We start from the raw sequence: 288,358 nt of genomic DNA, 5'->3' as shown, positions 1-288,358 counted from the left end.
GAGACAAACAACAAGTTCGAAATACCCAAAATCATGCAAATCGGGTTTTAGAAAGAAAACAACAAGTTCGATTTTCACTTTTTCCATTTACAAGCCAAAATCGGGTTTTAAAAGACAAATGACAAGTTTAAATTTGTCAAAAATGCACTTTTATGCCAAAATCGGGTTTTAAAAGACAAACTGCAAGTTTTAAAAATACTTGTAAAAGGGAAATAAAATCCCTACAACAAGTTAAAAACACTTGCACATATGTAATGGGGATTTAAAATCCCTATTACATGTGAAAACCATTAAAGTAGGGGTTTTTTGAACAAACTGCAAGTTTACTTGCAGTTGAGCCAAAAAACCCCTATTTTAACTAAAAATGACCAAAAAACAATAAAAAGATAAAAACATTAAAGGGGAAACTTAAAATAAATTACAAGTGACATATTTAGAACAAAAGTGCACATGTAATTCATCAAAAATTCCCCTACAAAGACCATAACAATGAATATCATTAAAACTTGCAGTTTGAAGAAAATTCTCCACCTGCAGTCTGGGTTTTAAAACCCAAAATTGAAGGAAAGGCATAGCAAACGAACCCAGAATTGGACGAAATTCGAAACGTAGTTCGAGAATGGACTGAGGATCAAGCCAGTCCAAGGATTAGTCAAAATTCTACGTCAAGAAGTGTGCCATAGAGTAAAAATTTCAATTTTTTCATAAAAATTTCACTGTAGTGGTCCTTCATTTTTGAAAACAAAAATGAGGACAACAATGGTCTTAATGGTTCATATGGTGTCCTATGGGGTCATATGGTGTCATTAGGGATCTTGTGGAGTCCTAAGGGGTCACACATGGTGTTAGAACATCGTATGACCCCTTAGGACACCTTATGAACCATTAGGACATCATATGGTCCTAATGGTTCATATGGTGTCCTAAGGGACCATGTAGTGTCGTGAGGGATCATATGGGGTCACACATGGTGTTAGAACGTCGTATGACCCCTTAGGATGCCATATGAACCATTAGGATATCATATGGTTCTAATGGTTCATATGGTGTCCTAAGAGGTCATGTGGTGTTGTTTGGGGTCATGTGGGGTCTTAAGGGGTCACACGTGGTGTTAGAATACCGTATGACCCCTTAGAACACCATATGGACCATTACGACATTGTATGGTCCTAATGGTTCATATAATGTATTAAGGGGTCATATGGTGTTGTTAGGTGTAATATGGGGTCTTAAGGGGTCACACATGGTGTTAAAACACTGTATGACCCCTTAGGACACCATATGAACCATTACGACATCGTATGGTCCTAATGGTTCATATAATGTCCTAAGAGGTCATATGGTGTCATTAGGGGTCATATGTGGTCCTTAGGGGTCACACATGGTGTGAGAAAATTGTATGACCACTTATGACACCATATCCTAATGGTTCATATGGTTTACTAAGGGGTCATATGGTGTCGTTGGGGGTCATATGGGGTCCTAAGGGGTCACGCATGGGGTTAGAACACCATATGACCCCTTAGGACACCATATGAACCATTAGGACATCCTATGGTCCTAAGGGATCATATGGTGTCATTAGGGGTCATATGGGTTCCTAAGGGGTCACACATGGTGTTAGAACACCATATGATCCCTTAGGAGACCATATGAACTATTACGACATCATTAGGTCCTAATGATTCATATAGTGTCCTAAGGGGTCATATGGTGTCATTAGGGGTCATATGGGGTCCTAAGGGGTCACACATGGTGTTAGATCACCGTATGACCCCTTATGACATCATATTATCTAAGGGTTCATATGATGTCCAAAGGGGTCATGTTGTGTATCGGGATGTTAAAAGGGGTCATAGAGGTTCTATTTTTTCTAATCTTTTAATTTATTATCTAAGTTTTCTAATGTTTTTCTAAGTTTTAATTTATTATTTAATTTTTCTAATGTTTTAATTTATTATTTAAGTTTTCTAACATTTTTCTAAAATGCTAAGAAAAGTAATAAATTTATAATAATTTAATTTAAAAAACAAATTAACAAGTGAAAATTATTATATTTACTATTTTTTAAATAAATTTAACAAAAAAATAAAAAATACAAAAAAATAACATTATTAAATAAGAAAAAAGGGTAATTTTGTGCACTTGGAACAACGTAGGTTGAATGACGACTGCTGAGGAGCGTTGACTGGTGCTAACAGGACTCGTTGACGAAATATCCACATAGGGTTCAGGATGTGCTCTAGGGAAGAACTCAAAAGGGTCCTTTCCCTCAAGTGAACACAAATCAAAATTTGTACTAGAACTTATCCACACTGATTTGTGTGATCCAATGTCATTACCATCACTAGGGGGATTCTTGTATTACGTGATATTTGTTGATGACTACTCTAGGAAAACTTGGATCTATTTGATAAAACTCAAAGAATCAAATGAAGTATTATTGAAATTCAAAGAATTTAAAGCCTTAGTGGAAAATCAAACTGGGAAGAAAATAAAGACTCCAAGATCAGATAATGGGGGAGAATATATCTCTGAAAATTTTAGAGAATTCTGCATTTTTGTTGGGATTAAGAGGGAGTGTACTATACCGTATAATCCTCAACAGAATGGAGTCGCAAAAAGAAAAAACAGAACCATCATCAAATCCGCTAAAGCCATGATGCATGATCAAAATCTACATATCTCATTTTGGGTTGAAGCCTCAAATACAGTTGTGTACATTCAAAATAGATGCCCTCATTCAATCCTAGAGAATATAACACCTGAAGAAGCCTTTACAAGGAATAAACCAGATTTAAGCCATCTAAGAATCTTTGGTTGCCACGTGTATATCCATGTTCCTAAAGAAAAGAGAACCAAACTAGAACCCTTCGAGAAGAAAGGCATATTTGTTGGCTACAGTGAAACCACTAAAGGATACAGAGTCTATATTCCAGGATGAAGATCTATTGAAATCAGTAGAGATGTTAAATTTGAAGAAGATGTTGCTTATAAACTCTCTCTAAGTGCAGAAGATGATGTAACCACAGAATCAAATGAAAATCTTACAATTGAGAATCAGAGGGAGAATAGCAGAGAAAATCATGAACTTCAATCACCTAATTTCGAGACTGATGAAAATCTTAACAACAAGAAAAGACCACTATGGGCAAGAAAGATGATTGAAGAAAATAATGTGGAACTTGATGAAATATTCAAAGAGAATAAGAAAACAAGAAGTCAATCATGCTATGTTGCACTCATGACCAAACTTACAAAATTTGAACCATCAAATGTTGAAGAGGCCTTAACATGTCAAGCTTGGAAAGATGCAATGATTGAGGAATGCCAATCTATCTTAAATAATGATGTCTAGGACATTGTACCTAGACCAAAAGACAAATCAGTTGTCTAATCAAAGTGGTTATTCAAAATCAAATATTCACCAGATGGTAGTATTGAAAAATACAAAGCCAGATTCATTGCCAGGGGCTTCTCTCAAAAGGCTGGAATTGATTGAGAAGTTGAAAATGATATTTCAACTGTCATTTTCAGTTTATATCGATAGTTCAAAAAAATTTTGAGCGTTAGGCGTTCGCTCGAAGGGGGGTTCGAGCAAACCCTCTAAATAATAATGTTTTATTTAGTTTGAGTGAACCCATTTTTGAATTAGGGTTTTCTCGAACCATACCCTGTCAGCAGGTTTGCTCAAAGCCGTAGGGGTAGTTCTTTCTACTGGGAAGATTGGATGTACTTTTTCATTCAGGTGTTGTTATCTGGTGATAGGTATCTTGATTAGGCTCAGGTAATTGTGGAAAGACTTCATGAAGGGTTGAGTAACTTTGTGGGAATGTCAGGTTTTTATATGTCTTCTTACCTTTTCTACATACTAGCTTGTACAAGAGATTGGCCTGGTTTGCTTAATGAACCTTGGGTAGATGGGATGAAAGTGTATAATTATTATCCTCTGTTACAACAGCAAAAACATGCGGAGCAAATTGATAGATGGAATGGTGTCTTCACGGGAAGACTATCTTTTGAGCTCCAGGGGGATGTGAACAGGAGAATGAAAGTTGAAGCAATGGAGTTCATAAGCATATACGATAGCTTCTTTATTCAATTTCCCAGGTTCACTTACCTACGGGTAGGTGGTTTTGAGGGTCAACCATTCAAGCTGCCTAGGTATGCCTTTGACAACTATGTACTTGAAGAGGTGAGCAGACAACTAGCTTACATTGATAAGAGATTGGGGGCAAAGGGTGTGTTTGGAGTTATATTCCCCATTGAACTTGGATATTACAGTTGCAAATCCGTATCTGACGCTCTGAACCTGGAATTGGAATTCAAGAGGATGAACTTGCAGCCATATGTGGCAAGACGTAAGTTTGATAGCAGAGGTTATGCCATCGAGAATCTAAATGTGGACAACCATTTTTTTCATGAACCTCAATTGGAGGATTACTAGGAGACTTGCAGTGACGAATATGAGGTAAGAAGAAGACTGTGGTCAAGGTTCACTTTATAACAAATAATCACCATGAAGCTTCCAATCCATATATCTGGAGTATAGGAGGATACAGGGGAAGATATTTTAGACCTTGAGTTCGACACAAAGGTTCAAGGAAAGCCAAATCTAGAGATTGATTGGAATAAAAAGGAGGATGGCAGTGTTCAAGTTAGAACTTTCAATGTGAGAAGAATAGAGAGATGGTTGAGAAATCTAAAGTTTAAGAAGGGATCACTCATATCCTCACATGAACTAAGAGTTGATTCACACATGGTGACTCAATCTCCCATTTCTTCCACTAATTAAATTATTAATGTTGCAGGTGTTTCAAGGCCTATTGTTGAGAAAATCCAATTGAGGAGATCAAAGAGGTCACCATCACGCTCCATAGCCACTCGAGTAACTTGGTCTAGGAGTAAGAAAAAGAGTAAAGAGCCCATTTTGAAATAGATTGTTATGGACCTAGACCCTAGTGAAGAGATAGAGGCAACAATGGATCAACATGATTTGGATGAACCTGTGATGTAGGAAATGAACATGGGTAAAGAAGTGGATAGAAAGAAAGACCCCATGAACACCCTGGTTATTGTCAATTCACCGGATATATAGACAACTCCTTAGCCTAAAGAGCCTGTGAACACACCTCGATGGTTGGAAGTTGTTGTTGGAAAGAAACGAAGTGTAGTGCCAATTAAAATCCCTATGGAAGACATGGTCAGCAAATGTTTGGGAAAGGCATCAAAGCCAAAAAAACTCAAGACGTAGACAATGCTTGAAGTGGATGAAGCAACAGGTCATTGGATGGCTGAGATAGCCAAACCAATTCTAGAGAGAAATGTAGACAAAGCTACTAAGGAGGACTTTACAATTAAAAAGATAGACTTAGGAGTTTCTTCGCATGTCGTAGATGTTAAGCATTTGGAGTCATCCACAAAAAGGATAATTTCTAGAACATGGAAAGATGAGAAAGATAAAAGGGAATTGAAGCAAGCCGTCATTCAGATGGATGAGTATATCAATGCCATCCATAATCCAAATCCCTAGCCTTTGTCACAGATACAAGTATCATTTGATCCCAAATCTTTGGCCAATCAGAAGATGTTGGACCAGGTTCAAAGGAACAGAATAGTCAGAGAGATGTTCAATAAATGGTTGGATCTTATAATGCAATAGGGATCAAACTACATCGTCAATCTGGTGAAGGTTTATAAGCATGTCGAGACTATGAGCAAGGAATTAGAGCTAGAGACTGTGGCTTGGGAGAAAGAAAGGATCAAATGGGTGGCGGTCCTTGTGCAAATGAATGACATACAGAAATATGGAGTGATAAAGTTCTTAGCCAAAAAACCAGTAGAAAATTTGGATGATAATGTATTGTATGTATCAAAGAAGAATGTGGAGTGGCATAACTCAATATATAAACAAGGCCACAAAGAGTCCACCAAACTGCTTAGAGGATTGACAGACTTAATTGATACAATGCAGAAGGATCTCAAGTGTATTGGCATCCAGCTCATGAAAGATGATGGTAAGACAATTGAAGTAGCCACAGATATGTCCAAAATCTTTAAGGAAAGAATATAATTCATCCAGATGACAAAATCCTTGACCACGGATGACTTCTCAAAGGTGGCTAGGATCGAATCAATGCTCACAATCTGTTTTGATCATTTGGAGGTACACAAGGCAAGGGTGGTGCAAGTGAACATGGAAAAGGAGGTGTGGAAGCAAATAATTCAGCACATCGGACTTCCTTATTTTTCAGGTCATCCTGAGCTTCTCAACGGCACACTTAGAATGGCATGGTTCTGTGGCAAAGCAGGACAGATCAGTAACTTCTTCTGCCACGGTGGAAGCATAATTAATCCAAGAATTAGATGTTAGCCTCACAGTGGCTGTTGATTTAGTATTTCTTTCCTGTTTTAGCAAACGGTTTCTTTAACCTTTGGTTAAAGTAAATTTTAAATTTGTTATGTAAAAACTATGAGCCCGAAGTCTACTTAAGCTGGAAAGCTTGTCTATGTTAGGGTCCAAAAAACTGTGATTTTTTTAGTAGCAGACAATATCTATTTTGTTTTTTTCCATGAATTGCTTTAAACTGGAATGACTGATTATCAGTAAAATGTTATGGTGTGCAGTATTAGAATCTGTGTGTTTAAAGATTAGCAATCTTTCTTGAGAAATCTGCTATGGGCATGATATCATTTTATGATCAGTTATTTCTACGTGTTTCTAAATTCATGGTTACCATTAATTGTCAGCAGATTCATTGTGTATTGAGTTGTGTTGATCCCCCTTGTCCTGTAAGGCATGAGAGAGTATCGATTAGACATTAATACTGTTGTGCATTTGCTATGCTCTAAATTTATAAAATGAACGTGTGTGTGAATCAGAGTTTGTGAGCACTTATTTATTCTTCAAAATATTTTCTATGTTTCAGTTTGAAGGCATTCTTTTGTGTTGATGGATGAATGTTAAAGCCTTTCCACGCTTTCTGGTAAAAAGTGTCAATATTTCATTTTTGTAATTAAATCATTGTGAATCATATGAGAGGTTGCCCTCTAATGCAGAGGTTGAATTTTAATTAATTCATCCAACTATTGGTAATTTGTTTCCTTTCATAAAGGGGTGTACAAGAGTTATATTTCTATTTAGAGAGAACAAATAAATTTCAGGAAAGGGACAAATCTGTTTACCAACAGATTTTTGGCGACTCGGCTAGGGAGTCAAATTATAAGAATGGTTGCCTAGTTGCAAGACTGGAGTCAAAAAGATATACTAGGTCCCAAAGAAGGGAGGGGATAGTTGATTCTATTTTTCAGGAGTTACAAAACCTCAATTTTCAAACCACTTTTTCACCTCAAAGACAAGCAAGAAGTAGGCCTCCTTCCCCATCCCCATCATTTCCTGTGTCCTTAGTTTGTCAAGCTCTGACCTTGCATGGTATCACTTTACCATATATAATCAATCTGACTCCCTCAATATCATCTTTCCAATGGCAATAAATAATCCTTGGGGAGCTACTATAGGTCCATTGAACTTATGATTAAATTTGAGCCCCTTACCCAAAGGTGCTAGAGATCACTTGCCAAAGTTCAGTGGGGATGGGAAAATCATTGTTGATGAGCACCTAAATGCATTCAACGTGGCTTGTGGGATAATACTTGTACAACGTGAGGATGTTGTTGTAAGATTGTTTGTTCAAACACTAACTGGAGTAGCAACATATTGGTTCTATCATTTACCAAATAGTGTGATAACAAATTGGCATGATTTGAAAACAAGGTTTGAGGCAAGATTCAAAGTGGTTGAAGATGAACACTCTCTCTTGGCTCAATTGGTTGAGTTAAAGAAAGAGATTCCAAAGTCTATGAGAGACTTTATAGCAAAATTTGATAAAATTATGCATAAAATTCCGGTCAATCAAAAACCCTCAGATGATAATTTGAAGTGTTTTTTTATAAATTATATGCCTTCAGAAATAGGTTTCTTGATTTGCAGGAAAAGAGTTGGAGATTTAAGTGCTACCAAAACTCTTGTCATTGAGTTGGAAGATGATCTAATCATGGCAGGTAAATAGAAAAGAGAAGTATAGACTCCCACTGCCCAACCTTCTACTTCTTCTGACCCTATGATCCAGAGATTGATGAATGATGTGATTACCCTTAAAAGAAAATTACCTAAAGACAATACATCATACCCATCTTCCTATCAAGATGTACCTAGGAGAAATATAAATCATTCTTTAGGCTTTGGAAACAAGACTTTGCAATTACCCCCTACTCAGGAGAGATTGGCAATTGAGGCACCGCCACCTAAAGGGAGTATGTGTGTTTTTCATCTCACAAATGAACATGATGGTAGTTCCTATCCTAAGATGGTGTGTTATGCACAATTGATGAATTCTAAAGATACCCCAAGTGAATGGAGTGAGGAAGAATCTTTAAAGTAGCCTGGCGACTCTGAAATCCACTTCCTAGAGTATGAGTCAGATTCAGAAAGAGGGGGTGATATTTTGGTTACTTTAGAAGATCCTTCATGTGTTGTTCTCACAAGAAATCAACAAAATGTGAAACCTCAGGGTGCCTCTTCATCTTCTGCTATGAATTTCAAAGGTAAGGAGATTGTTCCGAAATTTCATAACAATGATAAAAAATTTCAAGAGTCTCTATTGTTAAGGTCTGTTGAAAAGGAAAGTTCATTTGATATTGTAGAATTTTGCAAATCTTCTCAAATTAAAATTACACCTATCGAGTACCTTAAGCTAAACCCCAAAGAGCTAGATAGGCTCGTTCAATTCATAAAAGGAAATAATGTACTACAAGCTAATGGAAAAAAATGGTCAGTAAATGCCACATTGCCTACACACAGTGATGAATTAGTTCACCCTGTTGCTCATGAAAAGATGCCTAAAATAACTACTCTCCAAACATATGACTCTTTGTCTGCCCTTGAGTCAAAGCCTGAACCCTTTTACATATCATTGTTTATAAATGGTCATAAGTTAAACAATTGTATTATAGATTCAAGTGCATCTAATAATATAATGCCTTCTGCAGTACCTAAAGCATTAGGGTTGTCCTTGATGAAAAATTTTGGCAGATGATACTCTATGGATTCAAAACAGATACCCCTATTAGGACAAATTAAGGATACTCAGGTAGTTCTTGCCACCCACCCGAACAAAAGAATTAAGTTGACTATTCTAATAGCTGACATCCCAGCTAGCTATGGCATGTTGCTAAGTCATACTTTCTGTAGAGATTTAGGAGGTGAAATTAAGATGGATTGGTCCCAAGCTATAATTCCAGTTGGAAAATAGCAAGTCATTTTGCAGCCTGAACCAAAGTCTAAATTCACTATTTTCCCTTTTGATGATCCAAGAGCTCAAATTTTGTATCACGAATGTTGGTTTGGAAACTACATGATTTTGTCTGATAATGAGGTAGTGGGAGATACATCACAGCCTAAGGGAGAAGAAATCATGCGGTTAATGGAGTTTGATGGTAGTTGTGCAGCGTTAGGCTCAGGTGCAGGGGTAGTGTTAATTCCGCCCTCCAGTAATCATATTCCTTTTTCTTTTAAATTGGAATTCAAAAACACCAACAATATGGTTGAGTATGAGGCCTTGTTTTTAGTTTTAGCTGAAGCTAAGAGACTGGGAGTGAAACTCCTGCGAGTCAAAGGAGATGCTGAATTGATTGTAAAACAGGTCAGAGGGTTGTTTAATGTTAAAAATGAAAGGTTGAAACACTATCAGAATAGAGTTTGGGACAAAATTAAAGATTTTGATGCATTTTCAATTAAGGGTATTCCTAGAGAACTGAATTCAAAAGAAGATTCGTTAGTCGTGTCAGCCTCCTTACTAATTCCACATTCTGAATTTGTTGATGATATTTACAGAGTAGAGTTAGTATATCGGCCTAGTGTCCCAGATAACTCTGAATTCTGGCAAGTATTTGAAAATGATAAACAAATTAATTATTTTGTGAAAAGTGAAGAAGCATTTTCTCTACATATTTTGAAGGTTCAGATGCAGAGTGTAAAGAATTTTCACCACAACGAGCCAAGGAGTTGACTAATGGAGTTAAGAAGATCCCTAAAGGGTTGGTTTCATTGGAGCATCTATTTGATCGTCATGATGCCTACAAGAAAAGCAAAGGTGACAAATCCCCTGAAGTTTAGGATGTTGGAGGTTACGAAAGGATTAACATTGGTACTGAAGATGAACCTAAATATAACAATTTGGGAAAATGTTGTATGCCTACAGAAAAAGAGAGGTTCATTAGTCTCTTGCTGGAGTTCAAGGATGTGTTCGCTTGGTGCTATGATGATCTAAAGAATTTCAGAGAGGGAAAATTCCAGCATCAAATTCCTCTAAAACCTAGAGTAAGTCCTTTTCGACAAAAGCTTAGGAGTTTCAATCCTAAAGTAGCTGAGGCCATATTTTAGGAAGTGAATAAAATGTTAAACGCTAGGATTATATACCCCATCCATCATTCTACATGGATAGCTAATATTGTTCCTGTTAGGAAGAAAAATGGTGAAATAAGGATCTGTGTAGATTTTAGAAAACTAAATCAAGCTAGCCTAAAAGATAACTATCCATTACCGGCCATGGACCACATTTTACAAACAGTTTCAGGATTGGAGATGATGTCCATGCTCGATGGATTTTCGGGTTACAATCAGATCATTGTTCAGGAAAGTGATCAACATAAATTATCTTTATTGCTCCCTGGGGTACGTTTGCTTATAACCGAATGCCATTTGGTTTGATCAATGCAGGAGCGACATTCCAGCGTGCTATGGATTTGTCCTTTGGTCATTTGAAGGATAAGATAATTGTTGTGTATCTAGATGATTTAATAGTTTTCTCGAAGAGAAGAAAATATCACCTGAGGGATCTGAGACAAGTGTTATAGAGGTGTCGTGAGCATGGGGTGTCTTTAAACCTAAAAAAGTCAGTGTTTGGGGTGACAGAGGGTAAGTTGCTTGGCCATATTGTTTCTAGGTAAGGAGTAAGAATAGGCCCTGAAAGGGTAAAAGCAATTCAACAGCTAAGTCTTCCATCAAATAGGAATGTTGTTAGATCCTTCTTTGGACAGGTAAATTTTCTAAGGAGGTTCATCCCAAATTTTGTAGAGACTACTAGATATTTTGTGAATTTGATGAGCGAAAAACAAGCCTTAAATGGAATGAGGAAGGGAAGAAAGCGTTCGAAACAATAAAGAATGCTATTGGTCATGCGCCTGTCCTGGTTAATCTTGATTTTAGGAAGGATTTTGTTATTTATTGTTACGCCTCGGAGCACACTATGTCAGGAATTCTATTATAGAAGAATGAGGGTAATGAAGAAGTCCCAATATTATTCATGAGTGTACCATTGAAAAAGCATGAATTGAAATATTCACTAATGGAAAAACAAACATATGTGGTTGTGAAGGTCGTAAAGCAGTTCAGGTACTACATTCTCCATTCCCATGCTATTCTCTATGTGCCTCATTGCATAGTCAAGAGCATATTGACATAGCAACATATAGGAATGAATAATAGAGCCTCTTGGGTGTCAAAAATTCAAGAGTTCAATTTGGGTATCAAGCCCACAAAATTAGTAAGGGGACAGGGTTTGTGCAAGTTAATTGTTGAGAGTAAGGAGGAAGTAATAGAGGAATTGCCCCTAGTTTTGTTTGTCGGACTCCAAGATTCCTGGTTTGCAGATGTTGCTTACTACTTGACCTATGGAGATTGCCCAATACATCTTTCTTCAAAAGAAAAGAGAAAATTGAGATTAAAGGCTGCCAAATACATCATTTTTAATGATGTATTATATAAAAGGGGATTAGATGGAACTTTCTTGCGTTGTGTAGATAAATCACTTCAAGAGTCTCTGTTGAAAATGTTTCATAATGAAGCCTGCGGCAGTCATTTTTCATCAATAGTAACTGCTTACAAAATTTTGAGGAATTTTTATTATTGGCCAGGGATGTTCAAAGATGTGTATGCATGGGTAGCCAAGTGTGAGAAATGTAAGTTGTTCATAGGTAAGCCGTAGCTTGCAGCATTACCGCTCCGACCCGTGATTGTGGATGAACACTTTAAACAACGGGGTTTGGATTTTATAGGTCCTTTGATGCTTACTTCAAGTGGAGGGCATACACATATACTGATAGCTACAGACTATTTTACTAAATGGGTGGAAGCAATTCCGATAGGGAAAACATCTTCTGAGGTTGTTTGTAACTTTATCAAGGAGAATATCTTGGTTCGATTCGGAGTTCCGCTAAAACTTGTGGCTGATAATGCCTCTGATTTCTCTTATACTGAGATTACATTATTATTCTATGATCATGGGATATCCCTCGCTCACTCTTCTGACTATTATCCTTAGGGAAATGGTCAAGTTGAATCCAATAAAAACCTTATAAATATCATGAATAAATTAGTGAGTGAAAACTTCAAAGATTGGCATAAAAATTTGTATGAAGCCCTTTGGGCTGATCGTACATCACCAAAGAGGGATAATGGAATGTCACCTTTTGAAATGGTATATGGTGTAGGGGCTCAGGTAGTGCTTCCTCTAGAACTTGCAGCTACTAAGTTATAGACTATCATCGAGGACGCTTATTTTTTAGGATTCTCTGAAAAAATGGATTATGCATTTGATGAGGATTGATGAAAAAAGAAATAAATTAGTAGACCAGATAACACATAATCAGATGAGGGTGAAGAAGATATTTGACAAGTGGACTAGGCCACAAAAATTCATGCTAGGTGATCAGGTACTGCTCTGGGACAGAAGAAGGGAACCAAAAGGAGCACATACAAACTTTGAATCGCTCTGGAAGGGACCGTTTGTGTTTCATGAGGTAAAAGGTCCCAACTCTTTCAAAATTGCATATCAGGATGGTACTGCTCTTCCCCTGACCTATAATGGCTAGGATTTGAAATTATACCAATTGTAAATGAGAGTCCCTCACAGTTTTGTATATAGTCTTTTGGTTTGATTAGTTGTTGTATTTTTCTTTTCTATTTTTGTTTTTGTTTGGGTCTTTAAATAAAGTCTACTTGCGAAACTAGAGATTTTGGAGTTCATTTATAGTTCCTTCATAGTCCTAGTCCCTAGTCAAAGCCGATGTTAGCCTCCCCTACAATTTTCCATTTTGAATGTTCATACTTGCGGGTTGGCTTATTATGCCTTTATTTCTGTCGGGTCCTTTGTTCTCCTTCATGTTTGAACCTAAGACGTTGAACTCTTTCTAAAAACGTTCAATAGGTTCAAGGTTCAAAGCGCGTTTTAGAAAAAAAAACATTTGCAGTCTTTGTCTTCACGAAAGCAAGCACGTTATTGTTATACATTTTGAACTTTGAACCTGTGAACTTTTTTCGGTTCAAGGTTCAAAATGTCTTATGTGAGTCGCGGCAACGTATTGTTTGTTGGCATTTTGATGATGTTTTGATTGTCATTGATGGACATACACTTTCTTTATGTATGATTTATGGTCAACCGATAATTTCTCCAACCGGTATTGTGTATTATAGTCTCTAGACTATCAGTGTTTTACAGAAGATGTTTACCGGTCACAGATTGACTAAAGACCCAAGCGGTATGAAGACCTCAAGTGGTTCAAAGATCTCAAGCGATACCAAGGAGAAAAATGATAGTTAACATTTTCCAGTCTTCATTTTTGACAACCGATAATCGGTATATTGTATTAACCTATATTACTCTGTGATGAGTTACCAATCGGTATTCCTGTGATGAGTTATCATCCACCAACACTTTGGTGGTGATTTTGTGTCATGTTACCAAATATGTCTAGATGCACTAAACCTAGGAACTTGTAGTCTAATCCTATTGGACCGACATGAAATCAGATTCATTTATAAGGACATCATGTCTAGGGTTTGTATGGATGATATATGAGAAGTGTGATAAGGTTATGTGCGATCTTTGCAGAGAAGATTAGGTCTATGTGAAGAGTTAAAGTGTGGAGATATTGAAGACTAAAGTAATGCTGAAAAGCATTAACAATGAGCTATTAGGGATCTAACCAAGCATACTGTGCTAGTATCTAGATCACTCACTTGTTGATTGTTAGGATTCCCAAAGATACTGAGAGGGGGGGGTGAATCAGTATCTAACCGGTATAAGAATTTACTTGATTTTAAAACATGTAAAACATGTCAATACAGTGTACCGGTAAATCAAAAGTAATGCAGTAAACAAGAAAAACAATAATCACATGAAGAGAACACCATAACACAGTAGTTTAACAAGGAAACCCAGTGTGGGAAAAACCTCGATGGGATTTATGACCCACAATATTCACTTACTGGCCAATAAGGGAATATTACTGCTACGATAGGGGCCTGCATATGCAGGAAGGCCAAGTGCCTAGAGCTCACTGATCAATTACAAAAGGAAGTCACACTGACTTACAAAAATGGATTATAATAATCCAATGTCTTGTACTGCTTCAAAATAGCATCTTCTATGCCAGATCCAATACCGGTATTAGCTTTGCTTCATACATAAACCCTTAACCTAAAATTTGCATATTAGGTCTGCATAATTTCCCTATCTTTCATTACCAAATGTTCTATAATGATCTCATACATATATGAGTCATCTTACAACTCGCCATGTTGGCTTACAATGATTTTACAATTAATTACAAAATATATTACAAATAAAATTCATGTCGGCCTGGGTACCGGTATCCTTTCTTTCACTGTCGGTGTTCTGTGTGCCGGTGTAGAGTTTGTCGTTGTCGGTGCCGATATAATTGTCTTGCTGGTATCATATGATTGCAAGGTTGCCATCAATGACAAAACCTTCAATCACCTACAATTTCTCATTGGAGTGTGCATTTGCCAACAATCTCCCCCTTTGGCATTAATGGCAACACTCATGAGAAAAATCCAAAAAGTGTCGTACCAAAAAAGAATCTGCCAAAATTGTCTTACCAAAAACTGTGTGCCAAATCATATGTGCTCCCCCTGAGCTGATGGTGTCTTTTGCTAATCATTCTTCTCATTACCACTACTCCCCCTTTGGCATCAATGACACAGGTTGTCAAAGTGTCAACTTAGTGTAGTTTCCAGCTTCATCCCTGTAACCGGTTGGTTACAATCTAAAAAAGTTCTGCCAATACCAGATTCAGGCTCTCAGTGAACCGTTCACTGTCCTTTAATGCGGCCTCTATCCTCTGAATTGTACCGGTGAGGTGTTGCATTTGTTGTTCCGATGTCTTATGTCCTTGAACCAATGCCTCAGATATCTCTTTTCTCAAGGAGGCAAGGTAGTCCAATTTTGGAATAAGTCTCCATTTAAGATCTTTTGCCTTTCCTTTTATTCTTTCCTTCTCTTTTTCAAAATTTTGAAGTTCCTCCTCAAAACTTGTTATTTTCTGCTAAAAAACTGATAATGGTTCAGATGAATTAATGAAATTGTCAGCTAATTGTTCCACACTGATCTTCTTGTCTATATCTACTGTCAAAAAGTTTGTTTTACATGTATCTTTGTGCAACTTTTTAAATTCTTTTAGTGTTTTACATAGTGTCGGTAAAAGAGTGTCAAATTGTCTCATGCACTTCTTTATTTCCTCTTTAAAGAATTTATGTTTTTCTTTCTCAATTTTCTCTTTGAATGCTTCCTCATTTATTTGTTCAACTGTCACAATGTTGTCAGTAATATACTTGGACAATGTGTCAAGTTGATTTAAAGAATCTTTATTATCCACATTACACTTGGGTGCTATCATTTTCAAAATTGGGATTGTATCATCAATAGCTTTGTATGCTTGTGCACTGCACTCTATTATTTTCTTGATTGAATCCAATAGATCTTTTGTCACATTTGTTGGTTTGAATTTTGCCATGGAAGAACCAACAATCTGTATTCCGCCAGTGTGAGTAACTTCTTTGCTTGTAGTGACCTTTGGTAGGTCAGTTTGTGTTTGCATTTCTCTAAGCAAAGGTTTGGGTTTCTCAGTTGTTGCCAGTGGCATTATCTCTGCATGAACCTATTCCTGTGAGGGAGCCTGTTGCTCTGCCTGTTTCTCAGTGTTGTCCACTGCTGGTTATTCTTTTGTGCTACCTATTGTCAGTGGCTCAGTAGATGAATCATTATGTACATCTGTGGTCTTTGCCTTTCTAGTGTCCAGGGTCACTGTAATGTTTTCTATCGGTGGTGCTGTTGCCACATCTAATTTTCCAGTTGATTCTTTATCCACCAAAATATTGACTTTTTGAGTGTCAATGTTCATTGTATATAACACCTCAGAATCAGGATCTGTATCCTCATGTGGTGTGTCCATACTCTCAATAGTCGATTGATTGTCAATAGTAACTACTGGTGGAGTATCTAAAGGCGGTGGGGATAAGTTGTCTGTTATTTTTATACTGGGTGGTCCACCAACCTTACCTTTTCCTTTATCCTTTTGATACACCTTGATGGGTTTAGGGCTTCGATACTCTTCCTGTTTCTCCTTCTCTACAAAGAATATCTCCCAAGCATAAGTTGTTTCTTCTGTTACCTCATTCACTTTACCTACCATCAGTGCTACATGTTGGTGAGCAGTTGAAAATACAGCAAGTAGTTTTTCAATCTTTATTTTCTTATCAAGCTCAACAATAGCTAGCCTTCTAGCTTCTAGTCTATTATACAGATCTGCTAGTATTTCATCGACAACTTGCATCAAAAATTTCTTGTAAATATCTAAGTGTAAGATTACACTGTTCTCTACTTTCTCCTTGTCATCAGCCAATAGTGTGTCATATAATTTGTTAATATTTTTCAGCTTTCCATACTCTGTTATTTCATTGAGAAGTTTATCAATGGGAGTAATAGTTTGTTGAGTCTTCTTCTTAGGGGTCATCTTCTGTTTCTTTGGAGTCAGTTTCTTTGTTGGGGGCCTCACTGCTTGTTGCTTCTGTCTTGTTTTTCTAGGAGAAGGTGAGGGTATTGGTGAATTTTTTCTCTTCCTTTCAACTCTTTTGAATTTAACCAGTATGTCACTCTTAGAGGAAGTTACAACCGGTGACAGATGAATTTCCAGTTGAAGTTCTTCCAGCTCACTCTCCTTAATACCGGTTTGTCTTAATACATCTTCCTTGATATCTTTTGCCTATCAGGTTCCTTTTCTGACAGTTGCCTCAACCTTCTTAACCCTTTTTCTTGATTGAATTTAGCTTTCTATTGTTTCAACACTGCCAAAAAAAATTTCTTTAGGTTCCTTTGGAGCTTCTAGGAGGGCTTTTGCATAAGTTTCTATTATGTTGTCAGTAGTTTCATACCCCATTTCAGTTACCCAGATGGTTCTAGGAATAACTGCCTCCATCGAAATTTCATCCTTCTTTATTACAAAACAAATTTCATCCTTATATTTGTCCACAATTGTTTGTGACAATCTAACTCTAGTTTTCATTCGGGCCTTCAATGCCTAAAAATACTCATTTATGTTCTTTTCCCTGTTCTCTCCCATGTTGTTCAATAAATATAACAATTGTTTGCCTACCGGTATATCAAAACCAAAATTTCTAATACCAATACCGGGTACTTGTTTGGTTATGTACAACATCAAACAAACAAGTAGGTTTCCAAATCTGAATGTTCCCTTTTTGTCTTTCTTTATCTTTACCAAATTATCAATCAGTTCATCTTTAAGCCATTCACATATGTCTATCCTTGCATTATCATTTACCATATCATAGGCACTTTTAATGCATAGGCTAGAGATTGAGTTTAACCTATTTGCATGTGTAGTTTTGTAGCCTAAGATCATACTAATAAATTTGACATTGATATATGTTACATCATTTACCCTTAGTGATCTCTTGTCAAATGTTGCACCAGTTAGGTCTATCACTGTGTCATTTGAGACTCTCTTGGTTTTGTCAGGTCTGTTACCGATGGAAGGTAACCCTGTTACAGCTTTGATAGCTTCCTTAGTAATCTTGTGAATATAATCCAACCAAAAGAATTCACCACGAACCCTGCTTAGCACAATTCTTATGATATCCTTGGGAAAATCTGGGATACTAAGAATTTTTGTAAAACCTAGGGTTTCTATTATCTTGTGTTCAGTTTTGACATTTCTGGATTCATCACAAATTATAGATTTATACATGTTTTTGATTTCATCATCACCCAATTCCTCTATATGATAATGTATATACATTCTAGGGTCTTCAGCATAGACTACTCCTTTAGGGATTTGGGAGAATGCACCTATGTCATCATCTTTCTTAGCAATTTTGGGAACCAATTTGAAGACGGGTCTAGGGTGCTTAACTACAACAACAGTAGGGTTTGCAATGAATTCAGGAGTAGATGAAGAAACCATGGTTATAAATACCTTTATCTGCCTTAAGGAATGATTGCTTGATGAATTGCTTCGCTAAGGGTGCCTTCGCTCGGAAATTTTCACGCTCTCAAAATTTTGAATGCTCGGTGAATGAAAATGGAGCCAAAACACTTGCTTTATAATGCCATTATCTCCAACTACCACATTTAATGCTTGTTGGTTAAGTAATGACTTAACTTTTCTGCCAGTATAGAAGTAATTTCAACTTCTTACCATCAACCGAGGGAATAATAGCATGTTTCTCATTTAGTTGCTAAACCCTCAAAGGATTTTCCTTTAGTTAGATGAAGAGTCTCTTGCCGGTGGAGTGTTACTCTGTTCTGCCGGTGGAGGAGTTTTCACATCAACATTCTGATCTGACTTTCTAATCCATTGTTTTGAGAATTCTTGCTTTACCTCTTCAACCTTTTCTTTATCTTTCAAACTAGGACCTTTGTTATTTGTCAGTGAGGTTTTGCTTCTACAAAATTTAGCAATGTGTCCAATCTTGTTACAGGCATAACAAGTCACATTGTTTTTCTGAATAGCTTTCCCATATCCTATGCTGGTATGTGTTATGCATTGATTAGATAAATGTCCAAATCTTCCACAAACATAACATCTTACATTCATTCTGCAATTTTCTAAATTATGACCAACTTTGTTGCACTTAGAACATTGATTGGTGGGTGTATTAGTGTTCTGATAATTTCTAGATCTACACTAATTTTCTCTATGACCATACTTGTTACAGTTAAAGCATTTGGCATTAAATTTGTAATCAGTAGGTTGTCTTACCAGTTTGCTATGATCATGATTGTTTGTAGTACCAGAGCTTTCACCAACTTCAAAGCCAAGCCCATTTGTATCATCATTAGGTTTATGATTCTTCAGCATGTCACCAAGTTCTTCTGAACTTTTCTTGAATTTTTCTTTGTGATGATTTGTAGCAATTAGTTCACTTTCCAAGATTCCTTTCTATCTTATGAGTTCAGTTCTATCATTTTGTGTGTGCATTAAATCTATCTTCATCATATCATTTTCATGACTAAGTCTTGTGTTCTCATTTCCAGCATCATTTAGTCTTCTGGCCAAGTCTTCTTCATTCTTCTTCCTATCTTCAATTTCTTTACAAAATCTCATAGTCATATCCTGCATCTCATTCTATGTTGTTCTGATCTCTTGTCTTAGCTTGTTTACCAGATCATTAAGAGTTTCCTTTTCATCATTCTCATTTTGCATCTTTTCACAAAGTTCTCTTCTCTTATTTCTTGCAATGGTAAGATTTTCTTGAAGCACTTGAATAATGTCCTGAGCAGCCTTCAGATCATCTTCAAGTTTGATATTCTTCACCTTTTCTGCATCATAGTCTGAAGAGTTGTTTTCAATTGTTCTCTCAAGTTTTCCATCTCTACCAGTGTCAAGATCTTCCTCAAGCTGTTAGACTTTTGAAAATAGATGACCAAGCTCTTATACCAATTGTTAGGATTCCCAAAGATACTAAGAGGGGGGGGGTGAATCAGTTTCTAACCGGTATAAGAATTGACTTGATTTTAAAACATGTAAAGCATGTCAATACAGTGTACCGGTAAATCAAAAGTAATGTAGTAAACAAGAAAAACAATAATCACATGAAGAGCACACCATAACACAGTAGTTTAACGAGGAAACCCGGTGTGGGAAAAACCTCAGTGGGATTTGTGACCCATAATATTCACTTACTGGCCAATAAGGGAATATTACTGCTACAATAGGGCCCTGCACATGCAGGAAGGCCAAGTGCCTAGAGCTCATTGCTCAATTACAAAAGGAAGTCACACTGACATACAAAAATGGATTATAATAATCCAATGTCTTGTACTGCTTCAAAATAGCATCTGTTATGCCAGATCCAATACCGGTTTTAGCTCTGCTTCATACATAAACCCTTAACCTAAAATTCGCTTATTAGGTTTGCATAATTTCCCTATCTTTCATTACCAAATGTTCTATAATGATCTCATACATATATGAGTCATCTTACAACTCGCCATGTTGGCTTACAATGATTTTACAATTAATTACAAAATATATTACAAATAAAATTCCTGTCGGTCTGGGTGTCGGTATCCTTTCTTTTACTATCGATGTTTTGTGTACCAGTGTAGAGTTTGTCATTGCCGGTGCTGGTATAATTTCTTGCCGGTATCATATGATTGCAAGGTTTCCATCAATGACAAAACCTTCAATCACCTACACTTTCTCATTGGAGTGTGCATTTGCCAACATTGATTACTCACATCTTCGACAAGTCTGAAACTCTTAACCAGGTAGGCTTGTAAATCCTCTAACAAGGTGGTTCACAACCGTGGATCTAAAATCCTCTCACAAGGTAGTCTTTAACAGGACTTATATCCTAATAGAGATCTAGATTCCTAACAGGATTTGTTCTAGTGAAGAACATTGTATGACCTTAACCGGTCTGGTTTCTATTCTGCAGATAGTTACTTGTGAGTTTTTGCTCACCATGGTTTTTCCCATTTGGGTTTCCATGTCAAATATCTTGTGTTATGGTGATTGTGCTCTCGTGGGTGAATGCTTTATTTTCTATTTGGTTTGCATTTATCTTAACCAGTTTATTAGTGAATCTATTATACTGGTTATCTGCTAAACTGTTTAGAAGTTTAAGTACAATATTTTTTGGTATACTAATTCACCCCCACCCCCCCCTCTTAGTATTCATCATTGTTGTATAATGAGCGGATGTCTATATGTTTTAAGTTAGTTTCCGAACTTGAACTTTGAATGAATTTTCAAATGGTTCAAATGGTTCAAGTGGTTCAATGGTTCAAGGCTCCTACTTAATAATCATTGTTGTTGCTTGTTCCCAATATTGTTATGTGTCACTTGCTCATTGTTGTACTTCCTAAATGAACTTGAATCGTTGAACTCTTTGTGAAATGGTTCAAGGTTCATAAGTTCACTTCAAAACTGGTTCTAAGGCTTTGTTGATAATGAAAGTGGCGCGGCAAGAAGGAATATTCCTAGTAATCAACAGTTTAAAATTCTATATATGGAAAGTAATCATGAGTGCATCAACTATTTGTGCGGTCTTTGAATCTATGTGTTTAAATATTAGCAATCTTTCTTGAGAAATTTGTTATGGGCATGATATCATTTTATGATCAATTATTTCTATGTTTTTTTGAATTCATGGATACCATTAATTGTTAGCAGATTCATTGTGTATTGAGTTTTGTTGATCCACCTTGTCCCATGAGACATGAGAGAGTATCGATTAGACATTAATACTGTTGTGCATTTGCTATGCTCTGAATTTATAAAATGAACGTGTGTGTGAATTAGAGTCTGTGATCTCTTATTTAATCTTCATAATATTTTCTTTGTTTCAGTTTGAAGGCATTCTTTTGTGTTGATGGATGAATGTTAAAGCCTTTCCATGCTTTCTAGTAAAAAGTGTCAACATTTCATTTGTGGAATAAATTCATTGTGAATCATATGAGGAGCTGCCCTCTAATGCAGAGGTTGAATTTTAATTAATTCATCCAACTGTTGGTAATTTGTTTCCTTTCATAAAGGGGCATACAAGAGTTATATTTCCATTTAGAGAGAACAAATAAATTTTAGGAAAGGGACAAATCTATTTACCAACACATACCAATCTTGCTTTGTTCCTTGTAACCTGGCCTTGTTAATTTATATTATTTTGGAACACCCACTTAGTTCCTCTCACATTTTTGTCCTCTGGTCTGCACACCAACTCCCAAGTTTGATTCTTTTATATCCAATTCAATTCTTCTTCCATTGATTTTACCCAAATTTCTTATTTTCTTGCTTCCTCATATGATTTAGGTTCCACTAGCGAGAGTAAACAATAGTTTGCTTTCTCATTTTCCTCTGTAACACTTCAACTTGTTTGAACCCCTTTATTTTTGTCTCCAATTATCTAATCTTCTGAATGATTCTTTTGTACATATTTTGTTGGGGTCTTGGTCACTTGCTTAGGTTCTTCTTCTTCCTCTTCAATTTCATTTACCTTTTTTATTATTGTTGTCTTCCAGGTTTCTCTTTTCTTTTGCACAAGAACATGAATAATCTATAATTTAGTTTTGTGTATGGGTTCAGGGGCAATTTGATCTCATGTTTCACTAAATTTCACATTTGTGCTCTCCACTATCTTGTTCACTCTCTTATTATAACATCAATATCCCATTCTATTTATAGCATATCACAAGAGCATTCATTTATTTTCTCTAGTATCAAACTTGCCAAGACCATCTTCATCTCTTAGCACTTACTCCCAAAGATTTTGAAAAACTTTAGCAGGAGGTCTTCCATTCCACAACTCATAAAGTGTCTCGGTGTGATATACTCTTATCTGTACAATGTTAAGAATGTAAATAGTGGCATGTAGAACTTATTTCCAATATAACTTAGTCAAGTTAGCATCCTTCATCATAGTTCTAGTGATCTCAATAATAGTCCTATTCTTCCTTTCTACTACACCATTCCATTGAGGGGTTCTTGAAGTAGAAAAGTGTCTTCTAATACCATATTTCTCACATAAAATGTCAAATAATTTGAAGTAAATTCTCCTCTATCAGATTTTAAACACTTGATTTTAGCATCAACTTGATTTTCTACCCTTGATTTGAACACTTTAAATATTTCAAAATCTTATGATTTATCTTTCAAAAATGTAATCAATGTCATCTTTGAATAATCATCAAGAAGTAAGATGTAATACCTTTCTACATTAAGTTCTTTTGTCCTTGTAGGTCTGCAAATATCTGTGTGAATCATCTCCAAGGATCTTGAAGTGGAATACTCCTTGTTCTTGAAACTCCTCTTTGTCTACTTTGCTAATTGACATTCCCTGCACATAGTATCAATAGGCTTGATAATCTCTTGTAAATCTCTCATTGCTTTAGTATTATTGATCTTTATCATATTATCAAACTTGACATGTCCCATCATTTTGTGTCATAACCAACATTCACTACTCTGTGTCAAAAACATCTACTTTCACTCTTGTCTTTTATGTAATAAACATTTCCATTTGTTGTAATACCTTTTATTATCATTCTTCCAATTTTTCCTTTTCTAATCATAAATTTGATCTTACTGAATAAAAATTCATAACCTTTATTTCACATCTAACTAACACTCAATAGACTATCTGAGACTTTCAACATAATAAATAACATTAGTTTTATGCTTACCATCAATTGAGATACTCCAAATTTCATAAATAGGTGCAGCTTCCTTTCTTGCAAATTTCACTATTCCTTTGTCACACTGTTTAAGATTGATGAATTTCTCTTTGTCACCAATCAAATGATTTGAACATCAGGAATCGATGATGTGAGCTCTTCGTTCAACCTCAACATGAAATGCAGTCTTTTCTCTTGTAATCTTTTTGTTATCTTCAACATCTTCTTGTCTTCTAGTCTTCTCACAATTCTTCTCCTCTATGGATAAAAGAAAATGATTCTTCATTCAAGTCATTACCATCTTCTTCCTTAGATGAATGTGTCTCTATAGAGCATAGACTTATTTTCCCTTTAGCTCTATCACTTGTCCTTTTCTTAAGATCATATTTTTTATATCTACTTTTTTTCTCATCATCATGAAATTTTTTGTAATCTTCCTAATACATACATTTAGAAGCATAATGACCAAGTCTACCATAATTAAATAATTTCAATGGTAACTTTATTTTTTACTTTCCAGTTCCTCTCTTCAATCTTCTTACAAAGTTCACTTAAATCCCATCCAGGTTTTCACTTGTTTTTGTTTCATGCATCTTCTAATCTTTTTGAAATGTTAAATGCATCTTCTTTCCTGTAGGTTTTTATATCATCCCTCTCTCCAATTTCAAAAGTAGATAATATTCTAATGAGTTGATCAATTGAGTAGTTATTCAGATCATGACATTCTTCAATTGCACACTTCTTCGGTTTGTAGGGTTTAGTCAATGTAAACATGTTTTTTTATGACATCACCTTCTTCTTAAGTTTCACCAACAACTTGGATAGCCTAAAAAGTATCATTTACTTTTTGTATGTATTTCTCAACACTTTCATCATTAGACATCCTTAAACTATGTATTTCTCAATGCTTTGATCATCAGACATCCTTAAACCTTCGTATTTTTTTTAAAGATTTATGAGCACAGCTTGCTTTATCTTAGGATTACCTTCATATGCATAACACAACTTGTTCAAGATCTCCTTATCTTATTTCAATTTGTTAACTTTACCAGATACTGCATCACTTAGAGAACTGATAAGTATTGTTCTAGCTTTTGCATTTGTCTCTTGAGCCTTAATTTCAACTGAAGTTGTAGGTCCATTCAAAGGAGGCATATAACCAGCCTTGATAATATCCCAGATTCTATTATGCAAAGTCTCCAAGTAAGATTTCATTCTGTCATTCCAATAAGGAATTTTTTTTCATCAAACATCGATGCTTTAAGATGAAGTTCGTGCACTATTCTAGATCTACCTCACGCGGTTAAGCTTTCCAAAGAGGAACCAATGCTCTAATAATATTTGTTGAACACACAATAGGATTGAGAGGGGGGTTGAATCAGTATGGAACTTCAAAATAGATTAATTATAAACAACATCAAATAACACAACAACAACAACAACACATCAATCATCAAGACATGAACATCAACCATCGACACATGAACACCATATTTACGTGGAAAACCCAAATTGGAAAAACCATGGCGAAAATCTAACTCACAAATGAATAAAAAGATTAACAATGTTTTAGGCCTACTTCCTAGGAGTAGAAGCACCTCATGGACTTGCAAGGCTAAGGCACACTGCCTTAGGGAAAGATACAAGGGCTTGCACAACTGAGGCTCACTGCTTCTCAGAAAGATACAATCTATTACTTAAGGACCCATTATCAATTAGCTACGAAGGAAATAGTAAAATTGAAAATGAGAAGGATCTCCTAAACATAAAATTATCCATGAAAAACTGGATCAAGCGACCAACATCATGGCAAACATCTCAAATAACCACCTTTCTGACAACACATTATCTCACTAAATATATCACCTTCAAAGCTTCGAATTTTGCACTTTTGCAATCTCAAATCTTCTTGCACACCATTCATATACTCTTCTCATCAATTCACAAACAGTCCATCATCCAACTTATCCAACCACACTCCTTAAATATGAGATAGATCATTGAAAAATTAATTTAAGATCAACCAAAAATATAATAAATATTATTACACAAAATAAGCCACCCAGACCAAAGATACTCAATGCAATCACTCCAAGAGAAAGAGGGAACCCAAATACATCATAATACACCCTTCCAAGATGCCAATGATTTGCACATGATAACACATCCTCCAAATTTGTTACCACATGTAACATGTAGACATAGCAATTAGTCAGCCAAAGAACATCTTCTAATGCAAAATACCTCAAGCGGATCTCCACATGCCATGGTGAGACCCATAACAACTTCTTAATACATCCTCCAATTCTTATCTAGACCAAAGGAATATGATCCAATCAAGATAATCCAAACAGACACACTAAACCATAACACAACTGAATATTCTGAACATAAATCGACATAACTCGTTCGCGAAACAAAAACATCACCAGAGAAATAAATTGATAATATTACACAAGCCACTTAAACATGCCCACTAAACTGCAACACATGCTTTAGGATATTCGGAGGTCACCAAAGACTTCCCAGACCAACAATTGCAACACAAGCAAGAACATATCTGGACTAGAATCTATTCGGACAACCAAGTTCGATATCAATGACAACCATACGATCTCATATCAAACTCATATTTCTAATAGGTGTGAACCAAATCAATAGGATAAGGGATGATCCTTAAATTATTTTCTTTGTGTACCTTCATTATCAACTACTATCCTCTCTCTCTATCAAATCACATATACTAGAACAAGAAAGAGTGTCGAGTTACACAACAGATTTTGTGTCCATTCAAGATTTGCATAGTAGAGATAGTGTTACAATTAGGGTTGTGGATGATCAATATAGATTGTACACCTCACATTTTTCTCTCAGTGTTCACATTCAAATATATAGCGTGGATAATTTTAAGAACATGCAATATAAACATTTAAACCTTCAAATCTTTTCATTAATTAAGGTTCTAGAAAAATGTGCTAATATTTTATCTCATGTCACTTGCATTGAGTCTAGTGTTGCTACATCTATGGCTTCTAATGATTCTTGCAACAAAACCATATATTTCATCTTCTATAAGCAATTATCTATCAAGTTGCTACTTAACAAATGATTCTAAAGAATTTTTCTCCTTTGCAATTGTGTTGTTAGAGATAACAATATGTGATTATGTGATATAGTAACATTTAATTTGGATTAAATCAATTATTGATTGCATGCATGATTGTATATGTTTTAAAATTATGTTGCTTTGTATATGATTACTACATGAATATATCAATATCTGAAATTGAGTGTGCAAAATATATCCATGGCCAATGGAATAGAGGTCTTCAAGAAAATCCTAATATAACTAATCCTATAACACCAAATTATAGTCCTTTCAAAGGGACTATAGTCTCAATGTAATGTTATTTGTGTTATGTGCTTTGATAAATTAGTGTATGTGATTTTGTGATGTCTTGAGGTCTTTATTATCCTTGTGGGCATTTTCAGATTTATCTTTTTATGAGATTTGTAAGGGTTGTAAATATATCCTTTTCTTTTTTATGATATTTCTAAGGGATTTAGCATTTTTGGATTTTTGGTCTTTATTATCCTTGTCTTTATGAAATTATTATTATTATCATGCTTTTTAGACTTCTAGGATAGGTACATTTTTGGCCTATTACTGAGTATTTAATCCAAGATGTGACACCTATTTAATGATCCTTAAGAGGTTTTATGAAATTAAATTTTGGGGGTTGTTGTAGTGATTTATGCAATCCCACATCCATTCTCTAAATGAAATCCCGATAGGTCTCTCACATGTGTGAGAAACCTTTGGAAGACTTTCATGAGATGAGTTTAAATTACACTCCACTCTCTCCAAGGTGTCACACATGAGATCACTTGTATGAGGATGTGCCTTGGGGATGAAAAGAAGGGTGTCAAGTCCCATTCCCCAATTTAGGGAGCTTATATTTTGAATTCCTATATATAATCCCTTCTTGGATGAAGGAGGGGATTTTTGGATTCATTTTGTTTTTTTTATTTTGGGAGAGAGAAGGATAGGGACATTCTTATAATTTAGAGATCTTGGGAGGTTTTGAAGCAAGCTCCACCATCTCTTCATCAACCCCATGGAATCTTTGAGAGGTAGGTTTTTAAACTCCTTGAAATGATAACTATGTCAACTTTTTAGTTATTTCTCTATTGCTAGAGATTTTTGGTTACAAGAGTGAGTGCAGGTGTCTTGTATATGCAGGGGTAGGATGGTATTGTTAAGAAGATTTGTTCTAGGTTAAGGATTTTTTGTTTACATAAGTTTAATGTTCTATTGTGTGATATTTTTGGATGGGGGAGAAGTGCATTCATATTCTCCCCCTGAATAAAATTTTTCATTAAGGTGAGTCTCATGTGTACCTTCTTGAAATTTATTACAATTTTTTGTTTCGATTCGAGTGTGAAAATAAATCTTGTGCTGTGAGAATATTGATTTTCTTTAGAGGCATCTTAGCTTAGAAGAGGAACGTGAGCATGTCTAAGGCTTGGAGGTGGGCATACCCATGACTATTTAGTTAAATCTAATTTAATTAAATCACCCACATTCTTCTATTTAATTAAATAAATTATTCTATTTATTTAGGTAAATTCACTTAAGCCCTTTATGGCATTTAAGTGAATAAATCATTTTATTTAATTAAATCCCTTCTCCTTACTTTTTAATTAAATTTACATTAAATTAATACTTTACCCCAATTGAATAAATCTAATTTATTTAATTTCCCAACTTGCAACCAAATTGAAATAAAGCAATTTATTTTAATTAATCCTATTATCCCTCATCCACTTGCATTTTCCTACATCTCCCACTTGCATCCTAAACCTATTCCTAATTTCTTCTAGAATCTATCTAATCCTAGTCACTTAACCGAAACCCATTCATTATCCCCTTTCCCTAAATTTGAGGAGGTCGCTTCTCAAATTTGGAGTAAAGTCTTCTAAAGGCATTAAAGCCTTTATCCATTCAACAAGCTAACTTGTTGAATACCCCCAAATTTGGAAGGACTCTTAAAAATTTGTCCCCAAAGTCTTCAAACCATTAATGGTTAACTAACCCTTAGTGGCATGGTTAGAGACTTTTTGCCTAATTCAACCTTCATCTAACCCAAGGGTCTCATCACGCATTCATTGCTTTGACCATGGTTATCCCTTTAACCCTTGCACAAGATTTTACCCTTTGGGTAAAAGCTTTATCCATTGGATAACCCTAACCTAACCTTAACCCTTACCTCCTAAGTTAACCATGAGGTCTTTTCAAGCATTTAATGCTTCTTTCATCTCCTCTCAAGTAGTCTTATGTTGACAATTGTCACCATTTCATTGGTGAAAATTGTAAAGATGGATTGATAACTTTCAATCTTGACCCTTGATTAACTTCTTCAATCTTGACCATCCATTGCCCTATTTTCACTATAAATAGAGCTCTCATTCCTCCATTTTAAGGATCCATGCAAGCTTTTAGTATCTCATTTATGCTCAAATTTATCAATACATCTAGCTTCTCTTTGTAATAGGAATTAATCCAATAAGCATTTTAGAGTATTTCCTTTATCATTAGCTTAAATCATTAACTAGTATATCATGTTAGGATAGTATTGCTACTAACCTTGTCATCTTATAATCTAGTTTACTTCATTTGTAAAATCATGCATAGATAGAATACATTTCATTCTTAAATCAATCTAAAGCATCTCTCGTTCTTGCATTCGTCATCCCTAAGTCACTTTGCTCAGTGATCTGAGAGAAAAGGCATTGGCTTGAGGTACCTTGTGAGATAGAGAACCATGGAACCTACCTTGGGAAGTTGAGTCATTCTTCATGACTCCATAACTTGCACCAGAAGTACCGTGGGTGTGTGGACAAGTCTTTTTGAATGCATTTTTCACATATTAAGTTTCATTGAACCGCTTTTCCCTCACACATTTATGGCGCCCACCGTGGGGCACTACCCCATTAATCAAATCATTTTTTGAATATACTCACTTTTGCAGGTGCGCAGGAAACAGGAATCGGTGCGTGGGGAGCATCCCTTAGCGCATCTGGTTAATCTTCCAATGCATCTAGCTCATTGTTTAGCACGTGAGACTCATTTCCCAATGCGTGAAGACCATAACTTAGCGCATCAACTTTACTGACATTTTCCTGTAGGTCTCAGTGCAGAAAAACAACAAAGAAGCGCATTTCAAAAATAGTTAAGTGCACCGGGTCTGTCTCATAGTGCACCCCGGTTGTTTTGTAGTGCGTTGTAGTGCGTACAGTCCTTTCTCTAGTGCATCACAAACAGAAGGCAAAAATTAAAATTGTAATCAAGTTTAAAGTTAGATTTGTTGAAGTCCACAAAAGCCTGTATTTTTCTAACTACCGTGGTGGGTATTTTACAAGATTTCTGACATCTTATTGCAAGGAGGAGCTTAGTGTTATTTTTAGAATTATAAATAGTTTAAATTTTTACTAACTTGTTTAAGTTAGTTAGAATTTAAAGTCTTTTTAATTCTTGTTAAACAAAATTGAACTCACCTTATTTGGGCTATAAAAAGAACCACAAAAACAATCTTTTCTTGCTTTTCCTAGGAAGACGAATTTTTATTTTGGGCTTTAAAAAGAACAAGTCAAATTTTTTATTTTTGCAAACAAAGGTGTTTAAAAAGAACTTCACCATCCTTTGGTGCATAGAAGGATTCACTTCAAAAAATTTGCAAAGTAAAAGAATCACACATGTCCAAAGTCATTTGCAACTAAAGAGGGAAGATCTTCCCCTTTTGATCGATTTCTTTTGTTGACCGAACATCGAATTTACTTTGTTGACCAGTTCCTTTTTCATAGATCAGAAATCATTGCCTTAAAAGGATAAAATAAACACCATGTTTTCATGGAGCAACATCTCCATATAGATTTTAGCAAATCATTGCCTTGAAAGATAAAAAGAACCTTGTTTGCCTTGTCTTGAAAGTGGAAGGAATATGCTCTCCCCTTAATTGGGTGATCAAAAAACCAAACCACTCTTACGCTTTCAGTCATATTGCATTGAATCCTTTAGCAGGCCTACCTTCCCGAGGGGTTGACAAACTCTTAAAGCCATTTTTGGTCGGTGTGAAGGGAACGACCTAAGTGGGAAATGGCTTTGAAGTCAAGTGTTCCAACCCACTATAACCAAAAGTGGAAAGTGACGAAAGTCTTTTTCAACGGTTGCGCGCAGTGATTAGCCTTCCCCTAGTATACTTGAGATATGTAAAGCCTTTGTTCTAAAGGTTGGGAAGCCTCCTGAGGGAGTTTATCACTGATGGCCAAACGGGAAGCTTGATTACGAACTTTAACATAGAAACTTTGAGCCGAGTCAGTATCCAGACATTTGTAATATCATAGTGCAAGGGTGGGGAAGAATCCGCCCCCAAGATCACTCACCATATATCTCCCAAGATAACTACTCAATTGTGAAGCAATTCACTTTGGGTTAATTTCTGGCAAAAGGCAAAAAAATGGGCGCCCCCTAGGGGTGACACGGTTGTTTGAGTTGATGGAGTATCGAGACTAGTGGGCTATGATATTGCTTATGACCCTTGAATAAAGAGTTTGACTGAAGTGCATGTTGTATCTAAACCTATCAAAACATTGAGGATTTAAACACATCCTCACAGAACATACACTCATTGTTTAGATTAAGCAAAATGGTTGTCTCTTTTGTGTTGTGTCTTCATTTGTTACTTCAAAAAATCATCTATCATCACTGAAAACTCAAAACAAAATTCCAAAAATTACAGAAAAGCAACCAAGTCAAAAAATCGAGGCAATTTAGCGCGTAAGAGCAACCTCTTAGCGCATAGAAACCATTTGTTAGCGCATTCGACCTTTACCTTTGCACATTAGGGCTTAACGTTAGCGCTTCGTAAAAATCCAAAACTAGCAGTTTTAAGTAGCGCCTTTTGAAAATAGTCTGGCGCATTGAAGCATTAGCTTAGCGCATGGAGATCAAACTTTAGCGCATAGAGATTAGCAGTTAGTGCATTGGCGGCCCATATTAGCGCATCACCTTTTGAACCAAGGCAAAATCAAAGCAATCTAGTTAGCGAGTCACAGGGGGTAGCGTAGCGCATAGGTTCTTTTCTCTAGTGCATTAAGGACTTTCTGTAGCGCATTGCATCTTTGTCTTAGCACGCAGCCAAAACTAGGAAAACAGGGGGCAAAATAGAGGTCATTTTTGAAAAAATTGAAAACAATTTTAGGAGCTTTCCTTCCTCAGCCCGAACTTCATCAAACAAGAAACCAAAATAGAGTATCCAAAACTATTCTCAAAACAAATCTTCCGTTGAACAAAGTTGTCCAAAATCTGAAAACTCGTCGCAAGATAACACATCTCTCCATTCAAAATCAGGAAACCTCATCACAAGTATCAAATAGGTCCTTCAATCAAACGGATTTGTATCCCCAAACACATTTGTTTTAAAAATCCAAGTTGTCAAATCGAGTTTCCATATCGGGAAAGCTCATATTCCATATCATTTGACACACTTTGTCGTGAGGGGGCATCTAAACCTTCATTTTGATAAAGTAAAACTTAAGTTTCCAAAACAAGCTAAACTAAATCCAAAACAAATCAAAGGAAACCATTGATCTCTTGTGCATGACTAATCCTCATATTCTGAGAAGAAAGAGTACTTATCATAACACTAAGTTGAAGAAACAACAACCCAGTTCTCTGAAACTTGCCAAACAGAATAAATTTTTATACATCAATCGCCAACTCTTCAAATCTCATCGAACATTCCTTTGTCATATGTGCTTGTATCTTCAAGACAAAACAAATGAATTTGACAAGGAACCATTGAGGAGTAGAGCATTCTATCAAAAGTCAGCATTCAGTCAACGCCTGAATCAAAGAGGAAAGATCAATCTGGCCTTCTTTCCCGAACAGTGCATCACTTACAACATACCCCGATTTGAACCACCAACCCTTGAACAAAACATCGAAGAGGAGTTTGTTCCTTTTGTCACATAAAGCTTTTATTAGATTCCTGTTGCTACTCGCTCTCAACGAAATAAACAAAGCGAAATGCAACCAAAGTCCAGCATGAATCAAAGATTATCAAATCCTTTCGAGTGTCCAAATCTAGAGGACACCAAAATTTTTGAGGAGCTCCTCCAAGAATGTCAAGAAAGCGCTTCATTTCAAAACTTGTGGAAAGACTCATGGAAAACAACAAGGAAAAATATCTACTCATGCTCACAAGCAAAGGAGTTAAACTTCCTGAAGACTTTGACACTGATATTTTTAGAACGAGGTCTCGACATTATGATTACCAAGAATGACAAAGAGAGGAAGAAACTTGTGACCTTGAAAAAAACATACATGAGCAAAATCTACCAGAACAGAACTTGTCTAAGCAAGATATCCCTGAGCAAAACATCCCTGAGCAAAACATACCATTCCACACACCATTTCAGCTTAGAACAAATACAAGGGAAGAACCCTTCCCTTGGCAAAATAATGCACCTTTGATAGCTCTCACTCAACAAATGCAAATGTTACAAAGACAAATGAAAGACATGCAACAAGGGACAACCGTACGGTACTCCTTAATTGAAATTTGTCCTTATCCTTTTAACAGACAGTTAAACATGGTGCCTTTTCCCCCAAATTTAGACATTCCCAAATTTGACAAATATGATGGGAAAAGCGATCCCCGTGATCATGTTCAGGAATTTTGTACCATGAGTCTTGAATTTGCTCATGATGGCACCTATTTGATGAGGTTATTCCCAAGAAGCTTGGGAGGACAAACAATGGAATTGTTATCCAAAATCACACCTCCTATCAGATCATTCGATGAATTAGTCAACAAATTCATAACTCAATATTCCTATAACATTCAACATGATATCACTATACTAGATGTCTGCAATACCAAGCAGAAAAATAATGAAACATTCATGGTATTCCTTCAATGTTGGCGATGTATGGTTTTGAGATATCCTCGAGATGTGCCCGAAAAGGAAAAGATGGAAATTTTCATCAACAACTTGAATAGTGAGATGAGTTACATACTCAAGCTTCAATGCATACTATCTTTTTCCAAATTGATTAAGAATGGCATCCAAGTAGAAGAGGCATGTGTCAAGAAAGGAACATTAAAATTTTTCAAAGAAGGAACAAGTTCATCCAATTACAACAACCAAAACAACAACAACTTAGACAAATCCAGATTATGGACCAGAAACAAAAACACTGGAAATGAAGGAGGAAATGAATCAAATGATCCAAAATCCAAGCAACCAATGCTAGTGTTATCAAGTAATCGTTAAGCTACAAAGAATCCCAAAGGTGCTAACCAAGGTACTAACACTTATGCATTGAATACCAATCAAGATCAACTCAACACAAACAACACCAACAATACCCAAAACAATAATACCAATCGAGGACCTAATCCAAACTCACGAGGTAATGGAAACAACTTTCGAAAACGCATTTACACACCACTAGGGCAATCACTGGAGTCAGCATTCAGAGAACTCTTGGCAAACAAAATTATCTCCTTACCAGTAATCAACAACTTTGAACCACAAATCAAACCACCCTGGTGGAATGACTCACACTTTTGTGATTTTCATCGCAATAAAGGTCATCAAACAAATGATTGCATGAGAGTGAAAAACATTGTTCAAGACATGATTGATAGAGGCGATTTAATAGTCGATGGTCTCAAGACAAATGGTGACCATGGAGCCTTTAAGAATCCTCTTCCCAATTACAACAAGGATGGAGCTTCAACCTCAAATGATACATGTGGAGCTCATATCAATCACATATACAATAACACCATCAATCACATATCAGCTGAGGACAATCAAGTAAACGTCATCACAATCAAAGACAAGCGTGAACATGAATCCATCAACGTAACAACCAGGGCTCAAAAATATGTCTTGAAGGGGTATATTTCAACAGCAAACACCATACCCAAAATTCAATATGATCTAGTCAGTCAACTACACAAAACTCCTGCTTAAATATCTATACTGGAGTTACTGAAACTTTCACCAAAACACAAAGACATCTTGGAACAAGCGTTATTGGAAACAAATGTACCTCAAGATCTGGATGCTAACAAATTCCAAGCCATGGTAGCTCATATGATAGGGCCTCATAATCTTACCTTTTCTAAGCATGATAATATCTCATTGATCCATCCACATAATACTCCACTCCACATTGAAGTCTTGGTATACAAGCATCAAGTCAAAAGAGTATTAATAGATGGAGGAGCTGGACTCAATATCTGTACCTTGAAACTTATCCGTGCATTAGGCTTCTCTAAGTAATCTATTGATCCATGCAAAAATATCACTATCAAAGCATTTTATGACAAAGAGAGATCATCCAAAGGAACAGTAATGTTGCCAATTCAAGTAGGACCAATACAAAAGGACACTATGTGCCAAGTCTTAGACATAGACCTCACATATAATATCTTATTGGGTTGACCTTGGATACATGAAATGCAAGCAGTACCTTCTACTTATCATCAGTGTGTTAAATTCCCCTACAATGGGCAGCAGATTTCTATATTAGCAGATCATAATCCATTTCAATATTGTAATGCTATGGGGGCAGCCCAAGACAGCTTGGTTCCACATAATAGAGAAAAACAAAGTTACTCAACACCAGATCTTCAGCAAGAAAAGTCTACATCACTATCTATAGATTTCAAGCAGAAAATGAAAATCAAAGAGCAAGGCATGGGAGAATACTCTTTGGAACCCATGTGTTTGGCCAACTTAACAGCATCACCTAAATCTCATGGATTACCTACAGCATCAACACATCAAGCAACCCATCCCATCACAAAATTTGATGGCAAATTTATCCAACTAAGCACTCTAGCACATGAATCAGAGGAGAAAGACGTCCTTAGTTGGCTATACAAGGATGAGGAAGAAGACAGAGCAGCTATTGTGGAATTAGCTATATCAACGCACCTGTATGGAAAAGGCTACTTGATCATGCAACAGATGGGATACAATGGCAAAGGACCTATTGGTAAACGTCAGGAAGGTGTCACAAAACCATTACATCCTCCTTCACAATTCAACAAAGACAAAAAAGGATTGGGCTATGAATACATTTTACCACCAAGGAAGACACCAAGCAAATACCAAAAACCTCAGTGGAAAGCAAAGAAGAAATACAAGGAGGACTCATGGCATGAGGCACCATTTGAGTCAGCTAAGACAATACGCAAAGAACGTGAAAATCAAGAATGAAAGCAATATCAAAGGAAGCCCATCAATCAAAAGAAGGAAGCATCTATTGCAGAAGCACATCATATTCAAGAACCAATATTCAAAAAAGAGGAATCACCTCCTAGTAACATCATTCCTCCCTGAGGAGAGACAGTATACGAACAAATGCAAAGAGTGGAAGCAGGATCTGACACAGAAAACTATCAAACTTGTATCAATTATCAAATACCTATTCTCACCCTACAGCATACCAGTCCATAGCACTGCCAGAATCTGGGATAATACCTCTGAGACTGATTCCAATGAATATGAATGGGTCAGTTGTTCTAATGTTACTGAAGATATTGGTGCAAATGACAGTCATACACCCATCTCTCAAGAAGAACACGACACAGAATCTAGACCACTTGAATTTGGTCCACAAAATATCTATGACACCAAGGAAAATGAGTAGTGACATTACGAGCAAGTCTATATAGAAGATGATACCATTAAAGACCTCGATGAAATCCTTAACTTATTTTATACCCAGGACAACCATGATGATACCTTCATCCTGACACTTACAGCAGCTGAACTTGATCCACCTAATGACAAATCCATTATCCATTACTTGTGTACCATTAACCTAGAAATAGAAACTACCAATGAACAAAGTAACGACATCTACAATTAGGGGAGTGCCAAGTCTCTCAGTCGCAAAAATGAACAACATAAAAGATCTACTACTGAAAACCACTCAATGGCAGCAATAGATCACAAAAAAGTAAAAATAAAGGATGCATCTGAGGGTGAAAACCTTTTTAAGGCACCTAAAGATGGGAGACTTGACACTCTTCCTGAGCATTATCATGAGCAATCACCCATATTGATTGAGCCCACTCAATCAATCAACATTGGTACTACAGAAGCAGCCAAAAATATACACCTTGCAGAATCTTTGAGAGAGGAAGAAAGATCAGAGTTTATCAAATTTTTTAAAGAAAAGCAAATCAAATTTGCTTGGTCATATGCAGATATGCCCGGGATTGATCCATAATCAATCATGCATCACTTATCCATTACTCCAGGAGCTAAGTCGATCAAGCAAAAACAACGAAAGATGAATCCACAGGTGGCATTCATGGTTAAAGTTGAGCTGAAGAAACTATTAGATGTCGGATTCATTCGACCTATTGACTATGCTGAATGGATTTCCAACATTGTACCAATATCAAAACCAGATGGCAGTATAAGAATATGCACTGATTTTAGAGATGTCAATAAAGCCTTTCCAAAGGATGACTTTCCTTTACCCAGTATCGACATAATTGTACACCTCACAACAGGCCATGCAATGCTATCCCTAATGGATGATTTTTTAGGCTATAATCAAATCAAGATAGCCCCAGAGGATCAAGATCAAACAACATTTACCTGTCCCTGAGGAACGTACTGTTGGAATGTCATGCCTTTTGGCTTGAAGAATGCATGAGCAACTTATCAATGAGCAATGACAACAATCTTTCATGACATGATGCATACCTTCATGGAGGACTATGTGGATGATTTACTAGCTAAATCATTCACCAAGGAAGAACATTTAAGCATCTTAGAAAATATTTTTGACAGATTGGAAAAGTTCCAAGTCAGGCTCAACCCTAAGAAGTGTGTCTTTGGGGTTACATCAGGCAAGTTACTAGGCTACATAGTTTCAACTAAGGGTATTGAAGTGGATCCAGCAAAGGTACAAGCCATTATGGAGATGTCACCACCAAAGAACATCAGCCAGCTCAAATCTCTACAAGGATGGCTCCAATCAATCAGGCGATTCATCACTCAACTAGCAGATAAAAGTCTACCGTTCAATCATTTTCTACATAAAAATGTACCATTCAGATGGGAAGCCAAATGTGCAGAATCATTTTATCAAATCAACCAGTATCTAATGAATCCACCATTTATAGTACCACCAATAGCAGGGAAGCCACTCATTCTCTACATTTCAACAACAGATATATCACTGGGGGCATTATTAGCACAAGAGGATCAACAAGGGAAGGAATGAGCTATATATTACATCAGCAGGACATTGAACGGATATGAACTCAACTATACATTCATTGAGAAGGCTTGTCTAATAGTGGTATTTGCCTCTCAAAATTTCTGACACTACATGCTAGCTCACACAATTAAGCTAGTTGCAAAAATTGATCCTCTCAAATATTTGCTCAGCAAAGCAGCTCTTACAAGAAGATTGGCTAAATGGGTCATGGTTCTTATTGAATTTGATATCCACTACATAGAGCGACGAGCTATCAAAGGACAAGCAATTGCAAATCAACTGGCTGAAGCACCACTACTTGGAAAACAACCAATGGAGATCGAATTCATAGACAAGCATGTTCTTGCTATTTCCACCAAACAATGGACCCTATACTTTGATGGATCCTATACTCAACATGGCTCAGGTACTGGCATTTTGTTCATCACTCCTGAAGGGCACACCATACCAAGATCATATTGGCTCATGTTTCCATGCACAAATAACATTGCTGAATATGAGGCACTAGTTATAGGCATCAAAATGGTCATGGAATGGAGAATCACAAAATTAAAAGTCTACAAAGATTCACAACTAGTCATCAATCAAATCAACAATGACTACCAAACAAAGGACGACAAGCTACTACTATACAAGCAAATGATGGATGATTTTAAACAATATTTTGTACACATCACCTTCGAGCAAATACCAAGGTTGGACAATAGAGCAGCCGATGCAATGGCTACTATCACTTCACTACTACAACTTCCAGAGCAACAGAATTGTTACGAGTTTCTGGTAGAGTAACTGTTCTCCCCAGCCTATTACCATTCTGATTCCCATGTTATCTATGCCTTGACCAGTTCTGACTCTCCATTATATGGACCAATATACAACTATCTTAAGAGAAATATCCTACCCATTAAACTATCCTGAAACAAAAAATGCAACTTCATCCGGCAAGCCCCCCATTATACTCTCACTGCTGATACTTTGTACCTTCAAGGTTTGGATGGTACTCTTCTTTGTTGCCTTGATCGTAATGAATCTGACTCTGCTTTACAAGAGCTTCATGAAGGCATTTGTGGCACACATTCAAGTGGTCCTACTCTTGCTAAAAATCTTCTAAGAATGGGATATTATTGGCCGACAATGGAAAAATACTCTTATCACTTTGCAAAGAAGTGTCCTAAATGCCAAATCCATGGCAATCTTATACATGCACCAGCGCAGGAACTGCAGCCATTCACAACATCCTGGCCCTTTTGCCAGTGGAGACTAAACTTAGTCGGCAAAATTCATCCTTCATCTTCAAATGGACACAAATTCATTATAACTGCAACATAATATTTTACCAAGTGGATTGAGGCGGTTCCCATGACCACAGTGACTGGGAAACAAATAGCCTCTTTCATCCTTAATTATCTGATCTGTAGTTATGGCATTCCAAGTTCCATCATCACAGATAATTGATAACCTTTCAAGAACTAAGATGTACGAGAACCATGTGAAAAATTCAAAATCCAACATCGTTTCTCTACACCTTACTACCCACAGGGGAATGGTCAGGCCAAAGCATCCAATAAAACAATATTGAAAATCCTAAAGAAAATAGTGAATGATGCAGGAAAAGATTGGCATGTACAACTCAATCTAGCACTTTGGGCATTTAGAACTAGCATCTGCATACCTACAGGAGCTACACCATATTCATTGGTATATGGATCAGAAGCAATTTTACCATTGGAGGTAGAAATTCCATCTCTCAGAGTCTCTTTGAAAGGCCTAATTCCAGATGAAGAGTATCGAGTCAACCGACTATAGGAGCTCAAACTTCTAGATGAAAGATGGCAACGTGCCTACACTCATCTCAAAGCATATCAGCAATGCATGTGCAGAAGCTACAACCACAAGGTCATTCCCAAAATTTTTTAAATTGGTGACCTAGTACTCAAGGAAAATCCTAGAAATCAGCAAGATCAGGAAAAGAAAGGGAAATTTGAACCTAACTGGTTAGGTCCCTATGTCATCATATCAGCCTATGGATCAGGCGCTTATCAGCTAACAACTTCTGAAGGAGATGTGCTTGATGAACCAACTAACAACATCCATCTGAAGAAATACTACACTTGAGCAATCTAATACATGGAAAAGTAAAAAAAATAATTAAAAAAATCAAAAATCAAGAAAAAAGAAAAAAGAAATAAAAAGGTACAATAAAAGCAACTAGTGAAAACCTGGCAACAGGCGCTATTGTGAGAGGATAGCTCCTCTATCTATATTTTACCATTATATCCACAGTTAAGCACTATCGGCCATCGCCCGATATTTTTTCACAATATCCATCCAGGACATACTTAGCATAGTCACTATCCTGGTTTATCTGCATATCCTTTCGCCGCATCTCACCATGGCTTGGTAATCACTGTACCTATCCACATTAAGAGGAACACTCAGCTAGGGGCAGCATTGATCAGAACTTGCAGCACATTCAAGGCGTCAAAACTTGTAGCAAACTCAGAACATCATATCCAACAAACAAAACTCAACAATCACAAAAACCACACATTAATCACTTAACGGGATTCACAAAATATGATGGATAATTTTTCGAAGTATCAAATGTGGCATCTTGCATAAAGTTTTGACAATTTTTGCACTTGAACCTTTTGAATTATTGGATCCTCTACATTTTCTCAACAAAAGCTTCAAAGCTAGAGAAAGTCGTGGGGACTCCAATGTTTTTTTAGTTTTCTATTTGTGAGACGATCATTTGTACTATGCAGATACTTGTCTTGAGACGTGATTCAAACATATCACTAAAGACATGATCCCACATTGCACATACAAATGGTTTGATCTTGTCTGTTTATACGCAATCTGCACTCGGGTCGTCTTGGTTCAATTATACCTTGACGCTTGTGCTATCTAGCAAAATCAAAAATCATGTAAATTTTTCTCAGGCCATTATGGTTCAATTATACCATTATGCTTGTATAAATTTTCAACATATCCCAAATAAATCAATGCTCAATGATGATACCTACATAGAAAGCAAAAACATGTAACTAAATAGGGATGACCGATGCAGAATGAGGATGCTCAAATCAATTAGTCGCATATCATTTTACAATTAGTTACATATCATTTTAAATCTTGCATTAGTATCATCAGCATATCATACATCTCATTTTCAAGATACATCTCACAACATATCCTTATCATACATCTTATTTTCAAGATACATCTCACAACATATCATATCATACGTCTCATTTTCAAGATACATCTCATAAACATCATGCATTAACACATCATATTCATCACATATCAAATCACATACATCTAAGCATCGCATCATCATCATGGAAAAATCAAAATCATATAGAAAGCATCAACCATCACACGTCACATGAGGATCAAGGAAAATGGTGTCATATATATCTCAAAAATGATCAATGCACAAAATATGTCATGTATGTGCCAATACAACAAAATGATCAAAATACAATAGAGACAATGTCTCTCAGGTATGACTATCTCCTGAAGGAGACGGTCTCGCTGCAAATCTCCCAGCACCTGGATCTCCAAGTGGATCCTGTCTAGGAGGCCCTGTCACGCCTCTGCTCTCTGTCCTCAACCCAGTCTCTCGAGATCGACTGGATCTCGACGTTGTGAAACTTGGCATTCGACACTCCCTGGGCACTGCATCCTCATAATGCCTCCTATAGTACTCCGCCTCCTTGGTTCTCAAAGCCAGCTCTCTCAAGGTGTGTCTCATCGGGCCACCTGTTGTCGCTCTCTGCAAATTCTCTGCAAGCTCCTCTGCTCGACCCTGACGCTCTATCTTGGTATCTTGCTCTGTGGTAAGCTGAGTAATCTGGCATTGATGCACCAACAACTATGTCTGCAACTACTGCACGGACAACTGCATAGATCTAATCTGTGCATCCTCCCGATGCATCGAAATCCGCATCTACAGGGGTACCCCCTATCCCTCTACCTGTCCTCGGTGCTAGTAGAGATAAAACATCTGACCTCCTCCTTTGGGCTGGTCGTCTGAAATCATCATGCCCTCCCACTGCCGCTATCACCTCTCCAACTCTCTCCTCGCCCCCAGCTTCAATAGCCAAACCTCCTCTCCCTCTATCCACCACAGCCTGCCGCACTACTCTCTCAACCTGTATCCCTTTGTCACCACCATCTCCACCCCTATCTCCTCTCCTCCCCCAATCCAATCTCCCCCTATCCCCTCACCAACCTTGACACCTCCTCCACCATCACCACCTCCCTCATCCACCTCCTCACCAGCCTCTCCCCATCTCCCTAGCCTCTCGAGTTGATCATCCTCATCATCATCAAAAGTGGGAATCATCTCCGCTGGATCTAATATCCTGGCCACAACATGCGCTGCAAAGAGTGTTGCAAACTCATCAGTCATCCCTGCATCCACTATCTCAGGGGCATAGTCCCATATCTAGTCGGCTAAGTGAAAGAACTCCTCAACTGCTACCATGCTATCAATAGTGGGTCCCCACTCTGGAACATCCTGTCTCCGTCGAGCATATAAACATGCTCCTTGTGGTATCCCCTGTTGTCGACCATACTGCCGCAACACCTGACTATGCAGAAATATCTCAATAACAAAGGGCATCCGCCCTATCAGATATCTGGACATGTATACATAGGGCATCTCCATCCCCTCCTCTGCCCATACCTCACAACCTATATATGGTCGCGAGATGACCGTATCGATATCATCCAAAACTCTCCTCAAGTGCTCTAGTTTGCCCAGCTTACGTTGGACAACTATCCCTTGATATTTGTATGCATAAGCACACCTAGCAGGCCTATCTCTATTTGCCAGTGGCCTGGCTGCAGGAATATACTCCCATGCCCATACCTGTAGCAGTGTAACTCCAGCGAATAGACTGTTATACCCCAAGTATACCACCTGATGCAGATCCCTATATAAGTGGGCTAGCATAGCCGACCCCCATGCAAATCGGCGACCCTATGTCACCATGTCCTCCAGGACCAACCCCCATCCTACAGCCAGTCCCTTCGACCTCTGGTCGAGACATAAGAAACCACCTATGAAACCTGCCAGCACTTATGGTAGAGGAGCGTAATCCAAATCTAGAAACTCCTTCCAGGGGATCTCATATCCACAAACTGTATCATCCTGAAGAATCCAGCGAAGTGCCTCTGTCCTACCCTCCTCTGTCTGCTCATAAGGTAATAATGCACCTACTACAGGAATCCGTAGAATTCGGTAGCAATCCTCAGGCATCACTATGATCTCACCTGTCGCCAAATGAAAGGTGTTCATATCACTATGCCACCTCTTATCCAATGTTGTCAATAAACCCCGGTTAATGATAAACCGAGGCATCTCTAACAAAGAGGATAGGCCACACCTCTCAATGATATCCCTGTCATCCTATGTCAATCGTGGTATCAATGACCACGGTCTCAGAAATTGCTCTCGTGACTGAACCACTCCAATGCGCTCTTGTCACGAAGCAAAACAAGTCCAATATCAGTTTCCTCATCAAAAAAATTCATATCAACTTGAAACTTTGAAAATCTAATCAAGTTCCACATCATATCAATCCATTTTCATATCAAATCATATCAACTTGTAACACAACTCAAGTTCCATAATCAAATCAACTTGTAACACAACTCAAGTTTCACAATCAAATCAACTTGTAACACAACTCAAGTTTCACATTCATATCAGCCTGTAAAACAACTCAAGTTCAACATATATATCAACTTGAAATAATTCATATCAAATCAAGTTCATATCCACCATCCATATCAAATCAACATCAGATCAAAATCAACTTGAAACATTGCAAATCAAATCAAGTTATATCGAACTCCTATTGAACAACTTATCAAACACTGACAGCAGACACACAAACTGACAATTCGCACCCATCTTGACAAAACTAGCATCAACCTACCCATTTTTTTTCTTCATCCAAAAAATCACACTTTTCCCAAACTTTTTCTGCCATGCGCTAAAAAATCCTATCTATGTGCTAGCTTGCACCTATGTGCTACCTTGTCCTATCAAAGCCCTGCCCAATCTACCCTACGCGCTAGCCTACACCTACGCACTATCCCTTTTCTCCAACAAACCACCTAACCTACCCTAAGCGTTGAACCCCCCCATGCGCTATCCTACTTGGTTCCTGCGCTATAACCCTACCCCATCGCGCTAGGTCATACCTACACGCTACCTATGCCTACCCATGCGACCCCCTAGGAACCCTATGCGCTAGATCTAACCTACACGCTACCCATTCTCTCTTACGTGCTACCTTGTGCACCCTCTTTGCTAACTTACATCGATGCACTACCCTAACCTACGTAGATGCTACCCTAGATCCTAAAGCACTACGCGCTGCAGAACTTATCATATGCGCTACAAGTTTTACCCGACGCACTAAACCGTTAAATCTACATGACAAAAATTGAAAACATGCCTAAAAATGATAAAATAAAAATCCAAAAGGGGTCAAAAGGGCTGACTTACCGGTGGTCCATACATGACGGGCCTCCGATACCTCCGAATGCGCTCAAATTGATGCGAAGAATAGGGAACCGACATGTTGACTTTTCTCCAAGTGTCACTTTCTCCAAGGTCAACAAGCACAAATGAGACAAAAAGAAATCACTTTTTCCCTTTTATAGGGTAAATTAAAATTAGGGTTACGTAGAGGAACGCGTAAATTTCTCGTGGTGTCTCATACAACCCTACCAAACATCATTATCGGGAGATGAATCAAATAACCGTATTCAACATAGCCAAAAATTTTACAATGCAATAAAATTTATCAAATTTATCCAAATCAAATCAAATGTTCAAAATTTTGATTCATCTCCCAAGGGGGCATTATCAACATCATTTATCAAATATGGGGCATGACATGAAAATCTAAAAACGATATAACATTGATCATAACCAAATCATGACGACACATCATTTTCTTTGAATCAACATATGCACACATGTCACTTCAAAGAGGGGCAAAATGTAGATGTGTAAAAATGACCATATTCCTAAATGAATATTTAATGTTCATTTTATTCTCATTCCTCTATTTAGTTAAATCTAATTTAATTAAATCAAACACATTCTTCTATTTAATTAAATAAATTATTCAATTTATTTAGCTAAATTCACTTAAGCCCTTTATGTCATTTAATTGAATAAATCATTTTATTTAATTAAATCCCTTCTCCTTACTTTTTAATTAAATTTACATTTAATTAATAGTTTACCCCAATTGAATAAATCTAATTTATTTAATTTCCCAACTTGCAACCAAATTGAAATAAAGCAATTTATTTTAATTAATCCTATTATCCCTCATCCACTTGCATTTTCCTACATCTCCCACTTGCATCCTAACCCTATTCCTAATTTCTTCTAGAATCCATCCAATCCTAATCAATTAACCCAAACCCATTCATTATCCCCTTTCCCTAAATTTGAGGAGGTCACTTCTCAAATTTGGAGTAAAGTCTTCTAAAGGCATTAAAGCCTTTATCCATTCAACAAGCTAACTTGTTGAATACCCCCAAATTTGGAAGGACTCTTACAAATTTGTCCCCAAAGTCTTCAAACCATTAATGGTTAACTAACCCTTAGTGGCATGGTTAGAGACTTTTTGCCTAATTCAACCTTCATCTAACCCAAGGGTCTCATCAAGCATTCATTGCTTTGACCATGGTTATCCCTTTAACCCTTGTACAAGAGTTTACCCTTTGGGTAAAAGTTTTATCCATTGGATAACCCTAACCTAACCTTAACCCTTACCACCTAAGGTAACCATGAGGTCTTCTCAAGCATTTAATACTTCTTTCATCTCCTCTCTAGCAGTCTTATGTTGACAATTGTCACCATTTCATTGGTGAAAATTATAAACATGGATTGATAACTTCTTCAATCTTGACCATCCATTGCCCTATTTTCACTATAAATAGAGCTCTCATTCCTCCATTTTAAAGATCCATGCAAGCTTTTAGTATCTCATTTATGCTCAAATTTATCAATACTTCTAGCTTCTCTTTGTAATAGGAATTAATCTAATAAGCATTTTAGAGTATTTCCTTTATCATTAGCTTAAATCATTAACTAGTATATCATGTTAGGATACTATTGCTACTAACCTTGTCATCTTATAATCTAGTTTACTTCATTTGTAAAATCATGCATAGATAGAATGCATTTCATGCTAAAATCAATCTAAAGCATCCCTCGTTCTTGCATTCGTCATCCCTAAGTCACTTTGCTCAGTGATCTGAGAGCAAAGGCATTGGCTTGAGGGACCTTGTGAGATAGAAAACCATGGAACCTACCTTGGGAAGTTGAGTCATTCTTCATGACTTCATAACTTGCACCAAGAAGTCCCGTGGGTGTGCGGACAAGTCTCTTTGAACGCATTTTTCACATTTTAAGTTTCATTGACCCACTTTTCTCGCACACAGTATAATCAGTATCTTGTACTTGACCAATAACTACATCTTGGGGAGGAACAAAAACCTCAACATACTTGTTCTTATCCTTATTGACCTTAACTTCTGATAGAGTCTTAGCCTTCTTGGTAGTTTTGGATTTGACAGGAACAAGTTGACTGAAATCAAAATCTTCAGGGGAAAGAACTTGCTTCTTCCTTTTCTGGGCATTAAAAAACAACACAGGTGGCAAGGTAGAATCATCTTCCCCACCAACCACCACATCCTGGGAAGGATTGATAGAGTCCTGAACAGTTGTAGTCACAAAAGGAGAGGCTATGATGATCACATTGGTGGGATTTTCTAATGAAGATTCATTTGATGTAGAAGTCGTCTCATTGATGAACTTATCAAAATCATCTAATATAGATGTAGACACTCTAGACAAATTGGGAAAAGCCGAGAAAAAATTCTCAATATTATTACGGGGTGTGTCTAGGGATGACTCAATAGCACTTGTGGAAAATACATGAATAACGCTTGATGAAACAACACTTGCAAATATCGGAGGCTCGGGATCAGAAGTAGAGATAGGAACTTGCAATTTAGATGTAGGAGAAGATACCTGGAGTAAAGGTTCACTTGTTTGTGGCAACTCTTCTACATTCAACTCATCTTGTTCTTGATCACCCTCTTGTTCATGAACTAACTCTTCATCGGGAAATTCACCCTTCTCTATCTCATTTGGTGCATCCAATTCTGATATCTCCTGAACATGAGAACTTGAAGGCTCTCCTTGAGATTTACCTTTCTTGGATCCAATAGTGAATTTTTATCTAGGATCTTTCGCTAGAACCGCAACATCCTTCTTGTTCTTGGTTCTAATCTCGGATCTCTTTCCCATTGGGCCAACAATGTCATCATCAAAACCAGAGGAGAAAGGTTTTAGAGGAACACCATACAAAAATAACCAAATATTAGTATTCGTGAGAATACTCTAAAAACGTGCTCTAATGGACATACAGTCCTTTTGTGACCATTGAATAAGAGGCAAAGGAGAAGAAAAAACCCTGTTCTTTTCATATAAAGGATCCAAGATATCACCATCCTCTTCCAGATCATCAAGAACATTGACAAGACCAAAATACTCAATTTGCTCAGCTGTCAAGCATCAATAATCAAGTTTCCTTATATCATGCTCAGATCTACAATCAGCTCAAACATCTTCAATCCAATGAACATGCACATATACCTTCTTCAGTTTGTTTCTCATACCCCTATAGTTAAAGTCCTTTCTGGCTTCAAAAAATATCATAGTGACTCTTGTCATCTCATCCTCCATAGCTCTAGCCTTGAAAATAGAATTGATGGAATATCTTCCAATGGAGATAGAGAATTTCAAGCCTATCTTATGAGAACCAGATTGGGACTCATGTACTGCATTCATCTGACGAGCAATCTCCATTAGCACAATCTTGTTAGAAGGATATCTCGGGAGCATGAAGGGCTCACCGTTGAAACATCCAACCCTAATATAGGTCAAAGTTGGAAACTAAAGAAACATGCATCCATATTGATCGACAACTTCCCATGTGTGATTAGACACCCTCTTATTATATAGGTTTTTATCCATCATAACCATATAATAACCAAAGAAGGCATCATTGAATCTTTGGAAATGACTATGACTTTCTTTCAAGACCAACTAGGTATAGTATTCATGCACCTCAACTTGCCTTTTGTCACCAGTAGTTGTCAAGTCAGGAAAGTGTCTCATGAAAGCCGCAGCGTACACCAAGTAAGAAGTCATGTAAAACTTGAGAGTAGTGGGAACCTTCATGATTTGTTCACAAATGACATCACTGAATTTCTTTCCCCAAAATATCTTCTCTTTATTCTGTTTGATCACATGGATGTATTGATACATCCACTTATAAAAAGTATTAGAAGTGGGGAGTCCTTTAACTCTACTTAAAAGAGTTATCAAGTCATTGACTTCTTCAATGAAGTCAAACCTGGGGAGAGTTTCCGACCATCTTGCAATAGTGAACCTTGGAGTTTTAAGTCAAATGTCATTCATATTACACCTACACTTGTCGGAATTCTTGTCAGAGTAGGCTACAACTAACTACATAGTGATATTTGAATATCTCTCAATACTTTGGCATTTGAACACTAAATCAAAGAACTCTTCATCAAGCTTGATTAACTTCTTTCGAGAGTCATCCTTCACACTTCTACTTTTAGGATCAAAATGCTTTTCCACCACCATCACAAACTCAAGATCCCGTGCTGAAATTGGAAAAGTTGCAACTAAGTGTATACCACTATTGATAACTGCTTCCATATCCTGATATGAAGGTGTTTTCTTGATTATTTTGAGAAATTATTCTAGGTCAACATGACCTATCTCCGTGTCTGTAATATGATCAATATTATAAGTAACTGAAGAAGAAGGAAAAACTAGATGTAGGTCTTGCTTCTTGAATTTCATCCTTTTGGTTGGAGATACCTCTGTCATTATTATGATAACAATACTGAGAGAAAGAAAAATTCATTAGTATCAACATGATACACTTGATCAATTCGTTTTTGTTTGTATGGTTTGAACAAACTTTGACAATAGTACATTTGAGATAATTAGGTTTTCTAAAAACCTATTTTTAAACAAGTTAAAATTCCAAAGTATATAGAATGAAAAATTACCATTTACGTGTGTGCAAATAAATGAATTTCAAATAAAAATATTTGAAAAAAAATCATTTATAAAAGGTGTAGAACAAACAAAAGTAATTAAAATTTATTTTAAAATAATTTAATTACACTTTGGAAAATAAAACCCCCAAAACAAGTGTAATTCGGACCCAAATATATGAAATACACATATTAAAAAAAAGAACCAAAGTGTTGGTTAGTTCTATAGACCCGCCATACACTTAAAACATGGCATAAATATCATATAATGCAGGGTGGGTTCATAAGCCCACACTGCACTTAAATTTTTTTGAAGTGGTGTCGAGCGGGGTCGTAGACCTGACATACACCACGAAGGTGGGCCTACGGCCCCGCCAAACACAACGTGAGTATTGCAAGTAAACTAGGGCATGGTGGGGTGTTTGTCAGGGTCTCCGATTGGCAGGTTGAAAGCCCTGCCAATACCACAATGAGACTGTGATATAAAAATAATGTGTCGGGTTGGCGACCCACCACACACCACACTGTGGTGTGTGATAGGTTGTTGGCCCTCCACAACTCCACAATATTAAAAATACAACATGCAGATAAAACTTGGTGCCGCAACAGACCAATCAATGGTGTGTGGCGGGCCTATGGCCCCGTCATGACACCATACTGATATAAATCGATGAATCAAAAAAAAAACCTAACTCAGATCAAAGATCAGACCAACTGAAAAGCTTTGAAACTAAGGTTTAAGAAACACATAAATTCATGAAAAGAGAAATGAAAAGGGTTATAAAAACCCTAAATCAAAGGGAAGAAATTCATACCCAGAAATGGAAGTTGAGAATACTTCTCCTTCCAACCACAAATTTGATCTTAGAGGGATTAAAATGAAGATTAAGAAGATAAATAAGTCTTCAAATGAAGATAAAAGACTCCTAAACCAACTCTTCAAAAATCCCACAAATAACTCAAACTGTATTAAATAAGTGCAATTTGGGTTTATAAACTTGAATTTTACCTATGAAGTGTAATTCAGGTCTATAGACCTGAATCACACTTAAAAGGTGAAATTAGCCAAAAGAGGTGTAAATCGGGTCTATGGGCCTGAATTACACCTATATTGTGAAACTTTGTGTAAATCGGGTTTACGGACTCAAATCACACCTAGACTCACAAAAAGCAAAAAAGGGGTAAAACAAGGAAAAACACACTTTCGACTACACAAAACATCTCGAAGAGTGAACCATAGAGCAAGAATATCCACAAACGAGTAAAATTTGGTAGGGTACCCTCATTTTTGCTATGCTAAAAATGAGGATAGCAACTTTGTATAGACAACCTATTCAACCCCCATTCATGGGGCTAGCCGGGTTGAACCTAGGGCATTTGTTCTAGAGAAAACACCCATTGGGTTCCTTCAAATTATGAGTGGATTAAAGTAGACTTGGATGGAGAAATGTGTGGTAGGTGTTGGTTGTGACTTTAGAGACCATGAGGGGAGGATTCTAGTAGTGTAGGCAAGGAAAATTGTAGAAGGCAAAGATAATGAGCCAAATTCCAAGTGTCTTCATTGAGGATTCAACTCTATAAGTGGTCAAAATTAGAAAAACTTAATCTCAAAGGTGATTCTCAAATCACACTAAATACAATTTAATGCAAAGACACTCACAACTAAAAACTAAAGAAATTACGTTACATATTTGGGTATTATTTCCATAGTTTGAGAATATTATCATCTCCCATGTTTATAGGGAGGGCAATTGGGAGACCGATGATCTACAAATTTGGGCAATTGACATGATGAACTTATTTGGTTATATAATTAGCATATTTTTTAAAGGAATTTGACATCGAGCTATAGAATGAGAGGACAAATCTTGGAAAGGGCACTAATGATGACCACATCAATGAGAGCTCAAGAGAGTAACATCCACACATGTCCCTTTTGTTTGAAGGCTTTACAATAGGAGCCTCACTAGGTTTTCCCAACCCTCAATTGAGTTGCAATAAAAACAGCTATCAATTTAGACTCAATGGAGTGGAAAATGGCTTTCAAAGGCAAGATAATAGACACTAGGTTGTTGAAAGTCATTTGAACTAGCAACATGGAGACATTACATGATGTAAAGATGATTCTAGGAGATGCCTACCTTAATTAAACTTTTAGATATCATGTCAACTCAAACATTGTATCAATGTTCTTGGTTCAACTTCTTGAGTTGTGAGAGGAAAAACGTGTGGTTAGAAGGACGATGTAAATTTTGGTATAGGCACGATGGCATGAAAATGTGAACTTGTGTTTGGAATTGGTGGTAGTGAGCATTAGGCTTATCCCACAAGGAGGTGTGTGAGCAAAGTTGACTACTCATTACAACAACCAATGGATACTATTCATCATCTAGGAAAATGACGAGTGTGATGAAGTAAAGCAAATACAAGAGGTGGGAGGAATGAAGTTTCTAAAGGAGGTGATATGAGTGGCTCAAGATCTTGTGTTGGACCAACCATTGGCTATTGAGTGGGGCATTGGGGAAGACACTGAATACTATGCGAGGAAAATACAAATTTGTTTTTGGGTAGAATCATAGCAATCAACAAGATAATTCTCTAGTAGAATAGTATTGGGTTCATCTATTTTTTTGTTTATATTGATTTTTTTCAAGGCTCTAGGTAGAACTAACATTTATTTTTATGTTTCGTTTTAGTTGGTTGTGGCCTCTTAGCCACTTTCATATATACATATACATATACATATACATATAAGAAGTTGAAACATTTTATGGTTAATGTGGTTCCTTGCAAAAACTTTTATTAGCCCTAAAATGAGCTATTAAATGGAATGGGGTAGATGACTAAAATATCCATACATGGGAAACATAATTCTCTACTTTATTAGAATATACAAAATTAATTGCTAACTGTTAGATTTAAAGGATCTCATTTGATTCTTTTGTATTAAAAAAATATTTGTTACTAGTTTGTGTATAAGTTAAATTTAAGGTTCCACTTTATGGATCATAACATAGGAAAAGAAAAATCGTTGGGTACTTTTTTTGGTTTGATTTATAGTTACTATCATTTCCAAAATTTGTTTTATTATCACAAAATAAGATATAATAAAATTGGTATTCACCGTTTGTCATCCATATAGATGGGGTTGTATTTATTTCATGTGGTTATATGCCAATAAACCATGTTTTATATTATAGTAAGCAAATGTACAAATTGGGGCATAAGTAGGCACTCATTCATGATTATAGTTATGGATGAAATTATTTTCTCTACTTTGTATAAATGTAAAGGGTGATAATTTGAAGGTGTAAGCATTTTATTTCATGTGATAAGAGACAATTAAAAGAGAAAAAGAAAATAATGCTCTATTTTCTTACAAATAAACTATAAAGTGAGTGGATAATAAGTTTCTGAGCCATCTTATTTAGAATAAAAATTTCAAAAAGTAGAGATTTTCTCTTCTCCTTGATGACTCACAATGTTTGCACCACACCTACTCACTCTTCTTTTGTCGCATGACATGCATCCTCCACCGCTCAAAAAACTCAAGATTATTGCAAATTATAGTCTAGTTTAAGGCTTTTTCCATAATCAAATGGCATGGTTTTTTTAGGGTGCTACCTAACATGGTTTGTTTAAGGTTTGGCCTATTGTTTGAGATGCACATTGCTTTATGGTTCCCAAATCCATTCTATATTTTTGTCACTATTGGTTCGAATCATTTCTCAACCAATGCAACAACAAATTTGCTAGAATCTGCAATGACATCTAGAAACTTGAAGGATTAATTATGTGTGGGTTTCCAAGATGGTAGTGGGGGTAAAAGAGGATTTTTTGATGCATGATCATCTCCTAATTCCAACGATGTCATTAAACATTGTCCCCCGCTTTTGGTTTGCCACACATACAAGATCCCAATTGTTAGCTTGGACATATATGTCTTTGATAGGGAGTTTTGTCTATAAGACCATTTCCTAATATGTCAATTCACAAAGATTTGGCCTAAATTATGTAATTTGAATGCATGGGTTTCTAAGACGTGGAAAGAATATTTGGAGCAGGGATTTTGGATTTAACCCTATGCTAAGGGCTTCTTTATCCTGAACTTTGATTTTCAGGAGGATAAAAAGTTGGTGCTAGAGAATGTTGGGAAAAATGGTGTCTCAACCTTGCATTTACATGAGGTTACTATTTGTAGTAAGTTTTTGTTTGAGCATGAAATGGTGTGAAATTATCCCCGAAGTATCTGGTGGGCTAGATAAGCATTCCAGTAAATTTATGTAGCAATATCATAACTAGTTTTGAAGATATTAAAGTTTCCATTTTGGAGGGGTGAAATGAAAGGTTTAAATTTAATTTTGAGAAATTGAGACCCTCTGAAATGCCCTGAAAAGTAGGCATAAACAACATAGTGTTTTATGAGGTGATAAATCACTTCACGAGATTTTTTACGCTTCAAACGGTTCATCAATAGGACACACGGTTCTCAAGCTATGGCCTTCGAAAGTTTGTACTCCTGAAATAGAAAATATAAAATACATCAGATACATAAATGAGTTGTAAAAGGGAGGGACATGTGCTGATGTGTATTTTAACATGTCATAAGGCATCTAGATTAGAGATAAGGTCGGCTCTACTTTATTGGGTGGTTTTAGCCCATGTTTTTCGTAATACCACTTGACGGTTTCTTGTATTATATCTCCTATATATGAGGTGAGTGAGATAGAGGTTGTGTGTAAGAGTCTTATGGTGATTGAGTTACCTCTAAGTCTCTAATTAGTGGTACTCCTGTGAAGAGCTTTCTCTGCAAGTATATTGCAATTTGTTATTGATTTTTGAATAACATATTGAGATGCTTTTAGAGTGTGGGGTTTTTCTCCCAAAAGGGTTTTCCCCACGTACATCACCATGTTATGGTATGCTTGTTATTGTGTCTATTTTTGTTAAGTGTCTGTAACTACTGTAATGATCTGTAAAAGTTTTTGCATTATCCTCTTCTCAAGGTTAGTGTAGGAAGTTGTTCTGCTACTTAACTTCCTTACAAGTGGTATCAAAGCTTGATCATCTTTGGTTTCAGTTGTGGGTTGTTGGGTTTTTTGAACTAATCTAGATTTGAGTGGGAGATTTTGCAGAGGACACTTTTTCATCTTGTTGTAGGAATTTTCAGATGGCAAGTTCGTTAGAGAGATTAGAAGTGGATAAATTTAATGGAAGTAATTTTGAGACGTGGAAGATAAAGATGGAAGATTTGCTAATAGATCAAGATTTGTGGGATGTTGTTGATGCAAATGTCTCAAGACCTGTAGATCCTACTATGACTGCTCAGTATGATGTCATGGACCAAAAATCCAAGGGTCCAATCAGATTGTGTCTGGCAGACTCTATTCTAATCAATGTTCATGAAGAGAATATTGCAAAGAAGTTATGGACTAAGCTTGGTGAAATGTATCAAGTGAAATCCTTATTGAATCAAATTTTCTTGAGGAAGAAATTATATTCCTGAATATGGAAGAGGGTTGACGAATTGTAGACCACTTGGAATCATTTAATATGTTGGTGGATCAATTAGTATATGTTGGTGTTAAGATGGATGAAGAAGAGAAATGCCAGATATTGTTTTGTTCTTTGCCTGATTAGTGGGACTCTCTTGTTATGGCTATCGACAGTACTTCTATTATTTTGAAGTTTGAATATGTGGTGGGTACCATACTTGGTGAAGAGATGCAAAGGAAGGTATCCATCACTTCGAAGGAAGCCTTAACTATTTGTGGAAGACCTAAGGATAAAGGAAAGAAGAATGAGAAACACAATAAGTCCAAATCAAAAGGGAGATCCAAATCTCCTCTAACGTCCAAAGTCATATGATGGAATTGCGGTAAACCAGGTCACATCCGTAAGGACTGCAAAGAAGAAAAGAAGAAGAAGAAGAAGAAGTTTGATTCTGATTTTGAGTCCGAGAAGGAAGATAGTGATGCATTCATTGCAACTTTGGCTACTCATGAAGGTAATGGCACATGGTTAATTGACTCAGGTGCATCTTTTCATATGACTTCCAATAAAGATTGGTTTTATGAATATGAAGAATTTAATGGAGGCCAGGTGTACTTGGGTGATGATTCACATTTAGACATTGTTGATCGAGATAAAGTTAGGATCAGGTTTCTTGATGGTAGAACAAAAAGGATTAGTGGTGCATTGCATATCCCTAGTTTAAAATGAAATTTATTATATGTGAGCAAACTGATAGATGCAGATGTGCAGGTAGTCTTTTCTAATGCATTATGTAAGATGATTAAGGGTGCTATGGTGATTGCTAAAAGTGTCAAGTTTGACACTTTATATAAGTTAGAGCGACACTTTATATAAGTTAGAGGCACACACTATTGAGTGTAATAGTACTTCTGTAAAAAGAAAATTTGTGGATACTTTGTCAGAAGATTTGAGGGTTTCACCTTCAGCGGATGGACATGGCTTTTGGGTACCTAAGGGTGCTCTTTCTTCTAAAGCAAATTTACCTATAGAGAAGACTTTGTTATGGCACTAGAGACTTGGCCACATTGGAGAAAAGGGTCTGGGGACCTTGAAAAATAAAAACCTTTTTAAAGGTTTGAATGATTGTAATCTTGACTTTGATTTCTATGAGCATTGCATTTATGCAAAAGAAAATCGCGTTCACTTTTACTCGAGTTCTCATAAATCTTGTGGTGTTTTGAATCTTATTCATTCTGATGTGTTTGGTCCTATAGATGTTCCTTCAATTTGAATCCACATATTATGTTTCATTTATTGATGATTTTAGTAGGACATGGGTATACTTTCTAAAGACTAAATATGAAGTTTTTAGTTGTTTTAAAGAATTTAAAGCACTGGTTGAGTTGCGGACTAGAAAGGAAATTAAATGTTTGAGGACTGATAATGGCGATGAATTTAGCTCTAATGATTTTGATACATTATGTAAAGAATGTGGTATTAATAGACATAAGACAACTCTGTATTATCCACAAGAGAATGGAGTTGCAGAAAGAATGAACAAGACACTGATGGAGAAGGCTAGGAGTATGTTGAGTGGTGTTGGTCTAGAACAAAAGTTTTGGGCTGAAGTTGTTGCCAATGCTTGCTACCTAATTAACAGGTCTCCTACATCAACTCTTGTTGATAAAATGCCCATGGAAGCATGGTTAGGTCACAAGCCTTCATTGAGACATCTTAGAGTTTTTGGTTGCGAGGCATATGCACATGTGCCAAAGGAGAAGCAAACAAAGTTGGAGAACAAGGCTATGAAATGTGTCTTCATCAATTACAGTTATGGTGTGAAAGGATACAAGCTTCAGAACCTTGTTGCACAAAAAATATTTCAAGGTAGATGTGTTATTTTTAGAAAAATTAAGTCTCCTTCTTTTGCATTGCAACTAGAACAGTCTAAACATAAAGATGTGATTCAATTCCCTTCTACGCCTGAAAGAGTTGAATTGAGACCACTTGATAGGAAAGAAGTTGAGGAGAGTTCATCTAGCTCTGAATATTTAGAAGAGGAGGAAGAACCTCCAACTCAACTTGCTCGAAGGTCTAAAAGACATAAACAACCACCTGAAAGGTATTCACCTAATGATTAAACATGTATTTTTGCTTTGAATACTAATATGGATGAACCTAGATCTGTAGAAGAGGCAAGTGGTATGAATGATGCATAATCCTCAAAGATTGTGATGGAAGAAGAAATGATAGCTTTGAAAAAGAAGGATACATGAGATCTTGTACTATTGCTTGAAGGACGGAAGCCTGTTGGTTGCAAATGGGTTCAAGAAAAAGATTGGTTCAGATGGAAGCATTGAGAATTATAAAGCAAGGTTGGTTACAAAAGGCTACTCTCAGGTTGAGGGTGTTGACTATGGTGAGATATTTTCTCCTGTTGCAAAAATAACATCCATTAATTTTTTGCTTTCTATTGTTGTTGCTTATGATTTAGAGGTTGAGAAAATGGATATGAAAACTGCTCTCCTTCATGGTGATTTGGTGGAGGATTTTTATATGACACGGTCGGAGCACTATGTGGTGAAAGGTAAAAGTAATTTGGTTTCTAAATTAAAGAAATATATGTATGGCCTCAAACAAAGTCCTAGGATGTGATACCATAAATTTGATACATATGTGTAGAGTTTGGGATTTGAGCATTCTAAATCAGATCACTATGTGTATTATAAATATGATGGTGATCATTTCATGTATATTGCATTATATGTTGATGATATGTTATTCATTGGTAAAGGGAAAGGTATGATTTTAGAACTAAAGTCTCAGCTTGCTCCTAAATTTGAAATGAAAGATATTGGTGCAACAAAACACATTCTTGGGATAGAAATTAGAAGAGATGGAGTGAATAGAAAGCTATGGCTAGGCTAGAGTAAGTATATGAATTTGGCTTTGCAGAGGTTCAACATACAGGATTGTAAACCATTATGTGTTCCTTTGTTGGAATTTTGATGATGTTTGTACTTAGTTGTGATTGTCATTAATGGAAACACACTTGTTTGTTGTATGACTTATTCTCAATGGGTAGTATGTGATGTATTGTTCAAACTGGTATTATATGCCAATGTATGCATAGTCTTTGTTTGTAGAAGACTATCAGTGTTTGCAGAAGGAGCTTATCGATCAAAGCATGACCAAGGACCTCAAGCAGTATGAGGACCCCAAGTGATAGCCAATCTTTTTAAGATCGGAACACTATGTTCCAGTTTACCAGTCTTTGTTTGTAATCCGGTAATCGGTATACTTTGTTTTGTTAACCGACAAACTTGTAAAGTGTGATGAGTTACCATCCACCGACACCGATGTGGTGATTCTGTGTCATGTTACAATTGTGTCTAGATGCATTGTACCTAGGAAATTGTAATCTAATCTCATTGGACCAACATGAAATCAGTTTCCTATATGAGGACATCATGTCTAGGGTGTTGTGTGTAAGATTAGCTCTTTGCAAAAAAAGGTATCTTGTGATAGAGATTGAACATGCGAAGGACAGAAGACTGAAGTAATGCTGCAATGCATTAATAGAGAGCAATCAAGGATCTAACTAAGCATTTTGTGCTACATTGTAGATCACTTACTTGTTGATTGCTAATCTCTTTGACAAGTCAGAAACCCTTAACCGGGTAGGCTCAGTTAAGCCTGTTATAAATCCTCTAACAAGGTGGTTCACAGTTGTGGATCTAAAATCCTTTAATAGGGTAGTCTTTAACAAGACTTATCTCCTAACAGAGATTAGGATTCCTAATAGGATCTATTCTGATGAAGAAAATTGTAAGGCCTTAACTAGTCAGACCTTAACCAGTATGATTGCTATTCTGCAGATAGTAGACTTGTGAGTTTTACTCATCGTGGTTTTTCCTATTTGGGTTTCCACATCAAAATATCTTGTGTTATGGTGATTGTGTTATTGTGGGTGAATACTTTATTGGATATTTGGCTTATTTGTGTATTAACCGGTTTGTTGTCTAAAGGGATATACTGGTCTTTAATAAAATTTCTTAAGTGTTTGGTAAGGTTTTTGGGTATACTAATTCACCCCCCCCCCTCTTAGTATTCATCAATTGGTATTAGAGCCAACCTTTCTTTAAGTCTAACCGCTTGAAAGGAGATGTGGGGGAATATAGCATGAGGGAACTCACTCACCATCTGGCTGAATCTGAGAGTGCCTATGATGAACTTAAGGTCAAGTATAAAGCCTCTTTATCCAAAAGAAGAGAACTTGCTGAACAAATGCTAGAAATTACTGAAAACAACTCTTCTGATGAAGCAGACATGGATGCACTAGTCGAAGAAGTGGAGAAATTGAATGAGTCCAAAACTAACCTGAGGAGGGAGCTGGAAGCGCTAACCATTAGGATGAGTCAGGAACTGGAAAACCAAAGAAAAGATGAGGATGTAGTGAAGGACAAGGAGCATGAGATCTTTAAGTTGAATCAAGAAATTGGTGCCATTACCGCTTATCTGCAAGAGGATAAGGAAGAGAAAGAATAAATGCAAGCAGAACTCAATGCAGCCATTTCTTAGAATGAAACCCTAATGAAGACCAATGAAGCTCTTTCCAAAGAACTTGCTGAGATGAAGGAGATACTTGCAAAGTTCAACTGGAGCTCTACAAAATTGGACCAATAGCTGGAATCAATGAAGCCATCAAGGGATACCACTGGACTTGGTTTCTCTGCATATGAGGAAGGTGAATCCTCTGGAACCAATATTGATGCACCAAAAGAGCAATCGGTACCTGAGAACAACAACAAAAGCAAAGGTAAGTCAAAGTTCAAAGTTGTATGCTTTAACTGTCATAAGAAATGACATACTACCAATGTATGTAGGAGAAAGACTTATAATAATTTCGCTTACATGCAAAACAATGTGTATAACCATAAGGCTAGAACTAGTAAATTTAATGGTCATTGTTATGCATGCAACAAGTTTGGGCATAGATCTTTTGAGTGCAGATTGGTTATGAACAACCTTGGAGGTTATGCACCGAGATCAAAAGGAGTTGTCCAAGAACCTATTACGAATCGGAACCCAAACCGGTATAGAACCTATGACCAATGGTCAAATGGCTATGGAGCGACAAATGGTTGGAGTGCAACCTGTGTGATCTGTCATGGTAGCAGTCAAACTACTGCAACATGTAGGAGAAAGAATGGAAAAGTAAACACCAGACCATGGAGAGCACCTGGTATGGTATGATATCATTATCACAAACTAGGACATCTTGCCAGACCATGCAGACTGAGACATAATCCATTGAAAGACAGACCGATCGACCCAGAAGGTAAAGGAAAGGTCGATGTTGAAACCGCTCAGACAAATATGAATAAAACTTGGAAAAATAAATTTGAAGAGAAGCCACAAGATGTACCAATTTCTGCACCCAGTGTGGAGAACCCTAAATCGGCAAATTGAGCTTCGAAAAGCTTAAGGGGGTACATATCGACAACAATGTTTTGGACCCCCGGAGTATATCAGTAAAGTGATTTTATTGGTATTGGTTACCTGTCGACTGATAGAAGGAATGAAGTGGTAAAAGGTAAAATTAGGGTTTGTACCCTATTGGTGATGCATTTATTATGGTAGGTAGGAGCATGTATAAAGGTGACTCTTGTAGTCATTTTTACTTACTTATTTTCGAAGAAGCATTTTCTAACTTGAGCAGCACAACAAAAGCGATCAGTCTTGCATTCGAAGAAATCCAGAAATAAATATTGTGCAAGACCCAACAGTCATTTCAAGTTATCCAGAGTGGAGGTCAGAGTGGTAAAGCAAGCTTTTGGAGAAGTATATTGTGCTCGATATTGGTGAACCCTAGTTCGGAGTGAAAAGGTATTTTTCTTCGAATCACTCTTATCATTCGAAATTATTTAGACATGGCTTCTCCATCCAAAGTCTCTTATAGTTCTTCTGCACCTGAGGAATCATCCAAATCTCTTAGAAGGAAGTTGAATTACAATGCCCTATCTCAAATTCCCACCAAAGTCATTATCAAAGGGGATGTTTCTAGTTACATTGATTGCAGACTGGAATACCTAGGGTCTCTAGTGATTCACTCCTAGTTGAGTTTGTTCTGTGTTGAAGATAAGAAGATTAAACCGGAGTACAGTGTGATCAAGAAGAAGAATTTCCACAATGCAGCATATTTTCTTGAGGAATTCACAGAAAATCATATAAGAATTTCTTAGTAGGGTTCATGGTGACAAGATGTATCTAAAGCGAACCCATGATATCACACCGGAGGCAATCCATGCCATGACCAGTTTCTGCAATATTGGAGAAGTCCCTATTCTTCATAAGATCACAAAAGCCAAAGTGGAAGAGCTCACTGGTTTTGTGAGCGACAAGCGGGCAATGACTATCAACACCATAAGAGATGACTTGGTAAAGTATGCGTGCATTGTGATCGGGTATAGAGTATTCTATGCCAGTAGGATAAATTTTATTCCTACAACTACGGTGCATGCCGCTTATCAAATGATCAAGGAAGATGTAGAGTATGACTTGTGTACCTACATGCAAAAACAACTCATGGAGAATTTGAAATCCATCAAAGAGGACAAGGCACTAAGGTTCAAGTTTGGTCAACTACTTGTCGGGTTGTTTTTCTACTTTAAAGGGTATTTTTCGGGAGTTGGTGATGTTCAATGGTCAAGTGACCTACCAGTTACAAGAGAAATCAAGGAGAGTCTGCAAGTAGGGTGATCTACTTATCCGGAGACTCTGAACAAGTATTTTGATGAGTTCAGATTGAAAATGAACCAGAGAACAAGGCTATCAGATGACCTAGTTAAGAAGTATGAAGATGATATTTGTTTCACGATCAAAGTGGATCATTGCATAATGAAAGCGGTTGAGCCAAGAAAAGAAAAAGTTGAGCCTATGGTCTATGAAGTGGTGAATGATATACTCTTTGGGTATGCATCTACTCTACTTGCTTCATCGCTTGATCCAAAGAAGAAGAGGGTCGGTACCTACTCTAAGAGGGTTAATCCTACTGAAGTACCGAAGCAGAAGAAGAAGAAAGTTGTGCCATTGACATCGGCACTGGTTACATCTGCTTCCAGTCCAAAAGTGATTAAGAGGTCACCAGCCAAGAAGAAACTAGAGGCTATTCCGCCAAAGGTATTTAAGAGGAAGAGGAAAACCAAGATCGGAGCATAGGATTTAGAAGACACTGAATCCGAAGATGAAATTAAGAAGATGAGGCAATTGGGTAAGAAGACCAAGCTAACTGGTAATGTACCTATAACCCCTGCACTGGTAAATATAGACATTGCTTCTTACAAGCCTATGACACATTGTCAAAGGACTATAAAGAATATTAGAAGGAAAGTTCTTGATGATCCAAAAGATTATTTTGATGATTTTAATGATACTAAAAAGAAGGAGGTAGAGTAAGAACTCATTAAGTATTTATGTGATAATGATCAGTCTCCTATCGATATTAAACTTATAGTTTCTAATTCTTTGTATGATTCTTTGGACAATAAATGGCTCATTTCCATTGAAAAGGAGCAAGCAATTAGGGAGAAAATTTTTGCTCAATATTTTCCAGATGCTTCCAATTTTGAATTATTTGAGATTCTTGATCGGTACAAAGGCACCTTTTGCATGAAAAGGAGAAGACTTCAGTTACTTGGAGGTAAAATCTCTGAAGTAGAAAAGGACACTCATTTGCGGGATCAAGAAGCTGTCAAGATGAAAAAGGTATATGAAGGAAATCTACAGGCTAAGCAATTGATTGACCTATCAAAATCAAAACCGGATGAAGCCTTCAATAATTAGGGAGAAAGAGTAGCTAAGCAAAATGATCCTATCGATGTGGATGCATTAGATACTGAAGGCACTAAACCGAAGGATACTACACTAGATATTCAAGAATCACCTAGTGAGAAAGCAGAGAAGGAGAAAGTGGAGAAGGAGAAAGAAGAGAAGGAGAAAGCGAAAAAAAAGGAGAAAGAGAAGGTCGACAAGGAGGCCAAGGAGAAAGAAGAGCAGGAGAAGAAGAGACAAGAGGAGATAAAAGCAAAGGAAGGAGGACAGACTCCCGAGATTCCCAAGGCAACCAAAGATCAAGTTCAAGCTATATAGGTTGATCCCACCAGTCACAGTGAATTGACTCTTGTCTGTCTTACCAAATCTATAGACAAAAATGAGCTACTTAGAAGTATTCAACTTGCTAAATAAAGATTGGAGGAACTAAGAAAGAAGAAAGAAAAAGATGTTATTCAATTTGTTGTTGATACTCTTTCAAACTTAGTCCCCGATACTGATCTTCCCGGTACTGATTCCTCACTGGCCCAGTTGAAGCTTTTATGCACAAAAGTGGGTGATCAAGTGCAATCATTGGAAGATGTTTCCCGGGATACTGTAGAGAAAAAGCATGAAAAGGCACTAAAAGTTGCATTGGTGAAGCAAATTGACGAAGACAAAGCCAAGCTGACCCATTAGAGATGATATCAGTCTGGAAATGGTTGAAGGACATATACTTTTGAGCAAAATCTGCCAGCCCGATCTATTTTGTGATGATTCTATGAAGAAGAAAGGTCAACTTCAATTGGAATTAAAGCAGTATATGGAGACCTTCAAAGTGCCATATGATTCCTTCATAGTGTATGGGCAGACTGTACAGACTCACATGTAACAGATTGCCAAGATTGATTCAGAGATCTGCAAGTGGACTCAAAATCTGCAAGAGCTTCAGTTGCTTTTGTTACCTAAGTTGCAGATTCTTTAGAAGTGCTTTCTGAACATGTAAGCCATTATTGTCACTCAGGAATTGAGAACTATGGATGCCATGGAGGAGTTAGCATTCCAGATAGACTCAGAGTGAAATTGTTGCCTCACTCCTAGATACTTGGTCTACAGACATGCAAGAATTTCTGAACGACTTTAAATTCATTTTTGAAAATTTTTACTCATTATTGTCATAAAAATATACTCTGTTTTCATGTTATGCAATGTGATTTTGGTAAATCTTTGCGGCATGTTTACATTACTTTGTCATTGTTGGCAAAGGGGGAGTGGCATTGAATAAAAATTTTATGCAAATGGAAGTAGTACATGCTTGTAATTTTGGCAATGGGAGTAGTGTATATGCTTAGGGGGAGTAATTTTGATCATGGCATCTTTTTTGTTTTGTAAGCACTTAGATGTCAAATTTTCCTAGTGTTGCCATCAATGCCAAAGGGGGATATTGTTGGCATTTTGATGATGTTTGTACTTAGTTGTGATTGTCATTGATGGACACACACTTATTTGTTGTATGAGTTATTCTCAACTGGTAGTATGTGATGTATTGTTCAAACCGGTATTATATGCCAGTGTATGCATACTCTTTGTTTGTAGAAGACTATCGATGTTTGCAGAAGGAGCTTATCGATCAAAGCATGACTAAGGACCTCAAGCGGTATGAGGACCCCAAGTGACAGCTAGTCTTTTTAAGATCGAAACACTATGTTCCAGTTTACCAGTCTTTGTTTGTAAACTGGTAATCGGTATACTTTGTTTTGTTAACCGACAAACTTGTAAAGTGTGATGAGTTATCATCCACCGACACTGATGTGGTGATTCTGTGTCATGTTACAATTGTGTCTAGATGCATTGTACCTAGGAAATTATAATCTAATCTCATTGGACCGACATGAAATCAGATTCCTATACGAGGACATCATGTCTAGGGTGTTGTGTGTAAGATTAGGTCTTTGCAAAAAAAGGCATCCTGTGACAGAGATTGAACGTGCGAAGGATAAAAGACTGAAGTAATGCTACAATGCATTAACAAAGAGCAATCAAGGATCTAACTAAGCATTTTGTGCTACTTTGTAGATCACTTGTTGATTACTAATCTCTTCAACAAGTCAAAAACCCTTAATCGGGTAGGCTCGGTTAAGCCTGTTCTAAATCCTCTAACAAGGTGGTTCATAGTTGTGGATTTGAAATCCTTTAATAGGGTAGTCTTTAACAGGACTTATCTCCTAACAGAGATCATGATTCCTAGAAAGATCTGTTTTGGTGAAGAACAATGTAAGGCCTTAACCGGTCTGGTTGCTATTCTGCAGATAGTAGACTTGTGAGTTTTACTCACCGTGGTTTTTCCCATTTGGGTTTCCACATCAAAATATCTTGTGTTATGGTGATTGTGTTATTGTGGGTGAATGCTTTATTTGCTATTTAGCCTATTTGTGTATTAACCGATTTGTTGTCTAAAGGGCTATATCGGTCTGCAGTAAAATTGCTTAAGTGTTTGGTAAGGTTTTTGGGTATACTAGTTCACCCCCCCTCTTAGTCTTCATCATCCTTTTGTTGTTGGAATGAAATTATCTGCTTCAGATTGTCCTACATCCCAATTGGAGATGGAAGACATGAGCATAGTGCCTTACCAGAGTGCATTTGGAAGTTTGATGTATGCTATGGTTTGTACTGGACTAGACATTACCCAAGTATTGGGAGTTCTTTCCAGATATATGTCTAATCCTGATAGAGTTCATTGGGAGGCAATCAAAAGAGTCTTTAGATATTTGAAGGGTACCTCAGAGTATTATTTGTGTTATCATAGTAATTTGGTTGGAGACATGACTTCCCTGGATATCCATGGTTATGTGGATCGGATTGGGCAGGTGATATTGATAGCAGAAGATCCTTTGATGCTTATGTATTTACTTTATTTGGTGGTGCAATTAGTTGGATGAGTACGCGACAGGTTGTGGTTGCTTTGTCCACTACAAAAGCAGAGTATATGGCAGCTACTCATGCTTGTAAAGATGCCATTTGGCTTAAGAGGTTGTGTTCAAATATTTGAATAAAACAAGGTATAGTGACAATTTATTGTGATAGTTAGAGTGCAATTTGCCTAGATAAGAACCCAACATTTCATGCCTGGATCAAATATATTGATGTTCAGTATCATTTTGTTAGATATGGTCGAAGATGGCAGGGTGAAGCTTGTTAAAGTAGAGACTTTGATGAATGTTGCAGATGCTTTAACTAAGGTTGTAAGCACATAGACATTCAGATGGTGTTTAGATTCTATGGACCTCATGGCCTCTAGCAATTGATTTATTGTGTTGATACTCCCTTTGCTTTTGCAAGGTGTTCGATAAGTGGGAGACTGTTGGGAAAAATGGTGTCTCAACCTTGCATTTACATGAGGTTACTATTTATAGTAAGTTTTTGTTTGAGCAGGAAATGGTGCAAAATTCTCCCCGAAGCATATGGTTGGATAGATAAGCATTCTGGTAAAATTACATCACAAGATCACACCTAGTTTTGAAGATATTAAAGTTTTTGTTTTGGAGGGGTGACATGAAAGGTTTAACTTTAATTTTGAGGACTTTATACCCATTGAATTTCCTAAAAACTAGGTGTAAATGGTGTAGGGGTTTACAAGATGATAGAGTACTTCACGATCTTTCTGGTGCTTCAAACAGTTCATCAATAGGACACACGGTTCTCAACTTATGGCCTCCGGAAGTTTGTACTCCTAAAGTAGGAAATATAAAATACATTAGACACATAAATTAGCTGTAAAAAGGAGGGACACATGTTGATGTGTGTTTTAACACATCATAAGGCATCTGGATTGGAGATAAGATCGAATCTACCTTATTGGGTGGTTTTAGCCCATGGTTTTGTAATACTACTTGACAGTTTCTTGTATTGTGTCTCCTATATATGAGGTGCATGAGACAAATGAGTTGTAAAAGGGAGGGACATGTGTTGATGTGTGTTCTAACACATCATAAGGCATCCAGATTGGAGATAAGGTCTACTCTACTTTATTGGGTGGTTTTAGCCCATGGTTTTGTAATACCGCTTGACGGTTTCTTGTATTGTATCTCCTGTATATGAGGTGTGTGACATAGAGGTTGTGTGTAAGAGTTCTATGGTTATTGAGTTACCTCTGAATCTCTAATTAGTGGTACTCCTGCAAAGAGATTTCTTTACAAGTATATTGTAATCTATTATTGATTGTTAAATAATATATTGAGCTGCTTTTGGAGTGTTTGGTTTTTTTATCCCGAAAGGGTTTTCCCCATGTAAATCACTGTGTTATGGTATGCATGTTATTATGTCTATTTCTGTAACTGTTGTAACAATCTGTAAAAGTTTTTGCATTATCCTCCTCTCAAGTTTAGTGTAGGAAGTTGTTTCGCTACTTAACTTCATTATAAAGAATAGTCCTTGGATCCTTCAAGGTGATTTCTTGTGTATGAAATCACGGTTCCCATCCTTTGATCTGCATATTGAAATCTTCAATACAACGTACTTTTGGGTGAGGCTACCTTATCTCCTTTTACAATTTTAGGAACTTGACTACCTATGGGCCATTGGGAATGGCTTAGTGAAGTATCATTGCTTTTCCAATGAAACTATTGATTATTAGAATATTACTTGTGCTTGAATATGTGTGGAGATGAATTTATCTCAAGACCCACCTATTGAGATACTGTTGATGGTGGGTGATAGGCGATGGAGACAGCTAATTGAATATGAGAAAATTGCCTTTAGGTGCAGGAGATGTTTTTTAATGAAACACTTCACATCCCATTGCCACAAGCAATAAGTTGTGGGGTCTCAGGCATCCTTTAGAAAATCATCATAGTGGGATGGGGTTGGGCCTTAACATTACATCATACCTCCCAGTTCTCATCTAGATGTGAATCAACATCATGTTCCTTCTAAAGGTTCTAAGGATGGCTCCCTCCAACCAATGTCTGCCCTTCATCTCTTACAATCACTTGCTCCAATAATGACCCTATGGTGGACTCTTAGAGCTTGCAAAAGACTTTTGATTTGGAGGCTTTGACTCTAGTGAGCTCTCCTAAGCCATAGAAAATTTTTAATGTGACTGGAAAGAAGGTTGTCCTTGGACTCAAAGGCTACCATCTAGAAGATTTAAGATGGACATAAGTAAAAAGGAGGAAGTTGTAAGGAATTTAAGTAGCAGAATAACTTCCTACACTAACCTTGAGAGAAGGGTAATGCAAAAACTTTAATAGATATTTACAATAGTTATAGAAACTAAACAAAAATAAACATAAATAATATGCATACCACAACATAGTGATTTACGCAAGGAAAACCCTTTCGAAAAAAGAAAACTCCACTCCAAAAGCCGCCCAATATATTATTCAGAAATCAACAATGAATTACAATATACTTGCATAGCAAGCTTCTCACATGAGTGTCACTAATTGAGATCTTGAGATTACCCAACAACTATCAGAATCTGATAATACATTACATTACTTAGTTGTATTACAATGCCCTTATAATATAGGGTTGCCTTCTAGAGAAAACAAAGCACACAAGATATCCAGTGTTAGATCTATGTTGGTTAACAGATTTGTCACTTTATTTTTATATTCTCTTGCCCATATCAATGACAATCTGACCAACAGTTGAGTCACTTGCAATGGTATTTGCAAGTACTCTCTGCTTATTTTACAAGGTGCAACTACCTTCGAAAGATATGCAATGAATGAAAATAGGGTATGCTTTTCACCACAAAGCAGAAAAGGTAAATTGATGCCTACCCATAACCATGAAAGTTGTGAAAGATAAACTCAAAATGAAGTGAATGTAGATAAATAACACAAAGTTTATTTATTCCACACCCACGAATGTTATCCAGGAAAAGAAGGAATTATAGACTTTTTTCAATACATGATTTAATCTAAATTCAAAGCTCCAAAATTAAATACATATACAATTCATTATAGTAGAGTAACATTGAAGAGTAACCATAAAGAAACATAGTTCATTGCAATTTAAAGAAAAAATTAAGAAATTTAAATATTTAAAAATATCTTCTTTATTTCTTTACTGTCAAAACATGAGTTCACAGACTCATCTCTCTATACAACAAGATTGCATGAAAAGATCACTTCCCCCCCCCCGTCTCTTTTTGGTAAACATTACAATAAATAGATTTCCCAGAAAATCTTTCAGTTCTTGGTAATTGTTTCTTGAAAATGGTTCTTGGTTCCAAAATTATCTCCTCTTTTATCCTTTCATCTTCCTACTCTGTGGCATCATCCGCTGGCCCTTGGTCTTCAGTCGCTGCGTCCGTTACACCGCCCTGGTTTCTGTGCCTTCACTTGAGTAGTCCTTCAAATTTACTAGAAGTTTTGAATACAAATGATCAAAACAAAGGTGACATACATATGTGCGCCAATTGGTACCGTGCTAACATCACCACACAAATTGTCGATCATGGGGTTGTCGTCGTCAAATAATTGAGCTATCAAGCTCTTTAAGAACCATGGAACAATTAAAAGCATTGTTAGAGTCTCAAAAATTGAGAAGTCGTTGAAAAGTCACGGGGTCACAGAAAAGAAAAAAAACATCGAACTAAATGTCGAGAGTTCTAAAAACTTTTGATACCTCAATATTGGCTTATAAGGGTTTATTGGTCATTGGGAAGAATCAGGCATTTTGAATAGTACATATTTTCAGTTGTCACCCGATCACCCAATAGATAATGGTTCTTCCTTTGGAATCACGACATCAGGTCAAATTAGAACTCAAGGACTTTTAAGGTTTTACCGATGAAGGCATAAATGATAAAGAAGACCACTAATAAAATGAAAGCGAGGATTTTAAGTTTGAAAATGGAGGGGGTGCTAACAATCTATGACCTAATGATAAATGACCAAGAATTACAATAATAAGCTATACATAAAATGTGGCTTTATCAACTATTGAGAATTCCTTACCCAAAACTCTAAACACACTTAAACACGTGTTTTTTTTCAGCCATCTAAACACACCAGTACAATATTCAACACTCTAAACTTACTAGTAAAATTTTCATTATTATTGCAAGTTTGAGAGACCATTTTCCTAACATAAGCAAACTTCTTTGCACCAAATGACTTTGGGGTCCTCCAAGAAAGAGAATAAGATGGAAACTTAATAATTTCAAATCAACCTTATGGGTTGGTAGGTAGTTTATTAGTGGCAATGGTAAGTATTTATGCTTCTCTGTTGCTTAGCATAGGTATTGCTACTGATTAGTAGCAGCAGTAACCATTTTGATTGACCCCGAAATGGAGCTCTTTTTGTGATTGTTCCAAGTTGGGAAGTATTGGATGCACCCCTAATTGAGGGTTGTTGCGATTCTTACCTTTTATAATTTTATATATGGGAGTGGATTCCATGTCCACATATTCTTAAGGATAAAAAAGAAGTTTTTTAGCCATTATTTAAATTGATGTGTATCCATGACCATAAAATTTATCATAATACACTCTCTCACAAATTTTAATGATTGAATATAGTACACACGCATGCACATATGTACACACACACGTACATGTACATACACACACGCATAGACTCACATACACAAAATTTATTGTTATAATTTGTGAAAACCAAAGAAAATATTACCAAAAAAGTAATAATAATGATGATACATTAATCAGATTTATATATAAGAAAGTAAAGAGCAATAAAAATTAAAATAAAGAAACACCAAAGGACAAAAAGTTCACTTATAATTTAACGAATATATGATAAGTACAATTAAAGAAAAAGAAAAGAGACAAAGTAATTTTTTTAAAAATATATATAAGCATGAAAACACAAAATATTTATAAGTACACTTATGAGTATGCTCATGAACATTATAGTAAGTGTACTTATAAGATAACTAAAAACAAAACTAAAATAATAAGGTATACAAAGTCAACTAATAAGTTGACTCAAAAACTTTAGTAAGAAAAATAACAAATAATCCAATTACTTATAAGTTTACTTTTAAGCATACTTATAAGCTAATTCAAACATAACTTTAAAATAAATAATTTTAATTAAAATTCAATAAAATAAAAATAAAACAAGATCAACAAAGAAGAAAAGACGGACAAAAAGCAAGTATAATACTAAGAAAGAAGAGAACCAACATGCAAATAAAATTATAACTAAATTGGATATAGAATGATACGAACAATTAAAGAGAAGGGGAAGAGAGGAAAAATAGGGGAGTGAGGGGGAAGAGGGGTGAGGTGGGTGTGGAAGAGGGGGGCCAGAAGATAGGAGGGGAGAAAAAATTAGGGCAAATCATGGTGACAATTTCTAAAGTTGGAAAGTAAAGGATGTTGGGAGAAACTTAGTCTCCAACCATCATTGCGATTGAGGTTCAAGGGGTGATTGATAATTTCTATAGCTTCTTTGAGCTTCCTCTTGAAGAAGTTTTCTTCTCTAAACAAAATTTGTGTGTCTTTGAGACAAATGCGGTGTTTGGTGGATGAGGAGTGGTCACCTAAGGCTAATTTAGAAACACGTTCATGTTTGATGTCAATGCTATGCTCTATGATCTCGCTGTTGAAAGAGTGTCTCGTTTCACCTATGTAAGGTGTATCGCATGAGAACATTATCTTATAGACTCTTGAATTAGAAAGGATGTCTTTAAAATCTTCAAGAGATGGGATAGAACTTCTCAAAGTTGAAATGGGATTGAAGGCACAATGAAGACCTTTTTTCCTAAGGACCTTAGAAATTTTGTGTGTTATGCCTTTATTGTAGGGGAGGGAGGCATGGGGTATGGAGGCATGATTGGTAGATTTTGGGATGGAAAGAAAGTGGTATTTAGCTTGGCTAATAGCTCTAGAAATGTACATATTTTTGTAGCCATTTAGCTCAAAGATCTTACGAAGATGGGCCAGTTCTTGTTGTAGGTTATCTTCATCACAAATTCAAAAGGCTCCGATGGTTAGGGTTTTGAGAATCCCCATTTTTCGGGTAGGGTGGTGATGGGAAGAAGAGTGGAGGTAGATTTCAGTGTGAGTTGCTTTGCAAAAAACATGATTAGAAAGGGAGCCATCTAAATTTTTAATGAGCAAGATGTCTAAGAATGGAAGTTGATTGTTCGACTCAAGTTCTTTGGTGAAATAAATGTTATGGGCCAAGCTATATGCTATTTAGTGATCTTAATTATTTGATTTCACACACACACACACACACACACACACACATGAATGATTACCATTTAATTATTTTTGTAGAAATAAGAAACCTTAAATTGTTTGATATACATATGCTTTGTAAATATGTATATAATAAATAAAGGTATGGGTAATTATTTATAAAAAAGGAACATATATGTGGATGATATTTCTTTAATGGGATTTAAATTAATGATTTTTTTTTTCAAAATTAGTTTCTTTTATTATTGATAAGTTGTGGACTCAAACCTAGAAGGAAGAGAAAAGGAGTATGGTTAATAACTTCAATATTATTTTAAAAAGAAAATATAATTTCATCTTTCTTGTCCCAATAATTGGAATATTGTTTTAATCAATGCTTACAAGCAAAGACCTAGGTTAGTCTAAGGGATACATTAACTCATTAAGTCTCAAATTAAACCTTATATGTACATAACAGAGTTATCCCATTGTCATTCTTAGTCTAAGAAATTTAATTACCTGCAAATGAAATGAGGAACCTTTGGAGATTTGGGTCCATTCTTGGTAAATGCTTTTATGAAATAATTGGTTAAATTCTAGTGTAAGATTAATATAAAATTGATTTTTTTGAGGTCCGGTCTCTCAATTGAGTCACAATGAAATGATACCCTTCCACTTTCCCGTAGTGAACTAGTGGGGATTGACCATTGCAAGGTGGTCCCCTCAAGGGCATCGATGTTGGAGACTTAACCATGTTGTGGGTTGCCTTCTTTGAAGGGTTTGTGGAAGTGACTCCACATAGTTGCTTTTATATCATACCTCCTCTCTAGCTCTTGTGAAACATGTCAATGTCAGACTGGTATGTGAAACATCAATTGATATGTAAGTTTATTTGCCACTAATGTGTGGTAGTAAATAAAAATAAATTTCAAGTGTGACAATATATTGATCAATATTAATTGATATTTCTAAGGTTTCTATTATATCGTATTAGAATTTTACCTCAAATTATTCTAAATGTTGAAGCCTAAATTTACAGTTTAGGGTTTATAGTTTACTATTTAGGTGTTGACAATATGTGCAACATGGTGTATTTTTCCCTTTTGAAGCAGGCTGGTCCCATTAACGACCAAGGGTCACTCTTTTTCATTGGGCTCCATATATGCAGTTTTTTTCATGAAGGCTTAATATGACCCCCTCTTTTTCATTGGGCTTTATATATGCAATTTTTTCCACGAAGCATATCTTGGGCATATGGAGTTAAATTTTTACATTCCATATATTGTTGGAAAGTTGATTCAGTCAACTCCATAGTGGTGTAGGTTAATCCACCCGATTTAATTGTTTATCATTTTTTTTGTAATTTGACGTCAATCCTTGTTTTTGAACTTCCGAGCTCATACACCACTTTATCTTTGACTAGTACATGATTTCTAGTATCTTTTTTTTGGAGAGGAGTTTTGAACTTAAAGGGGGGTGTTGGCATGAATATAGTTTTATCCTAACTAGTTCTTAGTTTTTGATTAAGGATAAAACAGGTTTTGAGGGGACCCAAAACCCCTTACAACAGGTTTTGAAGGGACCCGAAACCCTTAGATTTTACAAGGATCTGGAACCCACAAACCAACGCTACCACAAAAGAGTAATCAAAATGAAATACCAACAACCCAAACCTAGCCAAGGATAGAAAAAACTAGCCTCAATCACATACACAAGGGTTTTACTAAGGCTCCCTTAACCTTCAACTAATACCATGGGTGATTCCAAGCACCCATCACCTTCAAAGACACCAGATTACAACATATAGATATACAATTACAATCTAGACACATGGGGTTTTGAAAGGCTCCCCTAACCTTCATCATGGGTTTTGAACTAGCCCCCAAAACTAGCAGTGAAGGGTTTTCCCAGGATCCCTTGACTCGTAACAAAATCTTCAGGCTGACAACAACAACATCAATCCTTAACCAAAAATAACAGCTCGCTAGATTGGGCCCTTGAAAGTTTCTAGCATCTAGCTTGCCTGTGGGTTTTATGGCTCCCACAACTGGACCACACAGAAAACATAAAAACAAGGGGGTTTTGAAAGGCTCACCTAACCTTCAAAATGGGTTTTGAAGTGGCTCCCATAACCACCGGGAAGAATCCAGCAATAGCTTTAGACCGCAAAACAAATTCCAACAACCAAAGAATTAACCCACAAAGCTTAGCAGGACAAATGGGTTTTGAAAAGCTACCCAAAACCTTGAGTTGAAAAAGAGACTAGGTCTAGATAGCTTCCAAGCAGACTAACATCACCAAAATCTCCACCTCTATAGGAGAAGAAGGAGAGGAACATGACAACAAGGAACAAGAAACAAAAATACCACCTGCCTCAAGTAATAAAGCCTCCAAAACCAAAAAGATAGCGCACGTATTTGAGAACATAAGTCCCCCCAACATCACCACCTCAATAAGGACCCAGGAGGGGGGGGGGAGAAAAGCCATAAGCACAAACTCAGATGCAGGCCATCCACAAAATAGAGCAGCAACAACCTCCCCCCAGCTCCTGTCAACAAAAACCATAGCCTTCGTCTCTACTTCAATAGGAGAACGGTTATCTCCGATACCCACCATTGATCTACCTCAATAAAAGATAGGGCCACCTCAAAAGGAATGACTGGAAATAACCTAGAAAACTGAGATAAAAGTGACAAAACCAAGAAAAGGGAGGTAGACAGGGAAAGACCAACAAAAGGGCATAAGGCCCCTTGTAGCCCCATAACCCAAAACCAATACGGAAGGAAACTCAACATAATAGATACCAAAGAGAGAGAAAAACCTTTGGCATCAATAGCAGCTTCGCTTAGTTCCCAAACACCTCTTCCACACCAACTTACAAGCAAAGCCTCCCCACCCCCAATTGTAGCCTCAAACACCACCGCACCAACAATTTCCTCCTTGCAAAGAACCCTAACCCCAACATAGAAATCACAATCGCTACCCCCTGAAACCTCAGCCTCCACCAAAGAATAGTCCCAGATTTACACAATAGAAGTCCCACCGTCGATGAAGAACCGACAACCCAGACAAGATCTAGGTGAGCCAAAAAAATAAAGACCCCAACAACCAACGCACAGGTTGATGGGGTCCACACTAAGGAGAAGAGGTGGCGCTCTGTCACCATCTCCATCCTCTGCATTCTCTTGTCTCCCTTGAAACCCTATCCCTACACCTACATCAGCTTCCGCTTCCACTCTCGCTCTCGCCCTTCGCCATTTTCTAAGTGGGTATGGTACCTAACTAGTTCATAGTTAGAACCTATTCACGTATTAAGTTTACTTAGGAATATGTGACAATTAGTTGCCATTAAATGACATTTACATGTTAAGCTTACTTAGGCTTAGTTGACATAAGTTAGTTGTCATTTAGTATTGTTAATAGGGTCATGTTAGCTATCTTAGGTGGCATTTTAGAAGATACGAGTCATGTCTCATTTTTAATATTTTCTGTAGGCATTTATTAAATTATGAATCATGCATTTAATGTTTGTAACAAGATAATTGTCACGCCACATAGGATTAAGACACATGTCAAATATATTATGTTTTTCTACCTTATGCTCTTGCTTATATAAGCAAAGCTCATTTGTACATTGTATCATATCAATTGGATCATTTGCATATCAATTCAATCTCATGTTGATGCAAGCTCATTGCAACATTCTCTCGTGAAAGACATGTTTCTTGGTTGATTCTTTGAAGTATGCACAAATTCATTATGGGTTCTTTATTATTACAACACTATAATATCTTTGCATTCCTTCTCCACATAAATTTTGTGACTATTTTGTTGAATGCTTTCATGCAGTCATATTTTGCCCTGTCCTTTTGTTTCTCATCTCCTTCTTTGTAAAATATGACTTAATAATTCCTTTCTTAAAGAAATTCTTTTATAAAGTTTCCCAATAGAACAAAAATGCAAAGTTATCTTACTATTTTGATTAAAAAACTACATATTTATATGCATTACAAAATACAAAAAAAAATAATTTGGGCCAGTTGGTTGGCCTTCGAACGAAGGTTGACCATTAAAAAAATTAAGATTTTTTAATTTGAGAACCTTCATTTGAAGGTTAGTCATTACTCATGATTTTTGCATCTAAAAGGACCTCTGCATGAAGATACCTTTGAATGGAGGTACCTTCAGACAAAGGTCATACCTTCACTAGAAGGTACCTTTGAATGAAGGTGTTAAGCTAGCATTGTCCATCCTCCCCTTGTAAATTTCTTCATAATTTTCACTTTCAAAGCTTGGCTTGAAGTTCTAAATGGAATCAACATGACAAACCAAGTTATTGTTGGCAAGAGACACTATTTCGGTAATGTTTGGTCATGGAGATTGCTTAGGGGTTGTCATTGATGGCAACTCAGTCTATTTATCCTATCCGGTTCATGTAGATTTGATCTACCAGAAGTCATATTGTCTTAAGGTATGAGTCTAGAAGGTGGAACTCAGTTACCAATAGAATGTGAGCACGGTATGCAGATTCATTAAGCACAACTCATTCTTGGTTGTATAGTTTTGATTGCGGTAATTGGAGTAGTTGATTGGATGATTGAGGCAACTTACTTTGCAATTCCAACCTCTGTTGTCGATTATAGTGCAAGATTCAAGGTCCGGTATCCGACGGTTTCGTAAGAACAAAGCCAATGTATTGATCAGTTGGGTATCATGTGATCTGGAATGCTTGAGTTGTTTTCGGTGATTGGTGTTGTGTTTGAGGTAATTATGTCATTGCGTGTGAAGCTTATCATCATCTATTTTGGGTCTGCATATGCATTTGTGGACGGATTGAGCCGACATGTTACTACACGTTTAATATTTTGCAGTTTTGTGAAGTCGACTTGGTTGAGATCTATTTTGTTGATGCGGATATATAATGCCGGTCCAGATGATCATTTTGTGTGTGTTGTTGAGTGTGTAATGTGTGAATATTGAAGTATTAATTGCCTAGAGCATCAGAATGTAGATTTGGTTCTCCGATAAATGATTGTGCAGCTGAATAGGGCAGAAAGACAGAATGCTATCAGACAGTCATATTATGCTTAATTAGAATTGATCTTTGGAATGTGTAGATGCTACATTACAGTTCAGACATTGTAACCTCTCTCTTTTATTTCACTTGTAGGACAGTGAGTCCTTCGGAGTTGTTACCCTTCATTGTAATTGAGTAGTGAACTCTAGGCAGTGTTCTTGAATGCAAGTACATTCCACTTCATGTAATATTATCATACTTCTAGCAACAGTATAATAATATTGTGGGTTCAAATCCCACCGTGGTTTTTCCCTTTTTGGGTTTCTACGTAAAAATTCCAGTGTTATGGTTGTTTACTTTGAGTTTCTGCATTTTACTTTCTTTCTTATGCATCCGGTTGTTTAAGAACCAGTTTAATAAATTTGAAAATTGTAGAACACTGATTCACCCCCCCCTCCCCTTATCCATTGATTCCAACAGTTGCAAGATCATAGCCCTCGAAATGAGGTTTCCAAAAAGTGTAATTTTAATATATTTTAGTTTAATTATGAATTTATTTTTTATGTTTTACTGAGCACAAATTTTTCACTGAACACAAGTTCTCTATTCTACACATGTGGAAAAATAGTAAATTACTGATTTTTTTGGAAAAATATCTATGCATTAGGGATTGATGTCCTTGTTCCAATTTTTTTTTTTTGAATTTTGATACATACAAAACAAGCTATGCATGATGTCATAAACCTATGTCTAAATTATAATTTTCAAAACTCAATTATAAAAAAATTCAACAAAACATTATAAAACCAAAAGCAAGTATTAGATATTGGTATTATAAACCTAAATTTAATTAAAAAAAAGAAATTTATCCTTTGTAAAAAAGTTGTGTATGATGTCAAAAACATCACTTTAAAAATGTTGTTTACTATAAAATAATAAGTTATTAAGAGTTGCGTAAAAAAATTACAGTTTAATTCCAATTTAAAAAAAATACATTTAGAATCCACAAAAAATCTTACAAATCACTAGTTTGCATCATCTTCAAATTCCTAATGATTTAGGTGCTATAGGTGTTAGAAAGTGAAGATTTAGTTCAAAATTTTGATTTTAATGTAGTTTGGCCAAAAAATGGGAACTATTATTGTGGGATCATCCAAAATAGATGATATTTCTAGGTCATAAGTTAAAGTGTCAACACAATTGTGAATTTGTCAAATCGTATTCGTAGAAAATCCAAAGCCAAGGCTAGATGTGTCAAATCAATAACTTGTAGTTTAGAATTCACAAAATACTTTAAGAAAAAGTTAGTTTAGGGTCTCAACAATTGTGCCAAAATGTGATTAATTGAGATGTAGGGCATAAAACAAGAATTCAAAACATGCATTTAAATCTTATTCTACACATAATTGACACCTCTTTTAAGCAAATGAATTGACCAAAAAGATGAAAGAAAATAAGTTCTCTCTCACCCAAAAATCCTTGTTGCACACATAAGATATTTGTGGTTGTGCTCCAATGGATTTATACTTGATATGTGATTTTTCAAATTGAAGGCAAGAGTTTGCAACCCAAGCTCTTATGAAAACAATTTATAAGAGGTCTAATTATATATTGGAGGGATAATTTATATATTGGAGGGATAATTGATCAAGGGTAGAGATCAATGGTTGAGGGTGTTTTTGGGAGGATTAGAGAGATGAGGAGCATCCAAGTGACACTTTATGATTAGTACACTTGAAGAGGGCAAAGATCATAAGGGGTTTTGATGGTCAATTTTGTCTCATAAAAAATATAAAGGGCTTGGATTAAAAAATAACTTTTTGAAAATTAAAAAAAGTTTTTTTTGGAAACATGTAAAGGGTCAAATTTTTCTTAAAGAAATTGATGGAGGCAATTGAATGATAGGAGAGGAAGTGGAAAGCATGCGACATATACATGTATGACATGTACAAGTTCGATCGTGGATTAAGTATGCATATAAATGTACTATTGAATTTATTAGTTAACTAATTGGTTAAAGTCAATAATGGCTTGAGGGGGAAATTGAGAGAATTAAATAAATTATAACTTTTTGTAAAATTTAGGAGTTTTTTTTGGAAACATGTGAAGGGTTAAGATTTTATTAGATAAATTGATAGAGGAGATTGAATTAGAGGATTTTGTGAGGTATGGCATGCAAGTTTGACTATGACGTAAGCATGTGTAAGAATACACAAGTGGATTTATTAGTTAATTAATTGGTTAAAGTCAACTAATAGCTTGAGGGGGAAATTGAGAGAATTGAATAAATTATTTGTATTTATTTAATTTTTGGAGAATTGTGATATGAAAGATGAATTTGATTTAATTAAGAGTGGACTATAAAGGAAAGAGAGACAAATGATTAATTAATCAAAGGGCTTTAGTTTTCTTGGAATAAAGATAAAGAGTGAGGATATTCAATTTTTTTTGAGACATGTGAGGGGTCAATAATTTTTTTAAAAATGGATGAAAGAGATTGAATGAGAGAATTTTGTGGAGAAGTGGGAAGCATGAGACATATACATGTATGACATGTGTAAGTTTGACAATGACTTAAACATGCCTAGGAATATGCAAGTAGATTTATTAGTTGATTATTTGGTTATGTGAAAAATGGCTTGATGTGGAAATCGAGGGAGTTAAATAAATTGTTTGTATTCATTTAATTTTTGAAGAATTATGATATGAAAGGTGAATTTAATTAAATAAATGTGAATCTAGTTAATGAAAGGTGGACAATAAAGAAAAGGGTCCATGTAAATGACTAATTAATTAAATAAATGATTAAAATTTATTTAATTAATGTTGAAGGGTATAAAATTAGGCGTGGTTAGGATATAGATGATTTTAGGCATCTACACATAATCTCATCGGTACAAAAAATGAAAATAAATTTACTTAAACAAGTCATTTACATGTAGTAAAGACTAAAAATAAATGTATTCCCATGAGACCCCACATCATAAACAAACATATGTTCTATCTAGTTATAAGAGAAAATTTTGGAGGGCTCACATCACCCAATATATAGGTAGCAAATAGTGTTGACTTAAGGTTTGATTTGGATGCTATGTCACCACTTCGGGACCTAGAGTTTAGATTGAGATGACTAACACTTGGGGTTGGTGAATTAAGGGTTAGATTTCTATCCCTAGTTAGCATTTGTCACCAATTGTAAAAGTCCATTGGGGTTTATGGGCCCCAAAACCTTGAAGCTCTAGCCAATGTAAGAATGTTTGTGCTCAAACTTGTAGAATCCATGTGGTCAACTATTAGGTCCTTTCACTATTAAACTCAATAGAAGCTATTCCCAAAAACCAAATGTTTTTTTATCATAGTAGAGGGCAACACCATCCCACTTAATAAAATTTGTTACATTTGGCTTCTACTTGATAATTAGTATTTGAGGGAAGATATTATATAGACTAGTATTTATAAATTCTCTAGCAATGAAGTAAGCCTAGAGTGGTGTAAAGTTTTTTTTTATTGGATTAAGAAAAAAAATCAAATTACATTTAAAAATTCAATCAAGACAACAACAACAATCAAATGGACGCTGTGAAGCCCAACAAAGTCACCAATAAAGTATAGAGCACCAATTGCAAAAGCAACACCACTTACAACAAAGGAAATCTCCTCTCGTATTGGAGAAAAGTTGAAGAGTTACACTAAATATAGCAACCTTGAAACAATAAACAATTATAGGTAAAATGGACCCACTAGTTTGAAAAAAATCAGAGATGGCACAATCTAGAAAATAAGAGAGAATCATCATTATCGACATAGTTGGAGAGGACACTTAGACATCTCCAAAGTCATAGATCAAGACGAGCTGATCGCAGATCCAACAAGAAAACTTGATAAACCCCAATTCCACTAAGAAAAACACCTCCTTAATGAGATAAGCTATCTATCCTTCAATCAATTGTAATTGTGCAATTGGACACGTATTTTCTTTGATTTTGAAGTAAACAAAATCCAAATTTTCCAATAAGAAAATTAGAATGGAAATTTTTTTGAAAAGAGAATAAGAAAAAAAAATAAATTTTTTTTAGAAGCACAATTCTCAAGGCAAATTTTATTAATTTAAAAAAAGATGCGGAGAAAACATTACTAGATCCCATTCTTGTTTTAGAGCAGCTAATACAAATTGCCAATTCTATGAAAATTCTAATTGTTTGGCTCTATACAAAAGCATCACGCCTCAGGGAGGCTTCTATTTAATTGACAATTGACATGGATATTTAGGGAGGACTTCCAGTTCAATCCAACGGTGTGGATCTCCTAAAGATAATGATATTCAACGTTTGGACGTTAGATGAAAAGAAAGACAACAAGAGTTTAAAGAAAGCCTACCTGAAGCGAATGAACAACTATGGAAGCTCAAATTCAGATAGGCACTATTCAGATTCTGGCATCTAATTTTTGGTTTTAACCAAATTTAGTTAAATTGGGGTTGGATTCTGTGAGAACTTTAGAGATACCCCACGTTTTCATTGCTCTAATATTTTCATTCATTCATCATATAAAAACTGATTGTTGTTCTAGCAGTAAAATCTCTACTGGGTTCCTGGAAGCTATTTGCTTTTGAAGCAATTTAAGCTTTGTTGGTGTTGGGTGTAATGAAAGAGAGCTACACTCACGCTCATGAGGCTTCATCCTGCAGGGCTAAATTGATTTTTAGAGAAATCAAAGCATTAAATCATGGGAATGGGGAAGTGGATAGCATTCATCACTTCCAGAAAATGGAGTTTATTCATGTGGGTAGTGAAAGGAAGTCAAGTCAAGGAAGAGGGACATGCTGGGCTTCATTGTCTGAGAGTGTCTCTGTGAAGGACAAACCATCAGTAACGATGAACATTTCAAAGAGCAAACCAGATGTGAAAGATGTGAAGGATGCCAGATGGCATAATCCTACATTTGACCAGCTCATGAAACATCCATTGGCATTATTGGCATTTATACCCAAAGATGCGTCACTGTTTATTGCAGGTGCAGCAGCTGGTGCTGCTGCCAAGACTGTTACTGCACCTCTGGACAGAATCAAACTTTTAATGCAGGTGGGTAGAACGTTGGGCACAGATATCACTCAAGTTTTAAATAGTTGAAAGATTCAATTCCACTGTTTGTAAAATTTGTATTTTTTTGGAAGCTTGTAGAAACACAAATTTGGAGTGACTGCATCATAAAGCATGGACTTCGACTGGCTTAATGCTAGGTAATGCCTAAGAGTACCTCAACATTGAGTCAAGGTCTCATTAGCAGTTAACTGTCATTTCGATGTAGTTTTGTATGTTTTTTAATTGCCACATAGGTTGAGCAATGTTAGAAGCAAACTAGGCTGCCATAGCCAATGCCAGTGTCTTTTTTTACCATTAGGCTTACAATTTCAATATACCCAACAGTAAATTTTGATAAAAAGTATACGATTACCTTGTTGTTTGAATGCTATTAATATTAAAAGTTCACTGTTCTCAACGATTGGTCTGGAGACTTTTTGGTTCATCATGTTATTACTTTAGCTTCTAGGTCTACGCACAACGACATTGGTGGGCTCTGACTTTAGGAATATCATTAAATTCCTCATTGTGCTTCATCGAGTAAAGATTTCGGCTTGCATAACCATAGAAGGCTTCAGGTGCTAAATGGATTTGTTTCATCAACGAAGAGAAACAGACTTTGAGGATGTGGTCCCATAGAAGGGGCTTGGGCTTCTATATTTATTCTGAGGACAGTTACACGGAATTGACAAAAATGCAGCTACAGGATTAACATGAACCTTTCATGTAAAATGGTAGCCCCACCTATGTGATAACAAGTTTTAAGCTGGTGTTGGGAAGGGGTGACTGGAAGTCTCCCTCACCAGCATAGGAAGTCTCGGTTCATTAATAATCAATCTTGTTTGGCTTAGTCTCAAGAATTGAGGGTATCCATTCTGTCAAAGTGGCTCAGGACTTGAATTTGGCCTTATCCCTTATGACATTGGGCCTTTGCACTTGAGAATAATTGATCCCTGGTGGACTCTTTGTGAGCCAAGCATTCTCCCTAGTAGACCAACAGCCACTTGATTAATGACGTCTTTTTAACATTTTAAGTTTTGAAAAAATATGGGCAATCTATTTCATATAGTTTTTATAATTTTGTCATCTAAAATTCCTCACTTTCACCTAAAATTTCTAACTAGAAAAGAATTAAAAAATCATGGGAACATTTGCTTGAAAAAGCCTCCTAATTTTTTTGGCAGCACCTGCTGAGAAATTTTAGCTAGCCCCCACTAAACCTCCTTCTGTGAGGGAGGCTTTGCTTTTTTGCTTTTGCAATTGTGCAGCTGGGGACATACCATATTGTGTAAACTTTCGGTGGCATTTTGATACTGATTGTACCATGTAACATTTATGGGCAGAAGACATACACAGTTCTTTAGATCTATCCACACTATTGGATGTTACAATTGTACTTATCTTCATGCGTTTAGTGATGTCCTTCAATTGATGTATCATGTAACAATGTTTGAGTTCTCTTAGACTTGGCTCCTACAATCTGATTATTAATCTTTTCCCTCCGACTTATTCATGAATCTGATCGTTTGCTGTCTGCATATAAATGTATAACCACAATATGTATACTCTATTGTTTAGCATTCTTTTATATGATTGTATTTTGAGATTGGGCATTACATATTCAATGCATTAATTTGTTTATTATTTCATTTCAGACTCATGGAATAAGAGCAACACAAGAAAGTGCTCAGAAGGGGATTGGTTTCATTGAGGTAAGATGCATTCTCTGATGGCCTCTTGTTACGCTGTAATTCTTGTTATATATCTTTTTCTATTATTCTATGTTAATTCCCAGTGTCTGTGACATTCGATAGCAAAGATTTGCTGGTAGGTATGCTAGTTTTTATATCATGACAGCATTGTTTTGTTGTTGAAGCTACATTATGCTTTCCAATTAATTTATAATGGTTTTCTTACACTTACTTCAGTTGCTTATATCTCTACTGATGTTCTATGTTTGGGTTTCCTAAACAAACCATAAGTTTGCTAAACCATCTGCAACCTTGTGAACTTATTTACGTTTGAGAGTGTTCTTTTAAATTTCTACATACTGTATTATGGCAAAACTAAATAATTGAGTCTAGTAATTGCGAGACAGATTTTAGGCCCAATTATGTCCTGTCTATGCTATAATGTGGAGGCCCCTTAGAATCCATCTTAGACATTTATCAAATCATTAATAGAAGCATGCTTGTATTCCTTGGAAAAATCAGGGAAGTTCCATTAATGAGGACTGAAATGTCTGTGGTGACAATGAATATACTTTAGAACAGAACCATAGAAAAGAAAATAACATTTTGGAGGAATGCTATCGTTTTTGCCCAACTTGCTCATTTTACCATTAGAATTTTCACTTTTCAAACCAGTTAGATACAGATATGATATTAATCGTTCTTTTGCTATTAATAAATATTATATATTTTTCATTGGATTATTAATTACTTACATGAGCTATGTCTCTAAATATTAATTCAAATCATGCCTATTTTTACTGAAATGTTAGCCAATAATAGTTTTTGCAATCAATGACACTTTCTTGTGGCACAAAATCTTGTTTGTCATGCTTAGAGTTCTGGTCTGACAGGTTGTTTTGGCTTCTAGATATGTTTAATCTTCTATTTCTCTGATATTTTGCTATTAGTTATTGTCCTAATCTTGTTTCTTCTTTCTGTTTAGAAAATAAGTATATTTATATAAAGAATATAAATCAAATGTCAACAAATTCTTGAGAAAAGTAACCAAAAAATTCATAGAATGAAAATAGGATGCCATATATAAATGGAATTTGAAGACAATTGAGAAATACTGCAGATACAGCCTACAGGAAGTGCTCATGTGAAGGAATAATTTATTATGACTAATACTGCTATTGCTGTTTAACAATTGGAGGAGATGCAAAATATACTCTCAAATGATTACCCAACCAATTAACAAGTACTTTGATTTGCTTTGCTGTGATGTTTTTCGTTCCCTATTGACACGTTTTTTAAATTGTTAATGTAATAGATATTATATGTTTGGATTCCAGGCTATCAGAAAGATTGGAAATGAAGAAGGATTGAAAGGTTACTGGAAAGGAAATCTCCCTCAGGTATATTAAATTTAAAAGCCAATCATACATAACTTTATTATATTCTAATTCTTCCTTTTTGTGGATTGTAAGTAAAAGCATATAAAAACTGCAAATTTAATCTTGGTGCTGCTTTTTGGCGATTTGCTATTATGTCAGGTGATACGTGTAATTCCATATAGTGCTGTGCAACTATTTGCGTACGAATTTTACAAGGTATTTGTTGCATTGGATAACCTTATCCTGGAAAAATTATCGGGGAATTCAAATATACATGAAATGGTATCTTAAGTATATTGGGAATGTTTTGCATAAACCTTATGAACAACTTGTTTATACTTCACTTTCTATGGCAATGCTCATGAGCCATTTTAGTTTTAGTGTAACCTTATGGTATCTCTGTTATTGTTTGCATAAGTAAATGCCATGGATCCATGCTAGCTATGTCTATCTTGAAAACAACAACTTCCACAATAAATCCATAAAACAAAGACCTTTCTTTCAGCAATTCAATAGAAATAATTTTGAGTTTGTTAACAGTGTCGGTGTGAATTTGTTCCTGTGTCTGGATGATCCATGATCATTGTGGACTAGATTATGTGATGCGTGCATGTCATGTTCTGGAATCAGGTATTTGTAATGCTATGTTGTCATGTGGTCCATGTTTAGTTAAAGTATGTGTTTGTATGACATTTCAGGCAGATTATATAAAAAAATGTAGTACATTGGGTTGCTACTGTAACCATATCTTTTGACAGTGATATGTACGTTATTTTCTTTGGAATTGTGTTCGAGCTTATAAAAGAAGGTAGCCTTCCCACAATAAGTTTTAGTTGGAGTTCAAGAGTAGTCGAGCCTCATCCAAAGACAGGTCCATAAATGATATTATTTATATTAATAATAAATATATAGTGAAATCTAGATTAATTTTGCCTAGTCCTTGGATATCTGAAATGACTTTCAATATATTCATCATGGATTTCAGCTTTTAATCTACTTGTGTGGAAATTTTGTCTATCCATCGGTCATGGTTGATAATGATTTTTGCCATAGCAGCAAAAATTGTTCTTGGGAATAAATCAGCAAATCATAAGTTAAATATTTTTTCAACAAATCATAATTTTAATCAGGAAAAGTTGGGTTAGGTTAGGGTTTTCAGAAAAAAGGAAACTTTGTGCAGCCGGCAAAAGTCACAAAAAAAAAATCTAGGGTTAGGGTTTCCAAAATATCAACCAAATCATGAAAAAAGGGTAAAAAACACTATCTTAGTGGTTTGGGATGATTTTTCATCATTTTGAAGATCTAAGTGCAATTAGAGTTTTTTAACCTGCAATTGTTACTGAAAAATTTGGCAGGCATTTTGGTTGATATCAAGATTTTTTTTGACAAAAACACTTAGGCTGCGAGACAAGTCACAATTATTCACAATTTATCACAAGTTTATTGCGATTATTGCTTCTATTTTATACCATTATGGTTGGGAAAATATTTGAAATAGTGATCATATTGGGGAGATAATTTTTGTAGGCACATATATAATGACATTATGTGATCATTTATACATTTCTGCCAGAACTTTGGATTGCTGGTGAACATATATAGAAGCCTAAGATTGTGGTTATAATTCTATAAAAAGCCATGTGCCCCACTCTTTTCTTTGATGACAAATAGCTGGAAGAGGTGCAATCCTATTAAGACCTAAGTTTAGGTTTCCTTTGTTAAAAAGGTAGGAACTATTGCACCGAGAGAAGAACTAGTTGAGGATGGAAAGTATAGTACAGTTTGGAAAATAAATGTGATGAGGAATTCTTGGCATTAGAGAAGTGTCCCGGGTGATCTTATCCGAGCACAAAGTTTGGTGTTGTTGAGATTTGAAATGAAATTTTGTTAGTTCCACACATGACCTGGATATATGGGACCTGAAAGTCCAAGCTAATAGCCTTCTTTCCAGAATCTTAGATGCTAGATAGCAGGAATATTATGATAAAGAAAGTCATGTAACCATTTGATAGTTTCCCAATCCATTGGGATATTAGTGGAAGGTAATCATCACCACCATTTATGTTTTTTATAAGAAATCAAATTATTTCTAGCATCTTTTAATCATTTATGTGTTAGCCATAGTAGTCATTGATGTCAAAAGAAGTTGCAGAAGTGTTGTGCAACCAGATTCATTATATCTAGTACAAACAATTTAATGACAGGTTTCATTGCTTACGTTTCTGAGCACACAAGTACCCAATATTGAGTTTGAAGTTTCTGTGAATACATATAAATGCAATATATTGGGTTAATGATAAGTTTCGATATACATATCTCATCAGCAGTAGTGTACAATATTAATGTTGAACTAAGACACGATATCAAAGATCCATTGTTTGAATGCTTTAGTAATTTGAAGAAGATGAGATTATAAATGATTATATATCGTGGAGTCGCTGTTGTTTTCTTTTGCATTGATAAATCGTTCTATCAAACATAGATGAAAATGTTATCCTCAGAAGTTCTAATTAAATACAAAGAATATCCGGATACTGTAAGGCTTCGGTTTGGGTGTTCAAACTTCTGCTATCATCCGAATGTTAAAGTATTGAATGCCAGTTTAGAGCAGCCAAGAATAAAGTGGAGTATTGAAGATTAATGTTTGGGCAGAATATATTGAGCAAAATGTTCGATGTCTTAATCTTATATTAGAAAGCAATGATAGTTATTGCCATCCGTATCGGTTATGGGAAGTTACATTTTGGTTTTGTATCAGTTGTTGGAATAGTATATGCGGCGGCAATCTTCTGAAGTTTAAACACTGTTAAGTCAGTTCATTAGTTATAAGTTATAACTGCATAAGCAGTTGAAACTGGTTTCAACTGTACACCTGATAAAGAGTTCTATTTAAAGAAGTATGTGAACATTTTTGAAAGATGATTAAGCAGTGATGCTGAAACACGTGAAAAGCCAGAAGTGTTTCTAAACAATGTTTGCTGCATTGTATTGTTGTTAAAGATAAGAAGAGTGAAGAGTATTCATAGTTTTATTATGATACTGGAAGTAACAGCAAGAGACCACTGTGTAATTTGGTTACTATAACTGAATCAGATCAATAAATCTGAAGGGTGACATTGTTCAGAATGGAACAATTTGCTTGTCTACATTTATAGTTTAACATTGCAGATCTGAAATCAGTGACAGTGATATGCTTTTGAATTTGTCATTGTTGATTTGAAAATGTAATTTGGTTCACTGGAGTTTGCTGCTAAACACAGAGAGTGTGAAGATTTCAGATTGTGAAGAAGTTGTTTACAGTTAGTTACATCTATCACTGTTGAAGGGTGATATTGTTTTGTTTTACTTGTATATTATCAGAATGTGTGAAGATTGGATTTGTAATTGAATTCAGTTGTATTGAAAACATTCTTAAGGTTGGTGCCTAAGACACTGAGTTGGTGCTCAGTTTGTTATGTTGAGATTTTGTAGGGAGTTGGTGCTCTCAGAAGGGATTTGGTGATTCCTTGGGGTTGGTGCCCTAGTTCTCTGTCACAGGGTTTGCCAAACTTCATGGTTGAAGTTCGGAATTCAGTGAACATTTAAAAAATATATAAAATTCATTAAAATTTGCTATAAATTCGTATGGAAAAGAACATAAGTTTTTATCAGGGTTTTTGAGAACAGAATCTCTCAAACTCGCAGCTAGGGCACAACACATGACAACAGAAAAACAGTGGTGAGCCGTGAGAGGAGTTGCTTTGAATTGAGCTTGGCGTCGAATGTCAAATCCACAAGGCCTGTGTCCTCAGTGACGACTATCCCGTTGACCATCACAACCACGTACTCCGCAACTCTCTCCACACATGAGTTCCTTTGCGCTCTTTCTTTGTGGAGTCTGCTCGTAGTCGCAATGGCCCTCCACAAGTAGGTTGTCGTGATTTCAAATGAAGTTTTTTTTATATATATATTATTTTAGACTTTATTATTTATAAATTATAATTTTGTGAATATATTACTTATATTTCAAAAAATTTGAATTATATAAGGCGAATTTAATCACGAATTTATTTTTGAATTTTTTTTCTCCTCGTTGAACTTCATCCGAATTTTATTGTTGCCGAACATGGACTCGAATTTGAACCTTGTGACTTAGCCCTAGTTTGTAAACTTTTTAACTGTGAGGCTGTAGCAGCATTTCTCACCACAGTTTTTCCCATCTTGGGTTTCCACATAAATCTTGCGCATTGTCTCTTCTTGTGGTTACATCTCTTTCCGGTTTCAGTTTTAATTCCTTTCAATTTTCAGATTGAAGTTTCATAAAGTTCATCAAAGGTTAAAATTATTAAGGAACTGAAAGTTTGATCTACTACTGATTCACCTCCCCCGCTCTCAGTAGTAGAGTTGTGTTCTACATTTTGATTTTATGATTTTGTTTATTTTAACTATGTTTTATGTGACGTGGTGAACAGAATTAAATTCAAGTCAAAATAGGTCAAAACCTCAATTCTTTCTTTTCTAGTTGGTGTATGTTGGTTTTGTAGTTTTTTTCTACATTAGCCTTGTCTGATAGAGGCAACCAACATGGCATCATTCTGACTTGACTTGCATTAATTACTATTGATAGGTTAATTAATGACCCATTTTGACCAATTTCTAAAATTCCAAATCCTGACACAAAAGGAGGCAGGACAGGACATAAGTGTTGTTTGACCGGCAAAATGACTGTTGCAGCCATGTTGATCAGATATGATCTTAGCATTGACTTTTATTATCTTTGAATTGCATTAATATTGAGGGAGTTGCTTGATTGACTACCTTTTTGGACTGCTTTGACCGTTTCTAATGAATTGATCTGTTGTATTTAACTTACTAAAGAGAATTTCACCAGATGTCTCTTTGACTGACATTGCTTTTTAGAACAGCTGTTTGATTAAAATACGCCTGAATATTTAGTTCGACTAAGGTATTTGATTGATTATATGAGATTTTCAAAATGCATGGTGACACACTATATGTTGGGACACTATTTATCTATTACATTGAGTGAAAGTGATGAGATACAATGAGATAGCAATATAGAAAGACAATAGCATAACGGATTAGAATTAAGAATGATTACTGAAGTAGAAAAACTAAAATAAGATAACCGAATCACTTCAAAGTGTTAGTCTCCTAAAAGTGCTAAGTCAAGTGATGATTTCCATAATGATGACTCCAAACGAACTTCTACCTCCTATTTATTCTGCCGTCATTATGTTAATACCTTATTACGCTGACCTCACATAAAAGGGAAGTATGAGAAGCTACTATAATTAATTATAGATTCATGCACACTACAGTTGGCTGCTTTATAACTTAAGTAAACAATGAAGATGATAAGTTGAGTAATAGTTAGGACATGACATACACTTTGATTAGATATTTACTCTTAATGGAATATCAAATCCTGTACCTGTGGGGATGATTTTGTCTGCGTATTGTGTATATTTCTGAAATATGATACCTAGAACCCATGATTTGTACCAGTCCCCAGCTATTTGGGTATAATGATGAAAACCCCTGGTAATAATGAGGTGATTGGCTCTTCATATTGATGAAAACTCATGAAAGCCCATAATGGTTAGGTCATAAGTTAGTGAATAAAACTCATATGTTGGCACCCCTTTGGAACTCCATGTTTAGACCTCCTTTTATGAGATAATTGTCAGTAAATTTTTGGTGTCATATCAGTGCAAGTCAGTTATTGTCCTGGCAGTTAAAACTGTCTAAAGTTGCATTGGCCTTGGCCTTTCCAAGCTAACAATTTTGTAGGGAAAAACACTAAACTATGAAAACAATGGTGATGATCCAAGACAGATCAGGGAAGGAAGAGGAGATCAACGTGATGTAAGAAAAAGAGCAGAATCAGCAATATGGAGGTACACTTAAGTGGATTTAACTCTCGTGAAACCCTGCTAAATGTCAGCAACATGTAAGAACAAGAGTAGAATCAGCAATATGGAGGCGCACTTTTAAGTGGGTGCAATTCTCTTGAAATCCTGCCAAATGTCAGCAAAAGATAGTAATCAATGCTAGCAGAAAAAGGTGGACAGCTGGAAGTTGACACATTTTTTTTGTGTCTAAGTTACCAATTTTCTCTGCTGAGGTAGTTCAATTTGGGCAATGATACAGAAGAACTTGGCAAAGACCTTGTAAAACTGCGTCAACTACTCAAGGAAACAAACAGGAAATATTAGTGCCAATTTGAAGTGTCAGAGCCAGCAGAAAGTTGAGCATCAAGTGGTAAGTCACAAAGACAAGTGCGATCAGCAAAGAAGAATTTGAGTGAAATTGCAACTTTAGGCTGGCAATGCCAATGACAAACTCTGAATCATGTGGCTAATTTCAAGTGAAACTGTGCCAAGTAAAGAGATGAGTTAAAAAGATAAGTGAATTGCACTTTTTCAATGGCAATGCCAATTTCAAAGTGCAACTCTAGTGTTAAAAGATGATAAAAAATGCGATCAGCATGAAATCAAGTTGAGAACTAAACATTAAATCTCACTTTTTCATAGGTGATGCCATCCCAAAATGGCAATTCAATTGGGAAACTTTTAGCAAAACTGCACCAAACATGAGAGGAGGCTTTAAGTTATAAGAAAATCATACTTTTAGAGTGGCGATGCCACTTAAAAGTTCCAACAGGAGGCTATAAAAGTCATGAACATGTTAGTGATCTGCAATAGCCTGAAGAAAGATCAAACTGAGTTTAAGTGTCACACTTTTCGAGTGGCATTGCAAACACAAAGGTGCAAAGAGATGGTGAATGGCTGGAGAAAATGCGACAAGTGTGTGAAGTGAAAGGAGAAGAAGAAATCACACCTGTTCAGTGGCATTGCCAACATGGAAGCACAACAATAATTTGAAGGGAAATAAGCATAAAGTGAGTTGCTCTTTTTGGTTGGCCTTGCACCTAAAAGTTCCTACAATGGAAAAGCCACCCAAAAGTTCCTACAATCATACTTTTTAGCTGATCTTGCCATGACAAAACTCTTCCATGCACAGATTAATCTGAAATTGAGTGTTGGGCATAATTTAATGGTTAGGGTTTCTAATGTTCAATAGAAAATCCATCTAGTTTTCAAAATAATAGTATAATTCTATTTTTAGAAATTGTTATTTTTAGCAGTAATGCTCTTTCAAGGAATGGCAAGAGGAGCTTAAAAATTCAACTTTCTATTCTTGAGTAAGTTATTTTTTTAGAGTTAGTCTTCAATTTCATATCCACAGATAGGTTTTTGACAATTTTCATTAATTGCAAATAAAGTTTACCATGTTTTAAATACTTTAAAAGATTTGACAAAGTCACAAGTAGGTCATAGATTTTTGAAAATGACTAAGCGACAGAAGTTTCTATTTTTTTCGAGAGGATAGGGATAAGCTTTTTTTTAGGTCTTTTTATTTTATTAATTATTATGTTGTTTTACTTCCTCTTTTTAGAAGTTGGAGATATGGATGTTTTAAAGTAACACTTTTATGGGAATATTATATTAATTTTTTATCCCTAAGAGCTTCTTCTTGCGAGATTATAAATAAGTGTTTTTTAATGCATAATTTTTAAGGATGTTTTAGAGTAGACTTATGTTGCAGAAGTTGTTAGTGAAGTTATTATATTTTTGTGAAAGTTAATGAATATTGGTTGAAGTTAGGCTTACATTGTAGAAGCTGTTATTTAGTCAAAGTTTTGGAATCTGTCTATTTGAGTTGAACTTTGAATGTAGTTTAATTATTTCCTTCATGAACTTGTTTGATGTGTGCTCGTTTAATTTTTTGCTATTGATGTAGATATAGTGGTGTTTGGTTTAATTGGTAATCTATATTCATCTCTGTTTTTCTTTCAAATCCATGCCACTGTTCAATGCTGGTCTTTGCTTTAGCCAATTTAAAGTTGTCTTTGTTTGTGCTTGATAGTTCATCCTTCTTAAATCTAAAGCTTTGTTTTAGGCCTTAATTATTGACAATATTATAGTTGCATCTAGGGCAAAACATAGTTATTTAGATAATTACATTTATGTAAAACCCCCCATGAAATCTTGTAGTGTGTTTATATTTGTAAATTTTGTTAGTTTTAGGTTTAGTTAGATCTTAAGGAGCTTCCGTATAATTTTAAGAATGGTTCTACCACATACATTGTTCTGATTTGAGTTGGCTGGAAACAAACAAATTAAAGCACTAACACTATGTAAGCTTGTGAGAGACGGGTGATTGGTGATTGAATGCTCGTATTAGTTGGGTAATGGGTTAACTAAATTTTCCTTAAGGGATGGTAGCCAAATTGAATTAATTGTAATGGGATGAAATGATAAACAAAAGTAGATTTATGAAATGTATCTTGTTAAGTTATTTGCACCATTCGTTTGCTATTTGAAACTAGCTAGGTGGTAGAGATAGAGTTGAAGATTTGAATCTTCCACAGTCCTTAATAATTGTGAAAACAAATATAATGAGAAAATTATGTTTATCAATGTTTTAGATCTACTTCGAAACAAATTATTTATTAGAATAATTAATTCTTTTAGTCAATTACCTTTTTAGTGGTTCTATTAATGGTCATTTAGTTAGTCATTTAGCTTTTTAGTTCGTCATCTTAGTTGTCGACTTATTTAGCTTTTTAGTTTGTTTAGTCTTTTAAGTGCAACTATTGTTTCTTTTATAAGAACGCATAGTTTGCTTTTTAGTGTTTAGCTTTATAGCTTTATTTAGTGTTTTAAGCGTTTTAGCTTCATGTTGAAGCTTTTGTTTAATAGTTTGTTCTTTTTAGAACATCGTCTTGTAATTTCTTTATATACGGTTGTATATTCATAATTAATTCATCCGATTATTCAAGATATATTTGATTGTTATTCAATTATTTTCCATGGTATCAGAGCGGGTCGATGGGATATTTTAGAGTTTGGTGAATTTTTTAATAAAAAAATTGTAAGCCTCTACCTGGATATTATTTCCAAGAAATTTTTTTAAGAGTTCTTTCTATGAAAAAAATTTGTGGAATGTGCTGCTGTCTGAAATTTTTGAGGGTTTGTAGAAGATTTGTAGGCCTTTTATAGGGTTCGTGTTTCAAAAATCGCGGTTTTTTTTTGCAAGAAAAAATCATAGGGGTTTCTGGAGCTACCGTTTTCTAGAAATTCGTTTTTTTGGGAGTCGTTTTCATGCGATGGAATGCGATTTGTGTTTTTTTGGCAGCTGTGAGACTTGTTTTTAGCGGTGCGTTTGTTTCTAGCAGTGTGTCCTGGTGGCGTTTTTTTGATTTTCTGTAGGTCTTTTTGTTTCGCGATTTTCGGCTGTGATTTGTTTGCATTTTTTGGGTGCAGATTTTTTTTTCACTCGCAATTTTTGCGATTTTGCGCGACGTGGTGGCGATTTATTTGTGGATTTTCTTAGACTTGCAACACTTTCGGTTCTACATTTTTTTTTTCGCGACCAGTTTTTGCATTTCCGCGCAATTTTTGTCACAAATTTTTGTTAGCATGCGATCTCTATTGCGTTTAGTGTCGGGGCCGTGATTTGGGTGGCAGTTAGGGTTTTCACACCCTTTTGTGGCAATTCGCTTATTGGGTTTTTGTATTTTTTTCTAGAAAAATTATCATTATGAGTTTTTATAATTTTTTGTATTCAAAAAAATTATTTCGGATTTTTATAGCTTTTCCCTTTAAAAAAATTATTTTAGGTTTTATAATTTTGGCCTTAAAAATTATTTTCTGGGTTTTGTTAATTTTTTTGCACAAAAATTATCTTTTTGAGCTTTTTGATTATTCTTCAAAAAAAATCATGAGAGGGTTTTGCTTGATTTTTTCCTCAAAAATAAGGGTTTTACTGCATGATGTCTGGTGTTTTGTTGCGAGATGTTTTAGGGTTTTCATGATTTTTTCCTCAAAAATTGTTCATAGGGTTTTTAATTTTTCCTTAAAAATTATCATCTGTAATTTGTGATGTTCATGTGAGATTTTGGTTATCTAGGTTTTACTGTTTTTTCCACGAAAATGATGATTTGTAAGTCCAGTTTTCAAGGTTTGACGGTTTTTTCCACAAAAATTGTGCTTTGTTGTAGTCAGTTTTGGGTCACACTTGGAGTTGTCAGAGCGAACATCTGCAACCGTGGCATCTTGCAGTATATTTTGGGGTTGCTGGAGCAAATAGTGCTTAGTACTCTTTTGCAAAAGTTTTTATGGTTTTTTGCTAAAATTGTGTTTGTTGCTCTTTGGAGGGTTTGCTGAATTTTCCTCAAAATCATGGTTTCAGGCTCAATAATTCGCATGTGACAGTTCTATAATTCGCATGTGAGGGTTACATCAGTCAAATAGAATTAGCTATTCGTGGTCATTAACACTTTGCAAATCTTGGGAGGGTCTCCGCAGCAATAGAGTGTTCTTACGTTTTGTGATCAAAAGACCTGCAATGTCTTCTGTTGGGTACTTAGTTGATACAATGACCATTAAGGGAGGGTATTAGAATAATTAATTCTTTTAGTCAATTACCTTTTTAGTGGTTCTATTAATGGTCATTTAGTTAGTAATTTAACTTTTCAATTTGTCATCTTAGTTGTCGACTTATTTAGCTTTTTAGTTTGTTTAGTCTTTTAAGTGCAACTATTGCTTCTTTTATAAGAATGCATAGTTTGCTTTTTAGCTTTATTTAGCATTTTAAGCATTTTAGCTTCATGTTGAAGCTTTAGTTTAACAGTTTGTTCTTTTTAGAACACCATCTTGTAATTCCTTTATATATGGTTGTATATTCGTAATTAATTCATCCAATTATTCAAGATCTATTCGATTGTTTATTCAATTATTTTTCATTATCAGGAGATAGAGTTGTGAGGAATCCCAAATGAGTGATTCCTTACAACGATAAATGCTATGGGATTGTAGTCGGTATAAAATGCTTATGGTTATATTTGACAATATTTGTTATCTGCCAATGTATTAATTGTTTGTATTAAGTGGGTTGTCACTCTCGGGTAGTTATGTGTCGGTTGGTTGACGGTTGTGTACCTCCGACAACCGTCGGGTTCTTTAAATGTGTTGTGTACCACCAAGGAAGGTAGTACGGTATAGTCGGGTCTATTGTAATCCTTGGCCGGCCATCTCTGGTCTCTTCTCTATAATAATTGCATGTGTGAATAAAGATATATTTTACTGTCGTGCTTGGTATGCATTGTCATGTACATTATTATTTCCTGTATTTAAATTATCAGTTGTAGCAGTAAACATTTTGGCGTCGTTGCCTTAAAAGAAATCGGGTCAGCCTTTAGTGATTCATGCCCATAGACCCCATTAAAGGTGAGAAGAGGCCATAGGGTGGTCAAGACCAAACGATTAGGTGATTCGCCGACACTCGGTTAGAGGGAGCACAAAGACGGGTTGGAGCCCAGAAGTACTCGGAGTATTGGGACGCTGGAGGTGGACGTGTAGATGATGCGTGCGTGATTGAGAGTGCAAGGAAAGCACCAAAACGCAGTGGTCGAAACAGTCCACCCAGGTCCGACACACGTGGAAGTACTTTGAGTGTTGGGGATGCTGAAGGTGGACGTGTAGAGGACACCTGCATGGCCGAGAGTCCACCCAGGTCCGACACACAAGGCGATTACACATAGTAACTTCTGAGTGAAAACAATGATGAACACCCAAGAGAAGCAGAAACTCTCGAAGTTTACAGGGGATGGACCAGAGGACCCCGTATGTCATTGTAAGACATGTATAACAATATGGGAGGCGTGTGGCCAAGATGACAAGGACTACTGGCTGAAGACATTTCCCACCACCCTTCGGGGGATCGCCATTGATTGGCACACATTCGTCAACGCCCGACACAAGACTAGATGGAGTGATCTGAAGAAGGCGTTCCAGGAGGAATTCAAACTCTTGAGGGATGACAACGAGATTGTGGCCGAAATCTATAATACCAAGCAAGGGAAAAATGAGAGTGTACGTGCTTACAACCGTAGGCTCAAAGAATTGTTGAACAAGATGGACAACCAGCTAGCCGACGGGTTGAAGAAGAGGTGGTTCACTGAGGGATTAGTACCCTCGCTGCGCAAGAAGATGAAAGTAGTGCCTTTTTCCTCGTATGTTGATGCTTACAATTGGGCAATGGACATCGAGAGTGAAAACAAAACCTCCTCTCGAGGGAAGAGGAAGATCGACGATGACGAGAGCACCGAAGGTAGCAATGACGAAGAATCCAAAGCCGTACGAGCCCTTCGACTAGATATGTTGAGGATGATGATAGAATTGAAGGCGAGAAAGGAACCTATAAATAAAGTAATGAACTATGGTGTGCTGAATGCAAAATTGAGAGGCACACGAAAGGTAATTGTATTGGAAATATGTGATTGAATTGAGGAACTAGGCGGTGTGTGAAGAACTGGCATCCTCTGACTCAGAGTCTAAGGGTGGAGAGTTTGGTATGGACGAAGGGAGGAAAGGCATGAAACCCAATGATGAAGGGGTGCTCGAACTGGAAGATTGCTCTGAAGATGAGACGAGTTCCTTGAATGGACTATTCCATTGGCAAATGGAGGACTGAGGTATTTTCGCCAACATGTAATTTTCTTGAAGCTACAACTCCTGGTGAAGAGAAACCAATGAAAGCATGTACAATTATGAATGATACATCTAGTAGTACGAAGATGGAAAGTGGACAGGAAAAGCCCACTAGCGAAGGACAAAGGCCGTACAAAGAAAAGATAAATAAGCCATACGAAAATATACCGTACAAACAAGAACACCATACGAAGAAACAAGTTGGAGAGTCTAGTCGTACAACGTTTACCGTAAATGAGCAAGCCGTATGTGCGAATTGGGTCAAGGCTACAAGTGAATGAAAGTTGCAAGATGTACGTGGAACTGCCACTTGGGCCGTGGTTAAACATTGCGAAATCTTTATTTTTTGGCTTCATCAACAATTGCACTGCCCCTTGACCCCGTTGGGGGCGATGCCCCCAGATCCCCGTTGGGGGCGTTGCCCCAAACCCCCATTTGAATTGGCAGGTACATTACAAGTTGGGGTTGTTCGGTCCAAGTCATTGTCTGTCATTAGTCTTTCCAAATATTACTTGATGTTTAGTTGTCATCTGGAAGACGACTTTTTCTTTTGGGGGGGATGACGTAGTCAGCATAAAATGCTTCTGGTTGTATTTGATAATATTTTATTATCTGCCAATGTATTAATTGTTTGTATTAAGTGGGTTGCCACTCTCGAGTAGTTATGTGTCGGTTGGTTGATATTTGTGTTCCTCTCGGCAATCGTCGAGCTCTTTAAATGTGTTGTGTACTGCCAAGGAAGGTAGTACGTTATAGTCGGGTCTATTGTAATCTTTGGCCGAACATCTCTGGTCTCTTCTCTGTAATAATTGCATGTGTGAATAAATATATATTTTACTGTCATGCTTGGTATGCATTGTCATGTACATTAGTATTTCCTGTATTTAAATTATCTGTTGTAGCGGTAAGCAGGGATGCCCATTTGTTGGACGTGGTTTGGTGATGGCCTCTACTTATACTAAACCTTGTATTTAGTTACTAACTCTGTTGGGTTGCATAGGGTTGACGTGTATTTTGTACACAATCATACACAGAATAAAATACCCAAAGGCATCTTATCCTCTCTTGAATAAAGTCGCTAACTGCTGAAGATATCGCAAGAAGGATCAGTTAGGATGACTCCAATGTTCTTTTTAGTAGGGTCTCTACGTGTGGATAAGCTCTTTGTGGTATGATGTGATTTGCTGGAATCACAAGGGGACTTACATTTGATGCCTGAACTTCTGATTTGCTTTGAATATTGCTGGAACACAGGATTTTACTAACTTTGACTTGAAAAAAGGAAAAAGGATGAGGGCGAAGAGAGGATCTAATCCTAATACTAAGAATGTAGGAGCAATGATAGATCTTTGATGAAACTCTAACTAGGTCTTGTTTTGACATCGCAGGACCATCTCCACAAGGCTAGTGCGATCTTCGAAGGGAAGCTTTATGATGTTCAAATCATCACTGCAGGCATAGATACCATCAGGTTGATGCATATCAATGAAGAAGCGACAATTGAAGTTAAGCTTAAGCTGAATGATTCCAGTTGACTACGCAAGGCAAGTCTGCAATCAACAAACTGCTAGTAGTATGGATGTACGAATTCTACCATCAATCAATCACATTTCTTCCATTCATCTAATCATCTACCATCTAGGATTGAAGACTCAACAAGAAACCATGCATATTGCAAGAAACGACACACTTCACCATTACTTCAATGAAAATGGAGTTTGTTTACAATCAATGGCAACAATTTCTTGCCTTGTCCTCCTATTCTACTCTAATTGCTATTCTAATACTTCCAACTGCTTCTAACTATATTCTAACTCTAACTATCTTCTGATTAGCCTTTACAAATGAAATGCCAGGGCTTATATAGTGCCCTCAATACAATTCGATGGCTTAGATCAATTCGAGATCAATGGCCAAGATTCAACAATGAAAACCCTAATTAGGGTTTGTTACAACCATTACATAACATTTAATGCTTGACCAATGATAAAATTGTATTGCTTGGACACATGTCCTCTTTAGAAAATTCCACCAATGGATAGTTGGGGTAGGTACATCGGAGTTTGTGCCACCTTCCATGAGTTAGGTACATTGAATCTGGACATGCTGAGGTGGACCACACTGATTGGAGAAGTGATGACTAGGATGCCACCTCGTCTGACACTTGTAACTTGGTAAATATTCAACATGATGTTGTTGAGAAGCTAGCTTTAATTAATTCTTCTGAAATTATTTTCTTTTTCAACGAACCCTTGTTCTGACTTCTTGTGTCCTTGATGTGCAGGATGATTGATGTACCTCGCCTTGGAATGCTGGATTGGAAGAGGTCGCCCCTGTCCATGCTAGGCTGGATCGAAGAAGGTCGTCCTTGTCCTTACTTGATCATCCTTGATCTGGCTTGATTTTCCTTGAGGAGAGTCTTCCGACTTGTAGATCTTTCGAGCTTGGAGTCGCCATCTTGATACCTACACAACATTTCAAAATTAGTAATATATCTTGAAATCTAAAAATTAAACTTTAAAAGGAAGATTCAAGATTTTGATTAGAAAACCTCATGATAAATCTTGAGTTATCATTTCCTAATTTAGGACTTTCAAAGCAAAATTTAAATCTTCAAAAATGGTGCCAAGGTGATTACGCCATACCTCCACTTGGGAATTAATTCTAAAAAAAAGATGCAAAATTAAGCAAGTTTGCTAGGCAAAATGTGGATCGAAGTCTTCAAAATGTGCTTCTTCTATCAACTTCACCACTTCTAGCCTTCAACGTCTTGAGGAAAATTCGCTCCACCTCTAGCCTTCAACTCACACTCCTTCTTGGACCAGATTTCGCACTCCTTTATTGCTCCTTCAAAATCGCACTTGGACAAATGATTGAAAGATGGATTAACATGCTCAACACACCCCTCTTATATAGGCGCTCATCTTGATAATTGCCCCTAGGCCGACTTGGAAAATAGGCCCCAAAAACAAATAAAATTTAATAAAAGAGGGGGCCGACCTTGCAAAATAATACCCCAAGCGCTCCCTTTTTTTAAAATTTAATTTAATAATAATTAATTAAATGCCTTTGTAATTAAAAACTTCGATTTTTTTAAAGGCTTTAAATTAATTATTGAATGTCCATGCGCTATTTTTAAATTCCAATTTAATTAAATCTTTCACATTTTTATCGAATTTGGCATTTTAATGTGATTCGAAAATATTAGCGCCTAAGCATGGGAGGAATAAGGGACACTAACCACATTGCTCTGGTCCTTGGGAGAGGGACAGGAGCGCTCCTTCATTTTGGCCTTGTTTTTCATGTTTTTCACGTTCAGAGTTTTGTCTTAGACGTCCAAAATAGCATTTTAATTGGGAATCTTGAGCTTAATTCGTCCCTTTTGTGGAAGGAGTGTGCTTTAAAGTACTTTCGCCCTGGTCCCTTGGTGAGGGACAGGAGCGAACTTGCCTTTTTCCTTGGGTCTTTGTCTCTTTAATCACCAATTTATATCGCAAGGCAAGTAACAATGTTATCCATTCATTCCATGCATACTTTACTCGTCCTTTACAATGCAAATTTGATATTTGAGTGAATATCGCCTTGGTCCCTTGGTGAGGGACAGGAGCGAACCTTTGTTCCTTGTGCTCATCCTTGTTTATATCAACTTGCAACTGTCTTCACGGTGTAAAATGATGTTCCTTACTCCTTTTTGAACACTTGAAATGTGAGTGGCAACCTAAACTTGGACACACTTGAACATTTCGCTCTGGTCCCTTGGTGAGGGATAGGGGCGAATTTGGGCATTTCCATCACCTTTGCGGTCTTTGATACTTTACTTTCTCTCTGAGGCGTTCCAAACATCATTGCCCCTTTGTGTCTTAGCTTGGAGTGATTTAAGCTTGGAGGGAATATTAAATAACCTTGAGTTTGCCCTGGTCCCTGGCTGAGGGACAGGAGCGAACTTTCACTTGTAGGCTCAATCATGCTTTGCTAACTTTTAAAACCATCTTCAATGGATCCGCTATGCTTCCCTTCACTCATCCTTGACATGTAATTTGCTTCATCTTGGCGAGAGATTTGTCTAAGGAAGAAATCGCTCTGGTCCCTGGGAGAGGGACAGGAGCGCCTAGGACAATATGGGCTTCACTTGGCGTTTTTGCAATCTTCAAATTATCTTCAACGGACTCGTTACGCCTCCTTTGCTTGCCTCAAACTTAACACTTACTTGATCTTCGCCCAAAACCTGTCCTATAGGGAAAATCGCTCTGGTCCCTGAGAGAGGGACGGGAGCTATCACTTAAATTCGCCCTGGTCCCTGGCAGAGGGACAGGAGCGATTTTGCTTCTAGAGTCAATTTTCCTCATGATTGCGCTTTCAAGTTATATTCAACTGATAAAATGTATCTCCTTTGATCTTCTCAATTCGCGAAATCGTTCAAATCTTTCAAGGACAAGGCAATTTTGGATTTCAAGCTCCGGTCCTTCAGTGAGGGACAGGAGCGATTTTTGTCCTCCAGGCCCAAATGCTTCACTTTTCACCATGAAATGTCTTTGCTAGGGAAGATATCATCCTGCTTCATGCTATGAATAAAAGTTAATGTCCAAAAAAAGGTCTAAAATTGTGCATATAAAGAAAATCGCTCTGGTCCTTCAGTGAGGGATAGGAGCGAATTTGACCTTCTAGGCAAAAACTTCATCATTTCATTGCTTTTGATCAAGTCTGGATGCTCCATCATGCTCATCTTGCCCTTCACCATGCCTTTGATGTCTCAATTTGTCCAAACAAGGTCAGGAATGGCTCAAATAAGTATTATCGCCCTGGTCCCTTGGTGAGGGATAGGAGCGCTTCGCCTTGGTCCTCCTGGGAGGGACAGGAGCGAAATTTGCTCTGGATCCTCAGTGAAGGACAGGAGCGAAATTTGACTTTTCGAACTCTCTATCAGGATAATTTTCATGGAATATAACATTTAAGTATAAGGAAATGTCACTTATACTTTAAGTTATATTCCATATATACTTTCAGGATGTTTGAGAGTGGTTTCAGACCTCCAGGAGTTATATTCCAAAATCTAGCTTTTTGAGGTTTTTCAGTTTCCAGACTTAGTCAAATTCAGGATCAGGACATCACTCAAGCCGGACTTGCTTATCCATGTGATCACCTGGGCGACACTCAAAATGCAAAGGCTAACTAAGAAAACCCTAAAAAACCTAAAGAACAAACCCTAAAAAGCAAAAAACATGGGTCCCCATTTGCAATGGGGCGATGTGTGAAAACGTCACAACACATAGGTATTGTACTATACTGATAATCATTGGCCTTGTATCTTCTTGTTGGGGGAAGGCATAGCCTAGATTTCTTAGAGCAAGAAAATATCAACAAAACTTTCTCCTTTTTTAACTTTAATGGCATCTCGTTCCTTCTACTAGAATAAGCAAAGCGACTTAGTTTGTCAATGACAACTACAATCCACAATTTGATTTTGTGTAACTAAACCTCTCTACTTATGCAAAATCAACACAAGGAAGACTTAAAGCCTATTAGAAATCGCTCTTTTATACAAACTACTAGAAAATATCAAATAGAGTAATTGTTCTATAGTCATTCATTTTCTTAGCTTCTTTATTTTGTGAGAGCTATGCTATTAATATTCTTATGGTCCTTTTCTATCTTCTTGAATCTTTGACACCTTTTTAAACACATAGTATTTTTGTAGTGCATTACTATCAAATGTCACCTTAGGATCGATTGTGTATTTAATATTGAGTCATTCACAGTGACCTATCTCTCATGACTGATCATTCACTTTGTTAATTAGAACCAATTGAATCTTGTATTGCATAGTTGTTGGCGGCAATATTGTACATGAAAAAAAAACTAGTTAATTAAGTTGTAATTGTCTTGGTTAGTTGGCAACCGAGGGGTGGCAGTTGCGGTGTGACAGTTGGCACTCGCACCCCCTCGGTATCTTTATATACTTCGGAATGTAACTTGTGACGAAAGACAATTATGAATGGAAGAACATCTCTTATACTTTATCTGATATCTATGGCATTATTATTCTGCATTACGTGTTTTATCTGTGTACTTTAAGTTATTCACCCAAGAGGGTAAACATTTGGCGCCGCTGCCTAGACGTACTTGAGAACGGAAGACGCGGATGGCGCACGGACACGATGGGCCTACCCGTTGGTGAGATAAACCCAGAGGCCGACGACGCGCAAACAGAGCTCTAAAACGGAGAAGACATTGCAACGAGGGAATTTTCAATTCTGCTCCAGGTAGCCATCGAGGCCTACGTCCGACGAGAGGCCACGGAGGCGGAAATCCCACCAAGTGCCATGTGGACAGCGCTGGAGGTTAGCTCGGCAGTAAATCGGTTGATGAACCATCTTCCCCGGCTGCTTGCACAGGCATCGCTGGCACAACAAGCTCGCCTGGAGGAGATTGCCCAGGAAGAGCGACGCCAACAAATTCTACAACAGTACGAAGAAAGCAGCCGTCAGGAAGCCGAACGAGATGGCACGAGGCCAGGAAGGAATTGAACCCTGAATCCCATCGGGATAAAGGACTATCCTATATTCAAATAAAAGTGTCATAATATTGACATGAGTTGTATTGATGAAATGAATTAATAAAGGCGTGTTTTGGTTTATGTGTTGTGAATTATGGAAATATATGGGAATTAATGCCCAACCTATTAAATAAAGATAGAAATAAGAAAGCAGAAACGGACGAGTGGGAGGCCGCGCAGAGGGCCTTGATTCTGGAACAACAAGTAGAACGTAGACGGAGGCTGAGGCAACTTGCCGAAGGACGACCTACCGAAGGGTGGCTCGAAGGGAACCAAGGAGGTGTCACGGAGGGTGCAGAAGCCAAGGGAAATTTCTACGCGTCGCCAGAACACCGTAGGGTGCGGAGCCACGAAGAGTTTCTGGAGGAAACAAGGTTACAGCGGAATCTAGTCGAAGAGACTCGGGATTAGTTTAGAAACTTATCCCTTACGCCACGAAGTGAGGATCACCAGAGGGAGCCAGGAGTGGGTGCAGGTGAGAACGGAGGGGAGGACAACCATACGGTTGCAGGTGCCACACACAATAGGCAAAGCACTGTACCTCCAGTCACCCATGCAGGACATGCCACTGGTGCCGGAGGGAGCGATGCACAGACGCAGCCATAGCCACCTCCAGGAAGACGACCCCCCTCGATGGCGGGCAAACAGAAGTTGCCTAAATTCAATGGAGATGGCAACGATGACCCCGTACGACACTGTCGTACATGTGAGACAATATGGTCAGCCAACGGGGTAGTTGGCAAAACGGATTGGGTGGTGCAGTTCCCTGCCACCTCGAGAGGAGTAGCCATTGATTGGTACTCTGATGTGGACAAAACAAAGGTGGGAACATGGGATGACTTACAGAAAGCTTTTGAGAAGGAGTTTCGACTCCTTTGAGATGATAATGAGATCGTGGCAGAGATATTAAGCACAAAGCAGGGAAAGCACGAAACAGTGTGAACATACAATCGACGGTTAAAGGAATTACTGGGGAAGATGGAAAAAAAGCCTGCTGACAGACTAAAGAAGAGATGGTTCGTGGAAGGGTTGCGATCATCCCTGCAGAAGAAGATGAAGATTGTACTGCCCACTTCATACGATGACGTATACAACCGTGCGATGGATTTGGAAAGTGAAGACAAAACATCGCGGAAGAAAAAGGACAAGTCCTCTGCAGAAGAGGAGTCCTCGGGAGAAAGCAGCAGTGATGAATCATCAAGTAAGAAGGTGCAAGCTCTTCAAAAGGATATGCACCGCATGTTGAAGGAATTTAAGAACATGAAAGGAAGCACGAGCAAAAACAAAGACGTGTGGTGCACTGATTGTAAGGAAGAAGGCCACACAAAAGGCACCTGCCCGAAGAAGGCCTTTTGTGAGATTTGCCAAGTGATGGGACACTCCATCAAGGAATGCCCATACAACATGAAAACCCGAAGTACGCAAATGAGCCAAGTGTTGTTCACTGAGCAGGCCACAACATCCGCACCAGCGGGTACGACCCAACAAACCAACACAACGACATCATTTGGAGGTTACTGGGACAACAGACGCGGCGGCGGAAGGAATAACAACAATAACAATAACGGAAGCCGTATCCAGTATGACGCCAAGGGCCGACCAATGATCCAATGTAGAGCCTGTAATTAGTGGGGGCACTTCGCTCGTGATTGCACGAAGGAAGCCACCCCTCAGCACCTTTGTCGATGGTGTGGGCCAGGTGACCATGAGGACGCAAATTGCCCAAAGGCAGGGATTAATCTACTCAACATTGAGAAGGCTGAGAAGACTGGTGAGAAAGAAGTACCGGTGATCACCCGCGCTCAGACAAAAAAGACCACTTATCCCGACCCCCGTACGGAGAAGGAGAGATTACGGGAGGCAAAGGGCAATATTGAACGTGAGATGACTGCCAAACGATAGAACAACGAGGTGGTGAGTACATCATCTCGTACGGAAGCTGAAAATAACATCATTGGGTAAGTACTGCAGATGGAAGTACCTATAAGGGTAAAGGACCTTCTAGAAACAATGCCACAGTTAAGAACCGCCATTTTTAGTTCCATACAAACCACTGCGCAGGTACCTTTGTGTGCCACACGGGCGAAAGTTCCGGGCAGCCCCTTGGCTGACCCAATGTCGTTGGCCTTAAATAGTGGTCGGCATCCTGCTGTAGTAGAGATGGGAATTCTCGGGGCTATCCTCAAAGACACCATCGTGGATGGAGGTTCGAGGGTGAATGTACTGCCAGAGGATACGCGGAAGAAGTTGGGGAAGCCAACACTATGGCCACCCACGTTCAACTTGGTAGGTGCAGACCAGCACGACATCAAGCCACTCGACACCTTGATGGCCCAACCGGTCACCATTGGCACGCAACCCTTCATACTAGATTTTGTGGTAATCCCACTCAAGAAGAAGGGGTACGATGCCATCTTAGGCAGAGGGTGACTGGTTACAGCAAAGGTGAACCACGACTGGAAAAAGAACACCCTTTCTATGGAGAAAGGGGGGCGGAAGTACACCATTGATCTGAGTACCCAGGTTGTTGATGAGGAACTGACATCATCTTCGGAATCGGAGGGTGAAGGAAAAGGCGACCTGAGGGACGAAGGACGGGGTTGCAGGGAGCCCAACGACGAAGGGATTCTCTAACTAGGAGAGTGCTCCGAGGATGAGACAGGGTCATTGAACGGGCTCTTCCACTGGCAGATGGAGGATTATGAAATGTTCCAGAGCTACAGACTCGAAGTAGAGGAACCAGAGCAAGTAAGAGAGGAGGTGTACCTGCTAGAATACAGAGAATATTGGAAGGGAGACGCCCCAAACCTTGGTGACGTAGATAATCCCAATAACATTTGCGTCGGCAACAATTGGAACCCTATGTGGAAGGCCGCAACCTTCAAAATCTTTATTATTCTTCTTCTTCTTATGTACGGGAAGGAGACCGTGGTCCCTGTAGAATTGGTGGTTCCAGGTCTTCGGATGGCCATTAAAAATAGACTTGCCACCAACGGGTCCAAATTGAAACCCTATCACGAGAAGCGCGCAGGAGACCCGAGAGGCCGGAAGGACCCCTGAGAGCCCGGAGGGGGACCCCAGAGGATGAAAGGGGACTCGAGAGGCCGGGCAGGCACAGGACCACATCGGGAGACTCTCGGGCGAGGAAAACTGAGAAGGATGAAGGGCGATCCCAGAGGCAAGAACCTCGAGCCGAATTTGGACACTTAGAGAAAAAAAAAAATACACAGAAAGAAGAAAAAAAAAAGAAAAAGAAAACCACGGTGGAACCACCGTGTGGTGGTGTTGACGTGTATTTTATACACAATCATACACAGAATAAAATACCAATAGGTATCTTATCCTCTCTTGAGAAAATAGTCTCTAACTGCTGAAGATCTGCAAAAAGGATCAGTTAGATGGACTCCAAGGTTCTTTTAGTGGGGTCTCCACGTGTGGACAAGCTTTTTTAGTGGTATGATGTGATTTGCTGTTTCCTCCAAGGGGTCTTACGTATTCAAAGCGCGAAGATTCTACTAAACTAAAAGGAACTTTTAAAAAAATAGCAAAAGGACAGGGTTTAAGGAAGTCTAATCTAGCCTAACCCTATGAACGACTTAGCATGAATGAGATTTGGCAAGACTCAACCAACTTCAATTTTGCCATAAGATAACAACTCAATTGAAATTAGTGCGATCTTCTAAGGTAATAATGATGTTCAATGCATCAAAGACCAAGGACACTACTACGAGGGTACATATCCTAGATACGAAAATGCTTGAAGGTTAGGGACTCAAAATGTTCTCCAGTCGACCACACAAGGCTTTCCTACAATCAGCAAGAAGCTAGTGGTTTGGATTGCGAATCTTACCAAATATCAAATCTCACACTTAGTCTTTCAAATTAACAAACTACTTTGATTGAGCGTGATTCAAGTACATCCAACAACCATGAAGATAACTTAAGAAATTTGCAACAAAACACCATAACTTCAATATTTTATTGATTTCCAAGTCATCATATACAACAATTGCTTGAGTTTCTCTCTTCAAGACTCAATCTTGCTACAAAATAAGAATTACTTCTAACTTTAATCTCTCTATTTCACTCTTATCTAACTATTCGACTATTAACTATTATCAAATGAAATGAAAAATGGGGGTATAAATAGCATCCCCAGTTACAATGAAAGGTCCAGATTGAAAATAAATCAACGGACAAGATCATGACACCTAAACCCTAATTAGGGTTTGTTACAAATGACCTCCTTTTTACTGAACAATATTAAATACATAACCAAATATTAAATTCGGCACAAAAATCTAGGAGGTATCAACCAATGAGAAATAAGATGTCATGTCATCTGTAACAACCTTTCATCTAGAATCTTATTCCCTTTCCAATTCTCTTTCTTAGCATATGCAATGAATTTTGTCACGATTCCTTCGATTTCTGTGATTGGAATCTCGGGAAGATTCTTGATACTCTCTTCTAAGTGGATGACCTGATCGAATGCATCTAGAAGAGCTGCGTCCCAAGTAGGTTCAAGTTCCTTTGTTCTATCAATCAGGAGCATGGTGGCATACATCTGATCATACTGCTCATCTGTAACATCTGCGTCCTTACGAAAGATGATCTTGATTCTATCCTCAAATTCCTGGATATTCACATCTGTCTCGACCTCGATCCTTCTGCCAAGAATGGTACGAAGTACCTCAAATACTCTGTCCTGGATCGGATTGATCACCTCCTCAACTTGACCACATCTAACACTGATGTCCTCGAAGAGAACACTCTTTATATGGAGTAAGGTTGACCACTGAAACAAATTGTGAGAATCACCTTCTAAGATCCTCTCCTGCGTTAAAATTTTTCTGGATGTGTGTCTTATTACTTTCAAGACAGGGATGACAACGTCCTTGGTATGGGCAAATGCAGCTACTGTTGCCATCAATCTGTGGATTATCTCAAGAACTTGGATAGCCTGATGAATGATCTTCGACATCCTTGTAACAAATTCTATAGCCATTGTATGAGATCTATCCATCCAACTACATGTACGCTGGACCAGGTTCCTGAATCTTTCTGCTTCATTGATCGATTGAAGGGGCAATGCCTGCACTGGTGATCTAACTGGATCCTGACGTCCCAAAGGTTCATTGATGTGACTGAAATATGTCCTCCATGCACCGACCTCTTTCTCAAGCTTTCTATTCTTTTCTACTTCTTCTCTAAACTTGTCCTTCAATGCCTCAAATGTGTCGGTGGCATCATCTAAAGTCTGCTCTGCTGTAGATGGTCCTAACTCAAAAGTCTGTATATCATAATCCTCTGCTAGGATCTCACCCTCATATTTATCTGCTGCCGGTGTAGCTATCTGCAGTTTTCTAGATCCAGTCTCATCTCGAATCATCTTGGACATCCTTGTAGCCTTCTTCTTCTCTGTTATCACATGTGAACGTCCAACAAGGCTCTCTAAGTCAATTGCATTGTCCTCGTCCTCAATTACGATCACCTTAGTTAATCTTTCCTTCAACCAATCTGGGATATTCGATCTTGTCTCTTGAACTTGAATTTCTTTATGTACTATTTCTTCTTGTCTGGGAGGAGATGTCATTTCATTATCTTCTTCTAAATCATAGTCTTGGAGAGATCCATCTGACGAAACATGCTGTGCCTGCCCTTCCTCCTGTCTGTCATTCTGTACCATCGACTCCATGGACTCTTCCACTCGAAATGTTCTATTCTCTGGTCTGGAAGAAGTACCTGGTGCTTGATCTTTGTTGGCACCTTGCTTTTTCTTGGAAGACTCTTTCTTTTCCGATCTTTCCTTTCTCTTCGAACCTCTCGAATGGAGATTGCCCTCACTGGCACATCGAAGGTTACCTTCACCTGAATTCCTAGGATTAGGATTGCCTTCACTAACACTTGCTCCACCTTCGGCTGGTTTTTCTTCCAAAGTAAAAGACATAGCTATGCCTTGTTCTCTCAACTTCTGATGCTGAACGTCTACCCATCTGCGAGTACAAGACAAGACTGGTGCCATCAAATCATCTAAATCCACGGCCTCGGGCTCATTCCAATTCAAACTTATTGTTTTACTTTCTCTATCATATGAAGACTGGATGTGCCTGCCATTGTCCTGAGCTTGGTCGGCCACTCTGTAAATCCTGCATTTCCTGATGAAATCCAAAGGCAATCTAGAATGTATCTTTCGTTTCACTTCGAGATCATCTAAGAGGTTCATCATAAAATCTTCAATTTGGTGCTCATGCTTAAATCTTCTACCGACCGTCTCCTCTAAATGTCCATGTGGATCAAAACTATTCCTCCAAGCAAAAGATGAAAAAGAATACAAGGCTAACTCCTTCTCTGCGTCATCCATGGCTAAGACATTAGGACATACCTCAACTGAATTACCCAAAATAATAGGTACCTGGACTCCATTCTGATGTCTGTGTCTGAATGCCTTCACATATGCTGCCAACTGCCTTGTTACTTCAAGTAACACAATTCTGTCTGTCGGGTACCTCGGCAACATGTATGGAGGTAAAGGACATCCATGCACTCTAATGTAAGTGAACCTAGGAAACTGAATGAACCAAGCACCGTACCTCTTGATGAACTCCTGGGCATCCTGAGATAATCTGTTGTGAATCCCTCCTTGCAACGTCCTTGTGATGTTCATCGTGAAAGTATCATTGACTAACTTGTAGTTCTTCCTTGGCGGATGATGCAAGTAGGTATAGGATTCACAAGCTCTGACCTCGCCGGGTCCTCTTCCAATCACTCCTCTGTGGGGTAGTCCTGCGTACTCAACGCTCCTGATTAAGGCATAGATGACGTATGAACTCATGTGGAAGGACTTAGTAGCCCTGAGTCTTCTCAACTGTATGTCTAAGCAATGGCTAATTATTCTAGCCCAATGTATTGTACCCTTTCCTTGAACAATCACCTGGATGAAGTAAAACATCCATTTCTCAAAATAGAAGGCATGAGGTGCTCCTGTAACTCTGTTGAGCATGGTAATCAAATCTCTGTATTCCTCCTGGAAATCAATCCGGTGCGGCGTGTTCGGTACTTTGCTCAGACGGGGACGACTCTTGAGTAGCCAGTTCTTGTTGATTATGCTTAGGCAAGCATCTGGATCATCATCGTACACTGATCTGGCTCCTTCAATGCTCTTGTATATCATGTCCCTGTGCTCTGGAAGATGGAAGGCTTCACTTATAGCTTCCTCTGAAAGGTATGCCAAAGTGTTTCCCTCATTGGACACAATTGTCCTGGACTGTGGATTGTAGTGACGGGCACACTCGATCATCAACTCGTGGCACTGAATAGCTGGAGGAAAACCGGCCGCCTTGATGATGCCACTCTCTATTATTCTCCCGGCGACAGGTGATGGCTTGCCGATGTAAGGGACCTCTCGGAACTTCTTCGTGCTAAAGTTCCCCAAGTTGGTATCTCCAATGTTGCTCCACTTCGACACGATCTTGGTCTCCACCTCTTCGGTCTTCTGATCTTCTTTCATGAGAGCCGAGCGGCTGGTGGATGCTCCCGCCTTTGGGGTCGCCATACCTACACAACATTTCATTATAAGAACTAGATTTTGCAATAAATAACGGTGAATAAGAGAGACAAAGTTTTTAGGAAACCTCATGATAAGTCTCTAGAGTTATCATTTCCTAAAAAAGAAAAACAACGATTGAGCTAAGAGATTCAAAATTCAAAATTTCAAAATTTGAAATACGACGATGAATGAATAAAGCAATAATAATTAAATCGTCATACCTCGATAGAGAGATAACTCTAGAATGCAAAAACAAAATTCGCCTAGGCAAAATTTGAGGTATAAAATAGTCTTCAATGTGGTCTCCTCAAAATTGACTTTGCCACCTCTGGAGTGAACGTGATCTTCAAGTATCGCCTTATACGTGGTCTTAAATGATCTTCAAATTTGCCCTTGACAAATCGCTCAAACAAATCCTCCAAGTCTTTAGCAAATTCGCCTTAATGTATCCTCAAGTTCGCATTTGATGTGGTCTTCAAATTCGCACCACCCTTGATAACTAAGCGCCACCCTTGGTTTGAATTCGCACCACCTTTGAACACACTTCGCACTATATTCGCCTCTTCTTAATTCGCATGAAGAAAGGTAAAAATGATTATGTGAAAATGAAATCTCTCACCCTTCATATATAGCGCGCTCATCCTTTCACCCCTTAGGCTGACTTGCTTAATAAAACCATTTTTTAAATGATTTGCAATAAAATAACAAGGCCGACTTGCTTAATTGAGTGCTCCAAATCGATTTTTATTAATTAATTAATTAATTATTAATGCCTTGCGTTTTTTAAATGTGAATTTCGATTTTTAAATAAAGGCAAAAAATAATTAATAAAAGATAACGCCCTATTAAATGCTAAATAAAATGGATATTCAAATTTTAAATTGATTTAGCATTTGAGGAAAATTCGAATTGCTTACTTGGCGCCAAAATTGGAAAAAAGGAAGGGACGTACCTCATCGCTCTGGTCCCTTGGAGAGGGACAGGAGCGATCCATGATTTTGATCTTGATTTTGCATTTCTTACGTCCAACTCCTTCATCTTCGCGTTGAAAATCGATCATCATGATGAGTCCTTCGAATTTGATCATCTTGCATGCGTACTTAAATGTCTTTTGAGTGTTCATCGCCTTTGTCCCTTGGAGAGGGACAGGAGCGATCTCCACATTTCCACGTTCAATATGCATCTTTGCTCCTCGATCTTTCATTGTTAGCGAATAACATCTATGCTCATTCCTTTTGCGCTTACTCCATTTGTCTTCATTATGTGTTTGGACGTATTAAAGGGACCATCGCCCTTGTCCCTTGGAGAGGGACAGGAGTGATCCACGTTCTTTTCCTTGACCTTGGCAACTTTACACTTTGATCTCCTTTGCAATGTCCTCTAGACGCCGTCCTTCACTCTTCCTAACCTTGCTTCGCTTTGATCTTGAAGGAACGTGAGTGTTTTTGATAGTATCGCCTTGGTCCTTGTCCAAAGGACAGGAGCGATGTGAGCTTTTACCTTGATTGGCAATGTTTGGACGTTCAACACTCTTGCGAATTATCTTCAAATGATGCCTTGGACCATATGCTATCTTATGACGTCTTGACTTAGCTTGAACTTGAAGCAAAACGAGGAATCCAAAGCAAATCGCCCTGGTCCCTTGGAGAGGGACAGGAGCGATATAGTCTCCATGCTCAAAATGATGATCATTTTACGTTCAAAACCCTTGTATATCATCTTTTTATCATACCATGGACCCTCTAAAACATTGCAACATCTTGTCCTTACGTAAATTTTGCATGAAATGACTAATGCATTCAACATCGCCCTAGTCCCTTCCTGAGGGACAGGAGCGATCTAGGCTATAGGGTGCGAATTTCATCATTGCGACGACCCTTGAATGTTTGTGCTTGCTAAAAAGGTCTTGAAGTGTCCCTCGCCATCTTGTCTTGACTTGGATCGACCTTGAACTTGCATAGGAAGTAATATTACCATTGTATCGCCCTGGTCCCTTGGAGAGGGACAGGAGCGATTTTCCTTTTGTAGCCTTTACCTCACTTTGCCAGGTTCCAAGTTTATATTCAACGGACTTGTCTTTCTTCACTCCATTCGTCCATGCCTTGACATTGTTTGTAACTTTGCAAGAAAATCAATTATATCAAAAATCGCTCTGGTCCCTTCCTGAGGGACAGGAGCGAACTAGGCATTTAGCACTGTTATGGACGTCCCAAAAATCTTCAATTTATATTCAACGCATTTATCTCATGTTTTTCTTTGTTTTTGAACGTAAACTTGCCTTGACCTTTGTCTGGATTTTGCATAATGAAGGAAATCGCTCTGGTCCCTGGGAGAGGGACGAGAGCTACAAGGTACCTCGCCCTGGTCCCTTGGAGAGGGACAGGAGCGATTTGGTCAATATAGGTCATTCTCCTTCGTTTCTGCATCTCAAATTATATTCATTTGGCAAAGCATCTTCCTTTGGACGTCCTCAAATCATTAAGTCATCAAAATCTTGCAAGGACAAGGCGAAATTGAATTTGTAGCTCCGGTCCTTCACTGAGGGACAGGAGCGATTTTCCTCCTGGAGGCATTTCTGTGCTCATGAAAATCTTCAATTTATATTCAATGGAAAGATATCGCCGTTCTCCATCACTTCCAACTTGAAATCTGTCTGGACTCTGCAGGGATGATGAGATATTTGAAAATGAGCTCCCGTCCTTCACTGAGGGACAGGAGCGATTTTGCTCCTACAGGCCAAAATAACATGATTTTTCACATTTTAACACTTCACGAGGCGAAAACAAATCAATTCCAATGCCCAGGATCAAAGTCAAAAAAAAGTCAAAATTTGGTCAAAATATTCAATCGGACAAAAATTCACATTTCACTTTCAATACTTAGACAAATTTAAGCTCTGCATTAACATTCCAATTGAAAATTAGACCAATTTGGCGAATTCATTGCATTCAAAATTTGCATCCTAGAAAAGGAAGCTCTCAAAACGACTGGGTTTTGGCCTGAAAAGACAAAATTAAAACCCTAAGGCTTGACCCTAAATCCAGACGACTAACCGACTAACAAAACCCTAAAAACGAAAGCGAAAACGAACGAAAAACGAGCAAAAAGAGGGGGTCCCCATTTGCGATGGGGCGATGTGTGAAATGGTCACAACAGGTGGCAACATCGATGTTGGACCACCGTGCGGTGGATACCACCGCGTAAGGCATAAAGACACAAACACGCAGCGGCACAAACACACACGCAGCCGCTCCGTCATCAGTGGTCCACTGTACGGTTGAACTGTGTTGGGCGTGTGGAAGGAGGACCGTACGGTGTGCACGGTTGACCATGTTGTTCGTACGGTAAGGAGGGTGTTGACCGCACGGGAAGGTGGCCGTACGATTGGAGGTCTCAGTGCTGTTGTTGACCGTATGGGGAGGTTGTATGGCCGGGGTGCCATCGGGGACATTACAATGGATTAAAAAAAACAAAAAAAAAACGACGACGACCAGATTGAAAAATCATTCGATGACATTTGGAGCCAGGACGCTGAAAATATTAGAGTGGAGAAGAAGGGTTTTGACATCTTAAAATATCACAGAAATGATGCGTTGCCCCCGGGCACCGCGAGGGGTGCTGCCCCTCGACCTCGTTGGGGCGCTGCCCCAGACCCCGCGAGGGGGCTACCCCTCGACCCCGTTGGGGGCACTGCCCCCAGACCCCTAGTTTATTTTTGAGCTACAATACACTTTTTGAGTTGGGCGAAGGGCATCAGAGAAGGCACGGTAAGTGTTGGGTTGTTCCGAATTGTGAGAAAGAAGCCTGCAGCTAAGCATTGGCAGGGAAGCCATAAGTCGTAGAGGGAGACGGATTTGGAGGTTGCGAACAAACATAATTTGAGGGAAGGCATTGCAAGAACGCAAAGTCATACGACACGAGAGAGTTATTCAGTTCAGTTATCAACCTTTGGGGAGTGTGATGGAGGATTTGAGGCGTCTCCTAGCCTTTGTGCCAGAGGGTTGTGGCCACCTCCAGGTAGGAATGGTACGCTTTGAGGAACTTGGAGTATGTCTCGGCTGGACGTGAGGTTGCCTTGGTGGATGCACAGAAGGCTCGGGAGGAGCTGACCACTAGGTTGGAGGCAGTACTAGCGTGAGACTTAGCTCAGCGTACCCAGGAGTTGGATGCCGAGAGGGCAACGCTGGTGGCTATCGAGGACAAATTGGCTAGGGAGACAGTATCATTTGAGTAGCAGTTGGTGGAGGTTGAGACTGAAAAGCATGTTTTGCAGACAAGTTTAGTTTAGGCACAGGAGGATTGTGATGTCAAAGGAAGCACTAATGGTGAAATCCGCACTTGAGCATCGGATGGTAGCAGAAAAGGGTTTTCAGGTGAGGACACAGCAGGTGTATAAGTTCCGGGCTCGACTGGCGTCAACAGTTCTGTTTAATGTCATCTCTATTTTGTATTAAGTCGTCCGGAGATGACTTCTTTTCTTTTGGGGGGGATGATGTTGGCGGCAATATTGTACATGAAAATAAAACTAGTTAATTAAGTTGTAATTGTCTTGGTTAGTTGGCAATCGAGGGGTGGCAGTTGCGGTGCGACGGTTGGCGCTCGCACCCCCTCGGTATCTTTATATACTTCCAAATGTAACTTGTGACGAAAGACAATTATGAATGGAAGAACATCTCTTATACTTTATCTGATATCTATGGCATTATTATTCTGCATTATGTGTTTTATCTGTGTACTTTAAGTTATTCACCCGAGAGGGTAAACAATAGTTAAACAATTTTCACAGTGTTCGAAAATTGCCGAAGAAGTATTGTTCAGAACCCATATGGTCCTAGAGTCTTCTCCTTTTTCATATTCAATATGGCCTCTGCCATTTTGATTCCAAAAATTGGGGCCGTATGGAAATTATTCTGGTCATTATTTACAAGCTTAGGATTGAATCTATCAAAAAATTCTTTAAAAAGCTTATTGCCTTGCGGCTAATAACATTCTTCCCTTCCAAAACCAATTCATGGGTTTCAAGCATTGTCTTTGAGGAACATTTGTTGATAAAAAGAATTATGTTCCTAGTGAGCTCCTTGACTTTTTGATTTTGCTTTCAAACAGTCTCCTTAATCCTATAAATCACATCTAGGGCTTGTATGTTTTTTTTAAAACTCCTACAGGTTAACTATCTCTAGTATCTACAACATTCTAGAGGCTTTTATTTCTTTCATTTTTGATTTCTAGCCATATGAAGACTCAAAGTTAGTTCTGAATTTCTCCTCATTCTAAACTTCGAGGTTTGCATTGATCATCTTCAATTTTTGAAGAGTATATCTTTTGAAGCCTTCCTTTGGGGATCAGCAGTCCACCATTCTTTGTTTTTAGAATTAAACCATCAATGGAGCATCTACATTATTTCAAATCTGAAGTTATTACTTTGTCTTTTAGTGGGTGAGTCTTTATCCATAGAAAGACTGTAATATCCCCACTTTGAAATAGAATTTAATAATATATGATAATAATATCCCCACTTTGAAATAGAATTTAATAATAAATGATAATAATATCCCCACTTTGAAATAGAATTTAATAATAAATGATAATAATATCCCCACTTTGAAATAGAATTTAATAATAAATGATAATAATAAAATTAAAATATAAAATGATATAATTAAATATGATTAATAAAAAATTAATTAAGTTAATGAAAAGTCAAAAGACATGAAAGGAAAAGTTGTGACTCCCTCAACAATGATATATAAAAGGGAGAAGAAAACCTCATTTGAGGGGGGGGATAATTTGGAAATGAGAAGTGCAAATCTGATTTAAATAATAAGTGCAGATCTGATTGTGAAAGGTTGGGTCCCTTTCAAATGGTAGAAATAATGAAGAGTTGCACTCTTTCAAAGGGTGCTAATGGTGAAAGGGTATGTCTCTTGCCAAAGGGCATACATGATGAAGAGGTGTGACCTCTCCCTCAAATTGAGAGATATAAAGGGAAGGAATCAAAAGAATCTAGTGACATCACCATTGATAAGATCAGATCAGAATTGTTATCAAGTTACAGGAAGTAACATTTGTGTTCTTTATGGTATGCCTCCCAATCTGCAGGTGACATCTACAGTGCGAACTCCAACCGCAGGCTACAATCTGCGTATAGGTAAGAGGGGTTAAGAAGTCTTAAGGTATATATGTGTGTGGACGTGTGTGCCACACACACACATATGCATTATTATGAATACATATATCTCTGATGATTACTTATATGAATGTAGCAAAAGATAGAAATCTATGTAGAATATGTATGTATATTTAGGATCATTAGAAAGATTAAAGAATATGTAAATGAAGATGTAAATTATGGAATGGAAAATAGTAATGAATTATAAAATGTAATATTAATGTGATTATATGATGAAGGTTATAGGGAAGAAATTCCCTTAGCCTAATGGAGGGATTATGATAATCCCTGGAGGGCAGTATATATTGAATATCTATATGCATATATATGGCTTGGTTGACTAAGTTCATCCAAGAAGAGACGGATCTGGCCGGTCCCCTCTGAGGACTTGGATGATGGGATGCATCATCCAAGGCAAGGAATTGACATAGGGTCTTCCTTGGATGGCTTGGGTGTAAGAGGTTACACCCAAGACAGGAATCGAATTAACCTTGGATTTCTTGGAGGGCTTGGATGTAAGAAATTACATTCAAGACAGGAGTCGAATTAACCTTCGATTTCTTGGAGGGCTTGGATGTAAGAAATTACATTCAAGATAGGAGTCGAATTCACCTTCGACTTCCTGGAGGGCTTGGAACCAAGATGGGTTCCAAGAAGGCGAGCTTCACGGCTGCCTAAGGACATACTTTTGTATGGCAATCGTATCCTTTTTATTAGATAAAAGTTGTGATTATGTTAAGTAAGTATATTAAAGTTAGATTGCAATTTAGATTACTTGTATATATATATATGTTTGTTGTATTCTAACAATCTATTTTGCAAGTTAATGATCTCTAACTAGTAGGGACATTACAAAGACTTACTATTCAACAATCGAATCTTCTCACCTTTGACATTTTAAGCTTCAACAAAAAATGATATAACCAAAGCTGTCCTGTCCAAGTTTCTTTCCAAATGCCTAGCTATGAAACTCTTCTTGAGCATCTTATTCTCCCAAGTAAAATTATTGGATGAAAGGAGAACTTCTCACAATTCCATATTGGAATCAAAATGGAAACAATCCATATTGGTTGGATCATTTTTTCTACACTTCCACTTTATCTCAACTTGAAGGATGTCATTGTAGTCTCTTTCTTAACACCTGTCTGCCAAAAATTATGTGAGCTTAACAGGAAGCCCACTCTTCACAAAGGCCTTCTTAAGAGATGACTGGTTGGACATAACATTTATTCGGATAACATTAAAATTTGAGCAAATGAACAATAATACTACAAAAATATTTAAGTGAAGATTCTTGACAAAATGAAGGTGAATTAAGAAGATAAATTTATCAAGGTGTAGACACCTAAATTTATTCTAGTACAACCTTATCTCTACATTAACTGAATGATTAAATTATTTAGTTTGTCTAACCCACCTAATGTATACCACACATCTTATTATTTAATTAGTCATTTTCCCTCGCACATAATTAAATAATTTAATTATTGAATTATCCTATTTCCACCTCACATGGCTAAAATAATTAAATAGGTTTATTATTTGATTTAACTATTCTCCCTCCACTGTTTTGAAGACTAAAGGAGCCACTAAATCCATTTCTCTTCCACTTTCTTATGTTTGCAACTATTTTTAATAAATGCAATCTTAGCCTTTATTTTCAAACGAATTCAATCACGACCCTTCATCGTCTCCTCAATACTAGGAAATTCCTCTCATTTATTCTACATCATCGATCTTCTAATCTCATCTTCAGCATTTTTCTTCCCTGCTAAAAATTTATAAATAATAACTATAAGCTCTCCTTATATTGAATCCACTTTTATGCTAACTATATGCTGTCAAATAGGTGAATTTTGTGCAAAAGAGCATCCACATCCCAATCACTCGGAGCAAATATAGCTGACAACAATGGAGTTTATGGCAACTTTGTTTTGAGTCTTTGCTTTGTTGCTTTGTTTGAACTTCATTTTCTGCTTTATCTGAGGTTTGTGATAATTTAGGATAAGGAGCTTTTCATTTGCACTTGTTTCCTACTTAAATTCTAAATTATGGCTTACAATAGGCAAATATGATAATTTGTTGTAAAGAAAGGTCAAGACAATCTTGGGAGGTTCAATGTTGGCGATTTCTAAAAAAATGTTAACGGAATACGTTGCATTAGAAACTTATGAATTTCATTGTTCTGCTGTAGAATTTCCTTGACAAAGTGAAAGAAGCCATAAAAAATGGAAATAATCTAACTGCATATATGCATCCATGATCCTTTGCTTATTCCATCATTGTTTTCTTGCACAGCTACACATGGTAGGCTAGGCATGGAAATAATTCTACATCTGTAAAACTCTGAATTTCTATATGCCAAATTCAAGATCATTATATGAGCATCTACACATCAATTTATTCCTAACATATTCCAACACTTACCTTCCTCTCGGTTTTAAGGGAGGATCAAATCTTATTTGGTTTGATTTTACTTTCCCCACAGCTGCTTCATTTTTCCCTGAACAATATCTTCAAATTCTATAAACTACCCATGAATTTTCTTCATAAATAGTCAAACCATTGCTGCAAAAGTCATTCTCAGGAATAAATCAGAAAACCAAACTATACAGATTTAAAAAAAATCATGATTTAATCAGGAAAAAAGGGTTAGTGATTTCAGAAAAAAAGACAAAATTGTGCAGCTGGCAAAAAATGCAAAAAATCTAGGGTAAGGGTTTCAAAAAAATAATAAATTTGAAAAAGGGTCAAAATTGGTCAAAATTATGATTTTATTGGTTTGAGGTAATGTTTTGATGATTTAAATGTGATTAGGTCAGTTTAACTTTTGTTATTTTTACTGAAAATCTTGGAAGATGCAATTTTTGGTTTATATAGCAACTTTTTCAAAAAATAACTTTGGCTGGGAGTTGAGTCACAATTACATGTGATTACTTCTTCCCGGGTCTAAACCCTCTATTTTTTGTACAACTTCTTCCCAATGTCGATTGGTTTTATATGGATACCTTCCAAGTATTTGAACAATTTCCTGATATCTTTCACCATGAGATTACTTCCAAAAGTTAGCAGAAGCATGCAATTCTACCTCCCATTGAACTGTAGGTTGAGATCCCTCTTCTGATACAGAGATAAGCTCTCTATGTTGCCAGTTTGGTAGTTTGCTGGATTATTTTTCCAGGGTTCAATTTTTTTTTGGTTTGGTCATACAATACATATAAAAATATCAGAAGTATACATTATTTGCACATGATGTAAAAACTAAATAAAGAAAACAACTGATAATTGACAATTCAATTTTGATTGTGTAATGTCCCCATTTTTGGGTTCCTAGTGAATCAGTGAAAATAATTAATTAATATTAAGTTGTTAGGAAAAGTACACTAAATGACAACTTAAATTAATTATTTATAAAGTGACTAAGTGCCTAAATATTAAATATTTAAACAAGTCACTTTTTGGAGAAATAAGGATAGATTAAATAAAAAAGTGTTTTTAATTCTTTATTTGCAGAAGTTTCCCGGAAGGTTATAAAAGAGAGCTGGGGGTCTCATTTGGAGGGGAGCAGAAGATTGATAACTTTTTAATTTCTCTGCGGAGATTTCTGGTTTGAGCTTGAGGCCAAACTTTGCCTGTGGGATGAAAACTCCAAAGATCTGGAGCTGAGGACAGAAACCCTCATGCTTCACCGGAGTGATTCCACACTAGGATCGTCAGAGTGCTGAAGGTTGGGCGAGGACGAAAACTCTTGTTCTTGATTCATCTTTGAGATTCCAGATTTGCCAGTACAAAGATTTTTGAAATTAGATTTTCTTGATATTTAAATCTGAGTCTTTGTGTAGCATTGGAGGTTTATGCTTGAGGCAAGTAATGTTGGTTTTATCATGGGTTTGGAAGAGGAGCCGAGCTACTTATTTGAATAGTTAGAAAATTAATATTTGAGAAAAGTTGCTCCTTGAATAGTTTTATGATCAATTTTTGAGTCAAGCTACTTGGTTTAGCTGCTTCATGCTTTGGAGGAGTTGAAAAAATACAATCCGTGGCAAATATTTAAGATTGAGGATATTATAATAACCATGGTGTGCCAAGGCTATTAAAGATTTTGACCACTTTATTTTTGGCATACAGAGAAAATAAGACAAAATTAAGGTACCGCAGGGATTATTTGGGTGAAATTGTAGGACTTCTCAAATATGGCATGAGGCAATATTTTAATTGCTGGGCGAATGAAGCAAGTCGGGTTTATTTGGAGTTGCAACCAGGCATGTGAAGCCTAGAGCAGGCATCATTGAAGTCGCCCCTTTCAATCTGAGTTTTCCTTGCTGTTCGTGGCACCATTTACAGGGGTCGAGCTTGGTTGACAAACAGTGGGTCTGCTACCATCTCTTTACTAGACGTGGAGTGCTTTTTCATGGTAATGAGGGATTATGTGAAGGATGTGATGGCTGCTAGGGCTTATACAAGGGTGCGGATCTGGTTTTGCAACCTTTTCAATGGTTCAGAATTCATTTTCAGACATTTCCAATCATTCCTGAGCATTGATAATAACATTTTCAGGTAGGTCTGAGTTGTTGGTGAACTCAGTATGAAGGAGCCATTAAGATTGTTGGAGTTATTCATTGTTTGGTGAGGAAATAGCAGTTTATAAAGATAATGAGTCGATAGGATAATGTGGCTGCTGCATGAGGAAGAAAGGGACTGAATATTAGAGTTTGTGTGGTTGTGTGAGCTGAATAAAGTTGGTGCTTCCTTTCCTGGGCACGTCCATCAGACTTGGTAATATCAAGCAGTCTTGCTTATGATAGCTGCTGTCCTGCACTTCTTAGCACAACTTGGTACATTTCAGATTCATATTGATGATTCTTCAATTTTTCCAGCAGACGATTGCATTGAGTTTTTTAATATATTATCAGCGATAACTATTCTTTTTCATATCTTTGTTGCATGGTTAATTTTCAATACCTTGATCAATGTTCAACAAGACTTGAAAACCCTTCAAACAAAATATATCAAACTGCAAAATGCATCTCTTCAAAAAACAAGTCCTACTTACAGTATAGAGATAATAGCATTGGGAAGAACAAATCTGAAAACACACAGATTGCAAGTCAAATCTCACTATACACAGCAATACTTAAATGGTTTGACGAAATTACTCGAGAAAAAAGAAGGTGCAAAAATTTGGTTTTAAAAAGGGTAGCATCTCTACAATGGCAGCAGAGCTTGCGAACCTGCTGGCCTGTGTGTTGTGTTCGGTTTTGGTAATGACAAACATGGAAAAGAGTACTTTGAGAGAACAATTCAGAAAATCAATCAGAATTATTAAGTCTGAACCTCCATTGGAAGTTGTAAAAGTGAGTGGCATGTTTTATGCTTTGGGAAAGCAACCTGAGTTCAGACATCTGTCGAATCATTTTCTTCTTAGCAAGTTGGGGAAAATGTAAATGTGTTTGTCAAAATTGGACCTCTCAGATTTTGAGGGGTTGAAATCTGCAACAGAGGATCCTTTGGTTGCATTAGTTCAGTCCCAGATGTTGAGGAATCCAGATAGTGACGCGAGACTTGTACTCACCAGTTGTCTTAGTGAGATCACAAGGATTACAGCTCTTGAGGTTCCCTAAAAAGATGACATAAATGAGAGAGATTCTACAGCTGATTGTTGAAAGTTTTCATGGTTGGGTGATACCTAGATTAGTTTGGTGAGAGGAATGTGAGTATTCTCAAAATTCTTTTGCAGTTGTCTCTATTTTCTCTCTCTTAGGATTATGTCTCCATTCTGCTATTTTTTATCTTCGATCATTTGTCGATTGGAGTTGCATGTGATCAATGATTGACATTAAATCTTGGCTGCTCGGTTCTCACTTCTCACAGAATCTAACAAATAGGAGGAAGGTTGTACTAGAATTTCTTCATGGTTGTAGCTTGATTGGTTTGTAGATCTGCCTTTGTATTGAACTCTCAAAATGGATATGTTGTACTTGCAAGCATTGTTTAGGTTTCGTCCACAATTCCATGCAAGTTTGTTTCTTTTAATTGATGTAATTCCCTCTGAGGAGTGAAAAGTCAGAAGGAATTCACTACTAAATCTGCAAATAGGATTATTGTCTAATAAAAGCTAATTTTAGATCTTCCATCACCATAGAGTTCTCTTCACTATTTGAAGTTTGACCTAGAGCTATCTGAAAATAATTGGTCTGACCATGGGTTATTGTTAAGTTCCTCAATTCAACTTTTCCAGGTTTGTATTTAAAAGACCTGTGTATACAGGAAACTTATTGGTTGAGAAAATTGCTATTTTTTTGATTGCTTTTCAATCCAGTTATTATGAATTCATCTTAAATATTTGCAAGTTAATGTTTAACTCAGTTAATATATTTTATCATTTACTTTAATTTTCTCTTGAATTGTTATGACTTTTTGTTTTTCCTTATGCTAGAAACTATTCAAAGGTAAAGATATGGAACTGTCTGTTCTGGGAAGGCTAGCAGCAGGAGCTTGTGCAGGCATGACTTCAACGCTAGTAAGTCTTACATAGTAGATTCCTAGATACTGATTTATTAAAATCTAGTTAATGAAGTCTTGGTTCTGTATATTTTTATTTCCATACTTTAACATGCTTAGATGGAACTTCAAATCAGTGCCTTAGTATGGTTTCTCAAACTTCCTCTAACAGGTTACGTATCCTTTGGATGTCCTACGTTTACGCCTGGCTGTTGATCCAGCCTGCAAAAGCATGAGCCAGGTAATTGTTTTTCCAAGAGCAAAAACAATTCTTTTGAATCAGGTTTCAAGCTTCCATCATCTTGGAAGTGAGGATATAGGCATTATTAGACAAAGTAGAAAGAAATATTGTGCATGGAATATTACAGAAAATAATAATTGATATTGCTTACGCCAACTTGATGATAATTTTCCTTATCTTAGATAATTCTTTATGGACATGATATGAACCAAAATTACCTTTTATTCAGTTGAGGTGATTTACTTAGACACTAAAATAAGATTCACCATCAACAGCACCAAATTAATATTAACTTAGACATGCTTCCGTGATGTTTATTTGGTGTAATGTTGATTCTGTAGCCAATGCTTACTAACCTGATTGGTTTTAGGCATAGAACCAATTCTCAGGAATATTTTGGCAAACCAGAAGAGAGATATTTACAATTTCTTGAGATAATATCATGAATACAAAAAAAATAGAGAAAATAAAAAAAGAAGAAACAATTGATAATTTTTAATATTTAAGGTCATCGTAATTATATAGAGAGTGAGAGAGAAAGTAAAGGGGAGACACAACATTAATTTTGAAATCTTGGTTTATAGTGAACATTGTATAGTGTGTTATTATATGGCTCCACTTAATAGTTCAAACTTTTAAAATCCATTATAAATTACAAAATACAAATGTCAAGCTACAAAGTGATTGAATTTAGCCTCAAAAGAAGTCAATCGAACATGTGTGCCCATTGTTGCTTTTTTTGCTTTATTTTCTTGAAAGCACTTCCATAGCCCGCTTCACTTGATAGGTGACATTTGGAGGGCATTTCAAGGCAACTCTTCACATCATGGGTCAGATTGCTTTGCCGAGTGCCATTTGAAATGAGAAATCCCTTCATTGTATACAACATTGAAAAAAATGCATTTCACTTTGTTTGAACCCTCAATTGATCTGTAATATGCCCATGCAAAGTCTTTTTTCATGTTGTATGACGACTAAATAGGGAATTTTTTTTAATTTAACCTTTCTAATGTTAAAAGAAATTAAAATGTTTCATCGTAAAATGTTTTTATGTTTTTTAAACTAACATTTTAAATTTTATTGAGGAATGGCGAGAAACCTAACGTTTTCTCATGTGAGAGTTGGTAATGCGGTGGCTTTGGTGTCTTTTTAGGTGAGGGTGAGGCTAAGATAGCGATGACGATGAAACATTCTTGGAAAAAGGAGCCTCGTTTTCTTTGTATGGCAAGCGAGAGGCGAGCTAGAGCTTTTCCTAGCTGTGAGAGTGGTAGCTCCAATGTGGGGTTCGAGACTAAATGAGAGGTTGGAGTTGGAGCAATAGAAGAAGATGATGTGCCTTGGGAGGTTGAGATTGATGATGAGCTTTTGATGGATAGTTTGTTTGAAGCTAGACTTCTAGGAGTTGGTTCTGCCTCTATTCCTGCTTCGGTTTCCAACAATTCTACTCTCTCCCCTGATTTTGGTCCATGCAGGGGCTTGCTTCCCCCTAGGCAGGCCTTGCTGCATCTCCTCTAGGGCTCATGATGGGTGGGTCTTGTGCTGATTGATAGGGGAGAAGCCATGGGCGAACTCCCCTCTATAAATGGTGGTTCAACTTGTTGGCATTGCAGTAGAGTCTCTCTAGGACAAGATTTTGACCCCTGTTCCCTCTTAGTGTGTGAGTGTGGAGGAGGCTGGGTCCTTCCTATTTAATGGGCCCCCTCTTGTTGTTAAAGATGTGGTTGTTGTTGATTGTTGTAGCCCTTTTGTGGTGCCTTAGCCTTGTGTTGTGGGCCAAATTGATAGTGCTGCGGGGGATGGTGTCGTTTCTTCTCATTTTGTGAGTTTGAATCCTACTAGTCTGGTCGCTATTGTTGGAAAGTTTGTTGTTGGGTCCTTCCCCTATTTTAGGAGAGGCCTATGTAAGGGGATTCCTTCTTAGAGGATGAATCCCATTCTTTCCAGTGCTACTCTGATTGTGGATATTGTTATCCTTAATAGCCATGGTGTGGTGCTTCAGGTTTTGGTCCCTTAGTTCTTTGTCCTTTGTATCCCAAATCAATGGGTGGTTAGAGCTTCTTCCAGCTTGCACACTACGTGCATTGGTAAGTTCTTGAGTTCTAGACCTAACATTGATTCTATTTGCAACTGGCTTTTAGAACGGTGATCTTCCTTTGATAAAGTTCATGGTTCAAGGATAACACCAAAATTCTTCAAGGAGGCCCTTGGTTTTTCGGTAAGGCGTTCCTTCATTTAAAAAGATGGTATGCTGGGTTGGATGCTACCAAGTTCAATTTGATTCCTATGTGGGTTAGGCTCCTAGAGCTCCCTCCGGAATACTGGGATGACAATATTTTTCATGGTATTGCTGATGCTATGGATCAGTTTATCACCATTGACGAGATTACAAAATCTAGAACTAAGTTTTTCTTTACTCGATTTTGTATTTGTGTTGCCCAACACTATTAAGTTATGCTCCAAGTTGGGTGATTGGAAACAAGATAATCTTTATAAATATTCTGGGTTGTTCCATTTCCACACTATTGGGCAGTATTCCATGGTATGCCAAGATATCCATGATATTGTTCACTCCATTGAGGTCAACAAGGCTATTGAGGCTAGCCCTCAACTTCCTTTTCATGGGAAGGTGCTGGATTCATTTTCCTTAGGCATGGATCAAGTTGTTTCTGCTTGCCCCTTTGTTGTCTGGGCCTTCCATTGGTTGTCATCCATTAGGGTAGATAGGAGGAAGGTGGACAATGTTCCCTTCAATTTAAGCTACCCTTGTAAGGTTAAGAGAAAACTTGTAGTTGTTTCCGAGAGTGATTTGACTGATCATTCAGATTGCACTCATTTAAAAGGGATGGTGTTGGGACCTACTTCCTATCTTGCTCCTCTCTAGAGGCTTTGGATTAAGTTCGGTTTTAAACCTCCTTGACTCTTCTAGTTTGCTTTTTAAACCTCCTTGACTCTTCTAGTTTGCTTTCTTTTGGCTGGTTGCAGCCATGTTCTTTTGTTTGTTTTTTCTGTTGTTCGCTGGTCTTTGTCTCCCTCCTTGTGAGATTTGTTTTGTTTGCCTTTTGGCTGTTTCACTTTTAACTGTTTTTTGTTTTGCCTCAATGATTGATATGTAATGGGTCTGGGCCCTTTGCGCTTTATCTAATCAAAACATTTTAAATTTCATAAAATATTTAAATTTAAAATAAATATATTATTTAGTAAATTTTAAAATTTATATTTTACAATTAAATATAAAGACAAACAAAAAGAAAGAAAGAGAAAAAAGGGATTCAAAAAATAATTAGAAAACCTCAACAAAACACTTGGAAAAACAATTAGAACAATTTAAAAACTAGAGAAAAAGCCAAATTAAAACAAAAACAAAAGAAATAGAATTGGTAATATTTAGATTTTCTTAAAGTAATTTAAAAAAAACACTATGATTCTATTTTATTTTAATATTTTAAAATCATTTTTATTGTTTCTTTCTTTAAATATAAATTTATAAACAAAAATTAGTATTTATAAATTAAGATAAAAACTTACAAATAATTTTGCAATTTAAAAATTAATTTGTCCACCTAAAACATTGAGAATAATAATAATTTATAATTTATAATAGTTTATTTAATATTTTATATTCAAAGTAAATATATTTTTGATGAATTGTAAAATTTATTTATTTAAATATAAATATTGAATAATAAAGTTAAAAGTAATATGATACAATTTAAAAATTAATTGGAAGACTAGAAACACTAAAAAAAGTATTGATATAAGTTTTACACTATACAAGATTAGAAAACACTTTATAAATTAGAAAAATAAAAAATTAAACATGAAAATGAAAATTCAATGCAAAATCTTATTAATTTTTTTTACTTGGAGCAAATGTTGACCCAGTGTATGGTAGGAACCCTAAACAAATGTCCAAAATCACGAGAATCCGTAGGAAACAATAAACAAAAAACTCAAAATGTAGTGAAAACCCCTAATGAAAATATGTGAGAGTTTAGTGGTCAAGACTCAAATATGAACAGAATTGCGAGAATTCATTGTATGCAGCTAAAACTGAAATGTTGTAGAAAACCTAAAACATTTGTTGAGATTTTAGCAAATAGCGACTAAAAATAGAAAAATTATTATTGCCTCTTTTTTGCCCTAGTATTGCATGATTTTAAAAAAATGGGGCACTAGGTGAGATTTGAGATCTTGCAATATTTTGTGAGAATTTCCCATGGTTTGCTGCTATGGTTTGAAGTATATTTGAAAATACCTGTTATTACTCGTAGTACTTGCAAGTATTCATAGTTTGAAACCCTAAATAAGTAATCGAGAGGAAAACTTTGCTTACAATTTTGCAAAATACTCTCCATAGTTTTTCGTAAAAATTGGTTGAAATTGCCATAACTCATGTTTGTAGAAAACTCGGATAGGTTTAAGTGACAAAAAATGACATAAAAATAATTTTTGGGGATTTTGCGAAGCATTATTTTGATAGATGGTTGGGGCACTATTTTGTTAGGAATTTTACATCATTCATGTTTTTAGAATGCAAATAATAATAATTTGTTAGGTTTGTTAGTATGGTTTGAATATCATGTGAATAGGCTAATATAGTATTATTTGGTTGTATGAGTGTTTTTTGGGATTTGAGTTGTTAGAACAACTTGTCTATATAAGGGAGTTGTTATAGGAGCTCTCCTATAGTATAGGAGATGCAACTCATATAAATATGTATTAGAATAATATTTGTTTAATTAATTAGTTAATGGTCAATAATGTAATGTATTGTACATATAAGGTAGTTTCTTTTTATGTCTTTAGTTTATGATTGTTTCTTAATAGAAACATCGTCTTTGTGAATGCTATATGTACACTTCTATTCTTTTAATAAAATCATTGCATTCCGTAGCATGGTATCAGAGCCAAAAAATAAAAAGTATATTTTCTAAAAATTTCATAGAGGAATTTTTTTTTTTTCTGTTTTTGAAAAGTTTATTTTTTTCTACTAATTCTTGGGCACCTTTATCTGCATTTCAGGGGCTGCTTCTCACGACAAATTGTGAAGTTTTCGTGCTTGCCTGAGCATCGTTTATGTGTCTATAATTCTTGAATTTTTTTTGCGTGCGACCATTTTGTAATCCCCCGTGACGCCCTTCTGGTTCATGGCTTTTGTGCGTTTGTCCTTCATGTCTCATATCGGGGTTTTCTTTAGGATTTTGGGCCCATGTTTGTTTTGTTTGCAGCTCGTGTTGTTTGTTTGAAATCCGCGTTTTTTCTTTCTCTTCGACAGCTCTAAATGTGGCTCTCTGGAAAAAAATTGCATGGCGAATTTGTGTGAAATTTCCTGATATTTTCTGTGAAGCCGTCAGCAATTATTTTTTTCTGCGCGTGACGTGCAACCTTTGCTCTAATATGACCATCTATGACACGATTTTCTGCTCTTTCTAGTTGACCAAGTTCATGGTTCGTCCTCAATTTTCTTGATGACTAAGGTTTTGAGAAGATATGATTTTTTCTGGTTCTTTATCAACTGCGACCTAGGGTTCTGATTTTCTGTGGCTAGGATTTTGTAGAAAACCCTCGGATTTTTCAGCCAATTTTTTTTAAGACCAGATTCTGTGGGTTTTTCCCATACTTTTCTGGCTCTTCGTTGGAATTTTTTGGGTTTGTCAAAAAAATTGTACCTTGGGATTTGTGCTAATAGTACTTCTTTTAGTCTCAAAGTTTGTACCTGAATTACAACACATGGAAGCAGTGGATGATGACAACCTTTGAATATTGTTGCGTAGATGATCTTGTTCTTGGTAAAGAGTCTCGTCCTATCGTAGTTGGACAAGATCAGGATAAGTTTGATGAGCATAATCAAGAAGCGGTCATGCTTATCAAACTTTTAGTTACTAATGATTAGCTGCCTCAAGTGGCCATTCGGCAAGACAGTTATAGAGATATGGACTATTTTGAAGGATCTCCATGAGACATTAGACAATAGCCGTGCGTTCTTTCTAAAGAACCAACTATTTTCTATCATGATGGATGAGCATATGTCCTTACAGGAGCATTTGACGAAGATCAAGGACATTCAAGATCAACTGGAAGCAATTGGTTGGAAAATGGAGGAAGAGGATATGGTAGTCATCACCTTGAAGAGTTTACCTAAATCCTATGAGCACTTTATAGAAATGTTCAACTTTACTTCAACTAATGTTGACTTGAAGTTTCTAGAGTTGTGCACCAAACTTTTGTAGTAGGATCGTTGGAAACAACAGTTTGGTAGCAGTGCCACTTCGTCCTCCATGAAACAAGCCTTCGTAGCCAAATCCTTTCACAAGGATAAAGGCAAATCTCAGTCCTCTTAGCAAAAAGGCCCCAGCCAGTCTCAGGATAGCTCGAAAAAGAAGAAAGTCTAGTGTAACTATTGCCACAAGAATGGTCACTTGATAAAGGACTGTCGGAATTGTTTGGCTTCCGAAAAACAGAAGTAGGGAGGGTCTCAACCTAAAACCAATGACGCAGAGCACTCAGAGAAGAAAGAATTTGCCTTTTACGCTTTCATGGCGAAAAGACCTGCAGATCATGTGAAGTCTTCTGCTTGGTACATAGACTTCGGTGCATCTCGACACTTCACTCATCGATGTGATTGGTTCACAGACTTCTCACCTTTCACCGATTCAGTCATTTTTGGAGGAGAAGAGTATGCTGTTGTCAGCAAGGGCAATGTTCAGATTTAGTCTGGTGGGAGGAATCTCAATTTCCTCAATGTATACTACGTTTCTGGCATGAAACTAAATCTTCTCTCTATAAGCCAGATTATGTGGCATTCTCCTTAGCTTGATATGGTATTTAGTTCACACAAGTGTTCGATAGTTGATCGTGCGACTCGCACTACTGTGGCTGTTGGCATCGAGGATCATGGTCTATACAGACTTGTGGATACGGGTGATTCTCTGGAGCATGCCTTTGCAGATAAATCATCTTCTATCAACAGTCTTTGGCATCAACGATACGACCACTTGAACATTCACTATCTTGCTCAGTTTGTTTGGGAGGATTTAGTTCATGGCTTACTTGAGATTCAGACTCAAAATCAGGGAGTTTGTGGAGCTTGTCAGACTGGGAAGTAGCATAGGACACCATTCAAGGATGGTGACTCATGGGGAGCCTCCAAGGTACTATAGTTGGTTCACACTGATATATGTGGACCAATGAATACACCTTCTGTTACTGGGGCTAGGTAATTTTTACTTTTTGTTGATGATTTCAGTCATAGAATGTGGGTGTACTTTCTCAAACAGAAATCAGATGTATTTACTGTATTTTAGAAGTTTAAGGCCTTAGTAGAAAAAGAGTCAGACTACCCCATTGTTACTCAAAGGTCACATAATGGGGGGGATTTTTGTTCTACTAATTTCTCCAACTTCTGTGATACACACGACATCAAACGAAACGCCAGTTAACCACACCTTACACTCCTTAGTAGAACGGAGTTGTAGAGTGTCGCAACCGCACTATAACTGAGATGGATAGGTCAATGTTGGAACACGGGAGTGTTCCCAAGAAATTTTGGGCAGAAGCAATATTCACTGCAGTCTTCTTATCAGTCTCCCACACAAGGTGTTAAGGGGAAGATTCCTGAGGAAGCTTGGACTGGTCACAAACCTAGGATCAGTCATTTGAAAGTCTTTGGCTCTTCAGCATATGTTTGGATTCCAGATGCCAAGCGCTCCAAGTTGGATTCCAAGAGTTAGAAACTTATGTTCACAGGGTACAGTGACAACCACAAGGCTTACCGATTGATTGATGTAGACATTGATCGTCTCATCTTCAATTGTGATGTTGTCTTTGATGAAGAACGAGGACCTTTTCCGCTATCCTCGTCTGTGCAAAATTCTAAGGACCAACCTTTGAAGGCTACTGATTTGGGTGTCTGTCTTCCATTAAGTTCACCTGATGGGAGGGACAATGCAGAATCTGGAATTGATGATGCTCAACCTGATTTTCCTCCAGATGATGTTGGTCTTCCACCTATTGAACATATTCCAGATCTCGTTCCAGTTATTTCTCCTGCATCTGATGTTGGTCCTTCTACTCTCCGGCCTAAATGGTGGGCTAAGACCATAAGTGATCTTCATGTTGATGAGCTCATCGAGGGTAGTGTTGACATGTTTTTTATGACAACGCCTAACACAGAATAAAGTTGACTAACGGTCACTTCACTCTCTCTTGATTAAAGCACGATTGTGTGCTAAGATTGCAGTAAGTTCAGACAATCAACTCCAAGGTTCCTTTATGCTACGGACATGACTCAGTTGGCGGATGTGATTGCTGGTAATCCAAGGGAACTTATGTTTGGATTGTTCTTTCACTTCTTTGCTGTGGCTGGAACTTCATCATCAGACATAGCAATTCTGTGATGCTTCTACTGGAAACGAACTAAACTGGAATGGACTGAAATTAAAGGGGAAAGGGTTAGAAAGACCTAAATCTACTCCTAAGGGTAGTGATATCAATAGATAATGCTTTAGTGGACAAATTCCAAATAAACCAAGCTATGCTTTGCCAAGTTTGACTACAACTCCGCAAGAACCAGTGCAATCTTCTAAGGATGTTGAAGGATTTTCACATTGAGAAAGTGTATTTGAATACCCAACACGGTGCAATCCAAACGACTATTCACAATCAAACTTAGCACAAATTTGGTGGTTCAGGCTAACTTTACAATGCAACTTGTAATCAACAAGATGCAAAAAGTATGAACCATGGAAATTCATCAAACACCATTACATTCTCCATTGAAATCAAAGCGCTACTCTACTTCTACTCTAAGTGAGGAAGGTGAAACCATGCAAGTTTTGAAAAATAACTTAAGTGGACACCATCAGAGAACAATGTTTCATTGTTATTATCTCGAAAACTTATCGCAACAATTTCATACAAATCTCCTTGCTTTTACAAATGAGGGGATCACCCCTTTATATAGGCTTCAAGCCATGATTACATGCAAAACCTTAATTAGGGTTTGCCCTAAAAGATTCCACACACATGATGCAACAAGGTGGGAATATTCATTAAATGCCTACTATTCCCATTTACAATAAATTCTTGCAGTCTAAAGATAGTGCCCACTGTGCATTAAATGCACCTTTATCCACCAAGTTCACCCAACATACAATATATGTTCCTCAATGCAAGAATCGCCCCATCATGCCATAAATGCACCATCATCTCCACATGTGACAGCTATATGCAAAAGGAATCTGCCATAATGCCTTAAATGCGAAGGCTGCATGCAAAGAGACGCTCTATTAATTCAGCATGCGTTGAACCGACTGCCACTTGGCAAGAAACCCTTGGAGAGAGAAAATTTTATCTAGGAAGAATTTTCCTGAGATTTTGAATTTTCCTTGCCTTGGAGAAGATTTTTCATCAATTTTGCACATTTCCTATTTTTCAGAGATTTTTCCAAATTAGGGTTCTAGGGTTCAGGAGAGAGAAAATTCTCACTTTGCCAAATCTGATTTTTTTTTGAAATTCAGACGAGTTTTGATGCCTGAAAATGGATTTTTCAAAATTTTTCTAGGGGGGAATTTTGTTTTTCAATTTTTCCTTGACTCCAATTTTCTTGTCATGGAATTCATCTTTCTTCCTTGGGCACTGAAACTCACTTGTGGAGGAATTTTGATTTGATTGACTTTCCTTGACATCTCCTTTTGAGTGCTACACATCTAACTTGGGCGCCATTTGAGCATGGTGGAGGAATTTTAACAGTTTAACTCTTCCTTGTAACCTCCTACTTAGCGCCCCAAACCTGACTTTGAGTGCTGAATCATTCCCATGGAGGAATTTTCATCTTTTTGATTTTTCCATGGTACCCGGGTTTTAGCACCCCTCAACCATCTTGGGCGTAATTTTGACATGGTGGAAGAGAATTATGTCTTGGAGAAATTCCATCATATCCCTGTTTGAGTGCTCACTTCATACCTTGGGCGCCATTTCACCTTCATGGAGGAATTTTTATCTTTTCTCACATTCTCCTTGGCCTCTTGGTTTTGGCACCCTACCTCTGACTTGGGCGCCATTTTCATAACATTGTGGAATTTTGAAGTTTTAGCATTTTCCATTGCTCCTCCATGTTGGCGCCCCATGCCTGACTTGGGCACTAAAACACCATAGTGAAGGATTTTTCAACTTTTTGACTTTTCCTTGGTGCCTTGGATTTGGCATTCACACCTGCACTTGGGCGCTAAAACACTAAGTTGAAGGAATTTTGGGGGGGGAGGAAAATCCCTCCACCACCCCATTTTAGCGCCCCACCTTTGACTTGGGTGCTAAAATCACTGTGCCAAGGAATTTCATTTGTTTTTGACCATGCTTGCACACTTCCACCTTGGCAAGGATTTTTACTTGGTTCCACATCCATACTTAGTCAATTTTCGGCCATTTTCCAAATTAGGATGCCATATCTGGAATTGAAGAGATTTTCTGCCAGACTTAAGATTTTCGATGCTTTCCACTTCTAGAATGGGCGTCCATACTTAACCGCTATTTGATCTGTCAGCTTGTTTTCTTGACTTTCCGGATTTAGAAATGTTTAGGAATGCTCAGTCTTCAGTGTCTGCCTGTGAAGAACTTGCCAAAAATAGACTTTCCAAAAATAGTAAGTGTTTCAAAATGTTAGGATTAGGGCAAAACGGAATGGAGAGACACTAAAAATAGAAACTTACTAAAAATAGTAAGTTTGATTTTTGGCAAAATTAGACCAATTCAGGAGGTAGTGGAATCCCTAAAAAATAAGAACTTTCTAAAATAGAAAGTTGTTCAGAATTCACTCAAATTTGGCGAGTAGGTTCCTCAAAGGATCCCGATTCCAATGCAATGCTTAGTTTTTCCAAAACCTAAAGGAAAGCCCACAAATTCAAGTCTAAAGGGCGGAATCCTAAAACAGACAAAACAAGTTCCAAACTTGGTCAAATTTACTCAAACGAGTTGTAGACTTGATTAAATTGATCCCCAAACACTTGCAAAGCGAGAAGATTGACAAGACTGCCACGAAAAGACCCAACAAATTAAAACCAAAAGACCAAGAGGGCCTAAAAAGTAGGGGGTCCCCGTTTGCAATGGGGTGATGTATGAAAACGTCACAACAAGTAGATCATCTAGCAAGCAGCAAAATGTAGTCAACTTTGCTCTCATGGCCAACATTCATAGTTTTTGTGAGCGCCAAACATATTTTGAGGCTAAAGGAATTCCTGAGTAGGAAAAGGCTATGCAAGCTGAGTAACTCAGTTTGGTTGGAAAGTTTATCAGATGGATGTTAAGAGTGCATTTCTCAATGGTGAGTTACAAGGAGTCTACATGACGTAGCCTCTAGGGTTCAAGGTTGCTCGAAAAGAACACCAGGTGTGCAGCATGGTGAAAGCACTCTATGGCTTGAAACAGGCTCCTTAGGCTTGGTACATCAAAATTGACAAATCCCTGATAGATCATGGCTTTAAGAGTAGTCCATCTGATTCTAATCTGTATGTCAAAAACACTAGTAGTGATATTCTTATTCTTGTTGTCTATGTTGATGACCTGATTATTATTGGTAGTTCGGTACATTTGATCCATCAGATCAAACAGAGTTTGTGTCAGTCCTATGACATGACAGACTTGGGACTTCTGCACTATTGCTTAGGTGTTGAAGTTTGGCAGACTAAAGGTAGTATCTTCATATCTCACTCAAAGTATGCCCGCGGTTTGCTGGACAAGTTTCGAATGCAAGACTACAAACCTGCATCAATAGTTACAAGCCTCAGACTCGCCTTGGACTTGGCAAGCTGAATTTTGACTTGGACTCAGCCTCGATGCCCAGACTCGGCCGAGACTCGGCAAATTGAAAAACCCAATAAATTCAAATATTTTTAATGATTTTAAACTTCTTTCATGCATTTTTTTAATAAATAAACATTAAAGACAATAATCACATCAAATAGAAGCACATACACAAGTTTACATTGATCACATAAGTATCAATGCAAATTTTAGGCTTGCGCTGAAGGAAATAAGCTAAACTAAATAACACATTAGAAATATAGATAGTGTCAAATGTCTACAAAATTCATGGAATATGAAATCCATGTCATCAAAAGTTCAAAACATATATCAAGTTCAAGATAAAAGCTAGAGCCTAGAAGTCTAAGGCCTAGAGGAGGCAATATCAGTCGACCCCGCAACTATCCTACGTGTGCGCCAATATCAGTCGACCTCGCAACTATCCTACGTGTGCGCCTAAGATAGGTTCTAGAACGTTCTGTAGCCATGATCTCTGCCTGTGTCCGAGGCTCAGACTCAGTGACATCCATATCCTCATCCACATCATCCTTGAGGTCCTCCAATGGGTCTCGTCGTGCTCTAGCCTCCTCCTCTGCCATCGCCACTGCCTTTGCCTCTCGATCCACTTGATCAACCCACTCTAAGTCTTCATCACTGAAGACAGGATCATCAAGTTCAGTGTTCCACTCTCCTTGTGGATCAACCTCCTCTAAAGTGATAGGAGATGTGTCAGTGCCCAAGATTTGTCTGTGATGGAGGCGAAGGTTGTAATGAACAAACACAAGATCATTCAACTTTTGCACTGCCAAACTATTGCGCTTTTTGGAGTGAATTTGCCCGAACATGCTCCAATTGCGCTCACATCCTGAAGCACTACATGGCTGGCTCAAGATACAAACTGCAATCTTTTGTAGATTTGACACCTTATTACCAAACATCTCCCACCAAGCATCTGAAACAAAAAAATAATAAAAATCATTTCTATTGTATAACTTTGAGTTTATGATAATGGTAATAGAATCATAGATAGAAAAGTTTAAGATTTAAATTTTAAACTATGCCTTGGTTAGATTTTTACCTGGCATCATTTGTGTCCGGTTTTGCTTGCATATGTCTCGTGAGAAGAAGTCTCCTTGTGCATTCCTAAATATCTCTACCTCACGGACTATGTGTGCTCCAATGGATGAATCAGGTGTCATTCGCTCTACAACTTCATAGAGCCCACTCAACACCTCGTCATCGGCCTTGAAATTCGGACGACTGGAATGCCGGATTAAGGTAGTAGGCAGCTGCATGTATAGGCCTATGAAGTAGATTGTGCCATCGTTGATCAATGATGTGCCATATGGGACCATACTTAGCTTGATTCCCTGAATAAATGGCTCTAATGGCCTCCTTCATCCTATCCATACCCTCATAAATGTAGACCATTGCGGGCTTCTCTCCATTAGCAACTCGTTGGAGAACAACAAGAGGCTCTATGAACTGTGATTACAAGTTGAAAGTTGCAACATTAAGCTTTAAGTTTTAAGTTTTAGAGAAACAAGTGTGAATAAAAATAAGGAAATGAAATGGAAATGAGAACAAAAATGAAAAATATAATAGATAATTACCCACACAATCTCCTTGGCCGGTTGCCAAAAGCTATGCTCTTCAAAAACCCGATCAGCCGTCTCAATCCCTGCAGTGGTCTTTGCATATGATGATGCCGTCCACTCATTTACAAACATGTGTTTCAATCCAGCCTTGGACTAAAGCAATGATTGCAACGTGATAAAATTTGTTGCAAATCGGGTAATTCGTGGACGAGACAACTCTTTCTTATTTTGCGAAATTTCTCATAAGGTTGAGGACCCAGGCATGATTATATATGTATTTACAAATATTCCTTCCAATCTCTACACATGTTTTAATCCATGGAATTTTACCAAGATCCTCCAATATGAGGTCAATGCAATGAGCAACACAAGGGGTCCAAAAAAAGGTGGGGTGCCTCTCCATAAGAAGTTTACCTGCAACAACATAATTTGCTGCATTATCAGTCACTATTTGCACCACATTCTCCTCACCCACATCCTCCAACACTTCCTCCAACAATCCATAGAGATACTCAACATTTTTTACATTCCTTGAAGCATCAATTGACTTCAAGAACACTGTGCTACCTAAGAAAGAAAAAAAAGAGATTTAGTCAAATAAAAATTAAAAACTTAGTCGCTAAACCAATGATAAATATACTTTACAAAATACAAACTACAAACTACAAAGTAAAATTACCTGATGAGGAGACAAAAAAATTCAATAGTGTTCTACTTCTTCTGTCGGTCCAATCATCAGTTATGATGGTGCAACCCTTCTTCCTCCATATCTCACACTGCTTGGCAATTTTGGCTTTAATATCAGCCACCTTTTGATTCAAGATAGGGCCTTTTATCTCTTCATCATTAGGGGCTTTGAACTCTTGACCACAACCAGTAATGGCATCTACCATAATTTGCTAGTATGGAGACCTAAAACAAATTAAATAAATGGAATAAGTATTAACTAATAACTATTAAGTTTTACTTGTAACTTTAAAAATTAAAATAATGAATGTGGCATACTCTTAAATTCTCAATTTCTTAAAAGCAAAAAAATTAAGACATAGAAATCAAAATACTAATGAATACCTCGCTGCATGAAATGGGTTGTTGTAGAACCAAAAGTCTCCAATTGCCATTTTCGTAGCATCATGCTTCTCCTTATTCCAACCCATGCTCTCAAGCGATGGTTGGGCACCCGGAGTCGTGCGTGGAACAATAAGTGAGTCTAATGTGGATTTATTTTTACGAATGCGAGGCCCAATGCTCACACTCGCGCTACCACTACTTCCAAATCCAGGGAATGGAGATAGAGGATTTGAAGAAGCCTCTCCACCAATGGCTGCCATTTCTTCCATTTGCTTCCTTTTCAATTCTTTTCTCGCTTCAAATTCCTCTAATTGAGCTTGCACTTCACGAATAGCCTCAAGGGGTGCTCTTTTGCATCATGGCATTCTATTTGTGCAATGTGATATTTCAGCCGGTTAATACCTCCCCCATTATATTTTGTTTTGCAATGAATACATGTTTCTTCTCCTTTTTTTGAACCGGGGATGCCATTTTTCCAAGCCTTATCCTTTCTAACCGGGGCTGCCTTTGAGGCACCACTTCCACTAGGTTGAGACATTATGCTGCAATATATTATAAATGGAAAAAATCAACATAATGTCTCTTATTCTAAATAAATTAAAACCTAAAAAAAAAAATAGAAAGAAAAAACAAAACTAGGGTTTCAACTTTCATATTTTTCCATCAATATAAAATAAACCAAAAACAAAACAAATGTACAAAAAATGGAAATATGAAAGGAAGAAAATAAAAAAAATAACAAAAAAATGGTACTTACCTCTATAAATTTGCTTGAAAACCTCTTCCAAATCCTTCTTTAACACCTTCAAACGCTTGAATGCAAGCTACAAACTTGCACAAACAATCAACAATCCTTATCTCCTCTTCAATCTATTTGTTGGTTTGCTCTTCAATGTCTCTATGTTTTGCTCAAAACTCTCTTTTTCTCTCCTCCTTATTCTTGCAAACGACAAAAATGACTTTTTAGGGTGCAGAAGAAAACATATTACCCTTTCATTTCATTAAAAACTATGGCATTTTATTTATTTTTGACTGGGCAGCAGAGTCTGACCCACGGGACTCGGCGAGTCTGCCAAAACTTGATTGGACTCGGCCGAGGCCGAGCCCGAGGCCAGAGGTCGTGGGCCTTGGCGAGGGCGACTCGCCTTTGGACTCTGCAAGTCTTGCCTAGACTCGTAGAGTCTTGTAACTCTACCTGCATCCACACTATGGAGAAAGGGCTAAAGCTGGCAGCCAAATCATATTCACATGTGGTGAATGAATCAACATTTAGGCAACTGGTGGGTAGTCTCATCTACCTTACTACTACTAGGCTTGATCCCAGTTTTGCAGTGAGCTACATTTTACGCTTCATGACAGCCCCCAAGGCTAATCATTGGGTAGTAGCGAGGTGTGTGCTGCATTATGTGAAGGGCACTTCTGATTTTGGTCTTCTGTATAACATAAGTCATGATCCTAGACTCATTGGTTTTACAGACTCAGATTGGGTAGTTTCCGTTGATGACAGAAAATCAATATCTGGGTATGTTTTTAGTTTGGGATCTGGTGCAGTCACATGGACTAGAAAGAAGTAGCAGGTAGAGGCTCTTTCCTCGACAGAAGTAGAGTGTTGAGGAACTGTTAAGGTAGCTTGTGAGGCAATTTGGCTTCAGAGGATGCTTTCAGACATGTACATGTCTCAAGTGGGTCCTTCTCCCCTTTACTGTGACAATCAAGGGGTGCTCAATCTGGCCAAGAATCTGGTCTTCCATGAGAGAACCAAGCATGTTGAACTTCATTGTCACTTCATTTAGAAGCTGGTTGAAGATGGATCAGTTCTGTTGCTCTATGTTGGAACAAAGGATCAAACAACAAATATTCTTACCAAGTCTCTGAGCTTGGACAAGTTTGTAAAATTTAGGGGGCAACTTGGTTTTGTTGATAGATTGACCATTAAGGGAGGGTATTAGAATAATATCTGTTTAATTAATTAGTCAATGGTCAATAATGTAATGTATTGCACATATTAGGTAGTTTCTTTTTATGTCTTAGTTTACGATCGTTTCTTAATAGAAACATCATCTCTGTGAATGCTATATGTACACTTCTATTCTTTTAATAAAATCATTGCATTCCGTAACTATGTAATATATTTTGAATGAAAAATTGAAGCACTATGAATATTTGACTTAAACCTTTGTGCTTCAAAATTCTCTATTGGATTGGAATTAACAATATGGTATCAAATTTGAGTATTTTTTTTGAGTATGCCAAGTTAAGGTAAAGATAGGAGTAACTGAGGATCCTCTAGATGCACTAAGGCCTTTAATGGTGACCTACTCTACTCTCAATGCTTTCATTATACTCTCAGAAAATGCACATTAGAGTGAACATTTCGCAACACGAATAAAGGTGTGCATATGTCTTTGGGTTTATTGATAGCGTTGGTTTAACCCTTATATTGAAGAACAAAGCTCTACTTTGGATTAATGGTTATTATTTTTTACAAGCTACATAGTAGATAAGTGAACGTTGGAAGCTAATGCACATTGGTGAAAATTGGATGGCCAACCATGTGGATAAAGATGCCACAATTGCTGTGGATCCATGGTGTTTATCAATAGATATTGCACATAGATGGGAGTAGGCATTTATGGAGAAGGGACAAAAGCCCATTCAAATAGGCAAAATTTGATAGATGAAGTTTGACGGGATCGACCTTTGCTTGGAATATCACCTATTTGCATACATCCTTTGGAATTTGTACGGTGCTCAGTTCAAGAAAAAAAAAATGATTTAAGGGCAAAACTTGAATTGGAGAAAGTTGAAGCTATTGTCATCATTGCACTTGATGTGGCATACAATCTAGTTGTACAAGATTTTGCAATTGTGACCAAATACTCTACTTTTGTGTATGTTGACAAGAGGAAAGTGACACTTGAGGTGGAGATAGATCTTGCTGAAAATGGGATAGAAATACAAAACTATGAGACATTGGAAAGAGTAGGAAACACTAACATTCATCTTTATTAAAGATGGTAAAGCAATTGATAAGATGGTGTTAAGAAAGATGAGTTTGAAATTGAGTGTCTAATGATAGATTGATGTTAAGGTTTAATAGTTTTATAGTGGTATGTAGTTATCATAATTTATTGTCTAATTATTTTCAATTTAGTTTATCAAAATGTATTACTAGTTCTTATATAGATATTTCATGTTATAGTCTAAAATCTTAATAAAAATAAAAATGACTTAATTGATACACTATCACTTGTATGTGACGCCCATTTTAGGGGGGGCATTCTAAAATTGAGCTTCAAAGCTAAATTTCCTAAGTAGCAAATCAACGGAGCATGTAGGCATTGGAGGTTGGATGATATCTAGTGACCTCTCTTCAGACAATAGTGATGGGGTCACAAAATTGTTTTGGTGACAAAACAATTTGTGCCAAAATGACTAAAGTCAAGATCCATTTCCATGTGGCACTGGTAATCATCTCAAATTGTTTGTGATTAGAGTGGCAAAGATCTATAACAATGGCTGCATATGTGACAACGATTCTCAAATTTTGTACCTTGTGATTGGATGTGTCTCTCCTTAATCACAATTGTTGGGTGTTTGTGATTGGGTGTGTTTGTCCCAATCATAATTGTTTTGAGTAGAAGTGTGAATTTGTTGATAACTTTGATGTTGGATAGATGTATTTGTCCCTATCCAAACTTCTTGTATGACCTTAAATAGAAGCGGTAGTCCCTTGGTTCCATGGATAGATTTTTTTGTCCCTATCTTTGGATAAAGTCCAGTTAGGTCAATCCTATTGAAGAAGTGTAGTGAGGCAAGTTCCACTATTGCTTGTTATGAGTAGATGTGTATCTCCCTACTCTTACCTTATGTTTTTTCATGGACTATTGAACGTGCTCATCACTAGTATTGTTAGCAAAACTATCCCTATTTGGAGAATGATGTAATATGGTAGGGTGTTAGGAATATTATATCGTTAATGTGTCTTTATGATGCATATAATATTTTTTTTAGGTTTGCTCGTATGGTTTGAATATCATGTGTATATGATATAATATAGTATTATTTGATTGTATGAGTGTTTGTAAGGATCGTCTATGTAAGGGAGTTGTTATTGGAGCTATCCTATAATATAGGAGATGCAACTCATAAATATGTATTATGTATCGAATGAAAAATTGAAGCACAATATAGTATTTGATTAAAATCTTTGTGCTCCAAAATTCTCTTAGTCGGATTGTAATTATCAATATATTTGATATTGTTGTGATTGGATTTTAGGGTATAATTTGAGGGCTTTGTTTGGATTTTTGCAGGTTTGGAACTCTGCATTCTATATCTACGTTTAGTTTACCGTTTTAGTTGTTCATTTTGGTAATCTCTTGCAGATTTATGATGAGGAAACTTCTGTACATCTTTTCAAGCCTGTTTTGTTGGTGGTTTTCTCATTTGATATTGGGTAACAAGATTGTACAGTCTTAGATACTTTGGAGAGTTCACATACAAAAGCATTGAATACGATTTGGGGATTGGTAGCAAGACATCACAACATGTACAATGCATTCAAAACAATCTTTCACCATCCTTGTCCTAACATTGTAAGAAACTTGGAAGTTGAGTTACTCAATTTGTTTGTTGAAATGATCACAACCTATCGTGAGTGTTGGGGCATGTGGTTGTTTCTCACAAAAGGATGCTTGAAAATTTGTCAAACATTTATTTCCGGCGAGTTGGAGGAAATGTGGCATTGATTGGATATAAACTTATACAATAGACTTCTGTATATTTTAGGCATTCACAACGTTATAATTAACATAATTTTTGGCTTTATAGAAGTTATTACAATATATTTTCTCAAATAATTATAAATTATATTTTAGGTTTTAATTTTTTGAAAAAAATCATTTTAATTTTTAATATAATAAAATAAATTAGATGTTTATAATAACATTTAATTTTTTAAAATAATTATGTTATATATCAATAGATATTGTAATATCATAATAAAGTAATAAATAAATAGATGTGTATTCTTTAAATTTAATTATGATTTTTCCTCAAATTTTAGCATTTATAAATTTGATTTGAATTTTTTGTAGGTCTATGACCCTACGTGCTATATTTGTGTTTAATTTATTGTTTTACAATCTCTCACTCTATATTTGTATTTACTATTTATTTTTATAATCTCCCATTTTCTACATTTGTGTTTAGTTTTAGTTTGGATTGAATAGTTGTCTCTGATGTGTGTTGAGCTCTAATATTGATTTTATGAAGGAATTTAGTAATATGTTCCACAAATTTAGTAATATGTTTGTTTTTGAAGAATATTATAAAAATATTATATATTTTTAATGTTTGATAAATTTGTCAAGTTATTGCTAATTTTTTTCTTGCTATTTCAATTTTTTTGGGTTATCTAAGTAGTTACCAAGTTTGAGATTTTCAACTATGGTTAGAGGTATGTTTACAAACAAAATTACCAAGATGATCTAGAGAATTAAGTGATCTCGACTCATTCCTTGGATACTTCATTCACCCTCAAATTCGTCATGTTATCACATTCTCTCGTCGGATCATAAATTGCAATTACTATTTTGGGGTTATATGTGGGGGTCCCAATCCAAATCATACCAAATAAATTATTACATACATAGCAATAAGCTTGTATAAATAACCCAAATGGGGCATAATAGGTCTAACTAGAGATACTTATTATTTAACAAAATAGGAACACACATGTAATGTCCCCTTATTGACTAACTTGGAAAGTGGAACAATTACCTAACTTAACCTTCTTACTCTATCCAAATAATTGAAATTAAGATCAATTAAAAGGATGTCCACAAATACTCAATTGATATTTCTGTCATATTTATGTAAATTTATGCAATATTGGTACTAAACTGATAGCGATGTCTGATATACAAATATGAAATATGCTATGAATGAGATTTCTTATCACTTATAGATAAAGAGATGATGCTGTGTCTGATATAAACGGTATATCTATGAAATCGATTTATATTGCTTTCAGCAATAGTTGGCTATATCTGATATATCAATTTGATTATGCAAATATATTGATATCACTAGAAGCGATATGTTGCTGTTTCAGATCTATATTTGAATGCTTGCACTTGGTAATGAATGCTGTTTCTGATAATCTTTAATACTTGCAATTCACTTTGTGCCGTCTCTGATCTGCACGATATTACTTGCAACCGATAATGCCAATGGCACTTGCTCTCACAGAACAGATCGAAATCCCGATTAATAAACAAAAAATACAGAATCCACCGTGATTGCTGAAGTGGAATGGATCACCTATATATAACTTGAAACGTTAAGAGTTGCATCTCTTGGACTCTTAAAAGACATGATGCCTCTTAATCATATCTCTTCCCAATATATATGAATCGGTTTATGTCTGTTTATTAAACTCCTTGATCACACATTCTTAACATTAACTTGTTTCTTAACAACTCCTTGCTTGAATGCTAATCGCTGCAACCCAATTCTTTAATATTCATTTCCTCCTTTCATATGTGATTGATTAGCTTTCTCATTAATTGGAGCCTGATGACTAATTATTATCAAGTCCCTCTAATAACATTATTATATCTTCTCCCCTTGCATCCTTTGTTATAATTACTATTACATAATATAATTCTCTGTTTGTCATCGATTAGACATAATCATTGTTCAGTGACCAGTCATTTTCGTGCCTCATAAAATCATTAATTGTTCAATCCTTCTCTATGCTGATTGTCTAGCAATATCATGTATCCTCATATACCTTGCCAGATCGATGCATAAGAGATGAATATAGCTTCAGTATGTCGTATGCTCTTAAAACCTTCACTCCTTGTTTAAGATAGCATATCAAACTTCTTGTCTTCACTACTTTATCTTATTCTCTATGCTTTACTTGGATGCTTGCAAGTCTTTATGCCTTACCATTCTTGTCAACCTTATAACTTACTATTGATACTATGTACACTTCATTATTTTCTACTCTTAACTACTCAACTTTGTTATCAAGGCTGCCGTTCTTGATCACACAACTGTACATTGCTTGTTACTTTCCAGGTCAAAGATGGGGACATGACAACACATAAAAGCATAATAAAAGCTCAGCATAAACAACCTTCAAAGGTGTAGCTGGGCTAAACATAACCTAGTAGCAAGCTACACAATAATTGCCAATTATAGCATCCATAGTCTTGACAACCTCTAGTTCATAATACATATATTCTTGGACACCCTTCGATAGTAAATGCACCAACTAGGAAAGAATGCTCTCTATCCTAAGCATCATCCATCACCACTTTCCTAGACACAACCATTGAGTGCATCTTCACTTGCCTTGCCATCTCATCCAAATCTTAAAATTTGATGCCTTTGATATTCTTCACCCTTCACACTACACTCTACAAGTCATTTTAAAGACTTGAAAGCGTAAGGTTGTTTATAACCTCCAACAAACCTTTATTGTGGTAGAGTAATATGTGCTTAATAACCATCCTTAAATCTTGCACGAATTTAGTTAGAGTGCTAAAACAGTTGTTGAGTGCCAAAGTTTCTTCTCTCATGGTTGTAATATCTAGGGCTACTAACACCTCTTTTGGTTGGATAAAGCACTATTCTTCAAACATGTGACCTTCAATACTTTCATTCTAATTTCTCCCTATGTACCTATAGCTCTACCAAGCTCACATGGATTTTTGCTTTCTACACTACCATATTCAACTTATTCTAAAATTCCACTAGGATAGTAGCATGGGACCTCATTGTCCACTATTTGCTATCGTGTCCTTGCCAAGGATAGCCTTTATTGCATTCTACATTGCTATGTTAGGGCATTGAAAAATCATCCATAGGTGGTGATTCGACACACAACTCATGTGTAGAGGCTTGCACAATGAACCAACCACTCGATCTATCATAAAAGCTAACACCATGCACAACCACAAAGACCAAAGTCCCAATCGCCACACCTCAAAGAAGCTAGCCTGGAGAAATTTTGTCATGAACACTAACCAATGCCCAACAAACAAATGTGGTATATCAACCTACCACCATCCTCTTGTCATCATTTAACACACTTGCTAGTGAGAAATAAATTTCTTGAGAGCTTAGTGTTAATTGTACTTTCAGATTAACAATAAACTCAGAAAATAGATGTTTGTTGTTAGGATTTTCAACTTAGTAAGTGGCAGAGAGCAAACAACCAACCATATGAAACAAGACAAGACAACATTACCCTGGGAAAACTTCCTAGGAGGAAAAACCCAGCAAGAAGAGATTCTCAGATCTGATTATGAATTATACAATATTCTGATTACAACACTTATCTCTGATTGCTGTCCAAACAGCAAGTTGCCAAGGTGATGAAGGATGATGCCCTAGCTGTAGATGACCAAGAAACAAATCAGCAGAAGATGACTTCAACAGGCTGGAGCAGAATTATCACCAAATGTCCTTGGAGTTCGCCAAAGAGCAGATTCGCCAAGTGTAGGGGAGCAGATTGCATTTGCTAGTAATGTGTAAAATGAATGTCTTACTTCATTTTGAAGTTGTCATATATATATCTTCCTCTTTTGGCAGTAGACATCTAGGTCGGCTTGCAAGAAATAATTTAATATTATTTTCTTAATTACTTTTCCCACGTTTGGTAAATGGGTCCAACCCTAAGCCTTAGCACGTTTCATTTGGTTTGTTGAGATACAATGTGGCGTGAGAGAGGGCCCAACCCTAAAGGGTACACGTTACCCTTTGAAGAGATAAAAGGGCCCAACCCTTAAGGGCGGATTCCAATGTTGCCTTAGGCAATAAGAATCCGCTCTTCACCCTAATTAAAACTAACACTCCCTCTTAATTAGGGAGAAGATAATATAATCAGAATATTACTATCTTCCATCTTGCACACAAGCAAATAATGGATTACATAATCAGAACATAGTAGACTTCCATCTTGCACACAAGCATAGAATGGAATTACATAACAAAAATCTTCTATCTTGCACACAAGCATAGACTGGAGCCACCTTACATTGCCCGGAGAGGGTGGCGAGGATCTTTTCTACCATCTTACATTGCCCGCAGAGGATGGTAACAATTACTCTTCTCCCTGAGAAGACTACGACCTTACATTGCCCGCAGAGGGTGGTTGATGCAACACAATGCGTCACTGAGGTCGAGACTCCCTCTCAACCAAGGTTTCATTTTTCGAAATGCCAAACCTGTCTCTGAAGTACACAAACTTCACCTTGGATAGAGGCTTGGTAAGGATATCTGCAATCTGATTATCAGTACTGACATACTTCAGCTGAATAGCGCCTCTTTGCACCATATTCCGAATGAAGTGATAATGAGTTTCCACATGTTTTGACCTGTCATGGAACACTGGATTGACAAACATCTTTATGCAACTCTGATTATCACAATGAATGACTGTGGGTTTCCAAGGCTGTCCAAACAACCCAGCTAGAAGCTTACGAAGCCATATTGCTTCCCTAGAAGCAACACTTGCTGCAATGTACTCAGCTTCAGCTGTACTTAGTGCCACTGAGGACTGTTTTCTGCAAGCCCAAGAAATCACTGTAGATCCTAAGTTGAAGTAGATGCCTGAAGTACTTTTCCTATCTTTTACACTTCCTGCCCAATCTGCATCTGAGTAACCTTCCAGGGTTATTGGAGTTTTCATTGGATACTTCAACCCAAAGTCAACTGTGCCTCGCAAGTATCTCAGGATGTGTTTGGCAGCAACAAGGTGAACATGTTTGGGCATGCTCATGAACTGGCTGAGAGCATTCACTGCATAACATATATGTGGTCTAGTGTTAACTAGATACATCAATGATCCAATCAACTGCCTGTACTCAGATGGATCTGCAAAATTAGAGTTAGCTGCAAAAACACTCAACTTCTTTAAGTTAGATTCCATAGGAGTAGACATAGGTTTACAATCCATCATTCTAAATCTTTTCAGAATATCAATAGTATACTTTCCTTGACTTAAGAAAATTTCGTTAGGTCTTTGCTATACTTCTAGATCTAGAAAATAATGCATTAGACCTAAATCCTTCATTTCAAATTCTGAAGCTAATTCTTTCTTACATCTAATAATGAGTTCATCTTTACCAGTAAGAAATAAATCATCCACATATAGAACCAGAATTAGCATTTCATCATTAGATACTTTAAGGTAAATGTTAGAATCAACATCATTCTTACAAAACCCTAAGTTTACCAAGTACTTATCAATTCTTTCATACCAAGCACAAGGGGCCCGTTTGAGTCGATATAGAGCTTTCTTTAATTTGCAAACATGAGTTTCTCTTTCATGAATCTCATAACCCTCAGGTTGTTCAATATAGACTTCTTCCTCAATGACACCATTAAGGAAGGCAGTCTTAACATCCATTTGATGTAGCTTCCAACCTTTAGCTACAACAATGACTATTATAGTTCTAATAGAAGTATATCTAGCAACACGAGCAAATGTTTCTTCATAATCTATGCTTTCCTTTTGAGAAAAACCACGAGCTACAAATCTAGCTTTATATTTCTCAATACTACCATCAACATTATGTTTAATTTTAAATAACCATTTAGAGGAAACAACAAACTTACCTTTAGGTCTGGGCACAATATCCCAGACATCATTCTTGATGATTGATTGATATTTTTCATCCATGGCTAACTTCCAGGCATGTTGGTTCAAGGCTTCTTCAACATTGCATGGCTCAGACTCAATGAGATTGCTCATCAATGCAACGTAGTTGGAGAATACTTGAGGTCTCTTGCTTTCTCTGAAGGTACCACTGGGGGCTGCAAATCTTTCAGCTTCTTGAATGGTGTTTCTCACCCACAGTGGCCTCTTTTTGCTAACAACAATGTCACCAGGTACATCCGTGGGATTCATAGGCTCAGGTGGATCATCATGCACTTCTTGAGGTGGAGGCACAACAAACTCCCTTTGAATCTCAAGGTTAGTATCAACATTCATATCTTGATTATCATTAGCCTCATCAATAACAGGAGAACCTTTTGATTTCTTAAATGCAATATCTTCTTCAAAAGTAACATCCCTACTTACCTCAACATACCTTTGACCTGGAATGTAGATCCTGAAGGCTTTGGAGGATTCACTGTATCCAACTAGCATTCCTTTCTTTCCGGAAGGCTCCAACTTAGTTCGTTTTTCTTTAGGCACATGAACATATACAAGACTTCCAAAAATTCTCAAGTGGCTGATCTCAGGTTTGGATCCTGAGAAGGCTTCTTCAGGAGTCATATTCTTTAGAATACGGTGGGGACATCTATTCTGAATATAGACCGCTGTTCTAGAAGCCTCAGCCCAAAGAAAAGTCTGCAAGTCTTGATCATGGATCATGGCCTTTGCAGCCTCAACAATAGTCCTATTCTTTCTTTTAGCAACTCCATTTTGCTGAGGATTGTAGGGAACACAAAACTCCCTCTTAATTCCTGACTCAATACAGAAGTCATAAAAACTACCAGAGGTATACTCACCTCCATTGTCAGACCTTAAGCATTTAATTCTTTTACCAGAAATGTTTTCAGCCAATGCCTTAAATTCTTTAAATCTACTTTAGGCTTCATCAGATTCTTTAGACTTTAATAAATAAATCCAAGTTTTCCTAAAGAAATCATCTATGAATATTACATAATAAAGAAATCCACTAGGGGATGCTATAGACATAGGGCCACATAAATCAGAATGAACAAGTTCTAGTTTTTCTTTAGCTCTACTTTCACTTTTATGAAAAGGACTTTTAACATTTTTACCCATAGCACAACCTTTACATGAGTCATCATGAAATTTACTGAGTTTAGGCATACCTTTAACTATCTTTCCAAGAGAGAAAGAGCTCGAAAGTGTAGGTGTCCAAGCCTTCTATGCCATAGCTCATAGGATTCAGGGGCCTCATTAATGAGGGTTTGAACAGGGTTAGAGGAAAGCTTATACAAACTATCATATCTATTTCCAATAACACGAGCAGATTTAAAACTAGATTTCTTAGGCCAAGCAAGTACTTTACCCTCAGAAAATGCTACTTGATAACCTTTATCTTCTAGAGCAAAAATAGAAATTAAGTTTCTTTTAATTCCAAGAACAAATAAGATATCACTAAGGTGAAGTGAAATACCCGAGTTTAAATTTAAAGTAGTGCCAGAACCTCTTACCGAATATCGAGCATCGTCACCAATTACCACATGTAGACTGGTATCCTTTTCTACTAAGTCTGATAGATGTTCACGATAGCCTGTGATGTGTTTGGAGGCACCACTGTCAATCAACCATGTGTTACTATCTGAAGGTATGCTGCTTGATAAGGCAGAGATGAATAAGAAGTCTTCATTTTGTTCTGAGACTTCATTTAGGTTGGCTTCTTTTTGCATGGGATCATTCTGACATTCTTTAGCATAGTGACCATATTTGTCATATCTGAAACATCAAACACGAGAGAGATCTCTTGGCTTCTTCCAACAATACTGAGAGCTAGGTGGTCTGAAATTTCTATTCCTCTTGGGATTATTCCTTTTCCAATTACCACCTTTCTTGCATTGGGCTACAAGCATATGTTGATCATCCACTTGGGGACTTTTGAGTTTTCCTCCTGTGGCAAGGCGAGATTCCTCATGAAGGCAATCGTTCCAAAGATGATCAAAGGCTGAGAATTCAGATCTCCCACTTATGGATTGAATGAAGGAATCCCATGAGTCTGGAAGACCATTTAATGATATCATGACAATATCTTTGTCTTCTATGTCATGACCAATTGTGCCTAGTTGATCCTTTAGTTCTGAGATCTTCATGAAGTAAGACATAACTGAATCTTCCTTTGCCATTTTAATATGAAGTAATTGTTGCCTTAATGCAATTGCTCTACTGAGGTTATTGATCTCATAAATACCTTCTAGATGTTTGAATATCTCTCTAGTTGTAGTGAACTTGGAGATGGAGGTGACAAGGTGATCTCTAACTGAATCAATGATGAGCTTTCTGGCTTTGAGGGCATTCCTTTTGAATTGCTTTAATTCTTCTTGATCTGTGGGAGCAGTCAGCTCTTTGTCTTGCACAAACTGAAGGAGATCATCTTCCTCAAGAACAAGTAGGATGCGAACCTTCCAGGCAGCAAAGTTAAGTGCCCCTTCGAGCCTATTTTCAACTTTCAGTCCTGTCATTGTCCTGACTGAAAATGAAACAGCAAACTGGAAATAAAAGACTATTGAAATCTGAAAGTTAATATATATGTGTATGTAACTTAGGGCTCTGATACCATGTTAATTTTACTTTCAGATTAACAATAAACTCAGAAAATATATGTTTGTTTTTTAGGATTTTCAACTTAGTAAGTGGTAGAGAGCAAACAACCAACCATATGAAATGAGACAAGACAACATTACCCTGGGAAAACCTCCTAGGAGGAAAAACCCAGCAAGAAGAGATCCTCAGATCTGATTATGAATTATACAATATTCTGATTACAACACTTATCTCTGATTGCTGTCCAAACAGCAAGTTGCCAAGGTGATGAAGGATGATGCCCTAGCTGTAGATGACCAAGAAACAAATCAGCAGAAGATGACTTCAACAGGCTGGAGCAGAATTATCGCCAAATGTCCTTGGAGTTCACCAAAGAGTAGATTCGCCAAGTGTAGGAGAGCAGATCGCATTTGCTAGTAATGTGTAAAATGAATGTCTTACTTCATCTTGAAGTTGTCATATATATATCTTCCTCTTTTGGCGGTAGACATCTAGGTCGGCTTGCAAGAAATAATTTAATATTATTTTCTTAATTACTTTTCCCACGTTTGGTAAATGGGTCCAGCACTAAGCCTTAGCACGTTTCATTTGGTTTGTTGAGACACACAATGTGGCGTGAGAGAGGGCCCAGCCCTAAAGGGTACACGTTACCTTTTGAAGAGATAAAAAGGCCCAGCCCTTAAGGGCGGATTCCAATGTTGCCTTAGGCAATAAGAATCCGCTCTTCACCCTAATTAAAACTAACACTTAGCACTTGTGAAACATCCATTCCAAACATCCCTTCATACAACATGAATACCTCAATTATCAATTGCCTTTATCATGGATCTCAAGGGGGATGATCATCATCCTCTAGCATAGGTAAATCTTCCCAATTCAACAACATGCTAATTTCCAAAGTGGAAAATTTTAGCCAACTCTATACAATGGTTTACTAGGCAATTTACAACTTGATTTTGTTTCTTGTAACAATACTAATTTCAATTATGTCAAAAATTTCCATATATATTATATATGTTCCATGGGGATGTGTCTCCTACTTTTTTTTGACTTGTTTCCTATAGGAATCTTTCAGCAATGTAGGGACAACTAGGAAATGTCCCCGTCACTCTTCCTTACTTGATTCTAAAAAAAAATCACAAACATTTTTAAAATGCTAGATTTTGTGTAGGGAATGGTTATGGTCTAGCCAACAGAAAATGGAAACTTTAAAAAAACCACAAAATTGGAAAAAAAGAGGATGGGAGGGCCACAAGGCACCCCTTTACACCAACTCTTAACCTAAAATAGCCACATAACTAAGAACCTATTCTCCCTTGATTTTGAAAGACATGGATGAGGGGATGTGTTTTTAAGAGTGGTTTTTAGGCCATTTTTTAGGGGGCTCTTTTTTTTGGTAATTCAAGAGGAGGATTAGAGCCTCCACCCATAAAAATAAAATCATAATAAAAAAGATAAATAGATTTTCTACCCACCATGGGGTGACATATATACCAGGAGAAAGACATAGCTTTGATGATATATCAATAAATCGGACCTTGTAGAACACCATATACTTACCATACACAGACTTACAAATCCAATGCTCAATTAGATTTGACCAAAGCATGCAATATTTACATATTTATCAAACAGGACACCTAGTAGAAAATGAATTAACCCTCAAGAAACTTGACACCATCAAATTCTAGACAACAACTATAAGAGACAATTGGGGATGGCTATTAAAATATAGATAGGGTTTTAAAATATATGAAAATTTCAAACATGTATATGATAATATTGATGAGTAATTCATCATAGACATTATAAAACCGTAATACATAACATTAGATTTGAATTGAGATTGCACATGAGGGTTGACAAACAAATCTGTAAAATTTAATTGCTTTCATTATCAATGAGCATATATGTTATGCAATTATCACATCCAAATGCCGAAGGGCTGCAAGTTTCAACTACAAAATGATAAAATATTAAAACATATGCAACTATCCCTAATCAGCATTGGGCAACACTGCATTGAAATTGGAGTCTGATTTTGACTCATTGCCACTGAGGGGCTGCCTCATCCAATGAAACTCCAACCAATCTCTTCTCTGCCTTCTTGTCAACCTATATAGCATTCTTGAGATCAACATCCCAACATGTAGTTGGAATCTAGCGATATTTAGAAATCTATTGGTCCTATAGCAGTAGGGCACTATACACGACCACTACTTTCTTTGATTGTTTATAGGTAAGGTTGCTCCTCTTGATTGTTTAAATGAAGCTATATGTGAACCAATTCCTTTATGCAATAGAAGAATTGACAATTGGTGAGAGTGAGTGGCAAGTATTATCAACTTTGATGCATCCTTGATTCCTTGCCATGCCACATCCATTATCTAATAAGTTCAGTTTGAGCTAATGTTGCTTTATTTGTCCTTGCCTCTATTTTGCTGAGCGTTGGACTAGGTAGATTGATAAACACTAGCCATTGTGTGCAAAGTATAGAAGACTCCTCATTAGTAAAAATTTTACAAACAACTTTCATGAGTCCATTTATCACCTCTTCATTACGAGATAGAGGCACCCTCCCAGGCCTAGCTACATACCATTTGGGATTTAGATTGTAGGTGGCCATATGAAATTGGTGTTCATAGTGTTCCACAATTACATAATAATGGGCCTAATATGCTCTTCATCAAATCCCAAGTAGGATCCCTACTATGAATGGCTTTGCTTCATTTGCCCAAGCATGCTATCAAATGTATTGCAAATCTCTGCAAGGTTAGGTGAGTTTGTATCAGAATATCTTATGATTTGCACAACATATGAGATGAAGGAGCAAACAATTTGAAAGTGTCAATAAGTTACAAAAGTAAAAATTTCAAAAAAATTAAGGTTCAAATGATAAAGGGTGAATACTATTGCAAAGAATAAAAATAATTTTAAATTAAGAACTATTAATAAATTAGCTTTTCAAAAATTTAATAATAAAAGCAACAATTTCTTACTTCATTGTGGGCCACCAATCATTGTCAAAGATATTTTATTTTACATTTTTTCTTTTGTTTGTGCTTTGCCTACAACCGTTTACCCCACTCTAAATTAACCATTATTAAATTTTGAGGCTCTTACACTTCAACCATCCTCTCTAACAAAATGGAGTATTGAGCATATCTAGTATCCATGGGCTTGAAGAATTCCATCCTCAAAATTTCCTTTGAACAAACTGATGTGTGATGGTTACAAATATCTGTATGCCTCTAGCTTCTAACACCATTGCCTTCACACAGTTTATTTTCCCAATGTTTTTCAATGCATTGTTTAACTCATGAACACACGGGGTTGAAAAAATGTTCTTGTAAGCACCCTACACCATCAATCTAGGTAACTTACATACACAAGTTGAATTTGTCATCTTTTGTACAACGTTAGAGGCCCCAACCTCTTTTATGGCATCTTTCAAAATTGGAAACTAGAAATTTGCATCTTTACTATTCCCTAAACAATCAATAGCTCTATAATGAGTGAATTGATGTAATGTCCCTATTGGGGATATTTCTGATTTCTACTCTTGTAAATAATATTAACTACTAAAAATTGATATTAGTGTTGTCCTCATTTTTGGATTTTCAAAAATGTGACAACCTCTACAAATTTTTGCTTAAAATGTGTCATTTTTGTCTCCAAGGCACATTTTACGAGGTGCAAAACTCACATTTGTTAGTGTCAAATCATCAGGGGGTGTCTTTGCCATCATTGTCCAAGTTTTGGTAAGTTTTGGCCTTCATTTTCCTAGCTTTTACTGCAACTTCGGGTTTCAGAGAAGTCACTGCAAGTTGGAGATTTTACTCTTAAGGCACACTTTTCGAGGCAAAATTCTTGCTCTTTTCTGAACTGGACTAATCTTCGGTTGATCCTTGATCCACGTCTCAAATTTCATCGCGTTCTGAGTTCGTTTGCTTTGTCTTTCCTTCAAATTCGGGTTTTTTCCTCTTGACTGCGAGTGGGAAATTTTCCTTCTTTTGCAAGTTAGGAGTTTTCTTTTGTTTTTGTGTTGTAGGGTTTTTTTTCAAGCAATTACAAGTGAACTTTATAAAAGACTTGTAACTTGTAACTTCCTTTTTATTTCCCATTTCCCCTTTTTGTCTTTTAAGTTGTTTGTAGGAACTTTTTGGACAAATTACAAGTGAATTTAAAAAATACAAGTTTAATGAGAACTTGTAAGTTCTCATAAAAGTTCCTACTTTGTGCTTTTAAGTTGTAATAGGGATTTTATTTCCCTATGACAAGTCTTAATGAGTTTTTATGTTTTTAAGTTGTAATAGGGATTTTATTTCCCTATTACAAGTTTTTATGTTTTATTGTTTTAGTTGTAATAGGGATTTTATTTCCCTATTACAAGTCGTTTTGTTCTTTCTTTTTGTGTTTATTTCTCCTAGAAACCCGAATTTGCACAAATGAGGTAAAAGTAATGTTATTTTTAACTTGCAAAAGGGATTTAGAAACCCAATTGCATCTTTTGAAGGCCATTTTTACTTGGAGTTGAAGGTGAAGAACCCGAACTGCATTCTTACATCCAAGAATCCATTTTTTGTGGCTTTTTCCTTTGAATCCAGTTTGCAAGGAGTTGGGCATTGAATGTAAGAGACATGGGAGATTATTGCTCCTCCTTGCTGGATGCATCTCCTCCATTCTCTCTAACATGGAGGTTAAATACGTTTAGTGCGTTTTTTTCTCCTTCCTCTCCATGCCGTTTTTGGTTCTTAGAGGTTGTATGCGAATTTGTTTTGGATGCAAAGGGGGTTTTCAGCGTGTTGCCTTCCTCTTCTATTTATAAAGCTTTTGGTTCGGTTCTTTTCAAAGATTATTCTTTGCTAAGGGTGTTTTGATCAAGCAAGGTATGCATTTTCAGTGTTGTGTTTGTTTTCTTTTGGTTGTTTTAAATTCCTTGATTGATCATGCTTTGTAAATATTTGTTCTTGTTTGAATTCGGATTTGTATAAGATCTTCCCAAATCATTTTGTTCTTTCAATGCAATTTGTAAATTTGTATGATTTTCCCCTCTTGCAAATGTTTCCTATTTACTTGTAATTGGAATTTTAAAACCCAATTACAAGTGCAAGTTGTAATGTTCTCTTACTTGTAGTCATCCTTCCAGAATGCGAAATTGGTCCAAAATGCACTCAAAAACACTTGAAAATGAGTCTTAAAGGTCCAATTACAAGTGTAAACTTGTAGTTACCCATTACACATATGAAGTTGCATGTTTGTTCTCCACAAGTGCAAGTTAATGCTCTTGTTTTTTCCGCACATGTAATGCAGTTTCAAGAACCCGAAATTCACTTGTGAGCCCATTTTTGCATCAATTTATCCCTTCCCTTGTCAGTCCTGTTTGCACACACAATCTATCAAGCCAACAAATCAAGGCATGGGCATTGTTTTATAACAATATCATCTTGAATAAGGTGATATGGGTTCTTCATCAATGAACAAAAGAAGAAGAGATACAACAACAATTCATGGATGCAAATTATAGAATGCTTTCAAGACAGAGATGGTCATAACATGAAAAGAGGAAGGCAGCCCTTTCCCTCTTGAAGAAATGGTACTACACCAAGCATGTGAAAGGTTGGAGTTCGCTGGTTAAAAACACAAAGACTATCAAGGGTGCAAGTTCTTGTTCTAGTTCAAGATGTCATTTACCTCGATCACAGAGTATCTTGTAGCAGCATGAAGATTTTCAAAACAGAGGATGATGTAATTAGAGTCGTGTCTTCAAACACAAAGTATTGTTTCAATTGTGTATTTGTAATATTGTTTTGACAAGTTACATGTAAAAATAAGTTTTGTAATTGCAAGTGTGACTTTCACTTGCATTTTTTTAAAATATAATTACATGTAAAGCAACTACAAGTTGAGTTAGATTAGGACTATAGTTGGAATAAGTCATGGTGGTTGAGAGAATTTCTAAAGTTAGTTAGGATCTTCCTACCTTTTTCTCAAGGCTCCTCTCCTATAAATACTTGAGGGGGTCTATTGTAATTGATATCTTTTGGCAATGTAACAAGACTCTGCTAGTTTGTATGTACACTCTAAGATTTTGAGCTTAGTTGTAAATTAGATTGCAGTCAATTAGAAGAGGTAAATTGCTTTCAAACTTTGTGTTGATTCAAGGTGTTATGTGACGACATTTTTTGGAGATTGATTGTGAGTTTTGAGGTGTTATACAAAAGGGATTCAAGCTCAATCTTGCAGACTTTGAGCTGCTTATTGTGTTTGGAGTTTTAGATTGGTTTTTTAGACTTGGTCTTATAGACTTTGAGCTGCTTATCATGTTTGAAGCCAGTGTAGAAAGCTCAAAGTAAAAAGGTAACTTGCAGACTTTGTGCTGCTTTTATTTTCTATGTTTGTGCATAAGAGGTGCATCATGTAGTTAGACTTTGAGTTGTTACATACTATGCTTGGTTAGTAGGAAATAATCTAAAAAGGTTGATAGGACAGTAGAAGTGTTGAAGACTTTGTGCTTTCATTTCTGTTTTCCCGTCCCGGGGAAGTGATGGAGGTCTTTGTGCTTTCATGGAAACTTTGCTTCCCTTTATGTCCCAAAAATCCTACAAAAAAGTCTCATTTCTGTATTTGTTGTTATTTATTTCCAGTTGCTATTACTTTTCTGTGAAGAGAAAAGAGTATAGTTTTTCTTGAAAGAAGAAGAAAGACTGTTGTTTCACTTGTATTAGATTAGAAATCAATACCTCATAGAACCATTATGATAATATTCAAATCAATACCTCATAGAGCCATTAATATTTAAATCAACACACAACATATTCTTGGCAGCCAATCACATCATGAATTCCTTGGAAACACTTGCAAATGGCAATTATCATGGTTGGTCATCCTTGACTTGCTGAGAGCATGGGAGGTGGGCCGCCCCTCCATCTCATACTCCACCTTGGAGGTTGGCCATCCTCCTTGATCATGACCAAGAGCATGGAAGGCTGGCTGTCCTTCCAACTCTTGTTCAACTTGATAAGAGCATGAAAAGGGGGTCATCTTTTCATCTCTCATGAACTTGGAAGGGATTTCATCCTTTCTATTTGCAAGACACTTCCACAAATTCAAAACTGATTTCTCAAGGAATTTGCTAGATTTTTGCTAAGTACCTCTGGATGAATTAACAAGTTTATTCTCAAATGGCTGCAACAAATTATTTTCTGCTATGTATGCTTGTTTTTATAATCTGAATTCGTTCTTCAATTGATGATTTGAATTCTTTGAATTGGTTATAGATGATTCTCAATTGATTTCTGATCTTATGCCTTTCCAATGTAATGTTCTTCCCTATTATATCTTTATTGTTGAGAGAGATACACCTCTTCATTATTTCTGCCTCTTTAAGGATTTCCACTCTTCTTCTTTAATTGCTGGCCACTAATAATCATTAATAAATCTTTGTAAGCCCCTTGCTAATAATTATACTCTTTTTAATCTTGGTCGGCCCCCTTTGAATTGCTATTAATTTCATTGCCTAGGTTATAAAAGCTGCGATATGTATTGTAAAGGCAGTGATTTTACGGCGGGGGCATGACAATTGAACATGTGACAATGGTATTGATGAGTGGCTGACATTCGATATTGGTATACCCATCCATGATGATAGAGTAGTCATCCTCTATCCAAGTTTATCACGTTCAACACACTCACCTTGGAACATTTTCTATTAAGGAGGGTGGTGCATAGCTTATGTTCTCTTTCGGGATTAATGAGAGACCAACAACAATTATATCTTTGAACATTTGTTTGAAATAAGGATAACTTGCCACATGAAATGGTATGGCATGGGCATAGAAAAATTTGGCAAAGGAAGACTTGGCCTCCTCTCGTGGTTGTGCAAACAATCCTGCAACAATAATATTACTTTTCTTTCCCCTGGTAAAAATTAAAACCTTATCCCCTTTGAATTCCAACATCTATGGTTTGAGTAGGCAATAACACCTAGGCTATATAGTCTTTATTGAAATTTGTTTTTTTTTGTCTATCCCCTCCATGTGAAACCTAGTTATCTTGATGTTCTTAGTTAGGGTTATTTTCACACAGCCTTTTACCTCTATTTCACTTGTGTATAAAACATAAGGATAAACTCTTGTGTAGTTGCCCCTATAGTCTTTCTTGTACAAATGACATAGTTGTACACTAGTCCCCATTGGAATTTTTCTTGTCTTTGTCTATGCATGTTGCAAATTGTAAATTATGTTTTTTTGGATTAAATTGGCCTTTTGCATATTTTTTTTAGGAGTTAAAAGGGCATTCAAATGCATTATTTGAACTCACAGTCTTTGCAACACTTCCACTCCCAAAAAACTCCTAGTAGTACTTATATGACTTTTGTTGAATTTCAACCTCCACTTTCATTACTCTCACAATTACTCATTGATTTTTTGTTGAAAATTCAAAACATAGCTGTAAGTGCAAACATATAACAAAAAACAAACAAAAAACTTCTCTAAGTGTTCAAAACTTTCAAACAAATTAAAAACAAATGTAAAGGAATTTGAAAAAATGAATAATGGATGGTAAATTTACCTCAAATGATGTGGATTTGATGCTCTCTTGCCTTCGTCCTGCGAGTGTTCTATTCTCAGAATGCTCTTTCACTTCTTTTTCACAAATTGGAAAATGTGAAAATGAGTTTGTTTTTAGGGCTTCTTTAAAGGGGTGTGGTGTTCCTTGTGAGGCCCCCATCCCCATTTTTTTTCAAAATTGTGTTTAAAAATAACTAATTGAAATTTGACTGGTTTGTAGGAGATGGGCAGCCATCCTAATGTACCCAAACATACCCTCAAAAAAATTGCATGTACCACAATTTGTTTGCAAAACAGGGGATGAGGTAGGAATGTTACCTACCCATCCTTGCATCCTTTAAATGGCCGCTACGGAGGACAGAGTCATTTGATCTAGAATAGGACCACTCAAAACAACAAACAGTTTTCTGAAGACTTGGACAAAGAACAAAGCAATTAATTTTAAAAACACACTCAATTCTCCTCATCTAGCTTAATATCAATGAAATCTAGCTGACCTAAAATTAATTGAAAACATTGATATGCTTTGCAATAGAGTCTTTTTCCTTCATTTTTAGTAAATACAATTTTCTTTTAAGGGACAAGTTATTGATAAGTCTCTTTGGTCAATGTGATCTATTCTCTTCCACAAGTTGAATGTGGTAGCCTCCTCTTAGACGTTCAAGAGAACAAAAGTTACAAGAGTCGACCAAATGGTTTCTTGTGTCTTCTTGTCCCACTTTGTAAAATATTCAACAAACTTATTTGTAAAGTTTTGTTACTTTGCAACAACTCTCTATTGGTCCCTTTCTTCGAAGAGATCTTCCATCTTTAGCAATTATAAGACTTAGACTTGATGTAGACTTGGCATGTTGATTTGACTTGGTCTCTAATTCGATGCTGAGACTAGGCCAAGGATTGGCAGATTGAAAAATGCATGAGATATAATTTTTTTAGAAGATTTAAAAATTTTATCACACTCCCTTCAATAAATAAATCTTAAAGACACAATAAATGAATCAAATAGAATCTATTTTAATCACACACAATTATACATTAATTACATGACTACAAAAGTGGATTTTATTTGAAGGAAACAACATTTTTAAATATATAAATACTTTGAAGTGTTTTTGGAGTACAAAACTCATGGATCATGATATCTATGGCATCAAAAACAAAATTACAATATGTAATCATGAACTATGACAGAGAGGAGCTTGTATCACTTAGCCTAGAAAATTGCTAGCTCTATGTGGAGTCATGTGCTTGTATTTTAGAAATTTTGCAAATGCTATTACAAATATAGGAGCAGTACTCGGAATAGGGATTGACTTAGAAAACCAAAAGTATAAATGTAATTCAATTACTTGGAGTTTTGTTGGGAAAAAGTTGAAAGATTAAAAAAAATTGCTTTTCCATCTGGCATGGTCCAAAAATGCTTTTTATTTTTTGCCTTTTAAAACTAGATCACATAGACTTCCATGGCGCATGCCATTTGTTACAATTTTATCCTTTTTAACCAGCTTCCAAGAGTCCAAACCTTTCAAAAAACACTCGACTCAACAAACCAAAGTATGAATTTAATTTGATTACTTGGGATTTAATTGGGAAAAATTTGAAAGAATCTATATATATTTTTCTTTTTAAAACTAGATGACACAGATCTTCATTTTGCATGCCATTTTTCATATTTTTATTGCTTTAACCAACCTCCAAGAGTGCTCCAAACCCTTCAAAAATGTTGTACCTTCATATTTTCATGTTGAAGCGTTTTCAGTTTTTTATTTATTAATGTAATTTCTTTTTTCTAATTTTAATACTTGAATTGGTTCAGTCTCAACATTAGGACTTCTCAAGTTCATTGAGTTTGGTAGACTTTGCGAGTCTGACTAGATTCACTTGGTACCCAGATCCCAAGTCCTTGGGCCTTGGTTTGCTCTACCCACCTGGGAACTCACCAAGTCTAGGCAAGTCCTAACAAGTATTGTAACACTGATCGTTAGCTTCCATAGCTTGCACCTATAGAACCATTGAATTTCTCAAATTTTGACCAAGATGTGCTAGACATGGTTTCAACCACATAGAGATTTGCAAACCCCACTAAATTAACATTTAAATATACTCCCATTGAAATAAAATACTTAAATCTTCTAGAAAGGTGTCTCTCTTTGATCAAAACCATAAGCATTGTTACTGAATGTTGAGAACCAGTGAACAGTTAAGAGTGAAAGTATATGCATAAAGTGCTCAAATCTGATTATCCAAAATAGATAAACATTGGATTAATGATAAATCTGAAAAGTAACATGGAGAAACACATATAACAACAAATTAAAATTAGCAACACACATAATATTGGATGTACATGGAGAAATTCTTTTGAGCAAAAGTTCCATTACCAAAAGACATTGAGTTTGTTTTAATCACAATGAAAGTATTATATATATTATGAATACAATCTATGGCAACTCTTTGATTTGAATATATAATACCTTCAAAATAACCATATGAAACCTCTATCCTCCAATATATAGAGCAAATAGAGACAAGACAATCAGTAGTTTACAAAACAATGGATCAAAACCGTGAACCCAAATTAAGTGTTCATATCCAAGTCTTTTTTTACAAAACAATGGATCAAAACTGTGAACCCAAATTAGGTGTTCATATCCAAGTCTTATTTTATTACATTTAGACTTATTTTATTATTTGCCTTTTTCATGAAGAGCATCTTCTGAGATTAGCACGTAACTCCCTAGTATGTAACCTCCACCATTATGCAAGAAGAAATCAACTTAACTCCCTAGTGCTCTATGAAGGCTCTGGATTTACAACACACGAGTCTTCATATTCCAATGTGACCGTTCATTTTTCTTTTTCTTTTCCATGTTTTTTTTGGAAAGTTTGACTTTGCTGAACCTGATCTAAATTTTGTCCTTGTAACACGAACATGAACTTTGTGACAGTATATGACGTACATGGTTATGGACAGCTGGTAATTCCCCATGTTAAGCTTCATATTATGACATCTTCCTCCACATGTAATAGATCCTCCATTTGCAATTATTATTTTAAAATTCTTTGTGTGGTAGGAAAAACAATTTGATCTGTTTACCACTTGTAATTCAACAAAATTTTGATTGCTCCCAGTATAAATTAAGACAATACATTGTTTCCTTATTTAAGCCGACATCTGAGTGTTGGGGGGGTTATAATCCCTGCCATTGGACTATATCAAAATTACTAGTTGTTTTTAATGTTCAATTTCTATGTCCGTTTCTTCCATTTAATTATTATTCTTGAGTTTCATTTTCCTCTTGTTCTTCATGCTCTTTATGTGTCTCCCATTGCATACAATTTCTTTTCCAAACACTTGCAATCCTTACTCCATCTTTTTGTTGAACTTATCTAACCTTATTTTCTCGTCTTCCCTCTCTTTCTTTGAATGGGATGACTTTGTTTGAGTTTCGGAGATCAAATTATCTTGGGGAGAAGGACCTTTTGTCTCCTTAAGTAAGACTGGTATGCAATCTCATGAAGGAAAAATTTCGTATTTCAATCCGTCTTGCCTTTTCCATGGCCTTTGGTAGACTAAACAGGTTTCATACAACTTGAGGTCATGTTCAGTGTCTATTCTTAGTCCCCATGTGTAGCTTTTCCATTCTTTGATTTGCTATATTGTCAACTAGGGTATCTGGTTTCAGAATTATTGATTGTATTTAGCAATTGTTCCAATTTGGTGTACTTTTCTGGGTTGACAGAAGAAGTCATTATTGTGGGTATCATCATATTGATTGTTAAGGTCACTTTTGGAAAAGAACTTCCAACTGTAATAAGTCTTATTGCTTATTATTTATAGGTAAATTGTTAAAGTCTATATTCCATCGAGAAACTTGCCAGTCACACTGTGTTCTTGAATCTTGTCAGATGGATGATGTAACTCAAAGAGTTTTCTGTCCAGTTTAGCTATTTTCAAACATTGAGTCTGTCAAATTTCCTAGGATTTCTGCAACTGCAACTATTTATTTTGTATCGCTGTTGATATCATCTCTGTCTTTGTAACCATGTAAATCATTCCTTTCTTTCTGTAGACAGACTAGCTCCTTCATTTCTTCTTTTATTTATGGCACAATTTGTTTAAAGCACCATTTATTTATGTTTTGCAATTGATTTGCTCAAATGTTTTGTCTTTGGTACTGTATATAAATTACCTTTGTTCTACCAAGTTGGACTTCAGTTGTCTATTCTCGAACTATCACCTTCTAGTTCTTTGTATCCCATGTTCCTTTTCTGAACTAGTGCTGTATATGATTCATCTTTTTTGAGTTTCTTAAATATTGTGAGAAGTTATCGCTTCACAGGTTGGAACTAGGGATCAATATACTAAAAAAACTGTTAGAAAAAGTTGATATTTTGCTTTCATTTGGAAGAGATTCGAGAATGTGGATTGATAATTTGAGGTCTATCAATGAGAAGTTTCAGACTAATCTAACAAAATATTATTTTTAGAACATAAATTATGTAGGCCAAAAACCCATACTTAAAGGCTGAATTGAAATTTTCTTTAGGAGAAAGTGATCAGGAAGGCTAGTATAATTCATTGATATATATATATGTGTGTGTGTGTGTGTGTGTGTGTGTGTATACGCATATGTATATATATTATAGTTCCATGGGGTTTGGGGATGTTTCCTTGGGGGGACGGGGAAATGTGTTTCGAGGACGGGGGTACTTGGGGCCTAAGTTTGGAAATGCCGGGGGGACGACAATGGTGGCAGGAGAGCAGTGTTGACAAAATACATTTAGGACTTGAAAAATTAGTTTTAAAAATTTGTATATGTATAACCTAAGTCACCGCGTTCGAATTTGAATTCAAATTCGGCAACCATAAAATTCGGATGAAATTCGGCGATGCCAAAAAATTCGGAAAAAAATTCGGCATTAAATTCGCCTTATATAACTTTTTTTTATTAAATATAAGTAATAAATAGAAAATGAGTAATAAAATAATATTGGTATACTAAAATATTTAAATATACTAATAAAGTTAAACATAAAAGAAAATAAATAATAAATAATGTTTAAAAATTTAATTTAAAATATTATTAATATATAAAAATATATTAAATAATAAATATATTATAATAATAAGTTTAATTTAAATATTTTAAAATATTAAGTTTTAACCTATTGAATAATAAACAAAATTATATAACAAATGGACGTGTTTTGGTATAAATAATTTTAATTTAATTTGAGAAAGCAAAAAATTAAAATAAGAACAAAATTTGATAAATTAAAAGCCTCCTCTTCGTGAAAAGCCCTAACTAAGCCGACTCGGTTGTAAAATAAAAAATGGGATGTACAGCTAACTGGCGGAGCTTCTTTTTGTTGGTGTAATTATTTATTCTATAGGATATAATTACACTTTACCTAAGTTAACTTAGGATAATGCATCTCTTCGTAGTTTGAATATGAGACACTTAGAGAAGTGCGCACATAGGGATGATGCTTGTAGGAGAAATTCCACTTTATGTGGTCTTATCTTGCTGTTACATTCCACGTTCGGTGGGTGATCCACCTCTTGTGGAATATTATATTATTTCTTCTACCTACCCTTGTTTCTCATTGAGCCACATGTCATGATTGTGTGCTCACATACCCAATTGGCCTTGCCTATATAAGAAGACCCATATTCATTGTTTTGGTTAATCTAGTTGATCACTTTTGCATATTGATGAGGATACAGTTTGTTCTTGTCAAACTATTGTCTCTCTTTTGTGTGCTTTTCATTGTGCCCTTGATCTTGGCAAAATATCACATGGTATTAGAGCCATTGGGGCTTCATTGATTGGTTTTGGGAGACATCTTGGAAGGCTTCTAATTTCGGATCTGAGGTACTTCGTGTTTTGGAGGCATCCTAGAGTGTTTTCGACCTCACCATTGCGTCCGAGAGGCCGTTTCCATTAAAATCGAGTATAAACTCGACCTATTTTGGAGGAAGTTGATTTTCAGGCTTGGAGGAAAAATTTCGCCTATTTGGGTAAACCGTATGACTTTTTAAAAAAAAAAAATATAAAAATATTTTTTTTGCAAAAAAAATTCTATATTTGTTTCACTGAAATAGTGTAATCAAAGTGTTTTTTTAAAAAAAAAAGGCGTTATTTTTGGGTTTCGGGGGGGGGGGTTAATTAACCCCACCTCGACCCACATCATACCAAACTGTAGTTATCTTGCAGGGGCCGTACCCTGCCCAGCACGTAGGGCTGTACCACCTGTTGACGCCGCCGCATTCGCCTCTACTCGCCGGCCGACTTGCCTGTGCTCCGTCTGCTGCTAGCGCTGCTCTGCCTGGTCTCCTCCGCTTCGTTCACCGGTCACGGCCCCTGCCTTCCTGGCGACCACCCCTCTCGGGCCGCCCTGCTCCGGCTGTAGCCCCGCCGGCATTGCCCGCCGCTCGTCCGTTTGCGCCGGCCCTGCAGCCTCGCCGGCCACAGCAACCGACTTGCTAGCTTTGGCCTCTGACCAGCCGCTGGCAAACTCGTGCCAGCTTGCCACGCACCGTTACCTCCCTCCTGCGGGCCCACGTCCGCCACTGGCCCGTGGGTAAGACACTGTGACACATCACTTGCCCAGTTGGCCACCATGTCAGCATATCCGTACAACTAGGGAGAAGGGTGCGACGACCATTTTGATGGTCATATGACCATCAAATTTAACACAGTGAATTGCTGACGTCAGTTTGCGTCGACACTTTTTTGAAAATTTTAGACCCCTCTCTGTTGAGCAGTTTGATTTTTTGGGTCAACTTTGGAGGCCCATAACTTGCTCAATTTTGCTCCTTTTTGGGTGCAATTTTTTTTGATTTGAGCTAATTTTTCGTGCTCTCCGCAGTGATGTGGTTATTTTCTGGTTTTGGTGAACAGGGTTTTCAGAATTTTCAGATTGTCTCAGCAGTACTTGTCCAATCCTCAATTTTGCAACTTCAAAGGCTTCGTTTGGGCTCATACGACCTCCTTTTCAGGTGCCGTTTTTTTTGAAAGTACATATTTTTTCGTCTACTTTCATAATCTGTCATTAGTTTGCAGAGATTTTGAGTGGATATTGTACTTTCAGATATTGGTCTTTTTTGGCCTACTTGGTACTTGTAATTTGCTTGGATCTTAGTTTAGATCTCTTGCATTATCAGTTTGAGTCTCCTTTGGCCTCTTTGAGGCAGTTGTAAAGTTGAAATCAAAAGTCCACTTTGCCATTTTTTTGCAAGTGGCCCATTGTACGTGCATTAAGTATAAAGTGCCAAATCATCATTTGGGGGGGGGGGGTTCTTTGATTGAGTGAATTTGGAGGGGTGTCTTGTGTGATTGTGCCTCTCTTTCCTTGTGCTCTTTCATTTTTGTTGCTATGAGTCCTCATAAATTTCCACCTTTAACTCCACATAACTATGCATCTTAGAAAATTAAAGCATGGAGCAAACTAATGGAAAAAACACTCACGCTTTACATAGATGGAACAATAGCAGCACCAGCTGATCCTAAGGCTGATCCTAATGCTCAATTAGAATGGCTCACTAAGAATTGCATGGCTCTTGAAACTTTGCATATGTATCAAATGACCTCATTTTTCACATTGAGAAGTGTTCTACAATCAAAGAGGCTTGGGATATCTTTCAGAAATTGTATGGTCAAGTTGATGAAATCAGAGGTACAAGATTGACAATGAGCTCACCAACCTGGATCTCAAGAGTTTTGATACAGTCCAAGATTATGTCACCAAAGCAAATGAGCTAAGAGAAAAGCTTACGGATTGTGGAATTGACAAAAAAGATGCTTAGTTGATATTCAACTTGTTGGACAAGCTTTCACTTGAATATGCAGCATTTGTTTCTAGCTTCCAAACTCATCGTTTGACAATGGGGAGTTCCTACACTATGTCTGTAGACACCTAAAATTGTTTAGTCTAATTAAATAAATATTTTATTTATTTAATTATCTAAGCCTAATTCTTCTATTAATTAAATAAATCCTTATTTATTTAATTAATTCATTTATCCTCTTCTAGCCTTATTTCTCATTTAAATAAATACATTTATTTATTTAAATTATCCCTTTCCTAAATTAAATAAATATTTTATTTATTTAATTGATCCCACTTCTTCTATTAATTAAATAAATCTTTATTTATTTAATTAATTCATTATCTTTTTCTACACATGACACATGTCATTCATCTCTTAATTCATACACTACCTACCTCTTTCATTATTTTGCTATTTCTTTTACCTACCCTCTAATCCTAGCCGACCTCTCTTTTTACACCTCTCAATCTTAACCCTCCATTTCTTATTGTGTCTTCTATTTAAGGAGATGCTTTCTTCATTGTCAAACCCTAATGACACATGCTAATGACTGATTTCGGAGTACTTGGCTACACTACGATCCTACTTGCAACCACATTCCGTTTTTTATTGAGCTCTTGTGCATACAAAAATCTGAGAGCAAGCATATCAAACAAGATCAATGGAGATAGGAAGAATGGAGATCAAAACCCTATTGGACATGTGATGGTATAATCTTTATGATTTTGACTTATTTTGCATTGTCTTAGGTTATCTTCATATGTTATGGTGGATCTTTGTTCATTGTTAGGCTAGGGTTTAGTGGTTGAATCCATTTTAGTCTTTCAATATTGTTGTTATTTGTTATCCATTTTCACCATATACATTTTGGCACGCCCGGTGGGACTCTTGTCCCTTTGCATTTAACATTTTTGTTGCAGATTTTGCATTTTTGAAGTTGCAGATCGGACGATTTCGACGACATTTTAGGTTTTTTTTCCGCGTCTGCGAGTGTTCGGATCGCGTTTTTGTGTTTCAGAAGCGTCTGTGATATCGTGAATCGCGCCTGTGTTTTTGCCAGATTTTTATTTTTGCAGGTTTCTGGAATCGCGTCTGAGAATTTTAACCGCGTCTGTGACTGATCTTATCGCGTCTGCGTTAGGGAGAGGCGTCTGTGGTCTCTGATCGCGTCTGTGAACTACAGAACCGCGTCTGTGTAGTTCAGATGCATCTGTGTCTGGTATAAAGGCGTCTGTGCTTTCTGTTTTGCAACTTTTTCAAGTTCCTTCGATTCGGGTTTTCGGATTTTGTACTTGGGGTTTCAGATCTGGTTTATTTTCGGCTAACCCTTGCAGATCTAGCTAACCTGGTTGTGTGCAGCTTGCTTTGGAGGCTAAATACGTTTTGTTGAAGGCCCCTTTTCACAAAGTCTTTTTGGGTTTTTTAAAATTTACCTAACTTGTGTGCTTGCAGGAAGGGGTTATCATTTGAAACAACCCAAACTACTAACAATTTTGTTGCAGGGCCTTAGCTAGGGTTTTGTAATTTTTATTGTGTGCCTTGTTTCATAGCTTAGCAAACACTTCAATTGGTGCACTAAAATTGAATCATTGTCTTTTGTGTCTTGAGCAATAGGCTCTTTTTGTTTACTCTTTAGAGGGCCTGTCTTCCCGTGTGGTCATTAGGACTACTAGTGAGAAGAGAACGACCCAAGTGGTAGCGAGGAAAACCCACCTCATCCAAACCACTATAATCAAATGTATTCATGGTGAAAACTATGGATAACGTGTGCTGATTAGTTCATACCGACACTATGTCTCCCCATAAACCCGTTTGATCAAATTTATTTGATCATTTGTAGGGCGTAACCCCTACCGGCTGGGAGCCTTCTGTATTTACAGAGTTGAAAGTGCCGCATGTATGGCCACACGAGCGGATGCCCTTACTAGCACCTCTTTGTTTTAGATGCCCAAATCCTTCTAGTTGTTGAGGCAGGAGGTCGGACCTCTGGTAGCGGCCCACACACATACGGTTCTTAGTAGAGATACAAAGTTCGCCATGGGGAGTTTTCATGGGGACTGATGCTTGGCTGACCCGAGAAGTGAGTGCCGAGGGTGGAGCCAGTGAGGTCAAGCATCTAAGTATCCGCTCTGAATAGCGTAGCCTCGGGGGTAAAACCCTATGTGGGATCAACAACTATTGTCTTGGCCAGCCCTAAGATTTGTGCTTGTCTTATGCTAAACACTCAAACATTCAAGACAAAACAACAAAACATTGTGTCTTTTGTGTCTTCAAGTGTATGCAAAAACTTTTTACATCAAACAACACACTTTTTGGAGTCGAAACAGTCTGAAAACATTGAGTCATCAACACTGTGTCTTCTTGTCACGAAAAACAGTCGAAAAATCAGATTTGGTCACAACAAAACAACTTCACAGATAGGAAAAATTGCACTAAGGTTACAGAAACGCGTCTGTGTCTGTTCAAACCGCGTTTGTGTCGGATAAGCGCGTCTGTGAAGTACAGAATAGCGTCTGTGTTTTTAACAGCGTCTGCGTCAAACAGAGTAGCGTCTGTGTCTTAAAACCGCGTCTGTGAAGTATACAGAGGCGTCTGTGTCAGGATTTGAAAACTTTAACAGTCAAGCAAACAAAGAAAATCAGTTTCGGCATACTTGAGCTTCCTAGGTTGTCTCTTCAGGTTTAATCTAGCATTCAGCCTGTTCTAAGGTCTTACACAGTCCATCATTGCTTCATACCTCATTTTACATTCACAATTGTTTAAACTTGAGTCAAAAGGTCACTTGCTTGTCCTCATCATACTTGGTCAACACACTACATACAACTACACTTTGCTGAGTGGTCCCTCATCAAGGTTTCTTACCTTTGGGTCTCATTTGGTCGGTCTTAGAGTCAAGGTCAGCTTACCTCATCAAGAGAAACTATCCTCTCTTTGGAAGTCACACCTACTCTACTACTTACATACTTGGTCTTACACTTTGGACATTGCAAGTACACCTCAAGATTCATTTACACTCCATACAACTCTTGGTCTTCCATACTCTTGTCATTTTCGTCTAGTCTCTCACATATTGGTCTAACACCTAGTTCATGGTTGAAACCCGCCTTCAAAAATCTAAGAGAATAGCTAAAGAAGCTCAAGAATCCGTAAACATGAGTTCTTATGAGTATGACAATGATGTATTCTACAATCCTGAGCACACTACATTACCAGACATGAATGTTTATAGACACAATCCAAATGTGGAAAGCGCAAACACTATAAACAATGCTACACACAATGACACAGTGGACAATTTTTCAATACTATCAGCAGACATACAAGAATCTATAATGGACCCTCAATTCAATAGATTGGTTGAAGAGATAATGAGGAGAGATCGTCAATATTTTCTAAACATGATGGCACAAAGTGGAGCCAAAATACCGCATGATTTTGACTTATCTCAACTTATGGAAAGTAGACCTTCACAACAAACTCAACCTAACATGGATCAAAGGAGACCAAATAGTGGAGGACCAAATAATATGATGCCGGAGTCACCATCAGTTTTGCTTCAAAAACCAGCAATACCACATACACAAGCTCAAATATATGATACTTACACTCAAAGACCATCATGGAGGCCTTATGCTCAAACACATGCTCAAGATATGGGTCAATTAAGACAAGTGGATACACAAGGACATCCTCAAAATTTTGACACAAGGAGACCTCATGTCAAAATTGGGGGCAACACAATGGAAAATGAAAGGCCTATTGAATATGGTTTATATACGCAAAACAGATATGGGGTCCCTCAACAAGAAGTTATGCCAAGTGCTCCATATATGTCGCAACAATATAGACCTCCATATGGACATGTCTACGATCAGTATCATCCATATATGCAGCAAGCTCCTCCTCAAATGGGTGTTTCAAACATGGGATATGCTACAAGAAATCCATCTCCTCCCAAAAATAATTTGGAGCAACAAATTAGAGATCTACAAAAGAAAGTGGAAGACATGGGCACATCAAAACCCACATATACTATGAGAGATATATGCCCTTACCCCTTCGATAAGAGCATTCCAATGCCTCCGTTTCCTCCGCACTTTGTAACACCAAAATTTGACAAATATAGAGGGAGAGGAGACCCCAAGGCACATATAAGACAATTCTTCACAGCTTGCATTGAGGTAGCCGCAGAAGAAACATACTTAATGAGGTTGTTCCCACAGAGCTTAGGAGATCAAGCGATGGAATGGTTTTCTCAATTACCTCCCGGTATTAAGTCATGGGGCGACTTAGCAGAGGCATTCATTCAGCATTTCTCTTACAACATTGAAACAGATGTCTCAGTTACTACCTTGTGCAATACGAAACAAAAGGAAGGAGAATCTTTCGCAACATTTTTACAGAGATGGAGAAACTTAGCTAGCAGATGCTCTTGTGAGATCCCGCAAAAACAAATGGTGGAGATGTTCACACAAAACGTTAATAAAACTATTGGCTATGATCTCAGAAAAGCTTGTTTGTCTACATTCAAGGATGTCATTGAAAAGGGCCTAGCAACAGAAAAAGTCTTAATTGAACAAGGAGTTATCAAGCTATTCAAAGAAAACAAAGAGGACTTCAAAGGAAAGGACAAACCAAAATTTTGGAACAAGAACAAGAACACGGTTAATGATGGTGTTGTTGATGCCAATACAGTGAGACCAAAGTTCGTCTTTTCTGGTTCAAATTCTACCAACAATCAAGTGAACAATCAAACGGCTGCTAAACCACGAAGGAAGTATACTCCATTGGGAGAACCACTTGAATCAGTATTCAAAAAGCTTGTAGCAAACAAAGTGATCACGGTCCCAGATTTTCCTCCATATGAACCAAAGGTAAAACCGAATTGGTGGAATGATGATGAATTTTGCGAATTTCATAAGAGCAAGGGTCATAAGACAAGTAATTGCCATCGATTGAAAAACATTGTACAAGATCTCATTGACAGAGGAGATATTGAGATTGAGGGACATTCATCTAACCAAGAGCATGAGGTGTTTAAGGAACCATTCCCAAAACATGACAAGGGAAAAGGCAAAGTCACAGATGATCAAGCCAATTACACTAGAGCACCTTACAATTATGATTCCACTATTAATCACATCTCAATGGACAATCATATTTCTACCATTACTATCAAAAACAAAAAGCCTGAGAATCCTTCTCAAAGACCCAAAATTGTCCTAAAAGGTGTGGGATCTTCGTCTGCATCTACCTCTGAATGTCATGTTACAACCCGTCGAGGTAAGATCACATTGCCAGGTGCCTCTACCAAGAATACCAATCTTTCATCTACCAAGCCTGAGTACGACCTTGTAGAGCAATTAGGGAAAACACCCGCACTCATCTCTATTCTTGAGCTCTTACGTATATCTCCTGCACATAAAGCTATCCTTGATAAAACCTTGAGAGATACTCCTGTCCCTACTGATCTGAACGTGGACCAGTTTCAAGCCATGGTGGGATACTTATCTATTCCACACTCCCTCACATTCACAGAAGCCGATGATGCCTCCATAAGTCAGCCTCATAATGCACCTCTACACATTGAAGCCTTCATACATAAACACCGAATAAAACGAGTCCTGATAGATGGAGGAGCAGGTCTTAATATTTGTACATTGAGCACCATCAGACAATTGGGATATTCTGACAAAGCTGTGAATTCTACAAACCAAATCACTATTAAGGCTTATGATGATGAAGAGCGTTCGTCCAAGGGCACGGTCATCTTACCACTAAGAATAGGGCCAGTCACAAAGGACGTGGTTTGTCAAGTCCTGGATCTAGACCTCACGTATAACATATTGCTAGGACGTCCGTGGATTCATGAAATGAGGGCAGTCCCATCAACATACCACCAATGCATTAAGTTTCCTCATAATGGAGTCGAGGTAACGGTCAATGGTGATCCAAATCCATTCATATATTGCAATAACTTGAGATCACATACTGAGACTATCATTCCCAGCAATCGTGAGGCTACTCCTTCTTCAGCATATATTGATCCTGAGTCATTAAAGCCCTCGACATCCAAACAAGGTGAACTTAGAGCCAAGTTTCAAGACGAAGGCATGGGAGAATACACTTTGAATCAAACAATGTTCTTACGACAAGTCATGAACTCCCCCAAGGAATATGGGAGGCCACATCCTAATAAGCAAATCTCCCTCATGCTACTCAAATGGGATCCTACCGTCTTTCAAAAATGGGGCGAACTAGAGGAAGAAAATTTATATAAAATGCTATATAAGGACGCTGAAGAGGATACACATGATCAAATTATAATACCCTGTGAGAACTATGGCAAAGGTTTCAAAATTCTGCAAAGATTCGGGTATGATGGAAAAAGTCCTCTTGGACTACGCAAAGAAGGTGTCATGGAGCCTTTACAACCTGAGCTAACTACAAGAAGGGAACGCTCCAAGGGGCTTGGTTTTCTAAATCCCAAGATTCACAATAAAAGAACAAAACAGATATGGCGAGTCAAAGTGGCTGAAGTTCAACAAGAAGATGACTATTCTACAGATTCCAATGAATGGGAATGGGGTTCAGACAAATCCTCCAGCGACTATGAGCTCAACGAGACATTTAGAGAGCCAGAGGAACCTACAGAGGAGGAGGAGTTTTACAAGAAATTCAGAGTTGGTCAAGAACCGACCCATAAGGATCCCGCACAGTCGACGTTTCAAGGCCCTAGGTCAAGATCACATAGGATGAGGACACCTGTCCCTGAGGGTGCTACTAGTGATGATAATTTGGACTCACTCACGATCGAAACTGATGAGGAGAGTGCCATTGACGACCTCGATGATTATCTGGACATACCTGAATATAACCACATCTTCACTATTAGCCTTGCGGACTCTAAAAACACTAAAGACCTTCCCCTCGTTCACCCCCAACTCATTGACTAGGATCATGACGGACCAGCACAGTTTGATACATTTCAAAATGACGAAGCTATTGTCGATTATCTTGGCATTCGCGATGATCTTCCTCCTGGAGACCATAAAGCAGGATACGCCATAGAGCTTAGTAACATGGCATACTTTGGTGAGGGTGTCGGGCCTTCTAGTCGCAAAAATGTGAAAATAAAAACAAAACAAGGGTCTTATGGCGAAAACCACACTGTGGCGCTATCTGACTCTAAAAAAGTAAAAAGAAAGGACGTATCTGAGGGTGAAAACCTCTCTGAGGCGCCCGAAGACGGAAGGCTTGACATTCTCCCAGCATCATACGAGGAAAAATCATCCATGTTGGTAGAGGAGACTATAAAGACAAACATTGGTACAACAGAGGTTCCACATAACATATTTTTGGCTCAATCATTGACAGAGGCCGAGAAAGCAAGATTCATAAGCTTCTTTAAGGAACGACAAGTCAACTTCGCATGGTCTTATGCTGATATGCCTGGACTAGACCCGGATTTAGTAATGCATCATTTAACAGTCAAACCGGGGGCAAAACCAGTAAAACAGAAATTGAGGAAAATGCATCCACAAGTGGCATTATTAGTCAAGGCAGAGCTGGAGAAATTACTGGATGTCGGATTCATACGTCTAATTGATTATCCCGAATGGATTTCCAACTTAGTACCTGTTAGCAAACCAGATCGCAGCATCCGAATATGTACAGACTTCAGGGATATCAACAAGGCTTGTCCAAAGGACGATTTCCCATTACCAAACATTGATTTAATTGTTGATCTCACAGCAGGCCATGAGATGTTATCCTTAATGGACGGATTTTCTGGATATAATCAAATCAGGATAGCACCCGAAGATCAACATAAAACATCATTCACTTGTCCATGGGGAACCTTCTGCTGGAATGTCATGCCCTTTGGGCTGAAAAATGCAGGTGCCACGTATCAACGAGCTATGACTACTATCTTCCATGATCTCATGCACATAACCGTGGAAGATTATGTTGACGATCTTTTGGTTAAATCAATAGACAGAAATACACATTTGGACATACTTTCAGTTGCTTTTGATCGGTTGGAAAAGTACAAGGTAAGGCTAAATCCTAAGAAATGTGTCTTTGGAGTAACCTCCGGGAAGCTCCTAGGATTCATTGTGTCTAAAAGAGGAATAGAAGCTGATCCAGCAAAAGTCAAGGCTATCTTGGACATGCCGCCACCCAAGAATATCAGTCAACTTCGGTCTTTACAAGGGAGACTCCAGTCCATACGAAGATTCATAGCACAACTTGCAGATAAGTGTAATCCTTTCCAGCACCTGCTACACAAAAACATCAAGTTCAAATGGGATGAGAACTGTCAACAGGCTTTTCAAGCCCTTAAAGACTATCTTTTGAACCCGCCAGTTTTGATGCCACCAATTCCAGATCAACCATTGCTACTTTACATATCAGCTACTCCAACAGCACTGGGGGCACTCCTAGCACAGCAAATACCTGACGGCAAGGAAAAAGCAGTCTACTATATCAGTCGCACATTGGTGGGATATGAGCTGAACTATACACCAATTGAGCGTGCATGTCTCGCTGTGGTCTTCGCTTCACAAAAATTACGACATTATATGCTCACTCACAAGACTAAGTTGATTGCCAGAATTGATCCACTAAAATATCTTCTCAACAAAGCTACACTTACGGGGCGGCTAGCCAAGTGGGTAATGATCTTGAGTGAATTCGACATTGAATACGTGGACAGAAAAGCTATAAAAGGACAAGCAATTGCAGATCAATTGGCAGATGCTCCCATGATAGATGATGTTCCTCTACAGTCAGAATTTCCAGATGAGTCCATTCTAACAATATCACCTGCAAAGCCATGGCAACTATACTTTGACGGCTCATACACACAGCATGGGGCAGGAGCGGGTATACTCTTTATAACTCCTCAAGGCGATTCTATACCAAAGTCATACCGCTTATCATTTCCTTGCACCAACAATATAGCAGAATACGAGGCATTAACAACTGGGCTAAGAATTGCAGTTCAGTGGAAGATCCAAGAGCTTCATGTTTTTGGGAATTCTCAACTGGTCATCGTCAAGTAACTGATGATTATCAAACAAAAGATGAAAAGCTAATGCCTTACAAACAACTGGTAGATGATCTGAAATAGCACTTTGCAAAGATAGAGTTTGAGCAGATACCAAGAGAACAGAATCGTGCTGCTGATGCCATGGCTACAATTGCTTCGCTCATTGATCTACCGCAAAATGAGACCTGCTATGAGTTCCTGGTAGACAACCTGCTGATTCCTTCATATGAGATCACTCCTACGGAAATGATATGTGTTGTTGGTCCTGAATCCCAGTTATATGGTTCCATATTCACATACCTTCGCGACAATATCTTACCTCCCGATCTATCGAACAACCAACGCCGCACTTTCATTCGCCAATCCTCTCGATACGTCATTTTAGCGGATATCCTATACCGACGAGGTCTAGATGGCACCCTCCTTAGATGTTTAGAGAGTGACGAAGCTCAGATTGCATTACGAGAAGTGCACGAAGGGATATGTGGTCTGCATACTAGTGGTCCTACCTTGGCCAAGAAACTCATCAGGACTGGATACTACTGGCCTACTATGGAAAAAGATGCATATCAGTTTGTCAAAAAGTGTAAGTAGTGTCAAATTCATGGAGACCTTATACATGCACCAGCACAGGAACTACAACCACTTGCATCTCCTTGGCCCTTTTGTCAGTGGGGACTCGATCTCATAGGCAAGATTCACCCTCCTTCTTCCAATGGACATAAATTCATTATCACAGCCACAGAATATTTCACAAAGTGGATTGAAGCCGTGCCTCTCACACAAGTTACTGGGAAACAAATCGCTACTTTCATCCTGAACTACATCATTTGCCGATACGGGATTCCTACTTCCATTATTACTGATAACGAGCGTCCCTTCAAAAATCAGGATGTTCGTGAACTCTGTGAGCGCTTCCATATCTCTCACCGTTTCTCCACACCATACTACCCCCAAGGTAATGGCCAAGCTGAGGCGTCTAATAAAACAATTCTCAAAATCCTTAAAAAGACAGTCGACGACGCTGGCCGTAACTGGCATGTCCAACTCAATCCCGCACTTTGGGCCTATCGTACCAGTGTCCGCACACCTACAGGAGCTACACCCTACTCACTTGTCTACGGCGTTGAAGCCATCTTGCCTATTGAGGTCGAGTTACCTTCTTTACGGGTCTCCTTGAGAAACATAATCAACGATGAAGACTACAGGGTCTCTCGCTTACAAGAACTAGAACTGCTGGAGGAACGACGACACACTGCTTTTAATCATCTCAAGGCTTACCAACAAAGAATGAGTCGCAGTTACAATCACAAGGTCAAGCCTCGCACATTTGAGGTAGGTGACTTAGTCCTCAGAGAGAACCCCAAGAATCAGCAAGACAGAGATAAGAAGGGCAAATTTGAACCCAACTGGCTTGGTCCTTACATCATCACAGCAGTATATGGATCTGGGGCATATCAGCTCTCAACTACAGAAGGTGAACCCTTGAAGGATCCTATCAACAGCATGCACCTTCGCAGATTCTACACATAAGCTCTTTGGAATATCCTAATGCAAAAATACAAAAAAAATCAAAAAATTTCAAAAATACAAAAAAATTATAAAAACAAAAAATCGTTACTTGGTGAAAACCTGGCAAACAGGCGCCTTGTGACAACAAAAAAAATTGAAAAATCAAAAAAGTAAAGAGAAATAATTTCGTCCAACGGTGAAAACCACTTCGGTGGCGCCCTGGGCAAGTACCATGGTGAAAACTGGGTCACCAGCGCCATGCGTAGAGAGACTTTGCTCCTCCCTCCTTCGGGATTCTCTTTCATCTTTCACATTGCACACACTCACAACCTATTCACTCACTAATAAACTTACCCATTCCCATCATGGCTTGTTATTGATCTACCCAAGATTGGTTAGCCATCCATAACCCTCCCTTTCCATCCATAATAAATCAGATCCTATCTGTGACTAAGGCAAATCCTACGTCTAGTAATGGATGTGGAACTGAGAACATCACATGTTTCGAGGAATACAGTTTCTTCCAGCTTCCTTCAAGTCTATCCGCGCACAATCCGCAATAAAGCAACATCTGCATCGCCAGTCCACAATAAAGTTCCATCTTCTCCACAATAAAGTATCAGTTTCATGGATTCAGTCAGTTTCAAATGAGACACAGCAGCAACAATGAGCTTCAACCAAATCAAATCTTTCAACAGACTCAGACAACATATGGTTCAGTGCTATCTATCCTTTTTGTGAAAGTGAACATTGTGACCACAATCGAATAAGACTTAAACAAGTGACAAGAGACACTAAACTTGAGGAATACAGTGGATGTTGGTGTCGAGTCTTGGTTTTCTTTTGATTTTATCTTTTGGTGACATGTCTTTTAGCTTTTCCAGGATGTCTCTGACTAGAGATTCTATCTCCAGGATGTCTTTGACTAGAAAGGCGAGGATGGGGTATCGTCACCTATTTGCATTTGCTATCTGTCGATTGTCTTTTAGTAATGCTATGACTTGTCCAAGGATATGAGGACACTGTGAGTCTAGTATGAACTGGGGCATTCCTTGTTTGTGACTGTCTTATCTCCATGCAAACAGGTACAATGACTTTCTGGGTCGAACAAATGCCTCGATTGTCATAACCTATTTTGCCATAATAAGCTCAATGATGATAATGCACAAGAAGCTCTTTCACGTTCATATCTTCTGTCTTCCATCCCCCTTTCTTGATTGACTTCCATTGTCCTTCTCGAGTCCGCGTAGCCCGCTATCACATGACTGAGTATGATGACACACCAAAAACATTTGCATTTCATATAGTTACACCTGCATTATCACATATAAGCATTTCATACATACATATAGATATCACAATTGCATCACATCCTGCATATAACACATGTTAGCACATCTCACATTTTCATTATGTAAATAATCATTTGCATTATCATATTCATTTGCATTACATACATTCACATTTGCATCATGCATCTCATATACAACATAAAAGAACAAAAATATATTGCATTGCATCATATAAGCATCCATATCATAAAACATATACATCATAGAAGCATCTCATCACATAAGGTACACATGCATATAGCTGCCGCAAAAATGAATCATCTCTCATATATAATCACAATGTGTCATGATACAATGATGTCAAAAGGATCATATGGCTACAAAGAATCACCCGCAGGTGTCTACAATACAAGAAGTGATACATATACTGATACAATGGGAGCCCACTATAGCTATGAGGAACTCCCTCCCTCGGAGCCGCCTGGCCTCGACGGAGTCTGAGCTGTAGATGGTCCCGCCCCAGGATCCCCCTGTCTCTCTGGTGGTGGTGGAGGCCCCATGACCCCACCGCTGGATGCCTGCCTCCTGCGACTCCCTCCCGTAGCCGTCGCTGTGCGCGACGATCTATGGAAGCTCCTAGCCCGCTGATCTGCTGGCACGGCTGCATAGTATAGATCCCTCCAGTAGGTGATCTCCTCTCCGGCTCGCAAGACATATGCGTAGCCTGCCCCTGCATCCTCTGCTGCCCGCCTCCCTGCCCTCAGAGCTGTCTCGGCCTCAGTATATCTCTGGATGGCCTGATCCCTCTCCCGCTCTGTGTCTCTGACCCTGATCCTGAGGTGATCTCTCTCCCGCACCAAATCCTCAATCTCATCTGCCTGGCCCTGGCAGATCTCTCGCAGCCTCAACAGCTCATCCTCCTCAGGATCTCCGCCCTCAGCCTCTGCCTGTGGCTCCTCCTCTATAGGTGCCTGTCCCTGTGCCTCTGCCTGCACCTGTCTAGGTGCCTGAATAGGTACCTGTGCCTGTACCTGTCCCTGTCCCTGCACCTGTCTCGGTCCCTGTCTAGGACCCTGTGCTGCTGGTACCTGTAGGGGCAGTCCACCCCGTCTTCTCACCACTGGAGCTGCTCTCTCCTATCCTCCCTCCCTCCGAGGTGCTACTCGCCTCTCTCCCACCACTCCCCTCCGCCTCCGCCGGCCCCTACCTCCATCCCCTCCACCATCATCATCATCTCCTCCACCCTCTCCCTCCAGTGGCTCTGCCGGATCTGTCAACCTGGGAAACGGATGCTCTGCCCAATACGCAGAGTACTCTGCGTCCATCCCTGCATCATCTACCTCTGGCCACATGTCCCATGGCATCGGCATCATCTCTGCTAGCTGTGTCACCGCCTGATCATATGATAATAGCGGCCCAAACTGCACCTGATCTCTGACCGTACGGGCATACATGCCCGAGCCCCGTGGCATCCGCTGGATCCGCCCAAACTGCCTGCATACCCTGTCAACAAGCTGCCTCTCCAGAATATAGGGCGTCCGCCCCATCAGATACCTGCTCCTGAAAACATATGGTAGCTCCAATGCGTCATCCTCTCACTCCTCGCACCCCAGATACGGCCTCCAGATGACCATGTCTATGTCATCTATGACGTGCCTCCAATGCTCCAATCTACCAATCCGAGGCTGGGAAGTAATCATGTCGTACAAGTGCACGAAGCTCCGTCCCTGTCCTCTGCCTCTGAAATGAATGGGTCGTGTGATGGGAAGGTGCTCATAAGCCCACACCTGCAAGAGAGTCACACCGTAGCCCAAACCCACTGATCCGTGGTACACAAACTGATGCAGCTCATAATACAAATGTGCCAGGACACATGGCCCCCATGCATACCTGGTGTGCTCTGTCATCAGCGTCTCCAATGCCCCTCCCCAGCCCACTGCCAATCCTCGTGTGGCCCTGTCTGGACACAAATACCCACTGATGGCTCCCCCAATAACTGCCGGCAATGCTAAACCTGTGGTAGTCATGGTATCCCAGGCTACATGACCTGCTCGCATCTCCAACCCGGGATCCTGGAAAACCCGTCTCAATGCCTCCCTGTCACCGTCACGGTCATAGGGAATCAACTCTCCATCAATAGGGATATGCAGAATCCTGTAGACATCCTCTAATGTAACTGTCATCTCACCCATCGGCAGGTGAAACGTGCACGTCTCCGAGTGCCATCTCTCAGCTAACGCAGTTAGCAACCCCATGTTTGCCCGAAACTCAGGCACATAGAGCACATGTGTGAGACCCATCTCCTCAATGGATATCATGTCCTGAATCGACAACTCTGGTCGCAGTCTCTGAGTCGACGGGAATCTCTCCCGTGACTCTAACATCGGCAAATACTCCTGCAGTCACACAATCAATTTTGTCCGTTATCGTGACATTCACTGTTTATCACAAAATGCTACTTGCTACCTAAATGCATCTGGTTATCTATCCTAGTGACACTCACTGTTCATCACAAAGTGTTGCTATCTACCCTAGTAGTGCTCCCTGTTCATCACAAAGTACTACGTGTGTGACATTCCCTGTTCATCACAAAGTGTCACTCACATTCGCACTCCCTGTTCATCATAAAGTGCTGCCTATCTTGGTGCTCCCTGTTCATCACAAAGTGCCTTGATCTATTCTACTCTTCCTAGAGGACCTGTTTGAGTGTATCCTCTCAGCAGCTTATCCAATCGACAACGGATGTTCATCACAGAACTGCCGATTTGACCTAGAAGACTAAAACCATGCATTTAGACACACAAACGCACTTTTCACTCATAAACGCGCTTATAGACTGCATAAACGCGCTTCTGCAACACAGACGCGTTTTCTGAACACAAACATGCCTATGCCATGCACAAACGTGACCAGGGAACACAGACGTCCCTACATGACATAAACGCTCCTACAAATCACAGACGCTTCTACATTTCACAAACGCGTCCGCATTCAGCACAAACGCGGTTCCAGGCACAGACGCGCCTGGACCCGACACAGACGCGCCTGGCACTGACACAGACGCGGTTGCGCGATTTTGCATTTTTCAACTACCCTATTCCTAGCGCATTTATTGCTACTAAACATGCATTTATGACAAAACTCGAAATGCGTGAAAGTACGAGGAGGTTTTCGGGTACTTACCGGCTCTCCTGCATCGGCTGGTCGCTGGAATCGGCGAACACGGTCGAATCTATGAATGGATGCCATCGCTGCTGACTGCTGCTGCTCTTTTCTCGCTCTGCACTATGATCTTCTAAGGGTGTAGATGACAATGAGGATGTATTTTCCCCCGTGGTCTATCTTATAGATTGCCCTCGTCTTCATTTCCCGGGTCAGTATTCTTCATCCCGTGACTTTGTCACTTTATTCGCTCAACCCATTCTATCCCATCTCTCTTATCGAGAGATTGTCTGCAATCTTTTCAGACATTTTCATCCAATCTCTCGAGGGGGCATATAATTCCCATACTGGGGCAACTTTGTATCAGTTCATCTTATCTTCTTTGAAACAACGCGACAAGCCGCATTGTCTCAAAGAGGGGCAAAATGTAGACACCTAAAATTGTCTAGTCTAATTAAATAAATATTTTATTTATTTAATTATCTAAGCCTAATTCTTCTATTAATTAAATAAATCCTTATTTATTTAATTAATTCATTTAACCTCTTCTAGCCTTATTTCTCATTTAAATAAATACATTTATTTATTTAAATTATCCCTTTCCTAAATTAAATAAATATCTTATTTATTTAATTGATCCCACTTCTTCTATTAATTAAATAAATCTTTATTTATTTAATTAATTCATTATCTTTTTCTACACATGACACATGTCATTCATCTCTTAATTCATACACTACCTACCTCTTTCATTATTTTGCTATTTCTTTTACCTACCCTCTAATCCTAGCCGACCTCTCTTTTTACACCTCTCAATCTTAACCCTCCATTTCTTATTGTGTCTTCTATTTAAGGAGATGCTTTCTTCATTGTCAAACCCTAATGACACATGCTAATGACTGATTTCGGAGTACTTGGCTACACTACGATCCTACTTGCAACCACATTCCGTTTTTTGTTGAGCTCTTGTGCATACAAAAATCTGAGAGCAAGCATATCAAACAAGATCAATGGAGATAGGAAGAATGGAGATCAAAACCCTATTGGACATGTGATGGTATAATCTTTATGATTTTGAGTTATTTTGCATTGTCTTAGGTTATCTTCATATGTTATGGTGGATCTTTGTTCATTGTTAGGCTAGGGTTTAGTGGTTGAATCCATTTTAGTCTTTCAATATTGTTGTTATTTGTTATCCATTTTCACCATATACAATGTCTACATTTGATGCTTTCACAGAAATGTTGATGTTGGAACAATCTAAGTTGTTGAACATGGGGATTTTCAAGTCTTCAAAGTCCAAGGCTTTGGTGGCTAATCAAGGGAGTCAAGGCAAAGATTCCAAGAAGAAGAAGAAGCAATCTAAGTCAAAGCCACAACAGGAAAAAGGACAATCATCCTCTCTATCACAAGGGGATTCTTCATCCTCTTCCAAGAAGGGGACTCCACTTAAGAAGGACAAACCAACTTGTGCTTATTGCAAGAAGTATGGTCATGATGAGCATCGATGCCACACCAAGCAAGTTGATGAGTTGGCAAATCTCCTCAAGAAGAACAATATCAATTTGCCATCCACCTACAACAAGAAGGATTCATCTCCTTCCACTTCCTCACAGTCTAAGGGAAAAGGGCAAGCATTTGTGGCTAAAACAGGTTCTTCACAGTAGTGGATACTTGACTTGGGTGCCTCTTATCACATGGGTTCTACAAAGGAGCAGTTTTCTTCATTGGAGCCATCAAAGGTACCTCACATTTACATAGGTGATGATACACAAGTTGAGGTTGAAGGGAAATGTTCGGTTGCCATGGATGATGGAACATTTGAGAATGTTCTTTATGTTCCTAACTTGTCTACCAATCTTCTCTCTATCTACCAAATCACACACTATGGGAATGGGAAAAAGGTTGAGTTTACACCCGCTTCAGTTGTTGTAAAAGAACTTGATAATGATGCCTTGGTAGCAGTGGGACAAGTCAATGACGACTCAAGGCTTTATTCATTCTCCCACTTTGTGCCAAGTTCTCCTTCTAGGGCCTTGCTTACTCATTCAAATTCAGAAAGTAAGATATGGCATGAGCGGTTTGGTCACCTCAACTACTGCTATCTTCAGTAGCTTAGCACTAAAGACATGGTCACAGGTCTACCTCGAATCAGTTTTTCAGAGTGTGTATGTTCAGGATGTTCCATGAGCAAGCATCCCGAGGAGAAGTTTGATAAGGGGAAAGCTTGGAGAGCTTTGGAAGTTCTTCAACTTGTTCACAGTGATGTAGCAGGTCCATTTCCATCACCTTCATTTAGTAGGGCCCGCTATGTCCTCGCCTTCATTGATGACTACTCCCGCTTTACTTGGGTCTATTTTCTTGTTCATAAGAGTGAAGTATTTGACATATTTCTAGACTTCAAGGCTCATGTGGAGAAGCAATCAGGGAAAGTGGTCAAGATTCTTTGCACAGATAATGGAAGGGAATATGTGAACAAAAGACTTGAGGATTTTTGTACATTTGAGGGGATTGATCTTCAGCATTCTATTGCCTACACTCCACAGCAGAATGGAGTTAACACTCCACAACAGAATGGAGTTGTAGAATGTAAGAATAGAACTCTCAAGGAAATGGCTAGCTGTATGATACATGCACGTTCTCTTGATTCCGCCTTTTGGGCAGAGGCTATCAATTGTGCTACACACATCCAAAATCGGGTTCCTCACAAAGCTTTGAGAAGTATTACTCCTTTTGAGGCTTGGGCTGGTAGGAAACCGATAGGAAACCGATTGTGAGACATTTCAGAGTCTTTGGGTGTCTAGCATGGGCTTGCATTCCTCCGTAGAAACGCAAGGTAGTGGAACCTCAGAGTCGGCCTTGTATTTTTGTTGGATATCCTGAGGGTGTTAAGGCATATCGATTGATGGATCTAGAGACACGAGGTGTTTATTGAGAGGAGTGTTCATTTTGAGGAAGGCTCTCTTAGCTTAGCCTCACTTCCTCCTCTACCTTCCTCCATTGTGGATAGTGATGAGAGTGACTCAGATAATGAGACTCCTTCAACTCAGACTCACAGGGTTACACATCCGCAGGGTCCACTTGCAGTTGAGGAGCCTCATCCTCCACCTCCACCTAGACCTCGTTGGGCTCGACAAACACTTGAGTCAGCGGGTTCTCTTGTTGGGGATCCTTCAGATACACGAAGGACTCGATCACAACATCAGGACCTTCCACATGCATACATTGCTACCGCTTCCAATCCACAGATATTTCAAGAAGCATCAGGGGTTCCCAAGTGGGACCAAGTTATGGAGGAAGAGTATAGTTCCTTGATGAGGAACAACACTTGGGAGTTAGTCCCTCTCCCTAAGGGGAGAAAGATGGTTTGATATAAGTGGATCTATCGAACCAAGTTTGCAGCGGATGGTAGTGTGGATAAGTATAAGGCTCGACTTGTTGCGAAAGGTTTCTCAAAAGTTCTAGGCGTTGACTATACTGAGACCTTTGCGCCTGTAGCCAAGATGAACTCCATTTGCTTGACACTTGCTATTGCTGCAACTCATGGTTGGGCTGTCCATCGGATGGATGTGAAGAGTGCCTTTCTTCATGGGGAGCTTGATGAGGAGATATATATGGAGCAGCCACAGGGTTTCATCCAGGATTCTTCATTGGTTTGCCAACTGAGGAAATCTCTCTATGGCCTTAAGCAGGCCCCTAGGGCTTGGTACGCGAAGATGGATTCCTTTCTTCTCTCAGCAGGGTTCTCCAGGTGTCATTCCGATCCGAATGTCTGCATTTTGCGACAGAATGACTCTCACTTGATACTTGTGCTCTATGTTGATGATTTGATCATTACAGGGAGCACCTCGTCCATCATTAGCAGTGTCAAATCTGCTTTGCATGACAAATTTGCTATGACTGACTTGGGTCTTTTGCACTAGTTTCTCGGGATAGAGATTTCATAGTCACCTTCTGGGATTACACTTTCGCAGACCAAGTATGCTCTTGATCTACTTGCACGCTTTCATATGACTGATTGTAAGCCTGCATTGATTCCCTTTCTTTCAGGAGTCAAGCTTGAGGCTAAGTGCTCTTCTCCACCAGTTGATGCCACATTGTATCGTCAACTTGTGGGTAGTCTCTTCTACTTGACTCACACACGCCCTGACATTTCATTTGTGGTTGGCATGGTTTCTCGCTTCATGCAGGAACCACATCAGCTTTATTGGAAAGCCGCCAAATGCATCCTACACTACATCCAGGGCACACATCATTATGGGATTCACTATGTAGCAGGCACAGGACTTTGCTTGGTTGGATACACAGACTCCGATTGGGCTGGTGATCTTGATGATCGTAAGTCTACTTCTGGTTACAGCTTCCACCTTGGTTCGGGCCCCATTTGTTGGCAGAGCAAGAAGCAACATGCTATTGCTCTCTCTTCGACTGAGGCTGAGTATCGAGGGGCTGTTAATGCAGCGACTGAGACTATTTGGCTTCAGCATATTCTCACAGAGTTTGGGTTCTCCACTCCACGGTCGACAGTTCTACATTGTGACAATCAAAGTGCTATTGCAATCTCGAAGAACCCGGTTCAGCATCAGCGGACCAAACACATTGAGATTCATACGCACTACATTCGAGAGCCGATTCAGGACCAGGTCATTGATTTGCAGTATTGTCCTACAACGGAGCAGGTTGCAGACATTCACCAAACCCTTCACTGAGAGTAAGTTCCAGCAGTTGCGAGCTCTCTTGGAGGTGCGGGATGTTTCACTGGCGGTGTTAGTTGACTTCTCCTTCCTCTCTTATGGGGGGGACTTTTTCCTCTTTGAGAGTCTCTTTGTACATCTCTCTCTCTTTTGGGGGGGAGTTTTTTCCCATTGGGTTTTCTCCCTTTCTCCGTTTGTGAGAGATTGCATTGCATGGGTTTGCTTGCATTTGCATATTGTACATGGGTACGTATCATGGCCTAGTAGCCAGGACCCATCTTGCATTGTTGACTTGAGTCTTCATTCCCGTAAGTTGCACTTAAACGGGGGTGTTGGTGTAATTATTTATTCTTATAGGATATAATTACACTTTACTTAAGTTAACTTAGGATAATGCATCTCTTCGTAGTTTGGATATGAGACACTTAGGGAAGTGTGCACATAGGGATGATGCTTGTAGGAGAAATTCCACCTTTTGTGGTCTTATCTTGCTGTTACATTCCACATTCGGTGGGTGATCCACCGCTTGTGGAATACTATATTATTTCTCCTACCTACCCCTACTTTTTTTTTACCTACCCTTGTTTGTCATTGAGCTACATGTCATGATTGTGTGCTCACATATCTATTTGGCCTTGCCTATATAAGCAGGGCCATATTCATTGTTTTGGTTAATCCAGTTGATCACTTTTGCATATTGATGAGAATACAGTTTGTTCTTGTCAAACTATTGTCTCTCTTTTGTGTGCTTTTCATTGTGCCCTTGATCTTGGCAAAATCTCACACTTTTCCATGACAAAACTTTCTTCTGCTGCATGGGTAGTGCTAAACTTCCAGCGACTAGCGGAATTCTTAACCTTGACAGAGCTTTCTTCCGTTGTCAGCACTGCTAAACTCCCGGCGACTGGCGGAGCCTTTACCTTCGACAAAGCTTTCTTCCGCCATTGTAGTCAAGAGTTTTTTAAGAATATATTTTATTAGAACAAAGTTTGCCCTCTACCCTACAGAATATATTAGTGAATTTCAACGAATTTTTATTAATGTTTTGAAATCTGCCGAATTTCGAACTTCATGACTGAAATTTGCCAAATGCGGTGACTAAGTGTATAACTGTATAAGGAATAAGTAAACACATTGCAATGAACTTTGAAGAATAAGTTATAAGTAGAAACTAGAAAGATTGTGTTGGAGTATCTAAAAAGGATCTAACCCTAAAGATAGTAAAAGCGCTAATTAACTTACCCCTATCATTTCAGCTCAAGGTGTAGAAATAATAGCATAAATCTATTTCAGTTTTGTCGTCATGAAAAACATCTTTATATGTGTAATGACCACTCTAGACGATCTTTTATTTTTTAACAAGCATAAGAACCACGCAAACTAAAACAATGCTTATATCTGCTATTAAGTACTGATAATGATTACAAGCTGATACAAATGTTGGTACAAGGCAGGACATTGAAAAGACACTTTCTAGATTGCCCAAATTGCATGAAACTAGCATCCAATAGAAAAAAATAAATGAAAATACCTTGGAAAGGCAGCTGAAATGATCACTATAGGTCCGAAACACACATTTTGGTTTAAATTACTGTATACAACAATGTAGGTCTAATACAACTAGAAAATATGTTGCAGGTCTGAAACATCACCATTGTAGGTCCAAGCAACCCCTTAAAGCCTCCTAAAACTCACTCTATGCAACCATGTTCGCCCCCAAACAATGCCAAACAGCCTGAGATAGACTGAACCTACCAATCAGTATTAAAAAATTGCAAGTCAGTTTGCAAGTCCCCTCCAAGTTTGAGGGACGTTTGGGAGTCAAGCTTACACGGACCACCTCATCCATCATTTGCAGTGTCAAATCTGTTTTGCATGACAAATTTGCTATGACTGACTTGGGTCTTTTGCACTAGTTTCTCGGGAAAGAGATTTCATAGTCACCTTTCGGGATTACACTTTCTCAGACCAAGTATGCTCTTGATCTACTTGCACGCTTTCATATGACTGATTGTAAGCCTGCATTGACTCCCTTTCTTTCAGGAGTCAAGCTTGAGGCTAAGTGCTCTTCTCCACCAGTTGATGCCACATTGTATCGTCAACTTGTGGGTAGTCTCTTCTACTTGACTCACACACGCCCTGACATTTCATTTGCGGTTGGCATGAGCTTCATTGGAAAGCCGCCAAACGCATCCTACACTACATCCAGGGTACACATCATTATGGGATTCACTATGTAGCAGGGACATGACTTCGCTTGGTTGGATACACAGACTCCGATTGGGCTGGCGATCTAGATGATCGTAAGTCTACTTCTGGTTACAGCTTCCACCTTGGTTCGGGCCCCATTTGTTGGCGGAGCAAGAAGTAGCATGCTATTGCTCTCTCTTTGAGTGAGGCTGAGTATCGAGGGGTTGTTAACGCAGCAACTGAGACTATTTTGCTCCAGCATATTCTCACAGAGTTTGGGTTCTCCACTCCACGATCGACAGTTCTGCATTGTGACAATCAAAGTGCTATTGCAATCTCGAAGAACCCGGTTCAACATCAGCGGACCAAACACATCGAGATTCATATGCACTACATTCGAGAGTCAATTCAGGACCAGGTCATTGATTTGCAATATTGTCCTACAACACAGCAGGTTGTAGACATATTCACCAAACCCTTCATTGAGAGTAAGTTCCAGCAGTTGCGAGCTCTCTTGGGGGTGCGGGATGTTTCATTGGGTTTGTCAGCTGACTTCTCCTTCCTCTCTTATGGGGGGGACTTTTTCCTCTTTGAGAGTCTCTTTGTACATCTATCTCTCTTTTGGGGGGGAGTTTTTTCCCACCAGGTTTTCTCCCTTTCTCCGTTTGTGAGAGATTGCATTGCATGGGTTTGCTTGCATTTGCATATTGTACATGGGTACGTATCATGGCCTAGTAGCCAGGACCCATCTTGCATTGTTGACTTGAGTCTTCATTCCCGTAAGTTGCACTTAAACGGGGGTGTTGGTGTAATTATTTATTCTTATAGGATATAATTACACTTTACTTAAGTTAACTTAGGATAATGCATCTCTTCGTAGTTTGGATATGAGACACTTAGGGAAGTGTGCACATAGGGATGATGCTTGTAGGAGAAATTCCACCTTTTGTGGTCTTATCTTGCTGTTACATTCCACATTCGGTGGGTGATCCACCTCTTGTGGAATACTATATTATTTCTCCTACCTACCCCTACTTTTTCTTACCTACCCTTGTTTGTCATTGAGCTACATGTCATGATTGTGTGCTCACATATCCATTTGGCCTTGCCTATATAAGCAGGGCCATATTCATTGTTTTGGTTAATCTAGTTCATCACTTTTGCATATTGATGAGAATACAGTTTGTTGTTGTCAAACTATTGTCTCTCTTTTGTGTGCTTTTCATTGTGCCCTTGATCTTTGCAAAATTTCTTACTTTTCCATGACAGAGCTTTCTTCTTCTGCCACATGGGCAGTGCTTAACTTCCAGCGACTAGCGGAATTCTTAACCTTGACAGAGCTTTCTTCTGTTGTCGGCATTGCTAAACTCCCGGCAACTGGCGGAGCCTTTACCTTCGACAAAGCTTTCTTCCGCCATCGTAGTCAGGAGTTTTTTAAGAATATATTTTATCAGAACAAATTTTGCCCTCTACCCTACCGAATATATTAGTGAATTTCAACGAATTTTATTAATGTTTTGAAATCCGCCAAATTTCGAACTTCATGACTAAAATTTGCCGAATGCGGTGACTAAGTGTACAACTGTATAAGGAATAAGTAAACACATTGCAATGAACTTTGAATAATAAGTTATAAGTAGAAACTGTTAGCCGCATTATTGTACGCGGGAATAAGACTAGTTAATTAAGTCGTAATTGTGTTGGTTAGTTGGCAGCCGAGGGGTGGTAGTTGCGGTGCGACGGTTGGCATTTGTACCCCCTCGGTATCCTTATATACTTCGGCATGTAACTTGTAAGAGACACTAATTATGAATAAAAGAATACCTCTTATACTTTGTCTGATATTTATGTCATTATTTTGCATTATGTTTTAAGTTATTCACCCGAGAGGGCAAACATTTGGCGTCGTTGCCTAGACGTACTCGGGAACGGAAGACGTGGATGGCGCACAGACACAATGGGCCTACTCGTTGGTGAGGTGAACCCAGAGGCCGACGACACGCGGACAAAACTTTACACAGGAGAAGACACCGCAACGAGAGAATTTTCAATTCTACTCCAGGTAGCCATCCATACCTACGTCAGACGCGAGGCGACGGAAGCAGAAATCCCACCAAGTGCCGTGTGGACAGCACTTGAGGTTAGCCCGACAGTAAACCGGTTGATGAACCAACTCCCCCGGTTGCTTGCACAGGCATCGCCGGCACAACAGGCTCACCTGGAGGAGATTGCCCAGGGAGAGCGACGTCAACAAATTCTTCAGCAGTACGAAGAAAAGAGCCGATGGGAAGCGGAACGGGATGGTGCCAGGCCAGGAGGGAATTGAACCTTGAAACTTTCTATATTCAAATAAAAGTGTCATTGACACGAGTTGTATCTCACGAAATGAATTAATAAAGACGTGTTTTGGTTTATGCATTGTGAGTTATGGAAATGTGTGACAATTAATGCCCAACCTACTGAATAAAGATAGAAATAAAAAAGCGGAAACGGACGAGTGTATTGGGTGCGCAGAGGGCATTGATTCTGGAGCAGCGAGTAGAATGGAGACGGAGGCTAAGGCAACTTGCCGAAGGACGACCTGCCGAAGGGTGGCCTGAAGGGAACCACAGAGGTGTCACGGAGGGTGCAGAAGCCGAGGGAAGTTTCCACGTGTCGCTAGAACACCGTAGGGTGCGGAGCCATGAACAGTTTCTGGAAGAAACAAGGTTGCGGCGAAATCTAGTCGAAGAGACCCAGGATCGGTTTAGAAACTTATCCCTTACACCACAAAGTGAGGACCACCAACGGGAACCAGGAGTGGGTGCGGGTGAGAGCGAAGGGGAGGGCAACCGTACGGGTTTAGGTGCCACAGACGACAGGCAAAACACCGTACCCCCAGTTGCCCACGCAGGACACACCACCGACGCCGGAGGAAGCAGCGCAGGGCCACAGGCACAGCCAAGCCCAGGAAGACGACCCGGGATGGCGAGTAAACAAAAATTGCCAAAGTTCACAGGGGACGGCAAGGAAGACCCCTTACGACATTGCCGTACATGTGAAACCATTTGGTTCGCCAACGGAGTGACAGACCAGGATGACTGGGTACAGCAGTTCCCAGCCACGTTATGTGGAGTTGCCATAGATTGGTACTCCGACGTGGACAAGCAAAAAGTGGCCACGTGGGCCAATCTACAGGGGGAATTCACGGAGGAGTTTCGGTTGCTCCGTGATGACAATGAAATTGTAACGGAGATATACAGTACGAAACAAGGTACCAAGGAGACAGTACGGGCATACAGCAGGAGGCTGAAGGAATTGCTGGGAAAAATGGAAAGCCAACTAGCAGACGGATTGAAGAAACGATGGTTCGTTGAAGGATTGAAATCCTCCCTACGAAAAAAGATGAAAATTGTACCCCCGACGTCGTATGACGACGCCTATAATAGGGCGATGGACCTAGAGAGCGAATACAAAACGTCAAAGAAGAAGAAAAGTAATAAATACTCATCTGATGATGATGAAGACTCTGACGGGGAAAGCAGTAGCGGTGGCGAATCGAGTAAAAAGGTGCACGCTCTCCAAAAGGACATGGAACGAATGCTGAAAGAATTCAAAGCCATGAAGGGGAGTTCAAGTAAGACTGAAGAAAACGACGTGTGGTGTACCGACTGTAGGAGTGACGGACACACCAAGGGGTCCTGCCCCAAGAAGGCTTTCTGTGACATTTGTCAGATTGCGAGACATTTGACAAAGGAATGTCCCTACAATATGAAAACCAGGAGCCAACAAGTTCTCTTCACGCAAGAGAAGCTGGCTATCGGAACTTCGCAAACCGCCAACAATAGTGCATCATCTGGCGGATATCGGAACAACCAGCGAGGGGGGAAGTCCAATAATAATAATAGGAGCCGGATCCAATATGATGCAAAGGGACGGCCAATGATCCAGTGCCGAGCCTGCAATCAATGGGGCCACTTTGTCAGGGAATGCACCTCAGAAGAAACTCCACAAAAACTATGCAAATGGTGTGGGCCTGGAGACCATGATGATGGAACTTGCCCAAAGTCAGGAGTGAACCTGCTTAACATTGACAGGACGGAGGAACGGGTATTGGCAATCACACGGTCACAGGCAAAGAAGGCCACATACCCGGACCCTCGCACGGAGAAGCAGCGGGCGCTGTAGGCCAAGGCTGAAGTGGCGAAGGAAATGTTGGCACAAGGGACCACCCAGGAAGCGGTAAGTACTTCCCGCTCTGAGGCGGAGGAAAATATCCTGAAGCAAATGCTGTAGATTGAAGTACCCGTGAAGATGAAGGACCTCCTGGAAATGATGCCGCAATTACGTACGATACTCCTACGTACGGTGCAAGTAACTCCGCACAGTCAGGCGACCCAGAATACGGATGTTTTCGGCATAACACCTACAGACCCATTGGTCCTGACACTATACAGCGGCCGGCACCCGACGGTGGTAGAAATGGGAATACTTGGCACCATTTTGACTGACACTATTGTCGACGGCGGGTCGGGAGTGAATGTGCTTCCGGAAGAAACCTGGAAGCAGCTTGGCAAGTCGACACTATGGCCGTCAACCTTCAACTTACTGGGAGCGGATCAACATGGTATCAAACCCCTTGGAACGCTCATGGTGCAACAAGTGACCATCGGGACACAACCATTTGTCCTTGACTTCGTGGTGATTCCGCTCGCCAAGAAAGGATACGACGCCATTCTGGGCAGAGGGTGGTTGATGGTAGCCAGAGTGAATCCCAACTGGAAGTGTAACACGTTGTCAATGGAGAAAGCTGGGAGAAAATTTATTATCGACCTGAAAACACAACTTGTGAGTGAAGAACTCGCGTCAGAGTCGGAATCAGACAGCGAGGGTGGAGTTGACGGAGGAAAGTACGGAAGGGAACCAAACGAGGAAGGCATCCTGGGAATCCAAGGATGTTCTGAGGACGAGACTGATTCCCCCTTAATGGGCTCTTCCACTAGCAAATGGAGGACTACAAGCTGCTGTATGGGTGCAACATGTTGCAGGTTGACGAGGAATCGGACGAGAACGAATTTCCGCCAGCATACGGGGAATACACTGAAGGGGATGCCCTGGTCAACGAAGTACCAGCGCACAGGTTTGACGTGATGAAACCAATCCGGTACGAAGAGTCCGTAAAACCAACAAACCTCGGCACGGAAGCAGAGCCAAGGAACATCCTGGTTGGCGACGACTGGAATCCAGTCCTGAAAGTCGCCGCGTTTAAAATATTCATGGAATACAAGGATGTATTCGCTTGGACGTATAAGGACCTCAAAGGGGTGCCACCAGAACTGTGCGTACACCAAATTTCACTCGTACCTGGGGCTGTACCTGTACGGAAGAGGCCGTATAGAATGAATAAAAACTATGCGGCGAGAGTGAATGATGAAATTGAACGTATGCTCGAAGTTGGGATTATTTTTAAAGTGCAGACCAGCGAGTGGGTGTCGCCCATAGTGATATCCCTTAAAAAAGAGGCAAACCAGATCCGAATTTGCGTGGATTTTAGATGCCTTAACGCGGTCACCATAAAAGACCCGTTTCCAATACCATTTACGGATAGCATCTTGGAAGAAGTGACCAGTCATGAAATTTATTCATTCATGGATGGATTTTTTGGGTATTACCAGATATCCATCGCCGAAGAAGACAAATTAAAAACCACCTTCATAGTGGAGGATGGCGTGTACGCGTATAATCGAACGCCGTTCGGATTATGCAACGCACCAACAACATTTCAACGGATAATCCTTCACATATTTGAAAAGATGTCAGTAGGGAACTTCAGGGCGTTCCTTGACGACTGGTCCATCTACAATAACTAAGATACACATCTGGCCGCACTTGGCGAATGTATGGAGAGATGCAGGCGAGCTCGCCTAGCACTCAACCCCAAAAAATGCAGATTCATGGTGCCTCAAGGGAAGTTGTTAGGACACATAGTGTGCAAGGTTGGACTCAAGACTGACCCAGACAAGATTCGGGTGATAGTGGAAATGGAGGCACCGACAGATGTCACGGGAGTCAAATCCTTCCTAGGACACATAGGGTATTACAGGCGATTTATCAAAAATTTTGCTTGAGTATCCTGCCCTCTGGACAAGCTGACAAGGAAAGGTGAACGGTATACATGGGGGACGGCTCAGGAAGAGGCCTTCCAAGAACTGAAGTCACGATTGGTGGGTGCGCCAATCCTAACGTATCCTGACTGGGACAAAGAGTTCCACGTACACGTTGACGCATCCAATTTTGCCATAGGGGCCACACTGGCGCAGGTTGGCGACCACGGGCTAGATCACCCGGTCTACTTTGCAAGCAGACTCCTGTCGAAGACATAGAAAAATTATAGCACCACAGAAAGGGAAGCCCTCGGGATGGTGTACTTCGTCCAGAAATTTTGACATTACTTGCTGGCCACCTCGTTCACATTTTATGTGGACCACCAGGCGTTAATGTACCTCGTAAACAAGCCAATTATCCAAGGACAAATCAGCCGATGGCTGCTATTGCTACAGGAATTTACATTTAACATTATCGTAAGACCTGGCAAAAGCCATATGATAGCTGACCAACCGTTGAGAATCCAGTTAGGAGAACCAGCCGAAGGAGTGAATGAAGATTTTCCAGACGCTCATTTGTTTCGCATCGCGGTTCTCCCCGCCTGGTATGCAAGCGTGGGGGAATACTTGTCGACATCATGGTTTCCGAGGGAGATGCCACCAGGAGAAAGAAGGAAACTGGTACTGAGGAGCAAGACATTCCAACTCATTAATGGCCTCTTGTATAAAATGGGACCCGACCAGATCCTACGACGATGCGTCCTAGAAGAGGAAATTCAGGGCGTCCTAAGGGAAGCACATGAAGGGCCCGCAGGTGGACACATGGGGCCCGACACCACGGCGAGGAAAGTTCTGTTGGCAGGACTGTGGTGGCTGACACTATATAATGACGCTAGAGAGTGGGTGACGAGCTGTGATACATGCCAACGGGCCGGACGGCCATTAAAGAGGGATTTTATGCCCCTCAACCCATCGAATGCGCAGGAACTGTTTGAGAGATGGGGATTGGATTTCATCGAACCATTAAAACCAAGTAGAGCCCGACGATGCAGATACATTGTAGTGGCAACAGAATACTTGACCAAGTGGGTGGAAGCACGGGCCTTACCGGACAATTCGGCGGTCAATACAACAAAATTCATCTATGAACACATCATTACGCGGTATGGGATTCCAATCCAACTGACGAGTGACAGAGGAGGACATTTTGTCAATCACATAATCCGATTGCTAACAACGGAGTTCAAAATTTTCCACTCCATATCAAGCCCCTACTATCCATGGGCGAACGGGCAGGCCGAGGCGACCAATAAAATAATCATGTCGGTGATTTATAAGTCTTGCGGAGTGGAGAAGGATCACTGGGAGGAGCGCCTACCATCAATACTTTGAGCATACCGAACAACTTACAAGGTAACTACTAGATAGACTCCCTTCTAGCTAATGTATGGACAAGAAGCCATGGTGCCAGTTGAATTCATGGTGTCGAGTCTCCGGATCGCCATCGATAATTGACTTGGCGACATGGAAAGCCTGAGGGAGAGACTGTACGCTTTGAACAAATTGGATGAACGAAGGATGATGGCTTAGTGGGTGACAGAGACAGCCCAGCAAAGACGGAAAGTTTGGCACGACAAGCATCTCCGGTGAATGAAGTTTACTCCTGGGTAGTTGGTGTTGAAATTCAACAGAAGGAAAGAAATCAAACCTGGGAAATTCAAAGCGCGATGGCTAGGGCCCTTCAAGGTACGCGAGGTCAATACTAACGGGGCGATCAAGTTGTGGGTGCTCGACGGGAAGGAGATACCAAACATAGTCAATGGGTCGAAATTAAAGACTTACCACAAACGGAGGGAGCCTGGACCCTCCAGTCAGGATGCTTGATAGACTAAATCTACCCAAAAAAAAAAAAATAAATAAATTTACGGCTGTGCGACGACCGTACGGAGAAAACTGTATGGCGAGAAGAAAAAAACAAAAAACAAAAACAAAAAAACCAAAAAAAAAAAACCGTACGGCCGTACTACGGCCGTACGAAGAAAACCGTACGATGAAAAAAAAAAGAAAAAAAAAAGAGGGACAAGTGGGACCACCGTACGGTGGAACCATCGTGCGGTGGTCACACCGACGGTGGATGCCACCGTGCGGTGGTCACCGCACACCGTAGCCTGCACAATAAAACCCTGCCGCGTAGCATAAAACACACACACGCGCAGCCGCACACGCTCGCACACGCCGCGCACACCGCAGCCCACACACGCACAAGCCCGCACAGACACACACGCACAGCCCGCACAAGTCTGCAGTAGCCGCACAAGGGAGCACCGTACACTGGGGAAGGTTATTTGAAAAGCGGCAGACGGGTTTTTGTTTTTAAAAAAAAAAAAAAAGGAGGTTATAAAAGCAGAATTGAAGAAGTAATCTGGGACTAATGGACATAAACAGGAACAAGGCAGATTGGCGGAAATGGTTGCAGCCGTTAGAAGACAAGTTGCAGGGAGGGCAAAAAGAAACCAGTGCAGACACAGGCAAACGGATTTTGCCATCTGGGGTGCGTATTGCAGGTAGCCTCGGTATGAGCACTAGTCAAAAAAGCAAGAAGCATCGTCCCAAACCCTTGGCGACAAAGGACAAAGATGAAATAACGACAGATAATACTATGTTCGAGGGTTCGAATGGAATCGACTGTCGGAACTGGTGGGCAAAGACACCTTAGGATGATCTGATAAAGAAAAGCCTTCGCCAGGCACAGGTACACTAGGTCATCCAGATGCCAGTTTTTTCGATAAAGGACTTTGAGGTGGTTTTGCGTGCCATGATTGGCAGCTATGACAGACATCACCACCAGTCGATATTTGATTATCAACATCAGAGGATAACAATGTCATTCACGATAGGCGAGTTCACTAGGGTATTTGGCATACCGGGGATAAAAGGAAACAAAATAGACACTTCACAAAAAATATCCCCAAAAAATCGTGCCACACTGCTGCAGTTGATGTTGCGCGATAACCTTACCCAGGGCGAGAAAGATAGCCTCAAGAGTGTAGGCAAGAGTCGGGGGGTGAAGAAACAATTTTTTGCCAAGGGAGTATGGCGATGCCTGTTGTCGGTGGTGAAGAGTCGCCTCATAGGTGCCACCCGTGCGTTGGACATAGCCATTGTACAGATAGTGTTGATGAACGGGCTGCACAATGGAGTGGTATAGGATTGGGCGTCACTATTGGCGAATAGGATGGACGAGTTCATGACGCTGCAATACAAAAAGTTCTACATGCCGCATCACGCCATCAGATTATTCCTCGACGTAGTCCGCACACAGATCACATCGGGCTCACAACCATTGGAGCCGCAGGGGCGTGTTGCACCAGACCAGCCGCCCATATTCTATTGGTCACACTTGGACGTCTTGGCACATGGCACGGAGGCACATTTGGGCACAAAAAGAAAGAAGGCCGCCATGTTCGAAAAAGGAGTCCGACACAGAAGAGTCCGAGGCTGACGATGCAGAAAGTGGCAGGGAGGAATCTGTAGACACCTCCCAGGTAAGCGGAGGAAGCTTCCGACTGACAGAGAGAAGAGGCGACCAGTTGCCTGAAGAGGGGGTAGTGGAGTCGGCAGGTATAGTAGGGTCTACTTCAGCATCACAGGTGTAGGTCCACTTTACACCAGCCTGCTTACCAGAGACTTGTCAGTTGGCGGTGCCGCGGTCCTTCGGGACAGTGAGTGTAGTCACCACGGTACCAGTTCCTAGCTTCGGGCAGCCTCGGGTGACGATAGCGATGACACCACCACGGGTGGAGACCTTGGCAAGTGCAGAGACTTCCATGGCCCACGATGTGCCAGAGGCTTCCATGGTGCACGAGGTGCCGGATGTGACAAGACAAGATGTGCCAGGGTTGCCCGGATATATGCAGGAGGCAATGACGGTAGCAGGCACTCTTCATGATGACTTCACCAACTGGTTGAGCCGTTACCAAATGGCAGCCGTGGCACCGGGAGAGGCCACTCTATCCCTAGGGCGGACCATGTATTCCTTGGGTGTCATTGATCTCGAGGAAGGGAGTTCCTGAGCAGCAGGGCAGTTCAGAGGGTTGCCTCACCCCCTGCGGTGGTAGTCACCAGTTCGTACAGAGCAGAGGGGGTGCCTGTAGGAAGTCAGTCGGGTGCAGAGTTGGAGTAGTTTATTACCGAGATGACTCTGGGAGCACAGCGGCTTGTGTCATCTGACACGCCCAGTCCGATGTGACCATGGTTGAGTGGATGGAAGGGCTATTGACCTTTGCCCGCACCGGATGCCGAGCTGAGTTTGAGAGGTGTTTTGAGTGTGCCGGGTGGCCGGCCACGGAGAGCCTGGCGATGTTGGAGGCTTGGCGCCTCACTGAGGGGGTTGGCGAGACCCGGATGCAGTCGTTGGTGAGAGAGGTAGAGCAGGCCTTTCGTGAAGGTTATCTGGAGCTTCGGAGGTCACAACAGACGGCAACCACAGTTGAGGCTTTGAGGGTGGCAGCAGTAACAGCTCGGGAGGAGCTGGCTACCAGGCTTCGAGAGCTAGAGGCTACCATGGCACAAAACCAGACAGTGATGGACACTTTAGTAGCAGAGAAGTCTGCCTTGCTGATACAGTTGGAAGAGGAGAGGGCATCGAGGGAGCTGTTGGAGACTCAGTTGGTCAGTGCACTAGAAAGTGTGGACAAGAAGGATAAGGAGGTGCTCGAGGCAGTCTATATGGTAAAGACTGCTATGGAGCGGCAGATGGTCACGGAACGGGATCTCAAGAGGAGGACAGAGCAGGTGTATGAGCTCCGTGGGCACTTGGCGTCCATTGCTCCACCACCACTGGCGCCTTCTTCATCAGGGACGCCTTCTGCACTTCCTTAGTTTTTTTTTCTTCTTCTGGATTTTTGCGAGCTCCATGTATTCTCCATTTTGTTGTAAGTCGCCTGGAGACAACTTTTCTTTTTGGGGGGGATGATGTTAGCCGCATTATTGTACATGGGAATAAGACTAGTTAATTAAGTCGTAATTGTGTTGGTTAGTTGGCAGCCGAGGGGTGGTAGTTGCGGTGCGACGGTTGGCATTCGCACCCCCTCGGTATCCTTATATACTTAGGCATGTAATTTGTAAGAGACACTAATTATGAATAAAAGAATACCTCTTATACTTTGTCTGATATTTATGTCATTATTCTGCATTATGTTTTAAGTTATTCACCCGAGAGGGCAAACAGAAACTAGAAAGATTGTGTTGGAGTATCTTAAAAGGATCTAACCCTAAAGATAGTAAAAGCGCTAATTAACTTATCCCTATCATTTCAGTTCAAGGTGTAGAAATAATAGCATAAATCTATTTCAGTTTTGTCGCCATGAAAAACATCTTTATATGTGTAATGACCACTCTAGACGATCTTTTATTTTTTAACAAGCATAAGAACCACGCAAACTAAAACAATGCTTATATCTGCTATTAAGTACTGATAACAAATTACAAGCTGATACAAATGTTGGTACAAGGCAGGACATTGAAAAGACACTTTCTAGATTGCCCAAGTTGCATGAAACTAGCATCCAATAGAAAACAATAAATGAAAATACCTTGAAAAGGCAGCTGAAATGATCACTATAGGTCCGAAACACACATTTTGGTTTAAATTACTGTATACAACAATGTAGGTCTGATACAACTAGAAAATATGTTGCAGGTCTGAAACATCACCATTGTAGGTCCAAGCAACCCCTTAAAGCCTCCTAAAACTCACTCTATGCAACCATGTTCGCCCCCAAACAATGCCAAACAGCCTGAGATAGACTGAACCTACCAATCAGTATTAAAAAATTGCAAGTCAGTTTGCAAGTCCCCTCCAAGTTTGAGGGACGTTTGGGAGTCTTGGGGACGTCTGGGAGTCCCCTTTGGCATTTCTAACACAAGAAACTTCTGGGAAATGTCCCCCTGGTGAGGAAACGTCTCAGAGATGGCGGAGGAAACTTGGTGGCGGTGGAGGGATGGAGGAGGTACGTTCTCTAAGAGTCTCCCCTCTCAGGGATGTCCCCGTCTCGGAAACGCCTACATTTTCAGGGGGGACGCGTTCCTGTGGAACACTGATATATATACATATATGTATATATGTATGTATGTATAATATCAACATTATTGTGAAACATAAAAATAAATATTATGCACAAAGAGATTTACATAAGAAACACTATTTTTGTTTGATAGATTAATTGCAGGTTCCATCGAGAACTGCACACCCCTAGAAGAATTATCAAAAGATCACAAACTGCTCTAAACATACATATATATTTGAAAGATTCAAGATGCATCTGTATCAGACACTTGAGATACTAAAGAAATGTGAACTCCTGCTCACATGGAGGTCTGCATAATATCGGACTTTTTCCCTTTCCTATTCCAGCTTCTGACTAGAATGTCTTCATGAAAACCTTTTGCACAGCAATTGAAAAGTTTTGCACAGCAACTAGAAAAAATGTGCAGTCACTGCAAGCCTTTACAGCAATTAAGCACACTTATGCAGTAACCATACAATATAAACCAGAGAAGCGAAAAAACCTTGTCAGTTGATTACTTATCATTCCAAATTTCCATCCAACTACTTTTCTAATATGATCGGAGGATCATTTAAGATTAAGAAGAAGCTTTCTTCCTTGAATGAGATTTTCTATAAGAGGCTAAGTCCAAACCCCTTTACTAGAGTACAGATCTTCCATAACTGAAGCCTCCTCTCCCTCATTAAAGAAGAGCGCCTCATCAATAGAATCCAAAAGCATGGCCTTAGTATCTGGTTTTGGTAGAACAGGAAACTCCTTTGAATAGAGCTCACCTAAAAATTCCTCCAAAATCCTTGAAAAGAGGGTTTCAGTATAAAATTTATTAACAGGCTTAGAAATAATAAAAGATGGAGCAGTTGAAGCTCCCACAGGAGGCTTGCATTTCTCTCCAGCAAGAACTTTATTCTGGCCTAAAGAAGACTCTTGTAATGAAGGAGCCTTCTTTAACATTATCTTATTAGTTTCTGAAGAAACTCGAACTGAAGAAACCTTCTCAAAAAGCATAGAGGGCACCTGCTTTATGAAGACACTCATAAATTCATAATCATTAAGTGGTGGGTTTAGCATCTTTCCACCATGAGGAAGAGCTGACTGATTTTTGTTTCAAACTACATTCTGGTGCCACATGGCTCATTGCAAAATTGTTTTGACACCAGAAGGCTATCTTTTCATAATCTATCTTTTGAACCCAAATTTAGGCTTCCAACTTCAGCCTTGTTTTTCAGGGAGAGCTTTTGCAATATTCAGTTTCATTTGAATACAGGTGAAAGTTGTATTGGAGAAATTTATTGTTTCAGGAGCATTAGAAATATACTCACCAAGGGAGTAGCCTGCAACCAAGATTCAATCCAAAACTAAAGAGGGAGATAAGGGGGCCTGACCCAAACAGGAATCACCCCAAAGGTTTCCACTTTCTGTCAATAGGATAAAGACTGGAAACTATGATTTCAGAATGCAATAATGATTCCCCAATACCACATGATAAATTTATTCATAGAGAGTTAAATCTCTAAATTTTTTTAGATTCAAAAATTGCAATAAAAAATCTCATGTGCATGGATACAGTTCACAGTACTTTCCATACTCAGCTTCCAGTTGTAAGAGTTCTAACTATGCACCTCTGGTACACTTGGCCAATATATATTAGATTTACAAACCTATTTCCTCCATGATAATCTTCTTCTTCTAAGGCTTCCTCTTCAAAGACCAAATGAGGAGATAGCTCAGAACATTTCAAAGGAACAGGCTTCGCAAAATTAGAGCCCTTCCCTTTTTCCACTCCTATAGATTCTTTATCTACCTGTCCTGTTCTTGCACAGCTGCAGCAAAAGATTTTTGTGCAGGACTAGAAGACTTACCTGTAGCAGCTTTTGAAGCTCCATTAGCAGCAGATGACAGAATATCTTGAGTGGGCAGATCCTATGGTATACTCAAATAAACTAGAGTCCATTGGGACTCATCTAGGTGGCTTTTGCTAGGAGTTGCAGGAGCCACCACACAGGCTGAAACTGTGCCCAACTCTCCATCTACTCCTATTCCAGTGATCCCAGCTTCCCTGCACAGTGCAGACAGCTTGCAAATATCCAAGATGTTAGAAGAAACCCTAGGGTTTCCATGAACAGCGATTTGATTGGACAACCATTATGCTGTGGTTTGCTAATCTTCATAGCATCTAGCAGGGTGCTTGTATTTTGCCTTTCTCCATTTAGTACATCCTTTTTTCATATCTTCCAGGTTCAGACAGTTCCAGAGCCACTAGGTGAGTAAGTTTATCCCTAATCCATTGAAGCAGATTTTCAAATAATATGCCTTATCAATTCATCTGGAATTGACAAACCTTGAAGCCGGTGTGGACCAGACCCAAACTTGTGCTTACCATTGTTTCCATTTTTTCAATTAGTGATGCCCTACCCATTTAGGTATTAGGGGAGCTGTAGCAGCCGCAACCATCATAGTAACCACTAATAGTAAGTATATACTGTGTAGCATGTAACTACGAAAGAACAATTATTGATCTTGCATAACTTAAAATTATCACGAAACATAGAAAGAAAAAAAAGATTTATCTTGTCGTGATTAACAGATACAAATTGACAAAAATGACTACTCAATTGGGATGGGTTACCAAGACACATCCATAAGTGGACTGAATATTGAGAAATGAAAATATACGTTATAATTTATAACAAGTTTGTATGTGTTTGCTTTGAGTTAACATTACTATTTGTCTATAAAGTAATTTCACTTAATATTGTCATCTTCTACCTAATTCACAGGTTGCAATAAATATGTTACAAGATGAGGGATTTGGATCATTTTATAGAGGTCTTGGGCCATCTCTTCTTGGCATTGCACCCTACATTGCTGTCAACTTTTGTATTTTTGATTTGTGAGTATATAATCTCTCTCTGTTGACTTTTTCTTATTGGTTCACTTGTGAATTGTGATTGAGATCATTATTCTTATTGGAAATTGTTGTTGAAATATAAATATTCATGACTATATCGAGGACTACCTCAGCTCAACGAATTGTTTCTAAGTCCATGCATGATTTTTTCCTGATCAAGTAGCCAAGCCTGTTACTTTTAGCATACCATTTACAGGTGCATAAAATTGAAGGTTTTCACTTCCTTTCCATTCAAATGGCAGAATTAAGAAGTCCCTTCCAGAGGAGTTGAGGAAGAAACCAGAGGCTTCTTTTGCAACTGCAATTATTTCAGCCACATGTGCAACATTGATATGCTATCCTCTTGACACAGTTAGGAGACAGATGCAAATGAAGGGCTCCCCGCATAAAAATGTTTTGAATGCCTTTTCAGGTATTAGATAACCTGAATTCTAAAGAATGTTCAAGAATAGAATTTAAACAGAATTCTTTCATATTAAGTTCAGTTTGATATTTCTGTTCTTTCTCTTCTTGTAAGGTAGCCATGGAGAAAACTTACTTATTTGTAGAAAATCTGAAGGGTGCAGCTTGAGTCCTTGCTATTGCTTGCTCAATACTGTGGGGCGATTTATCATGTCATCACACAGCTTCTTGTATGAAAATGGACAGGAAATCTAAAGGAAAGGATAATTTTCTTTTGTCAACATTTCATAGTAATATACCTACCTCATTCTGTCAGCTGTCAAAGTGCAATAAAGTAAGGTCTATGACTGTTTTTAACAAAGACATGTTTATATTATTCTCATCTGAAACCACAGACCGAGCATAGGTAGAAGCTTTTAACCAGGCAGTACAGAAAATTTTCTCTCATTATTGCATCTGAAACCACAAACCAGGTATAAAGGATGACCTAATCTTTCTTACTGGGCAGCATGGCTTGTTATCTGCACCCAGGGTATGGCACATCAAAATTGACAGGTACTTGGATGAACAGGTGTTGTAGCAGGGTTGTTTAGATTCAAATTTATACACCAAAAGCATAGGTAATGATATCATAATACTGTTCATATATGTAGATGATGTCATTATTATAGGTAGTGAGGCATGTATTGTTGAGAAAATCAGATATAATATGAGTACAACTTTTGACATGACTGATCCAGGCCTCCTATGTCACTGCCTAGGTGTAAAAGTTTGGCAAAAAGGTGGTAGCTTTTTTATCTCACAAACCAAATATGGCAAGAATTTGCTTGACAAATTAGGAGTGATAGATTGCAAAATCTTGCCACAATTATGGAGAAAGGGCTGAGTCTTTGAGCCAATACTGACTCTCAAGTGGCTAATGAGTTAGCTTACATGCAACTAATAGGAAGCTTAATAGCCACTAGACCTAATTCAAGGTATGTTGTGAGTTTCATTTCCCAATTCATGAGAATGGTAAAGATAGAGCATTGGACTGTAGCAAAGAGGGTGTTGGGATATGTGAAAGGTACACATGACTTTGGCATTTTGTGTAACGGAAGCAAAGATTCTAGCGTGTGTGGGTTTACTTTAGCTTGGGCAAGTTTTATGTATGATAAAAAAATCCATTTTTTAATATATTTTTAGGCTTATCATGGATGTAGCATTGTAGTTACATAGACTACCAAGAAGCAATATGTGGTAGCTTTTTTCTTGACTAAGGCAAAATATTGAGGAGCAGTGAATGGAGCATGCGAGATAGTTTTTCTCAAGAGGATGCTTTCAGTCATAAAGATTCCACAAATAGTGGCTACTATCTATTTAGTGACTTTATAATTTTATATTAATGCTCAAACTTGCCAAGAGCCCAGTCTTCCACTAGTGTACCAAACGTGCAAATACATTGTCATTTCATTAGACAATTAGCAAATGATGTGTCTATTTTGTTGCAATATTTTCCCACAAAAGAACAAAGTACAAACATTCTTATTAAGTCTTTGACCCTAACAAATTTCGAGATAAGCTTGGTGTGGTTAGTAGTGTGATAGTGAAAATTTAGGGCTTTCATCCAATTAAGGTAAAAACTGCTCATTTTAGGCTTAGGCACCATTACATTCAAGAGGGGTGAACCCAAGAGATCTAGCCACAAATCAGCAAGGATAGGGCTGAGAATTCTATTGGATTCACTAGATTTGGAGATTGATTCCCTCGTTTAAGTTGATTTGTTGAAATTAGGATGAATGTATTGGAATTGAAGTAGGAACACATGAATAGTGAGCTATAGTCATCGGGTCGAGCCATGAACTTGGGTCTGAATAATATAAGAGTATTCGGACTTACTCCCAGAAGGAGTTCCTGATTTGTCAGGACCAAAATGCCCGTCGCTCTGGTCCTCCGCACTTTTCGCTGTCCAAAGGGGAACCTGTTCATCTTTGTAAATAAAGTCAATTCTGAAGATCATAGCTTTGCACCTATTCCTGCACACAGTAGAGAAGGGAAATAGGTTGGGAATAGGGGTTTTCCTAAGTCAAACCTCGGTTTAGGAATCAACCTTGAATGAATAACTGCAAATATTGAAATATATAATGGAAAGGTATACCTCAGATTTGCAATTGTTGATAATGATGCTTTGCTTCTTGAATGTAATCACATATGTTGTATGAAATGGCATGAACATGACAAAACCCTAATCACACACACATGCTTACATATGAATGGTGTAATTTTGCACCACAATGGTTGAATGAAGAATATGCAGCCTTGAAGACCTCTGAAAATGCTTGATGGTGAATGCTTCACGAATGTAAGGATGCTAGATTGATCGCTTGGAGACTTAAATTGAAATGAATTGATTAATATCTTTATATATGAGATCCTAGGTCAATTTACCGATTAGGCTGACATCCAACGGTCATGTTGAGCCACCAATTTCATTTCCTGTTGGAGAGATAGGGCCCCACTTATATTTCAAATTAGGGCTTGACCAAGGGGGACCAGTGCGCGACCTCAATATGCCCCAGGGAGAAGGATATCTCTCTAGGAAATAAGTTGGCAAGTGCACATGGCATACAAAATGGAGTTAAGGCACTAAACAGACCCAGATAGGAGATGAGGGGGAGACACGCTAAAGTAGGGGCACAAACATTAGGTGTAAATTGGCTCGGTGGCAATTTAGGACACTACATTTAGCCCCCACTTTAACGGGAGTAAGCATATGCAAATACTCGCGGTGAAGTAGACGAAAAGAGATGAGAGGAGGAATTAGGAGCACAATTACAAGGAGTATAAGACATCACTAATTTCGAGGAACAAGGTCCCCAATCTTAGGATCTTAACTCACTCAAGTGTATGCAAGGGCACACAAAACAAGACAAACAACACAAAGGAAAACAAAGACAAAAAGACCAACAAAGACAAAAGGCAAAAGACACAAAAGCTAAAGACCATGAACAAGACTTCAAGTCAACTAGCTGAAGAGACCTCGATGTCAAAATGTCTCAACCACTAATATCATTCTTAAAAAATGCCATCTCAAGAGCACAAGTGATCGCATAAAAGAGAAAGAGCATGCATCATCCATGAACTACATGTAACAAAGCTATGAGATCATGAGAAGAAGGAAGAAGCATGGATACACATTCTAGATGTGTTTTTCTAGGTGTTCCATGTTGGGGAGGAGAGTAGGAATAGTCTAGCTATGTTTTACTAGTTCCACTCATCCTCATGCGTATGTGCAAGTGATGTTTGGTTTCAAGTATATAGCATCCCATATGACAGTTTGTTTTCTCTGGTTTCGAGCATGCTTCAACCTGTTTAAGACATGTAATGAAAATTGCAAATGCCAAGGAGCAAGTCTGGTTTCAGGAACATCTCGTATAAGAGTTTGTTTGCTTTGGTTTCAAGAACGTGTAACCCCATTTAAGACAAATATATGCCTAATTTCGAGGACATCCCATGTAAGAGTTTGTTTGTTCTAGTTTCGGGAATGTGCACCCCATTTAAGACATATATCAAATCCTATGTCTAGTTTCGGGCATGAAACATCTCATGTAAGAGTTTGTTTTCTCTGTTTTCGAGAATGAACACCCCCTTTAAGACATGCAAAAATATAGTACAATATAGTACAAAGAGGGCGATATGTATGTCCCCCCCCTTAAGATGTCAACATAGCCCTATATTGATGTCTTAAGGAAGCTAGAAACAAGGATACCTGCCTTCAACACCAAGGAGATATCCTTTAGGCAACAATGTAATAAATCCAAGTTAAAGAGGGAAAACTCTTATAAGCAAGGATAAAATAGTTGAAAAAGAGATATCCTGCAATAAGTGTAAAGAGGATCCTTGGAGGAGAAGAGATCTTTGCTCAAAAGACATCTACCTCCAAGAGGAGTTCTTGAACAAACATAACATCTTCTACCAAAAGAAGGGAAGGAGAACAAGAATGCATACCTTCCCCCTATTGCTAGGTTAAAGGAATTCTTGATGAAGGATGACACACTTTTGACCCACTGTGAGGGGTAAGTTTATAATAGATATACATTTCCAAGTGAAAAAGAGGTTGTAGCCAAGGACATACACCTCTTGCATAAGAGAGAATCTTTGAGCAAACAACTTCACACAAGGAAATGACATCAAATCATAAGCAAACACCACTGAACAAAAGAAAAGTGGATCTTTAAAAAGGATAAGAGAGAGATCATTGCCCCCCAAGCATAAGGACACTGAGAAGAATTACATGACTTCTAAGGAGAGATTAGACATAAGCAAATGCACAATATACTCACATGAATAAATATTCAATGTAAAATCTTCAAAGAGAGAAGAAATAATTGAAATGAAAGACCGCAAACTCCCATAAGGAGAGATTAATCATAAGAGACATACCATTCCATGCAAGAAAGGATATCAAAGTATGAAAAATGCAACCCCTAAAGGGATTTTGTGAAAGAGAAGAAATAAGATAGAGGGAAGAATGAATGATGTTGCTGCCCCAAAATGTTTGAAATTCAAAAAGCATCACCTCTTATGACAAAGAGCCCCCAATTAAGTTAACTACTAGTGTCATATGGTGAGAAGCAATATGAAGGGTGAATGGAGTGCTAAGGCACTTCTTTTTCGCCAAGAAAAAGAGCAAGAGTGAGATATGCGAGCCCTATCATATTGTTCTTGAACAAATGTTTTTAACTGCTTTACACTTTCCAAGAGAATGAGCAAAACTACGATGAAAAAGACAATGTTCATTACCTTATGTTTATTAGTGAATTTTCATACTTCAATCTCCAAAAGATTCTAGTGGCTAGCTTTTCTTGATCATCAATAGGATTAGGTCTTGTCTCTTTAGATGAAGGATTGCCATCTATGATTTTAACAATTCCATTATTAACTAGTTCTTGCATACTTTTTTGAAAATCCGGACAATCATTAGCATGATGGTCATGAGTTTGATGATATGAACAAAAAGGAGTGTTTGAAGAAGAAGCACCCTTAGATGGATGATAAGTCTTATGTCTTGCAAGGTAATCCTTAAAGTTTTGAATTCCATGGAGATCATCCATAGGGGAATCATGATAATGTCCTAGGCCTGCGGTACTAGTTTGTGTAGGAGGGTTTATAGGGACTCTAACTCCTGGTTTTAAATTTCCCAAGTCCTTGTCTTTTAAAACCTTGTTTTGATATTATGTTATAGCCACTCCTATAAGAATTTTTCTTAATTGAGAAGGAGGAGGAACATTATAATGAATCTCTTTGAAATTTGTAGTGGAAGTGTATTTAGGAGCAAAGGGAAAAGTAGATGAAGAAGGAATATCTTGTGGAGGGGGATTTTCCTTTCTATTATCATGCATATCCTCTTTGGTAGGCTGGGAAGGAAGATCCTTATCATCTAAGGCCTCATCTTTAGTTAATATTATGTTGGGAGATAGATCATGAAGGAAATGCATAACATCATCTTCTCTACAAATGTTTTGATGATTAAGATAGGCTCTAGGAGAATAAGGGGGATCTAGAGAGATAGAAACACCAATATCTTGATCTTGCCCCCCTTGCATTAGGGTATGTGTATGAGAAGAAGATGGGACCATGTTGCTCTTCAATGCTTGCTCTCCATTAGAGAGATCATTGATAGGAGAATTAGCTTGTTCTTCATTCACATTAAAAACCCTAGGAGAGGTGCAAGTATTAGGTTTTCCATTAGCATTTCTAGGATTAGGATCTACAAAAGTTTTGACTTGATCTACACATGTAATGCATTTTCCTAAAAATATCATCATAAAACAACATGCACTATAGATGAAAGCTTTAAGATCTAATTGATTGAAAGGAAGGAATTTAGAAATTCTAAAAATGCAATATGCCAAAGTGCTATGGATAAAAAAAGCAATGTGAAGTGAAAGAAACCATTATCCAACACATGATTATGATAAATGTAAGTGAAAACCAATGTAATCATATGTGAAATAGCAAATAAATCAGATCTCTTAAGTGTCATTCTGAATGTTTAAAATCAGATCTGAAAATTGATTTGATGAATTGTGCAACCCACAAACCAAGTTAACCAAAAGAAATTAGGGTTTTTATGAATTAAACCTCTAAATTTATGCAATTTGATTAAAATAAGATCTATGAATGCAAAATTGAAATAAAATGTTCACAAATTAGATCTGAAACAATTAATCCAAATTAGACAACTCACAAGCTCAATTTTAGAATTAAGCATTTTGGTTTTTTGTGAATTTAACCTCTAAATTTATGAAATTCAATTGGAAATTAAACTTGTGAATGCAAATTTGAATTTTAAATTGCATAAACACTCAAATCCGAGAACATAAATCAGAAATAAGGGCGTAAGGAGTTGGGTTCACCAAAAACGTGATGGTGAACAATTAGGGCTTTCGTCCAACTAGGGTAAAAACCGCTAATTTTAGGCTTAGGCACCACTACATTCAAGAGGGGTGAACCCAAGAGGTCTAGCCACAAATCAACAAGGATAGGGCTGAGAATTCTATTGGATTCACTGGATTTGGAGATTGATTCCCTCTCTTAAGTTGAATTGTTGAAATGTTGAAAATAGGATGAATTTATTGGAATTGAAGTAAAAACACATGAACAATGAGCTACAGTCGTCAGATTGAGCCATGAACCTGGATTTGAATAGTACAAGAGTATTTAGACTCGTTCCCAGAAGGAGCTCCTTATTTGTCGGGACTAAAATGTCCATCTCTCTAGTCCTCCACACTTTCCACCGTCCAAAGGGGACCCTGTTCGTCTTTGTAAATAAAGCCAATTTTGAAGATTGTAGCTTCGCACCTGTTCCTACGCACAGTAGAGAAGGGAAATAGGTTGGGAATAGGGGTTTGCCTAAGTCAAACCTCGGTTTAGGAATCAACCTTGAATGTATAACTGCAAATACCGAAATAAATAATGGAAAGGTATACCTTAGATCTGCAATTGTTGATAATGATGCTTTGCTTCTTGAATGTAATCACATATGTTGTATGAAATGGCATTAACATGACAAAACCCTAATCACACACACATGCTTGCCTATGAATGATGTAATTTTGCTCCACAATGGTTGAATGAAGAATATGCAGCCTTGAACACTTGATTTATCATTCTTTGTAGCTGTTGGACTTGTTACCAACACTTGATTTATCATTCTTATCCATTTTGTAATGCTGGTTGGTAGTACTAACAACAAGTTTCTTGTTTACTTTTAGTCCCACTGCATAAGTGCAAGAGGCTGGCTTGGCCACCTATATTTGGATAGTGACATCTCTTAATTTGAAAATCTATATTGTGCATTGTAAAGCTGATTAGTAGTACTAACAGCTATCTATTTTGGATTGTTGCTCAAGACCCGCTCAAGACCCACTGAATAAGTGGAAGAGGCTAGCTTGCCTCCTTTCTTTATTATTGTAACATTGTCCTCCTGTTGAATAAGCGGTTGAGTAGATTGCAATTTCCTTTCTAGTCCTCCCGCTGCATAAGCAGTTGAGTGATTGTTTGCTTCAGTTTCTTGGTTTGTTCTTAGCTGGTTTACCACCAAGTTGTTATCAACATTTCTATCACCCGCTGGATAAGGGGGAAGGGGCTGGCTTGCCGCCCAAGCATTGTAATATTTCCAATTGTTTGAAGCTAACGATCCTCTCAACATCGTATTTTCTCACCTTCCCATATCGGGCTCTTGGTGACCAGCAAGTGGAAGGGTTACAATTTCAGTATTATTGTATTTCCATTTCTAATCCTTAACGGGTTCTTGTTGTGTTGTAATTGGAATTAATTGAAAAAAATTGTGGGGACATTACAGTGATATCAGAGCTGGTTTTCCTGCTAGCCTTTGTGTTCAGTTGATCAGAGCACAAGTTCTCCCTACCATACTGTTGGGTCGTGGTTTTTTTAGTTGCTTATCAGAGTTTGGAAGAATGTCTACCATAGATAAGTCTATGTGTGAGTTAATGCAAGGATTGATTAATTTGATGAAGGATCCAGATATTAGAAGGGGGGTGGTAAAGGTTCTTGCAAAATCCAAACATAAGGAAGAGTCGGAAAATAATATCCTTAATACAAAGACAAATGATGGAGTTGGTGCTTTGACACATAACTTTGAGACAGTGCTTCATGAAGACTCTTTGGTGATGCATGCACCTACCATTGATGAGGTTGTCATTCAAGAAGAAGAAAAATCAATATTTGAGGTTGTGCATGATGAACCCCTTAATGTTTCTTATGGAGCTAGTGGTGGTGTTGAATGCACTCATGTGCTTCCAAAGGAAGAGCAAATGAAGATTGAAGAAGATACTGTCATTGATATTATAAAACTAGCTATGATAGGTCAGCCACAAAGAGATATGAATTCTTTTGGTTCCCCACTAAATGAGTCTAGCATTGTTTCATCACCTTCACCTTATCTTGGCAAGGAGTCAAACAATAGTTTGGGATCTGTTGAGTATGATGATGTTCACCAATTACCTATAAATGATGATGAGACAAGCTTTGAAGAGGAGGTACATGAGACTTGGGGCAACCATGGAATCACTGCTGAAAGGTATGACAAAGATTCTGATTTTGGTATTCATCAGAGCAGCAGTTCACTTTCTTTGGAAAATCAGTTTGTGGTTTCCAATGGTAACTGTTTGAGATGGGTATAGTGAAAACATATGACAATCCACTTTTTGAGTGGGAAGATGGATTATCACTTCGTTCTAGCATTGCACTTTGTGAAAATAACAATGTGTGGAAACCAAGAGAATGTAATGTCCCCCGTCACCTAATGCTCAATTTAATATTAATTTGCTAGCCTTATTTTATTCCTGGAGGCTAGAGAAAATTTATTAAGGGAATAAGTCATTGATTAAATATGAAAAGAGCCTATGGTTATAAACCTGTATCTAATTTCATATTTAATTAATGGTGGGGCCACTTAATATTATTATGGAGGTGATAAATTGATGGGGCGATTTATTCACTAAAGGCATAAGTCAAAACATTATTAAAATGAATGAACTATATTATTAAGGTCGATGGTTATATTTTATAACATGGCCATTTCCTTAATTCGATTTTGGGAAATGTGAAGCTTCCAAAATTATTTAATTCTTTAAGAAGGCCCGATACATGTCACAATGGAATATTATTTTCCATAGAGTATTATGAGGAAGGGAAAAATCAAATGCGTTTTAATTATGAGACTTGGCGAACATGCAATGAGGTAAACTTTGTGTGAAGCAAATACATAAGGAGATATCGGGTTTGTTTGGGGATTCATTCACGTGATTGTTCCTTTTAATCAAACTTTCATCTGAACTGAGTCTGCTAGGGCAAGGTTTACCAGGACGTAAACCCTGGAGAAAGATCTCTTCTGGACGCAACCCCAGAAGGCTCTTGATGAACTCCACACAACATCCATTACGGCACCCATAGGCTGTGTGAGGGCTCGAGATAGTTGGAGGCAGAATTGTGGCATATATATTAGCGCGACTTGCATTCTGTAGTCAATCTGGAGCATTTCCCGTAATTCCTAGTTGATGCTCACAGACAAATTATTGTGGCGTCTCAAGAAAAAGTGGCATGACTTGTATTGTGCCTAAGTTGTTGAAATCACAACTTGCACTTAGGGTTCAAACTGCTACAAGAGTTTGGCGGCCTGCACTCTTCATTTGATCTGCTACAATTTCCCAAGCCTGCTCTAAACTTAGAAGGTTCCTAGCCGGTTCATAAGGGTCAAAGATATGACAATTGGTGGGGTCGTGAGTTGAGGGGAAAGAGTTGGGTGTGACTGAAGATTGTTGTTGCAGCCAACATCAGATACAGTATTGTTTCAGAATGCCATGATTAAGGGAAATGTAATGGTTGTAATCATATATGTGAAAGCTCTATCATAACAAAACAGCAGCACTGTCAAGTGTAACCACCCCAGTTTATGAGTGTTGCTTGTGCTAGAACAGCTTGTTGGCCAGAATATCTAGTTCTACTCATATTATGCGCTATAATTGTGTGTATAAGAATATTTTCTGAGTTGTTGATGCGATTCCTAGTCTTTGCCAATTGTTTGACAAAATGCCTATGTATTTCTTCGAATGATTAAGTAAAAGTTGATGCTGTGGAAACTTCTGCTACTGTCTTTGGGAGTTAAGATTTAGTAAGATGCATTGGTCCAATTTAAGTTAGAAGTCCAAAACAAATTCCAGCTTGCTTTATTTTGGCTTCTTTATGCAAATGAATGCTCTATGATACACATATCCCATTGGCAAACTTCAAATTCGATAAGCATAGAAATCAGAACTCTTTATAATTGCGACAAATGTTTGACAAAATGCCAAGACACTAGAAATCAGAAAATACAGTGGTATCAGGAATTTAAGATTCATATCTAGGTAGGGTTATTATAGAGAAGATTCAAGATCTAAGTTGGATGATACTTGGAGCCATGATGAGCACTTTTTAACCGAGCAAAGTAATCAGCCTTTTAGTATTTGGGATCCAGGTATTAAGGACAATGATGAGACTGTGTGGGATGAATTTCTCTTTGATCCGGATGATGAAATGGAACTTGATGAGGATTGTATATCAGCAAACAATGGTGACGTTACACTTGATCTTGGGGCTGCCTTCTCGTTTAATCAAAGTGACAATGAGGTGGAAGCAGATTTAAAAGTCTATAAGGCTCCTAATATTGAAGGGTTTGATGGTGTTCTTGAACATAAATCAGATTTATTAGTGCACAAAGCTGATCATCATCTTGGTGTTGAGCAATGTCATCACGTGGATGATGTGGGGTGTGAGACTAGGGACAACCAAGGAGTCGTTGAAGACAAGAATGGAAATTTTGATTGTAATCAAAGGCTCGAAGAATTAGTGGAGTCTAATCCTATTTATGATATTGAGCATTTTCAGCTAGTTGATGGAGTTAGACAAGAGTCTTGGAGAGTGATTGCAAGAAACAAAGTTCTGATTTTTTCTTGCAGCCCATCAACAGTACACCATCTCTGTATTCTTATGAGTGGGATGGATTCTAGGTTCTTGATAACCCTTTCTTTGAAGTGGGTATTGAGAAAAGTTATGATAACCCTCTCTTTGTGATGGATGATAATACGTGTGGTGAAGTGACAGAACATGAGACTGAGTATGTCAAACCATGAGGTTGTGCCACATTTTGTGATTAGTAATTTTCTAGGCTGCTTGATATTGAATGCATAAGTGGGATTGAGGATGAAGACTCCACTTGGGAAGTGTTGAATCAAGATGATTACAATATCTTTGACATCAAGGTGTTGTTGAAACACAGTTTAGTTGCCGTACAAGGTTTCATTGCAATAGTAGGAAGTGAAGATTTCAGACTCGTTACTGATGAAGTAGGGGAGAAAGAAGGACCAGAACGTGGTGATTGCATGCTTGATAACCTATTCCTTGGGTTGAATGATAATAAGGCTTATACTAGTCCATTTTGGGAGTTGGATTTTGTTGTGACCTTTTTCACACATCGCCCCATTGCAAATGGGGACCCTCTCTTTTCCTGCTTTCTAGGGTTTTGTTAGTGTCTTGTGACCTTTTGCTGCAATTCCACCAAGCCTTGTCCAGTTCAGAGCATTTTAGGCCCTGACAATTGAAAGTTAGTTTTTGCAAGTTATGTGATTCCGAAATGTGAACACCACCAGAGTGCTTAGAGAGGCCAAAGGACGAAGATCGCAATTGATTTGGACGAATTTGGACAACTTTCTATTTTTAGAAAGTTTGCTTTTTTGCTTTTTCCTATTTTTAAGGAAGTTTCGTTTTTGGCGTTTTTAGCCCAAACCCCGGTATGGCTATTTTTAAAATGTTTTCCCTATTTTTTAGGGATGTCTGCTTTTTTCTTTTTCGGGATGCAAACCTAGGGTTTACACTTGCACCATTGACCAGCTTCGACTGGAACTCGAAAATTCCAAGTTTTGACCTAAAAAAGCTAAATCCCTAGATTTTAGGCTTTTTGCTTTTTCGGGATGCAAACCTAGGGTTTACACTTGCACCACTAACCAGCTTCGACCGAAACTCGAAAATTCCAAGTTTTGACCTAAAAAAGCTAAATCCCTAGATTTTAGGCTTTTTTATTTTTCGGGATGCAAACCTAGGGTTTACACTTGCACCACTAACCAGCTTCGACCGGAACTCGAAAATTCCAAGTTTGACCTAAAAAAGCTAAATCCCTAGATTTTAGGCTTTTGCTGCTTCAGACAATCCACCTAAACATGGATTTCAAATTTCAAGTTAATCTAGTTAAATTTGATTAAGCTGTGAAATTTTGAAATTTTTCTAAAAATCTTCTGAGTTTGGCTAACGAAGGGTTTTTTTTAGGTACAAATGAGGCTATCCAGAAGTCCGCCATGTGTTGAAGAGGCCATGATGGCCAACACTCTAAAGTCCGCCCATGAGGGGATGTGTCAAAGTCCGCCATGTATGCATTGGGAGCTATGTGGGAGCACTCCCCAAAGTCTGCCACTGTCTTGAAGGTCATGTAGGAGGCACCACCAAAGTCCGCCCAAGGTAAGAGAGCTATGTGGGAGCACTCTCCAAAGTCCGCCCAAGGTTGGGAGGACATGTGGGAGCACTCTCCAAAGTCCGCCAAGGTTGGGAGGCCATGAAGACCAACACTCCAAAGTCCGCCCAAGCATGCCAAGTGATGGAGAAGCCAAGTCTAAAGTCCGCCAAAGATTAGAGAGCCATGAGGAGAGGTGCTTGAAGTCCGCCCAAGGTCTTAAGTGTTGGGAGCAACCTTCAAAGCCCGCCTAGGCCATGAGGGGAAGTGTTTGAAGTCCGCCATAAGCTGGAGAAGCCATCAAAGTCCGCCCAAGGTGGGAGCCTTGCCTAAAGTCCGCCCTAGGAGGTGTCTCCAAAGTCCGCCCAAGGTGGGAGCCATGCCTTGAGCCCTCTTCAAACTCCGCCATGTTTTAGTAGCCCTTGGTGTCCCTAGCAAGACATGTAGAAGACCTTCAAAACACTGCCCAAGGTCTTCAAATGATGGAGAAGTCCCGGCTACTCCGCCACAGCCTCTTCAACAGGGATCAATGAAGGACTATGATGATATGAAGGGCTCGTACACTCAAGAAAAGGAATGGATTTCAGATGCTTCGGTGTGTTCTGACACACTGATAGAAAACTTAGTATCGACACACGAGGCAACTTCTTTATTGATTGATCGTATCCAGGATCTAGCCTCCAATTGGGAAGAGGTGGATGAAATTTAGAATGAAATACTCCCTCATCTGAAGGTTATCTGAGGCATGTTGAAGAGAAGCTTAGTGGATGCAGGCATCATACAGACACGAGATCAGTACGACTTCAGCACATGGTACTATACTCTGGTCACTCGGATTGAGGTTCTGAAGAAATCCGAGACCAAGTGCTTTGAGACAGAGGCAAGTGTTAGAGAGATCTTGGGCAAGGTATTCTGTGTGTCGTCAGAGATCTGGAAGAAGGAAAGCCTAAGGGAGAAGCATTTACAAGCAGAGAACCTGAGAGCCAGGATTCAGGCAAGCTTCTTCAGGGATTCAGGGATGATTGACAAAGGCGATCTTTCAAAGATTGCAAACTTCCTCTCCATCGATGATGCCTTCCTCACCCAAGCAGTTGAGTGGGAAGGCATCCTTGCCACATGTACCGATGATGTGGACCTCATCGACTTTTAGATTGGCGGTTTGCCAAGTGTCACCATGGAGGAGGTCAAGCTCATTGTGTCCAGATATGTTGAATCTTTGAAAGAAGAAAGTGGCCACTCACCCCAGTGAAATTAGCAGCTGCGCCACGTGTCACTCTTCCATTTGTTTGAACTGATAGTATTTCGGGAAACCCTAATTAGGGTTTAAGACTTTCAATCTTGGCCCTTGATCGCTGTTTGATCTCGGCCATTCATTCATTTTGAAAAACTATATTAGGTTGCCTCCTCTCATTTGGAGAGTGTGAGGTTTTTGATGTATTGTTGCTTAAGGTTATTTCCAGATAATATATTGCATGTGCATTGCTTTGTAATCTCTATTATTTGAATGATTTGCATGGTTTCAATTGCCTCAACACTTAGTTAAAATTAATCTAGATTTGCTTTCGTTGTTGTTAATTTGAATGAAGGATTTGATAAGTATCAATTGATGGTGTATCTCCGCTCATACTTTTGGTAAATGGATGATTTCCATTCTACCGTGCAAAGTTAGTCTGAGCCCATCCCCTGTGCATCCCAACATCTCGATCATAAGCACAACCCATTGAAGATTGCACTGGCCTTGTGTAGTTGTCCCTAGTGTGGCGAAGCAAGGTTTGGTTTCTCGAGAGCACCCAGTTGATACCGTATCCAGAATTCGTAGGATTAGATTAGCCTTCTCAAACCCTGTCCCTTTTTCCCTTTCTTTTGAAAGTCTAAATCTCCAGAAAATCCCCCAAAAAAAAAGAAAGAGCCTAAAATTGCTAAATCCATCTAAGTCCAGCAGTTCAAGATACTTGTTAAACGTAAGTCCCCCTTGAAATTTCAGCATACACTACCCAAGAAGCTATTCCACTAAAGTCGCTTGTTCGCACATATAGACCTTGGAATCAGTAGTGATTTTTCAGGAGAGGATAGAATACCTTCGGGTATCCTATCCTAATGTTTGGTAGATGATAAAACAGACACCAACAGATTTGAGGACAACATTTGCTCCATACTCCAATGTTGTTGAAGCTTTCATGGTTAGGCTTCAAGGGTTCACTAGAGGAGATGTCAATTTCTTAAGTATGCACTTGGTCCTTACTAGCACTTGGGGATGTTTTTGAGTTTTCTTTTCAGTGTGTTGAAAATCACTTTCGGTTGGGAATCCAAGCTCGAGATCGTCAACATTGTCTGATGGAGCTTATTACATGTGGAAAGAAGGATCTTTGGAAGGATAAGGAACAAATTTTCAGTCTTGATGGTGTTGTTCCCTTCTTTATCAGCCATTTGATGGTTCTTTTTTCTCATCAACTAGTGGATTGGGAAGATACTCTGAGCAAATGATGGTTCTATATGGTGTTGGAGTCACTAGAGAGGATATTTCCAGCCTTGAACGTGAGCATATGTGCTGTTTTGGATGACAATTTTCTGTGTTGCAGCAGCTACTCATCTTCTTGGATGCTGATTTTCCTAAAATCAGATCTCAAGTCAATCATTTCAGACTTGGTGGGCTGCTGGTGTACTCTTTTTCAGACTTCATAGTCTCCTGGCAGGACGGGTTTATGGTCTCAAATGAGAGGTATGGCGAGTTGGGGCAATCATTATCCGTGTATGGGAAGTGTTTAAGCTCTAACTAGTGGTTATCTTTATGCCTTTTCTTCTACTTATGATTGGGACAATGAATCTTTGCTTTCTTTGATTTATCATTTTGAGGTGCTTGGAGTGGGAATTGTAAGAGATTTCAGAAGTCTCCATGGTTGTATCAGAATAATTCAATTGAGGCCTAGTAGATTCATGTGGAGTTATGGAGATGAGTTTGTTGAGCTCTTGCAAAGGATCGTTTTCCTCTTTGCAGGGCGATTTGGAGAAGTCACATTTATAGTCATGGCTCTGCTTGACACCTTGGGGAGATATGTTGTGGAGTTTGATTATGAGTTGAGTAGACTTTATTTCCTATTGCCCAGGCTTGTGATAGACAGTGGCATTGTTGATATTGATTACTCAGAGTTTTATGGGCATGAGATGCTGCATGATATTGATTTCAATCCTTCAAGATTTTTTAGTTTGACTATCATGGATTGTAACATTTTGGAGACACAAGGGAGGTTAGTGCTGTTTTGCATGATGTTTTCACTAATGTGATCAGAGTGGCGCAACATCGGCATGGCGGGTTCTTTCCTGAGATAGACATGGGTCCTGGGGATCGTACTTGCTTTGGTGTGGATCAGTTTAAAATTTCTGGAGTTGTGGTGGCATTGCTTGAGGACAAGCAATTTTGGGAAGGGCGGACTGTAATGTCCCCTTTTCCGCTCTAGTTTGTTTTGGGGATGGTTGGCCAATTCCGAGATTCGTTGGTCAGTCCGAGGCAAAATTAGGGTTTCCTATATTCTAGGAGGATGTTTTGGCATTTTTGGTGGCTTGCATGTTGGAATTTTACAGTTCTGATTATGTATCCCTTTTGGGTTTTTAGAGAGCTTCGCAATGGTGTGACATGCAACTGATTCTGAGGACTTTTCCGAACTTACTATTTTTAGTAAGTGGGGGTGAGGATAGCTTACTTTTATGGGTTTCCAGAGAGCCATGCAATGGTGTGACATGCAAACGAATCTGAAGACTTTTCCGGACTTACTAGTTTTAGTAAGTTGTGACAGTTGCTCAATATGTGGTTAAATTGCATTTGGACACACTTACTATTTTTAGCAGTATGCTACTTTTAGTAACTGCTATTTTTAGTAAGTGACAGTTGCTTCCTGATTTGTGCCCTAACAAAGTTTGGAGACACTTACTATTTTTAGGGTTTTGGGTTTAGCCAGGGCATCACAGGCTCTTTATGGCAGTCCTGCTTGGCATGATGATCTAGAGATTTAGTTCTATTTTTGGCAAGCAAACTGGATTCAGCTTCTTCAGCTTGATTATATGATCAAATGGACCTGGTCATTTATTAATTAAATGACTAAAGTTATTTTTTCTTTTTGGGGGCATCCATCTTAAAAATATTTTATTAAAGATTTTAATCTTAAAAATGTGTAAACAAGTGCTTATGTTGCGTGATTCCTTGTTGATCAAAAATGTTTTATTGAGTGAAATATTAGCTAAGGCATACTGGACGCCTAAGGGAGAAATACGTGAATTTTGCAATATATTTCACTTATTCATATTGGACGCCTAAGGAGGAATAAGTTGATTTTATAATATAATGCACTTTATCACCTTTGGACGCCACATTATGCTTTATTGATATTTCTATAAAATATATTTGCCTCTTAGTGAAGGTCGATTTGGGGAAAAGGAGAAATGAAATGTAAATTTGAAATAGTATGAAGTGAATGTGCATTTGGGTTTGGCATCTATTTGGAGGGAATGTGAATTTGAATTTGGAGACACAAAAAACTATAAATAAGAGTGTTGTGCTCTTGTTTTGGTATCCATTTGCTATGATAACGAAGTGCTGTCGAAATATTGTCAGACTCTTGCTTCGAGGGATGCATACCTCCCAGTGCCTTTAGTTTCATGCTTGAGAGATAGCGCCTAGCTGAACTTGTGACAATTTCTCATCCAGAGGAGCAGATTGAGCTCAACGAAGATGAAGGTTTCTTGTTTACTCTTAGTCCCACTGCATAAGTGGAAGAGGCTAATCGATATTGTGCATTGTAAAGCTGATTAGTAGTACTAACATCTATCTATTTTGGATTGTTGCTCAGGACCCATTGAATAGGTGGAAGAGGCTGGGTTGTTGCCTTTCTTTATTATTGTAACATTGTCCTCCCGCTGAATAAGCGGTTGAGTAGATTGCAATTTCATTTCCAGTCCTCCCACTACATAAGCAGTTGAGTGATTGTTTTCTTCAGTTTCTTGGCTTGTTCTTGGCTGGTTTACCGTCAAGTTGTTATTAGCATTTCTATCACCCGCTGGATAAGCGGAAGGAGCCGACTTGCCGTCCAAGCATTGTGATATTTTCAATTGTTTGAAACTAACGATCCCCTCAACACTGTGTGCTCTCACCTTTCGATATTGGGCTCTTGGTGACCAGAAAGTGGAAGGGTTACAATTTCAGTATTATTGTATCTCCATTTCTAATCCTTGACGGGTTCTTGTTGTGTTTTAATTGGAAATTAATTGAATTGTGGGGACATTACAAAAATTGTGAATTCTCTTTTGGAGAGTTCTTGTTTTCAGGGTTTGACGGTTTTTTTCCTCAAAAATTGTGCTTTGTTGCAATCAGTTTTGGGTCGTGTTGTGACCTTTTCACACATCGCCCATTGCAAATGGGGACCCTTTACTTTTTAGGCCCTCTTGGTCTTTTGGCTTTCGTTTTTGGGGTCTTTTCGTGACAATCTCTTCGGTTTCTCTTCTTTGCATGTGTTTGGGGGTCAATTTGATCAAGTTTGCTTTTCGTTTGAGCAAGATTTGTTAAGTCTAGGGCCGTTTTGTCAATCTTAGGGTTTCTACCTTTAGTCCTAGATTTTATGGATTTCTTTTAGGGTTTTGGAAAAACTGAACGTAGAACTAGAGTTAGAACCCTTCAAGGAACCTCCTAGTAAAATTTGAGTGAATTCTAAGCACTTAATTTTTTCAGTAAGTTTCACTGCCTCCCGGATTGGTCTAATTTTGCCAAAAATCAAACTTACTATTTTTAGTAAGTGCCTTCCTAACCTATTTTGTCCAAACCCTAACATTTTGAGACACTTACTATTTGGGAAAATCTATTTTTGGCAGGTTCTTCACAGGAAAACATTGAAAACTGAACATCCTTGAAGACGCTGAAGACTGAACGTTCTTGAAGATCATTTCTAAATCCGGAAGAGTCAGAAGGCAGACAAGTTGGATAAAAAATAAATAAAATATGGTTAAGTATGGAACTCCTATTCCAAAAGTGGAAAGCTTGCAAAATCTTCTAAGTCTGGAAATTCACATCAATCCACAAATGTCATCCTAATCCGGAAATGGCTTGAAATTTGACTAAGTCTGAAAATTTAAAAGATCTTCTAAAACTTAGAATTTGCATTATAATTCCTAGAGATCTGAAACCACTCTCAAACATCCTGCCAAAATATACATGAAATGTAACTTAAAGTATAAAAAAGGAAAAAGACATATTGAAATGCCACTTATACCTAAATGTTATATTGCATGTATACATTCTAATGAAGAGAATGAGGAAAAAATCATGAAAATCCTTCCTCAAGTCAATTTAGTGCCCAAGTTTGGACAAGGGCGCTAAAACAGGGTGTCCAAGGAAAGTGTGGAAATGTTGAAATTCCACCAACAAAGCAAATTAGTGCCCAAGAGGTGGATAGGGCGCCAAATAGAGTTGAGCATGGAAAAATGGAAAACAATGAAATTCCTTCCCAATGTGCAAATGGCGCCGATGGAGAGAGTAGGGTGTTAAAAGGGAGTGTTCTTGGAAAATGTGGAAAATGAAAATTCCACCATCAAGCCATTCTAGTGCCCAAGGAAGATAGGGGGCGCTAGAAGAAAGGGGTCAAGGAAAACTCCAAATTTGCAAGATTCCTCTGTCAAGTGGAAATAGTGCCCATGGATGGAGAAGAATGCCAAAATCCAGGGATCAAGGATGAATGCTTCAAGATGAAATTTCCTCCATCAAGGTCAAAATTCCATGCCCAGTCAAGAAGTTGAAGAGAAATTTTTTAAGGCATGGAAATAATGAAATTCCTTCACCAAGCTGGGTTCCACGTTCAAGTCAAAGAATGAAGAGCAATTGTTTAAGGCATGAAAATCCAAGGGTCAAGGAGGAATGGAAAAGCAGAAATCCCCTTGACATTTTTTTAGAAAAATCCATTTTCAGACACTAAATCTCATCTGAATTTCAAAATTTCTGTAGATTTGGATTCGTGAGAGAATTCTCTCTCCGTCAAACCCTGAAAATTCAGTATTTGTTTTGTGGGAGAAAGAAAACTGTGGAAAGGATTACTTCGTTTTGGATAGCCATTTTTTTTAAGTAGATAGAAAGATATTCTAGATCAAGGTTCTGGAGAAGTACTACTTGATCATCCCTACCAATGTCAAGTCCTTATTGTTATCCCATTTCTGTGGAAATATCTCTGGTCTAGATATCAATTTCTTTTTTTTTCACAAATCTTTTTTATATCTTGGTGTTTCTCACCATCTACCTTTGCTTGATTTTTGGTATATATGACAGTAACTCCATACTTTTTTCCTTTGCCTCCTCGTTGTTGGGCCCCAATGGCTAATATATGAACTAGGGTACACAGTTTTCACTGATTGTGCATATTTTTGGAAAGTTCCTAAAAAATAGAAAATCTTGAAAAAAAACTTTAAAAATTCCTCCGAAGCACAGAAAAGTTGAAAGCTTAATGAAAATCCTTCACAAATCAAGAAGTTTTCTCTCCAGGGATTTTCTCTCTCCTAGGGTTTCTTGCTAAGTGGCAGCCAGGTCAACGCATGCTAAATTAATGAAGCATCTCTTTGCATGCAGCTGTCACATTTATGGCATTATGGCAGATTCCTTTTGCCTGCAGTCGTCACGTTCAGGAGATGATGGTGCATTTATGGCATCATGGGCGATTTTTGCATGAGGGTACATTCATTGCATAGTGGACACTTTTTGAATGTAATGGTTAGTTAATGCCTTATGGGTGCCATTTTTGGCAGGATTGTAATTAATTGTATATGGGCTTTATGGGGTATTTATTGCTGATTCCCATCTTGTTGCATCTTGAGTGGAGAATCTATTGGGGAAACCCTAAATAGGGTTTTGCAACGCCTGAGCCTATATAAAGGGGTGACTTGAGACTTGTATGAAATTGTTGCAATAAGTTTTGAGATAATAATAGTGAAACATTGTTCTTTGATGGTGTCCACTTAAGTTATTTTTTTAAAGCCTGCATGGTTTCACCTTCCTCACTTAAAGTAAAAGTAGAATAGTGCTTTGATTTCAATGAAGAATGTAATGGTGTTTGATGAATTACCATGGTTCATACTTTTTGCATCTTGCTGATTGTAAGTTGCAATGTAAAGTTAGCCTGAACCCCCAAATTTGTGCTAAGTTCGATTGTGAATAGTCGTTTGGATTGCGCCATGTTGGGTATTCAAATGCACTTTCTCAATGTGAAAATCCTCCAACATCCTCAGAAGATTGCACCGGTTCTTGCGGAGTTGTAGTTAATCTCGGCAAAGCAGAGCTTGGTTTATTTGGAATTTGTCTACCAAAGCATTAACTGTTGATATCACTGCCCTTAGGAGTAGATTTAGGCCTTTCTAACCCTTTCCCCTTTATTTTCAGTTCGTTCAAAGCAGAAGCATCACCAAATTGCTATATCTGATGCTGCAGTTCCACGCCATGTCAAAGAAGTGAAAGAATGACTCAAACGTAAGTCCCCTTGGATTACCAACAATCACATCCACCAATTGAGTCACGTCCATTGCATGAAGGAACCTTGGAGTTAGCTGTTTGAACTTCCGCAATCTTAGCATACGGTTAAACTTTGATCAAGAGAGAGTGAAGTGACCATTGTTAACTTTATTCTGTGTTAGACGCTGTCCTAAAAAACACGTCAACATGCCACACCTGGAGTTGCTGGGGCGAACATCTGCAACCGTGGTATCTTGCAATCTGTTTTGGAGTTGCTAGAGCAAACAGTGCTCAGTATTCTTCTGCAAAAGGGTTTGCTGATTTTTCCTCAAAATCATGATCTCAGGCTTTAGTAATTCGCGTGTGATAGTTCTCTAATTCGCGTGTGAGGGTTACATCAGTCATCCAAAGTCAGCTATTTTTGGTCATTAACACTTTGTAGATCCCAGGAGGGTCTTTGTAGCAACAAAGTGTTCTTTGCTTTGCATTTATGATCAAAAGACCTATAGTGTCTTCTGTCAGGTACCTAGTTGATACAATGACTATTAAGGGAGGGTATTAGAATAATTGATTGTTTTAGTCAGTTACCTTCTTTTGTGGTTCTATTAATGGTCATTTAGTTAATCATTAGTCAATATTGCTTCTTTTATAAGAACACATAGTTTGCTTTTTAGTTTTAAGCTTTTTTAAGCTTTAGATTAATGGTTTGTTCTTTTTAGAACACCATTTTGTAATTTCTTTATATACGGTTGTATATCGTTCAATAGATTATCTGATTATTTGAGCAATAATTTTTCATATTCTCTTGATAGGAGTTTTTCCCATTTGGCAGCATACAAGGGAGATTTTTAGTGGGATTGAATAAAAAAACTCCAATGTTTCATAAACAGACCTGATTTTTGGAGATTTCAAAATTCGCCATGCTTTATGATCCTTTTTGCTTTATAAAGCAAAAACAGCAATAAAGGAACCCTTCGTCATCAAATGATCTGCTTGTCTTCTCATTTTCTTGGATCCAAAACCTATCCATTTTGGTCCTAGGAAAGCACTTAAAAATTTACAGATCACGACTCTTTCTTTGAGCATTGAAATGCATATTCCATCGCCTCCACTGAAAAGGAGACCTTGGGTGGAGTTTCCTTTTTGAGATAATGGTACTTTTCTTTTGGGAGTGAAATATTAGGTTTAGGAATGGAGTGGATAGCATACCACACAGACAATTTAGGATCTTCCTTTATAGATTGATATTGATCTTGTGTAATTGCTGCCTTGAAATTGTGTGTTTGGCGCTGGTTGGTTGAGCCTAAGCTTCTGTAGGTCATTGCACTCCCCTTGGAAGGAGGGAGAACCTCTTAGCGACTAAGAGGACTCTTGGGCTGGAAAACTGAAGGAAGAGAGGAGGGTATTGTAGGTTGGTGATGGAGATGGGGAGAGCATAGAGCTAGGTTATCTAGTTCATATTCAAATAATTTTTTTTGGTTGATTAGTGTTAGCGTATTAATTTGTTTGTTGCCAAACAATAAAAACTAGAGCAACACATAGTAGAACTATTCCATCTACTCCATTAAAAAGGAGACCTTGGGTGGGGTTTCCTTTTTGAGATAATAGCAATTTGTTTTTGGGAATGAAATATTGGGTTCAGGAATGGATTGGATAGCATATTGGGGAGATGATTAAAGATCTTCCTTATAGATTGTTATTTTCTTGTGTAATTGCTGCCTTGAATTGGGGCTGGTTGGCCGAGCCTAAGCTTTTGTAGGAGATCATTGCATCCTCCTTGGAAGGAGGAAGGACCTCTTAGCAACTAAGGTTAGGACTCTTGGCTTGGAGTACCAAAGGGAGAGAGGAGAGTATTGTAGGTTGGCAATGGAGATGGGCAGAGCATAGAGCTAGGCTTCTAGTTCATGTTCTAATAATATTTTTGGTTGATTAGTGTTAGTATTTTAATTTGTTTGTTGCCAAACAATGAAAAATATAACAACACATCGTAGAATTGTTCTTAAACTTATATGAGGGGAAACTTCATGAGATCTGACTAAATTTAAAATTAATAGAATTTGCAAGTATGCACACTGTACAAGATTTCATTGTGTGGATTTGTGTTAAATATCTAACTATGTTTTTGCCTTAGATGCAAGCACTAAATTATCAACAATCAAACCCAGCAACAAGATTTTCAGATTTAAGTAAAGTATAATTACTCAAGCACAAATAAAGACAACTTATTATTGGTTAAAGTAAAGACTAGTAGTTGATTGCAACATAGATTTTGAAGGATTAACACCAACAAATGTTGACTACTGGCTAAACTAGAGACTAGTAAATTTGCATTGACAAGAAATGGGTAAGCAAATGAACATCACATGCTTATTGAAAATAGATTGCTAAGCAATATACAAAGCCACTACTTGATGAATAATAATTTTTACAACATATGTCTATTGTCATCTATTCTTTAATCTATGTGCTCAAAACACTCATTTATAAGTTCTTTAGAAGAGACTCTCAAAGAGAAAATAATAATAATAAAGTATTCAATAAAGCCCTGTTTAGGAAGCCCTATCCGTGTTCAGTGTAAATAGGAAATAAAACACTTAAGTTGCTTCAAATATGCTCCTTGCTTTAAACTATACCAATTGAGATAAGGGTGTGCCATCCCTTTTTGACAGTTTTCTTTAAAACTTTGAACTTGGCTTTTGAATGTAACTTCACCTAATTACTTTCCTTGTGCTTATTAGGTGGCAATGCTGGTGTGAAAGTGTAACTGCTTTTTTGTTTCTTCATTTTATTTGTTGGTCATAATTTCATGATTATTTTTCCACTCTTGGTGGAATTCTTTGGTGGCATTGCCACTAGAAAAATATAATAAACTTAAGTTATAAACTTATAAGACTTCTTCACTTTGAGGCATATTTTTATAACACTTGTGACTTGTGAGCATTGTCGCATATTTATGCTAGCATTCACTAAAAAGTGGAATTTCTTCTTGTCATGGTTTCCTAGACGCCTTCTTTCATCTTTTTAGACTCAAACTGCTGGTCATGTTTTGCTTAGGAGATTGCTACTCAAGTCACAATTTTGTGTTGGAATTGCCAAACAAAAAGTTCGACATTTTTTTTTGTTATTTTTCTCTTTTCAGTTAACCTGCTATTTGCATTTTTGTAAGATAATTGCCACTTTGTTATCACAATTCTTTTATGGTTAAGCCATGTAAAAAGTGCAATTTTGGTGTATCTCACTATCTCACAAAGTTAAGATGATTCCTTTAGACACTTCCCACCTCTTTGTTGCCATTTTATGATGGTTATGCTACCTGATTTTAGCGTCAAAGTTTGATATCTTTCATTTCCTTTGCTGGAGCATGAATCACTTAGAGTTTATCGACTTGCTGGTTGCTGCCACTCCTTTTTAATGCCCAACCTTGACAATCTTCCTTTGCATTTTACTCCACCTACTTCATTAAAATTATTGTTACATGTTTAGTTGGGTCATATTTTTTAGAGCTATTGATTATTCTTGGTAATGCAAGGATGCAAACACTCAATTTTGTCTTCTGAACGAAGCCATAGAGGAGATTGGGCTTTAGGTGTTGTGCAGGTTATGATAAAAAGCTTAGCTGGTTTGTTGGTGGAAAGTGCTTACAAACATATTTTTTGGATCCCTTGTGTTATATGAATGATGCTTTGAAGAATATTGGAAAGATAGCTTGGTGCTGGCAGCCAGTGCTTTGAAGAACACTGGGAGGATAGCTTGGGTGAATATGATGGCAACCAAAGCCAAAGACATGCAAATGTTTGTATGCAACCACCACACACCACTTGTGCTCTTCAAGACTTTTTTGAGGAAGGAATTCTGTTTATTGCTATATTTGATAAATTAAATACATGAAGTAATAAATATGATGACTGCATACCAGATATAGGAGTAAAATATATCTTTATTCGCACATGAAATTTTTACAGAGAAGACCAAAGATGGTCAGCTAAGGATTACGGTTGATCCAACTCTATCATACTCCCTTTATGTACACTATATTTAAAGAATTCAACAGTTGCCAAGAGGAACATAACCGTCAACAAACCAATGCTTATAACTACCCGAGAGTGAAAGACAACTTAATACGAACAATTAATACATTGTCGGATAACCAATATTATTGAACATAACAATAGACATTGTATGTTGACATCACCCCCTCAAAACGAAGTTGTCTTCTAGAGAATGAGTAAACATTAGGTAATATTTAGGAAGACCAATGACAAGACTGTAGACAATGACTTGTACTATGGAAACTCAAACTTGTAGTATATTGGAAAAATCAACTGGGGGTTTAAGGGCAATGCCCTTGGCAAGGTCAAGGGGTAGTGCCCCTTGCGAGGGTTTGGGGGCAGTTCCCCCCAATGGGGTCAAGGGGTAGTGCCTTTGGCGGGGTCCCAGGGTAGTGCTTAAGGCATGCTCCTTGTCGGGATAGAGGCTGGGGTCGAGGGGCAGAGGCACCCACTATCAAGACCAAATTAAGACCTTCAAAACCACACAAAACTCCATGGCACATATCATTTTCGTGACTTTTTAAGGTGCCAAAAATAATGCCGATGAAGCCAGAAAATATAGATTTCATGTCAAAATCATGATCCAGTCGTGCCAACTACCCTAGAATCCGTACAATATGTTGTGTCGTACTCTGCCAATAATGATGCAAAACTTGTACATAAAAGCAATGCCAAGTCTCCCGTAAGACAAGTCGAAGGATACCGTACGGATGAAGGATGTGAATGCCATACGAGAGCAGCAGGGGTCTGTTGTACGACCAATAACCGTCATATGGTAATACCAAACAATAGTCATCGTATGGTGGGCAAGTTAGGGTGCCGCATGGATAAAGCAAGGATGTGCTATACAAAGCTACAATGTGACTGTCGTACGCTACTCAGCCGTCATATTTTTTAGAGCTATTGATTATTCTTGGTAATGCAAGGATGCAAACACTCAATTTTGTCTTCTGAACGAAGCCATAGAGGAGATTGGGCTTTAGGTGTTGTGCAGGTTAAGATAAAAAGCTTAGTTAGTTTGTTGGTGGAAAGTGCTTACAAACCTATTTTTTGGATCCCTTGTGTTATATGAACGATGCTTTGAAGAATATTGGAAAGATAGCTTGGTGTTGGCAGCCAGTGCTTTGAAGAACACTGGGAGGATAGCTTGGGTGAAGATGATGGCAACCAAAGCCAAAGACATGCAAATGTTTGTATGCAACCACCACACACCACTTGTGCTCTTCAAGACTTTTTTGAGGAAGGAATTCTGTGTATTGCTATATTTGATAAATTAAATACATGAAGTAATAAATAATATGACTGCATACTAGATACAGGAGTAAAATATATCTTTATTCGCACATGAAAGTTTTACGGAGAAGACCAAAGATGGTCGGCTAAGGATTACGGTTGATCCAACTCTATCATACTCCCTTTATGTACACTATATTTAAAGAATTCAACAGTTGCCAAGAGGAACATAACCGTCAACAAACCAATGCTTATAACTACCCGAGAGTGAAAGACAACTTAATACGAACAATTAATACATTGTCGGATAACCAATATTATTGAACATAACAATAGACATTGTATGTTGACATCACCCCCTCAAAACGAAGTTGTCTTCTAGAGAATGAGTAAACATTAGGTAATATTTAGGAAGACCAATGACAAGACTGTAGACAATGACTTGTACTATGGAAACTCAAACTTGTAGTATATTGGAAAAATCAACTGGGGGTTTAAGGGCAATGCCCTTGGCAAGGTCAAGGGGTAGTGCCCCTTGCAAGGGTTTGGGGGCAGTACCCCCAATGGGGTCGAGGGGTAGTGCCTTTGGCGGGGTCCCAGGGTAGTGCTTAAGGCATGCTCCTTGTCGGGATATAGGTTGGGGTCGAGGGGCAGAGGCCCCCACTGTCAAGACCAAATTAAGACCTTCAAAACCACACAAAACTCCATGGCACATATCATTTTCGTGACTTTTTAAGGTGCCAAAAATAATGCCGATGAAGCCAGAAAATATAGATTTCATGTCAAAATCATGATCCAGTCGTGCCAACTACCCTAGAATCCGTACAATATGTTGTGTCGTACTTTGCCAATAATGATGCAAAACTTGTACATAAAAGCGATGCCAAGTCTCCCGTAAGACAGGTTGAAGGATACCGTATGGATGAAGGATGTGAATGCCATACGAGAGCAGCAGGGGTTTGTTGTACGACCAATAACCGTCATATGGTAATACCAAACAATAGTCATCGTATGGTGGGCAACTTAGGATGCCGCATGGATAAAGCAAGGATGTGCTATACAAAGCTACAATGTGACCGTCGTACGCTACTCAGCCGTAAAAAAAGTGAAAGAATGATGTCATACTTTGCTTGGCCTTATGGGGAGTGCCAAAAGGTGTCGTATTGGATGTGCATAAAGGTATCGTATGGGATGTGTAGAAAGGTTCCAAAAGGATTGTTGTTGCCATACCTGACCAAGTAACTATACGGTTGTATATTGGAAAGGTTGTACAATGAATTTATGCAATTTCCGTATGGATGAGTCGAGTCACATTTCCAAATTTTGGTGATATCGTACGGAAGGATGAAGCTCTATCAATGCAAACTGTTGTACCATGAAGCTCGTCCTGCCAAGCCCTACACTCTGCCAAGGAGTATGTTGTCGTACGATGTGGAATGGAGTCTGTACGGATAGAGTCCATACATTGAAACAAGGAACCTATACTATGCTAGTTGTCTTTGCCAATAATGAATTATGATGCCTTTGCCAAAAAGAAGAACCATACTCTCGTCGAGAATGAAAATTACTATGTGGACGACGGCGTGGAATATAAAGTGGCGGAAAGTAAGAAAATATCTTTACTCTTTTTAATTTTTTAATATTCCACTTCAATTTTTTTATTTTCTTGCGCTTTTTTATTCTCCCTTCACCTTTTATAATTTTTAGTTCAACCTCTCCAATAATTGATCTTCTCGAGCCTTTGCAGTTTATTATGTCATCTGACTCTAATATTTTAACGACTCCTTTAAAATTTTTCACTCGCTGGCTCCCCTTTAAATTTTTTAATTTTTGTTGACTCCATTATATTTTGCTTTTTCTCATTTTCCATCTTCGTATGGTCATAGATGTATTGTCCATAACTTACATGCTTCCATTGGCTATTCTTCACAGAGAATTATGGCTTCAAGGAAATTACAAATTGACAAAACTATCTCATAGTCCTCCATTTGCGAGTGAAATAGTCCATCCAGGGAACTTGTCTCATCTTTAGAACAGTCTTCCAGCCCAAGTACCCCTTCATTATTGGGTTCCATGCTTTTCCTTTCTTCATCCATACTCGACTCTTCTTCTTCAGATTTTGATTCAGAGGATGCCAATTCCTTGCTCACCGCTTGATTTCTTAGGTCAATGGTGTACTTCCTCCCTTCACTCTCAATCAAGAGTGTGTTCCCCTTCCAATTATGATTCGCCTTGGCAATAATCAACCATCCCCTCCTGAGGAGTGCATCTTTTGCTTTCTTGTGCAATGGGATGACTATGAAGTCCAAGAAAAAGTACTATCCTAGTCATTACCTTTTGTGCCATGAGTGTTCCCAACGGCTTAATGCCATGTTGTTTGGCACCAACTAAGTGGATGGTTGGCGGCCAGAGTGTTGGCTTTCCAAGAAATTTCCTAGTGTCTTTTGGTAGTACATTTACTTTTGAGCCTTCATTGAGGATGGTGTTTGTCAGCTTCTAACCCATTATTTCCATCTCGACGATGAATGACTTCCTCCCAATGCTCACCTTTAACACCATGGGATCAATGGCCTGGTTACCTTAAGATGATGGTTTCACTGTCGGTTCCTCTTGTGGCTAACATTGTTCTGGCCGACTGTGTTGTCACTGACTATATTAGTGATTGCCATATTTAATTGTGGCATAATTTGTAGAAGGTTTGTTACCTTTACAGGTATTATCATTTGTAGCACTTGTCGTACTATATTCTTCTTAGACTTTGATCGTAGTGGAGTACTACAACTTTATTGAAGGTTCTCTCATTTGCCATTGTCGGTTTTATGTCGGCTTTGGCTTCTTGGTGTCTCTCCTCCATATGGGGATCTGGGTACATTGTCTTCCTTGTTTGTAGCCTGGTGATTGGCAAGACTTCCTCATTCAAATCCTCCACGGCCAACATATTCACCCCTTTTTGCTTCGGAGAGTTGGTCTCTTCATGATTCCCTAGTCCACACCATTTGCACAATAAGTGTACGTTGTCTTTCTTATCTTGGCAGTCTGTTGCAAAGTGTCCCCATCTGCTACATTGTCGACATTGTATGATAGGACGTCTTTTGGAGTCTTACTGTATTTGATTTTGCCCTCCTTGTTGATTTCAATAACCGCCTGACAATGCATTTTGTGGTTTTGATGGAGTGGACTCTCCGTGTGTGAAGAGTACTTGTGTACTTCTAGTCTTCAAATTGTATGGACACTCCTTTATTGAATGACCCATCACTTGGAAAATCTCACAAAACATATTTCTAGGACAATTACCTTTCATGTGCCCCTCAATTTTGCACTCAGTACACCATAGTTCATTAGTTTCTTTATTGGTTCCTTTCTCTGCCTTCAATTTTTTCATCATTCTCATCATATTCTGTTGTAGGGCTTGATCCATTTTGGATTCTTCATTGCTACTACCTTCAGTGCTCTTGTTGTTGTTTGACTTCCTTTTTCCATGAGAGGATGTTTTAGATTCGCTCTCCATGTCCATCACTCGATTATATGCATCATTGTACGATGATGGAGCTACCACTTTCATTTTCTTTCTCAACGAAGGGATCAAACCCTCGATGAACCAATGCTTCTTCAATCCGCTGACTGATTGGTTCTCTAATATTACCAACAATTCCTTGAGCCTATGATTGTAATTTAGTACATTCTCATGTTTCCCTTGTTTGGTGTTGTAAATTTCAGTGATGATCTCATTGTCATCCTGTAGCATTTTAAACTTTGCCTCAAATGCCTTCTTCAATGCATCACAAGAGACTGTGGTTTCATTCTCAAGTTTTGTAAACCACGCAATGGCTACACCCTGTAGTGTTGCTAGGAACGCTCTTAGCCAATAGTCTTTTATCCATCTAACCGCTTGCTATCCATATAGTCTCAGACATCTTGCAGTGCCTCGTAGGATCTTCTGACCCATTCCCCTTCTTTGACAATTACTGTTGATCCACATTCGAACTTGCCAGAGGAGCCACCATATTTCTCGCTTGCTTACTCCCTTGTGTGGTCGCACTTGGGTGAACTGTTTTGACCGCTATTTTTCGATGCTTTCCTTGCACTCTCGACAATACACGTGTCTTGTACATGTTCGCCTCTGGCTTATCCAACACTTGGGGTACTTTCAAGCTTTGATTTGTTCCTATGCTCCCACTGTTTGGTGGTTTGCAGTTTTGATCCTCTAGTTCTCGGTTCCCCTAAGATGGATAGATGGCGAAATATGTGTGTGAGTTCAGGATTTCCCTCTTTGTACTACTTGTCCAATGTTGACTGTATGGATAGATTGCCTGATCATCCTTGGATTTTCCTCAAATGTATCTCGTAATCTTCTTTGTTCTACAATCCTTACAGATTGCTCGATTGCTTGGTCTTGACCACCTTATGGCCTCTTCTCACCTTTATTGGGATCTTAGGGCATGAACCACTCAAATTTGACCCAATTTCTTTTAAGGCAACAACGACAAATGTTTATAGCTATATCTGATAAATTAAATACAAGAAGTAATAAATAAGATGACAATGCATATCAGATACATGAGTAAAATATATCTTTATTTGCACATGATTTATTACAAAGAAGAAGTCTAGATATGTTCAGCCAAGGATTATGGTTGCCAAGAGGAACACAATCGTCAACCAACCAACGCTTATAACTACTCGAGAGTGACAAACAACTTAATACAAACAATTAATACATTGTCGGATTACCAATATTATTGAACATAACAAAAGACATTGTACGTGTTGTGACCTTTTCACACATTGCCCTATTGTAGATGGGGACCCCCTCATTTTCACTCACCTGATCGTTTGCTCTAGGTCTTTTGGCAGTATCTTTGTGTCTCTCACAATTTCAAGTGTTAAAGGGGAATGCAAATAAACTAAACATCATCAAGACTAGAACATCATCAATTTTAGGGTTTCTGTCCTACTAGTTCTGAAAGAAGAGGCGTGTGATCAAAAGTGTTTAGGAAGGTGAAATTCGTCTAAGGGAAGTTTTTTGAAAAAGGCTTACTAGTGAAATTTGAGTGCTTTTCATGAACTTTCTATTTTTAGCAGTGTCTATTTTTAGAAATTCTATTTTTTTAGCAAATTTCACTGTCTCCAATTGGCCTAATTTTGCATTTGGACAAACTTCCTATTTTCAGCAAATTTCACTACATCTCCAATTGGCCTATTTTTGCATTAGGACAAACTTTCTATTTTTAGTAGTTGCTATTTTTAGCAAACATGTGAACATTGACTGTAAATGGAGCAAGTATCTAGATTCAAGTCGGGTAGTACGAAGATGAAATGCAGGGTTTAAAAGGGATAAGTGTAGAAGAAAAATCCGTCCTCCAAGCTAAACTGCATCCATGAGGATAAAATTCTAATGACGGAGGAATTTATCGAAATGGAAAAATCCTCCACAAGCATCAAATTGCGCCTAGGAATGCAAATTCTCCTCCTTCGAGGAATTTTCCACAAGAACAAAAATCCTTCACCATGCCTAAAACCCACCCTAGGAAGATATGAAACGTGGGGCAATAAATAATTAATATTTTAATGATTTTGGGGCATGGGGTCCACACATGGAGAAAATTAATTAGTTTTTTTTGAACAAAATTGATTAACCCTAAATGAAATTGATTGTCTTCTCCTTTGGTTGACCAATAAGGTGAAGAGGTGTGAATTCAAGAGGCAAAATTACCTATAAAGGTAAGTTGGTAATTCATTTTAACCTCACAAGTTGGAAATTCACAGCCAGAAGAGCAGGTGACTTTGGAGAGAAGGGTAATTTGGAGCAAATTTGACCAAGGTGTTTTTTCTTCATTATTTTAATTTTGGAATTCCTTCTTGGAAAGGTTATTTATTTATATTTTTTGGAATTCCAGGTATGCAGTCATTCCAACCAAAACCACACTATAGACTTGCTCATTTTTCCTTGTAGTCAAGAATTTTGAATTTGTATTGCATTAATCCTTGTGACGTCAGATTAAACCATAGAATGGATTGATAAAATTTCCAAGTTTAAAAAGGAAAAAAATTTAACATTATTTATCCTTGGAATTCTAGGAAATTGAATGGCGGAAGTCAGGGTCGTAGCTGAGTCCAGACATGCACTGATCAACAAGGAGATGAAAGGATTTTTTCCCGAGTCCAAAATTCTGTCAAAGTGGGAAAATGTTGGTGACATCAACTTCGGGACGTTCAAAGTAGAAGATTTTAGGTAAAGGATATTTGGGCATGATGGCGTAGTTCCTTTAGCATTGGCGCGAACTATGGTCTTGAGTGAAATCATCCATGTAGCTGGATTTCCTCCTTCCATCTAGTGTTTAGAATTGATCATTGAATGCATGAAACACTATAGTCCAGAGAGAAGAAGGATTGCAACTCTTGATGGCAAGTTACTGGCTAACCTCACTCCAGGATCCATCTCAGAGGCATTTGGAATAACCACATACTGTTCCATGGACTATAAGAATAAAGAGAAATCATTGAAGTTCTATCATGAAGGAGCAGATGAATGTGTAGCTATTGTCAACTGCAAGTGGATGGAGAAGCCTAAGCCTCATCATTCTGAACTGCCCAAACAACTCATCAGAATGGACTTCAACCAAGAGTACAATGATTTGGTGGTCTTTATGAACAGACTCATGGGAAGTCAACATGCCTATGCCTATGAACCTTGGATATTCTTCTACATTGCAAAAGTTATACGGGGAATTAGAGCTATAGACTGGTCCAGATTGATAAGTGACAACTTGGATGAGCAGCCAAGGAACTTGGAGCAAACTCGTTCTTTCTACATGAGTTCATACTTAGTCTACTTGATCACCAGAATTCAAAAGTATGATGGACTCATATGCCAGGGATCAATTGGACAAGGTGAAGGAAAGTTCAAAGTATATGAATGCTTTCCTCAGTTACAATTTACCAACACCATTCATTATAGGAGAGTGAATGATGCATTTTCAATGCATATTGTTTAGAGTCTACAAGGAGGTTTTCACAAGAGGTTATTCTCAGAGGCTAGAAAATTGGTGGAAAAGTATGGTGCATGGTTCATCCAATTTCCAAGGTTCATGTATATCAAAGTCCAAGGGTTTGATGGCAATACTCTTCGGCTACTAAGGTACCCAACAAATAAAATAATCCTACTAGAGGTAACAAGACAGTTGACAATATATGACAAAATTCAAAAGAAGAAGAAAAAGCAAGGATTATAATTTTCCTTCATCATGGGAGATGCATATGAAGATTGTCCGTCACTTTCACCAACGAAAAGTCAGTTGAGGAGTTGCAGTTCTATGAGCTCACCACATACATAGCAAGGGCAAACTTTGATCCATATAACAAGATCAGGATGTCAGATGGTTGGAGATGTCGACATAGAGCACACCTGGAAGATTATTGGGCAAATGCCAAAGATGATTTTGAGATTATAAAAAGAATGTTTTTGAGACTGCTGCTGAAGCTAGTGCGAACGTGTGAACTCTTCTTAGTGCTTGATTAGTTAGGAGAGGATGAAAATAGAGTGCACCCACCAAACATTGAGGAGGAAAAAGAACAAGCTTATTTTTCCACCAAATTGGACCAATCTAGAGATATCCAATCTTGACGCTTTGACAAGACAAGTGACTAAAAGAACCAAGATCTGGATTGATAGGCAGGTTAGTAGATTCCAAGCCCTAGGTATCCAATTGATATATGATTTGATGGGTGATCTTGAATCACGATCCACTTAGGATGGAATTACTGAGGAAACGTAGGATGATACAGATGAGCATGAACGGGGCCAATCGGAAGATAATAGTCAAAGGAAAGGCAAGGAGATTGCTGAAAGTCCAAGTTCAAGTAAGGCAAAGAAGCAAAATGCACCAAGTAAACGACCAAAATCGAAGAAGCAAAAGACAGTGACACTTTAGCCACCTCCAAACAGTTCTCCAAGCATAGAAGAAGTGGACCTATTTACAGGAGAAAAGATATCTCATCCCAAGAATGAAAGCCAAATGGAGATGGAGTCTAATGTACCTGACAAGCAGAGTGTAAATATTTCCATGGAACCTCCCCACCAAGAAAACGTTGAACAGGAATACCGTCAGGATAATGATTTGAACATCATGGATTTGTTTGATCAGCATGATATGACAACGGAATTGGAAGGCTTGGGGGACCCCAATTTTCCCCTTCCCAGCAAGGATTTTCTTGAGGATGAAACTTTGCCAGGTTAGCATGAACAAATGGAAGTGCATAGTTAGTCGTCAAAAGTACCAATGTGGCTAAAGGACTGAATGAGAAAAGATCCAGAAGAGGATGGTGATCCGGCGATAGAATTGGAAGAACTCCTTAGTCGGATAAACAAGCTAGAAGAAAAGAAGACAACCAAGAAGTTCTTTTGGATGATAAGAGGAAAATCAGGATCAATAATTTTACATGTTGCCATTCCTAGAGTAGATAAGACGAGGGATGAGATCACTCTAGGAGAGTATGATGTAACAGATATTGATTTAGGACCTACTTCAAGAACCCAAGCCATTGAGGATTTTGATGATTCCACTCAAGCATTGAAAGATCAAATTAGGAAATTGGAAGAAAAGTACAAGAAGCTGAAGACTAACCATAAAGCCTTAGGTAGATATGTGCAATGCCTAATGAAGCCAGTTGGATAGGAAGATGAGACATTTGTTCCACCCACCGCCCTTCCAAGGGAGTCAATTGAAGGCCTTGAAGAAATAAAGGTGATTGCTCAGGGAACTAAAGAATGGTTGAAGAAAGTTCACAAAGAGACGGATACATTCATTGAAGACTTAGTGCAGATGTATAACATAATTTTGGCCATCCTTAGTTTAATCCAGGACATTGATCACGCTTGGGAAGAGACTCATATCTACCAAGACAAGACTATTCCACGCCTAGGAGCATTGATGGATATTCCTCGAGACACATTGATGGAAGGAGGAGTGATTAGGGAAAAAGAAGCATATGACTTCTCCAAATGGTACTGCACAGTGATATCAGGAAAGGAAGCCTTCGAGAAATCAAATGAAGAATCAACATGGCTAAGGAGGATACTCAATGAAATTCAAATGGAAATCCTCTGCTCAACAAAGGCATTGTTTATGGAGGAAATGGGAGATAAGGAGATGACTACTGATAAATTGAAGAGCAAGGTTAAGGAACACCTTTTTATTGACATGAGTTCTTTCTCGGAGAGTCGCTTGGATGACATTTCCATATTCATCAGTTTCATGAACAAGATTCAAGTCCTCAAGCCAGCATGGGAGAAGACTCTCAGCCAGTGTGAAAAGGATACAACAGTCATGGAGTACAAGCATGAGATTGCGCCATGTGTCTCCGTAGATGAACTCGAGATAGTGATGTCTAGGTTCATTGAATTTGCCAACAAAGAGAGAGATCAAAGACTTCTAGATGATGAGTTGTTTGTTACTTAGTTGGCATCGAATTATTGGTTCCTTACTCTAGTTCTTTTTGCATAAAAGGTGGTCATTTACTTTGAAACCCTAATTAGGGTTTTCTCTCATTGCCTTTTGAAAGCCTATATAAAGGGATTTACCCCCCTCATTTGTAATAGGGAGAGACATTGTGAAATTTTTTCTAAGATACTATCAAGATAATAATAATTCATTCATTGGTTCGTTGGTGAATATTTGCGTTATCTTGAAGTTGCATGGTTTCCTATCCTTCAAAGTAAAGTAGAATTTATTTATTTCAAAGTTGTTTAGTGAATGAAAGATCTGATAGTGTTGATTACTAGTGAAATCCCTTTGCTCATATCTTTGATGAATAAATGATTTCTTTTCATTGTGCAAGGTTAACTGATCTTGTTTTTTGTATGTTTAACTTCTACCCTCAAATAAATATCATTCATTCTAATGGCATTTATTTAAGGTATGAAAATAATAAGCACAACCTTTGAAGATTGCACCCACTTTGTCTAGTTGTTTCTTTTGGCGAACCTAAGTGTGGTTTGATTTCACCCAATCATTCACCGTCTCTTGAATTCTTAGAAGTAGAGTAGAATTCCCATCAATAGTTGTTGACTACAAATTCCCAATCATTAACCGTCACTTTATTTTGTGTTGGCGTGGTCTAAGTCACAGGATACGGCGATTTTCATGGATGAGGTTCGAATTTAATCGAATTTCAAACTTCTATAAAAAAAATCGAATTTAATCGAATTTCCTCTATAAAGCACTGCTATCCGTCTCTAAACACAACTCAGCTGGTCATGGGTATTCTTTGTATATGCTTTGTATCTATTGGGTCATGGGTGTCTGCAACTGCTGGGTCGCCCTCGGATTTTCTCCAACAAGGGTAGCTATTCTGATAATTTATTAGAAGTATGCATATATTTAAAAATAAACAAAATTATAGAAGGTGAATTTTATCCAAATTTTTTTTTGAATTTTTCCCTTGTCGAATTTCATCCGATTTTCATGGCTGTCAAATTCGAATTCGAATTCGAACCTTGTGACTTAGGGTGTGGTCATAAAACACCCATCAATAGTTGTTGACTACAAATTCCTTAAATGAGTGGAGACTAAATATGCTAGCTATTACATTATGAGGGGATAAATCACCCCATAGTTTGAAGTCTCCCGAACCCAAATTGACTATTCGCTTTAGAGGAGTCTATTTTGATTGACGATGGTTTGTGAAAAGGGCGTATAGGTATTTGAAAACTGCATACCGATTTTTGCTTATATATAACAATATTATAATTTATTAATATAATATAATTACAAGGTTGTCAAGAGATTGGTAGTGGTACCGAAAATATTAGTATCACAAAACAGAATCAAATATGTTCATTTCCAAGATTCTAAGACGTCTCCACGTCCCAGTCCTCAAGGTGCATCCTAGGGGGTGTCTCCTTGCAACTATGTATAATTATAATAAATTAATATAAATAATAATATATAATATTTTAATATAATAATATATTATAATTAATTGTCATAATATAACTATAACATATTAATATAATATAATAATTATATTATCCCAATATAATAATATAGGATTTTTTCTAATCCCACTTTTTCCAGTTTAAATCCAGATTCAAACAAATTTATACTTTTCTTTTGCCAAACAATTTTTGCTTCCATGCTATATACTGCCATTCCTTGCTGTCCCCAAAAAATAACCTACTGGACTGCTGTACCCAAAATGCGTCCTAGTGTCCCTTGCTGTACCTGTCCTAGAAATGCCATGGAACATAGACTTTGACACCTAAGAATTTTGAAAACACTACAGATATGCAGTTATTTTCCTATCCGCATTCTGGAGAATTGTTCTATTTATAATTGTTTAACAATTAGTCAAAACATAAAATTAAAAGTATTGATGGTTAATATGTATTTGGCCTTTCCTTTTGATTGTTTTATGTCTAGAGCTTAAAATAGGTGAAATCCTTTGACATTTTTGCTTACTTTCTTATGTTTCCTAGGTATTATTGCACGGGATGGTGTTATTGGAATGTACAGGGGTTTTGTACCCAATGCTCTGAAAAATCTACCAAATAGCAGGTATACTGGAAGACAAATTCCAATATCTTTGTTTTAATTGCTGACTAAATTAAAGACAACCTCTTTTTCCTCTCCTAACCTGGATCCTATTATGATATATTTGGCAGCATTCGTCTCACTACATTTGATACAGCAAAGGCTCTCATCCAAGCAGGTACGAATGAACTTGAGAAGATTAGGAATGCAAATCGCGAATTCATGGAAGACATACAATAGTTCACCAGATATTGAATTCTTATTTTTTCTAAAATAAAAATGGCAAGTGGTGCGCATTGTACAAAACTCGGACATTTTTATTGGAAGAGGGATATAATTCTCTTACAGAATGCTATTTATATATGCTTTAGTGCATTATATTTACCTGTAAAAGCATAATTTAATAACAGTTTTCTCTGGAAAGAAAATGTAGATCTTTCCAGATCAAATGCCCATAAAGAAATGGGAATTTTTACCCATCCAGTACCTCACAATTATTATCGTGGAGGTATAATGAGTTTCGATATTTCATTATAGAAAAATGATTGTTAAGCTTGCTTCCAGCAAAAATGAGCAACAATATATTTGTCTTGCACTCCTTAAATGATCTGTGGCTCTTGGAGAATCTAATTGGTACATAAAATGTGGTATGCCTCAGTATTCAGTATTATCTTTGAATATAGCCTTTGAGAATGGTAACCTCCATGTTTTTCATGTTGAACTCACCCTCTTATTTTTACTTGGTTAAGGTGCATCAACTTATCCAGACAATATTTAATCCTAATTTTGAGAAACTAGTTTTGTGACTAGGAGTTTTCCCAAACTCGGCTAAGACATTCCTCAAGCTGATTCCACTTGAAATTAAAAATCCACAAGCGTCAGGAGAAATAAATATTTATTAGAGCTAGGTAAAGTTGATGGTCCCTAGATTGTCTCTTAAATACCTGATTGGGATTTGTGAGATTGTCTCTTAAATACCTGATTGGATTTGCGATAGTCTTTTCACAAGATCTGAAAATTTGAGTAGCACTTGAGTGCTCATCCTAACCACTGAGAATAGTGCCCTTACAGAGCCCTAGACTATAGGGCTTAGCTAAAAACAGCCAAGGAGTTTTTGTTTGTTTGTTCTTTCCTCCACTCACATATGTATCTTAAGCCATCAACAAACATTAAGTTGTAGTATAGGCCAAGAATTGGGATCTTTCCTTGCTGCACAGCTGAATCTGTAGGTTTGCATTATGTCCATGCATGTACTCCATTGATGGAGGTGCAACAGAAAATACAGCATGAAACATATGGAGGTGCAACAGAAAATACAGCATGAAACATACTTTAGGCTTTAAGTGAAGCAGTCACCGGCGAGGAGGGACCTCAAGGAGATCAGTCCAAACCAGTCAGCAAGAGTTAACACAACAGAAACACACAGATATGATGGAGGCAAATGCAGAACAAATTGTTTTATTGCATGAAAAGTCAATTACATCCAACTGGCATCAACCGGGTTATAGCATTACCGGCACACAGGCCTGGTAGAATAGGTCTCATAGGGACCTTGAATCGAATGATCTATCTTCTAAGCACTATCTATCTAATACTCCTTATCTCTCTGAATTGATTATCCATAATGCAAAACATGATTACAAATATATATTGATCCAAAGGATTAGGTCGGCCCAAAAGGATCAAAAACCCAAACGTGCAGAAGTGAAAGAGGTCGGCCTCCGGAAAATCCCAAACGATGAAACGTAGAAGGTCGACCACACGTCAAGAAACATCGAGATCAATGTCCAAGGCTCCGCAAGCATCAAAATGGGTTCCAGTAGATCACCAAAATAGGTCTCAGGCAATCGGTAACCAGAAATTGTCAAGGAAAACCGGTAGCGATATCTTGCTGGAAAGTGATCCGAATGAGATGCGGTTAGAAAGCAAGCAGGGTGATCAGGTCTTCGAGAAGAATCCAACTCCACAGGCAACCGATGTGCCAACACTGGGACACACAGAAAGGAAAACTGTAACTATAACAAGAAAGAAAATGTTTTTGGTTGATGCAAGATTGCTATGAACCGAGGATGCTCCTGCATCAGACATTTGGGGTTAATAGAAAGTGAGCCTCTCACTTTGTTGGGGTCAGAGGAAAACCAAGGCGGTCCACCTCTGCCTGAGAAATCCAAGATGAGTCTTCCATTGGTCTGTTCTTCTAATCACAAGGTATTCTTTGTACTGACCGCTTCGGGTACTACGCCCGATCCTACTGTCCAAAATCTCTTCAATCTGATCTGGTTCTTTCTGGGGAAATTGTTTCTCCAAGTCTGCAATACTGTCCTCACTGAATTTTGGTTCATGGTACTCATGAAGATCTGTAATGTTGAATATAGGTGAAATATTTAGACTATCCGGTAGCTTCACTTCATATGCATTTTTGGAACTGAACTTTCTCAAGATCTTACAGGGTCCAAACTTCTTCTTCTGTAACTTATTATAAGTTCCAACCGGGAATCTCTCTTTTCTCAAATAGACCATCACTTCATTGCCAACCTCAAATTCCTTATGTCTCCTCTTTTCGTTTGCCTTCTTCTTGTATTTGTTATTCACGCCTTCCAAATGTTGTTTAACCTGAATGTGCAATGTTGCCATGTGATCTGCAAATTCTTCTGCTTCTGAACTCTTCCGGTCTTCACTGCTAATGTCTCTCAATTCTGCTATTCCTTTAGGATGTGCTCCGATAACAATCTCAAAAGGTGTTTTTCCGGTACTTCTATTCACTGAATTGTTATAGGCAAACTCTGCTTGTGCAAGGATCAAATCCCAACTTTCGGCGTTATCTCCTACTAAACATCTCAACAAGTTTCCCAAACTCCGGTTAACTACTTCTGTCTGTCCATCAGTATGTGGGTAAAAAGTAGAACTGAACTTCAAATCCGTCTTCATCTTCTTCCAAAGTGTTCTCAAAAAATAGCCAACAAATTTAGTGTCTCTGTCTGAAACTATGCTCTTAGGTAATCCATGCAATCTTACCACTTCCTTGAAAAATAGGTTTGCTATATGCAATGCATCTGATGTCTTCTTACAAGGTATGAAATGAGCCATCTTTGAAAATCTATCCACTACCACAAATATAGAATCATTCCCTCTCGTTGTCTTAGGCAATCCAAGTACAAAATCCATGCTTATATCCTCCCAAGGTCTTACTGATACTGTCAAAGGTTTATACAATCCCACATTTTGACTACTACCTTTTGCAACTTGACAAACTCTACAACTCTTCACATATCTCTTAACATCTTTATGAATCTGGGGCCAAAAGTACTACTCACTCACCAATGCAACTTCTGGGTCTTCATCATACAAGGTCTTCAAATCTTCAAAACCTAATACTATCACTCTCATCTCTGTCAACAAATTCCTTCTCCTACTCAATACATCAACAACTTTGTTAGATTTTCCACTTCTATGTTTCAACACAAAGGTGTAACTCTGTAACAACTCTACCCATCTCATATGTCTCTAATTCATCTTACTCTGACTCCTCAAATATTGCAAAGCTTGATGATCTGTATACAACACAAACTCCTTAGGCAACAAGTAATGTCTCCATTTCTTCAAGGCTTGAATTATGACATAAAATTCTTGATCATATATTGAATATCTCTTCCGAGCATCATTCAATTTCTCACTGAAATATGCTATTGCTCTCCCTTCTTGACTCAAAACTGCTCCTATTGTTGTTCCACTTGCATCACAATCCACTTGAAATACCTTATTGAAATCCGGTAAAGCCAACATAGGCTGCTCAGTCACTTTTTGCTTCAACAATTCGAAACTTTTGTTTGCTCCGGTGGTCCACTTGAATTCCTTCCTATCTCCCCTCATGGTCTCAGTCATAGGATTACAAACTGAACTGAAATTTTTGATAAACTTCCGATAAAAACTAGCCAATCCATGAAATGATCTTACCTCTCCAATGCTTTTTGGTGTAGGCCACTCAACGATGGCTTTCACTTTCTCCAGGTCCATCTTCAAACCATCCTCAGATATCACAAAGCCCAAATAGACTAACTCATCCTTCATGAAAGTGCGCTTCTTGATATTGATCAGTAACTTTTCTTCTCTCAACCTCTGCAAAACTTGTTTTATCTGCCACAAATGTTCCTGTTTTGTTTTACTGAAAATCAGAATGTCATCCGAGTATACAATAACAAACTTACTCAAGAATTTCTTCAAAACCTCATTCATCAGTCTCATGAAAGTACTCGGTGCATTAGTCATTCCAAAAGGCATCACCAACCATTCATATAATCCTTTATTGGTCTTAAATGCAGTCTTTCATTCATCACCTTCTTTGATCCTGATCTGATGATATCCACTCTTCAAATCTATCTTTGTAAAGTACTTTGCTCCACTCAAAGAGTCCATTATGTCATTCATCCTGGGCAAGGGAAACTCGTATTTCATCGTGATCTTGTTTATTGCTCTGGAATCAGTACACATTCTCCATTCTTCTTAGGTACGAATACTATTGGTACTGCATAGGGACTCAAACTTTCTCTGATCAAATCTTTCTTCAACAGTTCCTGCACTTGTCTATTCAGTTCTTCATTCTCTACCGGTGTTAACCAGTGTGTAGCTTTGTTAGGCAAACTAGCTCTGAGAACTAAGTCCATGCAATGACTAATACTTCTAACAGGTGGCAATCCATTAGGTACATTATCGAAATGATGTCCTCATATTCTGTCAGCAAATCTCTTATCTCTGCTGGGTGTTCTCCTTCCAGTTCTGGATTCTCAATCCTCTTAGGAATTAAGGCAAAACATACATTCTCATGTCTCAGTCCATCTATGAACTTCCTTAAATCTACAAGACAAATTTTGGTATTTGTACAAACTTCATTCTTCAAAGGTTCTTCCAAAGGCAACAAGGTTTGCTTCATCCCATTGGCCACAATAGTGTATGTATTCTTCCTTCCATCATGTATTGCTTCATGTCTATCAAACTGTCAAGGTCTTGCCAACAAAAGATGACAAGTGTCCATAGGCATAATATCACACAAAACTTCATCATGGTAATTCCCAATTTTCAATTTTACTAAGCACTGTTCACTTACTAACAACTTATGATCATCTCGAATCCATGCTATATGGTAAGGCTTAGGGTGTTTCAATCTTCCCAATTTCAACTTATTCACCATCTCTTCTGAAACAAGATTATCTGAACTACCACTATCAATAACAACTTTACAACACTTACTGGATACCTTACATCTGGTCTTGAACAGGTTCTTCCTCTGTAAGGGTTGTTTATCTTCTCCGGTATGACACAAAGCTCTCCTCATCATCAACAGTTCTCCATCTTCCGGTTTGTTGTTCGATCCGGTAGGGTTCTCTTCCACCACTACTGCTCTTTCGATAGTCTTTGACATCCTACATTCAAATGCACGGTGTCCTTCTCCTCCACATTTAAAACAGGTTCCTTTGAATGGCCTTTTGTCTTGTCTTCCAAAGTTCTCATTCTAGTAACCATCCGGTTCTCTCCTCCGGTAGAAATTTCTATCATCCTTCCAGTATGAACTACCTTCTTTGCTTACTTCCTTGTCTTTGTTATGATCCGTACTGGTTCCTCTTCCTCCAGTGTATCCTCTTCCTCCTCGAAATCTTCCTCCGGTAAACCTTCCACCTCTACCTCTTTGTCTCTGCTCATGCCTTTTATTCAATTTTTCTTCAGCCTTTATTGCATATTGATAAGCCTCTTCAACACTCTCCAATTTGATCATACTGAGTTCATCTTGTATAGACATCCACAATCCGTTCAGATATCTTGCAATTTGTTCAATTTCATCATCAACATGTCCGGATCTGATGTTCAACTCGTAAAATATTTCGGCGTACTCCTTCACACTAGATTCCTTCTGTCTCAGATTCTGCAACTTCTGGAACAGATCTACTTGATAATTTGTCGGGACAAACTTTGATTTTAATTTAGCAATCATCCTATCCCATGTCTTAATCTTTTCTTTACCTCTATTTTGCCTATCAACATGCAAGTGCTCCCACCGAAGAGATGCATGACCCTTCAACTGGGTACAGGCATACTTCACCTTCCTCTCTTCTATAGTGTTTTCAAAGTCAAAATATTTCTCCATTTCCTAGATCCAATCCAACAATTCGTCTGAATCTAACTTCCCATCATATTCCGGTGGGGTAAAATGAGGTTTAGTGTTCGCCCTACTCAAAACCCTTAAAAACCTTTTTTTCCTCTGGATCAACTGCTGGTAGGCTTACTTGTTCTGCCAGGGCTTCTTCTCCTTCATCTTTGCTCACATCCTAAACATGTCGGCCTCTTCTCTGGGCTGTCTCCACAACTTCCAACCGGGCTGCTATTCCTCACAACATTTCCATTACAACAGGGTCTGCATTCCCACGTGCTCCACCATTCCTAGTTCCTCTTCGCGCCATTGATCCACGCTAGTCCTCTGCAATTGCAGGTCAGATCCACAATCCGCCACCCTACAACAAAATTCAGGACACGTAATCCTTCGGAACAAAACTTCGCTCTGATACCACTTGAAGCAGTCACCGAAGAGGAGGGACCTCAAGGAGATCAGTCCAATACGGTCAGCAAGAGTTAACACAATGGAAACACACAAATATGATGGAGGCAAATGCAGAACAAATTGTTTTATTGCATGAAAAGTCAATTACATCCAACCAACATCAACCGGGTTACAACATACCGACACACATGCCTGGTAGAATAGGTCTCATAGGGACCTTGAATCAAATGATCTATCTTCTAAGCACTATCTATCTGATACTCCTTATCTCTCTGAATTGATTATCCACAATGCAATGCATGATTACAAATATATATTGATCCAAAGGATTAGGTCGGCCCAAAAGGATCAAAAACCCAAATGTGCAGAAGTGAAAGAGGTCGACCTCCGGAAAATCCCAAAGTATGAAATGTAGAAGGTCGACCACACGTCAAGAAACATAGAGATCAACGTCCATGGCTCCGCAAGCATCAAAATGGGTTCTGGTAGATCACCAGAATAGGTCTCAGGCAATTGGTAACTAGAAACTGTCAAGGAAAACCGGTAGCGATATCTTGTCGGAAAGTGATCCGAATGAGATGCGGTTAGAAAGCAAGTAGGGTGATCAGGTCTTCAAGAAGAATCCAACTCCACAGGCAACCGGTGTGCCAAAACCGAGACTCACAGAAAGGAAAACTGTAACTGTAACAGTAAAGAAAATGTTTTTGGTTGATGCAAGATTGCTATGAACCGAGGATGCTCCTGCATTATTAAGCTAACACCAAAACCATAGGGGATGTGTGTATAGATTGATTGGAGGGCAAGTTGTTTCCAGTACCCTGACAACAGCTTGATTTCCCTGTGATCCCATATATATGGTTAACCAAAGGTGGGTTATAGGGGTGGTCCTCCTAGGCTTTGAACCTAGGACCTTCAATAGCTGAGATGGAGGAAGTTGCTGAGTCCCCTAAAGAAAAATTATAAATAAAAAAAATTACACAAAAAACATAAAACAACACAAATGAGAGCTTGTTTATTATACAAATCTGCACATGTAAGATATTGCTTTCGAGGCACTCAACTCTCTACTTCTATATTCTCACACAAAGTTAATGGCAAGTGGCTTACGTTTGCGCTCAAGTGCCAGCTACCAATTTTTCACTCGTGCCCAGATTAATACATTAAATTACATAGCAGTAATAGTATAAAATGCACATCTGCAACCCACTTAGTGCGAAGATTAATACGTTAAGTTTTACTCTATTATTTGCTGTAGTGGTGAAAATTGCCTTGAACTTTTCCATTTGTTTTGTGCTCATTTGACTATCATGTCCTCTATGCAATGAGTAGTAAGTAGTATACAATTGACACATTTCGACATAAATATTGAATCTCACTTGATTCTACTTGCTTATATTCCCACGAATCAGTCCTAATTCTGAGTCTATCCACCATTTATCTCAGGTCAAATCTATAGTTATGAAATTGATTCAATACAATTTTACAAATACAAAAATGACCATTGAATTTGAATTTTAAATTATGGACCTAAGTTGACTTCCTCCAATTAGTTGTTATGTGTTGACTTGAGCACAAAATTTGTTTTTGATTAAAAAAGCAGCGTTAACTAGTGCGTTGACCCTTAAACATAGTCATAGACTATCAAAAACAAAAAGCTCGTAGGCAGTACAACACAATAACATATGGGAGCAAGCCCCAAACAAACAACTATTAGACCTTCAACAATCCAAACCCAACGGAAGGGGGGGGGAATGGACGCACAAGCTTTGACCAAGGGGGGTTTGGGGGGGTGGGGAGGACTTACCCTTCCGCTTGCGACAAACAACCATCCAGGTGATACTATCATTGGGACCATCAAAAGAATGTTCAAGCAGTGAGGATCCAGCTTGGAAACCATCACTAGAGCCAAAGTTATGCTGTTGCAAGACAACAGTCCGCTATCGCGACGCAACAAGGGGCTAAAAGGGATCAACAACAAGCTGTTGCAGAGGAGTGGCATAAGGAGCATAACTAGTAGGTGGAGAGCAGAGCTGCGAGTCAACAACGACAATAGGTGAGTCCACGAGGGCGGGAGGGGCCATGGTGGAATCAACTGCAACATCAACAATAGTAGGAGGCACCTCAACCTCCCGAGAGAAGTCATTCAAATCCGGATCAACAACATGGATGGTCAGATGATCGACAATAGCGTCCTTCCACTAAGTAGCAACACCTTTATGGCGTGAAATGGAGCAGTCCGAAGCATGGTGACCCATAGAGAAACATTTTCGACAGCGAAAGGGGAGACCCTCAAAATCCAACAGTTGAGTCCAAGGTCGATCCCCAACCATGAGAACCACATCTCCCGGAAGAGGCGAGGAGATGTCAATATCAACTAAGATGCAGACAAAGGTAGTGTGATCCATTGAAGACGTAGCATCATCCACCTTTAAGAAACGACCAATAGATAGTTGTCGATAGCCTCATAGCAAGAATGCTCCAAAAATGAAGAGGGAGATTAGGGAGGGGAACCCACATTGGACACACGTTGAGCGGTTCAGTGAGAGGATTGAAGGAAGTTGTCCAAGGTTTGTAAGAGAGAATGCACTCCCCAAGCCCACAACTTACCCAAAACCAAATCTCGATCAACCGAACTAGTAAAAGAAGCAATGAAAAAGCTTTTTGCACAAGGAAAAAGCTCAATATTGTGAGTCACCAAGGGCTTCCAAGACTTACTCACCCAACTATGGAGGTTCAGTAGTGAAGGCCAAAGCCCTGAGAATCTGCACACTAGAGCACAACGCTTGTAGAACCTAATGTTGTCCACCACATCCTATCCACAAACCACCACAGGGGAGGAACTAGCACAAGGAAGCAAACGAAACCCCTTAGAGGGCTGGGAAACATATCTGGCAACACGAGCAAAGTTGCGCTTGCTAGCAACAAAAGGTTTGGGTGTGACCATAGCACCCGTAGCAATCGGCTGAGAAGCATTACGTAGAGAGTCAACAACGACAACATCTTGCAGAAGGGAATCCACGGGTGGGGGAGGGCACCCAGTCTCAACCCCCACAACAGTCGAGTCCACACAGGGGGAGAATAACCATCAACAAGCGTCAAGGGTACAGATGAACCAGCACCAACCAGGTTGTCAACAACCCCCACACGAGAAGAAAGATGGGGGGAAATCGAATGTAGAGGGCATGCCAAAGAAGACAGAGGATTGAGAAGTGCCATTGGCAACTGCAACAACGCCACAAGCCGCCACGACAGAGGCAAATGATAGGGAGGCCATGGAGGGGAAAAGACCATGGCCACCACTAGTGCACACCTCCACCCCAGATGCCACAGGAGCACAACCAACATGATCACCAACCAGAGGAGTAGTGGCAGAGGGGGAGAAGCATCTAGGGGAAGTAGCAGCAACAGTCAAGTTGCAACGAAGAGTAGGAGAGACCATTTTGAAATCCTATAATCAAATTACATTAGTTGTACAAGGATATTGTGCAAGTTTGAGATGAGCACAAAATTTGTTAACTTGTGTGCTAGGTGTTGTATTTAAATACAAACCCTAATTCATTTCAATCCATTTGAACATACATTTGAGAGTGCTTCAACTATATTTGCATCACGACATAGAGAACATCGTATGTTGCATCATTAGCCTATATCAACATCTTAGGCATCACTACATGTTTGCTTCCTATCTCCAATCACTGTGCCAGATTGTTGAATTCGAAACATAGGCTTGACCAAAGGAGATCGTTTCTTAAGTAGCAAACTCTTAAATGGTGTCTATCAACACCAACTATTATAGGCAACACATTTTAGAAATCAAGGCAAGTAGGTTTTGAAAATAAATTTTAATGTAATCCAATCCATGTGTATGATTTGCATCTGCATGCAAGGCTTAGATGTTGTACGAGGACAAAAGTGACTTGAAACATTAGTCATCAATTTTAGGCAATAATCTAGTATATTGTAGGCAATAGTCCAATATATTATAGATTTTAAACACAATGGGAAAATAAACTAGCAACATATCGCAACCAAATCCTCATTCACTCCAAATCTTAGTACTATAATTTCATTTATTTAAATTATGTGCAGTTGTTTTAATAACTTACACTTTTATATTTGTAAAAGAATTAATCAAGCTTAATCAATATGTAGGTCAATTAAATAAGGAATGCAGGTAATCATTAGTTAACCTAGATACAAGGATTGGGACTAGAAATAATAAACCGAATTTAATTTGTGAAGATTTAATAAATAAATATAATACTTAACTTGTAATTCATTGATGAAAATATGTTCTGGAAAACACTAGAATTTGATTTGCCATATTGAAATTTAGGTTTAACCAAACAAGAATTGTTTTCAAAATTTGCAATTTGATTGCACTAATTTGGTCTAGATTTGTACTTGTAGATTCAATGTTCACAACTACAACTACTTGAGTAAATTGGACCATGAGTGTTTTTTATTATTAAAAGTAGTAAATCAAGTGTGTTGACCCTGTATACAAATAGCTTGTAGGTGGCATAAAAGAAAGGTAGCAAAACAAGGGTGTTGACCCTATACACGCTTAGGTTAAATAAGCCATTAATAGTAGGTCAAAAGGTCATTGTTAAAAAACTTACCAGACCAACAACAACACAATAGCAGAAAGCTAGGAATGCACCTCAAGAGTGGGGAGAATCACCCATTACTTGACATGGAAGAGTTGTGGGGGGGTGGGGAGGCTTACCTTTACGCTTATGACAAACAACAATCCAAGCAATACTATTAATAGGAACATCATTGCAAGTGTGATCAAGTGGGGAAATCTCCTCATAATAGCACCTGGAGCAGATTTTTGTTGCAAAATTGGAGTAAAAACCTCAAGGCCTAAGAAGGCCACACTAGTAGGATCTAGGGGATAATGAAGGCTACAACAACAATAAGAGGCGCAACTTCATCTCGACATCAACATGCGAAGAGTCATCAAAATGAAGAGCCTTGGCAGTCAAATGAACATCATTAGCGTCTTTCCACCATGTAGCAACACCTTTAAGACATGTGAGAGAACAATCCGAACCTAAGTGACCAATTGAGAAACATTTATAACAACAAAAGGGGAGGCCCTCATAATCCAACAATTGAGTCCATGGCTTATCCCCAACCATAAGAACCACATCCTTAGGTAGAGGCATAGAGATGCCAATGTCAATTAAAATGTGAGCAAAAGTAGAATGACCCATGAAGGACGTGGAATCATCAACCTTCAAAAATCAACTGATAGAGTTGCTAATGGCCTCGTAACAAGAATGCTCCAAAAAATGAAGAGGGAGATTGGGAAGGTGAACCCACATTAGATGCACATTGAGTGGTTTAGTAAGAGAGTTAAAATGTTGTCCAGGGTTTGATAAGGAGAGAGCTAACTCTCCAAGCCCACAACTTGCCCAACACCAAGTCACAGTCATCAAAAGAAGCAAATGAAGCAATGAAAAAACCCTTAGCACAAGGGAAAAGCTTAATGTTACCAACAACCAAAGGCTTTCAAAAATCACTAATCCAATGATATAGATCAGGGAGAGAAGGTTAGAAGCCAACAAATTTGCATACCAACCCACAATATTGGTAGAAAGAAACATTTTAAACCACATCTTGGCCACAAACCACAACAGGGGAGGTCTTGGCACAAGGAAGAGTGTGAGATTTCCCCTTGGGAGGATGAGCAATAGTTGATCTTGCAACATGGGCAAATATTTTACCACTAGTAGTAGAAAAAGTTCCAAGAGGGACCCCAACACCCGCAGTAGCCTTGGCATGGCCACCATCATTAGAAGCCCTGGCATGACCACCATTTGTAGCAACTGGTGGAGAAGCATCAACGTCCACGAAGATCACTAGAGATGTAGAGGACTCAAGGCCAGACCCAAACCCAACCGAAAGGGGCACCCAGGCAAAGACATAGTAGACCCAGAACCAAGTAGGATAGAGACTATTGGGGGAGCGGGAATATTTAAAAAATGGATGCTACAAGAGCCATCTATTGAAGTTCAAACATGCCTAAGTAAAAAAACATTGGAACATAAGTGTTAACATGTACTCAAACAATGAGAATTGAATGATGCTAAAAAGGCAATGAATTTTAAAAGAGGCAAACCATATATAACCTAAAGATTTGAAGGGTTTTATAATGAGCAACTTGTTACACAAAGCTTAAGACTTTATTGGAAGCATTAAAAGATACAATTCCAATAAAAAGATACAAATTAATGTAATGAATTGATCCAAATTGTATAAAAAGTTTTTAAAGGAAGGTGTTATGAAAAGAACTTATGAAAGAATATAAAAAAGATTTGGAAACTTATTGGATTGTCTCAAAAAGGATGAAATAACTAAAGTTCATCATATAGTGTCAAAGGACATGTTTAACAAATCAACAATACAAACATGGGTGACCTACGCTCTTAGGAATTAAAGGAGAGATGGGAAAAAACAATCCAAGATCCAAGATTTCTAAGCTTAAGTTCAAAAGATTCAAAGATTTCTAAGCTTAAGTTCAAAAGATTCAAGGAGATACTACAACTTAAATCACACTTCATAAGCCAATTATGATAACATACACTGATCACATCTTGAAAATGAGATTGAACCCTTTGGATGCATCATGTTATCTACAATAGCTATGATGTACAATTTGATGGAAATGAATTGTATGCACCCTTCTTAAAAGATGGAATTTCTACAACAAAGTGGATTTTTGTTAGACATAAAATTGTAAGTGTCTTGATAGACATGTATATTGAATGTAGAAAGATAAGAAAATTGGCTTCATAGACATAACATATTGTTGTCCTCGATTTTAGCATGGCTAAAATGGTGGTACAACCCCTACGAAACGTGTCCATTTCGTAGCCTACGTTCTCCAAGGTCGGTCGACTTCCCTCGTAAGTCGTGTCAGTTTGCATCTTCGTTTTTGTCATTTTCATGGTTTTGCCTTCATCTTTTATTTTATCTTTTATCTACACTTCGGGTTTTAAAACCCGAAATGCAGTGTTTCTTATGTTTTCCTGCATGTCGGGTTTTAAAACCCGAAGTGCCATTGTGGTTTGCCGAGTAATGCAAGTCGGAGAATTTTTCCCGACTTGTAATTTTGCTCATATGCAGGTCGGGGAATTTTTCCCGACCTACAGGTCTAAGTGCAGGTCGGGGAATTTTTCCTGACCTGCAATTCTGCTCATATGCAAGTCGGGGAATTTTTCCCGACCTGTCGATTCATATGCAGGTCAGGGAATTTTTCCCGACTTGCCAATCCATATGCAGGTCGAGGAATTTTTCTCGACTTGCAGGTCGGGGAATTTTTCCTAACCTGCCGATTCATATGCATGTCGAGAAATTTTTCCCGACCTGTAGGTCTAAGTGCAGGTCGGGAAATTTTTCCCGACCTGCAAGTTTGCCTATGTGCAAGTTGGGGAATTTTTCCCGACCTGCAAGTTAAGTTTTGCCCTTCTTGCATATCGGACTTTAAAGTCCGATATGCAATCTGTGATTGATTTTCCTTAAAGTCCGATGTGCGAATTTTGACTTTCCTTCCCAGGTTGTAGATCGGACTTTAAAGTCCGATGTGCAGTTGCTTGTCAAGTTTTTAACTTGCAGATTGGACTTTAAAGTCCGACCTGCTTATGATGTTGTTTGAACTCGCAGTTCGGACTTTAAAGTCCGACTTACAAGTTTTTCCCATTTTGTCTCCTAAGTCATTTCTGACTCCTGTTTCTTGTTCCGATTGATGAAATTTGCTCGTCTGATGGTGATCATTTTCAAAATACTAATGATTCATGTTGAAATGTTTGAGCCCTCTCCAAGCAAATCGACAGAGAAAAGAAGATACACTGATGAGATTGTTGATATGGTGCTAGACAAAGCTAAGATGCAAGTTGCTTTAGCTCGGTTTGAAGAACTTCAAAAATCCAATGAGGAGAAAGATGATTACAGTGTCCCATTTTTGACACTTTCTTTTCATGTAGTTGCTTTGTTAGATGCTGCAAGTTTTCTCGCAGCTGCGTATTTTCTTTCTGCTGAAGTTGTAGTCAAGTGGGACTGTGCAGTTGAATTAGTCAATTGTGCCCACCTTTTTCTCAACTTCTTTTCCTATAGAAGGAGGACCTTTTTGTAAATATTTTATCTTTTTCATGCTTAGCAAAACTCTGCTGGATTTTTATCCCAATTTAGACTTTGAGCTTTTGTGATGAGAATTCAATCAAACAAATAAAGAAAACGGTTTTGTTGATTGCAAACTTTGTGTTGTATCAATAAATTTGTTTATATTATTTAATGTTCCTATGTCCATTGAATACATATTATCTTTACGTATTTGATCTTAAGATATTGGTACATGGTTAAAGAGCTCTCAAATCCTGCCAATAGACTTTGTGCTCTTAGCATGCTTGAGAAATCTGCTGATAAAGGAAGTAACTTGTAGTAAGCTTTGTATTGCTGCGGTTATTAGTAGTTTAATTGATTAGAAATTTACACTTAAAGACTTTGAGCTTTAAGCTAAATTTCTATTTGTTTAATTTGTAACGATCAGTGTGAATCAGTGTTACCATATAGGAGATTTTGTGCTGCTTAAAAGTAACTCTTAGTATAGTTTATTAGATTAATAGTTCTTTTCTTTGAATATCTGAAGAGGTAGAGAAACTGTAACTAAGCGAAGGGAGAATACATAAACTCTGAAAAAAGAGAGTTATATGCCCAACGCCAACCCACCAATTTAATTTCTTGTTAATTAGAGGAGAAATTTCATAGGGAACCTCCCCTTGATGAGAGGAGAGATTAATTTTGTTAGCATAGCATTGTGTGAATTTTATGTTTTGTCATTAGTATGATGGTGACAAAATATTCACCCAACAATTTTTTGGCGACTCTGCTGGGGATACAATACACATCCAAAAGCCTCATGCTTTTGGTTGAAGTACAGTTTTTTGGCGACTCTGCTGGGGATACAATACACATCCAAAAGCCTCATGCTTTTGGTTGAAGTACACCGGTATCCTATTCATTATAATTCATTTCCTTATAATTTATCAAACTTTCACCAAGGATATGTAAAATGGCAGCTCAAGGTCCTTGGGGGAATGCTTTTGGTCCGTTGACCCTGACTCTACCCTTACATGTTCTTCCTGATGGTTCGCGGAAGAACTTTCCCAAGTTTTTGGGTGATGGTGCTCAACATCCTGATGAACACATCGCTGCATTTTATATTGCATGTGGTGTTTTGGGAGTTGAATATGAAGATATATCTATAAGGTTATTTATTGAAACCTTACAAGGTGTAGCTGCTGATTGGTTTTACCATTTGCCAAATAATTCTATCACAGATTGGGCTAACCTCAAAACAAGGTTTGAGACAAGGTTCAAACCTATAGAAGATGAGCATGCGTTCTTGGTGCAATTGACTCAAATGAAAAAAGAACTGCAAGAGCCCATGTGGGAATTTGTTTCTAAATTCAACAAGCTGCATAACCGTATCCCGGTTGCTTCTCAGCCTACCACTGCAAATTTGAAGTGCTTCTTCATGAATGCTCAGTCACTTGAGGTGAGTTTCTTGTTGAGAAGAGGAGTTCCAGGAGACCTTGCAACTGCACAAACCTTGGCAGTTGAGGTTGAAGATGATCTTATCCTTGCAGGTAAGATAAAGATAGAGCCAAATGGGTCCAAAGAAAACTCTTCTTTGGGATCATGGTCTACCAAAAGAGCAGATACCATGGTGCAAAGGTTGGCTAATGAGTTGCTTGCCCTCAAAAAGCAAATAGCTCAAGGTGTATTTTCTTCCCCTTATGAAGACATTCCTAGGAGGCCATATCCAAATACTGCTCCTAGTTATCTAGCTATAAATCAAGACAATCTTCTTTCGCCACTAGAAGGGCTTGCACTTGAGGCACCATCAACAAATGCAGCAGTGGAGGACTTTGAATCTGAACAAAGTGATCTTGCTGGTCTATTCCAAGAGGAGGAAGCAGACATAGCTGACGACTCTCAAATCTGGTTTATGCAGTTCCAGAAAGCTATTGAACAAAAATAAAAGACCATGCTAGGTACCATGGAGGAGGACAATCACATCGTGAGATGTGAAAAGGTGAACATGCATGAAGATCCCAATCAAGTTGAAATGAATGCATTCATGTTCCAAGGTCATGAACTTGGACATATCATGCATAAGAGACCTACCCCACAACTTGATGAAGATCATTTCATGAGTACTATAGAAGAGTTTTGTTCAAGTCTTGTTGACAATCCTCTCAAATCCGAAGTTTGTGAACAACATGTCGAGGTAAGCAATGCGGTCATGTTTTCAATTGACTCACATGAAGAAACTCATTCTTTTCAGCATGAGGTTGTAATTGAAGAAGTAGCTGATAAAGGTGTAATCAACAAGAAGAATTTTGATTCTGCTTCGTCTAGAGGATGTCCAATCAGACATCTTGCTTGGTTGGAAGTAAAGGGAGAGCCAAAAGTTCCACTTGTACATGAGCTTGAAGATACACTTGAGGAAGTGGCCAAACATGCAACTTCAGCTAAGCAAGAGCAATCTGGTTTTAAATATCTACTTTGGAGTAGCAATACATATGATTCATTTCAAGAGGAAGGTGAATTTGTTCATCTCTTCCAAGGAGTGTTGCATCAAGTCCTAGTACAATTATTCGTGTTTCTATTGGTTGTGGCTGCTAATGATCATGCAAGGAAATGCAAGCTGCTAAAGAAAGATAGCTACTTTTGTGAATGGTTTCATTTAGGAAGGTTTCTATGGTCAGTTAGTTTAGGTTAGGTTAGTTTCCATTTTTAATAAGTGTAGTTGCATAAGTTTTTGTCTTATTTTCAATTGGTTGCTTTGTGTCAGTCTTGTTGTTTGTGTCTTTGTTTCTTGACTCTATAACCCAATGGATATAGGCACTCGGAGTTCTGGATTCTACAAGCTTCAAGTGTTGTAGCTCGTTCCCCCAGTCAAAGCCAGTTGTTGTCCTCGATTTCAGCATGGCTAAAATCGTGGTACAACCTCTACGAAACGTGTCCATTTCGTAGCCTACGTCCTCCAAGGTCGGTCGACTTCCCTTGTAAGTCGTGTCAGTTTGCATCTTCGTTTTTGTCATTTTCATGGTTTTGTCTTCATCGTTTATTTTATCTTCTATCTACACTTCGGGTTTTACAAGCCGAAAGTGTTTCTTATGTTTTCCTACATGTCGGGTTTTAAAACTCAAAGTGCCATTGTGGTCTGCCAAGTAATGTAGGTCGGAGAATTTTTCCCGACCTGCAAGTCTGCTCATATGCAGGTCAAGAAATTTTTCCTGACCTGTAGGTCGAAGTGCAAGTCGGGGAATTTTTCCTGACCTGCTGATCCATATGCAGGTCGGGGAATTTTCCCGAACTGCCGATTCATATGCAGGTCGGGGAATTTTTTCTGACCTGTCGATCCATATGCAGGTCGGCGAATTTTTCCTGACCTGCCGATTCATATGCATGTCCTAAGTGCAAGTTGGGAAATTTTTTCTGACCTGCTAATTCATATGCATGTCGGGAAATTTTTCTTGACTTGCAGGTCGGGAAATTTTTCCCGACCTGCAAGTTTGCCTATGTGCAGGTCGGGGAATTTTTCCCGACCTACAAGTTAAGTTTTGCCCTTCTTGCATATCGGACTTTAAAGTCCGATATGCAATCTTTGATTGATTTTCCTTGCACATCGAAGTCTAATGTGCGAATTTTGAGTTTCCTTCCCAGGTTGCAAATCGAACTTTAAAGTTCGACGTGCAGTTGCTTGTCAAGTTTTTAACTTGCAGATCGGACTTTAAAGTCCGACCTGCGTATGATGTTTGAACTTGCAGTTCAGACTTTAAAGTTTGACCTGCAAGTTTTTCCCATTTTGTCTCTTAAGTCATTTCCGACTCCTGTTTCTTGTTCCGATTGATGAAATTTGCTCGTCTGATGGTGATCATTTTCAAAACACTAATGATTCATGTTGAAATGTTTGAGCCCTCTCCAAGCAAATCGGCAAAGAAAAGAAGATGCGCCGATGAGATTGTTGATATGGTGTTAGACAAAGCTAAGATGCAAGTTGCTTTAGCTCGGTTTGAAGAACTTCAGAAATCCAATGAGGAGAAAAATGATTTAAGTGTCCCATTTTTTACACTTTCTTTTCATGTAGTAGCATTGTTAGATGCTGCAAGTTTTCTCGCAGCTGCGTATTTTCTTTCTGCTGAAGTTGTAGTCAAGTGGGACTGTGCAGTTGAATTAGTCAATTGTGCCCACCTTTTTCTCAACTTCTTTTCTTATATAAGGAGGACCTTTTTGTAAATATTTTATCTTTTTCATGCTTAGCAAAACTCTGCTGGATTTTTATCCCAATTTAGACTTTGAGCTTTTGTGATGAGAATTCAATCAAACAAATAAAGAAAACGGTTTTGTTGATTGCAAACTTTGTGTTGTATCAATAAATTTGTTTATATTATTTAATGTTCGTATGTCCATTGAATACAAATTATCTTTACGTATTTGATCTTAAGATATTGCTACATGGTTAAAGAGCTCTCAAATCCTGCCAATAGACTTTGTGCTCTTAGCATGCTTGAGAAATCAAGGAAGTAACTTGTAGTAAGCTTTGTATTGCTGCAGTTATTAGTAGTTTAATTGATTAGAAATTTACACTTAAAGACTTTGAGCTTTAAGCTAAGTTTCTACTTGTTTAATTTGTAACGATCAGTGTGACTCAGTGTTACCATATAGGAGACTTTGTGCTGCTTAAAAGTAACTCTTAGTATAGTTTAATAGATTAATAGTTCTTTTCTTTGAATATCTGAAGAGGTAGAGAAACTGTAACTAGGCGAAGGGAGAATACATAAACTCTGAAAAAATAGAGTTATATGCCCAACGCCAACCCACCAATTTAATTTCTTGTTAATTAGAGGAGAAATTTCATAGGGAACCTCCCCTTGATGAGAGGAGAGATTAATTTCTTAGCATAGCGTTGTGTGAATTTTATGTTTAGTCATTAGTACACTGGTGACAAAATATTCACCCAACACATATGTAAATCACCTAATTGATGCAGGTGTTATGTGGAAGCTGTGGAAGCATACTCATGAAATGCTTAACTAAATGTTTCACAAGAACAATCACCTAGCCAATGTGCATCAATTGTTTGGAAAAACGCTACAATGATTGTTTGCACATCAAAATTTGAACAAGGATTTAATATTTAATTATAAAGTAAGCCCTAGTATTGTTTGCAACACATTTATTTTAAATGCGTTATTAAATTTTATATATGCTCCTTCTTGGGGTTTGGAATTGTATTTAAATATTTTGTAAAGCCCAAAAGATAAAAATAAAATATTTGTAGGGAAAATTTGAATAGCTATTGTACTCTCTTATCATTGCAAAGGGATTAACAAGGTTGGCTACAAGTTACCACTTTTGGATGCATTGGTAGGGTAGAGCTTGTTAGAATCATAGAGCACTGAGAGGGGGGGTGGATGGTGAATCAGTGATCTACTAGAAGTTAAAACCACAAACTTATTCTGTATCCACCAGTTAACAATAGCATAAACATGAAACAAATAATACACAAATCCACAACACCAAAATATTTACGTGGAAACCCAGAAAGGGAAAAACCACGGTGGGGCTGGAACCCACAATATTCATATACTATGGCTAGGAGTACATAAATATTACATAGATGGTGAATGCACTTGCATTCAGGCTCACTGTTTGGAGCTCATTGCTCAAATAAAGTTGCTCGAAAGGCTACAACCTTCAAGGAAGTCTCACTGACTTACAATTTGATTATAATGAGAAAATACAATGAAATGAACTCTCAATTAGCATCTGACTATGCAAAAATGAGTTATGGTTAAGTGTTGAATCTTTGACTGTCTCTGCTCTGCTGAATACTCTGTTTCTGTCTCAGTCAGCTACCAGTTGGTGTGAAAGCAAAATGCACACGTGAAACTGCACTCAATCGCATCAAAACGGATCACCGCATATCTAACATACCAAAAATCAATCACCAAATCAATCTTATATATCCGGTCATAACACAAAAGCAATCTCCTTCAAGTCAGCTTCAAGAGATGTAACGTATAGCTCAAAGTCAGTTCAATCTCGAACAAAACATAGCACTGAACCAAAAGATTATAATCACAAGGTCTTCCCTATCACTGAGATCACAAAAACAGTCACCGAAAACACCGCAATCATCAGAAATCATTCCGGACCAACACATTACCAAAATACCCTGTTTTACCGGTTAATTGGCTATCGGTTAACACCAACTTTCGGATAAGATGAATCACGACTGCCGAATCGAATCACCACGTATAGTTGCCATCAATGATAGCCCTAGACCAATATGCAACTACCAGATGTCACCTGAAATCACCGGATGAGTGTCAATTGTCAACAATCTCCCCGTTTGGCATTGATGGAAACACCTGTGAAAACGGCTGTGTTGAAACCTATGAAACCTGTACACCAGAGGAAAGAATAAAAGAATTCTAAGGCTCCCCCTTAGATCAACAATCTAAGAATCTACACTACACCAAACAATACACTCTCTACGCAAATAGTCTGTATATTTTTCACCTCATCTCTCCCCCTTTGACAACAATGCCAAAGATGGAATGCTATCCAAAATTGATATACAAATGACATATACTTTACAAATTTTTGAATAGGTCAACATAAACAATCTTCAAAAATCCCAGGTGAGTTTCCCACCCACTCTTCAAGTTATCCAAAATTGTGATGAATGCATTGAATACAGTGGCATGAATTTCTAACTCTCTCAGATATGATGGTACAAGTTGGGTCATTTCCTTCATACAACCTTCTTTATTGCTCAACATAGTATCTAACCGGACAACAATCAGGTTCCAGAGTTCACCCACTTTCCTCAAAACTTTCTCCTTATCAACTTGAAGGACATAGATCTGATCATTGAGAGGCTATAATTTGTCCTTCAATGCTTTTGGTTAATGATACATTAGGGTCAAAAGATTGAAAAATACTTGCAAGCTTGCCTTGACAGATATTTATTTGTTTCTCAATATCATTGGTGAATTTAGGCAAAATGAGATAAGATTTATACAATTTATCAGCTTTTGACAATGTGTCAGAATTGGTCTGCAGTCTCTTATTCAATGTCACCCTGTCATCTTCAATCATTTTCAAGAATGTCTGTTATCTGACTTCCTTAAATCTGTCCAAAACTTTCTGAGTAGCCATCTTCTCCAAAGAATCAAAGTTGCTATTTACACTGTTAATCAATTGCAATAATTTACCAGAGGGGCTGTTAGTTGAATTTAACTGTACATTGGTAACCACCTTCTACAAAACATCAATGGACATCAAAATTAACTTCTTATCTTCAATCTCTGATTTCACCAAGTCTTGGCTGGTTTGAGCTTGGACTGTGTGTTACTACTTATCAAGTTGCCATTAGTTTTATGTTCAAAGTTATTCTATATACTCTAGTTGGTTATCTCTACCAAAATATTCAGTCGGTATGCACAGTCCAGTCGGTTATAGAAGAAAGCAGTCAAGAGCCCAGTATGCACCGAGCTATCTACCGAGTATCATTCCATGTGTATCGAGCAACAAAGATGACACACCGAGTTGGTATACACCGAGTGAAACGTGTTACCAGATTCATTGAACTTGGACATACATATGGAAACGTGTTACAAGATCAAGAAACATAGAACTGTTATCACATTGAAAATTGCACTTAAAGATTGTGTATGATTTTGAGGTCATCTAACCAATGAAATATTTTGCATGGTTATTCATTCGATAAAACATGTTTGTAAGATCAAAGTAATGAATGGATCACTGACATAAAAGATCTATTTATACAACATGGATTAAGATCAGAAATATACATGTAGCATGATAGAAAGGAAGATATAGAAATATATGAAGCAAGACATGTGAAAGCACTAAGTGTTAATACTGTTACAAAGACACAGAGGTCACCGAGAAGGATTTCAGAGAACAGTCAAAGAACAGAGTAAACATAAGGGTTTATCGAGTTACTATATGGGTTACTGAGGTATGCTATAAGCAAGGTAATCTTATTCTGAGCACATAGAATCTGCTATAACATTTCAGATGTAAAGTTGCAGATATTTGTAATGATTTTATTGTAATATTTTGAAGTTGTAAGAGAAACCTTTAACAGGGTAAAAGACTTTAATCAAGTCTATAAATTGTAAAGCCTCTAACCAGGTGCATCATTTAGTTTAAATGTTGTAAAATCCTTTATCAAGGTAGATCTAATAGATCTTGATACTCCTAACAGAGTAAGCTATCAGAAATAGCTAAACATGTAGCTCTAACCGAACAATCTTTATTATTGTAGTAGTGAAGTTGTGGGTGCCATCCCCACCGCAGTTTTTCTCTCTAACCAAGAGTTTCTGCGTAACCAAAATATATGTGTTATGGAGTGAATCATGTATGATTGTTATCTATTTGTTTTAGCTTTATATTATGTTACTGCACTATTTGGTTTATACATAACAGTAAAGTTATTGTTGAAGAAAAGTTTTGAAGTACTGATTCACCCCTCCCCTCTTAGTACATTAGCTTTCCATATTGGGCCTAACAATTGGTATCAGAGCTTCAATCTTGGAAAAGGGTTTAACTGCCTAAAGAGAAAGATCTTATCAATGGAAGGCTATAAACAATCTCAGAGGATTGTGTATCTGCAAGAAGAGTTGGATCATGCTAATCAAGTGATTGCAGACATGCAAAGGCAAATGCAAAAATCTCTGAAAGTGAGAAAAAGATTATTTGATTATTGTAGGACTCTCAAGAGTTAGTGGAACAAATTGAGACATCATCTGAGAACAGTATATCTGAAGAGACTGAAGAAATGATTGGAGTATTGAAAGAAAAGAACAAAGCACTGGATGATCAACTAAAAGCAATGAAGAAAGAACATGAACATTTCAGCACACAGATGACTGAAAATCTTGATGCATTGAGCACAGTCGAGGATAAAGTAAAAGATCTAGAAAGAGAGAAACAACAACTTGCAACCTTAGTATCTAATAACAATGATGAAATCACAAGATTGATTGGAATTCAACAAAACCTGTCAGATCAACTAGGTTGTGCACATCATGAAGCAAATCTGAAAGATGGTGAGAATCAAGCATTGAAACTTGAAGTATTAAGGTTGACCAATGAACTTGAAACAGAGAAGAAATCCAAAGAAACACTGAAGAAGAGTTATGAAGCATCAAAGATGTTGGATGAGCAACTGAACACAAGACGACCCAACAAAGATGCAAGACTCGGTTACAAAGGAAAAGACTACCGAGAAGGGAATCCATACTACCGAGAGGGGAGAATCGTCAAAGCAAGCTGGAATCAAGAAGAACATCAAAAGAAAGAAGCCTATTTGCAACTACTGTGGAAATCAAGGTCACACTACCAACATGTGCCAAATCAGAAAAGATAAGCAACCGAATGTCACTAAGTCCAATGGTTATTGTTACAATTGCAATAAATATGGTCACACATCTAATCAATGTAGGACAAAGTCTGTTAACAATTATCAGGAGGCAAAATTCAAAGGGTTTTGTAAAAACTGCAATAGATATGGACATAGTACCGAGAAGTGTTGGCTTAAGCAAAAGAACTATATGTGGTCTGCACATCCAGCAAATGCTAGAGGTTATCGAGCTCACATAGATCCTTACCGACAGTATTCTGCAGTACCATGGGATTACAATACAAGGATATGGTGTGAATGTTGTGGAAGATATGGACATATAAGTGCCAACTACTTTATAAGGTTTGGGATGAACAACCGAAGATCATGGAGAAATCCTGGTATGGCATGTTTTCATTGTCACGGAGTTGGACACTTGGCTGGAGATCGCAGAGATCAACCTATAAAAGACACTGAAGAAATAAAAGACAAATTACAGATGATTTGGAAAAAGAAGGAAATTGTGTCAAATGAAGAAAGCACCTTACCTACCAAGTTAGATGCTCCTATTCCAAATTAATCGGTAAAGGTATGAAGGGACTGCATTCTCTCAAGGTTAAATCTTAACAGTCCCTATTTTATTATGTACTTAGTTCAAAATCTGCATAGTTAAGATGTAGTAGTAAGTTTGAAATTCTATCAAAGTCTTTTAGAGCACTATACAGGAAACCTGTCAAGTCGGTAAATGAAAGAAGTTTGGTAACTCGGTTAAAGCGCAAAAAAAGGGAAGAAAGTTTAGTGGAACCGAGTGCATTTAATGTTTTGACCTAATCTGCACGAAGCCCGATAAGGTATATTGTGTACTTAAAGCATTTACGTGGTCATTTTCACTTACCAAGTTTTCGAGAGAGCAAAGCAAAGCGAATCTAAGGCGATCAAACCTCCTACAAAGCAAAATTCAAGGTATTTACATCAATCTCGATGCATTGTTAAGCTGGTTTACCGATCTTATCAAGTTATTATTATCTGCTAAGTGTGAAGCGTCTGCCGTTTGAAAATCCTCAAACCCTAAGGATCTTTTGTTAGTTTTTATCTGAAATCTACAAATGGCACCTAAGATCCAAGATCCCATCGTTGTTAAGAATGTAGAAAAGCCCTCACTAAAATACTCGTTAACTCCCAAAGTTGCATCTGAACCGGATGACAAAACTGTATTTTCACTCATCCCAGATAGAGTGTTATTAGTCGAGGATGTGAGATTCTTCACCAAATGTCGTGTTGAAGAACTCGGTCATGTTGAAATCAAAGACACCTATGATGAATTGTGCACCGATGGTAAATTGAATAGCAAGTATGAGCACATTAAGATCAAGGGATTAACTGAAGCCCTAACCTATCCCCGTGTGTTCAAACCCCAGTGGGTCAAGTTTGTTCTAAGCAGAGTTCACGATGATTTCATGTGGCTAGAAGAGCATCCGTTTAAGATTACCAAGGAAATCATTCATCTGATTACCGGTTACCCAATTTATGATCATGCCCGAGCTCAAAAGATGATATCACAGAAGGAATTGATCAGTTTAACCGGAGTAGAATCAGATTGCAGAGGATTGAAACTGAATAATGTCACTGATGCAGAACTAAAATTTGCCATTAGAGTAATAGGTTACTGTTTCTTCCAATCGGCAAGGGAAAACAATGTACCCTTTGCAGCAGTAGACCTAGCATACAAAATTGTGAAAAAGGGAATGCAAATTGATCTATGTGAGGTGTTGCTGAAAAACCTGTTTGAGAATCTGAACACCACCAGGAAGCCGAAGAAGAACAACTCGGCTAATACACTAAAGTTTGGATCACTACTTGTATGCATGTTTTTCTATTTTGAAAAATTCTTTCCATCAATCGGTAAAGTTGTTTGGGAACTACACTGACCAATCACCCATCAGATCAATGACTTCATTAAGAAGCTAGGAGATAATTTTAATGATATTATGGATGATTACTTCAGTAAATTTCAAGAGAAAATGCATAACAGGTACTAGATTCCACCCAAGCTAGTGGAAAAATACAAAGATGACATATGTTTTGAAGTAGACACTAATTACTGTTATGTGAATGTTGTGGAACGAAGAACTCAATCTTTGTCACCTATGGGTTACGAGATTGATTTTGACATCACACAACAACAAATTGATGCATTTCTTACATTGCCAAGGCATGCTACTGAGCTGAGGTATGGAACCTATGAAGAAGTGAAGGAAAAGGTAAAAATGAGCATTGTAGTACCCAAAGCTACAAGAAAGGCAACAAAGATGATAAAGGCATTATTAGAGAAATTCAGAGAAGATTCTTCCTCCACACCTGTCAAAGGCACTATAGCCATTACCGAAGAGGAATCTGAAGCCCAAGAGGCAGCTATAACACTGAGCACCGAATTGCCTAAGGGAAAAGTGTTGAAAAGAAAGAATCAGGACACATCAAAGGCCTCACCGACTCCTCCAACAAAGCGACCTAACACAAGAGCATCTGCAGCTTCACCGAGTAAGAAAACAAAGAGTGTTACTTTTCCCAAAGTAACAAAAACTTACAAGAAATCTACTCGGAGACTCATTTTGGCAAAAGAGTCTAGTGACATCGAATCTGAAGATGCTAGCAAATTTCAAATTGTCAAGAGCAAGAAGGTAAATGTACATAGTGTTGAAAATTTCTGTGCTAATCTGAAAGAATATGGTGGATTTGGAGGATTCAGATATGTTAAGTATGAATCCAGAAATGAAGATGAAAAGAGACAAATTGAAGAAGCTGTCATCTGCACACTTCTGAAATTTCGATTAGTCCCATTAGAAGTCTCTAATTCTCTCCCAAAAGAATTATATGCACATATTGATAACAGGTGGCAATATGCCCTGGACTCGGAGAAACAGATCAGAGAAAGAAGTCTGGTACATCTCTTTCCTGACATGTCAGTAGCTGAAATAAAAGAACATCTGATAACCTACCACACAAAGTTCCTCGTCAAACAAAAAGCCTTGAAATTGATGAATGGGTTGTATATTGAAGTGGAAAATGAGACAAAAGAAAAGTGGCAGGAAATCTTTAGAAACAAGGATGTCGGTGAGCAAGCTGAAGTTGAAATAGTTGATGTCACTGAGCAAGATCCTAATGTTACCGAGCAAGATCCTGCTGACACCATTCAAATAGATGAAGACATCATGGATACAGAGGCACCAGAACAGGAAATGATAGAAGGCAATGCATATGCAAAACTTGTATCCAGTGAATTAGTCTTGGAACAAGTTCAGCCTTATCCACCGGTCAATCAACCTGTCTCAACCAGAACCCCTCAGGATACAGATACAGGCACCGAAGGTCACAAGTCTACAGCAAGAGAAGGTACTACTCAAGAACAAATGTCTCAGGATCCTTCTAGTACTAAAAATGTTGCAACTGAGACGCCAAGTACCGAGACACCAAAGGACACTACAAAGGCTAAAGAAACCGACCAAAGTGTTGCCTCTACCGAGCAAACTACCGAGGGTCATCAAGCCTCACAAGCCATTGTCTTAGTTCCATCGGTGAAAGGTAAAGAAAATAAGATGAAAAAGCATAGTTTCAAAATAGATTTGTCAAAACCAATAGTGTTGCCCAATGTTGATATATCCAAATTAAAGGGGCAAGCACTCATTGATTTCGGTGAACTATCTAAAGCAAACGCCGAACAAGAGAAGCAAATGGCCATTCAAAAGAAAAATAAAGTACTTCAGAATGTGAAAGCACTCTTAACAGATATGCTACCTGAAGCTACAATAACCAAAGATGCAACCATCCACATTCAACTGGATGAACTCCTAACCATGATAGAGACATCTAGAGTCGATGCATCCAAATATTTGAGCAAGCTAAAAGACAAGGAGCTTACTGCAAAAATGATAGAAGAGGTACAAAAAGCTATAGCTATTGGCAAAGTCAAACTTGTCAAATTTATTGCTCAGTTGACCCCTCAACTCAAGCACATTCTTTATTTATTTTAGAAACTCTGTACATTTTATTTATTCATTAAAGACATAAAAAATAAAACAAAAGCAATTGAGAAAGAGATCACCGATCTCTCAAATAAGTTGACCATAGAGCCCAATTCTGTTCAGAATTTTTATACAAAGTTACAACAGCTCATGGCTCAACAATTGGACCTAAGAAATGAAGAACACAAGATCAGGATGGACATAATGACACTTCAGACATTATTCCTTCCTCATCTTTCATCCGTCTAAGAACAAATCAACCGAGCCACATACTTATCTACTACACAAGAGGGAAGCACTTTAGATGGCTTAATATCATTATTGGCTGATATTCAAGCGCATAATTCTTTAATGGACAGTGTAAAGGATTCCCTCTCTGTCGCTCTCACTGAAGCACAGACAAAGTACAAATCCATTTTTGACCAGATGGCTCCACCAAATGGTAACTAAGTCTTGATGTTTGTCAAAAAGGGGGAGTGATGATATAGTATTCAAAGCTGATATAGTATTCAAAGCATCAAAGTATAATATCAAACAATAGGAGTGTAGTATACAGGGGGAGTATACCGAGCAGAGTAAGCAGAGTATCCAAGAGCAGTGAACCAAGCCGTGAACAAAACAGTAAGCAAAGATCAAGTGCAGCACACAGAACATTGATCACCGAGCATGCAAAATCAAAGTTTTGTACAGTATATTGATAAGGGGAGTATATCTGGATATATTATTTTATTGACTATTTTATATACTGTCAGTATAGTCAAATTTTGCAAGTATATAGATTATTGAGTTATAACTTTGAAAGTAGTTGTTGTCAAACATCTCAACTAATGTCAAAAGGGGAGATTGTTACTACTTATCAAGTTGCCATTAGTTTTATGTTCAAAGTTATTCTATATACTCTAGTCGGTTATCTCTACCGAAATATTCAATCAATATGCACAGTCCAGTCGGTTATAGAAGAAAGTAGTCAAGAGCCCAATATGCACCAAGCTGCCTACCGAGTATCATTCCATGTCTACCGAGCAACAAAGATGACACACCGAGTGAAATGTGTTACCAGATTCATTGAACCTGGACATACATATGGAAACGTGTTACAAGATCAAAGAACATAGAACCATTATCACATTGGAAATTGCGCTTAAAGATTGTGTATGATTTTGAGGTCATCTAACCAATGAAATATTTTGCATGGTTATTCATTCGATAAAACATGTTTGTAAGATCGAAGCAATGAATGGATCACCGACATAAGAGATCTATTTATACAACATGGATTAAGATCAGAAATATACATGTAGCATGACAGAAAGGAAGATATAGAAATATATGAAGCAAGACATGTGAAAGCACTAAGTGTTATCACTGTTACAGAGACACAGAGGTCACCGAGAAGGATTTCAGAGAACAGTCAAAGAATAGAGTAAACAGAAGGGTTTACCGAGTTACTATATGGGTTACTGAGGTATGCTATAAGCAAGGTAATCTTATTCTGAGCACATAGAATCTGCTATAACATTTCAGATGTAAAGTTGCAGATATTTGTAATGATTTTATTGTAATATTTTGAAGTTGTAAGAGAAACCTTTAACAGGGTAAAAGACTCTAATCAAGTCTATAAATTGTAAAGCCTCTAACCAGGTGCAACATTTAGTTTAAGTGTTGTAAAATCCTTTATCAAGGTAGATCTAATAGATCTTGATACTCCTAACAGAGTAAGCTATCAGAAATAGCTAAACATGTAGCTCTAACCGAACAATCTTTATTATTGCAGTAGTGAAGTTGTGGGTGCCATCCCCACCGTAGTTTTTCTCTCTAACCAAGAGTTTCTGCGTAACCAAAATATACGTGTTATGGAGTGAATCATGTATGATTGTTATCTATTTGTTTTAGCTTTATATTATGTTACTGCACTATTCGGTTTATGCATAACAATAAAGTTATTGTTGAAGAAAAGTTTTGAAAACTAATTCACCCCTCCCCTTTTAGTACATTAGCTTTCCATATTGGGCCTAACACTGTGGCAACAAGCATAAGCTTCTCTGCAGGAGACATTTTGCCAAGATCAACTGAGCCATCAAGATTGATCTGAGGTGGGATCCCTGTAACCAGAGGAGTGGCAATTGCCGGATCAGCTGTGCCTTTACCGTTGTCCACCTTATTTGTCTCAACTTTTGAAGACTCAACATCCTTCTTCTCACCCTTGTCTCCAATATCAATTTGTTCAATTTCAGGGGTTGTAGAGCCGTCAGTCACTGAAGGATTGTCATCGGTTTCAACATCAATTGTGGTGTCACCTTGGTCTTCCGGTTGATCTTCAAATTGAGTCTCAACCTTCTGTCTTCCAGAGTCACCTTGCTTGTCTTTTGGCTGAGATGATTTAAATGCATCTTTATACAGAGGGTCATTCTGAATGATCTTTTTCCATATTTCCTTCGTCTCTTTCCTTACCTCCTCTACATTGCCAATCATTAATCTATTAATTATGTTCTTACTTCTGAATTCCTTTTTATTAGCTTCTTCAATCAATTTGTTAACTTCATCATGAGTAATACATGTAAATCTATTTACAAGTTCTCTCTCCTTCATTTCTATATCCATTTTACTCACATTCATCCTTCTAGCATCTATTATATTGTACAGGTTCTTTGGAATGGACTTCTCTAATTCAATTAATGTCTTACTAAAATTATGCAAGTATAATACTACTGCCTCTTCAACTTTTCTTTGATCACCACCATCAAAATTGTCAAAATTTGCTTGAAGATTCTTTAAATTTCCATCCACTAATATCTCATCTATCAATTGATCTGTTGATAGTGGAGAAATTATTGTGTACTTACCTCGAATATTTCCAGATTCAAGATATTTGTCCAGTTGACTTTTGACATGTCTGCCTCTTTGGGGTCTTCCGGAGGGAGCAGGACTGACTTAGTCTTTTTGTTGGGTTGTGCTGCACTGGATTGAGGCTTTCTCACCTATCTGACAAATTGACCTCTTTTCTTTGCTCTTCCTGCCTCTTCCTCAGATTCAATTTTTGAGGCCACTAGAGATACTGCAACATAAGTTCTCTTGGGTTTTTCTTTTTGCTTTAGCACACCTTTTCTAGATGGAGTAGGCTTAGTAGGTTGTGCCATTGGAGCAGAAGTAGACTTAGTTGCCTCCTTTTGAGCATATTTTTCTCTGGATTTCTTCACCTCCTCCTTGGTGAAGCCCATCTGAGCAACTACTTCTTCTGCCATCTTCGTGACCTTTCTCTTCTAGGCAGGAGCAGTGAACTGCATGTGCAAAGTAAGGTCTTTTTTCTTGAATGTCCCAAATCTCCCTTGGGATCAACCAGTTGACTCATAAGGTGTTGGGCATACACCTTGAGTTTAGCAGAGTACCCCATGGGCATGATTCAGACTATCCAGGGCTCCACTGCTTCCATCATACATTAATCCTTATCCACCATGAAGCAAATGGTTCGCTCATACTTCTCAACCACCTCCTTTGGAATCCTCTCCCTATTCTTCATTGCGGATTGGAAGATTTTGAAGTATCCCCAGAGGGCCGATATTCTCATGGTAGCATCACTAACTCCCCACAAACCTTCCTTGATCTGCATGGCCACCGGTCTATCATAGGCCCATTGGACCTTGACATTGATACTGGGTATCTCTTGCAAGAAGTATAGTGCCAAGCAAATAAGGAGTGTACTATACTTAAAAGTATGCTTTTTGTCCTACTTTATTTTCTTTAGATTGCTCAATAATTCATTTAGAAGTGCCATGCACAGATCATACCTCTTGTCTTCTTTAAGCATCTGATATGCGGAGTAGATAGCGGTACTAGAGATAGAGTTGTACCGATTGGACTGGTATACCTTGTATCCGACTACCATTGAAGAAAACTTTACATCATTCTCCAAAATATCATTTACAGTCATGGCTCTGCTGCCAAACTTTGATCCAGTAGTAGCTATAATGGTGTCATTTGAAACCTTTCTTAGGCTAGGTACATCACCAGTTTCAACTAAACCAGTTACAACATGGATTGATTGCTTGGTAATTTTGTGGGGCCTATCAAGCCATATGAATTCATCATGTACACGGCTCAGGATGTAGCAGATCCACTCTACCTCATCAAATAGCGAGAAATGTACAAACTATGAGAAACCCTTATCATGAACCTCCTTATATTCATGTTTGAGATTTCCCAAACCGTTAGCCAAATGCTTGTTGTAAAGGTCCAACATATCGGCATTCCCGAGCTCCTCAACGTCATAATGAATGTAGGCCCTAATATCCTCATTATGCAGCATGCCATAGGGCACATATGAGAATGCACCTGCCGGATCATCCTCAACCGATCTAAATGGATGTTTCTTGAATGCTGGACAAGCCCTATCCTTGATCTCAACCACCAAAGGAGTCGCAATACTAGAAACTGAAGCCATTTCGAATCCTAGGGTTTGCGAAAAGCTAAAAATCCGAACAAATAAATACCTTGCTTCACAACCAGGTGCTAGAATTCACTCAAAAGTTGTTGAAATTGCTGTTGAGGTCGCCAAGTTGCTTTCTATCGCTCAGCTCCTACTCGCTTGATCGCATTGTGACGAATGTGTTTTCCTCATTTTTGTTTTAAAAAATGATGGACCATTACATAAATTTTTTGTCAAAAATGAAAATTTTACTCTATGGAACGCTTCCCAAGGCATAATTTTGCTTTGCCCTTGGACTGGCTTAATCCTCAGTCCATCCTCGAACCATGTTTCAAATTTCATCGCATTCTGGGTTTGTTTGCTATATCTTTCCTTCAATTTCGGGTTTTTTCTCCCTAGTTGCAGGTGGGAAATTTTCCTTATGTTGCAAGTTTTTATGTTTTCCTTTGTTTTAGTCTTTGTAGGGAAAATTTTAGTTAGTTACAAGTGCACTTTATGAAAAAAGAACTTGTAACTTACTTTCTATTCCCCCTTGATACTTTTTGGCTTTTTAAGTTATAATAGGGATTTTTTGGATAAGTTACAAGTTAATTTTAAATTGCAAATTTAAAAGGTCACTTGTAATTCTTTTATAAAATTCATATTTTAGTGTTTGTGCTTGTAATGGGGATTTTATTCCCCTATTACATGTGTTAAGTTATTAAAACTTGTTGAAAGGATTTTATTTTCCCCTTTACAAGTTATTATAACTTGTCTTTCTCTCTCAAAAACCCGATTTTGCCTACAATGGAGATAAAGTGACATTTTAAAACTTGCAATTGAGTTTTAAAAACCCAATTTGCTCCATGAGTGAAAATAAAGGCATTTTAAACTTGCTAAAGGGTTTTAAAAACCCGATTTTGCCTTATGGAGATAAAGTGACATTTTTAAACATGTAATATGAAGTCCAAAACCCGATTTTCATTATTGCATGTAAAAAAGAAACTTGTTGCATCTCTCCAAGAACTCGACCAGCCAAGGAAGGCGAATTTGTTGAGAGTTTCACCTATTTTTGTGGAGATTTTTGAGGAAGAAGGTGGTGTTTTGAATTCTTATGCTATTTTCATGCATATTGAAACTCTTTCCATGCCATTTGGTGGATTCATTTGTTGGTTTAAAGGCGTGTTAACAACAACACGTGTTTGCCAAAACACCAAGATTTTTTCCTCCAAAATGCCACGAATCTCTTCTCTCCCATATCGTTTTGCCTTCTCAACCCTAGGCATGGAGATTTAAGGGAGATTTGATCGATTCTTGTGCCATTTTGGAAGGTGTTTTTGCTGCTAAAGACGTTTTTCAAAAACGTGTCTGGGGTTTTCAAGTTCGATTTGTTGCTTATTTAAAGGTTTTAAGTCTTCATCACAAGGATTATTGTATTTCCTTGGAAGAGCATTTGGATTGAAGCAAGGTACATTTTCTTTTCTTTTTGTTTTTATTTCTTGTCTTCTTGTTTTATATTTCTAGTTGTAAATCTGTATATGTTGGTTTTGCCCTAAAATTGATTTTGTGAGAGAGATTTTCCCCCTTGGCAAAGCAATTTTTACATTGCATTGATCTTCCCCATTTTCCCTTTTTACTTGTATTTAGGATTTTAAATCCCGATTACAAGTAGGATGAAAATAATTGATCTTCCCATGTGATTAGAATATTTTAATCATTTTTTGTTGAAATTCCAAGTTTCAAAGATGAAAAATACCCATTTTTCCAAAATTGGGTTTTTAGAACCGAATTGCATGTTGAAAGTTCTTCTCATTTTCTTGAAAATGACATTCCCAAAATATTCCCATTTTTATCCATCCATGTTGCCTATATCCGTACTTTCTGTTTATATCATTTCCCACTTGTCCAAATCTCATTTTTCACTCATTTCTCCATTTTCCATTTTAAAAGTATACTTGCATTCGGGTTTTAAAAAGCCGATTGCATGTTTGTTCTTCCCCACTTGTATACTTGTAAAAATCTCCCCAAGATCCGAAATTGGTCAAAGTCGAGTTTTTGACCTTCCCATTTATTTCCCATCTTTCTCTCACAAAGTTGTGAAGTGCAAGGGCTGGAGTTCTTCCCATTTGAAGAAGGAAAAATGTTAGTTGCAACTGATTATGATGTTGACTTAACACTTTTAAGTCTTCATCGCAACATACCAGGTTATCCTTCAATGTCAGCTTTTCCATCATCTCCCATTCCGAAGAAGATGAAGTATAAATATGACAAGTACCAGAATGAAGTTTCACCTTCACAAGTTTCCTCTCCTTTGGATCATATCAAGGATACAGAGATAGGGCATGTTGACATGTCAGAATTCATTAAGAGGGTGGAGGATCCGCAAGATAGTAACATCCAGCGGTTGTTGGATAGTCACATTCATCATGCATCTTATTTTCCAATGGCTGCCCTAGAACCTGAATTTGTTCTTGCTTGGGCCCATCGCTTCGACAAGGAGACAAGAACCATTAGAAATGATGATGGTGAGGCAATAATCTGCCTTGATGCAGATACTATTGAGAAAGTCTTCAGAATACCACCAGCACCTGTTTATATGGAAATTTCAAAGGATATTGCAACTAAGTACTATGTTAAGAGAGAAAGGACTGCAAACGCCACATTAATAGGTGGATTCATGAGCCACGAGCCGCCTTCACAAGATGGGCTAAGTTGTACCGTTGTGACTTAAGTGGGAAATTGGAGACATCATTACTCTCCTCAACAGGATGATGGGTCTTGAACACTCTAATGTTTTTGAGCCTTGGATGTATCAGTTTACCATGTTCATAAGGTAGTCCCATCATATATCATTGGGAGAGATTATCAGTGATGGTTTGTGCGAACAACTTGCAACTGTCCCTACTACCATGACTTTCTACATGAATTCATACTTAGTGTATTTGGCAGCATCACTCAAACATTTCCCTTGTCTTTCTACCAAGGGTGATCGCTTGCTTATACCTGTGCGAGAATGTTATGATCAGCTGCGCTTGAGACCCAACAGATTACATTTTAGAAGGGTTCACGATGCATTCTTTGGTTACTTCATGTGCCAATTTAACAAGACTCTAAAGTACAGAAGGGTGTCAGATGAAGTATGGGAAAGAGTGAATGAGTATGGATGCTTGTTTCTTCAATTCCCGACTATTACTTATATGAGAGTCAGATGCTATAATGGGCAGCCATACATGCTTCCTAGATACCCAACCGATAAGATCGTTCTTATGGATTTGGGAAGACAGATCATGGCCGTGTACGCTCATCAATCTGTTAAACATAAATTCGCGATGGGGATTTCTGCAACTAACCCATTAAATATTGAGTGGTATTCTCTTGTCACATTTGCCAAAGCCAAAGCTATGGAGACTGAGATGCAGGAGATTAAACTCAAAAGGTTTAAGTCCAAGGTATATTTTGACTACCGGGGGATGAAGGAAAAGATCAAAAAGTCCTTCGTACATGTGTATTGTATTGAGGATATCTGGGTAGATCTCCGTACAAAAATGGAGGTTCTCAAGATGGACTAGTGCAGACTTACTATTGAGTAGGTTATTGATCTGAACTTGGTGGACATTCCGCAAGGAATGATTGATGATGGGAATGTGTTTGATCCAGAGTATGTCTCACGAAGGGTTGAGGAAGTACCACTTCTTTAATCCAGTGGTCACATAAAGAATGCACTTCCATTCTTGAAAGATTTCAGCCTATCTTAGCTAATACCAATACTTGGCTCAAAGGTAATGGTGTTAGACTCATCAAGATCAAGGTTGGAAAAGAAGACGACTCTATGGGGCCTCTTGGACGTAAGTCTAATATTCAGATTGACAATAAGGAAGGTGCATCATCTTCAGGCACTAGGATCAAATTACGAGTTAGTCAGGCAATAGTACTTCCTCTTGAGGAGGCGACAGTTCGTGGGAAAGAAAAGTCTCGGCTTCACGTTCATGTGATCGATCTTGATGATCCAGAATAAGGACAACAATCAGATAATACTCCTAAGTCACTAGCTTCAGAGTCACCTCATGAGATTCCCTCCTCAGTTTCCATGGAGCTGCCTCTATCTCCTCCTAACGTAATAGTGGAGGAGTCTCCTCAAAATGTCATCCCTATTTCAGCAGTTGAGCCTCTTATTGATCATCAATAAGAGAGTCTACTTGAAATCTTCGAGGATACTCCTACATGCATTCATCTATCGGAGATTGATACCTCTACTTCTAGCTTTGAGGAGTTTATGAAACAAACTTCATGTCCTTTGGTTACCGAGCAAGCCATGGTTGCCATCCAGACAGATACTTCCCCCAGGATGACCAAAGTTGCTCAAATAGAAACTGCTTCTCCTTTGCTTGCAACTGCTACTGAAGGAGAGTTGATGTCTTTACCTCCATGGCTTAGTTCATTCACACCCAAGAGGAAGAAGCAGGAGATTTCTCCCGATGCCTTTGATTACCAAGAGCTTAAGCAATTTAGGTCCAAGGTTTCTAAAAGAGCCAAAACAATCTCAAGGGTAACAGTTGATGGTAGTAAGATGAAGGTGGCTGAAATTGTTGTACCTCTTGCAGATAAGCCACATGAAGAGATGTCAGTTGTTGATTACAAAGTCACAAGGGTAGAATTGGGTAAGCAAACACATGAGGTAGTAAAGCATGATGCCCAGTATTCTGTAGCTTCACTAGTACAACGGTATGATGAGATTCTAACCAAGAAAGACAAGCTAGAAGAGGAGAATAAGCAACTTGTTGCAGCTGTTCGTAAGATCACAAAACCTACTGGTGAAGTGAGTAATCCTTCAAGTTCTAATGAAGCACGAGAATCAATTCAAGGAGTTGAGAGAGCTGCTCAAAAGGTACAAGCATTCAAATCTTGGGTTGATCAACTTCATAATTTATGTGCACAAATCTTGAAGGAGGTTTCCCAAATGATGGTCAAGTTGAAGACTATTGAAGAACAATTGAACCAAGTTTCTGATACTTTCAAATGGAACTTGGAAAAGGTAGAAGACAACTTGACTACTTGGCTTAAAATTCCTCAGCAAAAGTTAAGTGTTATTCTAGAACATCAGGTAATTCCTTCAAGAGTTGTGTACTTGGAATATCAAGAGCTCTTGGAGAACAAAGCCCTTGTTCTTAAGTCACTTATTGAAGACATTGATGATGCTATGAGGCTGCGAATGGAAGTTTTTTAGGATATGATCTCTCATTGTGAGAAAGCTTCTTGCAACATTATGGGTCATGATGGGGGATTATTGGCAGAAGAAAAGGTTCTCTTTGATCTGCAGTTGTAGATCCGTCAAGAGTGGAAAAGTGAACCATTTTCAGCAGCATCCATTCAAGCCTTAGTGACTTATCAAGCTTACTTGCGGGAAATCCAGTGTCCCTTTGAGACAAATAATGCCACAATCCTTCGCTGCAGTGATGTTATCGTGAAAACGTGATCGTGGACAAAAATACCAATGAACCAGATCCCGATGAGCTGCAAATGATCATCCAGAAGTTCAAAGGATTCATGTCTTCTCACGCTACAACTTAAGTGTTTTTCAACACTTAGTTGCATTTTTCCAGAATTATAATCTCTTAGTTGTAGTTTTTCTTTTGACAAATTACATGTAAAAACATTTTGTAGATTGCAAGTCAAGCCTTTACTTGCACTTTTGTAATTACATTTAAAGCAACTACAAGTTGTGTTTAATTAGGACTGTTGGTTCCCAAAACCACAGATTGGAAATCCTAGAGCTTTGCCAAATCTCTTACTGATTTCTCAATCAGCCTTGGCCAACAAATAGGAATGGTCGAAGACCAAATTCCTCTGCGCTTTAGGGTCCACTAGACCTAGGTAGGTATACCTTAATCTCCAAAGCACAAAGAGACTTATTTATAGTGAATTTAAACTTGTCAAATTAGCTGTTTGCAAGAATGACAAAATGTTTCCTATAATTGTGCTTTATTATGTGCTTTTAACTTTACTTTAATCTGAAAACTTGAACGTAATTAATAGTGGATGAATGCTTATAAAATAATGTTGTTGGAACCTTAAGTAATTATGAAAGAACAATATTGATAGGAATAAGAAGTATGTTTCTCTGATGAGGATCTTATGCACACCAAATTTACTCACCTAAAACTAACAATAGACTAGTGTCTTATCTGACAATTTATATTTTACTTAGTGGACGAATATTTGCAATCAACTTTGGAGACAGTTTGAAAAACTTACAAATATGCAAGACTATCAATACAATGGTTTCATTATGTGTTGCAAGAATAACAAAAACAATTATGTTTACTACACAACAACATGTGATGGCATACTGCAGAAAATCTTAATTAGATTTATCCAAAGAACTTGATTCATCAACACCATGTAACAAAAAATGATATGAAGATAAAGACAACGAATCTTATATATTAATTTTGGAGTAAAAAGATATACAGAAGCTAGAGACTCACATGTAATTCATGATGTTCTTGCTTGCACAAAAATAACTTCTCGTTCCTACAAACTTGTCTTAACATAACACTAGCAGTCCCAACAAGCAAGGTCTCTGAAAGATGAAAAAAATGTCTTCTTTGTTATGTGTGACTTCCCTTTTATAAACATAAGGGATAGTTGCAGATAGTTTCATTCCCAAAGGACACACTCTTTGGTTTAAGAAATAATTACAAATGAAAACCCTAAAATACATACTAAATAAATGCTTTAATAATGTTCTTTTATTTTCCGCCTTGATAAAGTTCCTCAGCTTGATCATGCAAATCTTTAAATATTCATTATCACCCAAAGATCTCCCGCACATAAGATAAGCCAATCAAAATCCTTGATTTAAGAATTAATCATATTCTACCCTTGATTAGGGTTTGCCTTCAAAAAATTAATAACTTTTTCTTGCCTATAAATACTTGGTTAGAGTAGTCAAAGTATTTCAACCCTTTTGGAAAATATTAATTTACCCTAGTATAGATTTTTAAATAATAACATAAGGTAAAAGATATCATATCTAATATGATTCATAAAAGAATATACTTCCCTTTTAAAAATGATATCCATGGACAAATATTCCAATAACGTGATAAGAATACATTTTCACCTTTTAGGGCAACTTCAATTCTTTTGGAAATATTTTATCATATGAAATATATACTTGCAAAAAACCAATCAAACCATTATCCATATGATATAAATGATTTACCCTAATGCATATGTTCAATTTATTTACTTAGGGTAAATATATTTGATGAAAGAAAATATCAACCATTTGATAATCAAATGTTATTCATTATTGTCAAAAGACATTTATAAATATAATTCCTTCTTATGACAAAATACTTCCTTTTCAAAAGATAATTCAAAGATCATAATAACTTTAAATGTGAAAAATAATAACTTTTCCCTTTTCTATGACATTTACATGAATGGTAAAAATCATTATGAAAATATAATATTCTATTAAATTTCTTAGGTAAAAGACACTTCTTGTATATGCAAACTTAAGAAATATAATTCTCTATTATAGCATCCTGCAAAAAAAAGAAAAATCAAATATTTTGATAAATTATAGATTTTAGAAATAAAAACATTGACAACATATTCCCTATGAAAAATAATTTTCCCCAAAGAGTAATCTAACCCTTTGTTCATGTTAATATCATATCAAATAATCTAATTATTTTGAAAATAAATCTAAAAGTAATAATAATCACTTTTGATAGTCTTTTTGAAAATACAAAATGTAAATATATAAAGTGAATAACATTTGAAATCATTTTGGTTTCAAATTAAAAGAAAATCTTGAAGGTAAAAATGTTACTAAAATAATTGCTTGGGAAGTATAAATCATTTTACCTTTTGAAAATAAAATCATAAAATGTCACTTTAATAATATGTTTTGAAAATATTTAAGTATAGCTTTCAAAAAGTGAAAATAATGTCTTAATAATATTCTTGCACAAACTCATAATTATTTTACCATTTGAAAAAATCAAAATGCAAAGTATTTAATTTAAAATACTTACTTAATGGCAAAATTAAATCATATTACTTTAAGCTCATTGGGGTAGCTATGCATTGTCGGGGAAGTACATTTTTAGTTATGCCGATACCCAATGAGAAACTCACCTTTGATCTCGAAATACATCAATCATATTGTATAAATAAAATTCACCCTAATATGTATTCAATTCATATATTTAGAGTAAAAATTATTCATATGAAAATAATGAAAGATGACAATCATAATATAGTAAAGCTCATTTAAGTCATCATTTCACCATGCGTCAAAACTTAAGGTAGGAAGAACCTATGTAAATATATTTCCCTTTGATAAAAAACATTTCTTTTAAAATACATTATAAATAAAATTTATAAATATTGCCCCCAAAATAGGAAAATATAATAATTTACTTTTTGCAAAGTAATTTCGTGAATGATAAAAGATCAAGGTAAAATTTTATTTTAAAACCTTTGGGTAAAAAATACTTCCTTAATATGTACCCAATAGATATAATTTCTCCTATCCCCAATGACAAGAATAAAAATAAAATTCAATACCTTCATAGTAGATTGTCATCAGAGTAACATGTGTCATCGGGGAAGTATTCTTTTAGTTGCACCGATCTCTCGATGAAAAAGAACTAAAATGCAAATGCCTCCATCGGGGTAACTATGGTCTATCGGGGTAACACTTTTTATGTCTTGCCGATCTCCCCATAGGGTGATGTAAAAGTAATTTAATAAATTGCTTCAACCACAACTGGGATGAAACTTGTTACAAGCGATTCCAAAGTAGTATCATTTTTTTAACAATGCTGGCTCTTTGGAAAATCCATATAGTTCTGATGTTTCCCTGAATGCCACTTTCAATTTACTGATTTGACTTCCACTAATGCCCCTTTTGGCAGCATAGGGGCAAGAATGAAAAAAGAAACATGAGGTTGATTATTTTCAGAATTCTTTGTGATATTGCTGGAACTTCCACCTGTTCATGTCATCACTTTCAAATCTGGGTTATTTATGGGCTCATTGACACTTTGAAAGCAATAAAATTATCAAAAAAAGGCCCTCCAAGGTGAGATATATGGTCGGGGCAATCATTTTAAGACTCAAAACATCATTAATCACTCATACCCAACTCCAAAAGATGGCCTGAACTGCAAAAATGTAAATGAATTTTTTTTCTGCTGTTGTTTATTATCTTCAACCAATCTTTATGAGCTAATTTTAGTTCCCACAAGATTTCTTTCATAGCTCAACCTTGCTCTTTCTTTACTGGATCCCAAGTTTGTCAAGATATATTCTGCATGCTTAAATGTCCCAATTTATCATGCACAGGGACAAAACCATTGTGGGGAATTTCAAATCTTCACATCCAATAATCCTCCAACCTTCCTTCTTATAAAGTTTTAAATCATTTATTAAAATAATTCAAGAATATATATTCTTCCCCCATCTAATATCAGTATTTAATTCTTTTTGAAATAAATTAATTATTTTTTCCCCTGTAGGTAACAAGACTATAACTCATGTTAGTTAAAAATATCATATAAACCATTGTTACCTTGCAACATAAATAATTTAAATAAATAACATTATAATATTAATTGAAGCAAAAATCAAAACTAAACACTTCAAATTAATATTATACTTTTTAGGAAAATTAAAATAAATTTTAAATAAAATGGATTTCGTAAAAATATCAAACGAAATCATGAGGCTTCAAGATTCTACATGCCGTCATATAGTGATATAGACAATTCATAGGCATGATCCAATCAATGTAATGTTCCTACAAGAGAAAATTATTAGTATCCAAATGCACTCATTTTGATAAAAATTCTAAAAATGTATACTTTAAATTCAAGAAAAGAGCATTTGAGTTAGCTTTATAAAACATATCAAATGACATCGTTTGAATCTGAAATTTGAAACAAAGGTACTTGGATATACACAAAGTGCAAAAGAATAATTAATTTGACATAATAATGTTTAGATGGAAATAAATTTTGATTTGAAAAGGTGTACCTGAAATGATTCCACATTTGCAACCACATACATACCTGAAAAATCAACCACTTGACGTATGCATCAAAATAGGTTTTCAGGAGCTTGAAATGGAAAAATATACCTGAACATAGGTGTCTCACATGATTTCTCCAGTGAACTCGCTGTCCTACATGAGATTTGGAACTCTAAATTTTTCAAAATTTAGCGTTCCATCAAGGACTGTAGTTGGAATAAGTCATAGTTAGTTATTGAATAAGTCTTGGTGGTTGAGAAAATCTCTCAAGTTAGTTAGGATCCTCCCACCTTTTTCTCAAGACTCCTCTTTTATAAATACTTGAGGGGGTCTATTGTAATGGATATCTTTTGGGGAAAGAAAGCAAAAACTCTGCCAAATTTACAACAAAGAAGTCTTTGAGCTTTCATGTGTGAATTGAAGAATTGAAAGGAATAGAAGAAAATTGCTCAAGCTTTGAGTCTTTGTGCTACATTCTTGAGTTTGTGTTCCATATTACCTTTCTTGCAAGTGTTTCTTTGAGAGCTTAATCAAATCTGATTTGTAGTCTTTGAACTGCAAGTATTAGAGATTAACCCAAATTAGAGGAAATATTTTTTTGAAAGGAGTTGTAAGACTTTGTGCTTACACTTGTTCTTAAGAGTGTTTAAAAGTAGATTTTGTAAGAAATAGTTGTGAGTCTTTGAGCTTGTACTACTTCTTACTGTTTTATGTAGAAAAGAATAAGGTATTTAAGCCTTTGTGCTGCTATAATTTATTCTTGATAGCATTAGTATAGAAAATGGTAGATAGGACTTCACATATTCAAGACTTTGAGCTTGATATTGTTGTCTCGTCCTGAACGAAGTGACAAAAGTCTTTGAGCTTTCAGAAAACTTCATTTCCTTTCTCATTTATTTTAAAGTTGTTATTGTTGTTTATATTAAATTGCTATCACTTTTCTCTGAAGAGAAAATGATATTGGCTTTCTTGAAGAAAGAAGAAATACTGTTGTTCCATTCTATTTTAGTTTTAGTATTAGATAGATAGGGGGAGCCTTCCCTTAATTAGGAGAGTTTTACTTACACACTGTGGTTGAAACCACAATTTTGTATATTTTCCCAAGTGTACAAAATTTTCAACCAACAAAATGAAGTCTTGAAATGCACTTTTCTTCTTCTAAAACCTAATTTTTTATTGTAATAAATGCAACAACTGATTATCATGATCTTCATGAAATGTCATACTGGAGCACAAGATCCTTCAGAAACTTCTGGATATCATCTACACATATGATTCAGTCCCTTTGCAATCTTTCAGAATCGATTGCAGACCACCGAAGAGGGGGTTCTTAGAATCTGCATGAAAATCTCCCCCTAAGGCATAAAGTCCTAGTTATCGGTTGAAGATCCTGCACTGGATTCAGGTGTAGACCCGTTGCTAGCTCTGGATTCATCCTTTCTCACCCACATCTTCTCATGCTTCTCCTTGATCTCTTCTACCTTTGCTTTTTCTTTCTCATCTAATTTGTTCTTGTCTACCAAAGCATTGTTCTTGCTTCTACAATACTTTGCAATGCGATCGGTTTTGTTGCATGCTCAGCAAACAACATTAATCTTCATAGGTCTGAAGTTCATATGATTTTATCCTGCCCTGCACTGTTTAGAAATATGTCCAAAAATTTCACAAGCATGACATCTTTTGTTCTGAAAGTTATTTATTACTGCTCTACACACATTTGACTTGTGTCCAAATTATTGCATATGAAACACTGACTAGTAAAGGTAGGAACATTATTCATGTTGTTCATCATACCATTATTCATCCCACTTCTGCACTGACTCACCATATGACCTAATTTTTTGCAAGTAAAGCATCTACCATTAAATTTATGAGCATTAGGCTATCTTACTAGAGGATTCTTGCTCTTCTTTTGATCAGGTTTAGCATTGCCTTGTCAAGATCCGGAGGATTCACCTTTCTCAAATCTTAGACCTCGCATATCCTTTCCATGTCTCTAACTTTCCAACATCTCATCAAGTCTTGCTAAACTAGCTTTGAATTTGTCCTTGTATTCATTGGCAGTAGAAATTTCATCCCTCAAGGTAGCAACTTTTCTTTCAAGTTCTTGACCATTATTCCTTGATTGAGTCAACTTAAGCTTCAAGTGATCATTCTCATAGGTAAGCCTGAAGCATTCATCAGCTCTTTCATTTAATGATTGTGCCAGATTCTCTTCATTCTTCTTCTGGTCCTCAATTTCTTTAGTCAGTCTCATCACAATGGATTGCATCTCATTCTTCAAAGCAACATTCTATC

At 37.9% G+C, this 288,358-nt stretch overlaps 1 protein-coding gene across 1 annotated transcript; it reads left to right on the top strand.

Moving 5' to 3' along the window:
• The first annotated feature begins 80,627 nt into the window (after window positions 1-80,627).
• Window positions 80,628-244,138, top strand: LOC131052557 (probable envelope ADP,ATP carrier protein, chloroplastic). The gene is made up of 10 exons (XM_057987144.2): window positions 80,628-81,572; window positions 83,228-83,284; window positions 84,601-84,663; window positions 84,802-84,858; window positions 123,910-123,993; window positions 124,147-124,215; window positions 205,221-205,333; window positions 205,594-205,763; window positions 243,532-243,610; window positions 243,718-244,138. The coding sequence occupies exons 1-10, from the start codon at window positions 81,135-81,137 to the stop codon at window positions 243,824-243,826; spliced, it is 1,239 nt and encodes a 412-aa protein (XP_057843127.2). The 5' UTR covers window positions 80,628-81,134; the 3' UTR covers window positions 243,827-244,138.
• The last annotated feature ends 44,220 nt before the right edge of the window (window positions 244,139-288,358 follow it).

This window comes from Cryptomeria japonica, chromosome 8 (genome assembly GCF_030272615.1).
Source record: "Cryptomeria japonica chromosome 8, Sugi_1.0, whole genome shotgun sequence".
Taxonomy (NCBI): Eukaryota; Viridiplantae; Streptophyta; class Pinopsida; order Cupressales; family Cupressaceae; genus Cryptomeria; species Cryptomeria japonica.
Note: the sequence above shows the minus strand (reverse complement) of the source record. Positions and strands in the feature narration are given on the sequence as shown.

Bases quoted from the DNA above. Each gene is read 5' to 3' on its own strand.
- LOC131052557 (XM_057987144.2), top strand. From the start codon at position 81,135: ATGAAAGAGAGCTACACTCACGCTCATGAGGCTTCATCCTGCAGGGCT. The intron at 81,573-83,227 runs GTGGGTAGAACG...ATTTCATTTCAG, and splicing joins GAATCAAACTTTTAATGCAG to ACTCATGGAATAAGAGCAAC. The intron at 243,611-243,717 runs GTATACTGGAAG...TATATTTGGCAG, and splicing joins AAAAATCTACCAAATAGCAG to CATTCGTCTCACTACATTTG.